Here is a 288,358-nt window from a genome sequence, read left to right as displayed (position 1 = left end):
AAATATTTAAAAAAGCCTTTCCAGATTCTTACTTTATGGCAAATTATATGTCAGAACGCCAACTAACACCTTGGTGAGTTTCTTGTCTTTGAAATTGAGAGTTTAACATGTTTTTTGAATGATTTTCACGGTGCCCACCCACATCCATTGTATGACCAAAACGGTGGTAGAGCAATTATCAGACTTTCTCAAAAATGCTAGTTTTGTCAACTTTTTGATCTGAACCATTGCATATGATCATAAGTAACCTTAAAACAGGGCTAAACATGATTTTTCCCTTTACTACTCCTTTAAGCTCTCTAACCCACAAACTGTGGGGTTCTGGGAACCGCAGTCCCACAGCTAGCGGCCACTTTGTGGCACAGGCGGCTATTATGGGCTGTGAGGCCCCGGGTTGCCACAGCATTCTATCAAAATCTAATTATGTTTTTCATGTAAAACAAAATGTGTGCTTACGTAGCCTACAGTAGTTAGACTGAACAAATTTCAACCAATAATATGACATCCTGTTATGGCTCCGCCTCTGCCTGGGCGCTCTCCAGCTCCCACCACCGTTCCCGCAGCGCGCACGCCACGGCCTTCCACTTCAGCGCGCGCTCTGCGCGCCCTCCGACGTAATCACCCCGCACACCTGAACACGGTTCCGCTAACGACGTGATCACCCCCGCACACCTGAACACGGTTCCGCTAACGACGTGATCACCCCCGCACACCTGAACACGGTTCCGCTAACGACGTGATCACCCCCGCACACCTGAACACGGTTCCGCTAACGACGTGATCACCCCCGCACACCTGAACACGGTTCCGCTAACGACGTGATCACCCCCGCACACCTGAACACGGTTCCGCTAACGACGTGATCACCCCCGCACACCTGAACACGGTTCCGCTAACGACGTGATCACCCCGCACACCTGAACACGGTTCCGCTAACGACGTGATCACCCCCGCACACCTGAACACGGTTCCGCTAACGACGTGATCACCCCCGCACACCTGAACACGGTTCCGCTAACGACGTGATCACCCCCGCACACCTGAACACGGTTCCGCTAACGACGTGATCACCCCGCACACCTGAACACGGTTCCGCTAACGAGCTCCGAGGGCGCGGCTCACCTGCTGCCACTACTCATCCAATCACCTCCCCTATAAGAACCCGGTCTTCCCAACGTTCGTCGCCAGTTCTTCCCTAAGATTCCTTGTGGCAAGTTGTGGTTTTCTAAGTTCCCGTGCTAGTAGTTATTATAGTTGTTTTTTTCCGTGTTACTCATTCTACTCTCCACTCCTCCAGATTCTGGTTTGTTTGCTGCTCTTTCCCTGGACTGACACACGGCTTCCCTGACCCATTCTTCCCGGACCTCGACCACGGCTTGGATTACGTTTTCTGGACATTGTTTGTTGATCGATTGACCCCTGCCTGAACTTGACTACCCTTTGCCTTGCCCTCTGTACCGCCGCTATTGTATTAAACCGCCCTCTGGGCTTGGAACTGTCCGTCTGTGTCCGTGGTCCTGCGTTTGGGTCAGCTAGCCAACCAGCTCCCTTACACATCCACCCTCAATTTTCAACTTTCAGCGACACACAGCTAAGATTCATTATTTGGTTAGTGAGTAACAGCATCGCATGTCTTTGGCTGTTTGCATTACATTAGTCATTTAGCTGAAACGTTTATCCAAAGTGACTTACATAATTACATTTAACATAGGAAGTTAGTGTGCTACTATTCACCAGAACTCACAAGTGCATCTCCTTTCTAAACAAGTGACAAAGTATATTCTAGTGCTTAAGTTAAAGTGCAAAAGTAAATAACAAAAAAAAACAGGTGCTTAGAAGGGACAATCCTGGTAGTACTTCTTGAAGAGGTGAGTTTTGAGCCTATGGCAAAATATGAGCAGTCCTGATGTCGGTGGGCAGTTCACTGTGTAGCCAGGACAGAAGAGCTGTGGCCATGTCACAACCTCATACCTTGTTCCATCTCCTAACTGTAGCAGTTAACAGGAAAACATATGCCTGCACCAGTTTTTGTATATGTGAACATCTAGACCCTCATATATTTGCCATTTGTCTCCTTCCTCCTCTTACTCCGGCCCGACCCAGTGTGGCGCAGCAGCTATTATTCCCCTTGAAATCATTTTGTAATAATCTATAGTATTGACTGCGCCATCAGTTGCAGCTGGGGTCTCTCTTCTCGCATCTCTCCCTGGCGGTATTATCACGACATCCTTTCACACCACAGGCTCCTCACACAGCTGTGGGTTTGGCCTGAACACCCAGCGGACTTCTCAGAGTGCAGACCTGGACTCCATTAGCTGTTGGAAAGGGAGGGTAATTGAGAGGAAATTGCTCAATGACGCTACAACAAACATTGTAAACATTTGGCCCCATCACTATGAAGTTCTGCAACGAGACTGTTGTTGATATCCTAATCATCATCTAAGATATTTGGGTTCTGAACTGAAGACATATAAACATCTAAAATGCATAGATGTTCTATATTTGGGCATAATTCCTGTTCACAGATACTATAAAGTGGTGAGGACCCACAGCCGCCTGTCTCGGTATCGTCAATATTTCAATGTCACAGGGAGTGTGAAGTGTAGGCCTTGGAGGGGGAGGAGGAGGAGTGAATCCCAATGGTATACACAACTCATCTTCCCCTTTTTAACAGGCACACTGCTATTGTCAGCAAACAGCATTCCCAAATGGACCTGACCCACATCACTCAGATGACTGCATAAACTGGAGACCTGAAGGGGCCTGCTGTCTGTCAAATGCATACAGATGTTCATTAAGAGCCCCCCCTACCCCCATTCACAGCAAAAGGACAGATATTCAGTCTGCAGTAGTCATCATTATCATACTGGAATAATAACCATTGTACCTAACCAATTGGTATGCCATTACTGTCTCTTAGGAATTAATCACAAACCTGCTCCTTGGATCAATAAGTCAAGGTTGTGTTGAGTCTGCCTTTGTGTCTTGTCAAAGCAATATAACATGTCCATAGTCTGAGAGACAAAGTGACTGTCAAGGTAATTGTCACAGCAACAACATATGAGTACAGTATTGATTGAGAAGGGTTTCTTCTTTCTCTCTTTGCAGGTGCGTTAGCTTTCCATGACAGTCTTGAGACAACAGGCTACACATTTGTATGGATGATGAAGAGCCAACTGATTTTCATTCTCTACCACATAAAGCATTAGACATCATGGGCTCATTTAAAACTGAGGAATAGGATGTTGCTGCTTTGTTCATCTTTGGAATGCAGATCTCCTGCCATCTCTCTCAGAGTGTAAGGCTTTCCAGAATCCTCCGTGCTTTAAATGTCTGAATTTCCATGCGCGTCTCATTATAATCTGCTTTTTACATCCAGGTTGGCTCTTTAATTCATAAAACCTAAAAAGAGTGCATCTACTAATGCTGACAGATATCCCCAACAGTCCTCTGAATCAAACCACAAAATGTGAAATGCAATTACTTTGCCGTTTTCTCATCCTTTTATAAGCTATTTCACAATAGTGTCTGCCAGATTTGTACTGAGTATATTTTGCATGCTAATCATCTGAATTCTGGAAAAACTGCAAAGCCTATTTACTTATTTTCAGAAATGAGAGAGGGTTGAAATTTCACCCAATTAAAGTAAAGAGGGAAGGAAAGCCTCTCCAGCCTCGCCGTGAGTCTGCTAAGTACTGAACAATGAATCACTTAACCTGCTCTATTGTGCGTGTACCCTGCCCCTTCCTCTAGGCCTATTTGGAGTGCTGGATTATGAATATTAAAATTTTCTCATTGTTTTTTTGTGGAGTCAGAAGGGGAAAACACTGCACACCTTAGACGACTTATTTACGTGAGTAAAAATAAGGATGTAGTGATCTACTTCTACTGTATGTCCACAACACATACATGAACTCAGCCACAACAAATCCCATTAAATTCTGGACTGAACACAGTGGTTAGCACAAATATTGGTTGTGTGATTCTAAGTTGTAAAAAGGTAAATTTTCTCTATTGCCCTCAGACAGCACTGTCCTTGTGAGAAGGAAGGCATGGTTAGTACAGTAGTTAATGACTCCTGAGTAAGCAATGAAGTAAAAAAAAGTGTGCGCTTTGATTTATAAAGGGCTTTGAAGCACTGTGCATCATGCTTATTCTACCTCAAAGAACTGGATGATGATCTTGAGGAACTCTGATTCAGTGGTCTCAGGACAAACATTTGAAGGTACAGTGAAAATTTGAATCAGATTTGCTCAATATGACACTGATTGCCTCAGCTGTGAGATTAACACATTCAAACCTGCTGAGAAGACAGAAAACAGCTCCATTTCACACAGTGGTAGGATGAGCAGGACAGTAGTGAGGGCTGGTCAAAAGACACGTACTGTATAGATTGCTCATCATCTCAGGGGACCTTGTGTTTCCATATGAGGGGAAGCAGATGGTCGTCCTCTGGAATGGAACTCCTCCTTCCCTCCACACATTGCAATCTGTTTGGTCAATTATCCAAGGAGGGAATAAGGAAGGCGTTTATCACCGGCCTTCTGGTGAGCAATGCAGTTTACTCAGTATGGGTTTACAATCCAGTGAGGAGCTTGTTTGGGTTAATTAGGCCGTGTTTACCGAGCTCCTCGGTTCATAAAGACAGTCTTCTGTTGCTGGTCGATAGTGTTTGATCGCTGGTCTATAACGATGAGACAGAGGCCAAGTCACTCAGTAAAGGTCATCTACATGGGCATGGAGAGTCTGTAAACCTATACCCAGTCAATAGCTGTCTGGTTTAATAGCTAGAGGTAATCTATGCCTACTAGTTCTAAAAGCCATTACACAATTCTGATAGAAATACCATACCACCACTTGTTTTAAACTGTTACCTTGGCCATAACATTCTAAAAGAAAGGCCAGTCACATAATACTGAATACTGCGGTAAAGAAACAAAGCCATAGATGTGATAAAAAGTGGGCTCTGGTATTCTGAGTGTTCAGTATGAGAGATATTAGATGGCCATGTATTCTGAGTGTTCAGTATGAGAGATATTAGATGGCCATGTATTCTGAGTGTTCAGTATGAGAGATATTAGATGGCCATGTATTCTGAGTGTTCAGTAGAGATATTAGATGGCCATGTATTCTGCAATGAGAGGCCCTTGTGTGTCTGACAGATCACTCAAAAGATAATGGACATGTTGTAAATGTCATGCCTCATGTACTGTACTCGTGTATCACCGTTATTGATGTTTTTACTGGCTTATTACACAGAACACTAACTGTAATGTAATTACACTCAAAGAAGAGCATAATGTAAATATGCTATTTTCATTCTATCATAAAGGCTATAATGCTCTGTAATGATATAGCAGATGTTCGACCAGAGTGTTAGACCTTGCATGGCCTTCTGAGATTTCTGTTTGCTCAAAAGTCTGGTTAATGAAAAGTCACATAAGGACAATCAGTGGCAAAGCTGACATTAACATACATTAATTCATACACATACATTAACATACATAGAATTCTGAATATTGAATCACATTAGCATATCTAAGGGCAGGGTGAATCCTAATCCTTCATTTGATACAGTGACCCATCTCAAGTGTTGGCAGTTGTCTTGTGACCCACCAATTAACAAGCCTAATATTTGATTTCAGGGACATACTGTACATAAACTGAAAGGGGAATGTGAGGCTGTGGTCCTTTACTCATAAGAAACTCATAAGACCGTTAGCTCACAAAAGACAGTAAAATCAATGACCCCAAACAGATTCCTGTACTACAGTATATACTTGACAATTCAGGCCTATTATGTTCACTCTTTTGTGTCACATTCTGTGTAGTGACACTGTAATGGCACACAAGTAATCTGAACTATGCCATTTGAAGAATGCAGGCTTCCTGTTGCCGGTGTATCTTTATTTCATTATGTCATCTGTGCCTGCAGGGAGGGGCCCCCTATGTCTAAGTTGCTATTATATTTTTGAAATATCAATACTGATATGGTCTCAGAAGCTTCAGGTGATCATTTAACACTTGCATATCCCAGTAGTAGACCATGGGAATGAAGGCCATGCAGAAAGGGCCAAGGCAGAGAAAGAGATGCTCTAATTTTAGAGCCTAGTGATAAACCCTGCTCCCCTGTGGGACAGGGGGATATCAAAGGGAATACATGCTCACTCTGTTGCCATGGTGAGCATACTTCAGCTTGGATGTCTCCTAATTGGAAAGTAAGGATGTGAAAAAAAGGAAATAATATGAATCAAAGTCATCATCATTAATAGGAATGAAAAGTCCCTGGTCTGGCGGGGCAGTTTTGATAGGTACAAAGGGCCAAGAGGGGGGAGATGGGGGATTAGCAGGGGTTGGAACTGGGGGTGGGACCTCTGGTGGGTAGAGGCTGCAGATCAATCAAGTACTGTACACTTAGATGATGGCTCAGAGCAGAAATTCAAGGAATTCAGAGAAAAGTCCCCATATTCAATGGTCCAACATCACTATGTGCAACGAATGCCAATCACACACTAGGTGTTAAGAAGAATGGCAATGAAGAAGAATGGAAATGTCCATCTCCAGTTCATACGGTATGCAGCATGGTGGAATATCAGTCTTTCCACAGACTACCGTATACGACAAACTCAGGAGCTAAAACGTCTGTGAAGAGGATGTCACATATGGTCATTTGTAATCTGATTTCTTCTGTCTCGGTGACATAGCTTTCAAATGGTGTTGGCTTTTCTAAAGGGAAATTCTGACCACTGCTTGGGTCCCTCTTAAAAGCCCCTCCAGAAACTCCTAAGCCAAGTTCAATAATGTAGATACTGGGCTATCCTTTCACCAAGAAAGAAAGGCATTCAGGGTCTCATTTGTCCCTGTCAAACTATTTAAAAAAAAAAGAAGGATGAATAATTGATTTATTCATTAGCAGAATATGACATCTGCAGGAGTTAATAAAATGTAATATGACCAAAAACAGCCTTGAGAAAAAGACTTTCCGCTGCAATTCATCATGCCAGTCTCACACTGCATCTTCTATAGCATTCAATTGTGACCGAACTGTTCATGAATTCATACATTGAACATTAAACATACATGTGATGTGTCAGTGCAGTATATAGGTCCGATTGAGATTCATTTGTATATGGTACGATGTACAGTGAAAGGTTACTGTCGGCTCCAGAATATTAATACATGTGGAAACGATTTGTTCACCAAAAAGCCACAATGCATTTTTCCCAATAAGACGTTAACACACCCACAGACCCCATACCGACTCCCAACATCGGAATATGAGTTCCCTAATGACTCTTTGATTGCTCCCACACAGTCTCCCTTAGGATCACAGTGAAGATCTGTTTATTTTCTTTTTCTTTCCTTGTTCCCTCTAGGGCTGTTTTTCCCATCCCTTCCATCTCAACCCTGATAATGTCATTTTGTCCCCACTTAACTTTGCCAATCACATCACTGAGCTGAATTGATTTGTTTATTAAGACCACTACATGACTGGAGCCAACACAAGATCGCTGTCTTAAACTAACAGCGGTTGGGTTTATCTTTTAAGAAAACAAAAAATAGACAATTAACAATAAGCACTTACAATGAACAGTGTGTGACATAAAGCTAATTACCACAGTACAACTCACTATCTGTCAAGACTGTTCAGTGTAAATTTGACTTTTTGGACTGACTACTATTTAATGTTTATGCCTCAGGTAGATTCAGGAAGTTTAGGGAAATTACTTGACTGTTTTTACAACGGAGCAGCTGCAGCTCCCAGTGAGCCAGCACCACCTGCAGGCGTCAAAGAGACATGAGGACGTTCCACTGACCCACTCTACTGTGCAAATAAAATGAGATAAACTGGTGTCACCTAACAAGTGTGAGAGCAACTTTGTACTAACATTCAAGTAACAAGCAAATGTTTTCTAAACACTGGCAAGACAAAGTGAGGCATTAGTGCCACCGAATCCAAAAGAGTTTGTAAGAGCAACTCGTCTGCCCTCAGTCTTCCACTGCTGTGCTGTGCAGGGCACATAGTTCAGGTCGAACTCGGGTTCAGTCCGCTCCAGGTTCAGGGTGGGGGGCAGAGTTCTGTGGTAGCAGGCTAAGGCGGTGAAGGCTGCCTCGACGGCGCCAGCCGCCCCGAGCAGGTGACCCGTGGCTCCCTTGGTGGAGGAGACGGCCAGGGAGTGGGCGTGGCGCTGAAAAAGCCTCTTGATGGCGGCGTTCTCGGCGGCGTCCCCCAGCAGCGTGGAGGTAGCGTGTGCATTCACGTACGTCACGTCTGTAGGCACCACACCCGCGTTGTGGAGGGCTGCTGACATGCACCTGTGGAGACGACAGGAAGATAAAACTAAGAATCCTCTTTCTGGTCGTTCACCAAATCTCTTTCCCCTGGCTCTCTCATTCTTCTTCTTCTTTTCTCTCTCACTCTCTCTCTCTCTCTCTCTCTCTCTCTCTCTCTCTCAGGAAATCTGTTTCTCAGTGAAAAAACACAAGGATTTATTTTCATAATATACATATGTGACGGACTTCATTTCACTACAACCCTTGCGCTTGCAAGTCGGATGTGCTAACAACTATGCCCAGAGAGATATCCCACTCGGCAGGGTCGTTAGCTCATCCTTTATACTAGGGGAGTGACTTTCACTACTCGACGACTACTCTACTTTAGCCTCCTCATTACACATGCAGTATGTCTAAGTCTTGCAGCGATTGTGTAATCTGGTAGCCTAACTGTTTCTCCACACAGTGAGGGAGATATATCTTGATAAAGGTTAACGCTGCCTATCATGCCCGATGATGACGGTTGCCTGCGGTGAGATGCTGAATACCTGAAGGCACCATCTCCGTCTGCAGAGGGTGCAGTGATGTGGCTGGCATCCCCCGAGAGGCCGTACCCGAGCACCTCGGCGTAGATTCTGGCTCCTCTCTCCTTGGCATGGTCCATCTCCTCCAGAAGGAGCACTGCCGCCCCCTCTCCCATCACAAAGCCATCTCTCTCGGGGTGAAAGGGCCGCGATGACAGCCTGGGGTTGTCGTTCCACTTGGTGGCCAGGGCTCGCGCTCGCGCAAAACCCGCCAGCGACAGGGGACCCACGCAGGCCTCCGTGCCGCCCGCGACCATGGCGACAGCATCTCCATAGGCGATGAACCTGGCAGCGTCTCCGAGGGCATGCGCCCCTGTGGTGCAGGCTGTGGACACGGCGTGGTTGGGACCCTTCAACTTGTGTTTTATACTGATGTGCCCGGCAGCCATGTTGACCAGGATGCGCGGCACGAAGAATGGGCTGACTTTGCTGTAGCCCTTGGCTTGGAAGATGGTAGAAGTGCGGGCTATCTCTTCCAGCGAAACCATGCCCATGCCCACGGCTACACCAGTGGTCAGCTGTTCCTCCGTATTCCTGGGATACCAGCCAGAGTCCTCCAGTGCCATCTGGGCAGCACCAAGGGCCATCACAGTTGCTGGTGACATACTGTTGATCTCCCCGCGAGAGGCAAACCTCTCCTCATTAAACTGCCCCTCCTCATCTCCTCTGGGCACTAGGGCTGCCACTTTGCAGGGAATCGTCCGGTACTCCTCTGATTCAAGAGCAACTATCCCACTCGCACCACTTATTAAACGGTCCCACACTACAGCGGTCCCTGTGCCAAGTGGACAGACAAGGCCTATGCCAGTTATGGCAACTCTTCTCTGAGTCTTTCCAGACGTGTAGTGTTTGAAAACTGGACTTGAGAGAATGCAGACTGTGCTCTTGTTGAAAAGTGTTCTGGTGTGCTGTGATTTGAACGGCAGTTTTGTCCAACACGACAAAGACATGTTCAGTCTTTTTCTACCGCAGTCCTGTGGAGCAAAGGTGACAATCTGTGAATGCAGCACTCATGATCACAACCACTCATTGTCAATAATGTGTTCTTTACCAGCTAGCTAGCTCCGGTAGTCAAGTTATAGCTAGCTAGCCATGGACTGTTGCAACTGTGTAACCCTGTAGATAGATAGACTAGATAGAAAGAAAGAATAATCCCCAATGGGAGGATGCCCTTGTTGTAGCACGTGAACAACATAAAACACACAGCACAGTAAAACATTTTAAAAAAGAGTAGAAAGATACAAGGGCATTAAAATGCACAATCAACTATCACTATCAAAAGTTGCGGTAGAATACAACAAAACCACAAATCTTAAATGTCAAGTGTCAGTTAAGTCCAAGGCACGGCATCAGCCGTCAGAGGATGCATGCTGACGATTTTGGAGCTAACTTTAGAGTATATCTAACGTCATTGCTTTCATTATGTAATTTGTAACTTACTTTTAGTTAGAGTATAGTATTAGAGCTCATAAAGTCATGTAGCTACTATCGGTTTTATAACATACAGGAGCCAGCGCCTGACACATTTGAGGACGCTGAGCTCGTAGTGATTTGACGCTCCCAAGCATGCCCGTTTGATATAATTGTTTTGACATATCGAAAAAGGAGTTACATTCTCAACCTTTTCATGGATAATTTTATAATTAATTAATATCCACTAATATTCGATATGAGGCATCATAAAAATCAACAATTGTATTTAAAGGTTTAAAATGTGTTCAGGCTTTGGAACAGCAGCTACTTTGAGGTCCACGTCATCGTATATAACCACTCCGGCCGGCGGTGCATTGAGTTACCATTTACCATAGAGTTACTGCTGTGCCATGTGACATGGTAAACTTGGTGGCAATGAAACAAGGAGACCCAATAAGGAGACCAATTGACATGACATATGCATGAGAAGGGATTCCGTACTGCATTTTGTTGTTTGTTGGAGGCTATTTAGCTAACCAGGGTAGCTTGTGCACCTTAGTTAATATGGCTGGATCGCAAGGAGTCTCCACATTATGTGAAAATACGACTGAAGTATTCTTAGACGTCGCCAAGTTGTTAATCACGTATGCTGACAATATCATTAGGTAATGTCACTGCAATGAATTTTGAATTTGCAAAGTTAGCTAGCTATAGCATGCTAGTGACACTTGCTTTCTTGTGCCTAGCCTATACAGCAGGTACAATGTTATGATCAAATGATGGCAGGTAGCTACTATGATAAACGTGATTTTTTTCACGTTTGTCCTTGAATTGCAGGAATCCAAATGAAGACAAATACAGATCGCTTCGCATTGGCAATCCTACATTCTCGACTAAACTCCTGCCCGTCAAAGGTGCAGTGGAATGTCTCTTCGAAATGGGCTTCGAAGAGGTTAGTACTACAGTGATAAGCTGCCTTGGAGACAAGTGCTAATAGATTATCTCTGGTTCACATGAAGGATCTTACAATTATTGTAAGTCGCTTTGGATAACAGCGTCAGCTAAATGACTAATGTAATGTAAAAGGAGCTCACATCTGATTCACAATCTTGTAAGTCTTTTGAATGCATTAATGATCATATCTCTTCTCCCCAGGCTGAAACCCACCTGGTGTTTCCCAAGTCTGCATCAGTGGAACAGCTAAAGCAAATGAGAGAGACTATAGCAGCAGAGAGAGACCAGAGACTGAGAGCAGGAGGGCAGCCCACACAGTCTCTTCCTCCTCAGACAGCCCGCGCCCCTGCCTCCGCCCAGAGTTACCCTGTTGCCCCCAGACAACCACCTACGCAAACTCCCCCACAGACACCCTCCTTGGTAAAGCTGTAGTCTCATGGTTGTGCAGCTCTCTCTTTTTTCCGCCGCTTTAACAGTCAAGAAGTTTGGCATGTCCCTTTAAGATTAGTGTTTGGGTTGCATGTGTGCGTGAGAAGCAACGTCACTGCCCCACGTTTGGAGCAAAGGCTTTAGTTGGTTGAGAGATCGCCTGCAAGAAGGACTGATATATGGAAGCTTCCACCTTTTTCTTTCTTTGTACATTGTTAATACCAAGAGTGACGTTTATGTGGACTATTCTTACATGTACTACAGGTATGAGTAGAATAGAAGCCGTGAGACCAGGCTTGTATGGTTGACGTGGGGAGTTAGTCTAATAAATATTACTGGGAAAACACAGTATTTTCTCTCGAACTTTGCTTGAGCTCCGCCATCACGGTACCAGACAGAAGAGACGTTACACCGCTCACATTTGTAAATCACTTTGTGACGTGGAATCAACCTGCCTGTTTTCCCCTCCCCTCTCTCCCCCTTTTATCCTTTTTTCTGCTAGGAGAACACTATGAGCTTCCTCAGGACCCTTCAGTCCAACTTCCAGCGTGTGATGGTGTATGAGAACCCTGAATTGCAGCAGAAGGCCCGGAGCTGTATACCACACCAGCAGCTGTCTTCCACTGCCAAGGAGAAGTTGCAGCAGGCCAAGCAGGAAGACCCAGGTAAAAAACAACAACACCGCCACCCTCAAAGGAATGCAGTAAAACCAGTGTGTCTGGACGGTGGGCATATTATTCAAGCAGATTCCGATTTATATGATATGCGATTTCCAATGTTTTCTGATCAGAACTTTCAAGATGAGCTGAATGTGTGAACTTCAGTGACATTCCCTCTTTGTTTTAAGATGACTGCATGTCTGCCTATCCTTCCCCGCAGAGTGCAGTTTGAGAGAAGAGGACCTACTGGTGCTGGAGGTGCTTCGCTGGTTTAAACAGGAGTTCTTCACCTGGGTCGACTGTCTCCCCTGCAGTCGGTGTGGAGGACAGACCCAGTCGTCTGGGTCTCTGGCCTCATCTACCGAAGACCTCCGCTGGGGGGCTGAGCGTGTGGAGAACCACCACTGCCAGGCCTGCCAGCTTTCCACCAGGTTCCCTAGGTGGGTTTATCCAGTGGCTGTAAGTTATGCATTTTGTATGTGTGAAATATACTTGTATGCGTGTCTCTGCAAGTCATTCTATATAATTGTCTTTGCAGGTATAATAACCCTGAGAAGCTGCTGGAGACCAGGAGGGGGCGCTGTGGGGAGTGGGCCAACTGTTTCACCCTGTGCTGCAGAGCCCTAGGCCTGGAAGCCAGGTATATCTGGGACAGCACAGGTACATTCCAACATAAAGCTACAGTGTGTCAGAGACTGTCGAGGGCTTTTTGATTTTTGTCAAATTAGACCTGTAACAATTATTACATAATCGCCAAACCGCAATTTTGTGACAATCGCAATTATTTTTTTTAACCGTGATTATGCTTCTTTTTTTTATTGCTAATGTTTAGACCGAGCACTAACAGTGTACAATTTCATAATGGTTGCACTTCCAGACAGTGGCTGTTGTGTATGATAGGTTCTAGAAGCAAGATAGTTAACTAACGAAGCTAACAAGTACTGTACCTAAACCAAACCAGAGGCTTTGGTCTGGGAGCTGGAACTCAACCCTCCTCTCTGCTCAGGTTATAGCTCTCTCTCTCTCTCTCTCTCTCTCTCACTCACTCACTCACTCACTCACTCACTCACTCACTCACTCACTCACTCACTCACTCACTCACTCACTCTTCTCTCTCTCTTTCTCTCATTCACTCTCTCACTCTCTCTCTCTGTCCTCACTCAAATGATTGTCCTTTGTTGAAGTGTTAAAAAAACATCAGTAGCAAGAATAGGCCTGCTGTAGTTCCCCTGTATGTTTTTAACATGTAAAACGCCACTGCTCAAGAACCCTTCTGGTACTTAGAAACCTTCCACCAGGGCATTCTTTGCAAGTGCACCCCACTAAAAAAAAGAAAAAAATCACTAAAAGTCATGGAGGTGCATTAGGTCCTATCAACATACAAAGAAAAAAATCTATTTTTTTGGACAATTATGTTATTAATCGCTATTATTTCGGAGACAATTAATCGTCTAGCAAAATTTGTAATCGTTACAGCCCTATGTCAAATATGAGTGTTCCTTTTGTCATTACAGACCATGTGTGGACTGAGGTGTACTCCATCTCCCAGCAGCGCTGGCTCCACTGTGACTCCTGTGAGAACGCCTGTGACAAGCCTCTACTGTATGAGATTGGTTGGGGGAAGAAACTGGCTTACATTCTTGCTTTCTCAAAGGACCAGGTCAGGAAACCACATTCACAATGTGTCTTTTTACTTCACAGAGAAAAAATAGATAGAAGACTTTATTTAGACAGAGAAGAACATACTGAGACCTGGTCTCTTTTACAGATGTGCCCTGCTTATAAACAACATATAGGCCTACAGTAATTCAGTGGCAGAGTACAGAAAAACAGCGTGCAGACAACAATGACAATGTATGAACGTGCATTCAACGATTACAGTAATACAGTAGCAGAGTATGAAAAAGGGTACAGAGTAGAATAATTAATTTTATTTAGAATAAAAAGCTATGTCAGTGGCTTGTTGTGAGGAATGTTATGCTACCAGTTATACCACATTTCTTGAGCACTGTAAACACTGGTCACTAAACACAGCATTCAGTCTCTTTGTGCTTGATGGTTCTCTGGAATGAACTATATACACATGGTCAAAGCTGCCCATGGCCTCACCTTGGTTTTATAACACAGGTGGTTGATGTGACCTGGAGGTATTCCTGTAAGCATCGGGAAGTCCTATCAAGGCGCACTCAGGTCCAGGAGCCACGGCTGCTCCACACCATTAATGGGTTCAACGCTGCGGTATGCCAGCCTCTGTTCTACCCACAGCCCAAGGATCTGTCATGACACATTCTTTGGAGACTGTGTAATAGAGATATTCACTGTGGAAGAGATCTCTCTCCCAGTATAGTAATTAATCTATTACTACTGTATACACAGAGATAGATATCCAGTGTCGGCAGGGCACTCTGACAGCGCTCTCTTCTCCTGTTGTGTTTTTGTCTGTAGAGGCAGCAGTCCCTCAACCCAGAGAGGAAGAAAGAGCTGTTAGAGAGGCTCCTTGTGGAGCTGGTGGAGTTTATATCCCCGAAGACCCCCAAACCGGGTGATCTTGGGGGCCGCAACTCAGGATCTCTGGCCTGGCGGGCTGCTCGGGGAGAGACTGGAGCAGCGGCCTCCCCACAGGTCAGTTACTGTGTACATCTCAGTCTATGAGCCTAAAACCCCCCGCTGGGTTAGTGGTAATGAGGTTGGGTGTTTTTCCAAGGCTGCAGAGTTCGTGTTTATTCCCACTGAGAGTGAGAAGAGTGGAAGGATATTCCACCTCCGCTACAGTGCAACAAAGGACCAGTACTGCCGGGTATCAAATGGCAATGAGGACATAAAGGGCTGGGAACGGGCTGTGTGGAGGAAGGAGTCCGTCTTCAGGAACGTGGAGAATGATTGGCAAATGGTTAGCTTTCTCTTATAACTATTATATCTGATGGTGGCTTGTGGGGTTGTCTTTGTTCCTCTGTACTTCATTAATTAGTAGTACTGTGTTATATTAAAAGTCTCACTGTCAGCAAATACGATCTGTGTCCTCAGGTCTACATAGCTCGAACTGAGCAGTCCTCCTCAGGAAAAATCAGCTGGAAGTTTGACTGTGCTGCTGCAGGAATGAAGATAAAGACCGCCTCGGTCAGAACGTGTAGCCAAACCTTTCACTCAGGCAGGGTCTGCTGGAGCCTTCGCTCTGGCCAGAACACTACAGAGTTCTCTGGAGGTACGGTATTACTGTGGGGTTTTGTTGGAGATGTTGCAGGATACGTCGGAGCGAAGAGGGCTTTAGAATTAAGATCGGCCCCGTCGGATTAGATTGCCGAGGGCAGAGACTGAATTGTTTCTCCCCCACGTATCTGAACACAGACGGTGAGATGCGTTCGGTTCCAAGTCTGTCTGGATCCTCTGAACTGGTCGTGGAAGCAGAGCTCAGCGGAGGGGAAGGAGAGTCGTCATGGCAACACTCCCAGCTGTTCAGAAGGAGTTTGAAGGAGCCAGAGGAATCCTCCTTTGAAATCCTTATAGACCTAGAAAAGGCTTGATGAAGGGGACATGGGTGTATAGTCATGAACACTTTGTTTTTGTGGTTGTAAAGGTGCACTTGCAACATATACCAGAATATTTCAGTGATATTTTATAAAATCACAGTGGGTGGGATCAATTTGTTATATTGGATCATAATTGTGAGTAATGGTAAACAATGCATGACCCAGACCCATATCAAACTTACTGTATATCAGTGACTGCTCCCTGTTGTTTTCCCCCCAAAGATAATAAGCCACAGATTACTGTATCCTATAAATCCCAGTTGGAACACGTAAAGATGTTGCTGGAAATTGATATGGAAAAACATTGATGTTTGTATTCCATAGTGTGATAAGTATAACAACAAACTATTGATCTATATATGGAAAAATTCACAATGTGATATGTCTAATTTTAACGCTATTTTCCGCTATTATGTGTGCTGCATGATGAAGACAAAATATTAACTGAATATACACTGTCGGCCATATCTGTTCATGTTCATACTACAATTTGAGGAATAAAGTTATCTTTCTACCAATGCTCTGGTTAAGTGGATCATTTAATAGGGTTTGACACACCTGGTAAAAAATGATTGCGGTGTGTCTTGTACTCTAGTTAGCGTCGCGTCATCAGGCTCTCCTCTAGTTTACGCTAGAAGAATAATCTATTTTCCTATTGGCCCATTTACCGGCGCTTCTGAAATAAGCCTCTCTGATTGGTCGGTTCCGCGGTGGAGCTGGTCGCAGACAGCCCGTGCGGACTACTGATGGTGGAGCCGGGACAGAGGGTAGGAGCGGTGGATGGTTTCTGAATGAAAACAAATAACTACTAATGTGTACTCGTGTTGTTGGGGCGTTTATTTATACAGTAGATTTTTTTTAACCAAATGAACAAAATAATGTTTTAATTTTGTACAGTATTTATACCTAATAATTATAGCATGCAAGCTTTGCCTTTGTTGGAAGTTTAGGCCTTGAGTGTGCCACCGCTTGTCGATTTTAACAATAGCCGTGATACACTCTCCTACAGACTGTTTTGATATATGAAGATTTCTGAGGGACCGATGAAGAATATGAATATAAAACACATATAGATGGGATTAAGTATTTGAGAGAATTCCCGAGTTTATATGACATTTTTACACCGGACCTTAGGTAATTTTCGCAAGGTAACGTTAACGTTAGCCTACATCTCGAAAATTTAAGGAGACACAAAAGGACGATGTCCAACGGCGCAGCAGGAAGCGGGGGTCTGACTTGGGTGGTAAGTTACAATGTTGTTACAATGTTGTTACTACAGGTAGACTGGACGCAGTTTAATTTGTAACGGTATTTTGAACCAGGATGCACAAGCCATTCTAAATGATCAGTGGTGTTTGCTGGGGTCTAACTAGCCAGCTAGCTACCTAAGCTAACGCTCTTAGCCTGCGCTAACATGGGCCATACAAGATGAGGGGGATTCATTTATTATTTTGCACGGGTAAAGTGTAGTAACGTTGGCCAGCCAAGCTATCGTTGTCATTGTCAAACCATTTGACCACCCACTTAACGACCACCCATTGATCATGTATTCGGAGAAATTGTGATTGTGTTGCTGCTGCAACAATAACCCTGCCAGAGAGAGACGCGTTAGATGCAACATTGCTCGCGCCACTAGCAAGCTGCAAAAAGTTCTTTGTTGCAGACACTTTAAACAATCTAGCCACTACTAGTTGTATCAATGCCACTAAATGCATGGTTTAGTGAGCTAGCTAGACATAAAGAGTTGACAAGTTATTTTGGGGTAGCCTAGATGTATGTCAGCCAGACTAGATGTCCTCGGTCCCACCAGACTGTAACAATGGGGCAGCTGGCGCGAGACCCAGAGATGTTGCAGAATTTGTTCTCGTGCGCGTGGAGCCTCATTGCTCATTTATGAGTGATGGATGTATTTCTCTGAAAAACCATTGAGGTCCATGCAAGGCTACTCGCCCCATGGGCTCGACGAAGCCGTGAAGCTCTATGTGGGGTGGATGATTCGCTAGATGTCAACAACGAGAAACAAAGTTTCCAAATGGGATTGCTTACAATAATCATTCAGGAGTCACACGCTCAGTTTAGGACAATCAAATATAGAGCTTTAAGTTTTCCATTGGGACCATAGACATAATAAAACTGATTGGGCTGGTAACGGTTGTTGGGAACAGTAGTTAATATCCGTATTTGAATTTATTTTAAGTTCCTTCCTACATGCTTGAATAAAGTTTGACCTGGCTTAGTAAAATAGTTGCCCTTGCTTTGGTGACAACTTGATTAAATCAAAACAAAATACCTTAACCCCTCTGCAAGGCAACAAACCAAGCCATAGAGGAGTGGTGGTTTTCACATTGGTAGCTCTGCTTATCAACTGCCAAATTCCTCAGAGTGCAAACATTTATCTTTAGTGTTTTTAACAAAGCTGTGCACATGTGTCTAATAACAGACCCTCTTTGAAAAGAACAATGCCGCCAAAAGGGAGGAGGCAAACGGGAAGAGTGATGGCGCCAAGAAGGAGGGCTCCAAGAAGATGTCAGTCGAACGCGTCTACCAGAAGAAGACCCAGCTGGAGCACATCTTACTCCGTCCAGACACCTACATCGGCTCTGTGGAACCCGTCACTCAGGTAGGCCGGCTGGGACACAGACACTCAGTCATTACCTGGCTCCTGGTCTTCTGGGATCCCCTCCTAGCCTCGAGCACACAAGTCCAGCTGAGGCATCAATAGGCCCGGGCTAAAAATATGCTTTCTGTTCTCTCTCTCTCCCCTTTTCAGCAATTGTGGGTTTTCGACGAAGACCTTGGAATGAACCTGCGAGAAATCACTTATGTCCCTGGATTATACAAAATCTTTGACGAAATCCTGGGTGAGTCTACATGTTGATCATTAAATTGCAATGTAGTGTTCACTTGTTTACATCACCAAAGGCCAGCCATTTGTTGACCAGGCACTTAAGCAGCAAACAGCCTGAAGGAGACTGCATGTTATAGGCTATTAGTTGTTGCTCTTGTTAGATTGTTAGTGCATGTGTTTTTAGGCAGCCTCTCCGCATCCAGTCATTTGTATGAAATGAAAAGCTGTCAGAGAAGTAGTTTTATTGGACGTGACATGAGTAGCACAGTAGCTCTGTCGCTGGTCTGTCTCTGATGTGTTTGGCAGAATGACAGTGGTTTATGGCGTAATCAGTTACCCCAGTCTGTGTGTCAATGCTAAACCTTTGTATGTGTCATGACATTTGTATTGATAGTGTAGTAGCCTTACTCACCTTGGATGTTTAGTCATTGCCTTACCCACTGGGATCATTGGCCTTTTTATATTCATACCATGTCCAGACAGACAGACAGACAGACAGACAGACAGACTGACAGACGGTTTGGTGGTTTGAGCCTGTGGCTGAAGATGCTCCCCATCTGCCACAACTTGTCATGGAGGGGATGAGAGGGGTTGTCCAGCATGGACTTCAGTTTGTCCCTAATCCTCCTCTCCACCATAGCCTCCAGGCTGTCCAGTTGTTGCCCTATGACAGAGCTGGCCTTCCTCACCAGCTTGTTCAGTTTGCTTGTCTCCCCAGACCTAGTGTTGCCTCTCCAGCAGGCCATGTGCTGGCTACCACAGACTGGTAGAACATCCACAGCAGCTATACACACATCAAAGGACCAGAGCCTGCTGAGGAAAAACAGTCTGCTCTGTCCTTCCTATAGTCCTTTCCTGTCCTTTCCTATGTCCAGTCCAGTCCAGTTTGTTGTTCAGGTGCACTCCCAGGAACCATATTATTATATGGAAGAAAAGACTAAAAGACTCTTAAACTTGATTCACTTATGATCAGTTCAAGTCATAGCACATATAAAACTGAAAGCTGACAAAGTCGATTGATTCTCTCAAAGTGTTGCTAATGTGAAGGTCTTTGTGAAACTGTTGACACAAGTAGGTCTATCTGAATGCGCATGATAGACCAACAAGGACTGATCTGATCAACTCCATGGGATTCCCGTTAGTAGACGGGACATTTCTTGTTTTGACGTTGCTGTTGTTGTTGTTCCTTCCCCACAGTCAACGCAGCGGACAACAAACAAAGGGACAAGAACATGTCGAACATAAAGATCACAATTGATCCGTAAGTTGCTGGGAAACGGGGTTGTATGGAATCAAGGGGCTCTGTGTGGAGATACAGGGACGATACCGGGTGAAGAGGGAAAGACCGGGGAGGTGAGAAGACAGGCCGTGCAGCGCTGATGGATCCGGGAGGGGCTTAATGAGAGCGCTCTGGAATGCAGCCCGCGCTCTCATTTCACATGCGGTTCACCTACGGTGGCGGCGGCATCCATGGCGGCCGACTGCTAAAGCAGCTCTGTGTCCTTCACAGCCCTCCCCGCCTTCCACTTAGAATCGCTCTCCACAGCCATGACGTCACTCCGCCCGACCTCCCCAACAAGGGCTGTCGTTAATGTGGCTTTTTTTAACAGATTACCTCACCAGTAGCACCAGCATGAGTCGTGTGTGTTGTTTTCAATCGTAGCCGTGTACTTTTCAAGGAGAATTGTTTAAATTGTGATATTCAATTTTCCACGTGACTCCATATTAGATCTTAATGATAAGCTAAAGAACAGTGTTGATGGCCAGTTAGGCTTGTGGGTCCTGTAGAGATGTAGCCAGGATTTTTTCATCCCTCCTCAACATCGCATGCCCTCCCCTCCAGTGAGTCCAACACCATCTCCATCTGGAACAATGGAAAAGGAATCCCGGTGGTGGAACACAAGGATGAGAAGATGTACGTCCCCGCCCTCATATTCGGCCACCTCCTCACCTCCAGCAACTACGACGACGAGCAGAAAAAGGTCACAGGTGAGAGAGGCGCGGGGAAAACGCTCAAAGACACAGCAGCTGTCACACCCATCTTCGTTTATGCTTGAGTGAATGATGGAATGTTCGCAGCGCATGTGTTGCCTCTGTGTATGAAATGCACTATACCAGGCATTCCCCAACTGTGAGGCGGGCCTCCCCTGGGGGGCCCCAAAGAAATGCAGGGGAGGCGCGGAGGGATGGTTAGAAAAAAAAGGAAAATGATGCTTTTTGTTTTTGAAATGTCTATGGTTTTTATGAATGAAACGTGATTTTAAAGGTCAGAAGATAGAAATAAATAATGGGAGAGATGTATACTAAATTTGTGGATAGTGCAGAGAGAGCCTCCCCCGCAGGCATGAATGTATTGTGCGAAAACGTCATAACGTTAACTAGCAGCAGCTGCCACCGAGCTAACTTAGCTGTGTAACGTTATGGGCTAGCTAACACTGCCTTGCAAAATGGACAAATTAGGGGGTTAGGGGGGCGCGGGTGTGTCACTCTTTTCAGAGGGGAGGCCCACATTGATGGAGTTTGGGAACCCATGCACTATACAAATAAAGTTTGATTTGATTTTGCTGCTTCTCAAACAAAACAAAAGCCTCTCCACAGTCTGATAGAAACGCGATGCCTCGCTACTCAAACGTCTACTAAGCATGTCCTCTACCCGGCCTTGATTACAGGTGGACGGAACGGGTACGGTGCTAAACTCTGCAACATTTTCAGCACTAAGTTCACAGTGGAAACTGCCTGCAGAGAGTACAGACAGAGCTTCAAGCAGGTACACGCAGTATTATAAACGAGTATGTGTTGTTTTTGTGTGTTATGATTTCAAGTATTGTCCAACAGTTTAGGATCAGTTGCTGTTTTTCTAGGGTGTTTTGTGCCGTGCTAACATATGACGGGTAAGTACCATGTTGATTCTCACTGTCGGTTGTGGCCTCTATGGTGCCCCGGCCAGGGTGGCACTCCTCTGGGTGTTGGCACATCATCTGTTTGTGTGGCCTGTCACTACATTAAGATACGATTTGATAAACCTATCACTCCTCATCTCTGGAATCTCCTGGCTCAATGTGATGTTCAGTTGGCCAAACAAGTTCCACAAAAGTAATGTGTTTCACAGCCGTTCACTGTTACACCCTTCTCTCTCTCCCTCAGACCTGGCAGAACAACATGGGCAAAACAGCCGATCCCAAAATCAAGGCCTTTGACGGCGAGGATTTCACCTGTGTCACATTCCAGCCAGACCTGTCCAAATTCAACATGGAGAAGCTGGACAAAGACATCGTGGCTCTTCTGACCCGGAGAGCCTACGACATCGCCGGCTCCTGCAAGGGCGTGAAGGTCTCTCTCAATGGGAAGAAACTGCCTGTAAGTCTCTCTCCCTGTCTTTCACTGACCACGGTAGTTTAAAGCAACTTGCCCTTTGATTTGTAATAGAACATCATCAACAAACTTGCCTCAGCGGATGTCCTCTTCATCTCCTCTTCCTCCCCTCCTCTTCATCTCCTCCTCCTCCCCAGGTGACCGGGTTCCGGAGCTATGTGGATCTGTACGTGAAGGACAAACTGGACGAGACGGGCGTGGCCCTGAAGGTGGTGAACGAGTCTGTGAATGAGAGGTGGGAGGTGTGCCTCACCATGAGCGAGAAGGGCTTCCAGCAGATCAGCTTCGTCAACAGCATCGCCACCACCAAGGTGCACACCCTCAGACACTCTCACTCAGGGCCGTTGCTAGGAATTCTGGGCCCCCTTAAAGGAGTAGTAATGGGAAAATGCATGTTTAGCCCTGTTTTAAGGTTACTTATGATCATATACAATGGTTCAGATTCATTCAGTAATTCATTGTAGCCTGCTTAGTTTTTTTTTAGGTGTTGCGTCAGGTTTATTTACACACAAACACATTTTATACAAAGGGTAAATCCCAAAAAATGATCTTGCTGTCAATGCAGAGGCATGTGGCGCCACCCTGTGGAATGTTTACCACAAATGTCCACACAAGCCATTACCAAATTAAATTATAGCCTAATCATTATTTCAGAATATCCCACCAATAGAGTATATATTGGAGGTCTAAGTTTGAATGATTCTGACCCAAATACCCTACCATTCCTCCCAGTGATTATTTCCCAGATAAAATGGGTCACCCCAAGGCTGACTTCTTAAATATAAATAAATATAAAAATGAGCCAGTCTTTTGAACGGCTCTTTGAAAGGACCGGATCCTCAGGATCCGGCTCCCTTCAAAGAGCCATAAATCCCGTCTCTAACGTTAATGTCAAAAGAGGTGAGACTTGCCAGCATGAACCATGGCATGGACCAAACCATTTAAGAAGGGGGATATTGCTCAGGAAATTAAAACTTTTTTCATCTGTATTGCATTATTTGTGGCTTAATTTGAATTCTGATGCAGCATTAGTGTGACTGATCTACATGCAGAGTCATTTCGTCATAGAAAGAGGGACCTCTTGTTTTTTTGTGGGCCCTGCTTGCTTGTGGGCCCTTATAACCATCATCACCTTTCACCGCTAAACAACGGCGCTGCTCTCACTATCAGTTACAGAGTTGTTCTAGACCCACACTGTTTAACATACTATACACTTTTATTCATACATAGACATTCAATAAAGCAAGTCACCAGACACATTATCAAGATACACAATGTATGAAAGAGAAACCTGCATAGGCTGCTTTTGGGAGGGGAGCCAAGACATCAAAGAAAGAGCAACAGGTAGACACCACAGCAAAACATCAAATACACCAACACAAAAGAAAAGAAGAGAAGACGTACAGAAACAGTAAACAAAAACAAAGACAGTAAACAAAAACAAAAACGGTCCTTAAGCATTCACTATATGAACCAGCGTTCATCAGTCAGACAAATATTCACTACATGATTCAGCATTCACTACATGGTTATCACATTGGTTATCTGGATTAACATTGTGTTTGCATTTGTTCAGGGTGGCAGGCACATTGACTATGTGGTGGACCAGATTGTGACCAAGCTGATTGAAGTGGTGAAAAAGAAGAACAAAGCCGGGGTTTCAGTCAAACCCTTCCAGGTAAAGAATGTTCCTTTAACATATGAAGACACCTCTGTAACAACTGGCCCCATCACATCGTTTAACCACTGTATTAAGACTGTAACAACTGTCTCACTCGTTCAGGTGAAGAACCACATCTGGGTGTTTGTGAACGCGCTGATCGAGAACCCCAGCTTTGACTCCCAAACCAAGGAAAACATGACACTCCAGACCAAAAGCTTTGGGTCCAAATGTCCTCTGTCTGAGAGGTTCATCAGGGCGGTAAGGAAGGACATCCTCCACTTCAAAACCCACACAACTTAACTTCAGCTCTGAAGTATTCAATTGAATCTGAATAGTGAATGAACAACCGTTTGATTATTTCTGTCCCTGACAGGCTACCAACTGTGGAATAGTGGAAAGTATCCTGAACTGGGTGAAGTTCAAGGCACAGACTCAACTGAACAAGAAGTGCTCCTCTGTGAAGCACAGTAAGATCAAAGGCATTCCCAAGCTGGACGACGCCAACGATGCCGGTCAGTAACGGTGACCAGCACTGGTTATTCCATCAAAGCCTCCTTCTCCTCACTGTCGATTGCAAACCATAATGAAAAGCACAGTTAACATTTGTCTTCTCTGTGTTTGTGCTGCAGGTGGTAAGCACTCTTCTGAGTGCACTTTGATCCTGACTGAGGGAGACTCAGCCAAGTCTCTGGCCGTCTCCGGCCTGGGCGTGATCGGACGAGACCGCTACGGAGTCTTCCCGCTGAGAGGAAAGATCCTGAACGTCCGAGAGGCAACACACAAGCAGGTGTGTGACCAGAACAGCAGCGGACAGTGATATTCCCTCAGGGCAGCTAGCTAACTACCTACCTGGGCGGTTGCAATGCTGTCGAGACCTATTGGGTTATCCAGTTGATCTCGGTTTTGTCGACAGCATCTCAACCGCCCAGGTAGGTAGCTAGCTAGCTAGCTAAACTGTTTATCTGATGCCTTATCTTCGCTGGGTAGTTATCTGGGTATAGAGTATACACCACACTTCCAAATAATATTGTAAACAGATAGCCTAAACCTATTTGTTCCTTACTCCAAACAGATCATGGAGAACGCTGAGATCAACAACATCATTAAGATTGTGGGTCTCCAGTACAAGAAAAGCTACGAAGACCCTGAGTCTCTGAGGTCGCTGCGCTACGGCAAGATCATGATCATGACCGATCAGGTGCAGTACCCATTATTCTGGTTTTACTGACACAGCGTCTTCACTTCATTTTGTCACGGTTAGTTTATTGGTCAGAATGATAACCTTTTTTGGCTTGTCTTTTGATAGGATCAAGATGGCTCCCACATCAAAGGTCTGCTGATCAACTTCTTCCACCACAACTGGCCGTCCCTGCTGAAACACACCTTCCTAGAGGAATTCATCACACCCATCGTCAAGGTACGGCCCAAATACGGACACACCGCCACCTGACTGGAGTTATCTTCAGCTAGAACAAGTTGATTTCCATCCGACTTCAATGTTTCCCCTTGACTGTCGTCGGCAGGTGAACAAGAACAAACAAGAGTTGGCATTCTACAGCATTCCAGAGTTCGACGAGTGGAAGAAACAAACAGAGAACTTTAAAACATGGCACATAAAGTACTACAAAGGTTAGTTTCTAGTACTGATACAGTATATGTGTCAAAACCTCGGCACCAACCGTTGGCGTGGCACGGGGCTTTTTGAGTCTGGTATGTACCTCTAAAGGGCCGTGTTTCTAATTCTGCGTGTTCAAGGTTTGGGCACAAGCACGAGCAAAGAAGCGAAGGAGTACTTCGCCGACATGGAGAAGCATCGGATTACGTTCCGGTACATGGGCAACGAGGACGACGCCGCCATCACGCTGGTGAGCTCAACCCCCCCCCCACCCCCCATTTTACCTGTCAAACACCTCCAAAAATTCTCCCCCCCAATCCTTTTTGCATCAAGAACCTCAGTTGATAAGTACGGATTCTTTGATTTTATCGTGTGCCCAATATCCTTAGCTCACAGTGTTTTCTCCTGCCCCACAGGCCTTCAGTAAGAAGAAAACAGACGACAGGAAGGAGTGGCTGACTAACTTCATGGAGGACAGGCGTCAGAGGAGGCTGCACGGCCTGCCTGAGGTAGGCGTCTTGGCACGCCAGAGACCGACACCATCATTAAAAGCAGTAGACGTAGACGCCTCTGTTTAGATCTTTCTGTTTTGATATATGTGTCCACCATGGGAACAGTTTGGATCACGCAGCCCAGCATTCAGTCCCTTTCATCTGATGATTTGGTGCAGCGTTCCCCAGATATCGGCATCGGAATGATAATAACCTGAAAGTACATATTGGCCTAGTTTTGCCTCTGTGCTGTTTGTTGTTGATGTGAAGTAGTTTTCTCCTGCGCAAGGCGCATCAGAGAGAACACTGATGAAAACATCGTAGCTGTCTCTGATTCAAGTCCTCTGTTATTCGTCTTCCAGCAATTCCTGTACGGGACCCAAACAAGGCACCTATCCTACAACGACTTCATCAACAAAGAGCTTATCCTCTTCTCCAACTCTGACAATGAGAGATCCATCCCGTCCTTAGTTGATGGTACGTAGCCACCTCCCTCAAGGACTGGCTTCTCTTTGTACTGCTTGTTTGGAAATCCCTTTGAAGTGTAACAGAGAACAGGCCCAGAAACCCGGAGGAATGAAGTCTCGTCCATATGTTTGATATCCTGGGGTTCTGTGTGATCTGCGTGAATGTGATGTGATGTGATGTGTGTGCGTGCGTGCGCGTGCGTAGGCCTGAAGCCAGGCCAGAGGAAGGTGCTGTTCACCTGCCTGAAGAGGAATGACAAGAGGGAGGTGAAAGTGGCGCAGCTGGCTGGCTCTGTGGCTGAGATGTCCGCCTACCACCACGGCGAGGTGCGTGCACTTCCAACGCCGCTCTTCCGTCGACGATGTCACAAAGTCGAGTCTGTTAACCTTTTGTAGAGGCTGCGACCACACCACACTGTTGCACTGACAAATAACAGCCCCTGTGTGTGCGTTTGTCCGAACCAGCAAGCCCTGATGATGACCATCGTGAACCTGGCGCAGAACTTCGTGGGCAGCAACAATGTGAACATCCTGCAGCCTCTGGGTCAGTTCGGTACCCGCATCAACGGGGGCAAGGACGCTGCCAGCCCCCGTTACATCTTCACCATGCTCAGGTGAGCCCACTTCAGAGAGCTACAGGGATTCATTGTGTGATCTTAATGGATGACATTGAAGTGACCAGGATGGTATTTTTACTATTTCATTTAATTGTAACAAGTTTCTCCCCCTCTCTGTATCTTGCTCTCCCTTTCCATCTATCTGTCTTTATCTCTCTCTCTCTCTCTCTCTCTCTCTCTCTCTCTCTTTCCCTCTCTCTCACCCCTAGTCCCCTTGCCAAGCTGCTATTCCCGCCGTTGGACTCCAGCCTGCTCAAGTTCCTGTACGACGACAACCAGAAGGTGGAGCCAGAGTGGTACATTCCCATCATCCCCATGGTGCTGGTGAACGGCGCCGAGGGCATCGGCACGGGCTGGGCCTGCAAGCTCCCCAACTACGACGTCCGCGAGATCGTCAACAACATCTACCGCATGCTCAGCCACCAGGAGCCCTTCACCATGGTAACCACGCAGGGGCCAGCGGCGGTCTGCGAGCCACCGTCTTCTCCAGGCACAAACGGGCCTCTCTTCTTTGTCAACCGGGCCCACCGTGACCAGTCTCTCTCTCTCTCTCCCTCGCTCCTTCCTGCAGCTCCCCAGCTACAAGAACTTCAAAGGCGTGATCCACGAGCTGGGCCAGAACCAGTACATGGTCAGCGGAGAGGTGTCGGTTCTGGACAAGAACACCATCGAGATCACCGAGCTCCCCATCCGCACCTGGACCCAGGTAGGCCGCGGCGTTCCCCCCCCGGCACCTCGATCACAACCAGCGGCGTTTCACAGCCCTGTTATATCTAGGTCATATGGATTTATGGGTTTATTTAAGGGCGTGTTTACGACCTTTATTGTGTTTCGACCGCCGTCGCCAGCGCTCACCGTTTCCCTGTGCCCCGTGCCTGTGTGTCTCCAGACCTATAAGGAGTCCGTGCTGGAGCCCATGCTACAGGGCACGGAGAAGACCCCGGCTCTCATCAACGACTACAAGGAGTACCACACCGACTCCACCGTCAAGTTCGTGGTGCGCATGTCCGAGGAGAAGCTGGCCCAGGCCGAGGCTGCCGGTCTCCACAAGGTCTTCAAGCTGCAGTCCAGCCTCACCTGCAACTCCATGGCAAGTGCCTCCTCACATACCACATTCCGCACTTGCTCACCCCGCCCAGCGATGCAGTGCTGTGCTTTCGCCTATAGAGGGCAGTCAACTGGTAATTTGATTGGTTCCATTTGGTTTTTACGGGCGATCGTCATTCTAAGTTAAGAAATGGAAGCGATTAAACAAGAGCATCATCTTTCACCCTCAGGTGTTGTTTGACCACATGGGCTGTATGAAGAGGTACGATTCGGTCCAAGACATCCTGAAGGAGTTCTTTGAGCTGCGGCTGCAGTACTACAAACTGAGGAAGGACTGGCTGGTGGGCAGCCTCGGGGCCGAGGCGGCCAAGCTGTCCAACCAGGCGCGGTTCGTTCTGGAGAAAATCGAAGGAAGGATTACGATTGGTGAGAGCATTCGACCTGTGTACCAGCCATGCTTTCAGCCCCGTGGGCGTATCATACCGTAGAGTGTGTCTCACTGACGTGTTAAAATCATGTGTGCTCACAGAGAACAAGTCCAAACGGGAGCTGATCAGGATGCTGGTCCAAAAAGGCTACGAGTCGGACCCGGTGGTGGCATGGACCAAGGCCCAGGAGAAGGTGCTTCTATAGGGGAGACGTGCACTGACCTGACATGGGTCCGGCAGATGTGACGCATAAACTAGACCTCTTTATCTGACAGAGTGGCCGTTGATACGCATGTTTGATACAGTCCTGTATTCATCCCCATGACTTTTTTGAGACAGCGTGACAGTCCTGCGTTCTGATTGGATAACGCGACGTTCCGCCCCCTGTGTGTGCGCCAGGCGCTGGAGGAGGACGAGCGCGACGGCAACGACAGCGACGGCTCGGTGGACTCCGGCTCCTCGTCCGGACCCGACTTCAACTACATCCTCAACATGCCTCTGTGGTGCCTGACCAAGGAGAAGGTGGACGCGCTGCTCAAGCAGAGGGACCACAAGGTATCGTAGCCTCTAACCTGCAACCTGCCACCTTTAATGGACGCCAGACACTCGGCAGACCCCGTCCTGTTTGAATTTGTCATTAACAGTAAACACGAGAACTGAGACATTATCGTCTAATTGGATCATCAGATAGCCTGGTCTTCCGATTCAGTGCGGACCAGTACACGAATGACAATGAATGTGTTGTTCCACAGAAAGCAGAGTTGAGCGACCTGCAGAGGAAGTCACCTGATGATCTGTGGAAGGAGGACCTGGCCGTCTTCGTGGAGGAGCTGGACGTGAGTGCTCCTTTAGAAAGTACCCGCTGGACGGTCATAAACCTGGAAAGTCATTGGCCGGGTTTCCCGATAAAGAACCTTCTTAAGGAACCCTTTGCATGGGAGTTAAGAAGTACTTTGGAGTTAAGTGCTTCTTAACTCAGTTAAGTGCTTCTTAAGATGTTCGGGAAACCTGGCCATTATCTTTCTAAGAATACCTGTTAAAATCTGTTGTGTTCAAAGTTCCAGTACATTCGGCAGATGCCCCCCGGGAGCAACGTAGAGAAAGAGTGTCGTGTCCTGGCTAACTGATTGTTGTCCCCTCGTCAGCGAGTGGAGGCCCAGGAGAGAGAGGACCAGAGTGCAGGGAAGGCCCCCAAGATGGTGAAGGGCAAGGTGGGCAAGCCCAAGGCGAAGAAGATGCACCTGGAGGAGACTCTGCCCTCGCCCTTCGGACGCAGGGTGGAGCCCACCATCACCACGGCCATGAAGGCCGACGCCTCCAAGAAGATGACCAACCGGAAGAAGAAGGTAGGGCGGGGCACAGGCGAGCCAAGGACAGACTGGAGGTTTCTGTGTCAGTGTGTCAATAATACTAAATACGAGAACGTGTCGTCACCACCATGACCCATTTTTTATAAGAGCCCAAAGCGTTTCTTGATCTAACGTGACCTAGGAAGAGCGGTCCTACACACTTTACAAACAGCATTGATTGTGTGTGTGTGTGTGTGTGTGTATTTCAGGGTGAATCTGACCTGATGGTGAAGATGGAGTTTGACGATGAGATGGGGGCCCTGGGATCCGAGGGGGGAACGGAGGGGGGAACGGAGGGGGGAACGGCGGAGAACTCCCTGAACTCGACAGCAGGCTCCGCCGCCAAGCCCAAGGCCCCGCGGGTCAAGAGGGAGAAGAAAGAGCCAGGTCAGCGTTCCCTCCTCAAACAACCAGTCTCACAATGAGCACTTTCCTGATCGCCACACATGAACTCACACACTCACATGAACTCACACAGCAGAGCGCAATCTCATTCTCCACCACAAGTACATCCTCACCCGTTGATAAACATACATTATGCTGACTCTAAAGACTTTTTTTAAACAGCAACTGAACCGTCAGTGAATGATTGTTTGTCCTGTCGTCGCAGGTGCACCCAGACCTCCCAGAAAGCCAGCTGGCCCCAAAGGCGCGTCTGCCAAGAAAGTGAAGAAGCGCAACCCCTGGTCGGAGGACGACTCCAAGTCCGAGAGCGACATCGACGACAGCGAGCCCGTGGTCATCCCCAGAGACACCAAGTCCCAGAGGGCCTCAGGTACCCTTCACCATGGCTACAGCTTCATTCCACCATTCCACACATGTCCCCAACCCCCGGGGTGAATCAATCTACCCTTCACCGTTTTAGCAGTCGGACAGATACGCAACATGATGCAATCCAGATGCAATAGGAAAGATTATTCAGGCTTCAGCCCGCCAGTACCACTCTTAATCTGTCTGAGAGGAATCAACCTAGCGTGAGCTCTGCGCGTGTCCCCCATCAGCCTCCAAGCCCAAGTACACCTTCGACTTCTCGGAGGAAGAGGACGAAGACGTGGACGAGAACGGGGACGACGACGGGGACGACGACGCGGCCTCCTCGCCGGTCCGCTCCTCGCCGGTCCGCTCCTCCCCGGTCCGCTCCTCACCCGTCCGCTCCTCACCGGTCCGCTCCTCACCGGTCCGCTCCTACAAAGATGACTTCGCCACCTCGGAGACCAAGAGTCGCTACAATGACCACGAGGACGATGACATCTACCCCCCTCCCAAACAGACCACTGCAACGTAAGGCATCCCACCCCCACCTTCAAACAAGCCCCAAGTATCACAGCCACTGAGGTGTCTGCTTGATACCTCTAGGGATGACTGCATTTCACTGTTTTTACCATGGAATGTATTACTAATTCATCTATTTGTATCCCTTAAAGGTCCATTTCACCAGCAAAGAAGAAGAAGGAGCCAGAGAGCATCTTCTCCTCCAAATCGGCCTTCTCAGAGAAGAGCAACGACAGTGGTGAGTCCGGGCCGCCTGCTGAGGCCCAGCTGGGCTTTTTCCTCTCCATCCATGGTTGCACGCCCCGACTGAAAGCAGGTCCTGTTTACAACGTGTGAAATGGAAGTATCAAGTTAAAAGAATATGCCGTTATTCAACTATCAGTCTTTGCAGCCGTATGGTTTGTTTTTCTTTTTGTGTGAAAAACAACACCTGTTTATTACACAGGACACCTGTTAGTCTGTTGATAAGCTGTGGGCGTCGCTGTTGTTGTTGTTGTTGTTCCCTTGAGGTTGACAGTCCGTTATTCCTGTTTTCCAGAAGGTCCGAAGTTTGACAGCGACGAGGACGACAACGGCCGTGTCTTCTCCTCTTACTCCAGCAGCTCAGCGTTGGACAAACCTGCCCCAGCCAAGAAAGGTAATACCCAGGCGTGCCACTAGGGGGAACACTAGACACACCAAACAGCGTGGGCACTATACCCTGTGGTAGATGGTGTATTTTATTTAGTTAAGACAGAAATATGTGAGAGCCCCATGACAAGTGTATTAGTGTTAAGTTTGTGTTGCTCATGATTGTCTCTCTCTGCCACAGCCAAGAAACCATCAGATGCAGCTCCCAAACCCAGGAAAGCACCAGCGCCCAAAGCTAAGAAGCCTGACAAGTCTGTGTGGGACTCGGACTCAGACACGGGCTCTAAGAAGCCTGCACCAGCACTCAAAGGTAATGGCCTCGTCCCACCGAATAAGCACCAGGGGCACATTGCGTATACACGTATGTACGCGTATGTAATGTGAATACAGGCTGAAGTGAGTGAGCTGTGCTCTTGGACCTTCATCTCCGCAGGAAAGGGCCGGGGGAGGAAGAGGAAGCCGTCAGGCTCCGAGGAGGAAGACTACAGTCCACTGAAGAAGACTGGAAAAGCCCCCCCCAGCAGAGCCAGTGTGAGTGTTTGTTTGGGTGTGTGCGGGAGCGCGTGGGCTCTCAAGCAAGCAGCAGTCGGCATTTGTTAATGTGTTCTGTGTATCAGGGTATTTAATGCCACTCATTTTCACCCCCTGCGTAGAAGTCAAAGAAGGCAGCGCCTGCCCGGTCAGCCATGTCGGACGACGACGACCTGGACAGCTTCAGCATGACGGACGCGGTCTCTCGAGACCGGCCGGGCAGGGCCAAGAAGGAGGTCAAGTACTTCGCAGAATCCGGGGACGAGGACGATCAGTACGACATGTTTGACTAAAGCGACCAAGGCCACATACAGACACTCCTGCTCGTGGAACTCCTCCTGTTCTTTGTCACCCGCAGACTTTTGTACATTTACCCCCTTTCATTTTATTTTCCTTTAATGGTGACGTTCAATGCTTTATACTGTGTAGTTGTTTTACACTTTTATTATACATATACAAGTTTGTTTTTTTTATTCTCATTGAAATGGTATGTATTTGTCCTAAGCGGCTTTTAGAAGTTTAGATCGCTGTGCTTTAGCACATTCTAATTAAAAGTAAGAGACTATGTACCTTTTTTGACTATGAACTTGGAAGTAAACAATGAATTGTAAATTATTTTCTTGTCCTTGGGTCCTCTGAATGTAATGTGTTTTATATAATCCACCTGGCACTCGCCATCGCTGGGCTGAATTTGGGGAACAATGAACATCAGCAACAGTAGTATTATTCTTATAAAATATAATATGACTTATTGGCAGTGATTCAAAGCACTCATGTCACTCACAATACATCCACACAATTGTATTTTAAAATAAATATATTTTTATTACTTTGCCAGGACAGTTCATGGTAAAGTTAAACAGTATATGAACATAAAAAGCATTGTTAATGTACAAACAGAGACAATATTGAAAATGTAGAACAAAAGCGATAGAAGCTCAAATCGTGGAGCCCCCCCGTCGACTTTGAGGACATCTACACCCAGGGTAGAGGGGACTGATGGGGAAATAGTCTCTGAGCCATTTATCACCATGATAAACCCAACTGCCCCTTCCTCCAACCATGTCCAATAAGACAGAAGAAAACTCCACCATATTTGATCATGTCTCATAACACAACAACTATACAACACTGCATATGATGGTGAGGTTTTCTGAAACTGGTGAAAAAGGGCGACCATAGAGATTCTGTAATGTTTACTTTGACCAACGGCACCTTTAGAACACATCCAACAACAGAGCTGCTTTAAAGTTTGAGGTTCATAGTCATGTTCTCTGGCACCTCTGACTTGCGTAGTACGAGTCCAATTGTAACCAAATTGCCGCCATTTGATTGAGTTTGATTGATTGGCGACAGCGTTATTGGCTTTCCACTCACAGAGGGGAAGCAGCTCTGTTGTTTGGTCAGAGACGATGCAGGGGCTTAGCTAAGGATCTTGACTGCTGTCGTCCTCGTCGGTGCTGAGGCGATGCCCTCCGACCAGCAGAGCCTGACTAGCAGATGATGCGCTGAGGGCCACAGAGCAGAGCATTGCACAGAGCTGCCGATTGGAACACAAAGCACACACCGTCTACACAACATGTCTGCAGTGAGCTAGATAGTCAATATTACAGTTATATCGGTACAACATTCGACAGAAGGAGAAAAAAAAACATAATAGTAATAATTCAGCACATGGTGAGATTTTTCAAATGGAATGGATCGATTCCCTGCTGAGTCCAGGTGCCTCGGGGCTTCCCGGCTGGCTGGACACTCAGAGGTGGATGTGTGGACATTCTTCGGCTGTGAGGGTGTGTTCCAGCTTCAGAGACACTCTGCTCCAAACCTCCCCCTCATCTCCCTCAGGTGAGATGAGAGACGCGGGGAGAGAGAGAGAGAGAGAGAGAGCATTTCCTCTTTTCTTACGAGATGCATTGAGTTAAGAGGAAAAAAAAACCTGCTTAAAAGAAGCAGTCGTATAACACTGCATATCAAATCATTCCTATGTAATTCCTTGACATTCACATTCAAACATGGTAAAAAAAAACAAAAAAACAGAGACAGTTTTGTTTTCCCTTATGATATGCATTTCCTTATAGGTCTGAGATGGAGGAGAGTGTGAGGAGATGGTGGTCCGCCGTTTCCAGGGAGGAGGGGGTCTCTGGCAAACTAATGGCCTTCAATTCGATTCTCCTTGTGGTTGAACCTCGTTTTAGTTCTATCCTGATAGAGTCCTCTTCTCTCGGTGAGAATATTAATTAGTATCCAAAGACTCCATTGCCATTCACATTGTTCACCCTTAATATTGTATACAAGATTTCCGTATAAGTGCTACAATAAGTATTCCCCCTGCTCTACACTTCAGCTGCATGACTAGTCAACGTCTGAAAGAAAAAGGTATCTCCCAACCACAAGGGACCCCAAAGCGGTAGGTAATAAGAGGCTTGAAGGGGTCCTGTTTCTAAAAGTGGAGATTCCTAGTTGTGGTATTAACTTTCTGGTGTTCAAAATTATCTGTGACTTCGGCTCTGGAAAAAAGCAGCTTAACTATGATACCTTTAATATCATCAGGACCATTGCGGCCAACGTGAGACATTAAGTAGAACCCCCACCCCGAGATAAAGCGCTGTTGGATCTGAGGTCCGGGGAGAGAGCCGAGCGCCTGCTGCACTGCGCTGGGGTGGAGGGATATCAGGAATCTCCTTAGGGTGATTGTGGTCAGTCTTAAGAAGCAAGGCAAAATATATCACTGTGTGGTGGATTCACGGATCCTCCGTGTGCCAGGATAAACAGATAAAACATTGAGTGTACAATCTTCCCGACAATGCATTTCGGTCATGACTATGTATTAAGGATTGCAATGTCCCTGTGTTTAACTGTTAAAAAAAGACACTTATGTAAGGAAGAGGGTAGCGGTTGTGGACATCCAGCTCCTGTAGAAGCCCTGGCCCAGAGCCCATGTGAGTTTTGAATAACCTAGTTGCTTGTAAAAGCTATAGATACAGCCATAGATATACCTTTATTAGACTGAACCCAGACTAGAAGTTACATTTCTAAACGAAATAGTTCATCAAACTAAATAGTTTATCATATTTACTGTCTTAAACTGGAGAAAATGTATTTTCTAAGATTTGGTTTGTCTAAGAAATAAGGTTTATTTAGACCTTAGGCAGCTCATGAATGAACAGCTCTACACGGACAGATTCAGTCTGGTAAATGTAGATCTATGGCCTCTAGAGCTGGACTTCCCTCCTTAGAGGAAACAGCTGAGGAGCCTCAGCCTCTTGTACAGGAGGGTAGCCTTGCATTCTGGTAATGTGAATGTAGACTCATTCATGTACAGACATGATCTGAGAGAGATATAAAAGACAGAAAAACTGATTTAAATATAGGAACATATATAAAATATTAGACTTCCATACTGTCTATATGCAAGAACATTCTATATGACTGTTTTTAAAGGGCTTACATTTAGCCCCTCTTAAAACCTTGATGCATTGTCTCAAATTATATATTTAAGACAATGAAAAGAGCACCACAAAATCCATCATAGAAACAGAGATCTAACCATACCATGGTATGTACAATGTAACAAACAATATGAGATTGAGAGAGAGAGAGAGAGAGCGAGAGAGAGAGAGAGAGAGATTAAAACCACTTATCAAACTCTGAGCCCGTCATGCAGGTAGGAATTTACATAGGAGACCTGAGGAGAATCACCTCTGTACATGTGGGTGTGCGGGCCAAGCCCATCATCACACCCTAGTCCCAGAGACACAATGTCAATAAGAGCTCTGTTTAGAATTATACACAAGCCACTGGTCCTTTTAGGCCTCCGTGCTGTTTTGTTTGTTTCTTTTCTTTTAAAAGGGGAAATCAATAGGGAGAGAGAAAAATGAAAACCGTTAGAACAACGTAAGAGCAAGCAAAGGTGAAATGGCGCGGGCCGGGGGGGGGGGAGGCGGTCCTTCCCTGGCTGTCGACCTGTTTTCTTTTTTGTGCAAAGGGATCTGGAAAGAGTCTGGGAGTAGGGCCCCCGGGGGTCCTGAGGAAACCTAGGGCTCCTCGCTGGGCGTGGCCATGGCCCCCTCGCTGTCGGACGACTCTGGCGACTCCGCCGTTTTTTTTGTGTCCCCCTTGTCTTTCCCCTTGTCTTTCCCCTTGTCCTCCTCCCCCTCGGGGCTGCCCTCTTCGCCGGGGCTGGCGCCGTCCTCCGGGCTGGCGCCGCTCTGGCCGTCCTGGCCCTCCGAGTTCTCCAGCATCTCCTGGATGAGCGGCGGCATGGAGCCGGGGATCTCCATCTTCAGAGAGATGACACGCTCCGCGCCTGGGAGAGCAATAGGACTCACTTACTGCACGTGTGCAGACAGACGGAACACACAGTACAGATTCTAGATTCCTTCATGTTACATCCAGTATAAAGGAGTAGAACATAAGAATTTGGCTCCCTTATACTGGTATAATGGTGTAACAAATAAAGGAATGTGGAGTATTTCTATGCCTATTGTTAAGCAGGATCACACGTCTACATTGGCTCATAATGCGCTGTCTGTCTACGTATGTCTGGAGCCGGGAGGAGCGGCAGGCTACCTTTAGCGCTGATGCTGCGCAGGTCGGTGATCTTCATGAGGGTCTTGGGGAACATGTGGGGCTTGCTGGGCCTCCGCTTCCTCACGTAGATCTTCAGGGCCTCCAGGAGGGGCTCCTGCAGCTGGTCTACCTTAGAGGGCTCCTCCAGGTCCTGACGGTCTGAGATCACACACACAGACACAGACATGAACACAAACGGACAATTCACGTCTTTTTGTTTCAGCTCGACTTAAAGTTGTAGGAATATCTGGTGCACGGTTCTATGAAGAATAAGAGTAAGGTAAGAATGTCAGATTGAAAACTGGAATGGCTTAGAGTAGCTCATTGTCAGTAACACTGCCAGGGTCTTATATAAAAACCTTATCCCTTCCCCTAACCCGGGTTTGTATGCACTGGGCCAATCCCCCAGCCCAACCCCTAGTCTCACAATGCCAGAATTTCGAGATGTCCGCCCCCTCTAGTTGAGCGCAGCGTTTAGAGACTGACTCATGAGTCTACCCAACCCTCACATGTACAGCAGTATGATCTAGCACTGTGACTGCTAATGGCACTACTCTTGTTCTTATAGATCTTTCGAAGGCGTTACTGACGATAACTGGTATGTATAGTCGGTTCACTTACTCTACTACTAGATAAAATGTACTTATTGTAAGCCGCTTTGGATAAAAGCATCTCCTAAATGACTTAAATGTACACTGTTGAATATTTTTCATTTCATCATTGAACATTATATCGTATTGGATTTCATGATTTTTTTCTATTATCTTCATGAGTATATATTTTTTGTTCCTCTTACTTTTTTCTTTGTTAGCTTGTTATATAAGCCCTTTGTTTTCTAAAATAACAATTATACCCATTCCCTACTGGTGCTTGTAGTGCCTCTTATGTCCAAAAGGTGGCAGAGTGTGTGATACCCTGGGCCCTCCCAGCCAAAGTGTACAGTTACAGGGGGAGTCAGTGATTATGCAAGAGCATGTAATATTTGGCAAGGCTCTGGGGATTCACACCTCTGAGTGGAAACAGCCCAGATGAACCAGTGACACCTCACAGAGACAGAGGAATGGAGAGAGGGCGGGCGAGGGAGTGGACGGGGATTTGGGGGGCGGTGAGACGATGAGCTGCTCTGCACAAGAATGTACAGTAGGTCTCACTCCAGTCTGTGTATGTGTGTGTGTGTGTGTGTGAGAGAGAGAGAGAGAGTGTATATGTGTGAGAGTGTGTATGTGTGTGAGAGTGTGTGTATGTGTGTGTGTGTCTGTGTGTGTATGTGTGTGAGAGTGTGTATGTGAGAGTGTATGTGTGTGAGAGTGTATGTATGTGTGTGTGTGGTGTTTCTATCTACCCATCTCTCTTTGCACACTCAGACACTGACAGACACACACACGCAAGCACACGCACACACACACACACACACACACACACACACACACACACACACACACACACACACACACACACACACACATACACTCTCACACACATACTCTCTCACACACACACACACACACACACACACACACACACACACACACACACACACACACACACACACACACACAAACTCACAGTGAGCCTAACCATGTCTCCTAAAGAGCGACCTGTGGTTCAACTCCATCCAGAGTCCTGTGGAGGCTGACTCAAACCCAACTCCATCCAGAGTCCTGTGGAGGCTGACTCAAAACCAACTCCATCCAGCTCCAACAGCAAGCTGAATGGAAAACACCACGGCACATGGGATCTGTCAGCTTACCTTACTAGTAGCCATTGGCTGCTATCTACCTGTCATCACCCATGTGTTGTTTTAGACTTACCTGCATTAAAGCACTATGAGTATTACACAATCAGAATTATAATATGTATGAGACCATTTGGAAGTTGAGTAAAGTGTCTAACGAGCAGAGTGCCCTTCGAAGTCACCGTCAGGCGCATCTATTGAAAACGTCCCTCTGCCACCCTGGTCTGGACGGTCAGAATGCCCGCTGGGTAAACCCGCGCCCACCTCCGGAGATGAGACAGATGGCGCTGAGAAGGCCAGTCTCCGTGTCGTCCATCTCGATGGGCAGCAGCTGGTTGGCGAAGGTGAACACCAGGTCCGTGAGTGGGCCGAAGCCGGCATTGTGCATCTGTGTCCGGTTGAGTGTCAGGCCGTCGGAGAAGGTCATGGTGTCCTGGTCTGGAGTGTACCGCGTGCAAATGCGCAGAATCTGACAGGGAGGGAGGACAGGGTCAGTACGGACCTCCGGAGGGAAGAGGCAGGAGACAAACTTTATGTGTCGACTTGAGGCTCAGCACTGAGCCCCAAGGTCAGCGCAGAGCGCCGCGTCTCCCGGCGTTTCTCTGGGTTGCTGTATTGTGCTGGTGCGTGTGTGTGAGTGAGAGAGAGGGAGGGAGAGAGAGAGAGAGAGGGAGGAGGGGAGAGAGAGAGAGAGAGAGAGAGAAAGAGAGAGAGAGAAAGAGAGAGAGAGAGAGAGAGAGAGAGAGAGAGAGAGAGGGGGATTGTCTAATGAAGAGACAAGCCGGTGGATGTGAAGCCTATAGCAGCCTTTGAAGCCAGTAGAGTGGGCTGGCCCTGACAGTGATTGGCAGGAGCATCCACGACATGAAACAGAATAAAACATAGCTGTTGGCAGTGACTCACACCGGCTGGCTGGGCGCAGCTCACACACACACACACACAAACACGCACGCTCGCGCACAACCACACACACACGCTCGCGCACAACCACACACACACACACGCACACACACACGCTCGTTTGATCCTCCCTCTCACACCCTCAAATCCAGCTCTACAGCACAATACACAGGGCGCACCCTTCACTAGAGAAACCTGTCAGAGTGGGAGAGTGTGTGTCTGGGAGAGTGGCAGCTATCTAAGCAGGTCATCAACTTCTACCCTTTGTGCTCAAGTGAGTTCAACTCCAGTGGCTTGTCACTTTTAACAAACACCACATAGGCACAACAAATACATCTATCTGCTATCACAGCAAATCCCCATATCTAATCACTGCTGAGGGTACACAGAGACTCACACACACACTCACCAGATAATAACACATCCTGTTTGCTCTGCTTCATAGCTCCTGTCAGTCAGGTCCAGTGTGTGTCAAGAGCTTTCAGTAAGTACTGCCAATACAAATCTAGACCAGAGGACCAATACAATTCCACATCATTAAGCCTAGGATGCACTATTTTCTAGTATTAAATTGAGTATCGTATTGACTTACAATATGATAGCAAATTACACCTACAATACATTTGGCAAACACAGAGACTACTGGGGGCTGACAGTCTGCAAAGTCTGTGTTTAGCTGCTTTGGATTTACTCTCCTTTATAACATAACATAGCATAACATAACATAACATAACATAACATAACATAACATAACATAACATAACATAACACAATAGCAGTATCGTCCTCACAACTGGCCCAGGAATTGAGATAAATAGATCAATTGATATACATAGACAGAGAGAGCAAGATAGATAAAGAAAGAGAGACAGACAGACAGACAGACAGACAGACAGACAGACAGACAGACAGACAGACAGACAGACAGACACAGACAGATAGACACAGGACAAAGATAGACAGGGAGGGACAGAGTCCAGTTCAACTTGAGAAATAGGCGTGTCCAGGCCAAGCAGAAAGCCGGGGGGCCCTGGGCAGAGAGGAGCAGAGCATGCCAGACCACTGACAGGAGATCAGTGGGGATGAGATGTGCTGAATACAAGAGGCTGCAGACTACCCACGGAGGGGGAGAGAGGCAAGGCACATGATTTGGGGGCTTGAGACAATCCTCGCCTCTCTCCCTCCCTCTCTCTCTCACTCCTTGGGCAGGACTAACCAGATCACAGGCTCTCCTGGGATTTCAGACTCTGCTGCAGCTTCGCACAGATGAGGCACCAGAGAGAGAGAGAGAGAGAGAGAGAGAGAGAGAGAGAGAGAGATGGAAGGAAGGAGGGAAGGGGGGAGGGAGGAAGAGCAGCAGCTGCTTCCCTTTTCCGTCTCATTACCGGGACTACATTAGCAAGGCATTCCACTCCTCCGCAACTCCCAAATAAACATAGAAACAAACAAACAAACAAATAAATAAACATTCAGCTGCCAGCAGTCCCCTAACTACGGTGTGTTCTTTTTCCAGAGAAATACAATTGACATAATATATTATGAACAGATATACAAAAATATTATAAGCATGCGGAGACTCTCAGTCAGCCACAAATCAAGTTAGGAGCTGAGAAATGTCTCAGTCAGTAATCTAATACCCACTGTTTACAGATGGCTAATCTACATAGGGATCGACTGGTGGGATTAATTGACCTGATCTCATATTGGCTGGCTGAGAGAGTCGTCCAATAAGATCTGAGGAGTGGACTCCAGAGAGGTGAATCTCAGGTTGAGCCAATCCCCTTTAGGTTTGGGCTTATTGACTGGCTAGCTCATGAAGAGCACAAATGCATTTAAGAGAGATCTTTACACACTAAACAGGACTGATGAGGGAAAACACTCTTATCATACAGATGATTGCCTGTTTGGTGAAGTGTTGTTAAAGTGGTTCTCCGCCACCCACCAATATGTCCAGACAGGCAGCTTTGAGGAGTGTGATCTGGTCAGCGATGGTCAGGCCGGTGAAGCCAGGCACTCGTTTGGCAAACTCCACGATTTTGATAATGCACTTGGTGGCCAGCTCGCTGAACTTGTCCCACAGGCCCAGGTCGAGTCGCACGCGGTGGTCTGCACTCGAGTTCTGGAACACATGCAGACACAGAGAGAGAGAGAGAGAGAGAGAGAGAAAGGGAGAGGGAGAGAGAGAGGGAGAGAGAGAAAGGGAGAGGGAGACAGCGTCAGGCGAAAAGGCTGCCACCGTCATCCGAGACAGAGAGCCGCTAATGATCTCCCCACCCACACACTCTTCCCATCTCCCTGTCCGGGACGTGTCACTGATTCTAAACAATACCGGCTCGGCTCGAGCCTACAGCTGTGGAAGGGTGTGAGGACTGTTATTGTAAATAGGCAGAGCCGAGCCGAGCCGAAGGCTGGGCTGAGCTGCAGTAATGAGTGAGAGGGAGCAGGATGGAAATCAGCCGTGGAGCTGTGATAGGTAGCACTGAGCACTTTGAAGTGAAAGGCACCATTAAGAGAGCCAGATTATCTATATGGGCCTCCAGACTATGCACACAGGAAGAGAGGGAGAGAGAGAGAGGGAGAGAGAGGGAGACATAGATGAGGAGAGATAAACAGGAAGGGGGTGAAGATATATATATATATATATATATATATATATATATATATATACATATATATAAGATGGAAAGAGGGGAAGGAGAAGAGATAGTCAAATATACTGCAAACCATTAGGGAGAGTGGAGGGTGATGACAGAGACCGAAATGAAAGAAGAGAGAGAGAGTGAATGAGAAAGGCGTGAGACAAAGTGTGAGGAAATGAAAGAGGGCGAGCGAGCAAGAGGGACAGAGACAGAGAGAAAGAGAGAAAGAAAAGGGGGGGGGGGGGGTTAGGCAGGTCCATAAATACCAGGTAAAGTGTGGGTGTGTAAACAGCTCACTCCATTGTCCTCGTTATAAAGTTGCTCAAAAGAGTTTGGAGTAGCTTCATACGGTCCAGACCTGACGGCGGCTTGGGGCGTGGTATGCTTTGAGGACTCTTCTCTACCATACATTGACAGTCGGGTCGTGCCTAAATACGGTATTAATATTCACTCTTATTCTTCAACTTGCCGCCGCCATCGGCAGCTTGTCTTTGGAGAAGATGGGAGGGATAAGGAGGCCAATGAAAGTCCAAACTCAGCTGACAAGATAAACATGTTCAGCCGTGAATACCAGATCAACCGGACCAGGGGGAGGGGGGAGGGGATGTTGGGAGGAACTGGAGACCAGAGAGGCGGGCTTGGCCTGGGAGATAAGCGAGAGATTCAGTCAGAGAACACAGAGAGAGAGAGAGAGAGAGAGAGAGAGAGAGAGAGATAGAGAGCCAAAGCACCATTACACAGGGAACACGTGGTGCATTGTGTGCCGGGGCTGTCTGCTCAGTGAAACTGTGGATGGAGCAGCTGACCATAATTTGTTTGTTTTGCAATAGTTTACATGAAACGGCCCATCTGCTCAGCCTGAGTGGCCCTCCCCCCACAGCTGTGTTCACAGCGAGGGCAACGCACACACATTCACGGAGGAAGACACACTCTTCCATGGCTGCCCCTCTGCACACACTCACACACACACACGCTCGCAGCCCTGTTTGCAGTCACATACACACACACACACATAAAGGCTGCTAGCCCCAGAAGGGAATAAAAGGGTGTGTGTGTGTGTTTGAATGTTAACTGTGATTTTAGTGGGAGGCTTTATTGCCTGTACTGCATTGATAATTCTCAGGTTGCCAGACCGAACCTGTTAAGTGCCACAGGACACTGCAGGCATTAATGTATGTCTGTTCTGCCAAAACAGTGTGCTCTGAGTCGCAGCTTAAAGGAGACTCCGTGGCACATCATTTGACTTTGACATTTCCGAAATAAATGCCTGGATGCGAGCCCTGCTGCCATCCCTCTACCAGCCGACTCCCTCCAGTCAGGCGAACAGAGGCGTATTCACAGGGCCAAAGGCTCCTTTATGATTTCGAGTGCTTGAGGAGAGCGTCTCTCCCGCGAGCGCAACACAGCTCATTGTAATGGCCGCCCGTGTAGACGGCCCTCCGCCACTCCGCGACGCATCCATCCCCCTGGGGCCGTTAGCGCTAGCCGTTAGCCGTTAGCCTGGAAACCAGGGGGAAACAATCCATTGTCTGGCCCCGCGGAGAGAGAGAGAGGGAGAGATACAGAGAGAGAGAGACGGAGAGAGAGATCACTAAATATGATCTGGGGTTAAGTGAGAGGCACATTAGGGCTGAGCTTAAATCACTGGCAACGAGCTGCGGCAGACACTATGGCACTGAGCACGCTCATTCTACTGACAGACGTCTCTGGTGGGGGAGAGGCGGCAACGAGCGGAGGGAGGGAGGGAGGGAGGGAGGTGTGCGTGTGGAGGGGGGAGGGGGGGGTTTGTGTGTGTGTGTGTGGGGGGGGGGTGAGGGTCTGTGTGATATTAAAGCCACTCGTCTTGTTCCTCCCCTGGGCAGAGAAGGGAGAGGAGGGAGGGAGAGAGAGAGAGAGAGAGAGAGAGAGCAAGAGGAGGAGGTAGGAAAGGACCATTTGCCGTTTGATTTTCCTCCCCGCAATCTCAGTCAATTACCCGAGTCCCATAATTCAATAGAGCGCAACAAGGAAGTGGCCGGGGAATTCTAATTTCATTTAAGAGCATTTATCCAAACAAATTAGACAAGTTGCAACATTAGAAAATAAGCTGCCGGTGTAGAAATGAACGCGGCGCAGTTGATCTCCGGGGGTTCTGGGGCTCAGTGTGTACAGATGCAGAGAAACACCCCAGCAGACCAGACTACCTGTGAGGAATAAGCACAGGGGAGCAGAGCTCTCTAATGTAGCTAATATCCACCGGCTCAGATACGCAGCGGACGCCTCCTTGAGCCGAGGGCCACAAATCCGTTATGTTTTATTTTGTCTTTTAAACCGCCAGGGCCGTTCTCCATCACCATCACTGTCAATGAAGCGTTATTCATTGTCAGACTAAACCCTCTCACTCACTCGCCTATCTCCCCCTCACCCAGCAATGAACTCCTAAATCACTGCAGACTAGGATTTGAATATTTCACCGCATAATTGGGGCTTTAACTTAATCTGGGGGGCGCGAGAGCTCCTCTTCTGTTTTCCTGGGAAGAGGACTCAAAAGGCGCGTCAGGAACCAATCGCTTGTAATAATGAGGAACTTCTCACAGTCTGTGAGCAAGCATAATTACCACTGATCCAGATTAGGCTTATCTGCTATCCTAGCAGCTAGCCCGTGGTGGCTTCTATCATCTGGGTGCTGTTCTGTGCAAACATATTTCTCTGAGAGGAGACATTTTAATCTGAAATTCAAAGGCTCTATTAGTTGATATAATATTTTGAGATAATATGAGACAAATTTGACAAACAATAGGTTTATCATAGAGTTGTGCAAATATTTACCGCCTCAATTAAGCTTCAGTTCAATTTCAATTCAAGGCGCCCATCTCAGGAAATAACTTGGTTTAAGGATTCTTATTATTGCTGAATATCTTCATATAGACTATGCCAAGGCATACAAGTCCTTGCTTACTTGTTTTCCTAACTGTATAGCAGCACACAGCCGTAACAAAGGCTACATGATTGACGGGCATTGTGAGACTTCCAATCCTCCAGACAAGGCAGGTAGTCGAGGGTGTGTGTGGATGTGTGTATCACATTATACTCACAAACATGGCCCCCTCTGCTACACAGCCCTCCCCACAGTACGCGCTTTGTGGCTCATTCACGCCAATCACAGCTAACTCCCGCCGTGCTCATTCTATATGTAAGTCATCCTCTAAAATACAAAACACGGATTATACAGTCTGTCAGCTCTCTGCACAATGCTGCCATGCCTACCTGTCAATCAAAGCTCACCTTGCTCTGAAGCCGTCAATCACCCTCCGCCTACCCCGGCTGGCTACGTACCTGTCAAAGACTTCCAGATCTCAAGACCCAACAAGGTTATCTAGGACAGGCGCCTATCTGCATGTCAATCTCCCTGTCTGTACCCTGGGTACCTGACACAGGAATTCTGAGGTTTACTTACATTTTCGTGAACTTTGACCTTGGTAACAAGAAGACATATGGGGGTGCATGCTCAACTAGAAGTCCATTCACTGAAGTGATACTAGTGTCAGCTTGAGAGGGCTGTTAAACCAGAGACTGATGTGTCAGATTGATCTGAAGTGGGCTCCGTCCCCAGCTGAAGCCCTGCAGGCCCTCCAGTCCAAGGCTCTCTGTGGAGATTGAGAACCAGACATACAGCAACAGGCCCTCTGCATGGATCATTACACACTGTCTGGCTGGCCTCATGGGGTATTAGTGCAGGAAACACGGTGTTGGAGGGGGCAGGAAACAGGGCCCAGAGGACTTTAGGGGGTAGGAAGCATGGGGTTGGAGGAGTAGAAGCAGGGGGTTGGAGGAGTAGAAGCAGGGGGTTGGAGGACTGGAGGGGGTAGGAGCCAGAGGAGCATGAAGGAGAAGGGAGTACTATAACTCCAAATCAAGCTGGACGCTTTCAGAGAGATCAGGGAAGGAAATAAAGCCCTCAGACTGACAGACATTTATGATGCGAGGCTAAGACCCGCCCCGCACCAACCAGTGCCGCCTCTCTCCTGCCTCCTTTGATATCAGCCACAGAGGCAGATAAGTGACGCAAGCTGGATCGGCCGCTATTTATTCCACTTTTTAGAAGTGTCAAGATCGGAGACGCGGCTCCAAGACGCTCCCAGTCTCTCGTCCCAGATCGATGGCCTCGCCGTCGTTCTCGTGAATGCGCCCGGGCTCTGAGGCGTCTCCCTGATGAGTCATCAGAGTCATCCTCTCGTGGCGTCTCCTTTTAATTTTTCACCGCCATTGGTTTTGTTAGAACACATGAAGCATAAAGTTATGGAACTTTTTCTGTGGGAAATCTTTTGTCTATCTGCCATGGTATCATACAGTACATCTGTATCTGATCTCTCTCTAGGTTCCTGTGTTTGAGAGATCTGGAAGTGATGTCGAACCCTGTTTCTCATTAGTGGTCTCACTGCTTCAAATGTTGGTGATGTGTGTCTATACTTTCATATTTTTTCCACACTTTAATCATGCTTTTATGTGGTTGATTTCCATAGATTTCAGTTTCCAGTCAAAATCTATCAACTCATATATGAAAATGGTAGAATCACTGTTGAGGATTTGCTCATAATTAACCAATTGCACAACTCCAGTACTTCCTGAAATTAGACATGCTTCTCTATTTCCTGTCCTACACTATTGGATGAAGTGATTAATCAGGTGTGCCTGACTGCAGCACAATGATCAGGCACACCTGAATAATCATTTCATCCAATAGTGTGAGACAGGAAATAGAGAAACATGTCTAATTTCAGGAAGTACTGGAGTTGTGCATATAGTGAATTGAGTGATCTGGCTGTATTAGATCCGGCTGATGAGTACAGTAGACAACACTGATTAGCTGTGTGGACTCCCCAATCAGAGTAGCTGATATAAGGCAGATATCGAAGCAACACATTTCCTGTTACCAGCCGGTTTACAGACGAGCCAGCATGAGATCAGTGAGTCACGGTTGTGTTGGCTGCTCGGGTAAGAGCATGATTGTCTACTGATGATTAGGTCAGCCTGGAAACTCATTCGCTGAAAGCCTCCTGTACACAGCGTGTAACATTCAGTGTTTACTGAAGGGTAATCTGGTGTGTCATTGCTGTGTGTGTGTGTGTGTGTGTGTGTGCGCGTGTGTGTGTGTGTGTGTGTGTGTGTGTGTGTGTGAGTGTGAGTGTGAGTGTGCATGCGGGGGTGTAGTGGCGACTAGTGGGTACAGTCCCTCCACTATACCACTGTGTGTGTGTGTGTGTGTGTGTGTGTGTGTGTGTGTGTGTGTGTGTGTGTGTGTGTGTGTGTGTGGGTGTGTCCATAACAAAGTCTCACCGTGGTGTATTTGCCCAGCTGACAGAGCGAGGGGAAGGTCTCCTGGTGAGCCTTGCGGATCTTCTCGATGATGGTCTCCAGCTCGGTGGTCAGCTCGTAACTCTCCGCCAGCTCTGGCTTCGGACTCTCCTTCTTCTTTTTGTTCCGGTCGTTCCGAACAGCTGAGAGAGGGAAAGGAACATTTGGCGAAAATGTTAATTACTGAGATTCAGAATTTTGAGCCCCTCCCCCTGAGACACAGGTGCATGCGGACTCATTTTGACATCAATTTCTGTACTCAATCGTGCAGCTGTTATTGTAGTACAAGTACATGCTGTTCTTTTCACAATCCTGTGGAGGTAATAGTAATCTCTTCAAATGAGAAACAGATGGTTAAGATGACAGTATGCACTTTGCAGGCTTTGAATGAGGACGGTAAGAAAACACTAAAAGTCTCTGTCAACTGTCAGTCTTATGTAGCGCCACCACTACTGTACATTAAATTCAAGAGGGCCACTGAGGAAAAATGATAGACCTTAAGAATTAGAATGTAATTAGCCTGGCATCATTCCATAAATGATGACACACTACCTCTGTCACACGCACCCCTCACACACATCTCTGTTTGTGTGTGGTCTCTCATAACATCATTCCTCTCTCCACTTCAGTGATGGAGATGAACAGTACAAAACCATTCAAAGAGATATGCATCTAAAATTAATGAGTCCATTCATATGAAGGCCATGTAGTTAAATAAGTAACTAAGGACATAGTTTCTTATCATCAAGTGGAATTGTAATAAAGCCCTCTGAGATTGGAGGGGGACACTCTAAAGGCCGGCCGGTAGTTCATCTCTGTTCACCTTCAGCATTATTCCATTTCTTTAGCTGAATACCGAATAATGCACTCAGCCTGAGACACAAATACTTATTCAGTCATGTTCAGAAGCATACTGTATAAAACAGGAGACCAGGCCCAGAGCTCTCTCTGTCTCAACATCGTCCTCGCACTGGGTTCTCAGGGTCGTCAGACGGGCGGGAGGAGTCGGATGTTCGGCTCCAGATGCGATGGAGTGTTGTCCGTGCCTCACAGGGCAGTGATCAGCCACGGCCACCATTAAACAACCAGGAGAATGGGGCCTGCAAACTCTACAGCAACCCTCAAGGGAGCTCCTTCCAGCCCGGGTAGACAAGACAACAGGCGCTTCCCCCTCTGGCCTAGATTACAAAGAAAGGCTTTTCATATTCACAGAACAAAGCAGGGGGTATGGAACGGATGAAAGAATATTTGAAATAATAGAAAGAGGGAGAAATATATTCAAGAGTGCTTTTAAATAATCCCGCTGGCCTAGATACAGAAGATACCTTATGTACCGTAGGAGCTTCATGAGAAGCTCTGGACTAAAATAGAGATGTTGCCTTTGAAGACACAAATGTATTAATCCCATTTGTATAACCATATAGTCTAAGCAGGTCAACAGATAGACATAAGGTGCCAATACATTACAGTACAACTGACACAGTGCTCCCCTGACAGACATCTTAAACGGTGTCAGCAACATGGAGGTCAGGATAAGGCTAGCTGTTTACTCCCTGGTGTCTTCTTATATGGTAGCTATATGTGCATCCTGTCATCTCCCCTTCCCCCACCATCAGCGTTACATCCCCATGCCGTCAACTCAATCCCCCACAAACCCAGCATAATCGCTGTCTATGCCAGTGGTGTGTTTTGAAAGCCAGAGGAGGGGTAGTGACATCACCACTCCAGGGATTAAACAATCCATATTGTATCTTGACCTAGATTCACTTGCCCTATAAGCACGCCCTGTGTAAGTAATTGACCCTGAATGTAGACCTTTCATCTGATCCGTACAAGGTCATTTAAACAAACCCTTCTGGCTGTTGACGGTCGACTGCACCAGTACCAAATAGAGGGACGGACTCCAGATTGTCGTACGTCAACTGTGACCTGTTTAAAGAGTTGTGAATGAAAAACCACAAACAAAAACATGAATACGATGAATGAAGATCCTAACCTTCAATTGAGGAGTGGGCAGCGATTAAGATGTTGAATATGAGCAGCGAGACATGGACAGCGTGGAGATGGAGGAGCTGAAGGGTCTGTGTGAGTGTGTACTGATTTGCTCTTTTCGTGCTCATATGTACGCTCTACCATAAGTAAGCCAGTTGAATAAACTCACTTAGCTAGTTTTTCGGTGGCGTAGCTGGTTAGAACGGCGTCTGTCCCGCAGGAGACCAGGGTTCAAATCCACGCCTCGGCAACAACAGTACACAACACAGACTACATGATCAAACCGGACTATATGATCAAACCGATTATACATAGACCCAAGCTGCTAACCGGTTATTCGTAGAGCCAAGCTGGTAGGGCGGGAGGCCACAGCAGCAGAAGGTTGCTGAGTAAACCACTCAGGGACCACTGGCTCAGGGCCTCAGGGAAGCCGGGGGAGGCGTAGCCAGCCTGCATGGAGGCGCAAACCTTTTGCAGGGAGGATGCCATCTGTTTTGGAACCTGCCCGGGCTTCCGATGTGCGGATAAACATGGAGAAATAACGCACAAGGACATCCTTCTACTCCGATCCCCAAGGGCTGCGGATGAATGTCGGGCTTTGGTCCATCTTCTGTTTGAGTGACGCAGGCCAAAGACCACAGCCTGAGAGGATGAAGCCTGGCGAAGTGGGCCCCCGTTTGTGTCAAAGTGCAGGTCTTGGTCCAGCGACTCACGAGGTCATTCTGAGGGAGGTGGTGGGTGTGTCGGGGGCAGTGATCATGGCCCGGACACGTTTAATCCTCTCGCCATATACACACATACACAGGTGGGGGATGGTGTATATGTCTGTGTGCGGGGGGCGGGGGGGGATCTGTCACTGTGCAGTGACACACTGCGCCTGGAGGGAGGGTTGGGGGGGCTCGGTGGGCCAGTGAGATGGAGATGTGATTTAGGAAGAGAGGGACGTGATGACCACATGCCCCCCCCCCTCCGCCCCCCCCCCCCAGGGCAATTAATTACCCCAGCACTGCAGGCAAATGACTGCCACCACATGCAGATACATCCAAATGATGTATCGGACAAAAGGCCATGAAAATAGATGGGTTTTTAATACCCACAGACGGTGAGGGGGATAAATCAAGCAGAGAGACTCCATCTCACCATCACGACTTCCTGCTCCAGATAACTGCTCTTAACTCCCAGATGAGAAGAAAACTAACTTTCATCTCTCTCAATTAAAAGTCGCTTTCATTTGAATGACCCGTCCGGAGTATGCAAGCTGCACGTTTCGTCTCATACGAAACGCAGTATGAGAGTTAAACAAGCAGCTTCTGGCGTTCAAATGCTTTCCAATACGCTGGGCTCTGGGTGAAGAAGACGAGCTGTTTAATGATTCAACAGTCGGTCACACAACTCTTCAGGACCGAGGCGTCCGTCGCCCGCTTCCATTGAGAATGAATGGCAGCCGGCCGCTCTCGTCGCCCAAGTCGCTCGCTGTGTGAGTGCACAGTTAGGACATAACAATAGAAAACAAAGCAATGGAACGCATTTTGTCGCTGACGCTCGCTCGCGTCGCGTGTAGTTGGTGAGCAATGTTGCGCCCTCCTCCACTCCCTCACCCACCTACCCTCTCTTCATCTCTCCCTCCCTGGCTGCTGACACTTTTCTGGTCTGCTGGCTCTCTAGTGATGGTGACACTGCGATCGATGTGCGGGCAGGGGGGAAATTCCGTGCCAGCCGGCATGGATGGCGGCGCCCGCCGTTTCGCGAAGGCCGCAGGGCCGGGGGCCATCTGTGCGCCGTCGCTGTGGCCCGACAGATGCGCCGTTAAGTAAACACGATATTTCTGGAGCCGTGCGTTCCAGAGACCGGTTGCCACGGCGCGTCACTTGGCTGCTTCTAACGCGAAGCAGGTGTGTGTCGCGGAATGGTTCATAATTCTCCCATGCCGGCAGCAGAGTGGCTTCAGCCCTAATGGCCTGATGAGGGCAGCTGTCAGATGGGACACCTGCACAGTGACAACATGACCTTGCAGCAGGAGGCTGATACAACCAGCCGTGGTGAGCTGGCACCCAACCAGCTTAGGACTGGGCCTGCTCATAGAGGTATTTGTGTGTGTGTGTGTGTGTGTGTGTGTGTGTGTGTGTGTGTGTGTGTGTGTGTGTGTGTGCTGTCAGATCCCAGTGAGAAAGATCTAACCAGAGGCCGGCCTGACGGTAATGATAACAGTGTTTAGTTCCTTGTCATCCGTCTCAAACACCAGCAGCCCCCGCCCTGGACAGAACAGAGCCCCATGCTATTCACACACAGCTAGTGCCTGAGTCAGGCCAGATCCCCGGAGCTTTGGCTTGCCTTCGCTATCACGCACACACACGCGTACAGTCATCCTCCTCCACAGTTTCACTAGGCTCAGGCTGGATCATAACAGCTCCCATGAGGCTCAGGGCCTCATGACCACTTAGAGGGAGATGATAAGAAAAGATAGCAATGTAACTGAACACACACACACACACACTCACATAGACAGACACACACACACACACACAATTCTTCCTTTGTGCTCAGAAAATGCAGTTATGCATATGCAGTTATCTGCACATGACAGCACATCAGCAGGCCTCCAGAGCAGCTCTCTCTCTCTCTCTCTCTCTCTCTCGCTCTCTCTCTCTCTCTCTCTCTCTCTCACCCACACAGTCCTACATGGACATGACATAACCCTCAATAGCACCAGCCCATAAACACCACAATACCAGCCCAGTTCAGGGCAGACGTCAGCAGGTGGAGCAGGTAGGGACACGACCTTCTCACACACCCCCATGTAGGCGGGGGCTGGTTCTCTGGCTCCCTGCCCAGTGGAGGAGGCAGGTCCAGGGATATTAAGACATCACCTTCTCCCTGCTTCTACCACAGGGGGAGGGAGAGAATGAAAATGCACAAAGGAAAGGAATGACTTCTTCCCTAGGGGTTAATGTAGCGTAAAGTGGATCTGGCCCATAACTGCTGATGCAATCAAAGGGCGCCAATAACCTGTGAAATGCAAACTGTTCCCTTGGCTGACAATGAAACGAAGCGACATGAGCGTTTTTGGCATCAGCAACTGCTCTTAACTGGAGACGGGGAAATGACGCATTCTATTCCCATAATGCCTTGTATCAAGGACAGCTCTTGCAATTTTTGGGACAAGAGGTGGCTCGTTACCTTCGCAGCAGGATATCATGGAAAATGTTTGTTTTCCCTTTTCATGGTCATCTCATCATTTGTAATTATTGTATCTTTATTGAGAGTTTCTGTAAAATAAATAAATAAATAAACTGTTTTCTGAATCAAACAGTACTTAAAAGCAAAATACTATCCTGATGGAACACCGTGGATGTAATTGGCATGGTATGTAGGGATGTATGTAACGATAAACGGTATAGTGATAAACCGCGATAAAATTGGATTAAATTTGTCGTGCTAGAATTATCATTAAAACCGTGTGTGATTTCTGCACTTTGAAACACTCACTGTAAATACTATCCAGCATCAACCAAAGTAAGCAACAGTCTCCAAGACTATTTGTGGTTTTCAATATAAAACTTGGTGAAATGATTTTAGTGTTTATCAGTATTTTTTGAAAATATTCAGTATATTTTATAATACCGTAATAATATTCATAACCATGATAATTTTAGTCACTAGAATCGTGATATGAAATTTGCATATCATTACATCGCTACTCAACTGTATTTTTTTGACAGCGCTTAATAAGGAATCAGGTTAAATTCTTGTGTGTGTGTGTGTGTGTGTGTATGTGTGTGTGTGTGTGTGTGTGTGTGTGCGTGCGTGCACATGCGTGCGTGTGTATGAGTTTGATATAGCTTAACAATGAGTGATGAAAAAATGAGTTCTTCCCATCCATCTTTTACGAGTGGGGAATCATCCAGCACTTTGTCCTGACTGGGACAATCACATGAGAGACCCAGGGAGGATGTCCTGGCTGGGACAATCACATGAGAGACCCAGGGAGGATGTCCTGACTGGGACAATCACATGAGAGACCCAGGGAGGATGTCCTGACTGGGACAATCACATGAGAGACCCAGGGAGGATGTCCTGGCTGGGACAATCACATGAGAGACCCAGGGAGGATGTCCTGACTGGGACAATCACATGAGAGACCCAGGGAGAATGTCCTGACTGGGACAATCACATGAGAGACCCAGGGAGAATGTCCTGGCTGGGACAATCACTTGAGAGACCCAGGGAGAATGTCCTGACTGGGACAATCACTTGAGAGACCCAGGGAGGATGTCCTGGCTGGGACAATCACTTGAGAGACCCAGGGAGAATGGACAGATGGAAGACAGACTCTCAGTTCTGTATAGTCACAAGCTTTGAGAGGAATCCTCTGACAATTATCCAAGATAATGCCTATATAAGTGCAGTCCATTTACCATTTACCATATAGTCTTGAGAACATGGTAACAAGCACCATTAACACTTCCCAAAACACATGCACTCACACAAACAAACAAACACAGACACACACGCACACACACACACACACACACGCACACACACACACACACACACACACACACACACACACACACACACACACACACACACACACACACACACACAGATTGTAGTACACTTTTAGCAATGCACTCGTGCCATGTCATTAGATGTAAGCAACTCAATCCCCTTAAGGAGGAACTGCAAGAGCAGGAAACTGGCGGATTTAACGCACTGGGTCCTGTTGCCATGTGACTGGGAGAGCAGTGGTCTCTTTATCCTGGGAAGCGGTGTGGTTGGGATTAGCGCGGGATTAGGGATTCAGACTCACACTCTTTGGACATTCCCACTGCAAAGCACTTCTGCAGGCGGCAGTACTGACAGCGGTTCCTCGTCACTTTGTTGATGATGCAGTTCTTGTCCCTGTGACACGTGTACACCATGTTCTTCTGGATGCTTCTGCGAAAAAAACCCTGAGGAGAGAGAGAGGGGGGGGAAAGAGAGAGGGGGGTGAAAAAGAGAGGAGGGAGAGAGAGCGGGGGTGAGAGAGAGAGAGAGGGTGAGTAAAGTGGGTGCAGACAGAAAGAAAAAGAGAGAGAAGGCAAGTCAGGGAGGGGAGGGAGGTGGGATGGACAGAAAAAGAGTCTTTAGTCTTTCCTGTACAGCGACCTTGTACAGACATCGTCCTGACCTCATTTCCCCTTAATCTTCTAAAGCTATATTACACCAAAGCCTCCTCCACAGCATGCGGCCATACTGAGTTGATATTCTGTTGTCATTCAGTATCATAATCATTCCCTAGTAGAATGTGAAGGTGTTGTAGTTAGCAGACATGGGGGAGGGGGGGTTCTCTAAGGGGAGACAATGTGAGGGAGGATGGATTGGAACGCTACAGACAGACAGCGGCCCTGAGGGGATCAAACAGAGCCCTGCTCTATGCGGCTCTATGCTTTTGTTCTGATGAGTGTGTTGGGGATACAAGATCTTTATTTGACAAGGTGACATTGAGCCTCGCACAACTACTCGGCACAGAAATAAAGAGGGAACAATTCCATAAATCCTTTTTTTTTTCACTACCATGAACATTGCTCATTTGAGTTCAATATTCATCGCTCAAAATCGTCTTTGTGTGGTTCGTTCCGCCACCGTGAAACACACCCGTTGAACAAGCACATTCCTCGATGGAGTGCCACTTAGGTGACACCCAGTGACAGCGCGTGTCATAGGAGGGCGGAGGAAGCTTAGCACAGAATGTTCCAGATGATCGCAAGGCCCTCCTCTTGTTTTAATCCCATTTACTACAGTGAAGCGACTCTCTGTGAACGCCAGCGTAGTCTAGGGTGCCGTTGAGGGAGGACGATGGATACCCCGGCTACATGCCGCTGCTGAGTTAAAAGCTGCCGATGAACAGAACTGTAGTTGCATATGATGTGTGTTCCTGAGATGTGAGGTGTCGCGTAGCAGCCCGGAGCAGGCTGGAATACCAGGGAAGAAAGAGGCAGCTTCTTTTAAGACTTTACAGTCATTATTCAATTTTTATTTTTATTTTTTTTGCTCTGGGGTCCTTTGTTGCGGTCGTTCATCATCCAGGCCCTTTTGTACATATTTGCGGGCGTCCGTTTGGCTGCCTGAGGACTTCTGTGGAGAAGAGTGTGAGTGTCTGTGTGTGTGGAAGGTAAATTTCCATTTCCCACATGCGCCTGTGACTGATGGGACCTTGCGTTTTCATTAGGGGAGCAGAGTGCATGATGGGTAACAGATTAGATCACGGGGCCGAAACGGCTGACTCTGGAGCCCATCTCGGCCCTGCCTCCTGGCATCCATCAAAAGCACGGGACCTCCCCTCGGCACCGCGGACACTGCAGCTACCAGCCAATCGTGTCTCGGCTGCGGCAGCATGTGACCAGCCCGAGGTCACCTCCCACTGCCTGGCATTACTCACTTTCTTAATAGAGGCCTTTATCCAGGTTGATGGAAGCTGAGTGAATTCTTATACATCGCCTCTTAGTTGTGATTGATGGCCATGGGATGGGCTTCTCTACATGCTGCAGCTGATGGCGTTAAGGTGTTCAGCTGAGTTATCCTAGCCAAGGCTACTGTGGTAGTTATCCTATTCAAACCTGTTTGACCACGCAGGACTGATGCCCGCTGCCTGCATAACACACTCTCAAGGAAGGCAGCTGCCCTTGGAGCACTGTGTGTGTGTGTGTGTGTGTGTGTGTGTGTGTGTGTGTGTGTGTGTGTGTGTGCTTATAAGGACTTGAATAGAGTTCTTGAATATCTTGATTTTATGATCCTGTTCAGGTTGATTGCGTTATACAAGGATACTATGGTATTTATCCTGTTCATAACTGACCATTCAGACAGGCTGTCCTTGAAGCAAATGTGAATGTGTGAGTGACTGAGTGCTAACCTGACGCGCCAGATGGTTTGTTGAACAGAACCATCTGGGACGTCGTCATTGGAAACTATTTGGAAAAGGGCAGGCACTTTCAAAAATATGTGGCAGGTGATTGGATGAACCATCTGTCTATCACAGGCTAACTTCAACCAATCAGACCAACAAATCATATATTGCTGTCGTCACACCTAAACCACACCCGTAGCTGCCTCATATGACACCGATTGACCCTGAGAAAATTTGACTCGGAGCACAAACGGATTCATGTTGAGCCTGGCCAGACTGATCCATGTAGAGAAACAGAATGTGAGAGCAGGATGGTCTCACAAGGCTGAGTGTGTGAGTGGGCTGAAAATTAAAGGTACTTTATACAATCTCATAGGGCTGGGTATCGATTAGAATTTCAAGAATCGATTCGACTCCGATTCACAAGGTTCAGAATCAATTATCACGATTCAATTCGATTCAATATCGATTCGGTTAGTGTTACTAAAACCTGTTTTTTTAGCTGTAACCTTAATTACATGACTGCCAAGTTATGCAACACATCAATACTGGGCTGATTATCGATACTGATTTCCAAAAATGAATGAATGAATGAATCATTGAATTCATTAATGAACTATTCATTCTTTCATTTATTCATTCATTCATTAAATAAAATATCGATTTTGGGATTCAGAATCGATTTATCGATTTTTTAAACCCAGCACTACAATCTCACCACCTACAATCAACACCTACTCACGTGTATACATGTGCAACTTTATATGCAAGGACCGTGTACAGGGTATGTGTGTGTGTGTCTGTGCGTGTGTGTGTCTGAGAGAGAGAGAGAGAGAGAGAGAGAGAGAGAGAGAAAGAGGAGTGATGTGTTTAAAACCGAGTCGCTCTGAAGTCATTTCTCGGCAGCAGTCAACAGATGCAGCCTCTGAAGAGGCCTTCGTCTCTGCTTGGCACCCTGGGGAGGAGCTATCACTGTCTGTGATGACAGAGCCACACAGAGACCTCGTCAACGCATATGCTCCAACCCCCCCCCCCACCCCCCCCCAACCCCACCCCCACCCCTCTCACTCTCTCTCTCAGACACACATATGCACAATTACCACAGGACAGGGAGCGAACCAGAGACTAGCGCTCCCGTGATATTCCGCCCCCTCCTCAAAGCTTGTTTTCTTATCGGAAACGTATGACTCCGTATCAAAGGACACCCTTGAGCTGAGCGTTTTACACAGGTGGTTACCTAAGCACCAGCTGTAGGGGGGCTGGCGGGCCTAAATAAGTGATAGAATCAGAAGTTCGCTGTGAGGACACCACATGGCTGATTCTCGGCTGCCTCGACTCTTGTTGGACAGCTTCCAGCTGCTCCCGAAGCTGATTGGCCGATAAGGCCCTGGCGAGATGTCATGTTTCGGGCTAGTTCTCCGGGCACGTACCCCTCAGCGCTGAAACACCACCAGCAGTGTCACCCTCCCTGGCTGCCTGGCCTCTGGGGACATGGACAGATCCACCTGGGAGACAGACAGGGCCACTTCCCCCGGACACTACCCGATGAACAACATCTTAACTGGAATCGTTATCCACCATCTTGTTATCTTAATGGGCGAGGGATAGGGTGTCCCAGCGCCGGCCCGGGCATCTTAGGCCTTCTCATTTACAGATTAAAAAATGAAAGTGCCACCCCATCAATTATTAAGCCACAACCCAACCCCTCTCCCTCCCTCCTCCTCCTCCTCCTCCTCCCTCCCTCCCTCCCTGATCCGCCGGACTCCCCTGACCAGGGCGTTTCGTGTTGCCCGAGCATTGAGTGTGGTACGAGCAGAGCGGCAGAGTGGATTAGCTTTCGCCCTTAATCGCACGGACATGTTATCGCCACGGTGGAAAGTGGAGAGGACACTGGAGACCCCGGGGGGGGGGGGGGCTTCCAGAAAACTGAGCAGGCGGAGGAGGGGAGAGGGGGGGGGGCAATTTAGCCAAGCTATTACTTACACCTGCAGTTCATCAGAGAGGTGAGACACAGATCGGAGAGGTGGGGTCGGGGGGGGATAAGGGTGGGGGTGGGGGGGGCAGAGAGAGAGAGAGAGAGTAAAAGTGGAATGGGGGGGGGGGGTGGGGGGTTGTGTTACAGGAGCGGAGAGGAAAAATGTTGCGGTTCACCTTGGTGTGAGCCGTGTGTTCCTCTGTTGAACATGGGAGTGGTGGCGGCCTGGCCTGGGTGCCATTGAAAAGCCAGGGTAAATAAGAACGCAAGAAAGGAGCTCTGCCCGCAACAAAGACCGGCTTTGTTGCCGTGGTGAACGTGAAACCTCCGACAGATAACACACACACACTCACACACAGGAGGAGGAACAGGCCCTGGAGGGCTACAGTCAAATGGGGCCCTGTGTAACAGTGGAGAGGACAGATAAGAAGAGCCGGTCAGACCCCCTGACCCGTTCCTATTTCCATTCTCTCCTCCTCTTACTCTTCCTCTCCGCCGCCATGGAAACAAACTGCGCGGCAACCTGACCAGTTCTTATCTGTCCATCGGAGAAGCTGAAATACACAGGTGGGCATCTGGTGGAGAGAAAGAAGAGAGAAAACAGTGGAGTTAAGGAAGAAAGGAAGAATGAGAGAGGCAGAGAGGGAAGGCGAGCGAGGGTGAGGGTGAGAGTCAGTCAGTCGGGGGCCTTTTAGAGGAGAGGGGTGACTCACCTACACCCGGTCTGAAAAGGAGTAGAGGCGGAGAGAAAGAGGGAGATAGAAAGAAAGAGAGGATGGAGGGGAGAAGGAAGAGGGCCCCTCTGACAGATCAGATCACCCTGCAACCCACAAACGGCCCACTGTCGTCGCAGTCTTCAGCTTGCCAGTCTCCATTCAGCTCCGAGCTTTCTCCCAGACATACGGGGGCCCGGGGTGAATGTGTGTGTGTCTGTGTGTGTGTGTGTGTGGGGGGGGGGGGGGTGCGCACTCAATAGCCATCTCCAACTCCTCTGCTACAAGAGAGAAGCATCACGCAGACTGGCTCCGAACTAGGCCACAGGCTGAGTATGGCCGTTGAATAACTGCCTGAATGATATTCAAATCTGACAGTTTTCTGCAATGTGTCAAACGACACATTCATTGTCCTTTCATGTGGGTGCATGGCCTCCACAACACCTCTCAGTTGTGATAATTTTACATTTGTTCAAAGAGTGTAGTGGGTGACATGATCAAGCCATTATTTGACACTGTCAACCCAGATAGCAAGCAGATCTGGGCCATATACAGGCCAGATCTGGCCCTTGTGGCTTAGTTCCGGCCCATATATGGCCCAGAATCATTACAAATCCGCTTGCTATCTGGGAAGACATTGTGAGGCGGAACTGAGAACGTTCCAGCAGGTGAGTCATTCTGTCCTCCTCCCACTGGACTCGCTCTCCCCCAGAAAATGCTTCTTAGTGCAAAAGCAAACAATCTCCGCCTCGCTGTGGATCAAAACACACTTCACAAGAAACTCCCATCTCTAAAGAAAATAAAAATAAAATAAAAATAAACCCAAACACATGTGATACAAATATTTCCCCAACCCACGGACCGGTTCTAATACCTTGACATGAGGAGGTACAAATACACACACACACACACACACACACAAACAAACACACACGCACGCACATACACAAACACGCACCGAAGCAACAGCCTTTTGACTGTCTGGGAAACATCTTAAAGAATAAAATATCCCGCATTGGCCAACTGAAAAAAAAGGGACACAAAACAATTTCACTAGTTGTGCAGCAAATGCCATGAAGGGAGAGAGAGAGAGAGAGAGGCAGGATCTGGTAGGATAATCAGATCTATTTTCCGTCACACCTCTCCATTAACCTTCTCCCTTTGATTTCACTATCTATTAGAACTCAGGCACTTTCATGTTGTACGACGTTGACAAATCACATTATGGGACTGTGTGCTAGCGGCTTCCGTCCGGCACTGAGGGAGGTTTATAGATTATTATGACAGGCAGAACAGAGCCAGGGAGAGACCCTCACAGAGTCACTCCTCCTGCTCTCCCTCCCTCTCTGCCTGTCTCTCTTTCACTCCCTCTGCTCTCAACTGTCATCTGAACCGGGCTTTTCATCATCCCTCTAACATTAACATCAGACAGCAGGAAGTAAATAAAGGTATTAAAAACATATAGGAGAGAAGTGATGAGAGCTGGAGCACATTCAACAGCCCTGGAACACTGACTAGACTGGAGGGTGGGTGTGTGTTTGTGCGTCCATGCGTGTGTGTGTGAGAGAGGGAGAGAGAAAGAGAGAAAGAGAAAGAGAGAGCAGAGTGTATTTAGTTGTGTTTATAAGAGAGAGAGAGAGAGAGAGAGAATGAGTCAGAATGTGTTTGTGGGCTGAGTTGAGTTGGAGACCCATAACTCACACAAGCTTTTTGTATGAATGCTTTTGTATGAATGTTTTACATAGCTTTCAGAGAATGTGGTCTTCCTCCTCCCCTCCTTCCTGCTTGTCAAACTAGTTCAATTTAAATATTATATATGTATATTTTATGCCCAGGCCACAGAACTGAACAGAGGAGCTCATCTGAAAAGTATTTGCATTCTTGCCAAGGAACTGTCAGCAATGACAATTTAAGGTTTCAACCCTGTTGCTTTGGAAACATATTAGAATGCTGTCAACACCCACATGTTGGTCTTTGTTAGCTTTACTGCAAAGACAAACAATTCACGATATTGACTCACACGCAAGTAAGGGGTAGTCCATTCTCACACCTGTGTCAGTGCTCTTCTCACACTGGTAAATAATGGAATACTGTAAGTCTGTAGACACAAGACACTGTCACTTTATGACTGTCGAACATACAACAAGGCCAGGTAAGAAAGACGAGAGAGTTACGGTCTGCATACCCACTGGGAATTGAAAAACCACTCGAAGGATGTTTCTCATTGTCTTGATCAGGTTGTGTGCTGTGGTTGTTACACTTTTCAATCAGCTTCTAATGAGAAGTATCACGCTGTAAAGCAGCGAGCTATTGAAAGCCAAGTAACAGGGCCCATATCATCCTCCTCCCTATGTTGAATCATTTATGCTGTTGAAAAACAGGAGGCCTTCAACATCGTCAGGAGTCAGTGAGGGAGAAAGCCAGACTAAAGTGCGATGATCCATATTTACTCTAGTCTGTTCTGACCTGAGATCCGGGCTGATGTCTGTGTGTGGTCCATATTTTGGCCCAAAAAATAAACGCCTATGATTGGTCCATAGTCAGTGCGTACAGACAGGCCTTGACATCGCCCCAAGATAGACATATGCGATTGGTTCATATAAAGGCCGGTCCGGATGGACTAAATATGGTCAAATCTCTCTCTCCCTCCTATCTTCTAACCAGGTCCAGTGGATGCCCCACTGTCACCAGCAGACCTCCCGGAGTCCGATAGATACCCCCGTGTCTGCTGTGGATGTCGTAGCATGTCCGTAGAATGTTCTCTCTCCTATGATGCTTTTAGCCTCTCTCACTCTGAAATGTAATTTAATGTAATGTATTGCTATATAAATGTTCTTAGCCGGTAGACAAACATACTCCTGGAGCTTGCTCGATCGCCTTGTTGAGAGGGGTCAGGGAAGAATTTTTACAGCTCACTTATCTGGCCCCCGGGTGATTACTGTTTTTTTGCTTCCCTCTGGAATATGTAGAGAGTGGGTCGTACGCCCACCTCCCTTGTTCTCTGTAAAGCGCATTGTGTTGCCTCTGGGTATGAAATGCGCTATACAAATAAAGCTTTGATTGATTGATTGATTGAAATCACAGACGTGCGGTCGGGATGGACTAAATCTAGACCAATCAAAGACGAAGGAAAGTTAGAAAAAGGTTGAAGGCGACACTGACAGATATCCGTAGTCCACAACAATGTGTGACGAGGAGGAGGAGGGAGTCACAGGTCTGGACTGGTCCACACTGGCATGTGTGAACATTGGAGGAGGCTCTTGGTACAAGCTGTCTTAACTTGGTGGCCTTCCTGACTTTGAATGAAAAGGTAGGAGGCCGTCTCAGACTATATTATGCATGTGCTTATGGAGGCCCATATGTCTGCTCTGTGGTTTACCAATTCAAATCAGCCCCCCCCCCAACATATCAAACAGTGTGTGGGAATGCTTGTCAGATAATGTAAATGAAGAGACCTTCAAGAATAAACATATCTTAAAGCACACAAGTACATATTGTGCACACACACACAAGTGCACACTACGCACGTGCGCGCACACACACACACACACACACACACACACAAGCCTTATCTGTTTGCTGGTGTAATTCTATCATTCACAGTTCGGTAAAGGGCTCAAGTGAAACTCGGGCGAGTGTGTAAAGCCCTACAGCTGCGTAGCACACTCCACTGAGCCTGTCCAATGGCAGGGATTGGCCCTCACAACCGTAACAACAATGCCTTTGCCATGGAGACTGAAATACGACACAGAAAAAGCCATAATCCGGAGCTTAATCCTCTCAGAGTCAAGATGTCACAGAAATCAAAGCTTTATCATGAGTTTGGCTATTTTTACATCTGCACAGTGAGAGTGGATATATGGAAATAAATCATCCCATGTTCTCCTATGGGAATCTGCCAGCAAAAAGGAAGTTCAGCCCTATCAAGTGATTTTGATAAATGATGATGTTTGTGATGTGATGCGGAATGTGTGTGTGTGTGTGTGTCTGTGTGTGCATGTGTGCATGTGTGCGTGAGGGGCAGGGTTGGCGTCAACTCCACTTCATTGTAGTCAATACAGGTAATTCAGAGTTCAACTATAAAATGTTAAATTCAAATAACATTTGCTGCAAAAAGCTTTTGCAAACAAACAAAAAAGTATATTTTCTCAAATGATGGAATTGAAACGGAATTAACCCCAAGCCTGTGTGTGTGTGTGTGTGTGTGTGTGTGTGTGTGTGTGTGTGTGTGTGTGTGTGTGTGTGTGTGCGTGCGTGTGTGTGTGTGTGTGTGTATGCGCATGCGTGCGTGCGCACACATCTAAGGGCAGGTGTTTTATTTGAATCCTCCTTTAATTAAAGGAGTAGTAAAGGCAAAATGCATGTTTAGCCCTGTTTTAAGGTTACTTATGATCATATATAATGGTTCAGATCAAAACATTGACAAAACTAGCACTTTTTAGAAAGTCGGATAATTGCTCTACCACCGTTTTGGTCATACAATGGATGTGGGTGGGCATCTTGAAAAATCTTTCAAAAACATGTTAAACTCTCGATTTCAAAGACAAGAAACTCGCCAAGGTGTTAGTTGGCATTCTGACATATAATTCGCCATAAAGTAAGATTCTAGTTCATCTGGAAAGGCTTTTTTAAATATTTAGCATAGAACTATTTAGTCGCAGCACATACATGTGTAAACTTCCACAAACTAGGTAGCCTAGCAACATAAACAATAACAATAGCTACCGTAAGTAGTTCCGCTTCCTGAATCCCCTCTGCGGATTGATCTACACATTGATGCGACAACGGTCGCATCAATACAAGTCAATGGATTTCATAAAATGATCAATAAAACCCTACAGGATTCATACTTTGCGGCGAATTTGATGTCAGAACACCAACGGACACCAATTACCTCCTCGGTAAGTTTCTTGTCTTTGAAATCGAGAGTTTAACATGTTTTTGAAAGATTTTTCAAGGTGCCCATCCACATCCATTGTATGACCTAAACGGTGGTAGAGCAATTATCAGACTTTCTCAAAAGTGCTAGTTTTGTCAACATTTTGATATGAACCATTGTATATGATCATAAGTAACCTTAAAACAGGGCTAAACATGCATTTTCCCTTTACTACTCCTTTAAACAGATTTAGTTTATTGAGACCTAGGTCTCTTTTGCAGAAACATGCAGTGAAGGCAAACAACAGAATGCAAAAAAAAACAATACAATAAACACGGCTATGCTCGCCTTGAAAATTACCTTTACAACTTCTACAGCCTCCACCAGATGTGTTTGTACAGTATCTCTATAGCTAGACTGTGGGATAGAGGTCAAGGGTCACACTGGACGTAAGCTGAGGCTTAAATCATTGGATTCATGGTCGGCTTGGGAGTCCAGAGAGAACTCAGTTTGACCCAAACCCCAGTGAGTGAGTTGATCACCATCTCCCTTGGGCCAACAACTCCAAAGGATTCCTGGGATTCCATCGCTTCAATTACAGTGGGAATGAGAGAAAGAAGGTAAGACAGAGAGAGAGAGAGAGAGAGAAAGGGAGAGAGAGAGAGAGGCTCAGTGAACATCCCTATTAAGCTACATATCATTGGGCTCTGTGCAGGCAAGTATTTGATGGAAATAAAGACTAAAACTCTATCCATGGCCTAAACGAGTCTGTTAACTCACTGCAGCAGACAGAGACTACATTTGAGAGCTTGGTACTTGAACAGGCGGACATGACCACATTACGACTACTTCAGCTCTTGGCCAGTCCAAATAGACAGAGCAATAGTATTGTGTGCAGTGCTAGTAAATGAGCTAGTACTTCCACTTCAACGTAATTAGCCACTACTGTATAGGAAGGAAAGCACAGGGGCTGTTTTATTGTGACTGGTGATTCATAGATGATTTTTTTCCACACACAGAACTACTGATAGCTGGTAGTCTTTGTGAAACCCAAACATTAGTGTCATGTGTTAGTGCCAGGTGGTCAGGGACATGGAGGAGATTTGATAGTGCAGATGGGGCGAGATAGTAAGGTACAGAGGCTTACCTTGCATCCCTCACACGCGCTGACGCCATAGTGGTACCCAGAAGACTTGTCCTGGCACACGAAGCAGGGCTTGTAGACCCGTGGAGGGGGCAGAGGGGACGGAGGACTGGGGACAAGCTCCTCAGAACTGGTGCTCTGGGTCTCGATGGCTGCAGGAGGACAAAAAAGCAACATCATATTTGAGAAGAGAGGGAGGAATACTTTGGGTAATTGAGGGGATTTGATAGTTGTACTGTGTGGATATAGATAGATAGATAGATAGATAGATAGATAGATAGATAGATAGATAGATAGATAGATAGATAGATAGATAGATAGATAGATAGATAGATAGATAGATAGATAGATAGATAGATAGATAGATAGATAGATAGATAGATAGATAGATAGATAGATAGAGGTAGGTAGGTAGGTAGGTAGGTAGGTAGGTAGGTAGAATGAAGTCTCCGACGTAACTTCAGGTGAGGCACAGATGTCAACGCCGGGCTAATCGGCAGAGGCTAATCAGTCACACCCCGTATGACGCAACCCACCAGCTGACTGTCAGCTGTCATGGCATTGGTTCAGCTCGCTAGAGCGCATCTATTTAAGCTGTCATATGTTCTGTCATACGGTGCGTTTTTCACAGTACATGGTGATAAGCCACACACACAGTGACAGAAGTGTTCACCAATGAATTTTATCTCTGCTTTTCACCCACCCCGTCGTCCCCCAAGGGCAGCCGGCAGCAGACAGTAAGCAGCGTGCAGGGGACACACCTGGGGGCCAACCAGGGGACACACCTGGGGGCCAACCATGGGACGCACCCGGGGGCCAACCAGGGGACGCACCCGGGGGCCAACCAAGTGCTCCTGTCCGTCTTCGCGTTAGCGATCTGTTCTTCTGCATGTTTTTGTCATATTGGGTTCTTTTTTTATGGGGGAAACCCTTGCGAACATGGGGAGAACATGCAAACTCCACACAGAAAGGCCCGGAGACCTTCTTGCTGTGAGGCGACAGTACTACAGTAGGTACTGTGCCACAGTGCAGCAAGTGAGCGTTTTTGGGGTTCAGTGTCTTGCTCTAGGACATTTCGGCACACTCCGGAAGCTGGGATCGAACTCAGGACCTTGCGATCCCCAGCCTCCTCCACCGCTCTACCTCCTGAGCTACGTGCCGCGCCAATATTATAGAAATATTATAGAAATATGAACTATATAATCCAGGTGCAACAGTCGCTGCTGTCAAAAACAGGAAAGGAAGCTGGAAAATATTGCAGACTGTGTGAATGCATAGGCTACATTTTATCAATATCCTCATGAACACAAGTAGGCTAGATAATTGGGCTATGTGTATATTCTTATTGCGTGTAAAGCAATTGTAGCATATGCTTTTATCTTATTCTTTCAGCTGCAACCCTGTGAGCCTTGCAGGGGACGCTTAAATAAAGCAAGTGTACGCTCTATTTATTATTGTTTTAGGTTGGAGTAGACATGTATGTCTCTATACAAGAGGAGTTTAGAACTAGATAAAAAATTTAATTTTTAAAGGCATGGGTGCTACAGTATAACAATTAAACTAAAATGTAGGCTACTTCTATTGGTTCCTAAGAACCGGAGGCTAGTCTAATAAATCAACAATAAAGACTTGCAAATTGAAGAGAAAGGAGTGTTTTTCCTTGGTTATCTGAATCACCCACAGCCTACATGAAAAATGTAAATGCACAAGTTCTAGCAAAATATGTCTCAAGCAGCTGACAAAGCCATTACGCAATCTTTCATATGATATCAGGGAAAGCCAAAGAGGGTTTTGTCAGTCCGTAAAAAGTCTTCCTAAAAACTCTCACTATTCGCACACTGAGATTATTTTTTAATTCGCACACTGAAGTTTCATAAGGGATCTTAACGTCCAATGCCATTTCCCAAGTGAACTGACCAGTCAGCGGGCAGTGCTTTGCTTTGATCCGTAATCTGGAGCCTAACCTACCCGGGAGCACGTTAGCTCTGCAGCATACTGTAAGATACCATGGCAGTGAAAGTGATATGATATGGATGAACTTGGCTTGAACCTGAAGTTATCGTGCTACCCCGTAATCCTGTTTAGTAGTACAGGGCCCTGGTCTCATTTACAGATGTGCCCTGCTTACAAACAACATATCAGTAGGCCTAATAGTCATAGTTCTGAGGAAATAGTTTGGGGATTGGACATTTTGCTCGCTGAAATGGAAAACATTTATTCTTGAATTCCACATCGGCCCATTGGTTTCCTCGCTACCAACCTGTGGCCTGAATGAGCAGAATTTTAATGGACTAGGGCTGGGTTTAAAAAATCGATTAATCGATTCATGAATCCCAAAATCGATATTTTATTTAATGAATTCATTAATAAATTAAGGTATGAATTGTTCATTAATTCATTCAATGATTCATTCATTCATTCATTCATTTTTGTAAATCAGTATCGATACCCAGCCCTAGTATTGATGTGTTGCATAACTTGGAGGTCATGTAATTAAGGTTACAGCTAAAAAAAAAACAGGTTTTAGTAACACTAACCGAATCGATATTGAATCGAATCGAGTCGTGATAATCGATTCTGAACCTTGTGAATCGGAATCGAATCGATTCTTGAAATTCAACTCGATACCCAGCCCTATAATGGACACCGAATTGGTTGGGTCAAGTGGGTCACAAGATAGGGTGCACTCCCTTTTCAATTTCCCTGAGTGCCTCCCACCTTCCCTCCTCCTGTCCCAGACTGTTCATCTGCGCGCAGCCCTTCCAGCAGGTGGACTCATTCGATTACACAGTTCTGTGCTTCATCACAGCTAACTCAATTACACATCATTAGAGGCCAATCCCCTGAAAACCACTCCCTGTTTCCCCTTGTGGAATTCCCCCGTGGCCTACGTCTCGTCTGCTGCTACAGTCTCATTGGGCGACTTGTTTGTCCATGTGGACATTCTTGTTTAATTGCAAACAAGTCCTGTTCAACAGTGGAACTAAGGTCATGGAGAAAATATCACATCAGCGAGAGGAGCACTTGAGTGTAATAGGTTATTTGACTGTGGTTACAGTATGCTCTCTCTCTCAAAAAAAAAAAAAAAAATACACTATGACATTAACCTGATCTAATTGTTGAGGACAGACGAGGCACTTGTTTCCATCTCCGTCTGGTCTCGTCGGTACCGTCTGGCGTGTCTAGTAGAGCCAGTGTGAGCCACTGCTCCTCTCTAGGAATCGTGTGACGAAGAGACCCCCCCCCCATTCCCCACAGGGAGTCTAATCCACTACTTTGTACAAACCCCTGTATGTATGTCGTACTGTATGTGGCGCGAGCGAAACAGACAGCTTTGCGTGTCGGCATCCAGGGATGCGTGTCATATGTGGTACTGTATGTGGCGTGGTGTGTAAAACAAGATGTTCTGTGTTCACATCAGGGGGCCCCCGGCAACCACTGAGCCACAACGCAGACATAAACGACCCTTACTAGGTGGTGGGGGTCCATCATGCCTGGAAGAAAAGAAAAAAAACATCACTTCTGCTACCGATATGGCCTCCTGAGCATTTGTGACACCTGGATGGTTACACGGGGGACATAGGAAAGAGTAGTGTCCCCCCCACACACACAAATACACACACACATTTCTGCCCACTGCCTATTTGAGCCTCATGGTTGGTTCTGAGAGGCAGTGTGGACACCTGCAGACAGATGGAGCACATAAAGGCAGATGCATTTCCCCCCTCAGTGTGTGTGTGTGTGTGTGTGTGTGTGTGTGTGTGTGTGTGTGTGTGTGTGTGTGTGCGAGAGACCATGGCCGTACGGGGGCCTATTGGGGCGCAGGGGGAGATCCTTTCTCCATTTTCCGAGTGATTAAACTCTGGTGCGGCGGCGAGTCGACTTCCCCGCATGTTAACGTACGTACGCCCAGCGCCGATAGAGGGGAAAAAGGCCGGTGACAGACAGGCGCGCGGCGTGGCGTTTACCGGAGCAGGCAGAGAAAAATGTCTCGGCACGTCTCCTCCTCCTGAACTTTTAGCCCCCGGCTGAACCTGCCAGCAGGATCAAACAGGAAATCACTGGGGGCCGTTCCCTAATTTTTAGGGGGAGACCAGTGAAAACACGCCACCTGATTTTTCCAGTCCAGCGGGACAGAGGGAGCGCGAGCTGGCAAGGGGGGCTCACTGTGTGTGTGTGCGTGTGTGTGGGTGTGTGTGTGTGTGTGTGTGTGTGTGTGTGTGTGTGTGTGTGTGTGCGTGGGTGTGTGTGAGAGGTGAGGAGGTTGGGTGGGTGGGGGGGGTTCTGTAGGTCAATCAGAATAATCTTCAACCCAACCCAGCCACTGCACGGGTCTGTTCAGTCTCCATTCTCTGTGTCCACGCCTCCCATCCGCTGCATACCATCCCGCTCCGCCCCGAGTGTTTCAACAAACCGGGGGCAGTAAGGAACATGAACGAGACGAGGAGAGGTTAAAGACAGAGTGTGCAGATGCGTGAGTGAGAGAGAGAAGAGGAGAGGAGCGAGAGGCATTTCCTGATAGCCCTCAGGGTGTTTGTGTATTTTGGTCTGCTCCTTGGGAAGGCCATGGTGATTTGGGTGTGGAGAGGTGGGCATAGTCCTGGAGGATTTAGGGCTGGGCTATATTGCTCTCTAACGCTGGGCTCAGTATATACAGCCCCCCCCCCTCTCCTGGACCCGGCTGACAGTTTATCCAGTCTGGAAGTGTTTTCCCTCCCTCTTCCTCCGGCTTCTCTGCCAGAGTGGGGAGCACATAGCTCACATACACGAGGCCCGGAGTCAAAGGAAATGTCTGAGTTCACCCAGAGTACACCAAGTTAGAACCAGCTTTGCCTATAGCAATTGCGGGCTGCACACATTTCATTGAGCAGGAGGATATTTATAAGCCCTTTAAACATTCAGGAGGAAAAACAACAATGAAAAACAGTCATCTAACTTTGTCTGGACTACAAAAAAGTACAAACAATGGTGGGTTAGGGGGAGTCTGTTTTTCATTAGCAAGGAGGTTAGCTTGATGAGCTCTGCAGACTGGAGGGTTGGTAGGGTTTCTGGACAGTTTCACGACACACAGTGGTGTTGTCATTGTAGACCAATACCAACCAGGCTGAGTTAATTTACCCAAGACCGCTGGGTTTGGATCAGAGCTCACTCCCAGCTTTCTGTGCTAAAAGTGGGTGGAAAGGGCCTGTTTGAACCAATCCAAAGTCTTTAGGGCGCAGATCTGTTCAGGTTTGAACCAATCCAAAGTCTTTAGGGCGCAGATCTGTTCAGGTTTGAAACAATCCAAAGTCTTTAGGGCGCAGGTTTGTTCAGGTTTAAACCAATCCAAAGCCATCTCTGTAGGTTAGTTAGCGGCCGTTCTACTATCTTGAATGTAGAAATCTCCAGACGACTGGTAGACAAAGATTTCCGATTCTCTGGTATCGCGAGACAACCTCGAACTCCAGCCCCTCCCCTTGACCTCTGTAAGAACCCCAGTGACCCCAATGCGACTGCTGCCCAGAGGTCAAATTAGAGACGGAGGGCCTATAAAGGCACACAGCCCCCCCCAATTCCACACCATGAACACAACAGGTGCGAGCCACTTCAAAGCACTAATAAAGCAAAGCAGGAGAGAAGGAGTGGGAAAGAGAGGGGGAGGGAAGGAGGGAGGGGAGTTCCAGTGGGAGGGAGAGAAACGTGATAGGTTTCTTTTTAATCCTTGGAATATCTTCGCCTTGAAAGCTGGGCAGTGTTATGATTTTGTACTCCCAGGCTAGCACTTTAAGATGTAATTTGATATTGACGTCAGCTATGGAGTTGTTAGAACATGTCAAGTGTGCTCTCTTTTCAGCTCCACACTGGGCGAGCCAGTCAAAGGGACAAGGGAAGGCTGTCTGAGAACGACAACAAAACTCTTCAGCACAAGGACGGTCTGGCTCGGCTGCCAAACGATGGCCCATTTATCAGCAATAAGATTTTTCTTTTGTCGTACTGCGCCCACTGCTTTTCAGCTATTCAAGCCACAGGGAGAATTTCCTGCCTAGGACACTCGGATATATATCTCTGTGGCTGGAGATGTGGTGTGGCATGTCCTGTGGTGAACCATTTCCCTGCCAGTAACATACTGTACTGAACGGCCTCCTGGCTACAAGCAGAAACTCCTTATCACACAGATTGTGTGGCCCAGCATCAGACAGCATTCTCAGTTTCAAAGTTGAACACGGCTTTTAACCCCCACCCTTAGCTCAGCTGTCATTTCACAGGCCTGCAAATTTAGCTTGGTGTGCAAGCTGTGCTAATGGCCTTTCATGTCCCCATCAGAGGCGTGTAAGCATTGAAGACTGAGATGCCCCAATTAGTCCATATCAGAGACACGGACTGAAGATCATATCACAGACATGGACTGAAGATCATATCACGCTGTAATCTCAAACTGTGTTGATCTGTTTACACTGGCAACAAAGCAAGAATCTGAAATGACTGTGTAAAGCAATGCTGTTGGTAGGAACGGCACTGACAACCAGCGCTACTGCCATTTTTACTCAAATGTGTGCACTGACTGCACACAGACAAAATCCACAGGGAAGACAACCAGTCTACACCCTGCTTAGACAGACAGAGCGAGAGAAAGACATACGGTATGTACACACACACGCACGCACACACACACACACACACACACACACAGTCTTTTTAAACCGCGTCACTCACCTGCTACAGTATGTACATAAAAATGAAGAGATTAGGACAAAATATTTCTAAATATTCCACCTTTCCCTGACCTGGTGACTGCATTGTTCTGATCACATCAGCCGCCTGTTAATCATCTTTTTTTAGCACAACACAAAGTAGTGTAGGTTATTCAAGAGTATAAACCCTTCTAACTTTGTATAAGGGTATTCCTGAACATCCTTAATGAAGATCTCAACTAAAGAGGGAGGCGCGTTCAAGGAGTGCTCACTGTCAATGTAGCTAATTAATACCCAGGGGCTCTCTCTATCATCCTCAATAAATAAATTAATACAGCAACATTTCAATGACCTCGCTGAGGAAGCTTTTCAAATCAAAGTGTAATTTAAACAGTGTCTTACTCACACATGAAAGGCCAGGGGTTTCCTGCGATGGCACACAAGGCTAATGTGTGTGTGTGTGTGTGAACCAGTATAGAAAGAAACCCCAAACAGCCTATCTTGTTCCAGTCCATTGCCTGGTTGATGAATACAGTCTCTTTATCAGCCCTGTTTGTAGTCAGGCTTTAATGGTAGTGATTTTCTTACTGCATTTAAATGCAAATCAAAGGCACCTTTGCTATCATAATTAATAACAGCGATGGGTTAATTTTAATATTGAAGATTATTAAATTACTCCTGGTTACTTAAGCGACACAGAGAACAGGCTGTAATGAATGACCTGGGAAGCAGTGGCCTTTCTAGGATGATCTGTAGTCCAGCCAATCATAAGTAAAACCTAGCGAATATTATTCTCATGAGTCTAGCCTACGTATAATTTGCATCATCTTAAAAGTGGACATGCAAAGGCCCCTTGCTATGCTTTCTAGTACATGGTCTAGCACTTTTGTTGTAAAATTACACTTTAGGCTAAAGAAACAGAAAGCTGGTTTTGAATTGTACAATACAGTAAATATGATGTTTTAAATATGAGCTCAATTAAATGTGTTAATGTAATCATTAGGTCTGTTTGTTGTTATCATAACCATCTAATTATAAGGCCCCTATCCCCTCTAATATAACCTAATTAAATGATGTCGACTATCATCCCTGGCTGGAATTGTTGTTATAATTATAATAGGCCTACATTATTTAAATTGATTATCACTCGTTTTCGCAGAAACCGAAAAGTAAGTAGCCTAGATGTGTTTGAAATACATTCATATTGATATCATATTGACTCATTAGAAATCAAAGAAACGTAATGGCCTAGTGAAATGTAAACTGCTCACACAGAGTGCAGTGGAGTGGGGGACATACAATTAGCACTTTCCCTCCATTGAACACTCCGGACTGATACAGTATGTGCCCCTGGAGCAAACACTAAGCTACCTGGAAAATGACAGTAACCTTATCTTTACTCCGGTCGTTATACTATCAAAATAAATCATGGAACAGATGGAGATAGGGCTAAACAAACACTTCACGTGCTTGAGATCGTGCTTTAACAATAAGCGGGGGCTCAGGCAAACAATTTCCATAAGCCAGAGCATCTGAAACGTATGGTTCCTGCGGTAGAGCAACTTATGAATGGACCCCATTAGTCTTCTCAGAAAAGGGCGCTGTCTATATAATGGGCTTGGCACAGGCAGTTCAAAATGCAGAGGTTGACATCGTCCAATTGTAGCCAGCTAACCTTGTTGAAAAGTCGACCAGCCATTTATCTAAATCAGTGTCAGAGAGCGCTGGCCTCGACTTGCGGACTTCTCCGAGTCCAGGGTAACTGGCCGCCCCCCTGTCATCTCTCGTGCTGGGGTGGAGGTGTCGAAGCGCTGCCCGTGTTTACTCTTCGCATTCCTTAGCCCGGTGTGGGGACACGGGATCAGAAACAAAACATACATCAGCAAGTCGAGGCTGCTTCCAGGGCCAAAATTTATGACCCACTGTAAAGATAAAATATGGCTTTGGGACTCCTAAAGCACGCGGACAGTCAGATGTTTGCTTGTTAAACTATCAAGTGCGAAAGTTCATTACAATTTGACGCAGGTGTGTGAATTGCTTATGCAGGCTAATAAGGTTAACTGTTGCAGAAGTCCTAAAAAGGTGACACCTATACTTGACTCTGTGGCATGACAGACAACTCTTGCCCTCACACAGCTTATCGCACATTATCATGATTTAAGGGGTAACCTAACGGGGAGGAGAGGCAAAGTAGGCTTCAATTGTGTGTGTGTGTGTGTGTGTGTGTGTGTGTGTGTGTGTGTGTGTGTGTGTGTGTGTGTGTGCGTGCGTGCGTGCGTGCGTGCGTGTTACATGCGCGCGCGAGTGTAAGCTACGTATGAAAGATGGCAATAATTCATTAATAAGCACTAATAAGCAGAAGTAGTTGAAACACCGTTTGTAAACAGAGAGGATTGATATTCAGGCTTATTATCAAAACAACAAATCAAGTGGACAGGACACCTTCGACCTGCTAGTAGACTGTCAAATTATCAATTTTAGCCTGTATTAATGCATGCTACTACAATACAAGAAGTGAAGTTTGAACCTACACTGTGCGCTCCTGCGATGCTGCCAGTCTCTTTGGGTGAGTCCGCTGAAGCACGCTTTCAAAGCCTTCTCCTGCAGCATGCACGAAGAGGGACTGGAAGTGTAGAAATCCAGCATTTGTCCAGGGCTCACGGCGAGCACGTCCATACAGTCAAACATGATGTCGCTTCGCAACAGTATGCGATTATATGCTTCGTCCTTTAGTATGAATGAGAATCGCAAACATAAGTGCACAGAACTCCATCAAACTCTTGTCCCTTTATGGCACGTAAAATCTTTGTATTCTTCCCACAGTAGAATCATGAATTATGACAGGCACTACTGCTAAACGCTTGAAATTGATCCAAATGATAATTTGCCATGTTCCTGTGATGTCCAGATATTGCAACGAAGGGGGTGTCAGCGAGTCACCTCCTTAAAATCCCAGCGTGTTTATCGCGAAACACTGTTCACGGCCCGACCCGCACGGTAACAACACATGAGACTGTCTTCAATCGAGTCCGCCGTATAGAAATATTCTTTTATAAATAACATAGCCTAGATCGCGTTTTAAAACCACATCGCCCCTTCGATGACGAATGGGTTATCCTGCCTCCATGCAGCTCATTTCCTACTAGTTTTGTCACAGAGAATGAAAGATTGAATTGCCTAATATATGCGAGTGAACTTTCTATGAACCCTTCCGAGGCTGCTAACCTTCAAATGACCCAACCGGTCTGACATCACCAAGTCCCAGGATTCTCACAGCCTCCACCAGCAGAAGCTCTGCAGCGTGGCGAGGCAGTTGAGAGAAACGCGAATAGAGAAATGTTCTTTTCCTTAGAAAGAACACAATATACGATTTTTTTCTTAGACAAAAGCATCTGTCTAAATTCAGGAAAGCTATTAATCTATTTAATGGTCTCATGAAGCGGGTTTATTTTACTATACAGCTCGCCTAATTTTCTTTTCGAATTAACTGGCGCGTTTCCAATATAGCAAGCGAGCTATTTGTCGGCTATTAATGCATTGTGAGCAATAGCCTACCCAATGCAGTTTTTATTTTTTATTTTTTTAAATTTTATTTTTAATAAAAGTGGAATTCTGCTACGTTGCACCAGCGAATGATTTTCACTCTATAAAAGTAAATCATTTCCACTCATTGTAATAGCAATGTTTCGACTGCATATGGTGCGTGAAATGTATGTTTGAAACAGCGGCTAATGAGTAAAACATGTATTATTAAGAGGCATGAGGCCGGTTTCCATGTGTTTTAGAAGGAAACAATTTATTGGTTGCTCCAAAATGCTTCTTAATTATTGTCCGATGAGAGGTCTATTAAAATATGTTAAAGCCATTTAAAAAGGCTATCAATTCAGATCTTGTACATAAATTGTACAGACAATCCCTCAAGGTACACCACACCCATAAACAACAGTTTGTTTTGCATAACTCTAGATTGTGATTTAATTAGAGACATCACTATCATAACCCAGACAGTAGATAAGACAGTCACATCTCCAAAGATCTGCTGATAATTCATAGCTGATGTTTTGGCTGATATAATAGGCAGAAATCTCTCTCACACTCCCTCTCTCTCTCTGTCTGTCTCTCTCTCTCTCTCTCTCTCTCTCTCTCTCTCTCTCCCTGTCTCTCTCTCTGTCTCTCTCTCTGTCTCTGTCTCTCTCAACACGTACAGTCTCTGTCCCGTTCTCATAGCCTACTTTCCCTCTGTCTGTCTGTCTGCTTGCCTGCCTGCCAGTCTGTCTGCACGGCTGTCTGTTTGGTTGGAACAGTAGGAGTCTGCACCTCAACAGGACTATGTCAACTGTCCATTACAGCCCTGCATGTGCCACATGAACCCTGTTGGATCTCGCAACATAACTAATGTCCAGACCCCAACAGCTTGCTGGTTTTTCAGATGATATTCTCAAGTTCTCAAGAGTAGCTGATAGAATCATTTCATGCTTCTGCTGAGCTGTGCTTCCGCTTCCATTCATCTTTAAACGAGGGGCACCTTTGTTAGTGAGCCCAAACAAGTGGGCTCACTAATTTGCCAATAAGGAAGCGAATGTCTCTTATTGGAAAACATAATTCTAAAGTAGGCCTACAGGCTTTACAGCAGCCTTTCAACATGCTGCTAAAATCACCAGTTTAATTGGCTATGTCCTGACTTGGAATGAGCCGGAGCATAATAATAAAGGTATCCCTAAAAAACAACTTTTTTTCACGTTCTTCCCAATTATGCCATGTAAGCTATGTAATCTATAAGAGGACGTCAGCACTGATTATGTGTACTAGCTAGTATGTTTATTGCTCAGATAAGAACACACAAAGTCAGCAGCAGGGCATGTAAGGGGGTCAATTCCATGAAATCGACACTGATCCCATAGTTACAATGCCAAACTATCACTGACAGCAGTCCTACTGCTTGGTACATGTCACCTAAGACAAACCTGACAAATTGCTACTCAGTTAACCTGGAATGCCTCTGAATTCTCTTCGTGTCATTGTACCCTGCCATAACATGATATAACGGTCAGATGGACATGATGTTTCAGAGAGAGAGAGAGAGAGAAAGAGCTCTGCTCCTTTTTTGAAGGGAGAACGATCACCACAGAGCTCATGAATACTGCAACACGGCCGACAACGGAGCTGAAAAGGAACCCTAGGCCCCCCCACGTACACCACCTGACCCCCTGCTGCTCACCCACTGTAACAATAACCCCCCCCCCCTCCCCACCCACACACACACACACTCCCCATTAGCCATCCCGCACAAGTAATGAATACACCTGGAAATCCACCTGTAATTAGAAGGTGATAATGAACCCGTCCATCAAGATAAGCCACTTTTTAGCATCGGTGCCCCCAGGCTCCTGGCAGCCACTGCCCAAAACGCACCAGGCTGTGACGATAAAAGTATACAGCTGATCATTTAATAATGCCGGACTAGGCTTGACGTTTTCTTTCAGAGCAGCGCACTCATAGGACAGCCAGCAGACGTTTCTACAGTCGATTGCGTGGGAGCTCTGCATGCAAAACGCTTCAACAAGCAGCAAACAGTGGATAGCACACTGTATGATCGCCAGCTTCAGCTATCTTTCACTTTTCTTGGTCAAGAGAAAACCTTTAATAATATATTCATGAGGAGAGGCTGTTTATAGCACTTGTGGTAATTCTTCCGAGTCATTTAGAGTTCAGATATCTATGTATAGTTCCACTCAGTCCACTGGTAGGCTAATTTAATTGAGGCCACATGACAAAAGCGGCAAGCCACAAGTTAGTTACTGCAGAAAAGAGTGCACATAAAATCTTTTGTTCGCAACTTATCTTTATTTTCCATTGCTGTGGGTTGGTTGAAGCACTCGTCGGTGTAGCTGTGTAACTACTGTATCAGAGGCAGACCAGGAAACACATGATGAAATGTAAACATGTTTTCAGATTCATTTCACTGTTCCTCCCAGTTCAGTCCAGGAATGACTGTCTACTCATGCAAGCACACTTTCAAATTCCTGCATTATTCCTTAACCAACATCAGCCATCATTGCTTCAGCAGTATGTTCTAAAAAAAAGTTTATAACATTATAATGCTTTTTAATTCATTGTTGGCAGCATTATTTGTCCATCACCTGGGACCACATTGGAGATAGGTGTTGGAGAATTGCTTTTATGCATGCTCTGTTACTTTGTACTGCATGTTTTGTAAACCCAGAAATAAGCCTAACCTACTGTACGTAACCTAGTTGTTGAAGGATTGCTTTCAATGCAAGCAATGCTTTCACATCCAATAATCTAAAAAAATATATAAAAAAAATAAAGGACTTGTCTGGTGTTCATATTACTCTGTGATCCCTGACACACAGGTCTCTAAAGAAAACCTGTCTCTTAAAAACGGTGTCAAATGAGTTCCAGGTGGACGAAGTTCTGCAGAGAAGGAATAGATGAAGGGCCAAGCTGACCAAACCAAGAGACCAGTTGATGCCAAAATCACAATCCAAACACACAGAATGTACACTTACATCCATCATCTTTCTCTAAAGTTCATTCACCAAGAAAGTAAGGGTATTTTGTTTTTGAGACTGGTGTTCTTTACCTCTGGGTGACCCTTTGATCCGTTTAGAGAATTCCTTTTTACCTTCTTTCTCATCATCAAAACAATTGTACTACCTACGGTATTGTAGATATTCACTTTGATACTGTATACTGCTGTGTACACTGTAGAAGATTCCAACCTTTTACAAGAGCAGAAATAATTTAGCCATCCCCGCAGTTGAATAAATACTCCAACTGAAAAAAACATTAAAGACACAGTTGAAAATGAACAATACAATAGGGATGTCGTACAACAATATTCTTTTCACCATTATTGAAGAGCCAAAGGTCAGGGAAGTAGAAGAAGAAGAAGAAGAAGAAGAAGAAGTCTTTATTCATCATGCAACACTACACTCTAACACACAAGTACAATGAGCAACACATGGGAACACACACACACATCAGGGTCGCCGATGAAATGCTTCTCCTGTAGGGCTGTGCAATAAAATCCATACAGCAGTACATGGAATATTTTTTTCCAAGATACTGTATTGATTTTCCACGGTACAGTATCGATACATATAAATATATATACATATATATAATATATAGTATTTATTTATTTATTTATTTATTTATTTATTTGCACAAGACAGGGAATCGATATAGATATATAAAATGAAGGATAGAATTCAGTCATAGATACATAATTCATGTTTTAAATGGATTTATAATGTCCTTAAATTCCCTCCGCCCTCAGGATCCCCTCCAGGAAGCAGGGGATGGAGTTGTATTCTTAGCTGTATTTAAAAAAAAAAAAATCATATTGTATCGCAGTGTATCGTGATACAATCGTATCGTGACCCATGTATCGTGATACGTATTGTATCGTGAGGTCCTTGCCAATACCCAGCCCTACTCTCCTGCACTTAACCCACCCCGTCCTTCCCCCAAGGGCAGACAGTAGGTGCGTGCATGAACCACGCCTGGGGACCAACCAAGTGCTCCTGTCTGTCTTTGTCAGGGACGGACAGTGTTAGCGATCTGCTCTTCTGCATGTTTTCGTATCGACTTTATGGGGGAAACCCTTGCGAACACAGGGAGTCCATGCAAACTCCACAAAGAAGGTTATGCTCAACATTTATAGATATGGAGGTAAAGTAATCCAAGGTGATCTTTACCATGGTGAATAGGCATACAAGTACAGTATCCACTGCTCTGTTTTTGACAAGCCCACACTGCACACACTTTTATGTATGGAGTTTAACTTATTTTCTAAGAATAACTTGTATAACCTGTAACTCTTAAGAAGCATGGTGTATGAATTCAGTACCATTGTCTCAACTGTAACTTGTGTTCATGTTTTTCAGTCCAACAGTGAAAATCATAATCATTGATCCAATCATGTCACAGTAATGATTGCAGGATCACCATATACATTCATTAGGTCTAGCTACATAATGGATTAATTTGACAGTCAAAGTGATTGAGAACATAGAAGTTAGAAACATAATGAATTTTCCCCATGTTAGGATCAGGGCATCAGGGAACCCAGGACTCCTGCTACTTAGGACAATAGCTAATAAACACTGACCATACGCACAACTTATTGAAGACGCGTAGCAGCGCTGGCCAGGGATGTGTGGAGGAGAGAGCCATTCCAAACTAGCGGGCAATAAAGTGAGCTCATTTACAGCTAACAGCCTAAGTACCTACAGCTATGACTCCCCTGTGGAAATTTGGGTGGATGTAGCTGCCGTACTTACACTTCAGTCTAAGTGTCTTAATGTGTTCGCTTCCATTGTTTACTCTTCTCTCACATAGCTACAGTACTGAGTGTGCTGGGCTCATTCTTATTCACGGTAAGCGGTTGTGTGTGTATGTGTCTGTTAGCAGGGGTGAGAGAATTGTAGTTTTTCAAGTGTTTTATTCACAAGTTGAGCCTGAAGAATGAACACATTTTGAAGAGCAAACTAAAGATGACATGTAACGTATCCTTTGGCGGTCATTGTTTTGGCATATTGTTCCCCTGCCTCTCATTCCACATCAACAAAGCTATTTTATTTCTGTATCAGCTTCAATAGAAAGTGGATGAAAGGAGGCATACTATGCATATCACGTCACTCTCATCAGAATGTGTTAAATGAATTGTAAAAATCACTAAAAACTTTCTCTTCAAAGAACCCCCCCCCTCCCTCCTTAACCTCCAAGTGCCTCCTCAGTCCTGGGGAAGATGAACTGTCCTTAAAAGAAGCCCCTCTCCCCCTCCCTACTGGCGGCGTTGGCTGCGAGGGAGCTGCCGTCAGCCAGGGAGGCTCGGGGAGGGATTACTGGCGTTCAGGCAGCTTCGCGCGGTGAGCCCTGGTCCGTCTGATCACAGAGCTGCCCTGCTATCTCTGCAGCTCACCCCTGGGGCCTGTGATTTCACAGAGATTAGCACACAAAGTCCCCTAATCTCTCCCTCTGCACTAATTCTATTGATGGCCATCTCAGATGTGGACACCACATACATGCGCACGTAAACACACACACACTCACACACACACGCACACACACATACTTCGCATGAAACACAAAACACAACAAAACAGACTTTAAAATACTTGAATAATAACATTATAAAAATCTATTGTGCTGTTGCGCTGTATCTGTTCTGCTATTAATAAAAGCGATTGCACAGTTCTACCTCCAAAGGAAAATAACAATTGTATATCAGCTATCAGGCAGCTTACTGGAGACCCCTAATGACTTCATTTATGAACAGCCAGTCTTGGTTTTTAAAATTCACCCTTTGAGAAAAGCAATAAGTTTTGCCCCCATTAAGTGGTGTGCATCCTTCAGCCAGGCTGGTACATAATGGCAGAACACAGACGCCTAATTCAATCAGAAAGCCCTAGGGCAGCCCAGGCAGGCTAACTACATCACGGTTAAGCATCTTGATTTTATCAGAATTATAGAAAATGACAAGTGAACTTAACATGAACCAGAGAGTCGGGGTGGAATCCTAGTATTGGCATTTCTTAATCTAAGCAGGCTGGTGCCAGAAAATCAATACATTTCAGTCGCTCTCATCCTGGACTATTTTCTCTCTGTGAGTCTCACCCATCCTGAAGGAAAACAGATAGCTCTCCAAACGCACGGCACGCAGCGGAGACAATAGCAACAAGTGTAGACACAGATAGTGATAGTGATAGTGAGACACAGATAGGAAAGAAGTAGAGAGAGAGAGAGAGAGAGAGAGAGAGACAAGGCCAGTGAGGAGGTGAGCTCTCCTCCCGAGTTTTGCCGTGTATGGGGTGACCGCCACACCCACATGTTAACGGAACAGGAAACAGGAAAGGGGGGCGGGGGGGGGGGGGGGGGGGGGTTGCACAGAGAAGGGGGGAGGCAGAAACACTCGGAGGAGCGCCTTTTCACTGCAAACTTACTTTTCATCAGGTGCTATTACAAGTCCCATTCACATTATTGGATGGAGTCCATGCAGCATAACCAAGGTGCTGACAGGGGCTGATTACCCAATAACTCCTGCGCCCCCTCGGAGGAGAGCAGAGGAGGGGTCACCCAGAGGACAGGAATGCAGGAGGGCCTTCCTGTGGGCCAACAATGACCCTGCCCTGGTGCCTGGTCCAGACCAAACCAAACCACACCCCCCCGCCCCCCCCCCCCCCCTACTCCATTGCACCTCTCTGTCTCTTCCTTTCTCTCTCTGCCACTCTCTCTCGCTCTCTCTCTCGCTCTCTGTCTTTCTTTATTCACAGAGTATCCCCAACCCTCCCCCCCCCCGCCCCCCACTAGTCCTCCCCCATCCCCTCCTCCCATAGGACCGGAGACCTCTCTCCTCCTCCAGCATCCTCCGTGCCGCACCACCGGTCCTATCCAGCGTCTCTCCCGAAAATACCAGCTACAGTCGCCAAAGTTTCTCTCCGCCATTTCCCCCAGAAGTCAGAGCTAACGAAGGGTCAGAGGTGAAAAGCCCGGTGAGGTCACCCTGTGGTCATCGTGGCTCTTTCAGGCTAAACAGTCGAGCCAGTAAATGTGCCGTTAGCGCTTCCTCTCTCTGCAGCTGGTTCGGGGCACTGGGTCGTGTCTTTGGGATCCGGTGTGAGGAAGCAAGAGACGGGGTCAAAGAGGTGGAGAGAGAGAGAGAGAAAGAGAGAGAGAGAGAGAGACAGGAGAGAGGTGGACAGAGAAGTGTGACCGAGAAAGAAACAGTACAGTACTACTCAACCGACTATTCAAGCGCCAGTTTTCAATGTTCAAGATCTGGTTCTCTCTTCAGAGTTACATGTTGAATATTGAATTTGAGCTTGAGGTGTCCTGGTACAAAATGGACACAAATTCAACTGTGTGCAATAGTAGCCTCTACTTGTAAAGTATTGAACATTTTCATATCCTTCATTACTCATTAAGGTGTTTCAGTGGCATTTACAATGAATGGGTTGGTGGCTGAATGAATGCTGGCTGTTGCTGAGAGCTGAATCACCGATCTGTCACTGAGCTGTTTGTTATTCCTCTTTGTTATATCCAGCACTGTTAACATCCGTCTAGTTATTGTTTAATCAATCCTCTGACTGTGCTGCGCTCAGCTCTGCACTGCCTCACCGACGACGCGCCATTCAGAGGCCGCTTCCCGCCCATCCATGCAAATAAACATGGCTACCCGGCTCCCTCCATGAGAGAACGCGCCACGTAGACAACCTTTTGTTCCTCCTCTCCACCGAAACGCAGCTCGCCAGTCTGCTGGTCCTCCCCCAAGAAAAACTCACTCAATTACAGAGATCTGTTCAGGCCTTGGAGGGACCTTCAGCCTGCAGTACCAGCAGAAGGGCAAACCCTAAGATAGAAGCCTGTGTGTGCTGCCCGCAGATCAGATCAAACTAACTCTTTCAGCCCCTCTACCCTCACACACAATAGTGCTCCTCATCCATGTTTTTACTCTCAATGGGACAAACCTGGTTAAATAAAGGTTAAATCAAACCCCAGTTTCCCACACAGGCATCTAACTGATGAGTGCTGATGTAGCCTGGGGCTGTACGTACATAGCAGGCTGGTGCACAAAGGCCCTGCCCAGCATATCATACTAGCTGCTGACCAGCGTAGGGGCGTGCACACAGCGCCTCAGTGTGTGTGCCACACCGTGACCAATCACAGGAGAGACAGGGGGGCTCAGGCCGTCTGTGGGAACCCGGCCTCTTTCACACACACACACACACACATGCGCGCGTGCACATGCTGCATATGGTCATGTGATCACTATATGACTGATCATAAGCCTGAGTTAAAAGTCTGGCGTCCTGCAGGAGTGTGTGTGTGTGTGTGTGTGTGTGTTCCTGTTGGTGTGTGTGTGTGTGTGTGTTCCTGTTGGTGTGTGTGTGTGTGTTCCTGTTGGTGTGTGTGTGTGTGTGTGTGTGTGTGTTCCTGTTGGTGTGTGTGTGTTCCTATTTTGGTATATGTACAGAATGTCACCGTCACCGTCTCTATGCAGTGTGTATCTACCAGAGCACAGGTCTGCATGTTATTCTCAAGGACTCTCATGAGTCCTGGGCGCATTAAGCAGAGTGAGTCCATCTTCCTCTCTGTGAACGAGAGAGAACATATTTCCTTCTTATCTCTGAGTGCAGGCGGGGAGCTTTCTGTTCAGACCCCCTCTTTAATGCAGGTTCCATATACACACAACAAAAAGCATTTATTATCTCTTTTGTGCGGAGCTTAGGAAGCGCAGCTCACTCCCAATACCTTTTTTCATTTCTGATGGAGATCAAACGCAAGAATTCACTGGAAAACAGTCTCCACCTTAACAGCCTTTCTCCATAACAACTAGGTTCTATTTGTGTCTGCACTTAAAAGATTCTCACCACATCTGTAGTAAGAGGTAAACCTGAGCTAGAGGAAACCGGGTAGTTGTGATCAAACCCTCACAGTATTGTGGGAGAGCCGTACACCCATGAAGGAGCAGGAACTGCAGTGCTTACAGATTCTAATGGAAGCAACTGATGCAGTATCAATCCGCCGGGGTGTGACCTGAAAATTCACCCTGTCCTGCGTTTGACTCTTTTAACTCTCTCTTTCTATCTCTCTCCAGCCACACGCCCATCTCTCCCTACCCCCACTTCACCCCCGCTGATGGTTTGGGCTGGAACCCCTCCTCCACTCCCCTGCCACCCACCACCTTAAGAAAAAAAAAAAAGTACCCAGTCTTTTTTAGCGCGACGCATCTCTCCCAAACAAAGAGATGATCTCTGGGCCGCTTTGTAGCTCGGGCCCCTCAGAGCAAACAGCGCACTGAGAGAGCTGCTTTTTCATTGTCTCATCTTCAAGGGGTAATAAATTAGGAGCCTGGACAGCCAGACAAGCTGCTACAGGGTGAGAATGAGAATGCCGCCGTTAAAAAAGCCTGGCTTTCAATCAAAGTCCATTCAAAGAATAGTTGGGGTTTTGTATGGACGCATGTTGTGCCTATTAATGAACGTACAAAAGGGGCCATTTTTGTGATTTATGTGTGGCTACCATGGAGAATCCACTGTGAGGACGGCCGGGGCCGGCTATACGTTCCCGCCAGCCCCTTGGCTTTCTAGAACTGACACAGAGGGGCCACGTGATATGATGCTGGTGTCAGTGTTACAGAGAAATAAAGCAGCTCCGTGTGTCTGGGGCGACAGCGCCAGGTCACCATACACAGGACGAGCCTCCGATGAGTTTATGTACATGGATGAGGAGCGCCTCTGTGACTCAGGACGGAAGTGGCAAACCTTCGGCTACGGTTGAGTTCTGTAATCAAAGCAGCATGAATCGAAAGTTACAACAAAAGTGATTTATTTTTTATAGCGAGCGAAAATGTTATTGTGCCCTCAAGTTGAGACCTCGTAGTTTGTTTTTCACTTCTGATCAAACCAAATCGTGTCAGAACCAACATCATTTTGGAATTTGTTGATGAGAAGATGAAGCTCATGTCCCCTGACAGCTCATGAATGGAGAGGATTGATGGCCAACGCCAGAGTGGAGAGTCTAGGAGACCGAAGGCCCTCATTAGAAAACTCCAGATGTGTGCCAGATGTGTGTGTGTGTGTGTGTGTGTGTGTGTGTGTGTGTGTGTGTGTGTGTGTGTGTGTGTGTGTGTGTTTATGCGATCCCGTCAAGGCCTGTGAAAGTGCCGGGTATTGTACCTCTAGGGCAGACTCTTCAGTATAGCGAGTGCACTCAGGGGTTGGGAGGAGAAACCATCTCAGTATCCGCACAGTATTCAAGGGTTCTTAACGACATACTGCAGAATCCCATCATATCTATATCTATCTTCCCTAGCAGTGTGAACAACAACACTACAGTCCAATTCATTGTAAACACACATCCACCTCACTATGTGTGTTTACAATTAATTGGACTGTAATGTTGTTGTTCACACTGCTAGGGAAGATAGATATAGATATGATACATATGTATATCAACTTAAATTATCTGCGTAGGAGGAAATTTGACATTTCAGCAGTAGAAAATTACAGCAAAAGGATGGAAATGCAGAATACAGAATATACATAATAGCAATAAGCATAAATAGAACAAAGGAATATATACATCCATACATACAATATGTGTAAAGTATAGAATGCGTACACATATACAGACTGTATAGATATGTCTAGTAATATTCATATATACATACATACGTGCACCCTACACAACACTCAGAAAGAAACACTCAGAAACACTCAGGCACTGTTATACTATAGAGTCTGATGGCCGCTGACACAAAGCAACAGGAAGGGAAAATAGGTGACAATAGGTGAAGAGTGCTACAGAGAACAAAGAGGCTTATGTTCATTAGTAACTAAGTAATACAGATAAGACATGTAAAGAATTAAAGATTACATGAGTACGCTCCCCCTCCATAGCTCTCTCTCTGTGGAGCGGCACGTTGCTTACATCTAATTTACCCACCACTTGAGTGCGCATTGATTTTCAATTCAGAGGGTTAGCACATGGTGTAATGAGAGAACTCTGCATTATTCATGTTTTGACGGGGATGTAGAAAACCGCATGTGACCTAAATACTGTGTGACAGATACTGAGATAACGTGACAGACAGACAGACAGACAGACAGACAGACAGACAGACAGACAGACAGACAGACAGACAGACAGACAGACAGACAGACAGAATGAAAAGCATTCTGAAGGAGAAAGGGAATAGAAATAGACCACGGGAAATGTGTGGAAAAAGAGTGTGTGTGTGTGTGTGTGTGTGTGTGTGTGTGTGTGTGTGTGTGTGTGCGTGTGTGTGTGTGTGTGTGTGTGTGTGTGTGTGTGCGTGCGTGCGTGCGTGTGTGTGTGTGTGTGTGAGAAAGAGAGAGCGTATTGGCACTGCCGTTCAAGATGATGTCTCATTGCTTACTTACGTGAACCATTTGAAAAGTTTTTTTTCCCACTCATTTCAGTTCACATAAATATAACCTGTATCTGTTGAGATAAGATAGGTTAGTGCTCAAACATCACGTATTCACTTTTCTCAGGAATCTACAGGGTTAGGCAGGATTAGTATATATTGTATTTGCTTGTGTGTGTGTGTGTGTGTGTGTGTGTGTGTACAGTACTGTATGTGTCCAGTGTGTGTGTGCATGTGTGCGTGGGAGAGAGAGACAGAGAGAGAAGAAAAAAGGATGTGTGTCAGTGCTGAAGTATTTGAGAGAAAGCACAGACGCCCAACACAGTCACCCATTATTTTCAACTTAAGTGATTTCTCAAAGGACGGACCAAATGATGTATTGTATTGTCATCAGCTGCAAGAGCCATTAAACAGCAGGCCGTATCTGAGCAGTCCTCTGTATCCAGGGCCCTGCAGGTGACTCATCAGAGACAGCAGGCCAGACCAGACAAGAAAACCTTCAAAACAAGAACTAATACTTCAGGAAATTCCAGCCGTTCAAGTGCCTCCTGCAGTATTCTAGTGTTAACTAATGCAGTGTTAACAATGAATGAATAAAAAAGTGAAAAGGTTGCCTCTATGCCCTTAATGGCGAAGGGAACATACAATCAGGGATATCTGACTGGTTTGCTTTATAACTTTTATTTCACACCTGACCTTTTCTATTCATCATGCTGTGTTTTCTACAAAAGTGACATTTGAATCCTCACCGTTCCCTGTGAATTGAAAGGGAAAAATACATTTTGCAAGAAGGAGAGAAGGAATGTTGCCACGGTATAAATCGTTTTTTTCTCCTCATATGGTAGATGAGGAAGTGCTAACATAGTGCACGCCAGATAAAAAGCTTTGATAATCCTCAGCGGGGTCATGTGCAGGTAACATTCTGACAGGTGGGGAGAGCATGGGTAACCCTCCTCCTCCTCCTCCTCCTCCTGGCCGCCAGACGTTTGGAGAAAGGGGGGTGGAGTGAGCGGAGGATGACAGACGAGGAGCCGGTGTGGCGCTCAGAGAAAACTCCCTGACAGATGGTTGGATGATAGAGTGCAGGGGAAGAGAGGAGCGGGCGATCACCCCCTGACACATCCCTCTGTTTCTCCAACTACTGAGGCGCGCGTTGACGGACGCAAGGTAGACCCCCCCTGTCCCCTAGCATCTCTAGTGGCAGCACGTCATACATGTAGCACCTCAAAGGTGCTTAAAGTGTACAGCACAGCTCAGTCAGTTCAACCGTCCGGACAAGGAGAATAATTCTCTGTTGGAAGAGGTGTTTTTGTGTGTGGTACTGTACGTCTTCACTGCTTTTTCCCAAATAGATCACAGACACGTTCTCTCTCTCTCTCTCTCTCTCTCTCCATCTCTCTCTCTCTCTCTCTCAAACACACACACACACACACATACACACACACACAGCGCCTCCCTGATCTTGACTGGGTCATCGGAGTTCGTCAGGGGACCCTCAACTACGAGGGTTCTGTGAAACAGAGCAATGTTCTGGGAGTCTGGGAGGACCTGACTGCTACTGTAGAACAGTGCGTGATCATCAGGTGACCCTCCCAAGGGACTGAGGGAGGTCCCTTCATCTCAACCAATTCAACTGTGTGCCTTCTATGATGCTCATTACAGCAATGTTTTTTTCATCTGAATTCGTTTGGGGTCAAAGGTTCACATGCATTTTCAGATCACAACAAGGACAGGTATCTTTTCATTTCTTTCGCCAAAACATACCTCAGCTTCAATCACTGACAAAAAAAACAACTCTCCATTGAAGTTAGACTCGAGGAGTCTTTTGTTTTTCAAGACTATTGGGCCTCATTCACAAACGAAGTAAAGAAGTTCTTAAGAAGCATTTCTTCTTAAACTGTACTCACGCCGTCTCTAAGAAAATTCTGGCATCCACCAATGGTTTCTCATCTGGGATTTGTTCTCAGCTAATGGATGATATATGATTGAAATACAATTCTATTTGCATAATTCCCAATAACGTGTCCTAATCATAACCATAATTTCCATTGTAAACGTGTGCGTCAGAATATCTGATATGTCATCGTTTAAATCATTTCGCTCCGAATAGCTTGTTATTCGTGTTGATCAGTCTTGAAGATGTCGATAAAATATTTAGATTGTGTGTTAATAATTTGTGATTTTGGTATAAATTAACGAGTGTTGTGTTTTGTTTTAATTCTTTGACCGTTCTGCAAAAGCACTGAGATTTCGCTGTATAGGCCTACATATAATACAAACAAATCCATGACCATTTCATCAATTGGTGATTGCAGTCACCTCAATTCTACAGTTGGGTGTGTGTTAGTGCGCTAGACGGAGAGTCTGCTGCGGAGAGGGGGTAGTTGTCCGTGTCCCTGGTGTCTGTATCCATATCGCCAGCGGCGCGCACACCCAACAGTGCTGTTGTCCCTATTATGGCACCAACGCGCTGGTCGAACTCGGACAACGGTGGGCACGCCGGCCCCCCTCCAGTGGCCTGCATATCTCTCCTCAAGATTAAACATTCACGATTCCTTTATTTGTCACATGCAGCCTAATGTCCAGTCACACTGAAATATCCAATACTCAATTTACAAATGACACAATAAGGACCATTTCTACAGTATGTCGATAAGATCAGATAAGTAGGGTACCTCTTTTGTCAACTGCTATCGTTGAGAGCTGTGTAGGCTATATACTGTAGCCTACATTTTTGTAGACTGTAGGCTTGCATATTGTATTCTATCACGTTGACATTTTGCACTGTTCTGCCTCACTATGTTTATGCACCAAGGCAAATTCCTCGTAGTAGGAGGCCTACTTGGCTGAGTTAAAATCAGATTTTGATTGCCCATGCTGGATTCGACATGCAGTCCTCTGACTTGCTAACGCACCTGACACAACCCAACCTAAACCATTATGCTATCGAAAAGCTGGCAAGTCGAGGGTGCGAATCACCGGTATTCATTCAGAGAAGTGACATCTGCGCACGACCCTGGAGTTGCATATCCTTATATGGGGCTAGAGTCTCCATCACCAGACTGGAGTTTACCTATGCTAATTCATGTGAGCGGCCAGCTTTGAACTTGAGAAACCATGAGATTCGCCATTAAGAGAAGGCAGGTGCAAGCTCTTCCAGCGGTTTACGAACACATCGTGAATCAGACGGGAGCTTTCCTTAGAAACATTCTTAGGAAGAAATGTAAGAACAGAACTTAAGAAGATATTGGTGAATGAGGCCCATTGTTTTCTTTTTCCCCAACACCCGCCCCATTGAGGTGGCTCCGATTAGTTATCAATCAATCAATCAATCAATCAAAGCTTTATTTGTATAGCGCATTTCATACCCAGAGGCAACACAATGCGCTTTACAGAGAACAAGGGAGGTGGGCGTACGACCCACCTCTACATATTCCAGAGGGAAGCAAAAAAAACAGTAATCACCCGGGGGCCAGATAAGTGAGCTGTAAAAATTCTTCCCTGACCCCTCTCAACAAGGCGATCGAGCAAGCTCCAGGAGTATAGCATAGTTATGTTATGAAGGTAACCTTCTGATGAGATGTTTCAAACTCATGTCAGCTGACTTGTTCACAGACACATTTTCATCAGTATACAGGATGCAGCCAACTCAGTGGCCTTGTGGTTGAGAGTCCACCCTGAGATTGTAAAGTGGGGGTTCAATCTGCAGCCGAGTCGTATCAAAGACCCTACAAATGGAACACTGGTGCGTCTCAGCTTGGCACTCAGGATTGAGGAGATGGACTGGGGGTAAGGTAAGGCCCAACAGCAGACAAGTTCCTGTCTAGGAAGGGGAAGGGGTACTTGATGCCTCCTGCTACAGAAACATGAACTGTAAGGTCGGCTTCCGAAAGGCTTACCTACTGGTACCCAGCTCCCACTCAATTGTTGTGTTACCTTGAAGAAATGAAAGCACTTTAAAAGAGCCAAGCCTTCAGACATGACTCTACAGTAGTTGCTTTCCATCAGCTTGTGACAATAATATTAACAGTGAGGGAAAACAGGCAGAATTGTTGTGGTACATTGTCTCTGTGCAGTCTTTATTTAGACTTCGGAGAAGAGCGCCACAGAACGCCAACACACCCCAGAGCAGGGCTCAGGCTGCCTCAGAGCACCTCGTCCCTGGGTATTGGAAGCGAGAGTTCTCCCGGGGGTGAACCTGCCAGGCGGTTCTCATGTCGGAGACATTTTTGGGGGAGGAAGACATCTGCGGAGGAGGAGGAGGAGTGGGAGGAGGGGGGGCGGTAGTGCCACACAGCCTGATGGGTAACGGAAACCTGAGATGTCAAAATATGGCATCGGCAGAAAAAAAAAAACACCGGGGGCCAATTACTGTGAGAGAATAATCTGCTCTGCGCGCGTCTATATCTAGATTATGCTGTCTGGGGGCGGTTGTTGCCTTGTTCTGTCAGATTGACATCCCACTTGCTTACCCCCATTATCTCCCTGTCTCTGTGCAGAATCCCCGAGTTCCTCTAGCAGGGAATTCCCACAGGATGGCACTGGGACAGAAACATCTCCATTAAATCTTGTCCAAATCCTTCGTTAATATGTCTGTGTTGACGGGAGAGATCCCCACACAGAGAGGCACTTGAGGCTGAGAGGGGTGCCAGTCTGGGAGAGGAAGCTGTAATATTGGATAAGGACCGTCGGTTTCTCGTCTGACTGCGAGTAGCGGTAATGAGCTCAGCGGTAGAGGCGGCGGGACTGACCTGCAGGTGACGGGGTGCTGCCGCTGCTGGACGGCTGCTGGACCTGGAGCCTGGGGGAGGGCGGAGGAGGGAGGGGCAGCGAGCTGATGACCGAGGGGAAGAGGAAGGGGTAGACCCCGGGCCTGTAGCGCCTCATCTGGATGAGCGGGGGGCTGCGGCGGGGCTGGGCGCGGCTGGCTGTCTTCATCACACAGGCGGAGGGGCAGAGGCCGAGGGGACGCGTGGCGCAGCCTCGCAGGCGGGCGGAGCGGCCATCCGCGTCAGGGGCCCCTGGCGGCGGGTTACTGGGCCCGGGGCGGGCTCTGCAGGGCCTGGCCCTCCTCGGTCCTGCGGGGGTGCATGTTGATGGAGACTGGGCCCAGCGTCACACAGACTGGCGAACGCTCTTAACCCAATGAGGCCCTGGAGACAGACAGATACACAAGCAAAGATATGATGAAGAACACACGTCTGAGGAAGAGCTTCGGCTCGAAACGTCACAGAATAAATCGACTATACGGGAGCTACAGTGTCCGATTTCCTGTCTGTTTTTCATGTTGTAATTTTGATCAAAAAATTTGGGATGTGGGTGACCTTTCCCTCTACCTTGAAGAGCACACAAAACCCATTAAAAGCACACAAAAAAGAGTCCAATCCACAGCTACAGTATAGGCCAATTTAAATACCCAGGGTATGGTGGCTAGCACTGTTCAATCCCAGGGCTTCCGGATAGATAGCTCATGACATTGTCACTGGAGGACAATGCTCTAATTGACAGCCCAGAGACCTATGCCCTCGGGCATCAGCTCTAGCTCCTGCCCTAGCCAGAGCCACAGCCCTGGCCCCAGCCCCAGCCACCAGCCTCTCTCCCCTCCAGGGGAACTGGCCGCTCTCTCGCCCCCACTGAGAGGAGGAAACGAGTGGGGAGGAGCGGAGGCGTTATCAGACCCCTGTTCTAAATCCTGTTTAACAGAGTTATAAACTGCGGCAGCATAATGGTGGCCATAACACGCTAATCTGCAGTTAGGGTGCTGTTAAAGTGATGTGTAACCACACTTCATAATTAACGACCGGCAGACAATGTCTCACCGTCGCACTGCCTGGCGACGGGGAGAAAGAGAGAGGGAGAGGGAGGAGTAGCAGAGGGAGGAACAAAAGGAGTGTGATTCCGGCGTACGCGTCATTCCCCGTGTGCCACTTTCCGTGTCACATTCACATCCGTCCTCCTCAACAAATGGGTCCCGCGTTCGTCACGTGGAATCCCATGCTAGAATGATGTCAGGTGAGGTGAGCCCGGCAGACGCGTTCCGGTTGAGGCTGGGCGCTGGTGTTAAGTCATTCAAACCACCTAATCCCTGTGGTCAAATGCGCAGCAGTGTTCTCTGGATTCGTGAAGAATACATGGCTCCACTACGATACACCGCAGTGCACTGAAACCTCCCAACATACAGTACAAGTCTCAGAGGACACAGAATGAGAGAGAGAGAGAAAGAGAGAGAGAGAGAGAGTGAGAGAGAGAGAAGGAGAGGGGCGGTAGAGCCAAGTGAGAGACAGAGAGAGACAGAGAGTGAAAGAGAGAAAGAGGTGGGAGAGAGGGGTATAGAGACATCTAGACAGAGAGAGAAAGAAAGATGATAGGCAAAAGAGAGAGAGAGAGAGAGAGAGAGAGAGAGAGAGAGACGCTCTCTGCCTGATATCTCAATCCTCTCAGCCTCTCCCCGTGATCAACATCAATATTATCCCATTTGTATTATTCCACCGCCTCACAAGAGAGTGCAGAAAGCTGGGGTTGGAGGGAAGAATGTAGAATATGTTTAAAAATAATAATAATTAAAAAGGTGTAGAGGTGTAGTGCTTCTTCATTTTCTGGGGCCCGGGGGTCCATTGTGCTGTGGGGGGTGACGACAACACTCTTAATAACAGGTTGTAGAGCTGGCTTCTGAGGAGCTAGGGGAGGAGGGATAGAGTAACAGACAGGTAGCTTCTGAGGAGCTAGGGGAGGAGGGATAGAGTAACAGACAGGTAGCTTCTGAGGAGCTAGGGGAGGAGGGATACAGTAACAGACAGGTAGCTTCTGAGGAGCTAGGGGAGGAGGGATAGAGTAACAGACAGGTAGCTTCTGAGGAGCTAGGGGAGGAGGGATAGAGTAACAGACAGGTAGCTTCTGAGGAGCTAGGGGAGGAGGGATAAAGTAACAGACAGGTAGCTTCTGAGGAGCTAGGGGAGGAGGGATACAGTAACAGACAGGCAGCTTCCAGCCACAGCTGCTTATCAGCCGGTCTGGTTCACCATGCTCCTTCCTCCCCTGGGCCTCCCCCTCTAGCCACTTACATTTTAATAAAGAGAAGAGAACACACACACACACACACACACCACACACACACACACACACACACACACACACACACACCACACACACACACACACACACACACACACACACACACACACACACACACACACACACACACACACACACACACACACACTATTTTGTTTGGCTCTCCCATACCCCTGTGAAAGAAGAGAGATTTTCATGATACTGTCATTGTTTGGTTGAGACTCACAGTCTTCCTTTTAAAATATGAAAAAGGTGAGGGGATTATCACCATTGCCTAGCAATTGTAGCAAATAGTCTTAAAAAATGAGTACCACTTTCATCTCAGGGATTATTTTTAAATCTACATTCAATAAATGCTTAAAATCTTTTACGCAGTTGATATCCTATCTAGCCCGTATCTTAATGTGATAAATAAAAATATTTTTCGGTAACGCTTTAGAATAACCCTTGTTAATAAACCATTTATAAAGCATCTGTTCAACATTTCAAGATCATTATTATAACATTTATGAACGTTGGTAAGCTATTTATAAATGAGTAGTTTTTTTTAATTTATAAACATGTTTCAAATGATTCTCGAATGGTTTATAAGATCATTTATAAGGTATGTGATATGGTCTGCTCACATCTAATAAATCATTTATAAATGAACCATCAACCAGTTTTAAACGATTTACTAAAGATTTGTGTAAGGCATGTGATAATGGTCTTCTCACCATTCATGGGTCATTATTAATAAATAATGAATGCATTGTGAATTCATACTTAGCACAGGTACAGTAGTAATACGTCAGTTGATGGGTAATACAGGTCTTTAGAAACATTTTATTAATATTAGTAAAGTGTTTTGCAAGGATTGATCTCAAGCAGACTATCTATACTTTATTGATATTTATAAATGAGCCATTACTCAAGATCAAGATCAAGAATCCTTCAAGATTCCTTCCCTTTATACTCAAGGACATACTATAGAAACCATTACTAATCATTCATTTTTTTGCAGTGCTTGATCTAAAGCGGGTGTGACGGATTTGAGTTCACGTGTATTGTGTATTGTTATTGCCGAGGGGTGGATTTGAACCCCAGTCTCCTGTGACAGACCTTGTTCTAATCAGCTACGCCACCGAAAAGAGAGCTAATCAGTGACACAGCCAGATGTTATGTATACTAAAACTGAGTTACACGGGCACTATACTTTATTAACATTTAATAAATAATGTTATACTTTATTAACATTTATACTTTATTTATTTATTTATTTATGTTATACTTTATCAACATTTATAAATGACCCGTTACTCAGGGACAAACCATTAGTAGACACTCCTATGATATATAAAGGTTATTCATAATGACCCATACATGGTGACCACATACCATTTGTTAGGGTTTGGTTTGGGACCCAGGCGCAACAGGAAAGGAGGAGGCAAGGAACGGTAAAGCCCGGAGGGGCGATTTAATAAGATCACAAAGGGGGATGTGGTAGTCGTACAGCCGATGGTCAGGCAGGAGCGTGGTAGTCGTACAGGCGATGGTCAGGCAGGAGCGGGGTTGTCGTACAGGCGATGGTCGGGCAGGAGCGGGGTTGTCGTACAGGCGATGGTCAGGCAGGAGCGGGGTTGTCGTACAGGCGATGGTCAGGCAGGAGCGGGGTTGTCGTACAGGCGATGGTCAGGCAGGAGCGGGGTAATCGTACAGGCGTGGGTCAGGCAGGAACTGGAGAGATGAGGAGGGGAGGCAGGGTGAGTGAGAGTAATCACAAACGGGGAACGGGAAAAAAACACTACAAAATACGGGTAAGGAGATTGTAGGCTAGGCTATACTTTACCACATGAGTTTATGGTAAGATCTGGCGATGAGTGGAGTGTAGACCAGGTTCTTGTAGAGGTTGAAGGTGATTGCAGAACGAGGGACAGGTGTGGTGATGATAATTGGAAACCGGTGAGTAGAGCCGCGCCCGCGTCATCGTCGGAGACGAGCGCGCCGTTCTTGTCTTTGCGCACGGGCCGATGTGCTGGGCATGTCGGGATCCGACTCTTCGTCACCGGAGAGGGAGGAGACTGCCGAGTCCGCGGAGCTGGCCGGAGACGGGGAACCCCCGGCAGTGGGGGGAAACTCCGGAGAGTCAGAACGTTGTATGCCCGGGCCGATGCGACGTGCGGTAGAGCGCGTAGGACGCCCCGAGCGCGCAGCGGGCCCAGAGGGGAGAGAGGGAGGCGGTTGTGGAGGCGAGGGCATGCGAGCCGTAACACCATTATCATTACCTTCACCTATTACCTAGTTTTTCAGTGGCGTATCGGTTAGAACGAAGTCTGTCACGCGGGAGATTGGGGTTCAAATTCCCTTAGCAATAACAATACACAACACAGATGTGACCTGCTTTAGATCAAGCATTGCAAAAAACATGATTATTAAATGGTTTCTATAGTATGTCCCTGAGCAATGGCTAATTTATAAATATCTATAGTATAAAGTATAGATAGTGTCTGCTTTATATCAATCCTTGCTAAACATTTTACTAATGATTAATACATGTTTTTTAAAGAGCTGTATTAAACATCAACTAAGGTATTGCTACATTTATGAATTCCCAATGCATTGAGGTTATTCGTAATAAGCAGACCTTTATCACTTTCCTTATACAAATCTTTAGTAAATCGTTTAAAACTGGTTGATTAGTCATTTATAAATGATTAATTAAATGTGACCAGATCATCATCACACACCTTATAAATTATTTTATAATCCATTAGCATATAATTTGAAACATGTTTATAAATAGCTTACTAACATTTATAAATGTTGTCATAATGATTTGTAAATGTTGAACTGACTATGAACAGATGCTTTATAACTGGTTTATTAACAAGGGTTATTCTAAAGTGTTGCCTATTTTTCTGATTTATCTTTTTATGACAGGTTTCTTGACTTTACTGTTTCAGAATTCACCAAGGATGGTCTTTAAACATCTATTCACTACTTATAAACACTGAACGGTTTGTCTCCTACTTTCAAATTTGATAAATAACCTGTGCAATGGCGAGATTCAAGATCAATTTAAAAAAGGAACCAAACGAAAGTGAAATTGCATCATCACTTTAGTAGTATTAAGGATTAGTATAACAGTATACAGTACCGTTGCCTACTAAGTAATGGAGTTAAGTGGCAAGATTATTGAACAGATAACTCATTACTCTAAATAGGTCATCGCACAACAGCACGAAAAGCAGGAACCATCTACAATCCTGTGAAAAGTGGCTGTGTATGTCTGTGGCTATGTAAGTCCACACTGAACACAGATAAAAGGCCCTTGAAGCAAATTATAGCTGTGCTATTATCAAACCATACTGTACATGCTGGGTTACAATATTTACAATGGCAAACAAAATTGCCTACTCAGAAAATAAATGGTTTTAGCAAAGCTGAAACTTATATTATACCACTATGCCATTACTATGAAAAATAACTATTTTCAAGGATGTTTTCTAAATAATGGGATCCACATAGACTGAAAGAGTCTGAAACAGCAGGGAAGGTAAGGCTTTTTATATCACAATTTACGTCAATCCTACAAGGATTGCTCCCAGAGGGGACATCATTTATGCAGCTGATACGGAAAAACAACTGCACACAAATTACTTTTTTTTCTTTACCCAAACCATCCTTAACACTTTCTTACTTTTCACAGGTACAGTACTGTACCTCTTCTCAGAGGATCCAACACTTTCAGAAAATAAATACACTTCCGACAGTGTCGAAGCTCTACGGAGGGATTTAGAGAACAGGAATAATTTATGAGGCTTCATTTAAAATGTAACTAGCACTGCCATTCACAATGACAGGAAACCAATAAGGACGATGAGGGTAAGGAACACGCGCTGTATATAAATAGAATCACATGCATAACAAACGGCAAGTTTGTGTAGAGGGCATTACTGTGCATGTTGTGATGGCCTAAGCGAATTAATACAGGAGGGGAAAAAGCATAGACTTAATTTGGCTCTGTTTGTCCTGATCCACACACCCCTCCTCCTCGTCCTCTTCCTGCTTCCTCTCGAATATGTGTTTGCTCTGCCAGAGAGAGACTGCTTCGCAGCAGAGGGATGGCGGCGTGGCGCGTCCCCTGACGCCGACCCCTAGCATTTGGATCGCAGCCATAAAGACCCGACCGCGCCAAGCAGCGCCAACACGCCTCAGAGAAAGGTCAATAGAACTGAACGGCATTACAGGTATCGACAGGGTCATCAATCAGGGGTCCGGTGCGCCCGACAGCCCGTGACAACGATTGATTGTAAATCAATCACCCCTGGATCAATTACAAAATCATTTTGGCATCATTTCAGCTGCGCTGAGAGATCAAGGCCTGGGGATTGTCATTGTACCCTTAAGGGATGTAATATATGACAGGCTCTCACCTAATCAGACAAACTGCACAGAAAACAGGTAACCTTCATTATTCACACAGAAACCCACGACCATTTTTCCTTCTTGCTCTGTATTATTCATTGCTGTATAAGAGAGAAGCCACTTCTGTAGCTTGATACAGTAGACGTAGTACACATACAGTAGTGTTTCCATGTTGAGCAGGGACAGGTCTGGAGGAGCGCTCCACCGCCCTACCGCCCATGACTGGGTTAGGGGTCGGTCTGTCAGTAGCAAATGATGGTGGACTGTCATGAAGGTACAGCACTATTTAGACACACACACACACACACACACACACACACACACACACACACACACACATAGACAGACAGACAGACAGACAGACAGACAGACAGACAGACAGACAGACAGACACACTATATCTGACTCCTTTGAGTGATGAAACTAGGAATGTTCCTCTAGGTGTTATTGTTATCTTCCCAGTGAGCCCACAACGAGAGGATGGCTTAAATCTCACCATAATCATGCTAAGTGTGACAAACCAAGCGGACGGATGTCTCCTCGGGGCTCAGAATACAGAGGTATGGCTGTGATAACTTCTAAGGAGTGGGGATGCACACACACACACACACACACACACACACACACACACACACATCCAATACACTCATAGAAAGATAATGGAATGTGGGTACATTGCACCGACGCCACATGGCGCACATAATTCAGAAAAGCTGTATGGATAGGGAGCCGGGGCCCAAGCTGTAACTGATACTAATGACTTAACTGTGGATTAGAGCTTTAATCAACAGGCTTTCATGGAGCCTGCCAGGCTTGTCGCTGCCTTCCTTTTACACAAAAAGAAAAAGTGAAGCAGATCCAATGGCTGCAGATCATGACACATGTTTCCGCCTTTAGCTCAAATAAAACCCCAGGGTAACGCAGTCAATGTGATTTTATCATCGGCCGCAACACACAACTGGAAAAACATCCTCTTGTGGAGGAAGCAGCGGAAAGACACATGGCGCTTCCATCAGGCATATCTGACATCTAATATGCAGCGCATTATACCTCACATTTCAATAGAGGGGCCATGGGCCGCGGTCATTATATAATAGTGCAATTAGCTGGGTTGGGTATGAAAACAGGCTCAGGAAAAGCGCAGTGCGAGATAAGGGGATAAAACGCCAATAAAGAGAGGGGGGGAACATGGGCGCAGCATGTTAGCGCTGGCACCAGGGGAGAATAAGCCCCTTTTAGGCCCAAAAAGCAGCACTAAAAAACAAGCTATTACAGTTACAACATCAGGCAATGTTTTCATAAACTTTCCGCCACCCCACGTTCTCCATTCTCTCGCTGGGCCTGGAGCTGCGCCAGCCACAATATTGTTTTATTTCTCTCAGAGGCTCCAGAGGGAAGTGGATTTTGCTGAAAGACTTCTTTCCCCACTCTTGCCTGACTCACAAACTATACCTCCAATCAGCAAAGCTAAACCCTGAACACCTTCAGGTATAGGCCAAATACGGACGAATGGCTCGGGGTCAGTGTGGTCTCTGTGTATCTGTTTATGTGATTGGAGGAGGAACAGGAGGAGGAGCAGCAGGAGGAGGAGGAGGAGAAAGAGGGGGGCCAGGTTCCAACCCCGAGCCAATCCACCAAAGAGCTTGTCCCCTGCACATGGTTGTCTGTGCTGTCCAGTACTACGGGCACTATGCTCGGAGCGTGAGCACTGCTGGACGCCCCGCACGGCCAACCCCCTCAGGACATGTACAGCTGCAGAATGCATGAAGTCAGCCATTTATTTAAAGGAGGTGATCAAGCTGATCCTAACTGTAACCAATCTCACCCACCACTGTGAACATCTAAAGTGTTAGAAAAACATGTTAAATGTTAGGCTGATAACTGTCTTTATCACTGTATTTATTGTTCTTAATCAACTAGACTTAGATACAGGATAAACCCAATTTTTTAAAGGAAAAAAAAGGAAATGCTAGCTCTTCCTGTCATAATTAAGAGTGCATTGATTAATGCATGGGATCATTATGGAAGTGAAACACTCAAACCCTCCATTTTGATAGCTCAAAATGACAGTGTGTGTTTTGGTGTGCAGCAGCCTGGTCCTTCCTTCCTGCCTGTCCTGGCGGGCTCTTCCTCTGTGCTTCTAAGAGGAGTGGAGTGCCTGATCCCAGATGTGGAAAAAAAGGCAGTGTGGTAGTAATGGGAGGCAGTGTGTGTATGTGTACTGTAGCCTGTGTGTGTGTGTGTGTGTGTGCGTGTGTGTGTGTGTGTGTGTGTGTGTGTGTGTGTGTGTGTGTGTGTGTGTGTGTGTGTGTGCAGGATTTTTCCTAAGGGAAAATTGGGGCAAGGTGGTATGTCTATGGATCTGCGTGCTGCCGGTTGACCTTCTTAACCCCATTTTGGTTTGATAATGGTTTGGCAAATGGACAGGTCACATTGAGCTGGTTTCACCACTTTTTTATTTTAAGTTGCGGAACCATTTGATGAAGCAATGTAGCTTCATAGAGATTATAGCAAGCACATTAATAACGCATGGTGTAGCCGACATGCAAATGTCATTGTATGTATGTATATTTAGCATCAAAGTATACCTGACAATCAGCTATGTAAGAGGTACTGCCATGACAATTTTAAAACAGAATGAAAATAGAAGCAACGTATAGACCTATTATATTGATTTACATCTGAGGTACACTGGCAATGGAGGCTAGAGTTTACCCTTTTTACCGGCATTGTGGGCCAATAAACCTGATAGTGGCACTACATCAACAGTCTAAAGTTTAAAACTTTAAAAAAAAATCATAGCATATCAGCCATACGTGCCATCACTTTACAACCACCACCAAAAGAAGTGAGTAGAAACTTCCATGTGCTTCGAACTGGCAGGAATTATGAAGTCCATCACTGTTTTTCTCAAAAAGTGTAAAACCTATCAAACTCCTCACAGAGTTTTGAAATATAAAAAATTTAGCCCACATCGCATCAAAATGTTTTACTGTAAACAGTACTGTATGCAGCCACTGCAAATAATCGTTGCTCAATAAATCTCCAATGTTAATGAAAAAAATGACAAAATGAAAAAATCCATCCACACAAGTGGTGTGATAAAAAATACGATATCCACACAAAACCACAAAATCCGTTACCAAGCGATGTAATACACATGCCAAAGCAGTAGGTGGTGATGTAACTTCTAACGGAAAGGCCATTTTAAGGCCTGGACCACATATACATGGATGTTTTTTTACGTGGATTTTTTCATCCTCGTTTAATAAAATAACTCTGCCCACACTACAAAAATATCTCCGACCATACGAACAGCCAAAACCGAACACGATCACCCCAAAAGCCTTGAGCATGCGCAGCCAGTTGTACTCAAACGGCGGCAGTGACTCAAAACGTGAACAGAGCACTCTTTGAAACAGACAGAAAAAAGTACAAAATAGACAGAAAAATAATGGCGAAGAATAATTTCCACCATTGTTGTTTTAGAAAACCGTTTCGCTTCAATGCGCATGTGCAAACGGCTTGACCCTTGACGTTTGACGTCATCGCATCGACACCAGCTCCGTTTAATCTAACCACACGGATCCACTCAATCGGATATTTTTTTATTTCTTCACTTTTTTACCCGTTTAAATCTCCGATTGAGTGGGTGAAATCGCCGTGTTCGTGTGGTTGAGAGGCCCAATTGGACAAAAGAATGTGCGTTTAGAAATAAATCGTCTTCGTGTGGTCCAGGCCTAAGCAATCAGAAGCCAGAGTCAATACCGGAAAAGGGAAGCGCGGAAAATAAAAACACTGAAAAAACAAATTGCAGCTGTCTTAGGAGTGCAGTTGGGGTAGCTAGCAAGAGGAGCAGTCTCCTTCGTTGCTCGTTCAGGTGCCTCTGTTGTTGAATGAGGTTGAGCAGCTGGATATGACACCCAAAGAGTGCAGATAGCATGCTAACAAATAACGTTAGCACCAGCATTTTTGTTAGGTCTGCAATTTTACTAGCTATTTACCGCCGCTCTGACGTCAAACAATGGAGACAAGTAATAAAATACTTCGGTTATCCTGTCTACACGCAACCGCGAACACCAGAGTCTTCCAAAAATTAACCCTGGACTTTCAAACAAACACGGTTTCAGGGGGGCAAAAGTGCGGTTGTGTGTGAACGAACAGCCAAACCGCGTAGAAAAATACACGGTTTCAGAAGTACATGGGTCCGTGTGGACAAGCCCTTAGTCTGTGTGTGTATATATAGCCTACATATAGCTCCCATCTTGTTCTATGTCCGTTCATTATTTGCTGTAGCTGTGCGTTGTCCCTGGGGTTTCCTGTGCCATCTTGTACGTTCATAAACTTGTCAGCTTTGTCTTTTGTTCTCCACTTGTTGAGTGTGTACCTTGGTTTTATTGTTTATTTTTTTTATTGTTTATTGTTTGTCTTTGGTTTTGGTTTTTGCCCCTTGTGGTGCCTTTAACAAACATTTTGTAGAAGCTGCTGAAACCTCCATGTTACATTCACCTGTGACATTTACATGCAACCCTTGTGATTGTGATGTTTAAGTCATTGTGAGCCCTTGTGATTGTGATGTTTAAGTCATTGTGAGCCCTTGTGATTGTGATGTTTAAGTCATTGTGAGCCCTTGTGATTGTGATGTTTAAGTCATTTTGAGCCCTTGTGATTGTGATGTTTAAGTCATTGTGAGCCCTTGTGATTGTGATGTTTAAGTCATTGTGAGCCCTTGTGATTGTGATGTTTAAGTCATTGTGAGCCCTTGTGATTGTGATGTTTAAGTCATTGTGAGCCCTTGTGATTGTGATGTTTAAGTCAACCATCTACGGCTTCTCACATGGCAGGTAGCTCAACAAGAGTTCAAGCCCAGGCGGATGCAGAATAAAAATGCTAATGCAGACTCCGGCATGATTGACTGTAAAAATTCTTTTTCTTTTTTTTTTTTTTACAATACTTGTTTGCGTCTCTTCATCTGAACAGTCTCTCAACCAATCCCACCTGTGTTCAATCCAATCAATTCAGTCAATCACTCATGCACAGTCCAGAGTCCTACAACTCATTCCCGTCACAGTATGTACTGTACGCCTACAATGTTTGTGCATGATTCCTATGGTGTGAATGGCTAGCTGTAACATTTAAACCTTTTTTTTTAGGTCACACTGTCAGCTTCTCACTTGGCTCAACAAAAACAAGATCTTCCCTTTGTGTCTATGGTTGTAATTTCAAGCCCTGGGTGATGCAGATGCTAATGCCTACTCAGGCATTGTACTGCTTGGATTGGACTGTCATACCAAATCATACCAAAACCCCAAGCGTGAGAAAAAAAATCACTGTTGTAAAAAATTACACCGTAAATGTGAGTGAGAAACTCTTGTGACAATTGCTTACGAACCCCCAATTGCTTACGAACACCAACTTACATTTTTAATTTTTTTTCCGACATTTGTGAACATAACTTTTTAGTTTACGATTCAGAAAAATAGACTATTGATCACAACAAACATTACCTCACCTACTGTAGAGTACGCCTATATATAGGCCCATCCCTGAAGTCGATGGGATCCAACTGATGCCAAAAGTATTGTCCCCATAGGAAAATGGATTGTACATCTACAATCTATTTTCCTACATGGACAGTACTTTTGGCATCAGTTGTATCCCATTGACTTCAGGGATGGGCCTATAGGACTATGTTGGCTGGTGAACTGCTGAGCCCTAGTAGGGAGGTGAACCAGCAGGTAATGCCTGTTTAATAAATAGAGCATGTCACTGAGGGAGACACAGATAGGAAGAGAGAGGGAGAAAGAGAGAGAGAGAGAGAGAGAGAGAGAGAGAGAGAGAGAGAGAGAGGGGACAGGTACTGGGATCACTGCCAGGTCACAGTCACAGTTTACCAGTAGCCTGGAGGCCAGACTTCCTTGCAAAAAAAAAAAGAAAGAATACTTTCTGCGATACAGTCTGGACTTCTAGCCACCCAGTATGATTACAGCAGGCGGGAGTACTTGCCTTGACAGACAAACTCCTTCAGCCAAATTGTTTGCCAAATCTAGTTGGACATTTTCCACCGAGAAACTCCGCTAGTGCATATATATTGAGTCTATTTCTGCGATAACTGCACTTTACTGTGTTTATTCTACTAATGTTAACGTTACCGCTTGTTGCTTTGGGAGACTCCATTAGTCTACTATTCTGCCAAGGGCCTGTATTTCACGTCATCAACTACGAGACCCAATCAGGGCCCCCACTGGGGGGAAGAACAGAGGTTAGGACGCAGTCCCCGATTGGCCCGGTTATTGTAATTTGTGGAAATCGATGGGGATGGGAAGAAGTCTAGACTGATCTATGGAGAGCAGAATGTGAGCTCACGTGATCAGGATGGTGATGGCTAGTAAACTAGAAGGCCAGTTTACCCAGGGATATGGCTCCTCCAACATGGGGCAGGCAGAGGCTGTGGGCGGGGATCGTCCTCTGCCGAGGGGAGGGCAGACGTTTCTTAGGCAGCGAGATAGACCTCCACGGCCTCGCCCACAAGTTGGAGAAAACATTTGGGTCTTGTCATTGACTGCAACTGCATCAACTTCATACAGTGGCCAGTTGTCGAGATATCCAGGATACAGACATGCAGACAGATTTCCTGCCTGTATTAAGGAGATTTTGCTGGTAACTTCAGTTGCCATTAGTGACCACATTACTCAGAATGAGAAATCAGAATGATTGACTCATTCTTGAACTAATTAAAATCTGCCCTTCAGACTGCCCTAGTGGGGAAGCATCCATTCAATATCCTTTGCAATGTTTGGAGCAAACCATTATCTTCTTTTTTCTGTAAATCAAGGACTACCCAAAGCCTTTGGAAATAACTTAATTAACTCAATAATGAGCACACCGCATTCATCCCACTTGAGTGGATGACCATTTCAGCCATTATCAGTTCCCAAACAAACAAGCAAACAAACAAACAAACAAACATGGATTATGGAGGTAGAGGAAACTGTGCCGAGGGGATGTGGTGGTGGTTGGTTGGGGGGTGCATAACCATTCATAGGAGAAAGGGAGAAATTAGACATGAAGACAACTCCGCTCCATCCGATGCCATTAATAGACAAAAAGGAACATGAAGAGATTAGGATTAACATCTCACAGTAGGGAGTAATAGCCATGATCAAAGATGGAGAGATGGGGGGGGGCTTGGAGCCACTTAACTGCCGTTCCTGCTAACGCAGAGGGTCATGCGGCTGTAACAGCTGTCTCCAGCTCCGCCCCCTCCCCCCTCTGTCAACCCCACCCTCCCTCCCTGGCTCTCTCCTCCAATGCCAGGGACACAATGCGTGCTCCTCAAGCTCCCAGGAATAGCACATCAACTCACTGCCAAGGCAAACAGAAGCAGCGGGAGTCAGATTAACATAATGCAACCGAGAGAATAGCCTGACTAAACCAAGTATAGGGACTTCACTATGCGGCACACACAGATAGACAGCCGTACTGCCAACGAACAGACAAGCATGCACACTGTGTACGACAGATAACTCACTTTTGAGAATGTTAACCTACTGTATTTATTAGGCCACTGCTACATGTCCCTTTAGCACACAAGATTGGTGTAGAATGAACCACTGAATTTGGCCTTAGTAATGACTGCTATGCTCCGGCCCTCACTCATCTTCCTTGCTCCAGCTCAACCTGTTATTGTTTTCCTCATAAGGCTGGGAGTTACATACATTTCTGTTAACAGTTAAAATGTTACCATGAGCAACCACGAAGAAACCCTTTCAACTGTCCTATTCTCTTTCAACTTTAGCACATCTTAAGTATGTGAGTGCAGAAAAACAAGCTTTCTAATGTAGCCCCCCTTCCCCTCAAATATCAGGTAGAGTGAACATCTAATTAGAAATGCCTAGCGAGGATTTTCAAAGCTGAATATGAGAGCATAGAATGAGCAGTATAATGGATGATCATTTCATTTCTGTCCGTGAACGCTGCGGTTCTGGTGGTTGGTCCCCTCGTAAAATCCACGCGGTCTTTCATTTTGCGGCGAGAGCAGTCGGCATATTGCAATATGGAAATAAGAGGAGCTGATCAAAGCTCTCCTCATCCGTCTCTCCGAGGACTCCCGGGCCTACCAAGCTCCGCTGCAGCAGCGCCTAATACAGACGCTTCAGCACTCACGCCCGAGCCTCCTCCCGCCCCCCCGCCGTCATTAAAATTTCATTCAGGTGCACGGGTGTACAGATCCTCGCCGGCCCTACAGGCTACGCTGTATCCATCTTCCTGACTCTCCCAAGATCTGCTCCATGATCCTCTCCCCTTGTTGCTGGCCCCGCACTGATTAGACAGGTCCCAGGCCTGAGTGAAGACACGTATCAGTGGCTGACAAGCAGGTATTTTCGTCTGGGGTGGTAGACTGTAGGAGATGTTGACATATTAAGCAGGTACTGAGGTCTACCCTGGGATCAGGGTGACTGTAGGGAGGACGTTCTTGCACTTTGCTTCAGCACTAGATTATGCTCTTAGTCACTTGTTTGTTTTAGAAAGAAGATGCACTTGTGAGTTCTGGCAAGTAGTAGTACATTGGCTCTTCCTACGTTAAATGCAATTATTGTTAGTCGCTTTGGATAAAAGCGTCTGCTAAATGACTGTAATGTAATGTAATGTAATGTGAAGACTGAAGAGGATAGAAAAGAGCGTTAGGCTACTTAAGGCCGAGCAGGAGGATACAAATTTAAAAGGTTGCTATAAAATATAATTGAGTATGATTGTACGTGTACTCTTTCTCAAGGACCAATGTGACATGAAACAGTCTCACCTCAAACAAAACTCAGTTGCAGGTGAGCCGGGATTACTTGGTTCAAAGGGAAGGATCCCAAATGGAAGGATCTCAACAAGCATTTGACAACATAATACATTTATTGGGCCGAGGCTAATCTGTATCGATGGGCGCGATGCACCACCGTAGGACACGGCGCTCTACGCTTCCATACAGCAATTTAGCACTTCAAAGCACTATTTTGAGGCTAGTGACCTCCCATGCGACGATTTCACAGAGGCTTCAACATCCACTGTCACACTTCTCCACTTCTCCAACCAGTTCCCAAATGTTTATCTACGACTAAGAAAAACGTGGCCTTTTCAACTGTTCTACGATTGACGCATTCAGGGTGGGGGTGGGGGGAGATGGAGGTACTGGCTTTGATCAACGTTATCTCCATGCAAATTCTTGCCCTAGGGGCTTAGACACGAGACACCTGACTGCTCTGTGCCTTTGCTGATTGTGTTTGGGGAACGCTGGGATGAAAATGCATCAAATCCAGAGAGCAGCTCCATCTTACTGTCCGCCGTCAGCCAGGCATGGCGGAGCGAGCGCCGAGCCGAGCCGCCCGCCTTCTGCCTCATTGTCATTGGGTGGACGGGAGGCGGAGGAAATGGAGCGGACAGTGTCAAGGCAAAAAATTTTGTCATCTGCCAAAACTCGGTTCTAGCGCGATACACCCAGTTTATTCAACTTGCCTGGAATCAATTGATTTTTCCCATTGTTCACAGTGGCAGCAGGGGGTGGAGGCAGTGAGAGGACATGCGGAATAAAGCGCTCAAAAACAGCCTGGGATCTTCCCATCTGCTTCCATCATGCCTTCAATTCAGCTCAGGTTGATCTTAATGTCTGCGAAACATACAACATACTACTGCTGAATGTGTAGATGGTGACTGTAGTATCTGAATACTCCTACTTATAAAACAAGGATGGCCAGCAGACAGACATGTGCTTTCAGTAAATCTGTTAGACCCTCGACTGCTGTGCTGGACTGTTCCCATCCTACATTGAAATGTCAAGGAAAAACTTCAAAGTGTATTGAGTTGGCAGGTTGAAACACAGTTCACTTCCATCCACACTTTGCTATTGGGTCTACAACAGTTCTCCAAGATGTATGATATATTTCATACAATTCTACCTTTTTCCTGGTGATGTCCTGGTGCTGTGAAATTGCTCATTAAAAACAATTGTTTTATGTGAAATCCCACTAAATAGTTCCCACTCCCTGGCCAGGCTGCCCTTTGTCTATGTAGGTCTGAGTTCGATAACAACCCAACAATGTCTGTCATTGTCTGGACGGGTGGGGGCTGACGATTGTGCATGTGTTGATGTATTTAGAGAGCTTTGGGGAGCACATGACGGCTCTGCAAGGTCAAAATGGAAAAGAAAACAAAAAACAAAGATGTGAACTTCCTCCACCAAACCTACCAATACCACCAAGTCACAAAATGCTAACACTTCTCTCTCACAGGCCTGTATTTTTAGGCTCCCCTCAAACTGTCCCATCCTTTTTGTGGATGCATAATAGCCTAGAGGAAGAGACACAGACGACCCAGGTGCTATGCTGAAGTGATCAACATCATGAGCTAAAGTAATGCATCTGACACAGTCCAGAGATACAGTATAGCACTCAGAGGCAGAAGAATCAGGTTGGAATCCTGCCCTCTTTGATAGAGTCCTGGGTCTCTGGCACCCTGACCCCCCCCCCCCAGCGTTTATTAAAACCCAAGCACAGTGTCCAGGCAGGGACACTCTTAAACAATTTGGATATTAGTCTGCCATCAACATGAGGTGGCTATGAGGGTAAATCAAGATAAGTTAGGCAATGGCATATACAGTAGTTACGGACAACCTCTTATCTAGTTTGTGTTTACCAAGTAAACAACTTACTGTATAAAATACAATTGCAACAGTGAGAAAGAACCATTGTAAGATGGAAAAATTCTTTCTATTATTCAAAACAGGACAATAAGACTAAAGACTACCTTGCATGGGTTCAAAGAGTCATGGATGCTCATATGCTAACAGGTGATTAATATAGATGATTTTATATTAGTGGAAATTGAGCTTGATAGTTGCGAAGAACTACTCCCCTTTAACTCATCAGCTGCATATCTTCGATCTATTATAAAACTGACCTCATTTCTCTAGCTCGCTGCAGGCAAGTGATGTGGCTCCTTTGTACTTTTCATTTTAGTCTAAATAATTGATTAAATCCTCCTTTCCTCTGTAATCTTTCTCCACCAAATGCAAGATACTGATAGACTCATAGCTTTGTTTTGTTATTATAATTTAAAAGGGATAACTGTCTCAATTCAAACACAAAACACAAATACAGCTACATTTCATCTTCTGGGGGATATTCTTTGTCATGAGAAACGTTTGGTACCAAGAACTTTTTCTCTGCCAATCTAACAGTGGATTAATAAAGTTGTGACTGCAGCCAACTGAGTCCATTTCTCTTTTGGCAGGAAATATCCTGTTTTGATTCATACCAAAACACAGTCTGGCTTTATCAGTCTCGAATATTTGCTACTCTTGTATTTCTGAGCGGTAGGCTGCATGCACACACACACACACACACACACACACACACACACACACACACACACACACACACACACACATACACATTCACTCTGAAAACCATACACACACATAATGTACACAAACAAATACGCACACACAGAAGCAAAGATACACACATACACACACACAAGTACACCCAGTGTGCACTACACAACGCCTCCAGACCTTTCCCATTCTGTTTGACACCTCAGTCAGCTGTTCCCCAGCAGCCCTGGGTCTGATAAAACATTCAGAGCAGGATACTGGCAAACAGTGCCAGGCCAGGTCCTGTGATAAGGGCCTCCTCACTCTAATTAAACCTTGGTAAGATCACCTCCAGCTGCCTGGAGTAACAAACAACCAGAGAAAGTGCTGGGGCTGGCGTTTCCAGAAGCTTCTGAAATATTAAGACGTAGGCTGGGCTGACAAGCTGGGCTCAGGTGAGCATATGTTGTCTGCTTTTCAACACTCCTGCTGAATGAGAAGGCAGAGGAGAGGAGGGTGAATGTGCAGCACACATGCAGCTCAGGTAGGAGGGTTCGATGCACAGAAGTGGTTTTACCCTGCCTCTCTTTCTCTGGTGTACCGTACACAAAGCTTAGAGGAGTTCCATCTTCTGGCTATTGAGCGCCAAGAGAAGACATGGCTGAATAAAGTATTGAGGGACCCACTGCTTAAGAGTGTTAATAGTGGAACCAGGCCAGGTCCAGCCTGGTTTATGTGCATGGCTGGCTTGTTTCTGTTCAGGACTGGTCGAACGGAAGCTAGTCACGCCACTGAAATAGCTGTGAATTGAAATAACATGAAATAATGTCTGAGAATTAAGATAGGTCTTGTCGCCTGGACACATCAGTTCCAATACTTCCAATTCTAATCCAGCACAATAAGAGGGGGATAGCCATTTATCTCATGAGCTTGCAACAACTAGCAGCAGCTTCCATAACATTAATGGTAGCGGTCAGTGGCTAAAGCAGTTACACTGATGGTTCCTGTAACGTTAGCTATTTTGCTGCAATTGGTTCAACTTCTGTTTATGGACAAAGGTAAGGGATAAAAAGATTGGAGTGAAAGGATGAACGTGTGGAGGTTTGGGGTATAGCCCCATAAAGTCATCCCCACTGGGGCCTTGAACCCCTGTCTCCCGGGTGGGAGTCCTATGCTCTCACCACTACTCTACTTGTGCAGCGGAGATTGGCGGGTTGGTTTTGGTGTCCTTCTTCCAGTCCCTAGTGTGGGTTGGGGTTAGAATAAGGGTTGGGATAGGATCTGACCCTATAAGGGAAGGAGTGTGGGTTGTGGTTAGAATAAGGGTTGGGGTTGGGACAGGATCTGACCTATAAGGCAAGGGGTAAAGGTCGGAATGAAAGGATGAACATGTGGAGGTTTGGGGTATAGTCCCATAAAATCATCCCCACCGGGGCCTTGAACCCCAATCTCCCGCTTGGGAGTCCATTGCTTTCATCGCTACTCTACTTGTGCAGTGGAGATCGGCAGGATTATTTTGGTGTCCTTCTTTATTTTGGTGTCCTGGGACTACTGCCTTGTGATGCCAACAGAGAAATGCAGGTCAACATTCAACGGAGGGAGGGAGTGACAACCGGACAAACGCTATCTTAGGTGCACTGGCTTACAGCCATGCACAAAAAAGGGGAAAACGACATTGATCTGGAGAACACGGTTCACAACTCTGAAGCTCATACAAAGTAACTAGAGCTCATCTTCTGCAATGGGAGTTTTTGTGCATGGCTGTAAACCAGCACCATAGATAGCGTTTGTCGGGTTGTCACTCCCTCCCTCCCTCCCTCCCTTACTCCGAGGGTAGTCTTGAACAACCTAGTCACTGACGACCAGCTCAACACAACGCCCCAGACAGGTCAGGTAAATTCTGGTTCAAAATGTAAAGCTGTATACAAACATAACATAATGTCAGCCTAGCCACCAGCTACTGTGTTGTAGCTCTTTAGTTGTAAAGCTGTGTTCACACCGGGCGCAAATTTTTCCTGCAGCGCGGCGAGTTTACATAGAAAGTCAATACAATTCGAAATCAAATCTTCATGGCTGGAAAAAGCTTGTATTATCACGCAGTCCATATTCAAATTCAAATGATCCAACTCGTTTTGAAAACACTGTATAATCTATGATCCCTGTCACTGTGATCATTTGTTGGGGCCAGTGATGGTGACGTTAGCTATTAAGGAGCAGCATTGCAGTGTCAGAGAGTCAAAACATTAGCTAACTCATGTAGGCTAGCATTGGACAGGGCTATTAATCATCCAAAAGCATTGTGGAGCTTTGACCAAGTGTGTGTGTGTGTGTGTGTGTGTGAGAGAGAGAGAGAGAGAGAGAGAGAGAGAGAGAGAGAGAGAGAGAGAGAGAGAGAGAGAGGAATAAATATAAATAAAGAAACATAGAAATCCTTAGCTTGGACTTTGATAAAATATTCTATCAATTTTCTATCAAAGCTGTTTTGGGGAGTTTCCAGGCCTGTCAGTGTAAGCAATATTAATCCACTATGCACAGACAGCATGGGGTGGTGCATGTGTCTGGTACTTACTCCTTCCCTCACCTCACCTCTCGTCCCCTCATTCACCCCCGGGTTACTGGCCTGCACTCTCTAAAAATGTACCGATTACATTTTTCAGAGAGGTAGTGACGAAAAAAAGCATCAATCTTTATTACAGCAGCCGTGACATGGACCTCTACTGTTAAGGCAGCCATGTAATGTGCTGTACATTCAAACAGCTGTAATGGCTGTTAATACTGTACATGAATCCCCTTCTTTCCTACTGTAGTAGACTCGCTGTAACTTAAAAAAATAAAAATAAAAACAGTATTAAATTATTTCATTGCTTTGGGACATTTTCGAATGATTTTGAAATGTTATTGGCTGGGTTTCCCGATAAAGAACCTTCTTTAGGAACCCTTCTTAAGCAACCCTTTGTATGGGAGTTAAGAAGTACTTTGGAGTTAAGTGCTTCTTAACTCATTCGGGAAACCCGGCCATTGTCAGAACTGTTTTCACTGGCAATAACTTGACAAAAGTAAGTCCTAGTCAGGTATTGAAAAAGAAGGTCTGCTTGGACAAGGCTTCAGAATATCCTAAATCACTACTGTTGCTCAATTCTCCTGTTTCCCCCCCACTGTGTCCTCGATGTGTCAAGTGAAAAAATCTTCTTGCTTGAAGCTTCTCATAAATACTCTAAATGCATCTCTCACGACACCTCTGAAAATTTTGAGGAGGAGAATCCCGGTCTTAGAACAGTGGAAAATGTCAGTGAACTTCTAGTTACCTCACATGTTGAACCTACACAACTCATACAGTATTACTGACACTGAATTCTCCCCAAAACATCTACTCTTGGCCTCATTCATCCAACAAAAGATTTTACACATGATTCTATTTTCAAGGTAGTCAAGACTAAAATACCAATTTATCTCAAATGAGCAGATGTGGCCTCTACACACACAGCCCTTCCCCTTCCTCGCTTCCCTTTAACTAATGCAAACGCTTCCACATTTCCTTAAGCTCTCTCGCTCCGTTTCTCGCTCTGTTTCTCTCTCTCTCTTCTGACCTGCGTTTCACTCCTCTTGAAGGCCCGTATTAACAGTAACTGAATCTATACCTTCTTTGAAACTCTATTCACCATGGCCAGACATGAGGCTAGTGAAATGCCTCTCAAAACATGCTTTAATCTAACAGGAATGTCAGAGATTGCTTCCATATGTGCCGAGAACAGATCAAAGTAGGGCTCGTTCTTCCTGGTCCAAATGATTTGAGACTCAGGTCCGTGGGTGTTCCCTAAGCTGCAGTGGTCATCTACAGCTCCCCTGGACCAAATGATGTCACAGCACAGTCAGAACCAAGAGAAATGGTGAAAATGGTCCGCCTGGTGGCAAATGACTGAAGATTCCAGTCTGCAAATGTTAAATAACCCCCCCCCCCTCTCTCTCTCTCTTCCTATGACCACTAAACAGGCCTGGGTCTCCACTTCTGGCCAGACACACACACAAAACACATGTACAACACATAGAAACAGACTACCAATGAGTGAGTTGTCAGTTGAAAAGTGCTGACAGTGTTCTCACTGGTAAAGACTGAGCTCTTCATAGCCACACACACTGTGCAATCTTTTTACACTACCGCCAATGATCGAGCGTGAAAAACCTGACATTAAAAAGGTGCCGCAATAATCTGTTATTCATTTACATAGCAAAATGAAAGAATCTCTATGTGAGGGGCAAAAAATCCATGAGTGACATTTATAATGAAATATCGGAAATTTATCAATTACTGAACTATAATTGCTTGGCAAGGGCAGTAGGCTACCTTCTCCTGCTATTGATCTGGTTTGACAGTCCCTCTCATATTGACAAAACGCAGGGAGAGCTATGTCTCAGCTGCCCCCAGGGGGTCATCCATCTCTCTGGCTGTGTCTCTCTGTGCAAACCGCAGGCCGTAATGCTTATTTAAATGGGACACAAATCATCATCAGAGACAAATGGCCCAATCAGAGGTAGAGCCTCAGCAGAAACCAGCGCATCCTAAGATAACTGAAGCTGTGCAGGGTACATGCCCTCTCTGCACAGCCTGGGAATCATCTATACACACCAGATAACTGAAGCTGTGCAGGGAACATGCCCTCTCTGCACAGCCTGGAAATCATCTTTACACACCAGATCCAAAGCTGGTGTAATATAGAAAATGTCCAAGTTGAAAGCTGTTGAGTTAGTGAGTTTGTGAGGTAAGGTCCAGAGAGGTGGTTGGTGTTGAGTTAACTCAGGAGCCCAACTCACTAACAACACATTCCTCTCTACTAAGCTGCTTCTTCAATTAACATGGCTACTCACGGGGCAATAAAACAAAACTGCCCCTCTTGGGGCAATAGAATGTGTTACTCAAGTCAAAACACAGCAGCCATTCTCCAGACTTCAATTTGATCTTCAGCATCATAAAAATGACCGAGTGAGGGGAATTACCCATTTTTTAAGTCTTGGCCGCTGCAGCAGTTGTTAACTAGATAAGGTTTCAATTGGTTTTATGGCACCTAGAGTTTCCCAACAAAGCCATGCCCTGACGATAGCTACAATCACTACCACTTGTTACAGTATATGTGATCAGAAAGGGTCCAAAGCTAAACTAAACACATGCATCGCCCTGTGATGAGCATGAGCCCTTCGAAATGTTCAAGTGACAGGTTCATTGGCTTGACCGCCAGGTGGGAGCCCACCATGGCAATCTGCTGGCTGATACTCTAGCCATGATCTGCCAGTAAAAAAAACAGCTGTGTAAACAGAAGGGGGACGGACCCTTCTCTCTCCAACCACAGGTGGGCTGGGGGACAGAGATGGAGCCCAGAGGGTAAACACTGAATGGACGTATAAAGAAGTTCTGGAGAGTCGTAAATCTGCAGCCCTGTGACATGGTTTAGATTGACAGAGAGTGCTGCTTTCACTTCCTGTGCAAGCTCAGTGTACAAAGAGGACACAGTCTGCATGTCTGTCTGGGAATGGACCGAAAAGAGAGAAACACCAGACAATTATGGGATATCACAGTCTCACTTGTTTGTCAGTTGTCCCTGGAGTTCAATTCTGTGTCCATCTGTGCTTTGTCTGGCTGTTCAATGTTGCTTTTTCTTTTACAAGATGTGCAAACCCTAACATAATCACTAAAAAGGAGATGCTGTTTAGATTTAACTACCTGTAGGTGGGCAGCAACCCACTGTCCCAGTTCTTCATCACTGGGGTCACATAGGGGTAAAATACATCAATCACTTTGACAGCATTGTTGTGTTTAGTGCTCAGATTCTACATTTCCTTGTAAACAGGTAAAACAGTAAAGTGTAGCCTACTTTACAGACCCGAGGGATCTTCCACTCAACCCTTTCTTATTGCAAGATGTACAATGAAGGTAGGTAGGTACGAGCCTACATTTGGCTTGGGTAAGATCACCTATTGCTAAGTCAGCGCAAGCTTTTTTTTTACACTGGATTTAGTGACAACTCTGAAATACCTGCATCCTGCTTCATCCAGTAGCAAATGTATTTTGAGACTGTGACTGAATCTAAGAACCAAACAAAAATGTGTTTGCCACAGTCCAGAGCAAAGCATGCTGGGTAAAAAGCCTAAGAGCAGAGCAGCTATGACAAATGCAGCTTTGGTGGATACAAATTGAATTATTCAGACTCAGAGGCTTTCTATTGGATGTGAAAAAGATCATTGGTTTGTGTTCTCATGTCCATTCCTCATGGTGTGGGACAATGACAACACCAAAGGGGAAATGTAAGGTCACAATCAATCATCGAGTGCAGTGTGTGTGTGTGTGTGTGTGTGTGTGTGTGTGTGTGTGTGTGTGTGTGTGTGTGTGTGTGTGTGTGAGAGAGAGAAAGAGAGAGAGAGAGAGAGAAAGAGGGAGAGAAAGATTAGTGTGTGAGAGAGTAAAATCCATCATCAGCGATGTCTGCAAGGTACTGTAATACTGCATCTCCAGATCTTAGAAAATGACTGTACGAGAAAGTGTGTACTGTTGCAATGCGTGTGCACTACACCCAGGTCGGGTCAATACAATGATTAGAATATTATGGAAGTCAATATCTCACGTGAGAATGAATTTAAATTGATTTGACTGTGCCCCACACTGGTATGTGGTACAGTATGTTCATGGCACAGGACAAGTAATGAGAGCAAGTGTTTGATTGCATGAGCCCGTACTGTACTCTGTGTGTGTGTGTGTGTGTGTGTGTGTGTGTGTGTGTGTACACTATGTGTGTGTGTGGGTGTGTGTGTGTGTGTACAGTATGTGTGTGTGTGTGTGTGTGTGTGTGTGTGTGTGTGCGTGTGCGTGTACAATATTAAATTGAACACAATATTTAATGTTCCACTGATGGACATCTGTGATATAATTAGAACTGATTGTGCTTATAGACCTACAGTACAGTGCATGTATCTTAAGCAGCGCAGTTTCACAAACATGTCTTCCTCGTTTGAACATGAACTCATGATGAACGCATCTTAAAGCCTCAAAGAACATTGCCACCACAAATGAGTCGCAGGTGCCTGGCGACCACTTACTGTACCACTTAAGTATTATAAGGACAGTCAAGTGCCTATAAACACCAAAAGTATTTTTCAAGTAGCAGCACGCATGTTGCAGATGGGCTGCAGATCTCTACAAGGCCGACATCAGAGAAGTCATCTGTATTCCTTCGGCGTTGCAGATGATCATTGACACATCTGTGCAAGGTCTCTCTTTCTCTCTCTCTCTCTCTCTCTCTCTCTCTTTCTGGAGATGAGGTGAAAATCAAACCCCAGTTTAAATGAGTTCTCATAGCCTGGCACATTTGCAAGATTTCAAGCGTTGTGAAGTCCAAAGCTCCCGTATGGATTTTAGTGCTGTCGAAGTCCATCCCGTTTCCCTAGGTTGTGAGTGCCAGATCAAAGTGGATCAGGCCCGATGATCTGTGCAACGTTTTAGACAGTGCTGAGGCCCTGCGGACCTGACTCGACTGCTTATGCCTGGTTGGAGGCACTGTGTTGTGTGTGTAGAGCTCTGAAGACGTGATCTGGTCCAGGAGAGCACATGTAGAAGTAATGAAATATGGATGAATGCCCTGTTCACCTTCACCTGCACTGCAGTGTGATTAATCTAGAGGGACCACAAACTACTGATTGTCTGCACATCATCTTGGAAGGAGAAGAGATTATTTTCTTCCCACTTCCCACTGTTAAACTAGGGAGGTACATAACAAATACAAATGCCTGTTATTTACTTGGCTTTGATAGGTGTCAAGACAAGTTCAAATGTCTGTTATCTCCTTGACTTTGATAAGAGTGAAGTTGAACAGCATGAAAAAGAATCAAGATTCAGATAAAATTCTTCATGGCCATCTTCACAAAAAAACGCTGACAGTTTGAAGACTCTAGATGCTGCCTCTTATTTTCAAAGGCAATTCGGTTTGTCATTTGTAACATGCTTGATCATCGCAGAAAGCCATCTAAGAAGAGGAAAATATTCATCAGCCAGACAACCCTGACAAATGACCATGTCTTGGCTACAGACGCTGTCTGATATCAGCCCAGCTGAAAACCTAACTCTGTCTCAATGAACGGAACACACCCGATTGAACCAGTCACCAATTAATTCAACAGTCACCCAACTTAATCAAATGTGTTGATGTATTGTCATTTTTTATTAGTGGATACAGGTTTGTCCTATAGTCAGTAGGACCCCATGTCTCAAAGTGGCCCTGAGCGTCTGTTTCATCTTTGAATGCACTGTTTCATCCTTGTTCCAAAGACCCAGCCACCAGCCACTATGTTGGTAGAGACCACTCCTTCTGATATTATACCCTCCCCTTTAAAATGTCTGGAATGTCAGGAATCTTCCTATGGCCCGGGAATGCGGATTTCCCGCGACTGAGGGACCAGAACTAATTAACATTCCAGAGCTCTGCAAGCAGTCTGGACCTCCTCTTTTTCCAAAGAAATGGATCCAGCTTTGAGAAGATTGCAGAGCTGCAAGGAGGGTTTTTGCTGATGGGACACTAACTACAAAAGAAGCTGGTTTTAATTCAGTGACGTAAAAAGCAGATTTGCTTAGGGCAGAGTTTCAGTTCTTAAGGCAGTAAGTAAGTCTCACAATCAAGGAGGTTTAAATTGACAGTGAACAGATTGATGAGAGTTCATTTAGCCCTCATCCGCTCTGGTCTATCTCAGCTGTCAGGGGTGGGCTGGAGGCTGAACAGACCTTCCAGGGACTGACAGCAGCTTGTCAAGTTACCATGGATGTCCAACAGGAAGAGGCAGGGAGGGGGTCAGGAAGGAGAAACTGGTAGGGGGGGACAGGGTGGAGTACCAGGCAATGCCGTTGTTTTACCCCTGGCTTCCATTTCTGCAGTCCAAAAATAACCCTGGAATGTGAGGGTAAACAAAGGCGCATACATACAGTACAACGTTCTTTGTTTGCCCTCATTGAGGAGGATTTTCAGGAACAGAGTGAATGGCTGTGGCTCCACGCGCACAGTATCTGAGGAGGATTTTCTCTCCCTCTCTTCATCGCTGTCCTCTTTGGGGAGTGGAGGGGGACCGGGCAGACTGCCAGGGATGCCCCTCGCCAGACGCAGCGGACGGGTACAAACGCTTGGCACAGGCTGGTGAAGGGATGTGCCAACAGCCACTCTGGCATCCACCTACTCTTGAGGTTCAGGGAGAGGTGAATCACCACTCGCAGTCCCCACTACTAGTAAACAACACTCTGCCCACATGCACATAAGCCTGTGATGGAATACTGTGATCTGAAAATATATTCTGTAAATTCAACCAAACATATGATCCCCTGTGTATGTAATCGCTGTATTTCAGAGCCACAAGTAACTGGAGAAAATTAGAAAAGAGCTGGTTAAGTATGACTCGGATCATGAAAACACTCATGGCCAGATGCTCAACGATTCAGATCCAATCAAACAGTCATTATGACATTACCAATACAGCATCAGATGTCTAAGATCCAAAGAGACTGTGCATCAGAGGCTCTCTCGCTGTGTCTCAGAATCACAACTGATTGTCATGCAGGTGGAGTTATGAGAGTTAAGGAGAGAGAGAGATAGAGAGAGAGAGAGAGAGAGAGAGAGAGAGAGAGAGAGAGAGAGAGAGAGAGAAAAAGTTCAAACTTTTGCCAACTTTATTTAGACCTGATGCAATTACTGTCTTATAGCCCTCTCTTCAAAAACAGTTATTCCACAAAGAAAATAATGTCATGTCTGAGTGGGACGAATGTGTTCATCAGTTGTTAACAAGATTTATTCAGCTTGGTTCATTAAATCCACCTACATTATGGATAATAAAAGAAACCAAAGACTTGCTGCTGAGTGAGGAGTGTTTGAACACCGTTTTCTAACGTGGGTGCAGTAATTACCCCCAGAGAACCCCAGATGAGACAGAAATGAACTCATCTGAGGGGGAGAGAGGGAGAAGCGTGTGGGGGAGGAGAGAACAGGGAGAGGGGAGGAGAGGGAGAGAAGAGAGAGAGGATCACCTCAGCACTCGCTGTGGTCCTCAGTTTTCAGCACTACTCAGAACTACTGCATTGCAGCTCCGTTCAGTGTGTCTCACTACAAGCATCACACTAACCATCTCCCGACAGCAGGAGGGACAAGGTGACCAAACCAAACAGGATTGCAGTCCCACATTGATAGACTAAATAAATGAAGACTGCATGACTTAAGCCATTTTACATTTCCCCCACCTCATCCCCACACAAATGCACAACTTTAGGATCTCAATGACTGCTGTGACACGCATCACAGTAAATAACCACGGGATACTTTTGTGATTCATTTCATCTACTTTCGCTGATTATTTAAGCCTACTTTGGGTGAATTCCTTATTATAGTCACATGAAATTATCAGATATTTGGAATCCTATTGACGTCACACTTCGGTGTCTGGCCAGAATGTATACCTGCTGCAGTCTGATGACCTGGACAGAGAGAGAGACCCTCTCCACAGACAGCAGGCCTGGGTGGCGACTAAGGATAGAAGGAAAAGCAGGCAATTGCCCAGGTGTCACTGGAGGACCACGGCAGCATGTGGAATGGAGCACACTGGAGTGCCCGCTGGTGCCAGAGTGTTGGGTAACTGAGAGGATTATTCAGCTGAGAATGGAGTCATTTGCATTGCAAATGAAAGCTGTATTTAAAGCAGAATAACATGCCCTTCAAATAACTTCTGCTGTGGAGGAATCCCTCTCCCCCTCGGCCCTGTTGAAATAGTTCTACGGCGGTGAGCGCAGCACATGAAAGCATCAAGTGACTGAACATTCAACATTCATCATCACCATCACACTGAATTAGCCTTGGCTGTGCTTCTCCCCTTAGACAAAAACGTGTCAGCGACATTCAATAAGGGATGAGAGCATAATTCACATGTTATTAATTTATCCGAAGCATTTAATGCGTTGTTTTCCAGAATATGTTAAGAGCTTGAGATGAACTAGCTTGTATCATGCTTTATGTCAAGGTTAGGGCCACATGGGCCAAAACACCTGATAAAGTGAGGGACCAAAAACATTGAGACAGCGTAATCTAGTAATAACCAATAATGACTGTAAATAAATATACTATTAATTAATATACTAATTCTGAGCACAGCTACTTAGGCAGCCAATGTATCATGCACTATAAAGAACCATTCAAAATTGTGTTTTCCATAATACAGTATTACACAGCTTTATTAGTTCCATGAGTGTCTATGAAGCCTATTGATCTGGCCTGACACTGCTGGAATTCTAAAGCCCTCTACAGAGTCTCTAGTAATGCCCTGGTATAATGACTGAGGTAACAGTACAAACCATTCTGAACACTACACAGCAACTGATATCATTGATAAACCATTATGAGTCTTAGAGGAGCCCGCGCAATATACATGCAGACACAAAGCAACATGGTGTCTAAGAAAATGAATAACAATAAGGCCATAAGGTGTGTTTGTTTAACACCTTCATTCCGTTTCAACGCACATGTACCGTGGATTTAATGAGGCAAAGCAAACAACACTCTGATGCGATTTGGTTCACCTTAACAAAATCAGTATGCCAGTTAAGTTTAGTCTTCTACTGAAGAAGATATCTTTCATTCATTATTGATGTTGTGTGAGAGCAGCTTTCCCCTGAAGGCACTCCAGGATTCCCATAGCCAGGCTTGGCATCAAAGCCTTCTCCATAATCTTGTCTTCTCTCTTTCTCACCCCACCACTCACTGACTATCCACATTACACGGTTCATCGTATTCATTTACTGTTTTCCCTTGCTATAATGGTTTAATTATGCCATCTTTTGCTGTCTGTGAGCGCCAAGCCCCAGTTGCAGTGGTTGCTGTTTGTAGTATCTTTATTAAGGACGGAATTACCATATGAAATATAATGTCCCGATTTAAAATATGAATATAGCATAAAATTACTGTACATTGATATTCCTGACAGACAAAATTACTTATATGTTACATTATATAAGTAATTATGTCTGTCATGAATATCTCTACTGATAACTGTTAAGTTAAATCAAAATATAATACAGCATGGTAAAAGAGAAACCTTTGCCTTTTTTTTAAGGCTTATCTGTTGGTTATCTGAGATGGTTATCTGTGTTTTGAGATGTTATATGTATGGCTGCTTGACATCTTCCTGCCCCCCCCCCCCCCCCCCCCAAGCAGAGTGACACCTTGCACAGTCCAAAGGAGACCGCAGTGCCCCCAATGCATTCATTAACTAGTATCTGTGCTGTGCCATCCCTGTGGGAGAGAGCTTTCACCCCTCCCTTCCCAGGAACCCCTGGAGTGTGAGCAGACATTAGCCCTGGTTCAGGCCCTGACTGGTCAGACGAGGTTGGTCTCTGCGGGCGATTGATAGTTCAAAAGTGACAGCAGCTGAATACGAAAAGACACTGTGGCGCTTAGTGGATAGGAAGAGCATGCTGGATAGGAAGAGCATGCTGGATAGGAAGAGCATGCTGGATAGGAAGAGCATGCTGGATAGGAAGAGCATGCTGGATAGGAAGAGCATGCACTAGCACTAACAGACCACACAGACCTTTTCTCTATAAACATGCACTTAAACATGCACATGCGTTTTTTGAGCAGACTTAACTGCGGCAGAATGTCAGTGATTTTAACTGTATAGGCTATAACTGTATGTAGGGTGTATACAGTATATAGGGTCTCTATATAGAGTCTCTTTCAATCATGTAGAGTTAAAGTGAGACATTAATTTACTTTGTATTCACCTCAGTATGCTATACTTTAGTGGGAGAGACAATGAGACTAAGTCCTCTGGAGTAATTCAGAGAAGCATTTCAAATGAAAGGTGCCCTTCATAAGTGTCACGAGGAACATTAACTTTTGATGGATATTCTTTTATCCCTGAGAGCACTTTGCCACCTACTGTCTACAAGTGGTAACCACATGACAAATGAAACATACTGTGATTAGTCCGTACAACAGTACATACCGTATGGTTATTAATTCCCTTTTCAAAACGTCTACAGCAGGAGTAGTTAGATAACTTGAGGAAAGTGACAAATCATATTTTGCTCTATCCAAATTTTCCTCACAGCCTAGCCTATCTATCCAAGCATTAGAATACATTTGAATAATGTAAATAATGAATAATGAAGATGTAGGCTATGTTAAAAAAAAAACTTTGATATAGCCACAAGGATACACATGAAAGCACTACTGAATAAAAAAGTAAGTGAATTGCTGATAAAATTAACAACATTATTAATGTAGTTGTACTTCGGGCTATTAGATACGCCAAGGTTCCTCCTTTGATATATCTCTGGAAGTAATGAATATTTCATTTTTGAAATCTTAATCACTACCTAGTACACATATCTTCATTTCAAAGCAAGGTTTCTCACATCCTTAAGTTTGACATCACACTTAAAAAAAAGAAAAAATGTAATAAGAATTCCAGAAGATCAAACTGAAAAAAAAAGGGTGGAATTCATACAGTATGAATATTCTTTTACTCCTTGCCCTTTGTTTCATTAGCCTACTCTGCTCTCACTCACAGCTCAACTTTGTTATGATAGTCTTATATCATACAAGTATGTTAATTAAAAGATTAAAGTCAATCAGGGAGCATTAATGCACCCTGGCGTTTTCAATGCAAATGTTTCAGTAGAAGGGACATCAAAAGGTTTAGTTTAGCAGTGAGTATGAAAGGCATTGGAAATGAGCTTTCACAAGGAGAGCAGAGCCCAAGCCTTCAGGAGGAAGAGAGGAGAGGCAACACAGGAAATGGACACCTCCGATGGGGGGGGGGGGGGGGGGGGGGGGGTAGGGTGCTCAGATCCTATGTTTTGTTCTCATTATGCTATTATGATTAGTCTTTCTCTACACTGCTGGTTGGACCTATGCACAAGTACTGTAGACCTATGCAATTAATGTGCCTTCATCATGAACCAATAGAAGAAGCCTCTCCATCTTTCCCACAATGCTTTGGCATGTCATTATTGTTTGCATAAGCATCCAAACTTATCTAAGATCAAATGATGTCGAGCACCAGGCCTGTCTACAAAAACAACTTTAAAGTGGCATAGAGAAACCGACAAACACTATTCCATGGTAATAGAATATTTTGTGTCTACTTTAAATTTTCAGCAATTACACAATTCTCTCAATTCCCCACCCATTATTCATCCTCATCATCATCATAGTCATCATAATCGTCCCTATCACCTTTTGAGCAAGGGAAAGTATAGCAAACAACCAAACAATTAAACAATGTAGAATTAATCCAACAGTGTATGTAATTTCCCATATTCTGGAATGAGGAATTGATTATTGCTGATAAGATATTGTAAGAACAAGCAATAACAAGAATTCCAATGTAGGCTACCTGTACTGGTTATATATGTCAAATACACGTTCTATTCTATTCTACTCCATTCTATTCCATTCTATCTATGCCGTTATGAGCTACTCCATTTCCTGACGCACCAACCATACATTCGACCTGTAGACCACAAGACAGCTATCAGGTGTAGGTAGGCAATCAAACACTGCCTACTGCCTGGGGGCATTCAGTGACCCACTTCCCTGGCGTTCAGAGGTGCAAGTTCTCATTGTGCATGACAGGCATGATGTTTAAACACTGTCATTTCAGGTGATGCATCATGCTGAAGCCTACTCAGGTGTGGAAAAACTTTTTAAATCAGATATTGATAGAAGGGAAGAACGTAGTGGCAATATTTGCTGTAAATCATCTAAAATATAGCCCAGCTTACATTCTGTCAGTTATAAATGTTGATATCATAACAACTTACCCGTATCCTGCTGTGGCGACAATTGTCATCCCTTAACGTTCGTATTTGTATTCTCCAATTAATTTTGGTTTTGGCTGACGTTTCTCACCTTTCGTGAAAAACCAGTTAACTGTAAAACGAAGCGAGAGGTGCCTGTGCAGTTGGCGGGGTGAAGTCCTTTGCCATGGGGTAGCCGACCTATCGACACGCGGCGATTGCTGAGCGTTTGCGAACAGGGGCAGGTGCGTGAAGGTTGTAATAATTAGGCAGGTTCAGGTTGCGCATGGCAGTAACAATATATAAAACGCAGTGTAAAAGCGCTTCTCAAATTGCCACGGTTATGGCACGAAGATTTAGGAGTCGTCCATGAAGACAGTTCGTTCCCTCCGATGCTCCAACAGCTGACAAGGTTGCTCTTTACGCACCGTTCTGTCAAGGCTGCGGTCTGGCTGCAATAATGTGACGCGTCTGTTTTAAACCATAGCCTACAGTTTTTGTGATGTTAAAGAGTTATTAACCAATACTTGATTGATTGGTCGCTTCATAATTTAGAACGACCTCAGCAGGCATCAATACACCAGTATGACATGAAATAATGCAGCGGCTGTTTTAGCTGTTTCACTGATTCCAGATTGTATCTTTTAGGCTGTATCAGAACTAGTATGACACCTCAGTTGAAAAGGAGATTCCTCTGTATTCGCATGGTCTGTGATTTGGGATGTTTTTATATATAATGCCATTTGTTTAGGCATATCAGAATTGATATATAATTTCTGATAAAAACAGGGATAGACATACACACTGAAAGAACATTTCACTCAAAACCACATACTTAGATGGCTATAGGAGAGATGCTGGGGTCCTATACCATACATACAGTAATAGTCACATATGGCCCTGTATAGGACCTTGTGGCATTATCCTATGGTGCAGTTGAAAAAGTACACAGTGCATATGCCATTGTCTAGTTAATATCCCCCCTCCTTCCTAGAGCTCCAGCCTGCTCCCTGCCTTCAGCTGCAAAAGATGATGTTGTTATCAGCGCCAGGAGCTGAGTGTGCATTCCTCTTCTTCTCGGAGATATTGTCTCTTCCCTCCTCTGCAGACAGCCAGTGAAAGGAGAGAGCGATAGGGGGAGAGAGGTAGGATACTCCTCTTTTTGACACCATATCAACTCACAGGTCCTTATCTTTCCCATTTGCCGCTGAGCCAGACAATTACCCGAGTGGCTTTATTCGCGCAGGCCTGACATTCAATTAGTCTCCCACTCCCACACAGTCTGTCATTGCTCATTGGAGGAGCGCCACAGCAGACACACGGCACAGGTTCATTAAAGACTCACAAATACTGATAGTCGTCCAAGGTTATATTTCACACTAATGCATATAACGCTGCCCATTATGCTATAATAAGCAATCTTCAACCCATTGTCTTCAGTAATGAATGTTTTTCTCATCTAGATCTAAAGCTGTTTTGTGTTTATGTGAGAGGGGAGCTAGCCTACTGTAGGGTTCATGAGGGTTTTTTCTTGTCTTTGTCTTGTTCTGGATGCTCTTAATACACTAGCCTATGTGTCTGCATAGATCATGTAAAGGACTTCATTATATTGTGGAGCATCAGGTGTAGCCTATTGTATCTATGTCCAACTTACACTGTTTAACCATTTAGAATATAATCACTATATGCCTATGGGGTAATTTATTTATCAAAGGACATTTTTTACATTTGTACATTGGTAGACAGTAATGATGATCCGGAAAACCAAAACCTGTCTCCCTTGGTAAAGGTCCAAGTTCATTATGTTCTGACAGGCTTATTGCAGTGCCACTGACAATGAAATTATATCTCTCTTTGGGATCTCTCCGAGAGCCCCATCTTATCAACTCCTCTATATAAAAACACCAGGCTTATGTTGATAAAGAAGTCGTCCGTGTGGCCATTCAGCTGCAGCACAGTAAGCATTGTGCTCATGGTTTATTTCCTTTGCTTGGAGAGTTCAGGCCTCCATTACAAGCAAGCATTTGACAGAAATGCTCTCATTCGTCCATATCGACTCACATTTTAAAGTGGGCGAGACAACTTTGGTGCGGTTCCCTGGAGACAGGAGGATGGATGTTCTCTCCTGCCATGCCACACCATTCCAATCACCAACATAATTACAAAAGGTCTATTTGCCGGTGAAGATTTGTCTCAGACAGCACTGGTTTTGATGGATGTCCACTCCTGGAGGTTTCCCCCCACATGTTGTAAATATGAGTTTGAAACACTTACCTGTCACTGTCAGCTCATCTGTTTTGCTGTTAAATTCCTTTGCCTTTTTTTTCTTCTTACCACAGCATATATTTACAAGATCACATCTTTTTTGCCTCAGAGTGTGAAGTCAGCAGACTAGCTCTAATGTCTTTCATATTTCAGGTTGATGGGCATCGATGGCACAGCACACTCCTCTCCCACCCTTCTTGGTTACTCTACGGAGCCTGGTTCCTGCAGACACAGCGATGCTGAGGAGATTCCCACCTGGGGAGATGATATTCCCAGACCTCAAACCTTGATGTCTGCCTCTGTGCATTCGTCCATACTGTTAACCGGAAAGAAAGGAAGGAAGTTGTGCTTTATCCTGAAGGTTAGGGTTAGGGTTGTGTGTTTGCATCTCAGATAATTCCAACTCCATTTCTGTATAGATGTGTTCAATTCAAATTCAAATTCCATGAGGAATTTAGCCTAGTTTATACTGTATATTCAATCAATCAAATCAATCAAAGCTTTATTTGTATAGCGCATTTCATACACAGGGCAACACAATGCGCTTTACAGAGAAGGGAGGTGGGCATAGATCCCACCCCTACATATTCCAGAGGGAAGAAAAAAACCAGTATCACCCAGGGGCCAGAATGGTGAGCTGTAAAAATTCTTCCCTGACCCCTCTCAACAAGACAATCGAGCAAGCTCCTGGAGTATGTTTGTCTAATGGCTAAGAACATTTATAGAGCAATAAATTACATTAAATTACATTTTCAGAGCAAAAAGGGCTAACAACATCATAGGAGAGACATGGCAAACACTGGTGTATGTCTGTGTCTGCGTGAGTGTGCCTGGGTCCAGATAGAGGCAGGGGTTGGGGTAGGGTGGGGGTAGGAAAAGGATATGAACCCAGGTTAGGGTGAGGGGATCTCCAGGGCCTGCTCGAGGGTGGCCTGCAGGAGACAGGGGGAGTCCACAGGACCTGTATAGAGTATAAGAGGGAGAGACTCTAGGGAGGAGGACAGGGTTAGTGGCTGTACTGGACATCCACAGCAGACACGGGGGTATCTGTCGTACTCAGGGTGGTCTGCAGGTGACAGTGGGGCAGGGTTAGGGGCGGACTGGGGAAATAATTCAGGTCGGGCAACGTAGCCCCAGTTGGCCCACTGAACGGGCTTTCCGATTTGTTGAGTGCGGGGGGGGGAGGGGGGCAATTCCGATTGTCATGCTCACTTGAGGCCCGGCCAGTCCTGATGTAGATGCATCTAAATATACATACAGTGCATAACAGGATATACACCAATGTGTTGGCTTTTGGCGTTCTTCTTCTGTTGCTCTGCGTTGTGTATTTTTTGTAAGCCTTGATAAGAGTTGCAGCACCATCTAATTATGAACCACGATGTTAATAGCCTTCTTGTTGTGATAGTCATTGATGAAATCACCCAACACGGGATTGGAAGCGGCGACAGATGATAGATTTATTGTACAAAGATACAATCACATGGAACACTGGGATGTTTCCCTAGTCTCTCTCTCTCCCTGCTTCTCTGCTGGCTGCGGCTGTGGCGCGAAGTCACGGCCTTTGACTTCCCTCCCCGCATGGTGTTATCAGCGTGCCTGCCTGCTGGGAGCAGCAAATCTGTCTGTCTGCTAGTTGCCTACCGATTCCAAATCGAAGTGTCAAGGTTTGGTTGAGACGTTAAATAGTGCTCTCTCGGCCCACCCCCCACGCCTAGGCCTGCCCGTTTAGGGCCTAGTGAAGCTAGATTGGTGGAGGAGTGACCATAAAGATGTGTCGCCTGTCACCCTAACATGATATCTTAATCACCATTGGTTGTCAGTCTGGGTGGTGTCTGTTGATAGTGTCCCATAGAGATGTGTCATTAATACCCCAGAGGAGAGGCCCCCCCTGTGGCCTAAGTGTGACCTCTTGACACCCACTACCCCGAACGGCCACAGCAGCAGCAGCATCAGCTGTCTCTCTCACTCTATCGACTACACAGTGTCCACGTGAAAACAAACAAACACATTAAATCAAATACATAGCAGTAATACTCTGTAGATGTTAGAGACATTTCTCCCTAGATTCTTCAAATGTATACAGAGGATTTACACAGAGGATTTACAGGCTCGGAGGCTGCCTTTCTGCCTTTCTAGGTCCTGGCTAGTGATTGTAAGCTAGGCTGAAAAGGTACGTCTTGAGATCTCGCTTGAAGATTTCCATTGATTCGGCCCTTCTTAGGTACTCTGGCAAGGTGTTCCAGAGGTTGGGGGCATAGAAACTGAAAGCTGCCTCTCCATGTCTCTTGGTCCTGGCTTTTTGAACTGTTAGGAGTTCAATACCTGAGGACCTGAGTGGTCTGTTGGGCATGTACCTGACAAGCATGTCTGAAATGTATTCAGGTGCGTGACTGTGGAGAGATTTATAGACTAATAAAAGTATTTTGAAGTCTATTCTAGAATTGACAGGTAACCAGTGTAGTGATTTTAAAACTGGTGTGATGTGCGCCCTCTGTCTAGAAACGGTTGCACCTTGGCAATGTTCCTTAAGTGGTAAATATGTAAATATTGGTAAATATTGACCATATATCGACCATTTCATGGACCAAGAAGCCCCATTGAAAGTTCGAGTGAAAGGATCTATACATCCTTTTAATGGAACTTTTGGTCGCTAGGGCAACAACCTTCTTCTGAGTAAGCTGCATTATATACTGTGGTATTATTGTTACATTCCAAGAAATTGTCAATAAGACAATCTATGGCTTGGCTTCTGGGAAATGCTATGAACCACAAGCCATAGCTTGTCTTACAGTATAAATTAGGCTTTTTTTCACAGCAATTCTATTCAATTCAGAATTGAACCCAGCCCCGAAGGCTTACAGAATAGCTCTGCCTGCGACAAGAAAAGGCAAAGCCCAAATATCACCCCCAGACCTCAGCAATCTCCCCTTTGGTCTAATGGATAGATTTCCCAGAGAGAAAAATGGAGGGTGGAGTCTTACCTTACAACAGGAAGCAATCTAGCACCAGAAATGATTCCAGTGATTTTAGATACCAGGCAAGCAGAGTCCAGCCCCCTCATCCCCAACAAATGCAGGTCTACAGTACCTCCTGATCCTGATCGAATTTCTAACGAACAAGCTTATCTGATCAGGTTGTATCAGGTGTTCCTTATGTTATTAATGCGTTAGCCTCAGACACCCTGAGATCAGATCAATGGCCACTTTGTCATGGTGCTCTGAGGGCTCTTATTCGCTTATTCTATACTATTGATTGTCTGATAAGGGGCCAGGCCCTAACGGCCAGCAGCGCTGGGGCCTCCAGTTGTGAGAGGAGTAATTATTGACCTCATGTGAGAGGATAAACTGTGGCTCATCCAGGCTTAGTGAACAGATACTGTACTGGAAGGATGCCACTGATAACTGTGTTGTGGCCATGCCAAGCCAAGTCACTGAGAGAGAGAGAGAGAGAGAGAGAGAGTTGAGGATTTTATTGTGAAGAAAACCATTGTTTTTAGATAACACATCTTGCTGATCTTCCATTTCAGTGTATACTTTTGAGCCACATTTTGTCTTTCATTCTGTTACTGGATGTATTTTGTTCCATACAGCTTTTCTTTAGTTCCCCCACCCGCAGCTTCGATTTCCACAAAACATCTTTCATCTCAAGCATTGAACCTCAAGGACCTGATGTAGCTCAACAACCGGGTGTGTTTGTATAAGCCATTATGTTCAGAAAACCCATTCATAATGCCCACACGTTCAGTAAACATAGCAGCTGAGCATATATAGTCTCAGTGTCGTGCAGAGCCAGCTCAGTGTCGTGCAGCCATGCCCTCGTCTCTGGTCCTACATCGAAGAGACTGGCTTCTGAAGGTGGTGTGTATAGGGGGCAGCCACGGATGATATGCTTCTGAGGGTGGTCTTTATAGGGGGCTTCTGAAGGTGGTGTGTATAGGGGGCAGCCAGGGATGATATGCTTCTGAAGGTGGTCTTTATAGGGGGCAGCTGGTGATGATATATTGTACTTCTGAAGGTGGTATGTATAGGGGGCTTCTGAAGGTGGTCAGTATGGGAGGCTTCTGAAGGTGGTCAGTATACTGTAGGGAGCAGCCGGTGAATATATGCTCGGCAGTCTGCTCAGGCTTGCGTGATATGTGAGGAAAAAATATACTGAGATCTTACATACATACATCATATCTTACATAATTCCATTGTTCACGTGTAGATTTGATCAAGGATTTCAGTGAACAGTAACCCATATTAAGGGGCCCCAATAAATTATTTGGAGAATAGTAGAACAGTACACACACCCACTAACCTGCCCTTTGGGGAAACAAGAATTACAGTAGGAATTCATCACCAAATGCTGAAAACATTGGCAGTGGATGTTTCTCCAAACAGGTCAGAGGTCACATTTATCATTCACTCTAATATCTGATGCCTACTGTGTAATTTACATTCATTTTGAAATGGGTTCTGTATTTTCCAGAGCTCCTTATGGATGTTTTCCCCACAAACCTTCCTTTTTTGCTGAAAACACCACATTTAAGATGGATGACTCCTCATGTTCAGCCCGACCTGAAGTGTATGATTTCTTATCTCTGTCACCAGACAGTGGTGCAAGTTCACCAGGATGCAGAAGACAGATCCATCTATCTGAGCTCACCGCACACACATCCAGCACAGCTGGGGGCAGCCACTGAAGGGGTCACCCAGAGTGCAGCCAAGATACAATAACACAGAGCAGATAATGACACATGCAGTGCCACTGAAAACAGTTACGTTATCATCATCAAGGATATCATGTTGTGGAATATGGTGTTGGAGTGAAATGACATAATATGAGCACTCCCTCTAGTGATTAAATGTTGCACATCACCCAGAGAGCCAACATGATAAGACCATCGTTATTAATTGGAGAAAGATGGAGGGAAATACAAGTTAGACGAATTGTCTAATGGTATATGGAAAATGTTGTTGTGTATACATACCTTTACTGGCCAAGCTCTGACTCTTATAGATGACCGCTGGATCATGGCGAGGTGTTGATCTAATGGCTGAAATGGAAGCCCCTCTAGAACTACAGTTGTAATCACAGATACCATCATCATTCAGTTGATATCCCAATGTCAATAACTGTTTGATCAGGATACTTGTTAAGCTGCAGTCCATTTATGAGATCACTTGATGGCAGCAGAGAGCTGTGAGACTTGCTTTATATAATCTGGCAAGGTTTCAGCATTATGGGTGTGGAGAAAATCCAGCAACACTGACCTAACTGGCAAACTCTTTATTAGAACACAGGGGGAAAAAACAATGTTTCGGTGCTTAGACCTTCATCAGGTTTTTTTTCTTCAGGTTTCAGCATTAGAAAGTGTTCTACCAATGTGAGAAGACAGTTAACTGGACCTAAATCTGGACCACATGTCTTGTTCGGTCTACTTAGTAGGCTACAAGCTTATCATATGCTTATAGGAAGAGAGATAGTAATACAAATCTGCCATAAAAACTGACTGTCAGCACAAGAAGAAGACTAGGATTTTTTTCTTTTTTTATCATTTTGAATTTGGTACTGGGAGTAGGGGAGGGTCCATGATGACAGTGTGAAACTTTGGACTTACTGTTTGTGTGTTAAAACTTCCTGACCAGCTATTTGATTATCATCTTGGAGAGCACGGTGGGAAATCTGGGCATGCTCTGTTTCAGATTCAGGTTTTCACTGGGCCTCCTCGCGGTGCCCACTGGTCAGAACAACATGGGGCTGTGTTTAGGCATGGCCTGAATATCAAATCTCATGGCACTGAAGACTGGGTGTGTCTCTGTGTCGACTGATCTTAAATCACAACCAATGTACATTGCAGTATATCCATACAGTACATACAGTAATGTTAGTAAAATGAAAAGAAACGTGATACCTAATCTATTACTTCTATGGCTGTACTTAGCATCCTATTGTAGGACCTATGCTGTTCCCTGGCCAGACAGTCCAGGGTGTTCACACTAACGCCCTGTCAGGGACCATACATTTCTTCGTTAGCTTTTTTCACTCAGTCGGCTCTTCAGTATCTACAGATAATATATTTGTGAAGATGGTTTTCGAACGATGAAAACCTTTTCTATAAGGTGTCTTGGCTTTCCGTGGAGCCATCGCGGTTGTCTGTCTGTCTGTCTGTCTGTCTGTCTGTCTATCTATCTATCTATCCATCTATCTATCTATCTATCTATCTATCTATCTATCTATCTATCTATCTATCTATCTATCTATCTATCTATCTATCTATCTATCTATCTATCTATTGTGGAAGGTATTTTTTAAAAGTGCTATTATAGTTGTTTAAACAGAAGGCCTGCTTTTTTAGGCCTAGTTAAGGTTCAATACTGTTGTACACTCTGTAGTTTTCCATAACACAGTATGCATGAAAAGTTGTTATTATCTATGTTCCAGTAGCAGATAAGTTGACTGCCAAGGAAACATCACAATGAATGAAGCCTGTTTAAATGAAGCCTGTTTAAATTGTAACATAACAGAACACCTTATCCACCTCGGCCGAATGGAAGACGACAGTAGTGAGCTCATATGACCAACCAGTTAGATAGAAGTTTCAACCAATCAGGTACTCATACATGTAGTCACGCGGTGTGGAATAGCATAGCATCTGATAGTAGCCTAGCCTAGCATATATATATGCTGGCCCGACTCTTGAGTCGCGCGCTTGCTCAGACACATCTATGTTTCTGTGTAACCGTCCCTTTTGCTGCAAACTGTAAGGTATTAAAGTAAGTTCTTTTATTCTATTCTGTTGTATTTCTCGTCCTCATTTGACAAGGTTGTGTGGTTGTGTTGACTCCTACGAGGAGAACCCTGTGGTAGGCTACTGGTGAATTCAATCTGAAGTGTTATAATAGTCTTTTGTGAGTGTCCAAACGTCATAGGTCAACCGAATCCAGCCACCACATTTCACTGGTGTCAGAAGTGGGATTCCAGCTGATCTGCCCGTCTGAGTGAACCTCCGTTGGACTGATCACCCTTCACGCATCAACTTAATAGCCAAGCCGTCGACGGACGAGGTTGAGGGCAGACGCAGGGGTCACTCAGAGGGGCAGGGACGCCTGGAATCCATCGATAGGACAGCCAACCACCACAGCCGGAGGATTTTGCTTTTCTGACATTTTAAGTAAGTTCCAAACGTACACCAATTGTTCACAGAGTTAAAAATTCCTTTTTAATGAGAGTATATACCTAGGGCTGCGCTTGTGACGTACGGCATAGGATATAAGAGATTAAAAAAGGTCCACATATACACATTGGTTGCCACGGTGAGGTTTTAATGCTAGCTACATTATAAACTACATAGTCCGTCCATAGACCAAGAATTCCCATACCTAAACATCGGTTATAGGCTCACAGAGAAGTGCTGCGCCTGTGTTTAACATTTTAGTTGTTGAAGAATTATTCTTTTGGTTGGGTTTTCAAATTCATTGACTGTGTGAAGTGTTTTATCCGAGCGGTGCGAAATAGAACCATAACGACTCCGATATTAAACAGTGTTGCTGTTCCACATAAGGTGTTCCCTGTTAAACATACTTGTTACATAAAGTACGTTCCCTATTCTGACTAAGGTACCATTCTGTTACTATTCTACTACTACTGTTATACTACTATTACTATTACTACTTGTTAAAGAAGTGTGATTGAAGTGACTGTTGTGTTGTGTACAGTAGAGACCTAAGGTGCTTGAAATATGGGTTCAAATGTAGGCAAAACCCTCGGTGATCTCTGCTCCGACAGTAGATGCTATGAATATATGAGGGACACGAAAGGCGCCCGTAGCGTGATCGGCCTCCACAATCTCGACAAGGTAGGCTGGCCCGCTAACGGCACATTTGCAATGTGTGTGATAAGAGGAGTGAAGGATAAAGTGGAACAGATGACAGAGGAGGAAAGGAAAAAATTTAAGTTAGAGAGCGATGTTTGTGCGGTTCTCGGTCTCTGGGAAAAAGAGGCTGAGAACCGTCAAAAGGGATGTGAATTAACACTTTTTTCCAGTCAGGGGGGAGATACGGTCGTGTCGTTTCTAACTGATCAGGCTCGCAGAGACGATGAATATAGCCCGTTCGCTGCACCAGCGCCGCTGCAGCAACATCCGCTGCAGCCACCTCCGCAGGAGGCACCAGCCAACCGCACATCAGTGCCCCCAATCTCTCTCTCTCCGTCCAGGCACCAGCCCCGCTGCAGCCAGCTGCGCAACAGTCATCTCCACCCGCCTACCAGCAAGGGGCGTACCAGGCCGCGGCACCACTACAATCGGGGCCGCCATCAATACCCACCGATGAGGCAGCCATCAAACTCATCACCAACTACATAAAAAAAAGTAAACTATCTGAGGACAATTTTAACAAATTAATGACATCTCGTAACCTCTCTCCAGCGCCACAGACACCCGCCCCAAGGGCCCCACAGGCCGCGTCCACACCCCACTCAGGGGGTGCCTGCGGTGGCCCTGAAGACTCCGACACCGGGTTCGGAGCATCCTTGTCAGCCGTGGAGGAGGAGGAGGAGGCAGAGGAGGGCCAGTTCCCGATGATCGAGCTACCAAATGCTAACGGAACAATGAGTCTCGTCCATCGAGCTATGTCTCCCAGTGACATTCATGACATGATACTTCAATTACCCCCACTAAAAAGTGATTCTGAAGGGTATGCCAGACAACTAACCAGACTTTCTAGTGATTGCCTCCTCACTGTCCAGGACCTCGTGCGCATCATCTACAAAACCGCTGGACCAGGGGAGCTGTGGGACCGGCTGAACCTCCGGGTGTTCCGGGTCGTACAGCCAGGCACCAACTGGGTCGAAGCCCCAGGAACCAGTATGGCCAACTACCATATGCACCGGCTCCTGAGGGACCTCCGCCAGAACCTGGTTCTCATCTGGCCCGTCAGCCGAGACCCAACAAAGGTAACAAATTGTGTACAGGAAGCCGAGGAGCCGGTGACGACCTACATTGAGAGGCTGAAGAAGAGCATCGCTGATCACTTCCGTATGAACGACCAAATGGAGGGGTATGGATCCACGCTCGTGGGCATGGCCCTAAAGGGGATGAAGCCCGCCCTCTCACAGCGGGTGACCCAGACCTGGATTGGCTATGACGACAACCCCACTGCCAACGACCTCATCATCCACGCCAGACACGCCGAGAAGCAGCAGAACGCGAAGGATGCCGAGGCTGTCGAGCAGGAGAAAAAGAAGGAGGCCAAAAACAAGGCAAGTCTGAACACTGCACTAACTATGGTTATGTCTGATGCTCACGCTAGGCTCCACGACCCGCCCAGGGAGCCACGCCAGCAGCCAACGGTGCAGTGGAAGGAGCGGACCAGGAGCGGGCCACCGAGAGGCCAGTACGGACCAATGAGGTGCTTCAACTGTAAGGAGGAGGGCCATATGGTTCGGGACTGTCCATATCCAGAGACGGAGCAGCAGAAGGAGTGGAGGAGGAGGCACCAGAACCGCGAAGGAGACCCAGGTAGAGCAGGGAGAGGGCCCTTCCAGGTTCATAACGATGTGTTACAATACAAGCAGGACCGTCCAAAGCAGAACCAAGGAACCGGAGGATCAGGAGGCACCTGGAGACCAGCCAACCGCAATGACCTTGCATGATGGGGCGAGGAGGCCAGGGAGGGAGTCTGTGATGATTGGCACGACTCGACCGTTCCTCCCTTTTCCGATAAGGCTGAAGGTACATCTAGCACTGACACGCACAATGAGGGAGTATACATTATGATTGAGGGAGCACACAGACGATTGCCCACGGTTCTTTTGACAATCGAAGGTCAGGACATAATGTTTCTTGTTGACTCCGGTGCTACCACTTCTGTGTTATGTGCTAACCAATGTAATTTCAGACCTACACTGTCGGGAGATACCAGAACCACTAGAAGCGCGTCTGGGGCCTCCACAACTGAACCACTCACTGTACCAATAAAATGCACGTTTCACTCTGATTCAGCATCAATTGATTTTGAGCATTCATTTATGTTTAGCAAAGGGTGTCCCATGAATTTGCTGGCCAGGGACATCATGTGTAAACTCAACCTAAATTTAGTAGTTACAGATGCCGGAGTCAAAGCACACATACCACACCCAGACACAGACACAGAGTTCAGGCTCATGCTAGATGAACAGGACCGGTTTGCCCTGGTCCTGGAGTTAGCAGAGGAGGACGGGGACTTGCTGGCACATATGGTTAATAATTTTAGGGAGGACATGACTGTAGATCCACCTATTTGCACTGTACAAACACCCCATGTTACGATGCAGGTTACAGCAAGCAAAGAGGAAGTTGAAGGATGGGTAAGGGATGTAGATGGAGCAGGTCCCCAGCTAGGCACAGGCAGGGTTAACAGCATCTATTTCAGCAACTCTATCACCACAGCAGGAGTCACCCTAGGAGACGCCGAGGCACACGACTATGTGGCCGCCGTCCAGGAGGGGGTGCCCCATGTTTCTCTCACCAAAGGGCGGACAGATGCATGGGTTAGTCTAGGAGGCTTCACAGGGGCCTGTGAATGGCTGTGGAGCACGGGTAAACACGAAAAGGAGGGTTACACTCAGTTCGGTGAGGTAACCTCCCTATTGATGTATGGTGAACTTGTATATAGATTGAAACGGTTTGAACCCATGACGTTGACCATGACCCGAGATGTAATGGCAATTTTTGATCCACAGTACCTGATGACCGAGGAGGAACCAGCCGATGTAGGGGAAATGTTAGCCAGGCTACCCCACTGCATCTGGGCATCAGGGAAGTATGATGTTGGGAAAGTGAGGTCAGCCACCCCAGTGGTGGTATCCAACAGAGACGGAGGGGCCCAGGCGCCCGGAGTTCAGGTAAAGCAGTACCCCATCTCAAAGGAGGCAGAAGAAGGGGTAAGGCCGGTGCTGGAAGAGCTGTTAAAAGCGGGGGTGATTGTAGACCTACCACAAGGAAGCCCTGTTAATACACCCATCTTCCCAGTAAAAAAGCACCAGGAAGCAGGTCAGCCACCAGAGTGGAGGTTTGTGCAGGATCTCAGGGCCGTGAATGAGGTATGTTTGAAGCTCGCTCCATTGGTACCAGACCCTAACACAATTTTTGAACCACTAACACCGGACTGCAAATGGTACACTGTTGTTGATCTTGCAAATGCTTTCTTTTCTGTACCAGTCGACCCCAAATCACAGCACTGGTTCGCATTCACTTTCAACGGGCGATGCTACACCTGGACACGCTGTCCCCAGGGATGGACGAATTCCCCTACAATTTACAACGCTGCTCTATCCAACGACCTTCGTGAGTATGTCCCACCGGCTGGTGGGGTGCTCATTCAGTATGTTGATGACATACTTCTTGCTTGTCCCACCAGAGAAGGCTGTCTGGAAGGGACTGAGAGGCTCCTACGCCTGCTGGTGGCGGGAGGCCACAAGGCATCCAGGAAGAAAGCCCAGCTTGTGACACAACAGGTCACGTTCTTGGGCCACACACTCACGGCCGAAGGTAAGCGCATCACACCAAGCCGGGTCACAGCGATCCTGGCCATGAAAAGACCAGGGACCAAGAAGGACGTTCTCTCTTTCCTTGGAATGGTAGGTTATTGTCGCACCTTCATTCCCGAATGCAGCAGGTTAGACAAAACACTGCGCACCCCGTTTCTCTCCCTTAAACCAGGAGAAAAGGTGATTTGGAGCCCGGAGATGGAGTCGGCTTGGGAGGAGCTGAGGTCCGCGCTCACCACCGCACCGTGTCTTGGGTACCAGGACCCCACCAAGCAGTACGACCTGTTCGTCAATGGGAGTGGTAAGCATGTGAGGTGTGTGCTGACCCAGAGGTATGGGGGAAGACACCGACCAATCGCTTACTTCTCACAGGCGCGTTCTCTGCTGTCGAGCTGGGGCTCCCTGGGTGCACGAGGGCCGTGGTGGCGTGCGACATCGCTCTGGTAAAGTGTGCTCCGATTGTAGGATACTGTAAAGTTGTCATTCAGGCCCCACATGCGGTGGCGGCGATCCTTAACTCTTCGGAGCAAGGCTGTCTTAGTACTGCCCGTGTTCAGCGGTACGAAAGTTCTCTCTTGAGTCAGTCCAACGTGTCAGTTGTCCGCTGTACCACACTTAACCCTGCAACCCTTCTCCCAGATGTCGACCTGGCGGAGGTGGAGCACGACTGCGTGGTACGAGTGGACGAAGAGTGCAAACCAAGGGCAGATTTGAAGGACGTGCCCCTGGAGGGCGCGCGTGCACTTTACTGTGATGGTTCTGCTTCCATTGATCCCAATACAGGTCATAAACATGTGGGTTTTGCAGTTGTTTCCGACACAGAGGTAGTGACCAGTGGCAGGCTACAGGACACTTGGTCGGCACAACAGGCAGAGTTGTGGGCCCTCACCCAGGCGTGTGAGGCATCACGTGGTAACAAGGTCACCATTTACACGGATAGCAAGTACGCGTGGGGAGTGGGACACAGTTTCGGGGCCCTATGGGCCAAAAGGGGTTACAAAACATCAGCAGGCACCAACATCAAGAATAGGGAACTGATTGACGGCCTACTCGCAGCTATGCTGCTACCCTCGCAGCTGGCGGTAGTCAAGGTCATGGCACACACCAATGCAACAGACACAGCATCAAAGGGCAACCAGCGGGCCGATGAGGAGGCCAAGCGAGCGGCTGGTTACCACCTGACAGCTAACCCTAATTCTCTCTCCAATTGTGACACTTGCTTTCTCTCGCAGGAACCAGAGGAGCTGACGGAGGAGGATCCAGTTGAGGGACAGGACTGTTTGGTGGCTGCAGGATCGAGTGTGCTTAGGAGAATGTACAGGACTGATCTGGGCCCTGTGGAAGCCTCCCTATGGGAGGAAGAGGGCTGCACAAAAACAGACGGTATCTGGAGGGCAGCAGACGGTAGACCGTGCAAAACATTACACATATTACTGTCATGTTGCTCACGGACGTGGGCACGTGAGCAAAGGGGGGATTAGTCAGATCCTTACCCGATCATGGTACTGCCCAAGCATCACTCAAACAGCAGAGAAAATTTGTCAATGTTGCATCACATGTGCCCGATACAATGTATCTAGGGGCCTCAAAAACACACCAGGACACCATGGGGGTCTAGCCCAGGGTGTAGGAGCTCATCTAATGCTTGATTTTGTGCACCTTACTCCTGCAGCCGGCAAGAACGTGGCGTTGGTGGTCGTGGACATGTACAGTAAGTGGGTGGAGGCTTACCCAATGAAACGGGAGACAGCACGAGGAGTGGCTGAGGCACTGTGCAGAGGTTGGTTCCCCACATTTGGCTTACCCAAGAAAATCTCCTCAGACAACGGCAGCCCGTTCGTCAGTGAGATACTGGCACACGCCACACAACTGTTGGGAATAGAGCTCAAAACACACTGTAGCTATCACCCACAGTCGGCAGGACAGGTAGAAAGATCCAATGGAACCCTCAAGAGCAGGCTCGCCAAACTCATGTCTGAAACCGGTCAGAATTGGGTTAAGTGCCTGCCCCTCGCTCTGCTGTCCATGAGAACCACGCCAAGGTCAGGGACACCTCTGACACCTTTTGAATGCATGTTTGGCCGTCCCCCATACACAGGAGCGGACCCACCAGCGGACCTGGTACCACCACCCAATGCATGTGAATTCGCTGTATGTCTGTCTAAACAATTCTCTGTCATCAGATCCACTCTCACAGCCCAGGCATACGACCCAGCACCAGAACCAAACAACCCCATCAGCCCAGGATCCTTTGTGCTCATCCGAGCGTTCGGCCGCACTAAGTGGACTGACCCCCGGTGGAGAGGCCCATACGAGGTCATCCTCGCCACCCCAACAGCCGTCCGAGTGAACGAGAGACCAACCTGGGTACACACAGCACATGTGAAGCGGTGGAGAGGGGAAGACATCCCAGAGGAAACCACCAGAGACTGCCCATCATGTGAGCCAGAGTCACCCACAAAGGGGGGACCCGACACCCCACAAACTGACATTCCTTCTGTTCCCAGTTTTTCCCCTGTCAAGGAAGAACAACCAGTCCCAGAGCCCGCGGACCCAGAAGAGGAGGTCCCAGAAGAGGAGGAGCCACCACCTAGGAGACCCCAGAGAGAGCGAAAGCCACCCGCTCACTTATCCCAATATGAACGAAAGGACGATCGACGGAGTGGGGTCCCGACAATGTAGCGAATCCTACCGGAGAGGCATGCACTATGCAGATGTTCCGCAGGTAAAATTCCGAGGCGGGTCTACGAGAGGAGAGATCAGCCAGACGGATAATTGCGTAACCTGGACCCTGACCCCAAGACGGGGCGATGGAGGGAACTATCAGGCGGGGGTAGACATATGGGGAGAAGACCCCATGGAGCGATTCCAACTCATAGTAAGACCTCGACCCACCACTGCCATCGAGAAAATCAATCAGGCCGCACAAGCAGGGAAAAACAGCGTAAACATACAGGTGACAAACGGAGAGGAGGAGGCCGAATTTCTCTCCAGTAATAATGATCCCCTAGTAGGTACAGACCACCATGGACCCACCCAGGAGGCCAGGAGCGCCCTTCGCCGCTGCGGAGGAAACATGGCCTGCGCCCGAGCTGTCCTCATCAGTCAAGTCCACAACGGACCCTGCTGGGTGTGCCACGAGGGAGTCAGGACGGACTCCTTCGAGGGCATCAGCAGCAAAGATGTGAACATCAGCAACACTGGTAATTGCACTACACCATTTGACATTCTAAGTTTTCTCTCAATTGACCAAATGATCAGGAACAACGTAACCAGCCCACCTCCAGTAACCTGTCAGCACCAGAACGAGCCAACATCCGACGTCCGGAGACGCCGCCGAGTGACCCGGAGAAATGCACCAGTGTGTCTCTGCCAACACGACCCCAAAGCACCACTGTTGGGATGGTCTCAGTGCGCCACCAATATCCATGTCGACGCCCACAACCCCAACTGCACGGTAACCTATCGGAATGTCACACACAATGTAACCTGTCCTTGGGGACTTATATCCACTCCTAAATGCATGCTGGCGTATGGGTGGGTTTGTGGAGAAAGACACAGATACACCCTAGGACCAGCAGGAACCTGGAGGGGATGCTGCTACCCAGGACTCCTGACACCCAAAAGTAAAATCCATCCAGCCAATCCAACTGGCCCAGAACTCTCCACCACTGCCGTCGGACACCGAGACAAACGTGAGGTAGGCCCACAATCCCAACACCCCAATCTTAATTTTCGCAATCCCTGGACCTCTCAAGCCGAAGAGGCGGGTCTAGGGGTCGCTGCGTCATTCGGTTTCACTGCATCTATCCCGGCCGTTTGGAGCCTCGAGAAAATCAACCGACTCGCCTGGGATGACGAGTGTCTAGCCAATGCCACCCGAGACATCAATTCGGCCATGTCCCAACTGACAGCCGAAGTATCCGCCATGAGGGAAGCTCTCCTGGAGAACCGTGAAGCCCTCGATCTAATCACCGCCAGGGAAGGTGGAGTATGCAAAATGTTAGGCATAAGTTGTTGCTTCTTTATCCCAGACGCCAAAGACAATGTCACTAACTATCTCAAACATAGCGCCACCATGATTGAACAAGTTTTGAGCCAGGTTGCCCCCACCGGAGGAGATCTGCATTGGCTGACCGAGTTCTTCTCTGGCTGGGCGGGGAAAGCAGTTTACATGATCGTGAGTGTCCTGGTTCTAATTGGAATACTAGTGTTCTGTGGCATCCCTATCTGCAAGTGTTTCATCACCAAAGCAACCAGAGCCACCCTGGGAGGAGACGCCACCGAGATGGTCCTGCTGCAGGATGAAGAAGCCTCCCTGTCCCCAGCCCAGCAGAAGGCTTGGGAACTCCAGAAATATCATGAGGCTAACCCTGGAGCGATTCACCAGTAAACAGGCAAGAACTGAGCACACACACACATTTCCAGACACTGATAACAAACGCACCACACACTGGAACCTCCTAGCTCGGGTAGACACGAGAGCCGTGGCCCCTGCTAGTCGAGCTACTGAGCACACACACACATTTCCAGACACTGATAACAAACACACCACACACTGGAACCTCCTAGCTCGGGTAGACACGAGAGCCGTGGCCCCTGCTAATCGAGCTACTGAGCACATACACACATTTCCAGACACTGATAACTGACATGCACCCCACACGGAGACCTCCTAACTTGGGTAGACACGAGAGCCGTGGCCCCTGCTAGTCGAGCTACAACCACCTCCCTACAGTGACAGACCAGCTGGCAGTCACCTAAAGGTTGAGCATCGGAGAGGACTCTCGGAGTCCTGAAGACCAAACCACCAAGAAGCTGAGTAACTGACCAATAGGGTCAACCCAAAAAGCAATAATACTGTTGTAAATTTCACTATTAAAGGCTCATGCCATTCCTGACATTCTGAACTGTTTTATGATTGTACTAGTTACAGTACAGTAACTACGTTCTATTATGTTTTATACTCTGTTTTAAAGTCACTGGGCTATTTAGATGTGTTTTCAAGTACTCTGTTATTCCCCATTCTGATAGCTTAGCTTAGCATCATTCACCAGTAATGTTAACAGTAGAGTGATCCATATTATGGATCAAAGGGGGGAAATGTGGAAGGTATTTTATAAAAGTGCTATTATAGTTGTTTAAACAGAAGGCCTGCTTTTTTAGGCCTAGTTAAGGTTCAATACTGTTGTACACTCTGTAGTTTTCCATAACACAGTATGCATGAAAAGTTGTTATTATCTATGTTCCAGTAGCAGATAAGTTGACTGCCAAGGACACATCACAATGAAAAGCCTGTTTAAATTGTAACATAACAGAACACCTTATCCACCTCGGCCGAATGGAAGACGACAGTAGTGAGCTCATATGACCAACCAGTTAGATAGAAGTTTCAACCAATCAGGTACTCATACATGTAGTCACGCGGTGTGGAATAGCATAGCATCTGATAGTAGCCTAGCCTAGCATATATATATGCTATCCCGACACTTGAGTCGGCGCGCTTGCTCAGACACATCTATGTTTCTGTGTAACCGTCCCTTTTGCTGCAAACTGTAAGGTATTAAAGTAAGTTCTTTTATTCTATTCTGTTGTATTTCTCGTCCTCATTTGACAAGGTTGTGTGGTTGTGTTGACTCCTACGAGGGGAACCCGGTGGTACTGGCGATTTCAATCTGAAATGTTATAATAGTCTTTTGTGAGTGTCCAAACGTCATAGGTCAACCGAATCCAGCCACCACAACGCCTTTCCCCACTTGCTCCAGCACGCATGCGCACAGGCCAGCGCGCAGACTGGCTATTCTCCGGCTCACATTCTCTGCGCTACGATCGTTGTTGGTGCCGAGTTGTCGTCGTCATTCGTCAGCAACAATCCGATCGTAGCGCAGAGAATGTGACGAGCATTGCCCTTTAAGTGTTGTGATTAAGTCTATTTCTGCAATAATTGCACTTATAGCTGCGTTTATTCTTTTAACGTTAACGTTACCACTCGTTGCTTCGGGTGCCGCCATGTTTGTTTAGCGAGCGGCAGGGACACGAACCAACCAGGGGCTGCTTTCCACTGTGGGGCGGGACAGCAGTTAAAACGCAGTCCCTGATTGGCCCGGTATGGTCTGGATTTTGGCATAATCACTCTGGAGGAGGCGAAGGCCAGACTAGTCTGGGGCCTGTCTCGTTCGCAGTTGTTTCGCCGGTCTAGAGCGGAAGCGCGATGACGCATCGCATAATCTTCCAGTCTGGACGCAAGATTACTTTTCGCAACCCAGCAAGAACACCATAGAGTTTAGGGTTAGGGTGAGGGTCAGGTGTAGGGTTAGGTTTAGGGTTAAGGTTAGGGTTAAGGTGAGGGGTTAGGGTCTTCCTTAACCCTAAACTCAATGGTGTTATCGCTAAACTGCGAAAACGCGTAGACGCGGTCTGGACCGGAAGAAGAACAGTTGATGTAATGTTTTTACGGTAGGATGCACATGGTGTTTCGAGTTTTGAGTAGATAACATTCGCGATGGCATCACCAGGCTTAACACCGACGAAAATTGTAAAAGAAGATGCGAGGAGAACTACCGGTTAAGGACAAATAAAGCAAGCGGAAGTAGGAGGCGGGCTCTACAGGCTCGAGCCGGAAGAAGGGGCGGGCTTAAGGCAGTGAAGTAAATAGACACCAGTCTTCTCCTCTTCTCCACGAGGAGAGACTGGTGACGCGAGGCTAAGGCCAGACCGTTCTAGTGAAACAGAATGTGAGCTCGCGAGAACGGAATGGTCGTACCAGGCTATCTAACTACGGCCGTACCTAACAGTCTAGTCCCAAAAGGGTCTAAGTGAAGCTGAGATCCTCCTGCGTAGGCCTACTATTATAAAGAGGAAGGGTGCAAGGGTGTCCCACCGTAACACCGACATGATGTCAAAATCTTTGCTGTTGCCGTCCGGCGTCACAACCCAGCACCTACAACCATGTGTTGTTTTTTTTTGTGTTTTTTTTTAAGTTTATAGAGGAACACATTTATTGCAAAACAAAAATGTGATTATACAACTTTCATGATATGCACAAGCAAATAACACTGTGTTTGAGAGGAAACTGGATAACATGCCACGTGTAGCCTACTGTTGGCTAGTTTGTTATTTCTTCTTGATTTGATGTGGACTGGTCTACAGTAGCCTATACTGTAGTTTGACCCTGTGTGCATTGGCCTGTTGCTCCTGCAATATTTGTCTTCCAGACTGCGTGTGTGTGTACTCCCACACGTCTGTGTTTACTGTAGGGAAGGCATACCGCACATGATGTACAGAAGAGTGGTTTAGGCACTTTATTCAGAGGGGTATTCGTCCAGCAGAAGAAATTGAAGATTAGAGTGTGTCTGGAGTTGAATGATAAGATGTTTATCTATTTATCGTGAGTGCCTGGAATTCTTGGTCCTCCTCACTCAGGCCAGAATGACATTAATTGAGGACTCTCTCCTCTTTCATCATACCCCATCTGAATAGAACATGGGCAACTTTCCTGTCACCAATCATTTCTGGTGAATTTCCTGGAAGAAGTAGCCTAAATTATGCAGCTAACTCAGGCACATAAGGCCACCCACAGACATAGGCCTGTTATCTAAAATGCATGAATCTTTGATGAAGAGAGGCAGTGATGCATAACCAAGATTTCATTCGCCAGCACTTGGCTGAGGTCATCGGCATGTCATACGACCTGCATCAAGAAGCAATCAAGCAGATGCTTTAATTTGTATAGAGCATTTATCCCGAATCTAACCATTAGACCTATAGGCCTAGGGAGACCGGGTGTGGTTGTCACATGGGGAGGGTTGTAACAGTTACAGTTTGACCAATTAGAAAGGAGCAGTAGTGATGTCATCAATATAGTACACTCCCCTTTCCATCTTGAGCACACACATGAAAACTTTTGGTTTTACACTGAAAAAACATTTTCAGGTAAGAAACCAAATATTTTCATCCTGATTGTTTTTTGCTTAATGTCCAATGTGCTGTAGATACTACTTTTTCACATATATAGCCTTTATTGTCAGGTTTTCTGCTTAAATATGATGTGTTGCTTTCATGCTAGCTAGCAAGCTTCTGCTGAAAAATGTTCGCTTTGTAATGGCTGACGGGTACAGGTAGGGTGGTAACACATAATAAAAAAGTTCTGAGCCCACAAAGCCTGCACCCAAGGGCAAGGCACCAGCACCTACACTTGCCACAACTGTCCGTCTGATGATTGAACCCTTGTGTAACACAGACTGTAGCCTACATAGGAATACAGTCTAAACACATACACACACAGCCTACACACATACAAACACACGCACACATGCACACACATACATATACTTGGTTCAACTGTTGCCTGTTGCTACTAGTTCTTAAAGTCCACACACTCAGGTAGAGTGTATAGAAACAAGTTATATCGTTCAGTTAGTAAGTGGAGAAAATTTGATGTCTTCTGAGTCCCCTTTTCAAGTTGCACAACATGCGTGCACACACAGAAACACATATCATCCACACTCACACAAATGCAAAACCTTTGTTGTTATTGTGCTACATTGTTGACACTTTAAATGGTTCAATTGGTCAATACATCTTGTTGTTACATCCCTCCCCGACTAGTATTACCCGGTAGCGGGGTGGGTTGTAAAGACGTGACTCTTTGCATGTGACATAAACTCACATACTCTTGTGACTATGTAGCACCCTCCAAGTGATTTTAATTTGTAGAAGACCTATATGACTTCCATGTATCAAAGTTTGAGAGATTTTGCACAAACATTCATCAAATGGCGTGGTCTGAAGCAAAAAGTGTTACAACCATACCCGGTCTCCCCCTACGTACCAAACACCTTTGATCTAGATGTAGCCAAATCCTAAAGAACAAACAGCTCCTGGACGGTTCAACGTCATGCTGGCACACAAAGACGGCCACAGCTTTTGTGGGCTACCATAATTAGGCTACTGCTTCATATAGACTGATAGCGATTTTAAAAGTTTACCATTTAAACATCCCAAGAGACAGTGTCAGAGAAGTGGTTTGGGGGCGCCAGCGCGTAGCCTACAGCTATCCTAATCATGAGAAACAGTTTAGATCATTTAGAGATTGTAGGCATGATGCATCCGGCTGCTGGTTCCTGGCAATTGATTCAAGAGCTCTCTGATTCCCCATAGCGATCAATACGGGCGGTGCAGTTGTATTTTTCGGTTCCATGTTGAAGTTCTTGCGTTCAGACTTTCTCGTATAACCGCTCCGTTGGGTCATTCCAGGGAAAGCGTTGCATCAGTTCAACCTAGCTCACTCGCTCGAAGATCATCTGCTGCCCGCAAGTTGAAGAGGAATGCAGTGCGATTGTGTCAGAAAATAATATTTGTGGATGAGCTGCGTGGCCTATGTGGTATGTTGCTTTTTCTCATTTGAAACGTCAATAAATGCCGGCGGGAAAATATGGGCTCGACAAAATGACGACGTTTCATGTTGGCTATGACAGTCGTTGCGGAATAGAAAGGTAGCATGAGCATAGGCTGTATGGCTATATCGTCTTTCTCAACTTTCTCCCCGGTGTTTTGTTTCGTTCAATGACAGCCGATGGTCTTTATATTATATGGGCAATGCATATTGGGCAATTTTATGTGGGCAATGCACATTTGAGGCAGATTTAGTGCTCGAATATCCTCGCATATAAGGCCATGCCCTGATGTAAGGTGGAGTCTGATTGAATTATGACTTCAGAGTAGGCTATAGGCTATAGTTAGTCCACATCTGGATTCGTTTCAACTTTATCAAGGCTATCCATTAAATGCCAAACATAATTAATCCCAATGTAGGCTATAATTATATCATGCTACAAGCATATATAGGCTATTGTAGCCTAGTCTATTAAATAAACGTTGCTTAAACCATAGGTGGTAAATATGTAGCATAGTTGAGAATAATGTTTAGTGAATGGAGAATTTGCAGGATGTGAACTCAGAGCAAAGATGTAGGACTACATTATTTAATGTAGCCTAGGCTAAGGGTTCCATTAAATCATTTGCCACAAACCGGGAGTCTAGGCTATAGACAATAAGAAGGCACTCGCACGTAAACCTGTGCGGTTATCTTGAAGTCTGATGACAAGCGGCGCGCGTCGACTAGGCCACTGGGCTATAATAGCCTACTTTGTTGCATTATAGCCTACAACTTTATCAGGCTAAACTGTAGTTTAATATTGATTTGCTAGCCTGGAGACCGATTTAAGCCAGGATAGTTGCAGCCAATTGTCAAAGTGATGGCAATTCAATCTTTTCGACTGTTCGAAATTCTATAGCACCAACTGTAGAACAAACTAGAAAAGAGTACCGCTAACTTTACTGTCCCTCATGCGTTGCCGTAGATTGGATTTCGGCAATGTATCAGAATTTTCCGCGAGTAGATTTTGCCGTTCTGTTAAGGGTATCTCAGGTCAAATGTCTGGCTAGTGGCTACGCAAATGCCGTGTGAACATTACAGTCGGTTTCCGAGCTGATGTGGAAATTCCCTGACCACATATTGTGAGTAGTTTACAATGTGTAGATCGATTGAATTATGCATATTAAACTGAAATAATGTAGGCCTACACGCGTACTAAGTTAACCAGCTTGCTGTTGAAGGAGCGCGTTGGCTCAATTGCATATCCATAGCTGATTATGCGTAATGCTTCTGATCTGTGTGTGAAAAGCTGTGTCATGCGGAATCAGCCATGTGCCTTATCAACTGGCCTGCATGTTGATTTCAAAGAACTTAGTTTGCCCTTGTAATTGTAGCCCATCAGCACGTTCGTACACAATGTCATCTGTGGCTAACTGTGCCATCTTGTTAGTATTCTAACAATAATGTGTGTAGCCTATAGGCCTCTGTCCTAAACGTCTCACTGGCAAAAGAAGATACACTATTAATCGCCTATATAATAGATCTTAGGCATCAGTCTACTTTGCTGAAACGGTGACACTAGATTTTACATAGCCTACTTATGAATATAATTTGTATAACATTTTATCAATAGCATACCAGACGGGATTTTACAGTATTGTATACTGTAGGAGGCATCAGTACAGCAGTAGCCTACGTCTGTTAACGTCTCCCATTAATACATTATGTGAAGAAGAATGCCAATATCGAGTTATTCAATAATTCCAACATTTATTTTTGGATAAAAGCGTCTGCTAAATGACTAATGTTATTTATTTATTTAGATATTTATTTATTTATTTATTAGCAATGATTGCATTCATTGGGTGGGATTAACTTCAATATAACAGTAGGCAACCCTACTCTGCAGTTGGTTGGTCCATTCCTGTACAATGTTTTATTCAATAGGGCAGAATTGCATCATATTAACAAATACTGTATATGTATTGAACCACTGCATCACTGCTTAGTAAAGCAAAATAGCTAGGCCTACATGAGGGAAATATCATCATAGCCTACTGATCTTGGGACTCTTCAGCCATTCTCATTCCCAGGATGTTGTATGACTTATTGTGGCTGGCTTTATGCAAAACTGTTAACAGTGACAGTTTGGCAGCATTGTTGCTATCAAAATGCATCTTACTGTATCGGTGCAGTCTAGCTACATCAGAATGATGACAACAATGATTGGACTGTTCAGAGGAAATGGAATATGCACTACTTCATTGGCCCCAAAGAACATTCACTGTTAACTTATAGTCCAGGGGTCAATCCAGACTTTGGTACCTAAGGTGACCAAAGAATATTGGTATGTTTGTCTTCCTACATGTCTCTAGTTTAGGCCTATATTTTGGTTTGATAACCCTGCCTATGATGATAGTAATCACTCTATAAACAAACCAGCCCCTGTATACAATGACAAAACCCTGATTGGGTATATATCATTTATTTAGACTTCTGGACAATATTTCTGGAAACCAATGGTCTTACAAACAGTGATTATGTCTCCAGTGTGTTTTATCTTTCACATACACGATTGGTAAAGTTACATAGTTAACCCTTTGATGCACAATATGCAAACATCTAATGCACAGCATGAGTCAAACATTACCACCGATCATTATTTTCCTTTTAGTTTATGAACATGAAAAGTTGAAAAGATGCACATTACTTAACGGGTTAGGTAATGATCATAATGAAAAGACTAGAACCCGGCACGCACACTCTAATGCTCCAATGTTGACTTTTACTAGAATAGACTTTAATAGATGACTTTAATAGATGACCCGTGCTGCTGCCCTCCACCCCCACTCCGTCGGTGCCCACAGAAGTTCCCTGTCTCTCCTCCTCCTGTCTCTCCTCCCCATGTCTCTCCTCACATGAATGTCTCTCCTCAACCAGCAAATTTTGGAGCAGATCCAAATCACGGGGCTGGTCTACGGTCCGCCCAAACACGGCCGGTCATTCACCTCCATTCATTTTTTGGACTTACTGTAGGCTCAAGAGTCAAAAATTGCCTCCATTCATTGTCAATGGAGGAAATTGAGACGCCCATATCACGACATGAGGAGGTCACAGAGTCGACCTAACTAATGCAGCAATACCAAACATGTCCTGCTTGCACACACATCCATGCAAACAGAGCCACGAAATGCATGAGGTTTGTGCTCTCTGAGCACGATTTTTACCTTCTCTCCAACCACAGCTGTGCGAGAGGTAATGTTTTTGGTGGCGTCTGTATGCCTGTCAGGAGGATTACGCAAAAACTACTGCACCGACTTTCACAGAAGTCGGTGGAAGGGTGTAGCATGGGCCACCTTAGACCATTACATTTTGGAGCGGATCCAAATTACAGGACGGGTCCACGAGCCGGCCAAACACGGCTGCCCATTCACCTCCATTCATTCTTTAGACCAGGTTTATGCTTAAACTATCTGACCAATTTTCACTAAAACGCGGTGGAGGGTTGTAGCATGGGCCAATTTAGAACCCATTCAATTTTGGCGCACACAGAGCCACAAAATGCAATCACAGGCGGAAGTCTGTGCTCTCTGAGCACCATTTCTAGTTTTACAGTATATATTGTTGCTAACACAGTTATGACATTATTGTATGTATATATATATATATATTGTATTTATATAATAACAATTACACCACCACCAACACTTCTACAGTACCTCCACCAACACCAAAACTAACACCACCACTAACAACACCACCAACACTAGGGAGGGGAAGAGATGGAGAAAAACTCACCAAGCCATGACACTGCAGTAACGTTAGCACCACTGTCATATATTTGCAATGAACTTAATGTGCTGCTGTATTATATGATGTTATCGCTAGTCAACTAGCAGGTCTCTGATCATATCCTCCTCTTGAACCTTGGTATAAAGATGAACCCACATGTACTCAGTGTAATGAGATGATTCTGACAACATTATTAGACTTTGTGTGAGGCCTGGCATGGCATGCTTTCCAGAGGTACTTTTTGACTGGTCTGCCCTTTAAAACTCTGCATGCATTGTGTCAGGAGCCATTTCATTTTAGGCCTAATCCTTCAGTGACAGGAGCAAAATAAGTGCTATTGACTACTCAAATCAAACTTTATTTGTAGCGCATTTCATACACAGAGGAAACACTATGCGCTTCATAGAGAGAAATGGGGGGATGGACATAGATCCTACCCCTACATTTTCCAGAGGGAAGCAACTGTGCATGGATGTACATTGATGGTGGGGGTGGGACTATATTCCAGGATTTACTTACATTGTTTACAAGATGCTAAGAAGCAAAATGAGAAGGCATCACTTTGTCATCATTCACTTAGAAGATGGTGGCATGGTCAAGGTCTGGTCTGTTGGAGGCCCCAGTTCTTATTGGTTGGAGATGTTGTGTTTGTTTCACTTTAATGATTCTGATTAATGACTTATTATAGTGCCCAAAAAGTAGGCTACGCTTTGCAGGAAACAAATGCATATTCTGGGCTTTAGTTTCTTTGAACAAACCCAAAGTGGAGTGTTCTTCTGTTTCCTCATGGATTGTTTGGGATTTATTTCCCTGTAGTGCAGGCTTGCCAAAGGAAAAACTAAGATGGTTTTGTGTTCAGCTTTAAAAATGGCAGTCTTACCAGTTCGACGTAAGAAGTTTTTTTTATTTTTATATATGATAAACTTAGTACCCCTCTCACTAACTCGTCTCATGTAGGCTCCAGTAGACTAACTAGTCAATGGGTAATGATCCACAATGTCAGTTACTTGTCACTGACAAGTTGTCAGTTACTATCTCTCTCTTTCTCAATCTACTCATAACACACACTCAGACACACACACACACACACACACTCACATACATACACACACACACACATACACACTTCACAGTCAAAGCACACACTCTTGCTTTAAACTAATGGAACGTAAAACAACGGCTTGATGTGGTCTTCAATGGTCACAGCAGCAGACATTGTTGTTGGTAGATGGTCTCTCAACAACAGAAAGTCAACCTGTGTGGTTAACCTGTGACAGCGAGTCATTTCACAAGGCTTTGCTTCATTCTGCTTGAGTGGTCAATAATCACTGACTTGATGTGCCTTGAGAAATTCATAAAGTCCCCTACTCCTGTTGGTTGAGTTAGTCCATGGCACTGGAGTGTCTCTCTGGTTCCATTGTTTCACAGCAGATGAACGGTTTTATGTCTCTGAAACGGTATCTTTCTCTTGAGGAGAATGCGCTAGTTGAATTCCCAGCTAAAGGAGATAGACGAGGCTTTTGAAACAGGCAGATGTGGATCCTCCACCGGTGCCTTACCGCACCTGCCTCTCTTAAGCATTGTTTTGGTCCTTTGCTTATGATGTTCTTGAAGAAAACTGATAAGGGTGATTTAGAATCTACGGTGGTGACATTTTGAAATGGGGTTGTTTTTATTAATTTCAAATATGTAGGCTATTCATCATTATAAAGGACATCTAATTTAGCTCATCTGCCAATTAAGCCTTGTGTTTCAGCAGATCTACAATATAGGATTACACTGTTTGCTGATAATTATGCCCCTCTTTTGCCAGCATAATTGCGTTAAAGGAAAACATGCCTATATATTTATTTAAAACATGCCTATTTAGATTTATTTAGGTGTATTTATGACTGATGAGGCAAAAATAGATTTTGACTACAAGGCACATATGTTACACAGGGGTGCAGACTTGTCACCTTTAGGTGGAAGTAGCAGTTTTTAATCCAAAATAGGTCATTTGTTTGATCAGTGTATGTATGAGTTTGCATGTTTGTCACCTTTTTCACCTGTGATCGGTATGCACCTCTGGTTACAGGTAGGGGCTCTTCAGCATGTTAAGATAAAGCTATCAGAATAGCCCAGAAGGCCCTACTCTGCCTCTGTTCTCCCAGATATGAGTAGAATGTGTGTCTCATATTCTCCATGGGGACATTGAGGCCTGGATTACACTAGCGTGGATGTCCATATATTTTCGAACGGGCAAAACGATTCACAATTACACACGAAAATTGCACCTAAAGATCTGTTCCAAATGTCTTATCACACTAACACGCCCGGAAACGCATACTGTATCACACCACCATTAAAGGGCATATCAAACAGCTGATTTATGAGTTTGAGCTATAGCAATCAAGGGTGCATTTGTCTTGGCTAGTAGCATAGTCTAGAAGGTTGTGAGTTTAAAATGCAGCCGTCTAACCAATGCCAAAAGTTACCAGCAAATACATTTCCATCCTGTTTGTGTTCCATGTCTGGTGCGAATTCCCTGCTTTTAAAATAATCTTGAATCCAAAAAGATAGCCTACTCATTCCAATCTCTAATTGTAGGCAAATCTCAATCGGTGCTGCTGTGATAGCAATATTAGGCTACTATTTTTCACCTTATTTATTTATTTATGTTTTAAGAGATGAATGGTTGTAAACCATAAACTCAGGCAGGTATATTGGAATTAATTTAAACAGTTCCCTTTGCTTCCTAACCACCATCTCATCTACTTCGTGTTGCTGCATTTTTTTGTTTTATTCTTTAATGTTTTTAGAGCGCAATCAACTTTTACCGATAGGACAAAGTCCATCCATTCAACCAACTTTGTCCTAGAGCACAGTGCTCATAGCCCAGGGTTTTCAACCAGTGGTCCACGGCCCGCTGGTGGTCCGCGAGGGCATTGCATGTGGTCCGTGAGAATTTTTTATTTTCTTATTATTTTTTAATTCATTCATTCATTTATTAATTCATTTTCATTTCCATTTACAATTTCTTGTTTGTGAATAATCAAATCCATCCAAATATGTCAAATTTAGTGCAGTTGACTCTTAACGATTACAAATAGCGATCGATTAGGGTATGGATGAAGGACTTAAAACGAACTGGTTATAAGGAATATTGGAATATTCGGACTGAATTAGATTTTGAATAGAGAATATTATGAAGTAGATATTAGAATAAAATAATATTATTTAAAAAGAAGAAAAGGGCAGGAGAGCTCGGAAGTTCAGTCAGGTGTGATGAAGGTGCTATTTGGTCGGGAACACAAACTGAGCTGGACAGCTTACCCACGCATATAGCGGTATATCTAAATAAAGGCTTTTTAACTTTTTGCCAGTTACTTTTCTTGGGACAAGATAATATTATTATTTGAAGTGTCTACTCTTGTTTGAATTATGATTTGAAGTGTTAACTTTTTGGGGGGAACCTGTAAACATTAAATACAGTTTAAGTTCATCTTATTGTACGTTTATGGCATTATTCTTATTTCCAAATTGATATTAACTATAGTATCCAATAAGATACTGTATAGGCTAGCTCAAACTCGTAAATCATCTGTTTGATTTTTATAATGTGAAGGGAACACAGCGTTACACACAATGTACAGTATTAAAGGAGTAGTAAAGGGAAAATGCATGTTTAGCCCTATTTTAAGGTTACTTATGATTCAGATCAAAAAGTTGATAAAACTAGCACTTTTGAGAAAGTCTGATAATTGCTCTACCACCGTTTAGGTCATAGAATGGATGTGGATGGGCACCTTGAAAAATCATTCAAAAACATGTTAAACTTTGATTTCAGACAAGACAAGAAGCTCACCGAGGGGGTGATTGGTGTCCGTTGGTGTTCTGACATCAAATTCGCCGCAAAGTATGAATCCTGTAGGGTTTTATTGATCATCTTATGAAATCCACTGACTTGTATTGAAGCGACCGTTGTAGATGTGTAGATCAATCCGCAGAGGGGATTCAGGAAGCGGAACTACTTATGGTAGCTATTGTTATTGGCCGTGTCCGAAATGCCTGCTACTTGCTATATAGCAGGCTAGAAGTAGCATGCTTCTTCAAAAATGTGCCTGCTACCTCTCGCCTGCTATTCTCGCCTGCTATCTCGCCTGCTATATTGTCGGAAAAAACGGCGAAAAACGTAGCAAAGTCCAGAGCATGCTATTCTGGATGTTACGTCACTGTTCAGCGAAATTTTCAGGACAGCTGTCATGGCCGACGGCAGAAAGCAGTGCATTAGCATTGTTAAGTACCTGCCATCAAATCACCATTCTGTCAAATATATCGTTTCGAAAAATTATTTCTTTATCCAGGCATCTTAGTTTTAACAGTTTCATTATAGCGGAGCAGGTTATATTTGCTCGTATGTTGTATTTATTCTGTTCACAACTTCGCGATCAGTCAGGCTACAGAGCTCCAGGAACCCCTATGCCAAGCCGAGCTGCATCACATTGTGGCCAGCCCAGAGTCCTCTGCTACGGCTACGGTTTCTGGAGCTCTGTAGCCTGGCTGTACTATCGCAAACTTGTGAACAAAATAAATACCACATACGAGCAAATATGACCTGCTCCACTATAATGAAACTGTTACAACTAAGATGCCTGGATAAAGAAATAATTTTTCGAAACTATATATTTGACAGAATATAACCAGAATATAAACTAACCACAGGTTCGAGGTCTGGGTAACTGAACGCCTTTTCGCCTCAGCATAACGACGTAACCCACGCATTCCCGTCACCTGACTCAAGTAGCATGCTACATTTTTCTCGCCTGCTATATCGTTTTTGTGGAGTAGTAGGTACTATATAGCATGCTACTTCTCACCTGCTATATAGCAAGTAGCAGGTAGCAGGCATTTCGGACACAGCCATTGTTTATGTTGCTAGGCTACCTAGTTTGCGGAAGTTTACACACGTATGTGCTGCGACTAAATAGTTCTATGCTAAATATTTAAAAAAGCCTTTCCAAATGAACTAGAATCTTACTTTATGGCGAATTATATGTCAGAACGCCAACTAACTTTCTTGTCTTTGAAATTGAGAGTTTAACATTAACATTTTTGAATGATTTTTCAAGGTGCCCACCCACATCCATTGTATGACCAAAACGGTGGTAGAGCAATTATCACTCTCTCAAAAGTGCTAGTTTTGTCAACGATTTGATCTGAACCATTGTATATGATCATAAGTAACCTTAAAACAGGGTTAAACATGCATTTTCTCTTTACTACTCCTTTAAGCACAATAAAATGGGTCGTAGGACATTCTGATAGACTGCCTACCTGACAGGATGTGCTACCCATGAATTAAACATATATATCAGATAATGGGTGGTAGGTCATCCTGAGGAGGTAGGCCAATTTTTCAGAACACCGGCAGTATCAATCCGCCTCCGGGTTCGAGCTTCGTTTTGGCCGCAGTGTAATTGCTAGGCACAAACGTAGGTCACAGAAAAACGCAGTAGGTTTAGTGTAATCCAGGCCTTAGTTGAATGGTTTACAACCAGCTACGGCTTGGCAAATGGCCGTTGGTTTTTGCACAGACCAAGCTGTCAGAAGAGACAGATGGTGCAACATTCATGTTTTACTGTACAAAACACAATGCATTACATACATGCATGAGATGACAGTAAGTCCATAAGAAATGTATGCTTCTGCGGTTTAGGCAGAACTGAATCTCTGTTTCTTGTCAGTGCAGGAAAAAGGTACCTTGGCAGGAGTCATATCTTTCCTCTTCCTCACAGGTGGAAAAAACATATCTTTTAACCCAACTCTTAGAGTATACAACTCCAATACCGCTGTTCTCAGAAACATGGTCCTAATCGTTTGAAAACCTATCCAAAGATCACTGAAAAATGTGAGAGAGAGGCAGGCTGTGTTCCAAACCAAGGTGCTTGAGCCAACACGTTTGAAGAAAAATGGTGATTGTTACATTTAGTTTTTCTCTGCTGTCAGAGTGTGAGTATATGGTGTGGTCTGAGAAAATAACAGATTTGACTACATCAGTTCTACTTCTTGTGTTTTTCTTTCTAGTGTCGTTATGCATTCTTGCATTCTATGCTGCCCTTTCCCCTAGTCAAGATTTTGCTGTTCATCGATTTATATGGAGTTGTTTAAACCGCTTGGACAAAATGTTCTCTGACTCTGAACTGTTGATCATCTTGGCTCGATGCATCACTGGGGCACTTTTTTGGGCTGGCCGGGTATACTTCCAGATGTCAGAAACAACTGCTGATATATTTGCTTACACAGCATACCGAGTGTATCTTCTGGCTTCATCAGTGGTCTATACTGGAGGGAGTTTGTGCCAAACATGTCTGTACACATTATGCAATTCATGTATCATATCGCCTTAGTAAGAACATATTGTCCTTGGGAAATTAGTTTTTGAGCTAAGCCCAATGTTGACCACATACTGTATATACACAGACATTCATTCAGTTGTATGTCTAATCAAAGCCAGTCAATAAAGCTTCTGTTTTCCCATTTCAGGAAGTGGAAAACTATTAGGCAAAACAGAAACGTGATTTGCAAACGGTGCCTGCTACTTTTTGCGCTGACCTACCAGTACGGTGTGTTATACTGTGGACTTACCTACAGTATCATGCGTAGTAGGACAATTTTACATTCCATTTTCTACAGTCACTGTGGTCCACACAGTAACATATTCTCACACCCCATCTCTCGTTGCTCTTAGTACTGTATAACTGATGATGAATTGATTGTTAGACTTTATTTTCATGTTTCACATTCCTCAGAAATGACCAATGAAAGTTCCTTTGTTTTGGAACAGACTCATTAACATAGACTAGGCTTCGGAGACATTTGCAACATACTGTAGCAGGATGCTGCTTTCCATGAAATACAGTCTCAAAGATTAACACAGAGGTGGTTACTTTGTCTTAATTCACAACATTCACTATTACACTGCTTCACTCACTAACGTTGGTGTTCAGACACACCATGTCTAAAGTGTGAAAGTGTATAAAGGACAGAGTTCTAGTGTGAGGACTGAGCTGAGGAGATAGAGGAGGCAAAGTCGTGTTTACCCTGCAGATTGTTGCATTCCCTCAGAGAGAGAGCCTCATTTGTGTGCGCTTAGAATGGGATCTGCTGGCAGAAAGCTAGGCCACATCAAGCTAATTAAATCTGAGGAGAATCCAAGCAATCAAATAATGCATCCAGATCTGAAGGAAACGGCAAGATAAAAACATGTTTTTGTTAAAAGCACAAGGGGTTCGAGGGCAGTTGTTGGTTCCCCTGCCTCTCTCCTCCAATATAAGTAACCCAAACAGCCCCTTTCAGAATAGAATATAAAGTTTATTTGCCATGTGCAACAAGTACGGGTACTAGGGCTGGGTATCGATTCGAATTTCAAGAATCGATTCAGGTTCAGAATTGATTATCATGATTCGATTCAATATCGATTCGGTTAGTGTTACTAAAACCTTTTTTTTTTTGCTGTAACCTTAATTACATGACCGCCAAGTTATGCAACACATCAATACTAGGGCTGGGTATCGATACTGATTTCCAAAAATGAATGAATGAATGAATCATTGAATGAATGAATGAACTATTCATTTATTCATTCATTCATTAAATAAAAGATCAATTTTGGGATTCATGAATCGATTCTGAATCATTTGATTCAGAATCGATTAATCGATCTTTAAAACCCAGCCCCAACGGGTACAGGTACATTGGAATTTTTGTAATTGCTTGTCTTTACAGTATCTTATCAGTGCTAATCAGTTTTTCATTCCAGTCCTACTGTATGTACTCAACTAGACATTGAAATGTTCCCAAACTGTCAATTTACTATCCTATCCGTGGGGGCGACTTGCTGTGACAGTGATGCGTTGAAGATGTCTGTGAAGACAGGAGCCAGCTGTGTGGCACACATTTTGATGACACAGGGTGGTATGCCATCGGGACCTGCTGCTTTACGGGCATTCACCTTCCTGAAGGATTTGAGCACCTCAGCCTCAGATAGTTGTAGGACTGTGTTTTTAGGTTCCCTGAGGTTCTTGGCTGGTGTGCTCGTGTTCAGTATGTGGAACCTCGCATAGGTGTTGAGCTTGTCTGGGAGCTCTTTGTCAGCTGCGATGTCTGTGGGCCTCACTTTGTACTTTGTTTTTGTCTTCGGTGAGGGTCTGTAGGCCCTGCCACATGCTTTTGACCGACAACTAATCTTTATGAACCAAAGATTCTGAATCTAAAATGGATATGATAGTTGAAATGAAGCCATTGTGGATATGAAAGTCTGCTTTGTTAGAAATCCAGTTTGTTGCACAGTGATACAGATTTAACCGGCAAAGAAGCTTTGAGGTTGCCTGGTAACAATGCTAGGAATAATACAAGTACTATGGAAGTACTATGCTGACTAGTCCAAACCACTCTTTGCCACTAGTCTGGCAATGCAAAAAGTAGGCTGCACTTATTAAATGTATTTTGCAGTGGTTATTGTATCTCTGTTAATGCATCCTTGTGGCTGTTTAATAGTAGACTACTAGTGCTGTCATTTCTAGTAGAGAAGCACATGCTTATTATTCTTTTGAAAGGTTTTGGAGTGACCTGTTGCATTACCTTAGAAATAGAACCCCCGTTGTTGTTCAAAGAAACACAGTGGTAGGTTAAAATTGAAAGTTCCCTGAAGAGTGCCAACTGCAGTGGGGCTATTTTCTCAGAAAAGCAGGTGGTAGCCAAAGTCAGTGGAACGCCATTAGCTCAGTCAAAGGAGTTCTCGGTTGACCATTTGTGATCAACTTAACTGTTCTCAGCTCAGGTTGAACATTTTCACATTTTTGTCAACTCATCTGCGGTTGGCCGGTTTCAGCTTGCATCTCAGACAAGTGCAAAACAGTCATTGAAACATCTGCATTTTTAGCTATCTCTGAAGTTCTCATTCAAATGCGATGCCAGAATCCCTCCTTCTGCACAAAACACACGGCAGTTAGCCTACAGACAGTTGTGATGCTGTGTAGGAGGTGATCAGATCTGTTCAGTTTAGAAAAAAATGGACAAGCAGGACTGTCACTTTGCATGATTAATGGATCCTGCTTTGCATACTTGTCAGAGGTAATTTATCCTACTGTTGTGTGATGGATTGTACTTTGTCCACCACAAAGGCTTACTTTGTTTGAAGGAGTTTGTTCTTTGTCCTCTAACATACCTGACTCGCACATCTCCTGTAATATTGTGCTTAGATTTAATGTCAGTGAGAAAAGCAGTGGTTCAGCAGAGGTTTGAAAGAAGTGCAGCATGAAAACCTCTTCCAGCCCTATAGACATTTTAACAACACCTCTGCTGAAAGATGTAATCAGCTCCATCAGCCCCTATATGCTCTCTATCATTAATAGCTCATTGGTTTCTGGCTGTGTTCCCTCCCATTTCAAACAGGCTGTTGTTCAGCCTCTCCTTAAAAAGCCTAACCTGGACCCCGCTCTACCTAGCAACTATCGGCCTATTTCTAAGCTGCCCTTTATTTCAAATATTTTAGAAAAAGTTGTTGCTAACCAGCTCACTGTTCAGTGTTTCCCATACGTGAATTCATCCATGGCGGCCCCCCAAAAAAGCGCACCCCCCAAAAAATTGTGCACGCTGTGCACGTTTCATTGGTCCTGGCTTACCTGGTTCTAGGACCCATCAGATGCCACTGGTTATCAAAAGTTTTGACTTCTCATTAAAAATAAAACTCGAACGCCGTTTTGCGCTGTGCACAGAGGGTGGGGGATATATTAGACCAGTGAGATGTCCAGGCCCTCTGCCCTGGTGTGTGGCAGCTGTTAGTGTCAGAGAAGAAGCCTAGTTCAGACTGCATGATTGCCATCTCCGAGGGATCTCTATTAGATGATGGTCAGCTGGCTCTTTTGAGCAACTGCAGTCATTTCAGCTTCCACTGGCACATTTCCCCAGGCAAAACTGAAGTTCTCATTGTTGTTGCTGACAGCATTGCTCCTAAGGTAGCCAGATGTATTAGGTCCCTCAACTGTAATGTCTGCTCGAACCTGAGAAATCTCTGTAATCTTCGATCAGGCTATGCACCTTGACAAGCACAGCACCAACCTGTACATGTTTTTTCCACCTAAGAAACATTGCAAAGCTCAGACCTATTGTATCTCCTCTGAGTTAGAAATGATTATCCATGCCTTTGTCTCATCACACCTGGATTATTGCAATTCTCTTTTTACTGGCCTCAGCAAAGCATCCTTGGACTGCCTTCAGCTGGTCTAGAATGCTGCCTCCAGGCTGTTGCCTAGATCCAGCAGAACTTCTCATATTACTCCTGTCCTGGCCTCCTTGCACTGGCTCCCAGTTCATTTTAGGATCCAGTTCCATCTGACCTGCTCCATGCACATGCTCCCAGCAGGTCACTGAGGTCTGCAGACCAAGCTCTGTAGGTTGTCCCTCAAACCAGGCTTAAGGCCAGAGGTGACAGAGCCTTTGAGTCTGTGGCACATAGATTGTGGAATGCTCTTCTCCAGGACTCAAGAGGTGCAGTCTGTGTGGATTATTTTTAAGAAGCAGCTAAAAACGCTTTTGTTTAGACATTTTCTTTGTCAATTTTTAATCAGACACCCCTTCCACCCACAACCTTCCATTTCATCTGTTCGAGATTATCAAAGTAATCTATTAAAGGTGTGAGTAGTTGATAGCTGCTCTCTAATTATACTGACTACCCTCTCTTTGCCAGCTATGAAAAGCAATTCCTCATATCTCCCCTATTCAACTTGCGAAGGTAATCCAAAAACCTCAAACACAACTGAGCTCAGTATATCAGCCACTCACTATTGGGCTACCAAGTCTAGATTGCCAGGTACAGACGTGTTCAATCTAGGGATGCAAACAATTAATCGAAAATAGATTAATTGATCGTCAAGGATTTGTTCAAGCACGTGAAATTTACTCTACTACTACTATCTACTATGATACTTGATCTACTATCAAACAGATAGTAGATCAAGTAGTGAAGCAGCCATCTCCTGAGAAATGCAGAGAAATCAACAGCAGCATATTTTGAAAAATGAAGTGGGCCAAGTAAAGCATTGTGTGGGACCACTTCGAAAAGAAAGGACAAGATGCCACTTGCAAATATTATGATACCGTGTACACCTACAACACTACGACAACAGCAATCACTTGAAGAACGTTCACTCGGATAAGTTGGCTCTCCTCCTCGTCTCACCTGCAGCAAACCCACTATCGGGTCAGTGAGGAGGAGCTCTGAAAAAACCCAGTCCGTCCGTAATAAAGTTTTAAGTAAAAAAACGCTTTTGGTATTGTTTGGAAATTTGGGTATTTTAATTACAATTAATGATTGATCGTTAACATTACCAATGATCGATTCAGGCACGTGCCTACAATTTGCAACCCTAGTTCATAGAGGATTGAACATTCAATCACTCCTGTGGAACTGGTCTTCACTCAAATCTAGCCTCTACCACTTCAACAGGATCAGTAACTCTCTGTACAAAGCTATTTTATCAAAGTTCAAAGTCCTCCGAAATAAATAATTAAAGCTCTGCGTTATGACAGAGCTATCTGCCTGTCTATCTTGAGTAAGCACTGTAGTATTACATTACCAGAGACAACATGGTAGCCAACAAGTGCAGCTGACGTAGGCCCTTCTTGTGACTGGTGTGTCTTTCTCTCTTTCCCTCTCATGTGAACGGACCTCTCCAGTTCTCCCACCACCTACTGTACTCTCAACAGGTAAGTTGTCTCTCATTATCACTGATAGCAGAGAGATCAGAGGCGGTGGTCGTGGCTGTGCCAGCCCTAGACTCCTAGCACAGTGTGCCCGCCTATCCTTTGTTGCCTCATCATGCTACCTGTAAGGGGCTTCGGAGCAGACAGGAAGGCAGTGCAGTAGGTTTGCTGCTGGGCTGTGTTTGATGCGCATCAGGGGGTGAATAATTCATGGAGAGAGAGAAGGAAACCTTTAAAAGCATCTTTGCTTTTTTGCCCCGGCATTTCTATGGTGCACTCTCAGAGGGAGGTCAGCCCGGGTAAAAAGAGTTCTGATGGCCAGTGTGAAGACAATTTATTATGGCAATCCTGGTGACATAACTAGTGCACAGTAAACCTGTCATCCCCCACCCATGATGCATGTTGTCATCATGTACAGTTGTTGGAAATTGGTCGACTTCTCCTTGATCTAGTGATCAGTAAAATCGAATGTCAAGAGGTGGACATCTTTGGATTCTAGCTAGCCTTGTTTGGAGCAGTTTGGAGTCGATTAGTGCTGTTATATGCATGGAGAATAGCCGCCCATTGACTGCCTTTCAGTTGGTACAGAGAGAATTAAATTTCCCCATTCATTCTCTATGGTGACCTGTGTAGGGTAAATATTTTTCTCGGCAAATACCACCCCCCTACACACACACACACAAAAGATTGCGAAGCATACGATTTGTGGATAATTACAATATTATTCTAGCTTTTACAAAGTTATATGTTATAATTATTGCGATTGCTGATATTTGCTATGTGGACTTATTCTCATGAGATTTCAACGCTTGACAAGATTGCTGTCTGCTGATTGGCTCCATGGGATGCATTTTGGTTACTCCCTGCTGAATGATCTCTTGCTTGTGTTCAGGGTCAGGTTGTAGACCCACTTTAGCTTGGCTTCGCCAGACCCAATTCGCAAAAATGCGAAGGGTCTGGAAACTCAGTTGCTTTCCAATTCCCAAGGGGCGTTACCAATGGGCATAGATCAAAATGCCTCTGGACGCAATTAGATAGACCTACAACCAATCAGCGAAAATGATCTACGGTGTTCCTGTGTTCCATCATCTTATTAAACCCGCCCCATATTAGATAAATAGTTGTGATTGGCATGAACAAATTTCCGTTCAAGCGGATTCTGTTAAAACAGCTGGATATCCAGGCTGATCTGCGGAGAGAAATCGAATGTGAGCTTGCAAGATCAGGCTGGCGACACCATGCTAGACCCACTTACCCTCAAGATGGTAATCTTGAGATCTTTCTTTATCCAAAATCTGTCTCTTCACTCACACATCTGTCTGTAGATTGTTCTTAGACGTGGTACTGTAGGTAGCTCAGGGAGGGTGAGAAAGCAGTGAACCCCTCTCCCTTCCGCTATGCATATAGCATAGCCTACTATGTGCCAGCTGCTGATTAGCTATGAGAGGCAGGATCCCAGCTAACTGATGCACCCTCCCCACCCTGTGACGGAGGGTTTATCAGCTAGGCTGCGATTCTGTCTGTCACCATTAACCAGCAACTTGACAAACTTGAGCTAATGCTAGTTACCTAGCTCGGTCATAAATTACCGAAACTGAATAAATACCACACATAGACACAAAACTGCCAATAGCTAGCTTAATCTAGACAAAGGTAAGGGATAAAAAGATTGGAGTGAAAGGATGAACATGTGAAGGTTTGGGGTATAGTCCCATAAAGTCATCCCCACCGGGGCCTTGAACCCCGGTCTCCCGGGTGGGAGTCCTATGCTCTCACCACTACTCTACTTGTGCAGATTGGTGGGTTGGTTTTAGTGTCCTTCTTCCAGTCTCTAGTGTGAGTTGGGGTTAGAATAAGGGTTGGGGTTGGGACAGGATCTGACCTATAAGGCAAGGGGTAAAGGTTGGAGTGAAAGGATGAATATGTGGAGGTTTGGGGTATAGTCCCATAAAGTCATCCCCACCGGGGCCTCGAACACCGTTCTCCCGGGTGGGAGTCCTATGCTTTCACCGCTACTCTACCTGTGCAGTGGAGATCTGCGGGTTGATTTTGGTGTCCTTTATTTTGGTGTGCTGGGACTGCTGCCTCTTGTGGTGCCAACAGAGAAATGCAGGTCAACATTCAACGGAGGGAGGGAGTGATAACCAGACAAACGCTATCCTAAAATAAGGGGGCATCCAATCCGAAGTAGATGGACAACGTGGGCTAGACGATGCATGTTTAGCAAGATTGCCGTCTTTTATTGTGCTGCCTGTGAGTTTGAGTTTAAGGTTTGACAGCTGTCCTGACTTCCGAGGTTTCCCCTCTGCCTAGGCATATGAGTAAAAAAAACGAAAAAAGGAATGAATCGTCGAATCTGGTTTGAAAAGGCGAATCTGATTTGACTCACAACATTCAGAGTCAGGTACAGCCCTACTAATCCCGATACTAACCTGTGAGAATCCTAACATTTAGAACAAGCTCCGAAAGAGCTACTGAACACCTCAAGCTCTGAACTCTGTGGATTTAGAGTAGAACAGACTACACTTTTACTGAGACACCAAGCATGGTGGATGCACAAATGCACGCATGCACTAATGTACAGGGGTTGATCTAAAGTCCCTTCCTGAAGTAAGTTTCGATGCATTCACACTTCTCCTGTGTATGGTGGCCATGAAGATCAGTTTAGGCATCAGGAAGAGCTTGTCTGGCGCTTATGCTTTTGGGATATTTTCAATCTTGCTTAGGGGGGTATACCATAGTTCCAATGGTGGGCAGTGTGCCTTCACCTTTAAGGAAGGCTGGCATGAACCCACCCTCTGGGCTGTAAGGGCCGGGCTGTTCCTCTGGGGGGGCATGGCTCCCTGCCCGATCCCGCTGCCAACACGTACAGGAGATTTCATCACCCCCTATTTCACAGGGCCCTCTGGACTTGGCTGTGTTTGCCAATGCTGCAACTCTGTCTGTTTATCTCTCTTTCACACACATACACATACACACACTCCCCACATCTACCCCCTCTTTCTCTCTCTCTCTTACTCTCTTTCTCTCTCTCTGTCCCGTACACTGACCATCTGTGCTCTCTGTAATATTCCTAACCCGCCGCCACCATTTCACTCATCTGCCTCACTCTCTCTGTCTCTCAATTCCAATGCTTGGCAAAAGGAAATATTTAAAGCATTACCGAACAATCATAGAATTACACTCCACTGTTGGCACTGCTATTCCACTTGCTGTCCCTAAGGTTATGGCCGGTTGCCACATAGTGTTTTTTGCTGCCAAAGATGAGAAGTAGGGCATTTCTCTTTCTGTCCACTCATCCCTCCCTCTAGTAGTTTACATTTGACACATTTAAATTTTTAGTAATTTAGCAGACACTTTTATGCACAGCGACTTTTACAATAACTAGATTATCAAGAGTATGTGAACTGAATTTACATCCCAATCATCACCAGTAAAGCCTTCCATCAGAACAAATGACATCAGTAGTCATAGTGCTGGAACAAGAGTAAGTGAACCGACTACATTCCAGTCATCGTCAGAAAAGCCTTCTATAAGAACAAATGACACTAGTAGTTACACTAGTAGTGCTAGAACAAGTTTAATGTTCTGAAATAGTTGCTCATTCCCATAAATGTATTTGCACCTCTTCTTGGGCTTGAACCCCCCCTCCTGTTCAGAGAGTGTCCCCCACTGAAGCCTGGTCCTCTGGGGATTTGCTCTCTGATAGACTGGCTTCTTGGACAAGGCCAGTGGAAATTATTAGTGGTTCTGTTAGTCTGCTCACAGTGCATGTTATAGGTTTATTTTTTGTTTGAGAAACTGTTGGTGGAATTAATTTCTTGTCATTATGTAACTCTTTTGGATATTTTGATTTGAAAAGTTGGTAACTTCAGTTATCTAGCATATGAACTGCTGCTCCGGTCTAGATGGATGTTGATCTTGTTTTGATAGCAACCTTCAGCTGCCCTTTTGCCACATCATTGTACCCTTGGAGAACTTTTCTCTCACATACAGTGCCCTGTTCCATTGAAGCAATAACTCACTCGAGGGTGTGGTATATGGCCTATATACCACGGCTTGTGCTGGTCATGTCGACCAGCACAAGCCGTGGTATATAGGCCATATACCACAACCCTCGAGTGAGTTATTGCTTTTATATAACGGGTTACACCGTAGTGAGTTATTGCTTTTATATAACGGGTTACACCGTTGGGAAATATTTATAGAATCAAAACCCAGTATTTCAGTGTCTTAATACCAATTTTAGTGAACTGCGACCAGAAAAATAGTTCACGTTGCTCACGTTGCTATGGAGTTTCAAATGAGGATCAACATTCCTGGAGGAACAGTGATGACATCCAATAGTTAACATGGGTTTGGAAGTGTAACTGAAATGGAAAATATCCATTACCCTTCCTTTCAGCAATGTGTCTGAGTTCTGGATATGACCTAGCAACCAAACACCTAGCTTGACAACCTAGACTAATGACGTAGCTACAGTACTGTAAGGCATCCCTGATCTTGATAGCTTGCCATGATCTAAGTGTGATCCATGCTAGCCCTTTTCAGTCCTGTTGTCGCATGCTCGCTCATGCCCAACAGGACTGAAAAGGGCTAGATCCATGCATATTTACTGTGCAACATATCAATTGCCAAGTTGTCAAAACTAATTGGAAACAAACTGTTTATTATTGCCAGCCTCATGATGAACTGCAAATTAACATTATAAAGCTGTTACATTGGAATGTTGAAACAGTGAAACAAGATGGCTCAAAGCTTGATGGTTCATGACGCGAGTATGTAGGCTAGTGTAATGATAGGCGCAGTAATATTTCAAATAGAACTGTAAAGAGGCTTTGCCGTGGTATATCGTGTCCAGCCTGGTCTCACTTGGCAGACTTCAGAATTAGACGTTTGTCCATCGCCTCCAAACGTCATTTCTAGACGGCATCATTCAGTTAGAAACGTCGGCAGACGACGTGGGATAGGCCTTAGTTTTTGATTGGTTGTTCTCAGAGTTTTTGTGGTTAGTTGTTCACATTGGACCACGTGATAGAAGAGGGGTATACATTTCCGCGTGCTTTTGAGGTTGGCTGGGGTGGGTCAAAAAACTTTGGTGAGACAACATGGAGTGCAAAACTAGCTGGCGAAACTAGCAAACAACAACAACGTTTTACAAGCAACTAGCAAACAACACTACTAGCTAGCCAACTAGCTCACATTCTTACTGTCATTATTATTAGCTAGCGTTAGCTAGCTCATATTCTAACGTGGACACAGGGATCAGGCTAATTTATGAAACGACCCAGGAGTGGAGCTACTCGGACGGCACTTAGTGGGCGTGCTCCGCATATCGCAATACCCCTGCGCGGGCACACATGCCTGGAGGCGTGCGGGCGCACAGGGGAATGGCTCAATGCTCGCTGCCCGAGCGCCTCCACGCATATACGTTATTTTCATCATTTTTATGATGCTGTCTAGAAATTACGTTTGGAGTTGTATGATGCCGTCTAGAAATGACTGCCGAGTGAGACCTGGGCTGCGTTCAAATTCAGCTAACAGCGGCGAACGTTCGTCGCAAACATGTTTTCTCCAAACGGTCACATTTGAACGGCTTTTAATGAACGTTCCAAATAGTTCGCATAAACGCAACAATGTTCCAAAATACCTTTAGGCTACAAGCCTGGGTCCATTGTGATCCTCGTTCCGTTATCAGACTGTTATCGTTCAGGTATCCTCTCCAGACTGTTAGCAAATGTTTGCGGCGAACACAAAGCTAACAGAAAATAGTTGGCTAACGTTCGCAAACGTTCGCTATGTTCGCTGAATTTGAACACACCCCAGGTTGATCGTGTCACATGTGATGAGAGATGATGTGATGAGAGAATTATTTTGAACAAACATTTTTAAATCGTCACCACATAGTAATTGGCAGGAGAACTGCACATGAGGACTTGAATGTCTAATATTAAAGCCCTCTGCTATTGAGTAACCCAAAGCCGATTCTAATGTTTCAACACTTCTGCTCTTTCAATGGCAGTTAGGAAACAAACACATTCAGGTTGATTAATATTGTTTTCACTTGGTGGTTTCAAGCTCTTGTTTGAAACCACATCATACTTTTGGACTGGCCTTGACACTTGGGGATGATATGCTCAGCTTTATGTTCTCTCCTTGAATTTGCCTGTTTTGACTGCCTGACCTATAGCCTACCAAGAAATTTGCCATGGAAACTTCGCAATAGCTGTGTGTGTTCTGTACAATGCATGACCCTAGTTGTGGGAACAGCATTTGTTGGCCATCTCTGGAGTGGTCGGGAGCTTGTGAGGATAAACAGCCAGAGGCCAGGATATGTAAATGTAATGTAAAGGCCAGGAGTTATTAGCATTTGATATTTACATTATTAACCAAGCTCACCAAGTCTCCTCCCAAATCCACATCCTTGCATTCAACTGCAGTATCAACAGGTACATTACAGTACACTAGTCCTAGTTTTGGACGACTGTATTTTCGTTTTTTAAAAGCAGTCCTGCACAGATACTGTAGACAAAAATACCTCCCTTTCTAGTTTTCCAGCTGTTCATGTGGCTCCGGCTGGCGTGGGTACCCTGGTTTGGCTTTGTGCCGCCAGAGCGCAGCCACGTGAACACACCCAGCACAGGCTGCTCACTCACAGACAGAGAGGGTGAAAGAGGCAAGAGTGCAGGGTAGCTGGGACCTCATTGGGACCAAACAATAGGAGGCATTACAGCACAGTGTGTCCTGGCCGGGCTGAAAGTACCAACCGGGCCAGATGAAGGAGAGCCCAGTCTGCTCAATCCTGTTGGATGCACCCTATGCTCTTCTCTTGTGTGGCGGGGCCTAGATTCCCCCCAAATTGGATGCAGCCACTAAAACTAACTGCACGGTAGTTTTCAGGTAGCCTCACAATCACTCATGCATTTAATTGGTCTCTGGGTTTGTACCGCTTTCAAAAATTGAGTTTGGCTCATCATCAATACAGGGGGAAATGGCAGACCTCTATTATCCTCATGTAATCTAAGTCTGGTTATTTGGCTGTGGTTAAACTTGCCCCAAACTTGCCCTGAGGAAATCCATGTAAACCATATGCCAACAACACTGAGTTCTCCAAAAACAACACAACTTGGTGCCATAGTGGCAGATGCCCAGTGTGTCACCTGAGGCCATACCTTGTTTATATTATTCTTTATTGATACTTGTTTATATTTCCAGACAGTTTGCTGGGAGTAAAATAGTTCCCTGCACACATGGTCAACAAGTGCAAAGTAGTGTTTGATTTAGGTGTTATTGGTGTGTGGTTTGAACATGGGCTTAGATCTGAGATGTGTGTAATGGGCAATATCCATGAGCTGAAACTTCATCCACTCAGTTAAATAAACGATGGAAGCAGCTGTGGAATTGGCACTAGAGGTACCACAAAATTCCCAGCTGATGGGGGAACATTGCCCTGAGGTTGCAGGAATGTTCCTGTTGTAGTATGATTATACCTGCTGGTTATAGGAAGGTTTAGGTCATCTGTAATGATCTGTGAGTGGAATGTCAACAGTGCTTGTCATTTTACTGTACATGTGATTATTGCAGGACTTTCGTCGTTATTGCTTTTGGGTCTGTGTGACTCAGGAAACATTCATAAACTCAGCATGGATACATTAGAGATGAATTATGGCACATTGTGGAGCCACTAATGTTGTCTGACTTGCCAGGCATGGAAAAAACAATAACTGTGACCCTCTGGGACCTTGAGTATGTCAGAGATGTGAATTTAAGGTAGGCCACTGAGAGCTTATCATGGGGATAAGCTGGTACTTTTCTTTCATTGTAATACTGACTGTCTGAACATTAAATAAAGCAAATAGAACAATAACAGTAATGAGAAAAACAAAAACAGTACTGCACCTTGAATATTCAGAGGAGTAGTGATGATGATGATGATGAGGATGATCACTGCCTCCACATGCTCGATAGTGTTTATCGTGGCACTCTGAGATTCATAACAAACAGTGGAGCACTTACTCACCATTGTGCCTTATATTCTAAAGTAAATTGGCCATCCTTATACGCTTGCCGGCTCGGCCACTGGTATGTCTTAATTTACAAGGCTATTCTTAGATTAACTCCGTCTTATTTGTCATCGCTTTTTGTCCTGAAGAATGGAGCCTACAACCTCTGTTCTCAGGACTTTCTTCACTTTGCTGTTCCCAATGTCAGAAAGGAGTTGGGAAGGAAAGCTTTTAGGTTCTCTGCTCCAACTTCATGGTTTAAACTGCAGTTGGAGCTCAAACTTCAAAGCCTGGTTGGTGTCTTTGAACATATTCAAATCCATGATTAATCCTATTGTATCCAGGCTTTATGAGTGTAAATGTTTAACTGATTTACTTGATTGTCAATTCTACTGTTTTTAATCTGTATGTTATGTATTTGTGTCTGTGAAACTGTATGTGCTGCCTCTCTTGGCCATGTCTCCCTTGCAAAAGAGATCTTTGATCTCAATGGGACAAACCTGGTAAAACAATGGTTAAATAAATAAAAAATGATGGTCAAGTCCTATGATTGAAAGTAAAGTTAAATTAATTTAGGGTTCAGTATACTGGCCTAGGTGAGATTTCCAAACATTTCCAGGATATAACCTTTATTAGGCCTATCCCAGATGTGTATTGGGGCCTATCCCAGGGTGTATTGTTGGTCAAACATACTTTAGATAAGATTGAAAAGAATCAACACTTATGCTGCTAATCAGCTGCATTCCTCCAACCTTTTGAAATCCCAGCTGTTTCATATCTTCTGTGGGTATTAAGATGTGGTGTTTGGGGGTGGAGAAACTATAAACCTGCATTTCTCTGTTCTCTGGCCTGGTCCTTTCAAACATGAGGTATTGTTTGTTAGATATCCACCCTCCAAGGTAGGCCAGCTTTGCACCATTTGCCATTGCTTTGCTGCTGTTAAACAGTTTTCGAAAGCACTCACAGATCTAGACTAAAGCTCGCTCACAAAACCCTCTCTTCTTTTTTCGCGCTGGCTAATGCCAAGGGTTGTCTCAAAAACAAAAGCTGTGGAAAAAAAGAGTAGAATGTGGATACAGTACATGGAAAAAAATCTCTTGGCGTCACCCAAAAATGTGTCCTGCTTGCAAGTTGGATTGCCTTCAGGCACAGTGGAGAAAGAGTGATAGGGTAGGAGGGAGAGCGAGTGCTGGGAGGAGGGAGGGAGGGGATGGAGATGAAGGAAGAAGTAGGGTGTGAATGAGGGAGATAGACAAGCGTTTTTGTTAAAGTGCTTTACTGAACGCTCAGATCCCAGGGGTTTCTGGGTCACACTCCAGACATTCTTGCAATGCCAGGTAGGCCATGTAGGTCTTGGCAGGCGAGGGTGAAAAGTGGAGCAAGCTGTCTTTCTCTTTAAGTCACATGGGCAGACATTGGCAGAGATGAAAGTCTAATAACATGCTAGAGCATATTACTTTACATGAGCATTTTCTATTTTGGTCTCATGGTTTTAAATTCATGGCTCAGGTTTTTTCTGGACCCATTTCACACTCCATTTTCCCTTACTGGCAGTTGTTCAGTTGTCCAATGTAAGGACTGTAAATATGGACCTTAATGTTTTTATGTGAACTCAAAAGGCCTTGTTGGTCCTAACCTCAGAGTCTGTATACATGTCCATGTGCAGATTCAAGATTCAAGATCTGCTCATTAACCATGAATGGTTCATACATACTAGGAATTTGACTAGAGTTAAGGCATACGCTGTTGCAGACGACATAGGACAGGGTGCAGGACAGTGCAAAGACATGACAGTGCAAAACAGTACAAAAAACAGTGCAAACAAAATACAGTGTAATGTGCAAATTACGATGTCCAAAAAAAGGGGGAGGCACAAATGCAATATACATACTAAATACAGAATGGAGATTGGTGAGTGTATGTACAGTGAGCGTGCAGAGTGTATATTGTAGTGGTGGATGAACAGTGATATGTACAGTGTGTTTGTGTGTGTTGAGGTATGTGGAACAATCAGAGGTTGTGTGCAAGTGATGCAGAGGGTATAGATTCAGTGGCCCTCATTTACCAAGCGATCGTACGACAGAAAACTGGGCGCACAATCATTTCCACGGCAAGTTCAGCATTTATCAATTTGGACGTGAGCGGACACTGCGATCAAATCTCACGTCAAGTCTCAGACCGTGTACGCAAGTTTCAGACTGATCCTGGCTGGCTTCTAAGCACAGCCACATAGGCCTGTTCATCACTTTAAAATAAGTAGCCTACCCTATGCAGACCTGCAAACTTGTCACCTTTTGGCTACAGTCACCTTTTTTATGTTAACCATGGTAGTTTCAGTGAATCTAGAGGGTTTAAATTTTGTATGTTGTCACCTTTTTCACTACTCCAGAGTTTGCAGGTCTGCCTATGGCAAGTTATGATATTTTGTAAGGCCTCGTCACACATCCCTAAAATAAATGGGTATTTTCCATTTGTTATCAATTGATGGGGTAACCAGGTTTTTAGTCAAATAATAATTTCGCTTTCATTTTGAGATAGCAGTAGGCCTATAGGCCTACTTCTTAGACTATAGCCTACAACTGTCTGAGGAGAGAGGAGCTAGCCTCTAAACCTCATTGACCGGACTCGATCACGCAATTCGGGGAATACTGAAATTCTAATCTGACATAACACTCTGCGTAGTCAGCAGTCCAAAAATGCAGACTACGGCAAAATATTAGCCTACATATTCTAAAGCCCTCGACAATATGGCATATATCGTTACATTAATAGGTATTTCCAAAGTGTTTGCCATCAAAGCCTTTTGTAGCTGTGGGCCTAAAATCAAGTTCACTTACATTTTGAGATAGCCTAGCATACTTGTTAGGCTAGGCTACTGGTGACGGTCTGCACTCTCTGCAGCATCATTCTCTGGCCTGGGCGCTTCTGCACAATATTATAGTTCCTCTTCACGGCCCCGTGCAGCCAGACGAGCCCATGCCCAGAGAGCCGTGCCCAGCGCAGCCCCAGCTGGGGGTTATCCGAAGGAGACAGGACCTCATCAGTCGCTTTGTGGGCTAAATGTAAGCTATTACTCATGTTTGGCTGCAAGCTATTCCATTCAAGAACGTAAGACAATGCACAACATTCAAATAGCCCATTTTATTTCTGAGATTTCAGGGTTTCGTTAATCTCGTCCAAGCTCTCTCAGGGTTATATTTATGAGCGCTGTAACACTCTTTTTGGTGACGAGTTTCAAATCGGACCATTTTTTCTTCACCAGCAATCATGATACTATATTATACAGGCCTACTGTCATGTAAAGATGTAGGATAAATTAAAAATTCACACCTCTGTTGGAGTTCGATTGGCCACAGAAACGCTGTTCACCGCACGCAGTAGTGATTTCTCTCCATACCGCATTTTCCTGCTTCCTTTGATGCCACTTTTGGGGCTACCAAATAGCACCAGTTGGTTAGACTGCATTTGAGAGGTTAAAACCTCTATTTCAGCCTCAGAGAAGTTTATCTCTTTGGTAGTATTCCGCTTGTCCATGTCGTGAACTCTAGGGGCGAGGCCTCTGAACCCAGAATATATAGGGGCGTGATATTCTTATTACGATAGATTCCAGCTGCCACATTTATCAACGCCTGATCATTCGTACGATGGATTGGTGGCATACGATTGTTTGATAGATCACACGTGGACGTAGTCGTACCATCATTTGTGCGATGGAATGTGCGATATAGAATGTGCGCCAGTTTGATAAATGAGGGCCAGTGTGTGTGGGGGCATCGTGAGGGGACACAAGCTGTTAGGGTTTGAGGCTGGTGGAGGTGGGACCCAAAAGCAGACAGCAGGCAGCGCAGATTCAAAAAATAAAGTTTTAAATTCAAAACTCAAAAAGAAAACCAAGGAACACCGGGAGCAAAACACACTATAGCTGAATCCCAAATCGCGCACTTAGGCGAAAGTGCAGAGCACTCGCGGCCTTGTGGCCTTACATGCGCGTTCCCGCTAAGTCCACAAGGGCTCAGGGTGGTCCCAAAACGGAATTGCTAGGTCCACAAGTGCGCCACTGCCGCAATTATGCGCACTTTAACCGCACTTACCGAAAGTCCACAATTTCACGGACTTACGAGCAGAAAATACCCACAGTCCACCACGTCTCATGTGACACAGTGCTTGAGTGCATCCAAGTCATGATCCGAGTGCATCGCACATAAATTATGACATTTGCCAATAACACAACATTTATCTTGAAATCCACATGCTGCAAACATATCACACCCAACATCATTTTTGAATTATTATAAAATCAAAACAGATGTCAGTTGGTCAATTTGCAGAGCCGAGCTGAGGAGGGCGTCAGAGCAGCCTCTGCGTCGGAGGGACGCAGGAGCCAATGAAAACGAAGTGGGAGGGGCATTGAGCTAAACTGGCTTGGGAATCGTTGGCACGCCGCTGGAAGTGCTGTCCCATTTAATTCACAGCCCTGCACCCTCTGGCCCTTCCAGCTGACGTCAATTAAGTGCTCAGGCCGCAAAGGCGTGGGGGCTGCAAGGGTGGTTTGCGCACTCAGATTGGGATTCAGCTTAACATAGACAATGAACCGACAGAGAACAAAGGAAACAAGAGGGCATATATACTCTGGGAGAACAATCAAGGAACAACGTACAGGTGTTCAACAAGACATAACGAGACAGGTGCAGACAATCACCCAGACAAGGACATGGAGGGATTCCAACAAGACACCAACACAAGGACAGGAACTAGGACACAAGGGAACAGGGAACGAGGTTGGGACTGGGCGGAAAACTAGGGGAAACTAGAGGGGGAAGCTAGAGGGCCAGGAGTGGAAAGGGACTGGAGTGATGTGTGACTTGTGAGGGACTAGGGCTGGGATAAAATAAAAAAAAAGATGATACAGAATCGATTCATGAATCCCAAAATCGATCTTTTATTTAATGAATAAATTAAGGAATGAATAGTTCATCAATTCATTCAATGATTCATTCATTCATTCATTTTTGGAAATCAGTATAGATACCCAGCCCTAGTATTGATGTGTTGCATAACTTGGCAGTCATGTAATTAAGGTTACAGCCCAAAAAAACAAAACAGATTTGAGTAACACTAACCAAATCAATATTGAATCGAATCGAATTGAATCGTGATAATCTATTCTGAACCTTGTGAATCGGAATCGAATCGATTCTTGAAATTCGAATTGATACCCAGCACTATGAGGGACAGGTGTCTAGTGAGGGACAGGTGTCTAGAGCTGGGGCAGGAAGGACACAAACCAACATAGAAGACAAGACAACGAACACGAGACCATACACACAAGGAGGCAGAACAAAACCTAGTGACAATGTAATCGTGTACAAAAGTCTCTGGGGGTAGTGCAGGGGCAGTCACTGGGAGGGGAGGTGCTCAGGGTCCAGGGGGCACAGGAGCTCAGGGTCAGGAATCCAGGCTGGGAACAGGGGGTGAGCAGGGCGAACCAGAGGTCTGGGGCAGGGGCGAGGGTCCAGACTGGGAGCAGGGAGCGAACCGGGGCGGACCTGGCCCGAACCATAACACAAGCCTTGTTAATGAGTCTGATGGCCGTGGGAAAGAAGCTTTTTTTTGTGGTGTGAGGACACAGTCCCGATTGCCTGAAGTCTCTTGCGGAGGGGAGGGGGTCAAAGAGACCGTGTCCAGGATTGGAGGGGTCGGCCACGATCTTATTGGCCGTTTTAGGGTCCTGCAGGCGTGCAGGTCCTGTAGGGATGGCAGGCTACAGCCAATCACACTCTCAGCGAAGCAGAGTTCTGCTGTCTACCCTTGTCTTTGTCTGTTGCGGTTGAGAACCAGATGGTGATGGAGGAGGAGAGGATGAACTCAATGATAGAGGTGTAGAAGAGTACCATCATTGCCTTTGGCATGTTGAACTTCTTCAGCTGCCTCAGAAAGTACATCCTCTGCTGTGTTTTTTTTGGTGAGGGAGCTGATATATCATGTGTCATTCAGTGTGATGGAGGGGAGGGGGCTGGATTCTTTCTAAAGTCTACAGTACAATAATCTCTACTGTTTTGAGAGCGTTGAGCCCCAGATTGTTTTGGCCACACCAGGACAGCAGCGGGTCAATCTCCCACCTGTAGGCAGACTCGTCGCCCTTGGATATGAGACCGATGAGGGTGGTGTCGTCTGCTAACTTCAGGAGCTTGACTGACTGGTGGCTGCAGGTGCAGCTGTTCGTGTACAGGGAGAAGAGTAGAGGGGAACGCACACAGCCTTGGGGGGAGCCTGTGCTGATGGTCCTGCAGTCAGAGACATGCTTGCCCAGTTTCACGCGCTGCTTCCTGTCAGACATGAAGACCCCGATTACACTACTACGTTTTTCGGCGTTTTTCCTGAAAAAGATCTACGTTTGCACCTAGCAATTACACTACCATGGCCAAAACAAAGCGCGAACCCTGAGGCAGATTGATACGGCCGGAGCTACGTTTTGGAGGTCCAAATCCGGAGCTGCGTTCTAGTGTAAAAGGCAGATCCAGAGGCTTGTGTAAAAACGATAGGAATAGGGCTACACTGTAACGCTGTGTTCACGTCACATTAAACCAATCAAACAGGTGATTTCCAATTTTGAGTTATATAGTAGCTTATCTCAGATTTGGAAATAAGAATAAAGTAGCTTATCTCAGATTTGGAAATAAGAATAACAGGAGTCATGCAAAAAACAGCAAACGGATGATATAACTTAAATGAGTAGTAAAGGGAAAATGCATGTTTAGCCCTGTTTTAAGGTTACTTATGATCATATACAATGGTTCAGATCAAAACGTTGACAAAGCTAGCATTTTCGAGAAAGTTGATAATTGCTCTATCACCGTTTTGGTCATACAATGGATGTGGATGGGCATCTTGAAAAATCATTCAAAAACATGTTAAACTCTCGATTTCAAAGACAAGAAGCTCACCTAGGCATTTTCCCTTTACTACTCCTTTAAACTGTATGCAATGTTTAGCCTGCCGGTTCCCCCAAAAAAGTAGACATTTCAAATCATAACCCAAACAAAAGTAGACACTTCAAATAATAATAATATTTTCTCTTCAAAAAAAAAGTAACTGGCAAAAAGTTAAAAAGCCTTTATTGAGATATGCCGTACAGTAGGTTCCCCAGCTTGTGTTTCCGACCAAATAGCTCCTTCATCACACTTGTCTGAACTTCCGAGCACTCCTGCCCTTTTCTTTTTGAAATTATATACTATAATAATATTCTCTATTCAATAATCTAATTCAGTCCAAATGTTCCAATAATAGCCTTTATATTCAATGTATTTTATGTCCTTCATCCATTCCCTCATGTTATAGGCCTAGCTCCCATAATATGACAAGAGGTAGACTATTGAGTGGTCTTATGTCAGCAATCCTAATCTGTAATCATTGAACAATAGCCTAGGGATTGGTTTGTTTGTGTGTGAGTCATTGATTAGAAAAAAATTAAAAGAGGAACTTGAAAGGACAGGAAGATGGGAGCACGATGATGTGATGAACCAAGTAAGGCAGGCCTTATCTATCTAGCTGCGCTCGCTGATGAAGTTGGGTGAATGGATGGACTTAATTTTGTCTTCTTGGTAAAGTTGATTGTGCTAAAATACATGAAAGAATAAAACAAAAAATGCAGCAACACGAAGTAGATGAGATGGTGGTTCGTAAACTCGTAAATCACCTGTTTGATATGCTCTTTAATGGTAGTGTGATATGCGTTTGCAATTTCGCGTGTAATCGTGGATCGTTTTCCCAGTTCAAAAACGTAGCCATGGACCTAATCGCGGCCAAAGCCTGCGATCCACCTGCACAGGCGGTTCACGTCCTTCCCTAGGATGGTGAGAGGCTGTGTTACTGTGGCTGGGGAGGGGGGGCAGCTGTCGAGAGGTCCGGGCCCCTGCTGGGGGGTGGGTTGATGCAGCTGTTGAGTGTGGGAGGTGGGGGGACTTGGGAATTGTTTTTCAAACCTGCAGTAGAACTCGTTCAGGTTATTGGCTAGGCGTGAGGTTGTTGGCTAGGCATGAGTCAGTGGCCTGGGGGAATCTCGGTTTGTAGTCTGTAATCTGTCTGAGGCCTTCCCAGGCAGAGGACGCATAACCATCTGAGAATTGGTGTTGGAGTTTCTCAGATTAGCGTTGTTTAGCCTCCTTCACTGCCTGCTAAACATGTACTGGGCCTCTTTGAACCGGTCCTTATCCCCACTCCTATGTGCTACCTTTTTCTCCAGCCTTGACTTCCTGAGTCTGTCTGTGAACCGGGGCTTGTCGGTGTTGTATTTGATCCTGGTGCAGGCTGGAACGCATTCGCTCTCAACTAGGGATGCTCCGATCGATCGGCCACCGATTTAAATCGGCCGATTTCACTCCAAATGACTCGATCGGTCCCCAATTTGGCCGATCGCAAAAGCTGATCTTTTAAGTCTATTATAGCTGGTTAGCTTGACATAGATACAAGTACAAACTTGAATGCTACAAGCTAAATGTTATAGAGTGGTGGGACAATTCAATTAAGAATGCGAAATAGTGACTAACTACAGCAGATGAGGGTCTTAATACAGAATCTGTTCGAAGTAGCGTAGCTTGATCTCGAAGTGAATAACGTCATGTCAACAGTGTCCAACATCCATTCTAATTGTGCTTTAGTTTTCTATCGAGATCTTCATACAACGTTTTTTCATACAGCCCAAATATCTCGAAAGCCGCTGCTGCTAATCACTTGTTAACGAAATCTCTGATCAGCTGTAGTTCGGATATTTTTGTGGTTTAAAATTAGGACAGAGCACACTACCAGTTGCCCCTCAAGCAGTGTGAAACAAAACTTATGTCTGGTAGCTTTCTTTTCAAAATAAGTGACAGTTTTACTCACTTGGCAATGGTCCAAATGATATACTGGATACTGAAGTATGAAGTATACCGCATCTGATATAGGCCTATGACGCCTTTCACATACAAATCATATGTTGCTTTCAGTAACATTAAAAACAATGCAAATGCAAATCATGCAAAGTTGAAGGCCACGACTTCATCAGTTAGGCTAGTGTTGGCATGATCTATAGATGCTCAGGTCATAATGTCCGTTGAAAATAATTCCCTCTAAGCACAATTTGAATTCTATTAAAATAGGCTAAAATTTAATTTCCACATATTCTGATTCCTTCTATATATATTTTTTTTTATGTGTAGCCTAGGCTATAGGCTTCTGCGATGAACAAAACAGCCACAATGTAGCCTGCTTATAGCGAGCGAGAGGGCAGTCTACCATAAAGTGTATAACCATAATGTATTATATCTAGACTACATGCATTGTGGTATTTCTTTATATAGCCCAGCCTGCCTATCAATTGTTTTTCAATAAACAGTTATGTCATCCTCTGAGTCCGAATAAGTAGGCTAATAGACCGGCAGCTCTAAATGCCTTCCCAATCAATGAGACATGGTTGTAAAAATGATGTTTTATTGATGAAAAGGGTAAAACTGAAATACATGGAAAGAGTCATTGCATTGATCGATGCAGTCTGTTCAAATAGGCATGAAAAAATAAAGTAGGCCCATTTAAAATGACCAATTACATCTTCAAATCCCTTCTAATCTTGGCCTTTGATAGGGTTTTTTCCCGCCCTACTGCCAATTATATCCGGACATACAGAGCACAAACAATGAAACAATGAAACGAATAGATTTCCTCCCTGTCTGTCTGTGGCATTCGCTACCAGCAAACACTGAAAATACAGGTCCTCAATTTATTTAGATAAGACTAGCCTATCCAACTGGCCCACTCCAATGAATGTTGAACGTAGCCTACTTTTATTCTTTAGTTTATAGGCCTACAATGTCCACACATGCATGCGCCATATATGACTAGCTCGCCACTCGCCAGCGAACCTGGACTAGACTATTGTAACCCCCCCCCCCCCCCTACAAATTATTTTATATTCAAATAAACTGGATGGACTGGTTTCCTAGCCCTGGATCATGGGGAGGGGGGTAGCCTATGTTAGCGGGTGCTTTGCCATGACCGGCCATTCCACAGGTGTTGGATTGAATTCGCTAGTTTGATTGATAGATGGATGGATTTAACGTCCAAAGTATTGTGCAAGTATTGTATAGGCCCATGTGTAAGAGATGAATGGTTGTAACCATGAACTCAGCCAGAGGTAGGCCCTACTGTAGATTATCAGCATTATCACCAGTCTCAATTGATGCTTTCCTCTAGGCTACGTGTTGCCATTCATTTAAACCACCATCTCACCGACTACTTCTGTTGCTGCATTTTTACATTTATGCTTTCATGATTTTAGAGCGCAATCAAAATTTTCCAGGATTCCAATAAGTCCATCCATTCATCCAACTTTGTGCTGAGCGCAGCGCAGGCTGGTAGCCTACTGTCAAGGATCACGACTGATGCACTCCCTTAAAGGACAATGCTCGTTTTTGACAACCTGGACCTTATTTACGACATATTATAAGACGTTTGACTCACCGAGATCACTTTGGTGTAGTTTGGAGGCATGTAGAAGAAATTTAAAATCCAGCGCGAGCCAGTATATCCATGTAATTGCGGTGGTCAGGGCACTTAGAATGCAGTTTCTAAAAATCTATTTTCTGCCGCAAAACGGTTGTTTTCATCAATCTGTCTTGATGAATCGCTAGTTGTGCTTACATAGAGCATAGGCCTGTTGTGGTTTTCACATGCCATGATCTTTCGAAACGTCTTTCGAAACGAAATAGCTTCCTCACTTGCTCCAGCACGCATTCGCACAGCGCGCACGCAGCTGTGCGCATGCGTGCTGGAGCAAGTGAGGAAGCTATTTCGTGTCTAAAGACGTTTCTAAAGACGTTTCTAAAGATCATATTACAGAGGCATGTGAAAAACCACCACAGGCAATAGCTGCTGCTAATGCGAGCTCGTCTCCGTTCCTGCCCGAGAAACAGAAGTTGAACTAATAGCATCAAAATCAAAATAGCTACAGGAATCATCGTTGTAAAGTTAGCTATCTGCTTTTTAGCCACCGACAGCTACCGTTAATATTATGGAAGCTGCTGTCGTGAGCTAACTTGCTATCACGGAACGAAGTCTGAACAAAATGGTACAAAAATGGTCACTTTATTTAGTTAGTGTTGTTTTCAAATGTCATCTTAGTGACATCATGCACAGAGACGTGCACTTATTGTTTTGACATGTTGTGGTGACCAGGAAAATGTGAACTTTCTGTTTTCTCAGCGTTTGTTAAATGCACTTTTTACGTTTGATCTTGAGCTCTATAGAGCTAGGCTACAGTATGTGGCATTATTTATTTTCATTTAACAGCTCCTGAAAGTCTGTGCAGTGCAATAGCTGAATAAATAACCATTAATCTTACTTGGTTTTAATTTCTCCCTTTTTTCATGAAAGTTTAAAATTAGCATGGGAATGCAGTATCACCAAGAATATTATAATGCAGACATGTTACAGGGACTAGAATCATCATACTGGTGTGGTTGAATGCATCAAAGGGTTAATTCAAGGCTTAGGAAAAATATCGAGATATATATCTTGTATCATGACATAACCTAAAAATATCGAGATATTTCAAAAAGGCCATATCGCCCAGCCCTATTAGAATTTTGCTTTCGGGCAAAATCCTAATATGGAGACAACAATTTACAGGGTGCAGAGACGAGACAGGACAGTGCAAGGAGCAGTAAAAAAAATACTAGTGTGTATGTTAAACATTGTATTTTGCTGTTAATTAGGCCTTTACACATTCTAATCAGTTGTACAGTTGCCAAGAAGAAAGCAGGTGCTGCATCAGCTAAAATCCAGGAATTCATACAGTGACCTTTCATTGGCTCACTCACTGGGACTGTCGGTATTTCTACAGGATGGACACCATCATTGTTTGTCACATATTCTGATTTGTTGGTTGTATGGAATCTTCTGAAAAGTCAGTTGCTCAAGTTATAAAACTATGCTCGCGCATACTGTACAGTAGTTACCACAGAGATGGTGCAAAGTTTCAGCTAATGCTGAATGCAAAAAGTGTCTGTCTCATGTTATTTTTGCTCAAACTAGTCGTATGACACTTGTCTTACCTTGAGCATACTAAATTGGCTTTGACCGACACTGTCATAGATGGTCTGATTGGTTGCCTGTATGGACGCTTCTTAAACATCCGTTGCACTAATTGTAACTAGCGCGTAGTTACCATGGAGATAACTCCCTAGTGTCGAGGGATCATAAATGCAGAACGTGTCTAATTGAGGTAATTTGATTACTTACTGACCATAAATTAACTTTAAGGCCTGTTTGCCTTTCACTGTCCAAGCCTCCAAGACCAAGCATGAGTTGTGCATGCTGCATCCCTCATTCAGAGCGGTATTCCTGTTTGTTACCTCTGGCTCAGATGCTGTTGACAGGTGTGATTTCATGCCTGTTCGGTCCGTGTAACATTTATCAGTTTAATTTTATAAATGACATGACTAAATAGAATAATACGTAATTGGTTGCAATATTTCAATTTAGCATTTTTATACCTGATGTTAAATAGAAATTTGACTATGTGGACTTGTTTTTTCCAATTGTCGATTTTTGTATACGCTCCTTTGAAAAATGAAAATTTAAATATTGATGCAGGTCAGAGAACTGGAGTATTTCCTGTTTTTCACCTCATCTTTTTTTTTGAGCGAACGTTATCAACGGGAGTTGCGTGAAATGTAATCATGATTGAAAGTGTGACTCTGCACATGAGGGCACCACACCATGTAGTGAAGGCTAATTGGGATGCCGGGAAATTTCAACGACACAGCGGAAGAAGACACAAAAATGAAGCGAGCAAAGCGCAGTCCAGCGTGTGACGTTCTTATCAATTAATCGACTATTGTTTCTTAAAGTTAACAGTTATCGATTAATGAAAATCCTTGAAATTTGCAACCCTTATTCAAAGCATATCTTCACTATTTTCGCCACGTTAAAATCGCTGTGCTACAGTTACAGTACTGTTACTGTAGTTCAATGAAATTGATAGTCTTCTGCTCGATCTAGTCTTCAGTAGGCCTAGGCTGGCCTACTCTGGCAAAATGTCAAGAGGTGGACATCGTCCTCTCTTCCTAGAATCTGTCTATGTTTTGTCTTGATGCTTTTAATGTCTCATGTAAATCACTTTGAATTGCCTTGTTGCTGAAATGGCTGAAATGTGCTACTGTATACAAATAAACTTGCCTATGTGCTTTTCTTTCCTTCTGGATCAATTAAGTATTTATCTATCTCTATCTTGAGCAGTTTGATTAGTGTCATTATAAGCACAGAGAATAACCATGCATTGACCTGACCCCCGTTCGGACTGAAATTCTCCATTCATTTTCTATGCGGAGTGATCCTGCCCACATAGAGTATCCTGTATGAGTCAGTTGGCTATAGTTTATGCGTATTATCATAGACTCTGAGTCTCCAGCTTTGGATAAAAGTGTCAGTAATGACTGTAATGTAATGTAATGGAACAGTAATGTAATGGAACAGTCAATTCTGGTATGAAAATGTAATATCACAATTATAGTCACCAAAATTACCACAGGTATCAGTATTATCACAGTTTTGTCAAATATGCTCAAAATGTTCAAAAAGTACTGATACACAAATCAGGAAACATGAAATTATTATCATTATTATTCTTTCTCATTCACTCAATCACTCACTCACTCAATCACTCACTCAATCACTCAGTCAGTCACTGTGGTTTCAAAGTGTGGTAATCAAACACGGTTTTAATGATAATTTTGAAACAGTAATTCTAACCATCGTGAATTTTTACAGTGGTTTACCGCAAAACCTGTAACTATCTCATCCCGAGTTGCAGACAGCCAAGTTATTACTGTCTACAAATAGAATCACTTCCTATAGTTTGCCACCACATGTTCATTATTGGTCGGCCGCTGAATTCTCTCCAGTGTCAATGTGTTTGCTGTGTGTTGCTTTGTTGATCATCTGTGCTCTGATCCAATCAGAGCTGGTTATTTGTTCGTTTCATGTCTCCCTCTCTTTCAGTACATTGTGGCGTTCAGATTCCTGTGTCGCTCCATCCCCTCCCATCTGTGTGTTAGAACAATGATCACAGCAGGACGTTCCACAGCAAAACTGCACCTTAGCTTGTTGCTGGAGACTCAGGAATGTTGTAAATCAAGACGGTAGTACAGCTCTCTCTATGGGCTCGTTACTCGTACGCTGTCTGTCTAGTACTTGCACGTTTACATAGCAGACAAGTTTCTACTCTATAATCTACTCCATTTTCAGTCAATAGAAAAGCATGTCCAGTCTGCTTACTAAGCCTGTTCTTAACCAGTTTACAGTAGCACTGTTAATCTGTAGACATTAACATACTAATGGGCTCATCAGTGAGGCTTGGGTTCAGTCCTTGATAAGGCGTATGGAATGTCTGTTTAATACTTGACTATACTAGCAAGGAGGGACAGTGAAATCATTATCCAGCAGGCTAATGGAGCCAGCTGTGGGGGGGTGGTGACAAGCACAGAACAGTCACAGCGAGGGGCGGGGGGGGTGTTGTCGGCCTGCCAAATCTTTATGATTCCACACACCAAGGAATTCCAGCCCTTGTTATTAGATTCAGATTCAGATTTTATTCGTCACATGTAGTGTACAATGTATATTGAAATGTTATTGCCGGATCCGTGATGTGTGTGCTCTAAAAAATTAGGCTACAAATAATTACAAATTACACAAAGCTGTATAAATAAAGGCATTGATATATTATGTATGTGCTACAGCTATAAATAATCCCGGGGGGTATACTGTCATCTGTCTGCATTACATATGGTGACACTATACAGTAGATAGAGTGTAGATATACTGACACTATGTAAACTATAGTGAATACTGTACTGTAGGTTCATGAGTCATGACTGATGTGAGATCAGATTGCCAACGACTTCTGTATTATGTGAATGGGTTTAGAAGCCTTTACCCTACCATCTCCATGTAGATGGATCTCGGGAAGGAGAGTGAGAGTACTCTACTGTAGCTGTGACTGTGTTGTTGTTGTTGTTTCTGCAGAGGTTTGGCAAGTCTCCTAGCCAGCTAACATCAGGCCAAGGTTTTTTGGCACTGGAGCTATTGCTATGGACCAATCAGAAAAAGTTTTGGAGAAAATCCTAGCGTGCCTGTCGCTGACCTATTTGCAGTTTTGCAGCCAATCGCATTCTCAAAGACATTGGATGGCAGACTTCTTTTGAGGATGAGCTAGAAGAGGAGTCTTTTTTTTTTTTTTTACATTGGCCAGGGAGTTGATATTTATTATTATTCAAATTTTATTTATTATTATTATTATTATTCGTAGTAGTAGTACTTTATTGGAAAGAAAAGCAGGAAGGAAACCAAACAGCAATTGACACACCTACACGTATGCAGGAAGCTGTGACCAGAAACACACACACACACACAATTAGCCGACGAAATGTGATCTCTGCCTTTGACCCATCCATGCTGTCCTTCCTCCAAGGGCAGCCAGGAGCACTGGGCATCTTTCAGCACCCAGGGACCGGACTGTAGAGCAATCCTTTCTTCTGCATGTTTTATATTGGGGCTCTAGGGAGGACACCCTTGTGAACACGGGGAGAACATCCACACAGAAAGGCCCGAAAGAAATGCCACCTGAGTACCTGACAACCCTGGGGAGAACATCCCCAGTGCCAACATTGACCCACGCGGGAATCGAACCCAGGACCTTCTTGCTGTGAGGCGACAGTGCTAAGTACTGTACCACCATGATTGCCGAGCAGTTCATGGGGGAAAATCACACTGTTATAGCATCAAAAGACCACAGAGTAACACAATCCAGACTACAATACAAATTGACATTAGAGAAAATATACAGAAATCCAAATGTACAAGAGCACAAATAAACAAGTGTATAACAGTACCCTCTACGATCGAGGCAGAGCCGGAAGCTCTCGATCTACCGGCCTATCTTCGTCCCCACCCTCACCTATGGTCAAGAAGGATGGGTCATGACCGAAAGAACGAGATCACGGATACAAGCGGCCGAAATTAGTTTTCTCCGGAGGGTGGCTGGGGTCTCCCTGAGAGATCGGATGAGAAGTTCAGTCATCCGGGAGAGACTCGGAGTAGGAGTAGAGCCGCTGCTCCCTTGCGTCGAAAGGAGCCAGTTGAAGTGGCTCGGGCATCTAGTGAGGATGCCTCCTGGGCGCCTCCCTAGGGAGGTGTTCCAGGCGTGTCTGGCTGGGAGGAGGCCGCGGGGTAGATCCAGGACCAGGTGGCGGGACTACATCTCCGCACTGGCCTGGGAGCGGCTAAAGATTCCCCAGGCAGAGCTGGTTGATGCTGCTAGGGAAAGGGATGTCTGGGGCCACCTGCTGGAACTGCAGCCTCCGCGACCCGACCCCGGATAAGCGGATGACGATGGATGGATGGATAACAGTATGTAAGTTCTGCATCATGCCTAGATTTTGCAAACATGTCTAAGGTGTGCAATAGTTTGTAAAAAAGTAAATGTACATGTCCTGTCAATGGGGCCTTATCATCCTCCAAGCTGACTCGGGTCCATAGTGTCCAGCCAGTCAGGGGATGCATTGAACAGTCTGACGCTCTGTCGAGAATCATGGTGATCAGTCTGCTACTGAAGGTGTTCCTCTGCCTCATCAGTTTACTACTAGCAGCACTTGTTTTGTTGTCATTTTTTTGTGGACTGCCACAGTGTTGATTCAGGATATGAATCAGCTGAACCTACTTCGTTTGTCTGCCAAGAAACATTCCTGCCCATCCGAGGGCTCACAATGGCGCAAGCGTCTGTCCAGTCTGCCCCCCACACAGGCTGACTGCCTGGGGAAGCCCATTATTTACTGTAGATAACTGGTGTTTGGTGTGTGCCTAGTGGAATTAAAAACTGGTCTTACTGATCTAAAACCTTGCTGTTTATATACATGGCTATTAAGCTGAGTACCACAGCTTCAGTTTGGAAAATCATATACTGTATTTATGTGGACCTGTGTTCAAGAATAAGGCTTTTTTCCACAAATACTTCCGTTCTGTATGTGGGGTATTAGAAATTGTAATTTTAGTCATTTTAATTTTTATACATTTTTGTGAAATGTATAGAAGTAGGTTTGCAACAAAATCAGTTCATGTCTATCGTCCTTGGTTTTACAGTATGAACGCCTACTCCACAATCAAGGAACCATCTGAACTACCACACCCACAGTGTACAGTAGGCATACCCTAGCCTACACTTGATTGAACCAGACAGTAGTGGACAATTACAGTGAGGACTTCAACAGAAGTGTAGTGTTTTATTGTGATTGTTCTGTGAGAGGAAACACTATGTATGTTTGTACTGTTGCGCTGCTCCCTGCTGCTAGCAGGGCAGCTCCTGGGCTGGTACCGGGTAACCATAACCATAACCTTGCCACACGCAGCCAACAGCATGGCAGGCACAGGGCAGAGTGTGGAATCAGTTGTATATCCTGTTCGAACATGCACTCCCTGTGTGGGAGTGTGTACACTGTACAGTACACATCAGAGGTACAGTCTATATCATACACCAGGGGTAGTCAATTAGATTAAAAGGTGCCGCTACAATATCAAAATGTGACGGCCAGCAGGGCAAGGCCTTGATGGGAACAGTTCTAGACTTGCAGGGCTGGTTCTACTGTACACTGCACTGACAGGATGGGCTGTCAGAAATATTAGTTGGCAACTCCATTAGCCTACATTTTGTGAATTTATGGTAACATACTGTACAATATACTGTACATTTCTGTAAAACTAGGCTGCAAAATTGTGAATCATTTGAAAAACATTATTATTTTCAACTAAGTGTAGGCTGGCAACTGACATTCTCGAGGAGGACTGGACACAAATGTAGGTGCGCATGTGTGGTGGGGTGGGGGGTCTAGGGTAGCATGGCTCCAGCTCCTGAATCTGAATTTTCGAAATGAATGAATAATGAAGTGAAATGAAATGGCAACTCAGTCTGAGTGTCGGGCTAGGTCTAGGGGTCCCCCCCCCCAGGAAATGTCATAATCTATAATGCATTTCCTGATGTTTCTGAATATTAGCTAAAAGGGAACAGCGTATTGAGTGCTACATTAATAACCAGTTAAAATGAGCTGTAAGCCTTTCATAACAGACTGTCTCAGACGATTATCTTTGTGCTCGTATTCTGTAACTCTGGGTGTTACCATCACTCCTTCACCTGTAGGCTGCCCTGCAGCTCTCTTCTCTGCTCCACCGCTCTGAATGAAAAGAAAGTCTGTCCCTTTTCCCTTGTCTATGATTCGGTTCTTGCACATTGCAAACGAAAGATTAATGTGGAAAAAAAAATGCATGGAGGATCGAGTTAGCTGGTAAATGTCACGAAGTCTAGTCTATGGTATTGAAAAGTGCTATCAATGGCCCAAAATCACCCCCTGTTACCTGGCTAACTGTAACCAGTTAGCCTACAGAGGTACTATAGCTTGCTTTCCTTTATTTTAGACATTTTGTCAGCAAGATTTCCAGCTATTCAGACGACTAGAGATCACATACTACCCCACACGCACACATACACACACAGTTTTATTTACAGTCGTCATGGATGGAAATAAAAGTCTCGCGCTAAATTCATGCAGGCGTTATTTGGTGAGGAAGCCACTCGGCCCGTGGGCCACCTACAGCACCAGTCACTGTCATACGCACTGTTGAGTGAGTCGCGCCCACGTGCAAACTGGCTGCTGCTTCACGATCATCACAAAGAGTGCATTGTTACTGTTCCATGCAAGAGGGGTTGGCACTGGCGCAGAACAGATGGATGCCCGAAAGTGTACTGTACTGTAGTCGGAAGGGGGAAGGGGAGGGGGGTGGGGGTTTTAGTTGGCTAAACAGACAAGGTCAACCTTAACAACGCCATGGGGTCAGTAATGTGACCCTGGTGCGTGCGGTCACACGCTGTACAAGTACAGCATGGGGGGGGTGGGCTTATATATCTCTGCATGCTCTTTTGCATGTGTACGTATGTTAGTTTTATTGTGTGATGTTTGTATTTTATGGCTCCTTTTTGTGTCACACCGGGCTGCAAGAGGAATTTCCCATCTGGGACAGTAAATAAGTATTGATTTGAACTTGAACTTGTTCACTGGACCAGAATATTGTGTGTTAGCGTTACTGTAGTCCTTAAGACTTCTCCAATCACACAACACTGCTGATGAACGCGTCTAACAGATATCACAGTGTGGTTTTGGTAGTGCTTCATCATGTTGAATAAAACCAAATAGGCAGCATGTGACTGTACAGAAATAGTTCAGTGTCTCCAACATAAACACTACACTGCAGTTCAACTAGCCATGCAAGCTGCGAGACCAGCATTCTCAGGCTTTGTGATGTGATGGTAAAAAATCGGAACAATATGCATCAACGATTTGCAATTTTCTGATTTCTCTATGAAATGCCCGACCCAATAAATAGAGTACCTTAAAAACCTTGGGCCTGCTCTGCTCTCCCCCCCTCCCCTCCCTCCCCTCGTCAGTCCTTTTACTTTTTTTTTTAATACCAAACGGCTTACTGCAGTATCCTTAAAGTCTCTGCACTTGTCCTGAGTTGTCCTCTTTTACCCAGCATGCACTGCAGTGATCTGATGTTCTGTCAGAGCGGAATGGGTGCACAGTTTTGATGCGGGGGAAGGGGGAGGGGGGTTGGAGCGGCTGGCAGGCGGTATGATGATGCTGTATTTGTGTCTATCTGTACTGCTCTCTCATGCTGACCCCGCCCATCGCCGCCAGTTTAAAAAGCCACATTTTTTCTCTATTCCATTCCAGCCCTGAAAAACTGTATCCATGTGGATGAAAGCTGAGAAAAAAAATTGCGGAGCTGCAGAGCTGTGTCGTTGAGGGAGCGCGTTGTCCTCATCTAACCCAGCCTCACAGCTGAACAGAGATACATGGGGAGAGAGAGAGAGAGAGAGAGAGGGAGGGAAAGAAAGAGGGAGAGGGAGAAAGTGTGGGCAGGGGCTTAGGGGCTAAAGGGGTTCTTGCGTTCTAGACGATTTGCTGCTGTTTATTTTATCTAGCGTACCAATGTAGTGCGTAACTCACCAGATGAGCGCTTCTCCCCCCTCCACACACACACACACACACACACACACACAATGTCTTCCCTTCATATTACTGTACAACTAATATGGCTCTTTTGACTAGGGAAGACCTCTCATATCTGCAGGCTACAGCTTTGCAGTGGATATACGGACATGACAAGTGCATAAATTGTGCGTTTAGAAAAACATTTCCTACAGAAAGTTATAATTGCTTGAGGTTAAGATAATATAAGATAGGACTTTATTGATCCCCCAGGGGGGTATGGGGTTAGATCTGTTTCAATACTTGTCAATATACACCACATGTTTCACAAAGGTTTTTTTGTGATTCACAAATACATTTGTGTGGTTCACAAATAAATTCTTGTTTCACAAAGGTTTTTTGGTGATTCACAAATAAATTCTTGTTTCACAAATATAACCACAAAAATACATTTGTGAAACAAGAATTTATTTGTGAATCACACAAATGTATTTGTGAATCACATATGTATTTGTGAATCACATAAATATATTTGCAAACATTATGAAAAATAACTACCATAGGGTTGACGGTAGATCTGTTTCAAAATAAATTTTGATTTGTGTCAGCAGTTTCATGGTTCGTGTCTCTCGCCAGAATGGTTTGTGTCTCAGGTGCAAGTAAATACAAGCGGTGCACATGTTTGTGAGTTTGAAATATATTTGTGAACCACAAAAATACATTTGTGAAACAATAATTTATTTGTGAATCACCAAAAAACATTTGTGAAACAAGAATTTATTTGTGAACCACACAAATTTATTTGTGAATCACCAAAAAACATTTGTGAAACGTGGTGTATATTGACAAGTATTGAAATAGATCTAACCCCATAGAAATTAGCCTCTTTTTTTTATAAATCAACTGACATTTTAATTCAGTACTTACTTTCGAATAACTGCTTACATTCTAGACCACACAAAAAATCTAATGGTAGGCCCATTATATAATGGTAGGCCTGCTCTGTAGATTTTATGCTAGGCTACCATAGATTCATAGTGTTATTCCAATCTTTATGAGTTCGATCATGTTAGGTCATGTTAGATTAGATCAGTATGGCTAGGCCAGTGTACAGTGAAATGTTGATGCCGGCTCCGTGATGTGCTCTAAAAATTACAAATAATTCCAAAATGACATGGTGAAGAAGTCAGTAATGTCCCTAGGTCGGGAGTCTGTGGGGATCATTTGTAGATTTTACTGCTGAGCCCTCAACTTCTGCATTCATAGTTTGGGTACGTGCTTTGAGGCTCGCACTTGAGATGGGAATTAATATTCCTGAACTGCACGGGCTAACGAAATCCAGGTCTGCGAAGCTTCACACAGCTGTGCTTTGGATTTTTTGGATTAGCCAAGTATGTGCTTTGACTACATACAGTATGTATCATACTCCACAGAATCCTTGATTTAGTTGCAAGCTAACTACATTTCACAATGCAGGAACAGAATAATGGCCTGTACAGACTACACAAATTCAGCCTGATTTTGGGACGATTTATTGTCGCAGCCAAGTGTCCAGCGTCAATCAAATCAATCAATCAAAGCTTTATTTGTATAGCGCATTTCATACCCAGAGGCAACACAATGCGCTTTACAGAGAACAAGGGAGGTGGGCATACGACCCACTCTCTACATATTCCAGAGGGAAGCAAAAAAAACAGTAATCACCCGGGGGCCAGATAAGTGAGCTGTAAAAATTGTTCCCTGACCCCTCTCAACAAGGCGATCGAGCAAGCTCCAGGAGTAAGTGTCCAGCGTCGGGCCTGATTTTGAACATCGGGAACGACGAAAAGCTTAACGATTAAAGATTAGCGATTTGGCGTCTGGGTGGTCCTACGACACCCCAACGAAAAGTCTAGCATATTAGAATTGTTTGTATTTTCCTGTCTAGTCTGACATCTCCTGCGACCATGCCTACGACGTACCTTGACGTGACCAATAGGATGACAGTGTTCTTTACATGTTAACACATCTGTTACCTCAAGTTCTCCTTGAAGGATGGACAGCCCATACTGTCCTCTTCATGACATCCAGGAACGGGTCCACAATCATTTTTTTTTTTTTTTTCTTTGACTCTGAGCAACACAGCTTGTGCCGAATTCTGACTCCCCGGCAGAATCCCACTCCCCTTCTCTTCAGTTCTATCTGCGCTCTTCTTCTGACAAAACGAGTGTTTACAGTTTCTAGACTACCACTCGGCAAAGACCAGGGGCCTCATGTACAAATGGTGTGTTCACACAAAAACGTAGCGTACGCCCTTTTTCACGTAAACGTTCAGAAGTATCAAGAGAGAAATTACCTTGGAAATGTGGTGCCCCACGTCAACTTCATGGCTAACGTACGTACTTTTCCACAGCTATTGATCTTTGGCGACACTTAGGCCTAGAGGTGATGCTGGGGAACTGTTAATCATGTGGGGGGGTGCTAGCGTAGATTTGTGCGCTCCTAGTGCCTCGGCGCCCTAGGCAATTGCTTTGTATGCCAAGTGCATGCGCTGCCCCTGGTCCTCAGTGATGTGCACATCAGAGACACACTGATGAACAATTAACACATCCACGTGTCTGCAATTAGTTGAATGGATATAAAAGCATGCACAAAGTGGTGCAGAAAATACCATTAACAATGGCAGCCATAGCATTGTTAGAAGGTGGGGGCGGACCTTTGGTATTAAATTCGGGACCATTGGTCGTGAGGGGGGGTTCGTTCGATCCACCCGATCCCCCCCTGGCTACGGGCCTGATGTATGTGTGTTGTGTGTGGTTGTTGCCACTCATTCACTGTGTTTATGTTCATCACTGTGTGGCGAATAAAGACCCGCAAGGTTCTGAAATTATAAGAAATTATATGAAACAAATGACACATTCATAGCATATATTCATATTAATTAAGAAAATATCACATTTCCGATCCTTCATTATCACTAATTAACATGCATCATGGGTGGGGGACAACATGTTTGCTTTTTACATCTGGTTTGTTTCTCTTCAGGCAGCCATTCTGGCACATCGGACAAGTGTAGCAATGTATTTTGTTAAACTTTAAGGAGTAATGAGTTGGACATAGCTTTGAATAAATAATACTGTTCACATCTGGAACTGAAACATCTGATCTGAAGTAGGGTTGCAAAATTCCAGCAATATTCACAAACGTCCCATGGGAATTAACGGGAATTTATGGAAATGAATGGGAATTCAATTCATGAAATTCCCATCAGGAATTTTGGGAAGTTTGTGAATATTCCCAGAATCTTCTAACCATAATCTGACGGAATCAAAATCAGATTTGAAGAACCAAAATATGTCTGGAATCCTTTCACAGAGTGTAGACACTAACACAGTCATTGAGTGTTTTTCCCCTGCCTGTCAGAAGGTACAGTAGGATCAGTTCAATAACGCTAGTTTCCTTTTACCTTGACACCATGTTATTCACAGACTTACACATTTCCCTTTCCACTTAGGCAAGCCTTCTTCATAGCCTGACAAAGGAAGGGATCATTTGAAATATATATCGAGATGCTTTCAGATTTACAATCTCAGACTAGCATAACTCTTTGTACTGTACATGAGTGCCCCTTTCTTTTCAGCATCACTGTTGCCTCAATAAGTATTTTTTAGCTTGAGGTAGACTACTTGACGTGTGCTCTGAGAATTTATGGCTAAATGGTTCACCGAAAACCTTTGAATATAACTCAATCTCCATGGAAACTGAATAACAGAAGGTATTCCCATTGCCTCTCTCTCTCTGTTTCTCTCTCTCTCTCTTTCTCTCTCTTTCCCGTTTCCTCTCTCTCAGACAGCAACAATTAGGCTGTAACATCAACATGGATAATAATGTGAATAAATTACATGGTGATAAAGAAACTTATTTATATTACTTAACATTAGAGAGAGACAGACATACAGACAGAGAAGGAGGGAGGGAGAGGGAGGTAGAGATTAAGACAGAGAAAGAGGGCAAAGAGAGAAATGGAAAGAGGGAGGAAAACTGCCCCCATTAGTCTGGCTATTAAGTCTGATTACAAGTGATTACTCTCAGTACAGGAAAAATGAACTGGTCAGTCCTGGCCTGGCACTGAAATAATGGGATAAACAAATCCCCCCTCCCCCACCCCCCATGCTTGCTCAAATCACCTCCTGACTACTCTGTGTGTTTTTGTCCCTTCCCTGGAGACCCCATAGAAATGCTTGGCTGAGCTGCAGAGAACATGGTCTTGTGTACACAGATATGAACTTTGTTTCTCTATGCATATCGATTCAATGTACTGTAGGACTCCCTGAAATCCCAACTGCACCATAAGACCTTGCCCTGTGGGATGTCCTCCCGTTTCGTATCAGGGGAGGTATTTAATTGTTGTCGACCAAGGTCAACACCAAGAAGCAGACCTGAGAGACTTTTTGCCATATTTTGCAGCTTGATCCATCTTGTAGTTGCATCTGTTTACATCCTGAGATCCAAACCGGTTCCCTCCTGAGATGGACTGATTGAGAGACACCGGTGTGGTACTGTGGTATACTGGTATCTCTATACCCATTATATGACCTTCGTCTCGTTGCAGGTTTGTGTCTGGGGAGGGGGCTTCATGGCGCCTCATCCATCCCTGGTGTGAGACTTCACGGCTCCCTCCGGTAAGAATGACCTTTGTTTACTCAACTTCACATTGGCTGCATCCAGCACCTCGCAGCATGCCAAGCTCGCCTCTGCCAATGGAGAGCAAAGTTGTTAGTCTTCAGGCCCTTTTCTGGCCCCCAAACTCGACACACTCGCACGCTTTAGCATGCAGACTCTCTCACACACACCCACACACACACACACACACACAGACAGACACACACACACACATGCGTGCACTTGCACACACACACACACTCACACAGGCACACAAAAGCACACAAAAACAGGCACACAAAAGCACTCTTTCTCACTCTCATACACCCTCAATTATACATGTTCATCTCCTCCAGTTAGTCCATCATTGTCCCCCACCCGATGAAATATGGGTTGCCAAGTACATTTTGCTTTGTACATAAAAAACTATGCTTGTATTGGTGTCTTAGTAAAAGTATAGTCTTTTTCTACTCAGGAGCCTGTCTACTTTCTAAATCAGAGCTTCAGAGATTGAGGTGTTTAAGGCCGGATTCATATTCGACGCAAACTACATGAGCGCAAGCAACGCAAGCGAGCAAGATCTCGTTGCGTCCTTGCGTGTCATGCCGAAATTTGTCACTTGACGCAAGCAATAGTGCAATTCCTTGCGTTTCCACAAAACAAAACACAGAACGCAAGCTCTCGAGTCATGTTGGAGCTTGCGTTCACAACGTAGCTTGCGTTGTTTACGTCGACTATGAATCAGGCCTAATAGCTGTTTTGGTGCTTGTTCTAAATGTTAGGATTCTCATAGGTTAGTATTGAGGTTAGACCACAGTATGTCCGACTGCAGGGCTGCCTGTCTGATGTGGTGATAAGCAACACGAGCGCCACCAAAAGAACAGTTATGTCACCTTTCCTGTTCACCCACTACACCTCTGACTTTAGCCACAACTCTGGAGCGTGCCACCTCCAGAAGTTCTCGGACGACTCCTCTATTGTGGGCTGCATCAGTGCAGACGATGAGGCGGAGTACAGGCATGTGGTCGGGAGATTTATTGAAAGGTGTGAGGAGAACCAGCTCCAACTCAACATCAGCAAGACCAAGGAGCTGGTAGTGGACTTCAGAAGGAATAAGAGGCCCCCACCCCTATTACCATCCAGGGGTAGGAAATTTAAATGCTGGAATCATACAAGTTCCTTGGAGTGCACACACTCATCCCACCCAGGTGCAAAACAGAGTAGTTCAGGCGTTCATTTGTGCCAGCGGCCATCAGACTATAACAGTGCCTGAGTGTTGTGGAGGTGTGCATGTATTGTATGTATGTATGCATGTACTGTATGAGTATTACTATATCTATCCAGTCTGTATATATGTATGTATTCTATATTTTACATGTTCTATAAGTATGGATGTACTGTATATTACTTGTTCTATTTTATGTTTACTTCCTACTATGTATATTCTGCATTTCCAACCTTTGATGTAATTTCCCACTGCTGAAGCGCCCAAATTTCCTCTGACGTGGATTATTAAAGGTGTCCTATTATGCTAATTTTCAACAATTTACTATAAGTCTTTGGGGTCCCCAAAACATGTAGGTGAGTATTTTTTGCAAAAAAATACCAGTCAGAATAAGCGTTCTAGCATGCCTCTATGCCCCTCCGTTGACCACGAAATCAGATTGAGCGGACTGAGCGCTTTTTCATATGCAAATGAGCTCAGCTAAGAGCAATGACGGCGCTATGCTACCTCAAATATACAGTAGCTGGCTAGCCTGGACCATCCACACTCGATGCCACTGTGACAATTTTCATTGTCCTCTCTCCCTGACTAAATGATAGCGGCAGTGCCCATGTTATTATCTCCACGGTTGCATGCTTTTACCTCTAGCTACATTCGCTAGCTAGACACCACCAGGCTATATGACACCATTCGACTACAAACAATAACAGCTAGATTCTGTAGGCCGAGGGGAATCCAATGATGTCCACTTCTTAACATTTAATCATTTGACCGCTCGATGAACTAGAAGTCTACCAATTTCAGTCCACTAACGTTACTCTAACATATGATGAGACGAGCATCTGGGTTGAGGCAAAAGGGGAGTTTGTTCTTGTTAGCTAGCTAGCGTTAGTACTATATGCAAACAAACACACAGCATAATTACTTACAGTTTTTGCATAATTTCCATAGACAGTTGGTATTGCTTGATCATTCAGAAAGAGTTTATCTGAAAATCCTCCATATACTGACCCAGGTTGGAAAAGCAATTGGGCAAAAAAATGGGAAGCACACACTGCCGGTGTTTTGCCAAATTCAGCGGGAACGTTGCCATCAAAAATAAAATATCAATTCCATCAGGTGTAAGTTAGGGAGGCTGTAGGGAAGAAAGGTTGGGAGCCACTGCGACATAGAGTATGGCTAGGTTTTCCAACGTGGTGACAAAGTCAGTCATGCTGTTAGATGGGGAGTCCGTGGGGTTCAGTCACAGCGTGCAGAGCAGCGCTCTCTAGTTCTGTGATTGACGTTGAGGCACGCAGTGAGGCTCGCGCTTGTGACGTATGCTCATCGCATGCAGCCCAGCTTTTACGAAGCATCTGGGTGCTCTGAAGTTCTGCGTTCATTGGTTGAGAATGCACTTTAACAGGGGTGCAAACTTGTCACCTTTATGCAAAATTCACAATTTTTAATCCAAAATAGGATAATGATTTATGCGATTTGTGTTGATCCGGTGAGTTTTTGAAATGGCCGGGTCTGGGTCTGTGAGAACAGAGTCACGCGGAATGAAATAAAAGACATCTGAGTTATCAAAAGAAAGGTTTCTGTGCTTTGAGCCTGTATTCTTGTCTATGCTAGCTATAGTTGTCTTGCTAGTAGCTAGCACTTATAGCCAACTAGCCTAACGACGCTAGCTAGTGGCCCGTTTAGCTAGACATGGCATGGGTAACGTTAACTACTGTAGATCGTAAAAAGACAGTGGAGGGGGCTTTATAAGGTAGGCTAGTGCAGGTTAGCTTGTGTACGGTTTGTATGGGGCTGTAACAATGTGACGCAAACTTACTTTCACTTGCAAATACTGTAGTTGCTCTACATCCATCTGTTTTGTACCATGATAAACTATAAGACTGATAGTAGCCTGCCAAAATTAATCAAAAACCTTATAGCGATGAGGTCTCTAGACTAAATTTTTCTGCCCTGTTCTGCATTTCTACCTGCTGCAGAGCACAAACTATGACAAATCTATCTAAAATCAACATTGACTACTGTCAACATTACCTTGTTTGATAGTTTCTAGAGCTGGCTGGTATGATCTTCTTTGGAAAATGTATATGGCATGCCATGTACATGTAGTGGACAGGACCGTATCCGCCTATAAGGGTGTTCTAAATACCTCACTGTTCTCTCTCTGGTAGGCTGGGATGACAAAAGGAATCCTAGTCCCTGCCCCCAATGCAATTCGCCTCTCATCCTTAGCAGTAAAACTACTGAGTAAGATAAGGTGAGCTTCAGGATTTAAAACTATCACGGGGCTGACCTGAAGTGAATGGGTGTGTACATCCAAATACTGAAACCTACAATACACCCGCTCCCCCATACAACCTCACTGCAAATGTAGAGACGCCCTTACCCCAGAGAAGGTATTCTATGGCGTCACATTTATGTCAAAAGTCAAAAGCGCGTAAAACACACTCACTGGCAGATTGTTATTTCACACGCGCAGATATTAACTGTGTACTCGCACAATATAAATCCTTGCGCACAAATTAGACAACCCACCACGCGCGCGAGTATCTGCTAGTCAAGCACTTTCTCCTCACGCTTAGTTTAGTTCTTCTGGCATGCACTTGATTTCTGCGCGCTCGCAGTGCAGCTCTGCGCGTGGGACTCGGCCTCTCTTGCTCGACGTTAAATTATGCGAGCTCCATGAAAATCTGATTGACAATTTGGGGCGGATACCAAGGGAGGAACTGCCCTCTTGTGATTGGTCAGCCTAGCCTACATGAAAATAATGGGTTAGCTGGGAAGAGCTCTCAACATGGTTTGATTCATCATTCATTGATTCTATAGGCAAATCATGTATGATGCTTTGTCCAGAGGGCAAAGGGCAGGTGCTCTAGCACCACGTCGTGTCTATCTGTGCACGCCCCTGATGATAGGTATCAGTAGTGGACCTAACTTAACTCTGTCCAAAGAAGAAAATGTCCAGTCTCTGATAAAACAACTGTTACCGTCTTTTCCCCGGGCCCCCCCCCGGGTAGGCAGGGCAATGAAGTCTCACTTGTTGACAACTCCAAAAGTTCCCTAAAGATGGTGCCACACACCAAACAGACCGAGGCCCAGACACTCGTGATCCCACGTTCTCCTCTTGACAAACGCAGCTCTGCTCACACCAACGTCCCTTCTCTAATCAGCCTAGCCCAGCTCGATGCTATAGCTCCTCCTGCCGACTGCAGATAATTCTCGTCCTGACATCAAACAACCCCAGTGTCTTGAACAATACGTTCTCTAGGGAAACATAGGAAAGGCTATATAAGCTCTCCATTACTATATTCGTCGCACGCATTTCAGCGTGTTAATTGATAGAAATCTATCTATTGAAGACATTGTGCAACTATGAACATTCGCACATGTTTCCATAGCTTGAGTTTATTGTTTAGCTACTGTAGGTTGACACAACTGGCCACAGTCGCAGCCTCGCTGCAGCACTAGAATAATGGGTAAAACAATCAAATTCCTGAACACAGAATTTGAAATTGGTGAGCACTGCTGCAAAGACTCATTCCGTCATTTCAAGAACATGGGCTACTCCTGAAAGCATTAAAGCACAATAGAAGTCTGAAGGGTTAACAATGGACTATAAGCTAAAATATTGGTTAATAGCAACAAATAGCAACAGATGCATTGGTTAATAGCAAATTGTGTACCACTAGGGCCAGGAGCATCTGATAATAGCAACATTATCACCACAATGAACAGTAGAACAGTAGATGATCATTATTAACATCTTATTGCAAGGCCTGTTTTCACTGTACTTTTTATTTTTATTTTTTATATTAAGATTGTCGTTTTCATTACATATTTTTTTTATCGTACAGAAAGTTCAAACCGATTGAGGTTATTTTTATTTTACCAGTAACTATTTTAATCACTGATATATTAACTCATGACTTGCTTCAAATAAATGCTTACATTTTAGACCAAATTAAAAATATGATTGGCCTCTATAGATACATCTAAACTAGAAAAGCACACTCCACTTACACATTTAACAACTGTACATGCTGACAACATGCATCATGGGTGGGGGACGACAGGTTCACTGTGCACTTGTTTTAGTAAATGTAATGAGGCTTGTTTGGTTTGGGCTCACAGTGAAGGCTCTTCTTCAGCTGGTAGTGTTTCAGTAACCTGATGTGCCAGGTGGTTTGCTTCACATAACCATCTGGGAACTATCCTTTGGAAACTGTTTGGAAAAGGGCAGGCACTTTCCAAAATACTTGGCAGGTGATTTGATCATGAACCATCTGTCTATCACCTACTAACTTCAACTGCTCCTCGCTATCGTCACACCTAAACCTGTCCAACATAGCTGTTTGTATTTCCTCTTAGAACACTGATTGGCTAGATCATTTTCCAATCTGGCACAAATGGATCTCTATGGATAGTATCCAGCTGGCGAGATCAGGATGGTCTTCAGTCCCAGGAGGCTGACCAACAGAGTCCGGTCAATAGAAACTGAATACAGACCTGGCTGCTGCTGTAACTGTAAACCTCGGATAAATAGGTCTTGACACTTTTTTTGTCAGACTTTGGCTTAGTCCCTGCTTTCAGAATACTAGTGCAGTGCCTGTTCAAAATGTGCCTGTCCAGAATGGGCTGTTTGCTTGGCCTCCGCTAGGCCTATTGCAGCTGGCAGCTTTCTCGAGAACCGCTCATACAAACATCTTCACACTCGACGCTGCGCTTCCTTGGGTCCTGAAACAACTTCATACAGTGCCCAGTTCTTGAGAAAATCGAAATACAGACAGACATACAGAGACTCCGTCCACTAGTGTGATTAGGCTTGGCAATCAGGGTGGCTCCAAGAGCCCAATTATTCTCATGGTCTCCAGATAGGACCAGCTTGGTTCATGATAACTCACAATGCACTGCCTGAACTATGTTTTCATTCTCTGTGTCTGAAGAGATATATCTAGACATCTAATGAATTCTTAACAACCACAACAGAAGCGTTGGAAGTCCTGCTTTTCCAAAACACAGGCTTTCCTCCCTGTTTATGGGCGATTTTTGGGTGCTCTTGTTTATTTTGCCCCATCGCAAGTTAATACAAAGCAATACGCACACCAGCGACTCCGATACGAAGTCAATCGTTGGTTATTTTATCAGCGGAATTCGTTTGAGGAAAACACCATCTGCTGCCCGCACCATAATCCCTGTTGCCATGATGATGTGCCCATATTAAATAACACGGTTTATCCAGCTTCGTAAATTAAGTATCAGAGAATGATTTCAGCCCAGTCTGTAATTGTAGGTGGATAGGAGCTAGACTCTTATCAAAATGTCATCTGAGATAAAGGATGCGCAGTGGGCAGGGCATTGAGAAGATAGTCGCTGGTTGGCACGATAAATGCTTCATGCATGCTGACATTTTGAACAGTGTAGACTAAAGAGTAGGAGTGGCAGGAGTGGACGACCTCACCTGAAAACATGTTTACTTCTTATCCCACTGAAGCAGTGCGGTGAAATTAAGCATATGAGTTCATATGAGCACTGTGCCGTGTTTCCTGTTTATAGCTTGACTTACTGATGTTTTTATGGACACTGCATTCAACATTCAGGGATCAGAGAGATATCAAAATATTCACAAAATTACTCAGAATGTTGGTATTGCAAACATACAGTGGATTTGGCGCATTTCTCAAATCATGGCCCATGCTTTCTCTTTCAGGTGCTCACTCTGGCACACCCTTTTTCACTTTGTTCAAAACCCCTTTCGTATTGTCAAAGCTTTTTTTTAAATGAGCAGACATAAAACCGCACTAGTTTTAATTTGTTTAGAGTAGTTTAATAATAGGGCACCTGTTCACGAGAGGACTATTGTAAGCGGCTCTTGCTAATAGCGTCTGCTAGAGTTTGGTGAAACGTTATGCCAATGGTGCATGTCTTCTGTCCTCCTTGTCCGTTTAGGTTGACACAATGACTAATATTGGTGTCATTGAGGATTCCACAATCACACATTTCTATACTAAGGGGACTAAATCACAGAACGGAAAAGTAGGCCTATACCACTAATTGTTATGAGTTGTGTTGTCTTTGATATTCAAGATGCATAACTAACTGGGCAGTATATAGATTTAGAAGGAAAATGGAAGTCAAGTACTGGCTAGTGAATAATGCAAGTTCCACACCGAATAGTCGGCCACCTCTACTGCCATCTTTTATAAATTCAACCACCACCCTAATGGTCTCTTCCATTAAGAGTTAAAGCAGGATGTTGTGTAAGAAGGGTTGCTTTCTCATCCAGGCAAGGGTCTAATTTAGGGCCAGTTGGAGTCCTGGTGCAGGCTTTCGTCATCTCTCACCTTGACTATTGCAACTCACTTCTGGACAGGCCGCCTACCTCTGCCATCAGACCTCTGCAATGTATCCAGAACACTGCTGCCTATACAGACGGTATACCGTAAAACCGTGAATCGCGGTATAAAATGTCCACGGTATTAGAACCGTGACATTCCCTGTGTTTACGGTATTACACAATAATGTGCTGCTGAAACTTCACATTTCAAGTTGCTTGCAACAGTTAATTTTGTAATTTAATATAAGCTTGCTATTAATAAACGGAGCTTAATTACAATAGTGTGTATTTTCCATCATGTGTTGCACTGTAGTTCCTTCAAAGTAAAATACTTGTTTTTTTGTGTGTGTGTTGGGGAGGTGAAATGCCGTATATCGTGAAATACCACAAACCGTACCGTGTAACTAGATACCGTACCGTACCGTAATGCAAGAATCCATACTGTCTCATTCCTACCTCCAACACACCCTTTCACTGGCTTCCAATTGCAGCTCACATCAGATCCTAGACCTTGGTGCGTGCTTACAGGGTGGTAAAGGGAACAGTCACCAACAGTTTCTCACTATTACCCAATGTTACTTCAACTTTTGGTACCAGCACTAGCACTGTGACTTCAGTTGATGACTGGGATATACTCTAGTCTAGACAAATACTCTAGACAAGTACTTATTGTTAGTCACTTTGGATAAAAGTGTCTGCTAAAGGACTAAAATCTAAAATGTACTGACTGAGTCCATTAGGACGTATTATGGCTTGGTAATGCTGTGTGTTTGAGAAACGGACCAGAGCTCTTTTTAGGTGTAGCATGTTATTTGTAGAGCCCCTGTAGTGTGTATGGGCTAGGTTAGGGTTTGGTTGTGTTGGGTACACACAATAGTGTACAGTAGCAGCAACCCTGTCTTAAATATCCTGCAGTAACAGGATGACGATGTGGTGAAAGTACAGGTTAAACAGGATACACAATTTAGAGCACAATTTGAATGCCACAGCGATGTGTGCGTGTGTGTGTGTGTGTGTGTGTGTGTGTGTGTGTATCTGTGTCTGTGCATATGTGCATGCGTGTGTTCTTGTGTGCATGCGTGTGTTCTAATGTCTCATGTAAAGCACCTTGAATTGCCCTGTGGCTGAAATGTGCTATATAAATAAACTTGCCTTGTGTGTGTAATGCTTTTTTTTTCTTGTGTTTGCTGTACCAGTGCCTGGCTTTAGACATGTGACCTAGCCAGCAGAGCAGGAAGTTGCAGAAAGGGAAGTGTGTGTGTGAGGCCGCTCTCAGGAAGCAGACTCAGAGCCTCGGGCGGGACAGAGGGGGAGGGGGTCGACCAGGGGAGCAGAAGCTAGAAGAGGCGGGCTGTGCTGGTGTGAGCCAGGGGATGCAGTCTCAGCCAGGGCGTGTGTGACATCAGGACAGCACAGGATCGCCTGGCTGCCAGCCGGCACACCATGTGTTTACTGTAGCTCAGTCAACCCGCTGTCAAAGTTCACCCTTGTGAAGAAACCAAGCGACGAGCAAGTCTTTACTTGACCACCACGGTCTTCGAGGAAAAGCTGGTATGAAAATCAAGCAGTGTATCGTCCGCAAGCTGAAGAGCGTGATTACATGTGGTTTGAGATTGTGGGCCGTGTCCCCAAACCCCACTGGCATCAGCGCTCTGTCCTCCTACAAGGGCTGTTGTTGCTATCAGTGATTAATTTCTGTCCTCACCACCTCTCCTGGGGAAAAAGATGGGGGATTATGGAGTACAACACACTGATCCTCCTAGCTCTGTCCTGTCAGACAAGAGTGTATGACCATATTGCAGTGGTTTGTTTGAATACTGCGCCAGTTGCTAAGTCAGGATCAAGTGTGTTTATAGTATGGCCAACATTGCTCTGGTCCTATCTGGGCTGGTTAATATTCGGATGCTGTTATAGTGGATGGACTCATAGGGCACGTCATATGATACAGTAGGTCTGCTTATCGCTCTCCTTCACCCTGTCTATTGCAGTCCATCCTTTTCTGTAATTCAATAAGTGTTTGATGGTTATATTCAGCTAGGATTCTATTAAAACCAAAACTTTCGTTTTGGATGTGAGCATCAGCTTTGTCTGTTGCATCCCTACCCGATTAACCTTTTGAGCTATATTTATTCTTACATAAATGAGCAAACCTCTGCCTCTCTGTATCTTTGCTTTTATTTTCCTCGGACACCATCATACTGCATTCATATTTGGCACAGATACTGGCAGGGGTCTCGAGCACACAGTGACAGGGTCGGATTAGTAATTAGGTAATTAGGGCTGACTAAATGGCCAATTATTGTGATAACACTACCCACAGCAGGTCACGCAATGTGCGCACGGGCATGCACACACACGGGCACACATACATACACATACTGTACCTGTACACTATTATGATTAAGAGAGAGGTGAGTCTGTTGTGTTGTTTAGTTGTGAAACATCTCTACAGTCGTTGGTGAGTGTGTCCGTAGAACATTTTCGGCACTGCATTTCCATGATGGCATAGATGGCAGAGACCGAAACAGACAACGCATCCACTGTTTGGGGGGACAGCAGGCACTGGGAGGTCAAAATTGTAGTCTATTGGAGTGAGCACACACAGAAGTACAGTGCTCGTACAGTGCTCAAACAAGGAGTAAAGCATTACATTACATTACATTACAGTCATTTAGCAGACGCTTTTATCCAAAGCGACTAACAATAATTGCATTTAACGTAGGAAAAGCCAATGTACTACTACTTGCCAGAACTCACAAATGCATCTTCTTTCTAAAACAAGTGACTAAGAGCATAATCTAGTGCTGAAGGCAAAGTGCAAGAATAGCAATCTAAAATACAGTGCAATACAATACAATAAAATACAATATGTGCTTAGGAGGGAGGATTGTTGTAGTACATCTTGAAGAGATGAGTTTTGAGCCTGCGACGAAAGATGGGCAGCGACTCTGCTGTCCTGACATCAGTGGGCAGTTCATTCCACCACTGCGTGGGGCCAGGACAGAGAAGAGCCGTGACCGTGTCGATCGACCGCAGGGGCCTCGGAGTGACGGGGCAACCAGTCGCCCCGAGGTAGCAGAGCGTAGTGGTCAGGAGGGGGTGTAGGGTTTGACCATGGCCTGGAGGTAGGAGGGGGCTGTTCCTTTCATTGCCCTGTAAGTTAGCGTCAGAGTTTTAAACTGGATGCGAGCCGCTACAGGGAGCCAGTGTAGAGAACGGAGAAGGGAAGTTGTGTGGGAGAACTTGGGGTGGTTGAACACCAGGCGAGCAGCAGCTTTCTGGACAAGTTCCAGAGGTTTAATGGCTGACGCCGGGGCCCCAGCGAGGAGGGAGTTGCAGTAGTCCAGGCGGGAGATGACCAGGGCATGGATGAGCACCTGCGGCGTTTCATCAGTGAGGAAAGGGCTAATCCTCCTGATTTGATTTTGATTTGATTTGATTCACTTTATTTATCCCGAAGGAAATTAAAATGCCACGTAGCTCATAAAGCCATAAAAACAACACAAGACAACAATACACATATAGAAACATACAAGATAAGGACAGACCAAAAACATCAGACATGTACGTTGTTAAAAACAATGGATGTGTTGTACACCAAGTGATCTCCAGTTAAAAACCATAGTATCATAATGGTGCATTATTAATAAGTGCAATCCCTGTGGCCACGCCCAGATTGTGTGGAGTTGAATAGTCTAATGGCTGTTGGGAGGAAGGACTTCCTCGAGCGTTCTGTGGTGCAGTGCATGGTGGTGAGTCTGTTACTGAAAGTGCTCCTGTGTGCCATCAGTGACTGGTGTAGTGGGTGCTGTGGGTTGTCCATGATTGATAGAACCTTCTTCAGGGTCCTCCTCTCAGCCACCTCCACCAGTGAGTCCAACTGCAGACCGAGGATCGAGCCGGCTTTTTTGATCACCTTAGTGAGCCGGCCCGCCTCCTTGTCCTTGATGGCTCCTCCCCAGCAAACAACGCCGATGTTGTAGAGCATGAATCTGCAGGAGCGTGTGGCGGATGTGACGTGCGGAAAACGATAGTTGGTCATCCAGGGTCACACCCAGATTCCTCGAGTCGAGGTCACCACTGTGTCTTCAATGGTGATGGCCAGGTCCCGGTGCGGGCAGCCCTTCCCCGGGAGGAACAGCAGCTCAGTCTTGTCCAGATTGAGCTTGAGGTGGTGTGTCGTCATCCACTCTGAGATGTCAGCTGTAAAACAGGAAGGGGGGGCTTTTCACACAGATCTACATTCTCTCTGTGGCTGCTGTGTGAGTTCAAGATCATTACTATCTCTGTGTTAACCGGGCAGACTAATGTGTACAAATGACAGCGATTCTCCAAAGCCATTTTCCATGGACAGGTGTATGATGCGAATCTCTGGCACTGGCACCAGGGAGAAGCTTTCACTATGATAGTAAGTAAGTAAGTAAGTAAGTAAGTAAGTAAGTAAGTGGACTGCATTTATAAGGCGCTTTTATCCAAAGCGCTTTACAATGAAGGCCTCTCATTCACCTATTCGCACACACATTCACACACCAATGGCGGCAGCTGCCATGCAAGGTGCTAGCCTGCTCATTGGTAGCAATTTGGGATTCAGTGTCTTGCCCAAGGACACTTCAACATGTGGACAGGCGGAGCCGGGATTTGGACTTAATGTCAAGTTGATGACATCAAGTCCAAATGTCAAAATGATTTTGATGTCAAAATCCCTGCATGTTTTGCAGTTGTTTAAACTATGGAATCCATAATTATCCTGCATCTTTCAAGGTATTTCCTACCAGACCAAGGCATAGATGTTAAATCACTTTGCTTAGCCAGTAAAAATCCTGAAAGTCATTCTTTTTCTTCAGTCTGTATGCTCGTTAAGGCTGTAGGAACGCATTGAGTGGCTGTGCCAGGACCTGGGCCATCCCAGCTGTTGCCTGGAGTATTAACGGCTCTCTAGACAAAGACGAAGGCCAAGGCCTACTTTCCCATCATGCACTTTAAAACCAGCTGTTCTCCAATGGAAGTCGATTTAGGAGGCCATGGTGGATTGTATCCACCAGGGAACTTGTAACCTCATAAACTATGCTCCGTATTTTTTATTTCATAAAATTTAGAATATTATTGTGCTAGCTAGTTGCTAATGACACCTGCCGCCCATTCTCCTATGCCTGGACGACATGACCCTTGTTTTTGAGAGAGGTGTTTATGAATGCACTGGGTAGCACAGGTGATATAGTAGGCTACCATAATGTAAAACCAATAGATGAAATTGCTGGGTTCTCTGATTAGCGTAGAGTGCGTGGACCTGGCTGGCTCTGTGGGACAGTGACCCCGCATGGCAGGAGCCCCAGTCTGCTACTTCCGTTTGGATCATGTGTTGTGAGTTCAGCCACAGGGAAGTGTGTGGAGGAGGACTGCAGAGGGCACGCAGTCAAGGACGGCTCACTTCCTCTTGTCTCCAATTCTGGAGCATTTATAGTCTCACGCTGCACCGCCAGTGTAACAAGAGGCTGGACGGCAGTTTCAAGCACAGTGAGACAAGTCACACAAAAATCAATAGTTAGACAAATACTGTGTATGCATCTGGCTTCATAGCCAACCTCTGGAGGTAACTAAAATAAGAATGCAGTCTTGTTCCACGCCTGCTTCTTATTCTGTTTTAATTCTCAATCCCTTTTGGCTTCTTCTTAGGCAGTGGAATAAACTTGAGCTGATGTCACAAGTTTGGTCTACTAATTAAAGGTTTGGGGTTCCATAAAAGGCAGTGTTTCTGGACTGTAGTTGTGTTGTTGGCAGACATTCTCTCACTGGCCCTATCAGATGTGCAACAGAGTTCAAGGCAATGTCCATGAACTAGATGAACTGGCCCAGCTACTGTGGGTCTCTGTGCAACCTGATTTGTTTATTGATCATGTCAGTCATGGTTTTGCACCCACCTGGCACCTATTATTTTTATGTCCTTCTTACATTTGTGAATCAATGTGTAGGTAGAATGGATGATCTTTTTATGACCACTAGAGGTCAGCATGTACATATCTTCGGAGCATTGAACGTGAAGCTTATCTTGCAAGGTAGGAAGGGCAGACAAAGGGTCCTACCACTGGTCTCTAAATGCCCTGAGAGCTGATTTATTCCTACAGCATTGAAAACAGCATCATAACAAATGGTGTTCACATCTCACAGAGGCCTCTCTAAATCATGAAACCCACTGTGCCAAATTAAACACAAATCTAACCTCTTCCCTCCATGTGTGTCTTACAGGCTCCCATGTTGTAAGCAGCACCTCGGGGGTTACCAGTATTAAGCACAAAGTGGTGAGGATATATTAAATATTTGTGTCTACATTTTTTTTTACTTAGCATACTGCTACACATAGAAATGTGCTGTCGTCACCACAATTTGTTGATCTAAAGGCCCATTAGTGCATTTTCCTCTTTTGCAAAAGGCCTGTTTGTCAAAAGTGCAAAGTGTATTATAAAGTACTATTACATTATCAGTGAACGTTTTTACACCCTTGCTGAATCCTTGGTCTCCAATCTCTGTGTAGGCAGGTATTAAGATGTCTATAGAGGCTCTAAGAATAAAGTCTAGGCCCTAAAGCCCAGCAGTATGTCAGGTAAGAGTTCTGTTGGACATAATTCACAATGTTATCTGCTCAGCTAAAAACTCTCAGATTAATGTAAACTCCTACCTCAGTGAAATGAACAACAATTATGGAAAATGAAAATAAATCAACAACTCAAGGTTGTTTCAATTGACTTCATTCCCCAAAGTCTAATGAGTCCCAACATTGTAATATTTGTTTTGATCCTCAAAGACGAGCACTGTCCTGATGTTGGGCTCAGCTCAAAACACACCAGCCCGACCGTGAACCAGCCAGTTCAGCTCAAAACACACCAGCCCGACCGCCAGCCAACTGCTGCTGACCACTCATTGGAAGTAGTTGGAGAGAATGTACCCCAAAGTCATTATCATTAAAGCCGCAACGGTAGTCACGTCTTTTGTACAGTTCGTCCTGAGCCTGCGCACGAATGGCGTAAGTGGAGCCAGCATGTCACGTTTCAGTTATTTATTTGTTTTAACCCATTTTACCAGAGAATTCAAGCTAATTAAATAAATAAACTTAAGCGCATTCCTCGTACATCAATAATTGGCGTGGCCGAGTCTGACTGCCTGCTGATGGCAATTCTAATGTTGAGTTGGCCAGAAAGTAAGTCCCAAGGAGGCCCACCCATTAGACCCCCACTGTTTTTGTCCGGCTGTCAGCTTGGTGAGTTTTGAGCTTGACAGACACACAGACAGCTGTTCATTAATTTACCTGTAGCCTGGTTGCTAGCAGATCTGTATGAACTGTAGCCAAATGCATTTGATAAATGAGGCTAATTGATCAAGTTGGCTAAAGCACAAACAGACACTGTTACAGTATCAGTTTAACTACAGTCCTACAGTGTCCATTATCAAAATGATAATTCTGACCATTGCCTGAACATTAGCAATACATGAATTGTTACTGTAACCATTGAAGTGTATTCATCTGATGTCATGTTAATACTGTGAAAGAAGCAAGTTTAGTCTGCTTCTCCCACGTGTGTAACTAAGCAGCAAGCGTTTTTTTAAAGTGCCTCTCTCTATTTTAGAGCCAGGAGACAGTTGCTCCCCCCACTGGAAACATGAGGCCATGCAAAATGGTAATACTCCTCCTCCTCAGTCCTCTCAACACCTCTCTGTCCATGTCTCCGGCCTGGGTTTGACACTGTGGGATAATGTCAGAGGGGAAGAATGTGGATAAATTAAAGTGTCGTTTCAGTTTCTCCTTTTAGAACATTTTACTGATGCATTGGAGGACAGTTTGAAATATATATTTTGGTAAAAATTATCATTGACATGGTTAATTGAATAATCATGACATGGTTACTGAGTGAGTGTTTGGCTAATTTCTTGAACATGCCCTTTCGACAAGTATTTCTTGCTGTAAGACTATTTTTAGGACACCATTTGAATAATTCAGATTATTGTCACTCTTTGAATGATGCACAACCCAACAAGACAACCATGTCTTTGTGTGGATGACCGGCACTCACTGAACCCCATGCTCTCTGTCTAGCTGTGCGTCTGTCTGTCTGTATGTCTGTGGGCTCAGCTGTGTGCAACAGATTCTCTTTCTTTCTTTCTCTCTGTCTCTCTTTCTCTCTTGTTCTGACTCTTTCTCTCTCATACACACACCCACACACACACACACATACTGTACATATACACACACTAACTCTGTTTTGGCAGCAAATGGCATGCCCTGCAGGCAGCTGTATCAGCCTCATTCACACTCAATGCTCATAGTGCCACATTGCTTGTGATCAGAGAACTATATCTTCCAGAGTCTGAAAACACACCAGACCTCCTTTGTGTCTGTCTACAAAAGATGCCCAAACTACTGGCTGGCGTCTAGTCCACAGTAACCTAACCTCTGTAGACAACAATAAGCTTACAGTATTGCTATTGTTTGTCGCTCAATGGCTGTTCGAATGTAGGGGAGAGTTGGGGCTTGTAGCACATAATGGTTTGTTGGTAAGCAAAGCTCAGCTCATTACTCCAAATCTGGAGAATATTGTATAAGTTGAAATCTTCAAGAAGTAGGGCAATATGAATAGACACTGACATTTAGAATATGTGTAGACTGTGCATTTAATCCTATATTATTATGATGTGAGTATGAGGTGAGTCTAGATGGCTGTCCTTCCCCCCACCCGAGGTCATATTCTCATGTTCTGTTTGAGCAGAGTTTGGTCAAAAGGTTACGAAATGGAACTGAGGCATTGATGTGTGCACACCATTTGTAGCATAACAATTTTCTGTCTATGCTGTGCAGAAGCATTGAACCTAATGCTCTAAAGCTATCTATATCTGCTTGGGCCATCTGTTATTCTCAGATATACATGTATTTCATGGTTGTATGGTCATTACAACAGGAAAATGGAAATCGAGAGTGATTTAAAAAAATCTTGATATATATATTAGGGTTGTCAACGTTAACGTGTTAATGCTCGAATAATCTGGAAACTTTAACTCATTGAAAATAATTAATGTGAATTAACCTTATTACCAAATTTGACCCCAACTTCCTCCCTTCCTGTCTGAATTACTGCGAGGCATGTAAAACTCTAAGTTATCTGTGTTTCACATGCAGTAATTCAGCCATGTAAACACTTGCGTAAACACTCGCTGAGATAACACGACGGTCCAAGGTAAAGTTGGTTGACGCTCACATTCGGCATGGTGAATTTCATTTCAAAAAGCTTCCAAATGGGAGTTTAAATAAAAGGAGTTGTGTGCACATAATGCAGTGATGACATGTCTTTCCACTGAAGCAAGTTAAGTAAAAAAACAAAAAAACAATAAGACTGTATTCGAAATGGCATACTAACATACAGTACTGCCTGCTACATACTCAATGAGTATGTACTGTACTGCATACTGAATTCGTAATAAGTATGCCATTACCAGTAGACCGTTCATACTAAAGTATGCAGCCAAGTATCCCGGAATGCATTTCGCAATGGCGGGGATTTTAAAGCAGGCTAAAAGCTGTTGTAATTTGGGTTTGTGTGTTAATATGTCATTTTATTACGGTTTATTATGTTTTTAGGCGAGAAGGTAACCATGTAGATTCTCAGTATGTGGTCAGGATTAGAGTGTAAATTAGTGAGGCCCATGAGTTCCCCTGAAAAAGACTTGATTTAGACTAATGACATGAAACCCCGGCCTTCTTGTAAGGTGTCATGCATGGGGGTATTGAGTGATGGGTCTGGGGGCAGTCTGCACACAGGACAAACAGAAGGCTGAAGCGCTTTGGGTGATGGTTGACCTCTGGATCCTCCTGACTGGTATTGATCTTTTCACTTCTGGTGTGGGGGCTCATGGCAGGCCCCGCCCTCTTACCTTTCAGCGTTTGGCGCCTCAGTTCTCCTTTGCCATGGTGGTGCAATGCTGTAGCTAATGGGAATCCAAATAAACTAAAACTAAACTAAACCCATGGGCCCCTTTGAGATATTTATTTGTGTGAATGAAGTCACTCATTTAGATTTATTTTTTTTAATTGCTGTGTCTAATGGTTGATTGAGTGTTTGAGTCAGCTGTCAACATTCCATGTAGTATCGCCAATTCTGATTGAAATAAAATTAGAAAATTAAAAATAAGACATTGACATTGCAGTCATTGTAGTTATTCTGGTATCAGACCAGCCTGTTCTGGATACAGATATATTCATAGAAAATGTTTTAGCATTAAACATTTTTCCCTTACAAGGATTTGCTCTTACCTGAATCCCAACAACAAGCTGTCATTTTTGTTTATTTACCTTTTTGTATCTCTGTTTGTTTAGGGTACATACCAAGTTACTTGGACAAGGATGAGCTCTGTGTAGTATGTGGAGACAAAGCTACAGGCTATCACTACCGCTGTATCACCTGTGAAGGCTGCAAGGTAACACAAATACCCCAGACGATAAACTCTGATATGATGCTGAAAAGCAGAAATTCAATTGATTGAGATTATTGTTCCGCACTCTATGAAATGGAGGGTGGGATATTAATTTGACCCCTGTCGACGGGATATGTGTGAGGCACGGGCTAATGAAACACAATATTCATAAGTTACATATGTGCCATATTACACTGACACTTTCGGTAAACGTGAGAGCGATGAGACATTTCATAATGCTGTAGGAACCGCCTGAATGTACAGTAGTAACCCTTATAATAAATAAAGTAAAGAACATAGTAAAATGACACATAAGATGACACATATTCAGGTAGAGTATGGCTAGGTCATAAATGTGTCCAACTGTGACAAAGTTAGTCATGCCGTTAGGTGGGGATTTGGTCGTAGAATGCAGATTTGTGCTGTCTACTTCTGCCATCACTGAGTGGCTATGCGCTCCGGCTTGCGCTAAAGGTGCAATGAGGATCTCTGAATAGTACAGGCGTTCTGAAGCCCAGCTCTGCGTAGCTCCTGGATGTTCTGGAGATCCATGATCATTAGCTGAGAATGTGCTTTTAACATCTCATTCAACAACTGTACTTGCTGACACATGCATCACAGGTGGGGGACGACAGGTTCACTGTGCAATTGTGTTCTATTGAAAATGATGACCTGGAGGACCTGCCAGGACAAAATCAGTCTTTCTGTTTTTAGGGTTTCTTCCGGCGTACAATCCAGAAGAATCTCAACCCGACATATGCGTGTAAGTACGAGGGGAAATGCGTTATCGACAAGGTGACGAGGAACCAGTGCCAGGAATGTCGCTTCAAGAAGTGCATCACAGTTGGCATGGCAACAGACTGTAAGTATTTTGTTGATCAAAATAGCCTTTTGAGACAATGCTCACCACTACAACCACTGTAATTGTGTGCAACTAGGTTTTGTACTTTGACTGATATCCTGGGCCCGGTTTTTCAAAAGGTTTAATGTGGATCAAAATTATCTAGATTTGGAAATCCCTTTTTTGGCTATCCAGGATCATGTAATCCATTTTATTTTTGTGCTGGTTTTTCAAAGCAACATTGGATTTGATTACTCTGATCCGGATACAAACCTTTCAGGATTACCAAATCTGGATTACCTGTGGTCTAAATGGGACTATATGTCACAATGTAGGCTACTAGCTATGTAAAGAACAACAGGTAGAATAGCGTCACTCCAATGTTCTTTATTTGAACAGAAAATAGGACTGAACAGAACAGCAAACAAACAATATAAGCATCTGCTTCCATTGTCCATTTCTTGGAAACAGTTAATCTGAGACCTACAGTACAACAAATATATAAAAACATACATTACTCACAAATACATTGTGGATATTTCAAACAAGTTTCAAATAAAGATGTATTGATTTGAACAAAATAAAAAAGACTAAAATGTCCAATACTTACCAAAATAAATTACTTAGTTCTTGTAATGAGTTCTTTTTCATCACCATCTGCTTCATCTGCTGTGAAGAGACCAGCTTGTCTAAACTTGGCTTTTAGGAGGCGGATCTCAAGTCTGGCCTTGGTTTGCTGCAGTCTAGTAAGAGTCAGTTGTTCCTCTGCCAGCTGAATCTGTACTTCAGCCCTTTCAGTCTCTTTTTGTGCCTTATAGTCGTCATCTCTTTTTGGGTGCTTCGAGCCTCTCTCTGGATGTCCTGTGGCAACTGCTGGCTCTGCCAGTGAGGATCCACCTTTTTCGTCAATGACAGGGCTGAGATTCTGGATAAATGTGTCTGAAGAAGCTGGCTCACTTTCCTCTGTCATCACAGGCTCACCATCCCCTACAACACCTTGAATCCCATGCAGAGCTTCCGACTTCTCACCTCCAATAATATCAAGGACTATATCTGTGTAATCGCTCCTCTTAAACGGCTTGTTGCCTGTTTGGCTGTTTTTGGCTTCAGCATGGTCTTTTGTTGACCTGGCCAACAAAAGATTCTTCCACCTAAATTTAACTTGCTGTGTGGTCTTCCTCTGGCCAGACCCCATGGCATTCACATTCTGGGTGATTTCAACCCAAATTGCTTTCTTCTTTTTACTGGTCACTTCTCCACCCTTAGCAGAACTAAAACATCCTACTAATGAGCCATAATAGCACCTAACACCCTCCAGTAGTGCGTGGGTTTCGGCAGCAGAAAGGGGAGACACAGTATCAACGTCCAACGCTGACCTCATCATCACAAATTGCGTTGTGACGTGGCCTGGGTCTGTCCATGATGCGCGCATCCTGAGGGAGAGCACTCAATACAGAGAGCTCCAAACCAACCCACCAGATGGCATTATATTAGGAGACAGTGCCCACCCTCTACTACCATGGCTGATGACTCATTATATTAGGAGACAGTGCCTAGACTACCATGGCTGATGACTCATTATATTAGGAGACAGTGCCTACCCTCTACTACCATGGCTGATGACTCATTATATTAGGAGACAGTGCCTACCCTCTACTACCATGGCTGATGACTCATTATATTAGGAGACAGTGCCTACCCTCTACTACCATGGCTGATGACTCATTATATTAGGAGACAGTGCCTACCCTCTACTACCATGACTGATGACTCATTATATTAGGAGACAGTGCCTACCCTCTACTACCATGGCTGATGACTCATTATATTAGGAGGCAGTGCCCACCCTCTACTACCATGGCTGATGACTCATTATATTAGGAGACAGTGCCTACCCTCTACTACCATGGCTGATGACTCATTATATTAGGAGACAGTGCCTACCCTCTACTACCATGGCTGATGACTCATTATATTAGGAGACAGTGCCCACCCTCTACTACCATGGCTGTTGACTCATTATATTAGGAGACAGTGCCTACCCTCTACTACCATGGCTGATGACTCATTATATTAGGAGACAGTGCCTACCCTCTACTACCATGGCTGATGACTCATTATATTAGGAGACAGTGCCTACCCTCTACTACCATGGCTGATGACTCCTTTTCTGGCTGCAAACACACCTGAGCAGGCATGCTTCAACACTGCTCATTGCAAAACAAGATGCACAATTGAGTGCTTTAATGGAGCTCTGAAGAGGCTCTTTGGATGCCTTAACTTTACTTGAGAGTGGAACCACAGAAAGCGTGTAACATAATACTTGCTTGTATTGTCCTGCACAACATCGCAACCAGGCGCAAAGTCCCTCTCTGTGATTACATTCATGATGCACCTGAGCCCGTTGGAGACCCTGACCAACCCCCGGCATCCTGTCAGAATGAGGGACTGACTGGACGTGCAATAAGGGATGCAATTGCTAGGCACTATTTTTGATTAGTTCATGACTGATGATTGTGTTAGTGTGATTAATGTACAGTGATCAGTGACAGAATTAAATATATTATTTGAGTTCAATATTGACTGTTTGGGGGATTATTTTATGGGGCCAAAATATTTTTACTTTGCTGTACTGAAAGGCTGCTACATAGCCTTCTACTTCATGTACTTATTCACTACTGTTGAACCAATCAAGTGAAAATTATGAATAAATGTATATATTGTAAAATGCATGACACAAATGTTGTATTATTTAACCAATTTTGAAGTTTTATTACATTTTATTCCACCCTTCTGCTTGGATCAGTTTAATCCTGATTTTTTGGATCAAAGTTATCCCAATCCTACTAAAAAGTCTTGAACAACTACTGAAGGTTTGATCCAGATCAAAACCAGTATTGGATTACGTAATCCAATCCGATTCCAGAATCCTTTTTTTCTTTTGAACAACCCATTTTCAAGATTTGATCCAATCCGATAGCCAAAATTCGATCAGATTACTTTTGAACAACCGGGCCCTGATGTTATACCAGGTTCCACTAATGTTATGTGTATTGGGATATCAGTAATGCTTTGACTGTCGGTTGTATCCTGGATGCTGTATGTGTTTTGAGTTTGTGACTAACCCTCTCACTTCTTTTTATGACTACTCCTTGATGATGCCCTCCACCCTTCGCCTCTCAACCCCCCTCCTCCTATCGCACCCCGCCCCTCCCCCCAGTGGTGCTGGACGACAGCAAGCGGCTGGCCAAGAGGAAGCTGATCGAGGAGAACCGCCAGCGCCGTCGGAAGGAGGAGCTGCAGAAGACGGCGTGGGACCGACAGGAGCCCACGCAGGAGGAGTGGGACCTCATCCGCATGGTCACTGAGGCCCACATGACGACAAACGCCCAGGGCAACCACTGGAAACAGAAACGGAAATTCCTGGTGAGACGTCTCCTCCTCCCGACCCAGCGTCCACGTCTGTACACATTTGCAGAATCCCTCTCCTGACCCCCCGTCTCTCCCCCTGTGCCCTTCCATGCCCCCCTCTCCCCCCGCACCACTGTTCCCAATGTTAATATGTCCATGTTTTTTGTATCTCCTTGTAGAGTGGGGATAATTAGCTGGACGCTGGAGAAAGTGTGTTCCTCAACGCAGCAGTACTAATTTAGAACGGAACATCTGTTCTATGTTTTTCTTTCCTCTCTTTGAGAAACTTCTTTAATCCCCAAAATACTAATAACTGCTCTCTTTTGTTGTTTCTGTCTGTTCACTGGTACTTTTTAATTTCACACCTCACCCTTTTAACTAATTTTGTTTATTTTCCATGAAGTCTAATTGCTCTGTACAGATTGAACTCTTGTGTCAAGATCATTTGACTATCCACAGTTTCCATGGAGAGATTAGAAAAGGTTTAGCATTTGTTAAATATACCAGGCATACAGACAATGACAAATTCAATAAGGTGGATACACCTCATTTGTGAGCTACAAATTGATATAATTTTTAATCTGGAGTATGACAACTTCAGAATTCCAGATTGAAAATCTAATTTCACAAAGTGGTTTGAGAGAGAGACAAAATCTTGCCATGGAAACTTCTTTACTCACTTGTTTCTCTCTGCACCTCTCTCTCCTTTCCTCAGTTTAAACTTGTTTTTCTTAGTTGGATTGACACCGGTCTTTCATTGAAACTTCACAATCCCTGTTGATTGTCCAACAGGTCGAGGAAGCAATGCTACTTAATGAAATAACATGTAATTTATTCTATACCTCTGACCAGAGTGCAGTGGGGGTGAAGGAAGCTAAGGTAAGAAACAGCAATATATTGAGCTTATCATCCGCTGCTCAAATCACACTCGCTATGTGTTTGGGATAGTGTTCCATGCAGTGCTGTATATTAGAAGTGTTGTGTTTGCCTAGCTATCCCAACACCTGCAACAGATTGACGTTTCATTGGAATCTTAAAGTATTGCTATGGACATTGTTTACCTGCCTCTTAATCCAAAGACAGAGGCCAAGCCTAATAGAAGCTGGGGGGCTCTGTACTCAGTGACTTGTGCTCTGCTTGATGTCAGTCCAAAGGCAGCTTCTTTGCTTTCAACCCTACTTTACTCCATCTGGTCAAAAGGGAACTAGTTTGTTTACACAACATCAGTTCACAAGTAGTATTCAGTCAATGTGCCAACTGAAATGAAAAATGAGTGGCATGAATTCACTCTCAATTATCCCATCTTCCCTCCCTGTCCCCTGGACCACAGTGGCTGCCAACCTTTGTTACCACAGGACTGACCTGTCTCACACTTAGAGGAGGAGAGGGTGTGTGTGTGTGTGTGTGTGTGTGTGTGTGTGTGTGTGTGTGTGTGGTCTTTGTCATTTTACTGACTGCCACTGTTGGATTGACGGCTCAGACACCGACATTCCCTCTATGTCGTTTCAGCCAGAGGACATTGGTCAAGCCCCCATCGTAAATGCACCTGAGGGAAGCAAAGTGGACATAGAAGCCTTCAGTCAGTTTACAAAAATTATCACCCCCGCCATCACCCGTGTGGTGGACTTCGCCAAAAAGCTGCCTATGTTCTGCGAGGTAAGCAAGGCTGATTACTTTGAAAGGCACTTTTGATGCGTACATATTCCGTTAAATGTGCTTTGCGACATGCAGAGAGTACTGCAAGCCAGCGGAGCGACCTCTAACTGTCAGCCGCGTTGTCCCGCCATGCGAGTCAGCTGCCTTGTGAGGACCAGATCATCCTGCTGAAAGGCTGCTGCATGGAGATCATGTCGCTGCGGGCGGCCGTACGCTACGACCCCGAGAGCGAGACGCTGACCCTCAACGGAGAGATGGCTGTCACTCGCGGCCAGCTGAAGAACGGCGGCCTAGGAGTGGTCTCGGACGCCATCTTCGACCTGGGAGTCTCACTCTCCTCCTTTAACCTGGATGACTCTGAAGTGGCTCTTCTGCAGGCCGTCATCCTCCTGTCCTCTGGTAAGCACCGGCTAAGCACATCATCCGCCGTCATCCAGCTTAAAGGTTATATTTTTGACTGCAGTCACAAATACATCTGGTATTCAGGCCCCTAAATGATCCATTATCCATTTACCTTTTTTTTTGTTGTTGTTTTGATCACTTTTCTATTATCAGCTCACAGAGGTGAAAAAACAAACAAAAGAAAACAAACTAGAAATGGTGCTTAGAGAGAACAGACCTCCACCCATGAATTTATTTTGTGTCTCTGTGCGCATACACGTTTGGTATTGCTGCATGGTCGAGATTTTTATGTCAGTCCAAAACCTGTGTCTCTGTGACCTTCCCATGTCGAGATATGGCCGTCTCAATTTCCCCTACTGATAATGAATGGGGGGAATTTTTTGCCAAGTCCAAAATATTAATGGAGGTGAATAGCCAGCTGTATTTGGGAGGCTTGTGGACCCACCCCGTGATTCGTATTCACTCAAATATTTAATAGGTTCTAAGATGGCCCATGCTACACCCTTTTACCAAGTTTTATGAAAATCGGTCTGGTAGTTTTTGCGTAATCCTAGTCCAAATAAATTATAATTAAAATAATAATAACTTTCATTTATATAGCGCCTTTCATAAAACCCAAGGTCGCTTTACATAGGGGCAATAACAGACAAGAGACAAACATGGTAGACAGAGACACACAACATTAAGAAACGGAAGCTAGAGGTCAAAGGCCATGTTAAAGAGGTGAGTTTTAAGGAGTTTCTTGAAGCAGTCCAGAGTTGGGGCGTTGCGGAGTTCTGCAGGGAGGGAGTTCCAGAGGGTGGGAGCTGCCACGCTGAAAGCTCTGTCCCCAAAGGTCTGCAGTCTGGTTCGGGGGATGGAGAGCTGACCGGTGTCTGAGGATCGCAGGGACCGTGACTGAGTGTAGGGGTGGAGGAGGTCAGTGAGGTACTGAGGTGCCAGAGCATGGAGGGACTTGTAAGTGATGAGGAGGGTTTTGTAGGTGATGCGGGATTTGATGGGGAGCCAGTGAAGGTGGATGAGAGTGGGGGTGATGTGCTGCCAGCGTTTGGTGTGGGTGAGAACCCTGGCAGCTGAGTTTTGCACGTACTGGAGCCTGTCCAGGGTTTTGCTTGGAACCCCGGACAGGACCCCATTACAGTAATCCAGACGGGAGGTGACGAAGGCATGGAGGAGGGTCTCTACTGTGGAGTCGGAGAGAGATGGTCGGAGTCTGGTGGAGAGGTAAAGTTGTGTGTCGTCGGCGTAGGAGTAGAAACTGAGGCCGTAGCGGCGGATGATCTGACCGAGGGGGAGCATGTAAATGGTGAATAGGATTGGGCCAAGTACAGAACCTTGGGGAACGCCTTGGTTGACTGGGGCCAGGGTGGAACTGGAATCACCAATGGTGATGAACTGTTTCCGGTTGGTGAGGTAGGACTGAAACCAGGAGAGTGCAGAGCCAATGATGCCAAGGTGGTCGGATAGGCGGTTGAGGAGGGTATGGGAAACCGTGTCAAAGGCTGCAGAAAGGTCCAGGAGGATGAGGATGCTTGTGGACCCGCCGCGTGGATCCGCTCCCAAATTTAATGGTTTCTAAGTTGGCCCAATGCTGCACCCTTCCAATGAGTTTCGGGAAAATTGGTCTAGTAGTTTTTGCATAATCCTGCTAACAGCCAGACAGACAAATGCACACACACACGCTGTCGCTGATGCAGAGGTAACAATACTTGCTTTAAAAATTGATAAGTTTAGATTTGGGAGGCGTTGTGGTTTGTGTTCCAGAAAAAGAATATAAAACAAAGAGAATGTAAATTGCCCTCTGCATACATCAAAGTGAACTATTACTAACTAACTTTTTTTGCTTGTCTCTGAGTGATATTGCATTCGAAATAGTGACTTATTACCTAATTACACAGTAAAGACTAGAGGAACGATCTTTATTCTTCAGCTGTCCTGCTAAATGGAGCCAGCCATGCCCTGTGGGACCTGAAATGAGACACTCTGAGAAGTGTCTGACTAACCAAAGCCAGAACCAGTCAATACTGCCAGTCAATCACTTCCACACATCTGTTTAAGGCCAATATTTTAAATTGGCATTATATTATAGGTTTACCAAGACCAAGGAAAGGAAATGTAAAAACTAAAGGCTGGGTTAGAAGGGGGTTGAGCTGTGAGAATCAAATGGCTGAGATCTGAAACTGTAATGTTGCCTGTGGAGCCATTTATCTCCTCTCCAGTGTCAAATGGGATTCAGTCTGTTTTATTTCAGTTTGCTATTTATTGTATTGATTCTGAACTATCTATGGAATAGAGAATCAGATCACCTTTATCTTGCTTTCACAACTGTAAAATGTTCTTTGTGATTTAATCTCACTTGATGTTATGACTGTAGCTACTGTATATCAGTGTCAAAATTGTATGTCTCTTTGTCCCTGGGCTATTTTAGATCAGCTTTGTAACCACATCCAGGCTGGTCTTCTTATCTCTGTCTGTCTGTCTGTCTGTCTGTCTGTCTGTCTGTCTGTCTGTCTGTCTGTCTGTCTGTTTTCAGACCGGTCGGGCCTGACCAGTGTGGACCGGATCGAACGCTGTCAGGAAGAGTTCCTTCTGGCCTTTGAACATTACATCAACTACCGCAAACACAAGGTGGCACATTTCTGGCCCAAGCTGCTGATGAAGGTGACAGACCTGCGTATGATCGGAGCCTGCCACGCCAGCCGCTTCCTGCACATGAAGGTGGAGTGTCCCACCGAGCTGTTCCCTCCTCTCTTCCTGGAGGTCTTCGAGGACTGACGAGTGTTATTTGTGTGTATGTATGTGTGTATGTGTGTGTGTATGTATGTGTATGTGTATGTGTATGTGTGTGTATGTGTGTGTGTGTGTATGTGTATGTGTATGTGTGTGTATGTGTGTGTGTGTGTGTATGTGTATGTGTATGTGTATGTGTGTGTATGTGTGTGTGTGTGTGTGTGTGTGTGTGTGTGTGTGTGTGTGTGTGTGTGTGTGTGTGTGTGTGTGTGTATGTGTGTGTGCGCGTTAATGGATGACGTGGCCCCCCAGTGGTCTCAGGGGGAACTGCCAGACATCCAGACTCATTGAACTTTTATTAGCACTACTGAGTGTAACTTCATTCCATAGCCTAGGAGTAGATCTTGGCCTAGTTTTGGATGGAACCATTCCTTACGATGCGGGTACATGTGAATAGAATTATTGTTTTTTCTTTTTTGTAAGATGCCACCTCTCAGTTACTATAGTTTTTGTGTTAATTGTACAGTTGGCTTATTAGTGATTATATTGACTCAATGTTAACAACACTCGAGTCACAAGAACCAGGCAAGTGTTGTGTTTCTGTTGTATTCAGTTTTAAATGATAGACTTACTCCAGATTGAAAAATCCAGTACAGAGCAGATAACACATTTGCCAGTGTACCTGCTCCAACTTTCTCTATCCTTCTCCACTGAAACTGTTCCAGTTGTGTGTTACCTCACATAACGCTCTGGTGATCATCTAACCTGATCAGTGCTACAGTACTGTTCTGTGACCAATGTCATACACACTACTCACAACTCACACTTGAAATGAGCCCCACACATTTCTTACCAAATCACAAGGCACAAGCTCATTGACAATCACACGAAGAGTTTGTTTCTCAGCTCATCACTGGTGAACAGAACCACATATTCACATGGATGCAGTAACCAGTAACCAAGACAATCGTTAAATGTTAGTTCTCTTTTTGAATGATGACACATGCAGTGCCAAAACAAGCAGATTCATCCACACTCATTGGCTATTCGCCAGGCAGGGCAGAATGCACGTCTAGAGTCTCTAGAACATGCTTGTGGCGGTCATTATGTAAACACTCGCTGTGTAACAGAGGACTTGTTTTATTCAAGCTGCATACAACGTGTCACCCAGCTGCCTGACTGGTCTCCTTAATGACGTGGATAAATATTTTGTCTTTAGACGTGTGAATTGGTAATTGGTAAGTGACCATTGGTGATGTCATGGTGCTATTGTGTGGTTGGACATGTGGGGGCTAGGAACTCGCTGACACACCCCACAGGCTAGTGGAAATCAGAGACACAAACTCATTCAGTCCCGTGCACCATTGACAAGATACAGTAAGAACAATGTTGAGATTGTGAAAAACAAAATGTTTCTTTTTGTTGTATGTTTTTTTTCTAGAAAACTACGTACGATATTGCTGTTAACGTGACAAAAATGTTTTATGTAAAATGTGTGTATCTTAACTATTCTAGCTTCACTACTCAAAGCAGCTTGTGTTTTCTGTGAAGTGATGCCTTTCCTGAAGCAATAGACCTGCTGCAGTGTTTGAATGACCAGGACCTCACACACCACACAAACTTTACAGACTCAAATCAAATGCACAGACAATCAGAGAGAGAGAGAGAGATTGAGAGATGGAGAAGCAGAGGTCTAGGGTCCAACAACCTTATGGACCAAGGACATATTGACTGAGCCAGTGATCTCAGAATAGGTGACTTCAACAGGTGACTACGGTCCTATTGGGAAGGGATTTGTTTTGTTAGGGGACACTGTTTAAAAGGCCAACTACTACCAGGGCATCCCCGCTCCGTCCGATTGTCAGCAGTTTCAACATTAATAATTGAAAACAATTATAATTCATGTTTATAACAATGAATGATTCAGGTACACCTAGTTCAGCGAGATGCATCCCAGTGAATGGAGGGCTTAGCTAGGCCAAGTTGGTACAGTACATGTAATGTATCCTAAAATGAGATGGATGAGATTTGAGAGTAAAATATAATTATTTTGATACTTGGACATGCAATGTGTTGCTGATATATTTCTCTTTTTGGGACCTATTGATTCTGATTTTGTTATAATAAAAACATTTTAAACAGTTTTGTGATACAGCTTTCTAATAGTTACATGAATTCTGTGCAATTTTCAGTCTGACAGCCTATCACTGGGACATATATTTGGTATTTCACACACAAAAAAAGTAATATCTAGGCTATACCTTATTTTCCTTGATTGGCTTAATAGTCAAATTGTTATAAGAGGCAAATCTGGTTGGGATGAAAGCTCAATATTGAGAAACAAATCCCTTCCAAAAACTGGACAAGGTGGGATAATCATGATGTTGCCTGGCAATAGTCTAGTCAGTAGTCACCTGACTTTAGAGATGTCACCTATTCTAAGGAAGGTGCCGATATAAGTCTCACTAGAGTGGTTACTCTTAACATTACTCAGCATACAGTTACAAAGGTTGCACCATAGAAGCTATTTTACAGTACAAAGGAAAAAGGATGTATATTTTCAGACAGCAGGATTTTTTTTACAGATATTGTGCATATTATGGACATTTTACTGTTTTACATAAAAAATATCTTTCTCAAAGGAATTGCAAAACAATAGTGTAGAGGCATATGCAAACAAATTGTAGGCTACTGTTGTGATTCCTAAGGACAACTCCGAGCAGTGCATGAACCATAGATGCTGTTTGTTCCACTACAAGAGAACCAATACTGTGCATGGAACTGTACTGTTTGAACAAAACAATACTGCCATAAAGTGTGGATGGACACTGTTAATCAAGACATAAAGATGCAAGACCACCACCACACTCAAAGGATAAACAACATCAGCAAAACAATCCACCGTTAAAAGAAAGAACACAGAATTCTATCCTTGTGTTTTTGTGTCTTATTTTCAAACAGACCATTGTGATGTAGCTTTGTCATTGATGATCATTTCTGGAATTGGAGAAAAGGAGTGCTAGTTTGTATGTGTGTACCTGTATGTATATACTGAGGGTGAATCTGGGGCTGAACTGTGGTTTCATACCAAATTCTATGAATTGCACATGGCTTTTGTACAAGAGCTTTGCCCAGAATTCAAGTTTGTTTGGCTCAAGTGCTTTGGCTTCGATATCTTGAAAGAAATGAAAAGTTGCACTTAAAGAGATCATTTTATGGATGATTATGATGTTTGCACATAACAAACATCACAATCCTTTGGATGATTATGATGTTTGCACTGAATTGGCTCTTGAGAATAAAGATGGTTTTGAGAAATGTTTTCAGTTTAATGTTTTGTTGAAAGACACTTCAGTAATCATGAGTAAAGTGTCCTCCCATTCATGCCTAACTGTAAGACCACCTAGCGTATAAACCACCTTGCATTCACCATATGAGGACTTGCATTTCCCATGCATTTCAGCAGGGATACAAAGCATAGAAATAGATAAGTTCAAAACATTGTCAGAGAGATAGACATGAAAATAGCCAAACTTCTAGAATAGTCTCCCACAAGGCTTAAAATGTTAAAATGGCACTTAAGCAGGTTATGCTCTAAAATAATACAAGTAGGCTAAAGTTCAGTTCTTTGTACAAACATTTACAATCATTAAGCGTATCTAACAGACTTGAAGTGTTACGATTTTCAAACATCTGGTGGCAGACCAAAGTGGCATGAAATAAATAATGTATTTTTTATTTATTATACAGCCATAACAACCAGCCTGAATTAAAAGGGTATTCACAAGGTCTGGCTAATAGTTATTTTCAATCAATTTAATCTCTTGACACTCTATTACAGACAATTACTATTTATCTGAATGAATACAGAAATACATGGATGAGAAAATGCAATCACATCCAAAGGAGCAGATCTAATGTTTATGGAGGCAAACAAAGACTTGTTTCCTGTAGTCTGAGATTAAATATCATGATCTGATAAGTGACCTATTAGATCTGTCTGGTCTGCGAGCAACATGGGACATTTACTGTAACTGATAGCTCAGTGTCAAATGTGTGTGTTGAGCATTGCGGACCATTCAATTGATACTATTGTTATACAGTAGATGTGTGTGTGTATTTGTGTGTGTGTGTGTGTTTGTGTGTGCGCGCGCGCATGTGCACGCACATGACTTGTGTAAGTGTTACACTTCACATGTAAAGAAAGACAGAGACAGCGTCACAGTAACATCGGTTGAAAAGGTTTAGTAAATGAGAATTTGACACGAAATCAAATAGCCTGTGACTGCAGAGGAATGATCCTGTTATGGATATACCATAGTCCACACACAGCACAGACAGAAAAACCTGCTCCTGGACAACACTGCTGTAGGTCAGGTTACGTAATATAACCATATTGTACAATGCAACCATACAATACACAACATTCTCTCTCTCACACAATTGCACTCACTAACGCTGTTCCACGTGGTTTGAAATACATTTTAGACACCTAAAGTAATTTCAAGCTCTATGGATGAATCTCCCATAACGGTAACTAAACTAAATGTTCAGAAGCAACTGATTAGTATCCTAGTATCTAAGTAAGTGCTGGCCTGTAGGGCCTTTGTTCAAGTTCTGGGAAATCTCTGGAACAGTCCACTAATGTGCCTCACCAAATGGACATAAGTCTTAGACATTAAAGCTGCAGTATATGAGATATTTTCATGAGATTTTAAACATTTAAATATTGATAAATCAGGATGTTTTTTAATATTTTATTTATTTAACTTTTATTTAACCAGGGAAGTCCTGTTATTATATATTTTTTGAAGGAGCCAAGACAGCCGCAATACATTTTGAACATTGATTGAGTTCCCCTGTGAAAACCATGTCTTTGTAGACCGCTGTTTGGCTCTGCTACAGCAATTATAATTATTATTATCATTTGGTCTCACGTCAAGACCAGAGCATAAAATTAAGGCTTGGAGAGGCATGACCACACCTAGTTCAAAGTGTGCATGCTGAGATCCAATCAGCAACACGGGGCATTCTTCTATGGCCTTATGGGAGTGTAGGCGTACCCAACACGGCGTGAGGGTGAAGCAGACCGAATTTACACTGGTGGACAAAATTTCCCCTCACTGAGAGCTCGTAGCTAGCTCATAGCGCATACTGTAGTTTTAACGAAATGGAGCTCAAAAAAAGAAAGCGGAGGCAGGAAAACACATATTTTAATTGTATGGATATAGAATATATATTATTCATTAAGGTATTTATATAGAACTCTATGTATACTGCTATGATTTCACTGAGGAAAACGGGGTACAGGACAACAGCTCAGCAATGTAACGCACACATGGACAGCTCTATCAACTATCAAAAAGGGGCAGACAAGCTGGAGGAGAGAAAGTGACTGAAATCACTCACTGACATGACACCAAACACATGGCATAGTGATATCCTACACCAGCAAATCAACTACAGCCCTCACGTCCAGGCCCGTAGCCAGGGGGGGATCGAGTGGATCGAACGAACCCCCCCCCCCTCACGACCAAAGGTCCAGAATTCCGGGCAAAAGGTCCAGAATTCCGGGCAAAAGGTCCAGAATTAAGGGCAAAAGGTCCAGAATTAAGGGCAAAAGGTCAAGAATTAAGGGCAAAAGTCCCCCCCCTGGAAGTTTTCCAGTTTCCCAGCAGGTGAGTGGTTTTAATAGCCTACTGTGGCTGATCGGTGTACATCTATAATTACAGTCATCTACAGTCTGTACAAGTTTGAAAATTTAGGAGACAAATCAGAGAAATTCAAGTTTAGAGGTGCTCTTTTTCATCTGAGACAGTGGTAGCTGGTTGCTGAAAGACAAGAACCTCTGTTTTTCTCTCCCTCCCTGCCCCCATGACAGCAACATGACATGTGTAATCATGTGTACTGCTGTGGACTTCTGAGTAAACTCACCATTAGTTTCTACAGAACAGTGGCACCAAGGAAACACAAATAACAACAGATTGTTTAAAATCCTCCTTTGAGATGGGGGTTTGGTAAAGAGAAAAGTAAACAAAAAAAGTGCCAGTAGAGATATTGAGTCTTGAGGTGCTGAGGTCTACATGTTCCACAGGCTGACATCGGTAATCTTTTGGCAGTTCATGTCTCCTCAGAATTTCCTGATTTAATGTCAGCTTATATAATATTCATCATAGATCAGTTCAGGTGGCCATTAGCGCATCAATAGCAATGGCGTGTGATGGACCACTATGCAGAAACAACCTCCAACATAATCTTAGAAGTACAGATCTAAGAGAACTTAAAAGCAGTCATGTATTGCACTAACAGTGCAAAAACAAGTCTAAACTATACAAACGGTGCTCTCTATAAGAGTTTTGCAGTTGCAAACATTTTTCTAAACATCCAAACACAAATAAACATTAACATTCTGCCTGTTTCTGTGAATGTGTGCGCATTAATCACACAGAATAGGCCTTTTGGCCCTACAGTACAATAACTTAAATGCCCCCGCCCCCCCAACCCCCTTATATACCCACACATTTCCCTAGTTCAACTTTAAGAGTGGGGGGGAAAAGTCACATGAAGTGGAGGGCTGGAATGAGAGGGTTCTCTGGAGCCCTCTGGAGTTCAGAGTTCTGCTCCAGTGTCCAGGTAGGGGTGGAGGGGTTGGTGGTCCATGCCTGTGCCAGGCAACAGACTCTGGCTAAGGCTCCGGGTCCCAGTGGTGGTCCTGGCTCAGGGGTGGACCTTGAAGGCCAGCAGCTGCTCAGAGTGCATGTTGTTGAGAGAGCGTAGGTCGGGCAGCTTGAGCAGCAGCTTGGTGAAGATGGCCGTCTCGCTGGGGTGGTTCTTGGTGACGAGGCTGCGCAGCGCTCGGATCAGCGTTTCCTGAAGCGCCTCCACCGAGTTCACGTTCTCGATCCCAGAGCGGTCTGCGGGGGAAGAGGGAACACTGCAGGTTAGGCTCCGCCCTTACAGTCTCTCGCCGTTCATCAACTGCAAACTTGGCTGAGGATCTACCGAGATGGGTATAAAGAGTTAGTAGAGGAAGGAAAACATAACAGTGCAAGGCTACAAGACCGTCCTTGAGCTGATATGACCCCGTGCAAGCAAACAAAAATATCTTAACCTAGAAAGTGCTTGGACTCTAAGTAAATGGAAGGAGAGTGGAGTGATCAGGTTATGGGAGCGGGACGCACCAGCGGAGACCAGAACCACGGCGGTGAACAGGCTCATCTCCTCCCCGCTCAGGCCCAGGCCTGTCAGCTTCTCGCTGAAGTCAAACATGGAGTTGAGGAGGTCTCCTGTGCCCATGGCCCTCAGGGCCTCCACCCTGTGCTTCTTACCACCCAGGAAGGTCACCGTGCGGTCCTTCACATCGAACAGCGAGGAAAAGCGCACCACTAACACCTGCCAAGGGTCATAGCAGCACACCGTAAATCTGGGGGGCCAGGTTTCCTGACCATTAGCCATTACCTCAAAGACTACCTCAGCGATGGAGGTTACTAGCTTATCAAAGATTCTGGGAAGGGGGAAGGGGAAGTAGGTAAATGGCAGTATGTAGGTGAGCGTACCTCGAAGGTGCCAGCCTTGAGCAGGCTGACCTGGTCATGCTGGGAGAGGTCTCTGAAGCCAGGGATGCGCTTGGCGAACTCTACCACCTCCCTGACGGCCGGCGTGAAGCTGCAGGAAAACTCCTCCCAGATGCCCGGGCCGGACTGGTGAGCATCCACATGGAGGGACATGTTCATAGGACACACCTGAGGGGGGGGGGGGGCAGACAGAGACCTTGGGTTAGCGTACCACACGAACACGCACTCTTAAATTCGTTCTAAGTGAAGCGTACATATATACAGAACAAGTTCTCACCAGATGCCTCCTGTTGCCGCCACTCCACAGTGGCCCAGTGAAGCCGCCATTGGAGGTTGTCTCTCCAGTATGGTGGCCTCTCAGACAGCCATGTGTGTGGGTGGGACAGTGGCCACTGGGGGAGCTGTTGGGCAGTCGGTACGAGCACTGGCTGGGCGGGCCGCCTTCCTGGTGACGGGCTTCGGGGCGTTGAGGAGCAGTGTTGGTGTTGGGTCTCTCTTGAGCGGCCACCGTGGTCAGGTTGTTCTGGCGGTTCCAGGCTTCCTTCTCCATCCTCATGCTGCTGCTGCCAACTGCACGCTCCTCCTCCAGCCCTGGGGAGGGCGGGGCCTCCGCAGGGGGGCTGGCCTGCTCCTGGTTGTACATGAAGATCTCCTGGTGGGCTCTGGTCACCGTGCCGATGACCTCCTCCTCCCCGCTGTCGGACAAGGCTGAGCTTGGGCTGGTATCCATGGCGACCGGGGGCTCGGGCTCAGAGCTGGCCTCCGATTGGTCGGACTGGGGCGAGGAGGCCAGAGAGAGAGAGGAAGAAGGGGCGTCTTCTGGGGTGGACTCCACAGGGCAGGCCGGGGGCTGGTTGATCTGGGGGAAGGGCTGGTTGACCAGGGGGAGGGGCTGGTTGACCAGGGGGAGGGGCTGGTTGTGTAGCTGATTGTTGTTCATCATGTTGTTCATGGCACTCTGCATCTCCAGCAGCATGCGCTGCTTCTCGCGCTTTGGGATTCGGCCAAAACGCACCGCTAGGGAGACAAGAGAGAGAGACTCATTTAGACTGGTGTTCTTTAGCCGCCTGCCTCCCCATGTTATTGTAAAACGCTATAGTTCCGGTCCCACTAAAGGAAGTCGGTCAATTACTCACAGTCTCTGGACATCCCCACCAGGAGACACTTCTTGAAGCGGCACTGCTGGCAGCGATTCCTATTGATCCTCATGATGGAGCAGCTCTCGTTCTTAAGGCACTTCTTATACTGGATGTTCTGCTGGATGCTCCTCCTGAAGAACCCCTGGGAATTGGCGCACGCACGCACACACACACAGAGGAACACAGGTCACATGTCATTGACATCACCACACAAGGTAAGGGGGGTGGGGGGGGGTGTATGTGTTGGATGTCTCCCAGGGGGCTCTGACAGTAAACTAGGCCATGGTGCAGCAAGGCCTATGGATATAAGTATGCCTGGCAGAACAGCTTTCAACTATTTGGGCTCCATGAAGATAGCTATGACCCTGCTAGCCATGTCAGCGTGCACCCGATCTCGTAATCTTTTGGTTTTTCCGTCCTCACCTTGCAGCCCTCGCAGGCATGGACCCCATAGTGGAAGCCTGAAGCGACGTCACTGCAGACTTTACACAACAGCACCAGGCCGTTGATATCTGCAACAAGAGAGATATCAAAGGCAACGTGATTCAACTGCACTCGAGTCGTCATCTGCCACATAAGCCAGTTAAAGCCACTCACTCGTAATGCCACATTTGGCAGTGGAAGATGAGCGCCCCGTCTTCTGTGGCCCTGCGTGGGCGTGGCCACTAGGCACCCTTGCTGTAGTTACAGGCGTGTTTGTCGGTTGGCCCCGGCGACGGCTCGGGGAGGAGACACGAGGTGGGGAGGAGGACTGGTAGCTGCCATCTGAGCTGTCGCTGTGACATGACTCGGGGCTCGAAGAGGAGTTTGTCGAGCGGATGTAGGCTATTACTCCCCCTGATGGACAACAAGAGGGAGAGCATGGGGGTTACTGACTAAAACGTCTGACAACTCTCCTATAACTAATGGGCCATTCCATGATTTTGACACTATTTAAATATGTCTTTCAATTTCAAGTAAATTTCAGCATTCAGAAATCTTGGTAAGCCTTGGCATCATTTGAAACAATGCATTGGCCTGGCCTGCATTTTTCTAAAAACGATTTACACAAAATAAAATTACTTAAGCTGTTTTACATTCTAATAAGTTATATTTTCCTTTACAAAAGAAACAGCATTGTGATTGGACTGCATAAGGAGGGCAGTTCATAATAATGGATCTGACACACAGCTCAGCAAGGAGAAGCAGCAGACAGACTGCTGAGTTCTTTTTGTGTGTGGCGACGCACCAAAGATAGCAAATGTCCGGTTGTTAATCCCTCCCTCCATCGGGTTGTTGACCTGCAGTTCTATGTTGCTACCACAAGAGGCAGTGTTTTTTTGTGCATGGCTGTAAACCAGCACACCTAGACAAGAGGCAGTGTTTTTTTGTGCATGGCTATAAGCCAGCCCACCTAGAATAGCGTTTGTCCGGTTATCACTCCCTCCCTCCCTTCGGTCAATGTTGACCTGCATTTCTCTGTTGGCACCACAAGAGACAGTAGTCCCAGCACACCAAAATAAAGAAGGACACCAAAATCAACCTGCCGATGCACAAGTAGAGTAGCGGTGAAAGCATAGGACTCCCACCCGGGAGATGGGGGTCAAGGCCCCAGTGGGGATGATTTTATGGGACTATACCACAAACGTCCACATGTTCATCTTTTCACTCCAACCTTTACCCCTTGCCTTATAGGTCAGATCCTGTCCCAACCCTAACCCATATTCTAACCCCAACCCACACTAGGGACTGGAAGGACACCAAAACCAACCCACCGATCTCCACTGCACAAGTAGAGTAGTGGTGAGAGCATAGGACTCCCACCCAGGAGACAGGGGTTCAAGGCCCCGGTGGGGATGACCTTATGGGACTATACCCCAAACCTCCACACGTTCATCCTTTCACTCCAATCTTTTAATCCCTTACCTTTGTCCAGAAACAGAAGTTGAACCAATTGCAGCAAAATAGCTAACGTTACAGGAATCATCAGTGTAACTGCTTTAGTCACTGACCGCTACCATTAATGTTATGGCAGCTGCTGCTAGTTGTTGCAAGCTCGTGAGATAAATGGCTATCCCCCTCTTATTGTGCTGGATTAGAATTGGAAGCATTGGAACTGATGTGTCCAGGCGACAAGACCTATCTTAATTTATCAGACATAATTTCATGTAATTTCAGTTCACAGCTATTTCAGTGGCGTGACTATCTTCCGTTCGACCAGTCCTGAACAGAAACAAGCCAGCCACGCACATACGCCTGGTTTCAACACAGGCGGATCTGGATTCTTCCTCTCCATTCTAAATGGTTAGATAACACCTATTACATAATGCCAGTTTCAGAAGGGTGTGTAGACTACCCTGACTATCCAATAACTCTCTCTCTCTCACACACACACACACACACACACACACACACACACACACACACACACACACACACACACACACACCCCAGGACATAAACATTAAGCAATAACAATTAACACATGTTTAAGAGAACTGGACACACAATGGACTGTGGCGAACTGCCTTTGCCAATGAGCTATTAAAATTGTCTTTAAGCAGGCTAGCTTTAATTTACTAAGCGCCTATTGTGAATAGGGTTAAGAATAAACATATTTCATAACAAACATCCTTTGGTAAATGCATGTTAAAGGTCATGGGTGCCTCCCATTGATCAAATCTACAAGATTGAGAAAGGCAACATGCATTCAAGTGACACAAGGTTTTATTGAGATTTCGGACAACTAAATAAATTTGTGATCCAAAACAGAAACTTAATTAAAATAACTATTAAGTTAAGAAAAAGTATGAAAATGGTTTATATTCTGTAATGTGTGTTTAAACACTATGAAAATAATATATTATCTGTCAATCATGGCAATATCAAGATTCATGATCTTATCTTAAGATTCAACAATATGCATTAGGTACCTAATGATTCTATTCAATTGCTGTTACTACTAATAAAGGCGTTGGTTAAGTGAAACAGCAGAATTTCACTGTATGTGCCCATTGTTTATGTAACACGTGGAGCGGACATGTTCCATGCAGTAACCAGGCGATAAAGTGGGTCAGCGTTGTCTGCTGCAAGAGTCTCACGTGTATCCGCAGCGTCTCTCCTCCAATGAGAGAGGACGCACGGCGAACGTAAACACAGGTGCACATGGCTAGACGGACCGGTCCATGTGAGAGAGGAGCTGCAGTGTTTCTAGAGCCAAATGGTTATGTATTATAAACACCTCCTCAGTGGCACTCCTAACCCAGTTTAAATTACACGTTTAGAGATGTTCCGATCAACAAAGGTAATACACAGTAACAGTCAGCATACAAAATCAATACATGTAGCAGAGGTAGGAATCATAATGCTAATAATTTCCATCAGAAAATAGGTTACACAGGTAAACTGGACATGAGCAATAGGCCTGCACGACCAAACACAATATCGTAAATGACAGTAGCTGACTTGAATAACACACCATGGGCAATTAAAGCATTGCACATCTTTAGAAGTGAATTGAGTATAAAATATATCACCAGCTTTTGTGGATTCCATGTCCTCTTGACTTCCGACAGCCCCCTTTGCTAACTGAATTCGGAATCCGTTTTTCCTATTATTTCAGCAACTTGATAAATCGCTGGTTGATACTGGATTATGAGTTAAAACATTTAGCTGCAAAATAACAGTTAGGCTAACTGGCTATTTTGTCGTTAGCTTGCACGCAACTGTAACATGAACGCCAAAATCAGTTGACATTAGTGCTATTCTTTGATTTGAAATTTCTATCAATTTTACTAGTTAATTTTAACTAGTGTGTTCAAAATCTCTAAATGAAATTGAATGTATCCAATCAGGTCGAATTAATCGAACCCTTTCTTTCTCCGATGTCGAACGTTCCAAATCAATTAGGCTATTTGGCCTTCTCAGTGTAGATCAGCGTTATCTGCTACAGCGGAAAAACAAGATACATTTTCTTATTCCGATTGAAATAAACTCGTTCTTAAATAGACTGAGAATGGCGACTCCTTGGCAAACCCACTGCGCTAGCTAGTACTTAAATGACTGAAGTAGTGCACCAACCATGTGACCCACTTCAATGACTCCTCCTTCCTACAGCCTACCATTGGTGTCAATGTAACCCACTGACACTTTTACAATTCAAAATGAGCGTCGAAGACAAAAATGACAAAATCTGGGGATGGCAGGTGAACCTTTCATACCTTGCCCACATTTGTTAAAAGTACAGCCATACACTATCAATCACAGCTCTGAAAATATGATTAATTGAAACCAAAGTCCCAAAATACAGTGCTTCCGGAAAGTACTCACATCCCTTCACTTTTTCCAGATGTTGTTGTTAAAGCCTTATTCCAAAATTAATTACATTATTTTTTTCCCTTGTCAATCTACAGTGAAAAGTGAAAAACGTGTTTTAGAAATGTTTGCAAATGTATTAAACCTTCGCCCAGGCTGAGGTCCTGAGCGCACTGGAGCAGGTTTATCAAGGATCTCTCTGTACTGTGCTCCGTTCATCTTTCCCTCGATCCTGACTAGTCTCCCAGTTCCTGCCACTGAAAAACATCCCCACAGCATGATGCTGCTGCCACCATGCTTCACCGTAGGGATGGTGTTGAGGTGATGAGCGGTGCCTGGTTTCCTGTAGGGATGCTATTAGCCAAGTGATGAGCGGTGCCTGGTTTCCTGTAGGGATGCTATTAGCCAGGTGATGAGTGGTGCCTGGTTTTCTCCAGACGTGACGCTTGGCATTCAGGACAAAGAGAGATGAGAATCTTGTTTCTCATGGTCTGAGAGTCCTTTAGGGGCAAACTCCAAACGGGCTGTCATGTGCCTTTTACTGAGGAAACGCTTCCGTCTGGCCACTACCATGAAGGCCTGATTGGTGGAGTGCTGCAGAGATGATGTCCTTCTGGAAGGTTCTCCCAACTCCACAGAGGAATGCTGGAGCTCTGTCAGAGTGACCATCGGGTTCTTGGTCACCTCCGAGGCCAAGGCCCTTCTCCCCCGATCACTCAGTTTGGCCAGGCAGCCAGCTCTAGGAAGGGTCCTAGTGGTTCCAAACCTTCATTTAAGAATGATGGAGGCCACTGCGTTCTTCAGGATCATCAATGCTGCAGAAAAAATGTTGTACCCTTTCCCAGATGTCTCGGAGGTCTACAGACAATTTCCTTGACTTCATGGCTTGCTTTTGGCTCTCACATGCACTGTCAACTGTGGGTTATTATTACTTTACATACAGTACAGTAGACAGGTGTGTGCCTTTCCAAATCATACCACCATTAATTGCATTTACCAACTAATCACTAATCTCATCACTGCCAAAGGGGCCTCAACAAAGCACTGTGTAAAGGGTCTGAATAATTATGTACATGATATTTCAGTTTTTGTATACATTTGCAAACATTTCTAAAAAACACAAAAAAAAAACTTTTTTCACTTTGTCATTATGGGTTATTGTGTGTAGATTGGTGAGGGAAAATTAATTTAATCAATTTTGAAATAAGGCTGTAACATAACAAAATGTGGAAAAAGTGAAGATATGCGAGTACTTTGTGGATGCACCTTAACTACTTATTCACAATAAAAGGGTGTCGAGTGCATAGTGAATGGTTATTAATATAACCAGGCGAGGGTACACCAGGGCAAAAGTCGGTATACATATTTAATAAAATGAGATGAAATTAATGGAAAAACCTTGTGTTGGATGTCATACATACAGTAGCATACTTAATTTACCACTTGGATGAGCTAAAATGGACACAGCATGTTTCCAAAGACAAATTAATGGGTGAAAAATAAACTGATACGTAGCCTATACTGTGCATGTTTGTGAAACTCAAAAAAACAATGCATCAGAATATATCGTTAACAAGTTTTATCAATACATTTTACAGCCATATAAAAATGTACATTCTCATTGTCTTCCTACTTAATACGTATAGACCCCTGGATAATGAAATGCAATAGATTTCTCAGTGCATTTTATAGGAAAACATCTATGGCTTTAGCCTAAAGCATTAGGAAGGTAAACAAACAAGTATGACAGCTGGCTTGGGTGTAGCCATTTCCCCTGGCAGTCTCATTGCCAGATCCCATTTGTTTGGCCAGTCACCCTGAAAGCTATTTGAAGTAGGCAGTACACCCCCCCACCCCCCCCCACCCCACCCAGTAAAGTATTGTTGTTTACTGGGTGGGGTGGGGGGCTGGTAGGCCTAGTCACCCCTAACCTGGTGACCAGAAAAGAAGCTGGAGAATGACAGAGGAAAGTAATGGCGCTCCAATGTGGGAGTAATGTGATAAAGTTCTATTAACTAAACATTGTTCTCATGCCTTGCCTTTGGCTATCACCAATTCTAATTGAGCCAAATGTGGCACCGGAGCCACCGGTTCCTACAGGGGCCGTGCATTTAGCTCAATTATATGGTAGGCTACATTAGTGGTAGGCCTACTGTGTGTGGCTAGGTTGGGTTTGCCCAACTGTCAAGATGTTTATCATGTTTGTATTGTGGTTTATATCGGCTTGTCATACCGTTTGGTTAGAAGGTTTTCTCAAGAATCTCGCCTCGACCATAGTCTAGGCGGTGTGAGCTGCACTTGAGAGGCAGGTGAGGCAGATGCTTCGTTTCTGGTGGTGGGAAGCAAATGTAAGAATAGTGATGTTCTGGAACTGCTGAAGATGGATGTCCTAGGCTGTCTAGCTGGGCTATCTGGCCATTGGGGGCACTCTCTGTGGTTTGAGCCAGAGTAACAGCAGCAATAAATGGTAAATGGACTGCACTTATATAGCGCTTTTCAACCTTAGCGGCACTCAAAGCGCTTTACAATGGCCTCTCATTCACCCATTCACACACCAATGGCGGTAGCTGCCATGCAAGGTGCTAACCTGCTCATTGGGAGCAATTTTGGGTAAGGTGTCTTGCTCAAGGACACTTTGACATGTGGACAGTCGGAGCTGGGATTCGAACCGCTGACCCTTCAATCATTGAACGACCCTCTACCAACTGAGCTACAGCCGCCCTCAATAAGAGTATCCAGAGGGCAGCGCGTGCCGGGCACAGATGCTAGTCTAGTCGTTGCCAGGGCCACAGGAGTTTGTGTCCATTCACCATATATTACAGTATTGTGGTGACACTGGTTAGATCAAAAAAGAATTCCAGTAACACAAGCAGAGCAACTACTAGGAAAAATGTTCTGCAACTTTCCTAAAAAGTCTTAAAATTACTCATTAACATTTTTTTAATTTTATCAGCATTCTATTACATTACTTGGCAGGCATCATAATACTACAGATAGTAGATCTGTCGCAGACCTTCAACCCAAAATTGGATCTAGAGGTGTAATTCATTTTAATTTTGGTGGGGTGGGCCCGTTTTACATCAGTCTAGCCTACGTTTCTGCCCCAAATCCTTCATCCTTAATGTAAATTTGGATTTTGTCCTGAATTGTGCCTTTTTGTTGTCCTTACTGCTGTAACATGAGAATTCCCCCCCCGGGATCAATAAAGTCTTTCATTCATTCTGAAGAAAATAAATCAAATCACTATAAAAGGAAACAAGTCATCATTCAACACACAAGGATAGCCTAAGATATACAGTAATCACATTGGCACGGACACCTGTCACCATAAAAAGGTTGTTTATTTTCTTAAATGTACAGACATCTAGAACGCTCCCTAGCGGTAACGGTGCAGCTGCAGGGTGTTGCGTCTCCTCCAGCATGCACGGCGCGAGCCACCCTTGGTCAGGTGGAACTTGTGGCCCTTGCCCAAGCCGCGGCTCTTCTTGCCTGCAGATGTCAGGCCACGCATCTCTCTGTGCTTGTGCACTGGCTTGGTGATCCATTGGGTGTCTGGGTTACGCCTGATGGCCTTGTGGAAGATGTCGACCAGGATCACCTCGAAGAATTTGTAGGTGGAGTCCTCACCCACCCAGTAGGAGGCCAGGACCCTCAGGCCTCCGCAGTGGCGGCCAGCACGCTCCTAGAAGTAGCAAGAGCGCAGGTCAGAATTGGCAGGCAAGCGTAGGAAGGCAGTTTGTTATGTTACCCAGTGTCAATCAATACAAACTCAGAGCAACATCACACTGGGATAGACCAAGAAAAAGAAGAAACGTTTATCGTGGTGAGAAGACTTGATTTCTCACAACTACAAGGTGGAAAACGGACACGGATCAATATTTTAAGTCCGGGCTTTGCTGCACTACCAAAACTCATCTAAGAAGATTCACTGTCATATTAATTTCTTTGGCCAAATAAAATATGCTACAAACTCATAGGGATGCTGCAGTTTCCAAACAAATTGGAAGCCAAACTCACTACCAAAACGTAACCACGCCGGTACACTGTATTCTCAGTGTCTTTGGTCAAATAAGACCTCTGCCACAAATTCATTGGGATGCTGTAGTTTCAAACGCCAAATTGGACGCCAACGTCATGGAACACTGCACTTCTCAAAATACCTTATGTCTAGGCGCAAGTATATTACGATGAAATGTTGTTCTTTATTATTATTATTCTTAATTGTTTTGTTTATGATTGTGTATGATTGTGTGTTAGCTCGTCAACACCACAAGTGAAGGAAACCTCAGTGTAACGACTTGAAATAAAGGTTTGAAATGAAATGAGCAATATACGGCAAAAACACTAGTTAACTTGAGCTATTTACGGAGATGGGGAACATGAACAAAGCTTAATGGACAAACTGTTGTGTTGCAAAATCATTGCTACTGTTCAAGTCGCAAGTGTGGAGGAACTCACCTCGGCGGTGGACTGCAGGCTGCGGGCAAACTTGATCTGGTTGACACCATGGTGCACTGGCTTGCCGTAGGTGGCACCCTTGGGCACGGGGCGCTTGCGACCACCACGGCGCACACGGACACGGTAGATGACGTAGCCTGGTATACAGAAAGATCGGTGACTTAGACTGACATCACTGTAGCTGGTTATGGCTTTATTTATTGTGTCTACTGGCAGCTGAGCATCACCCAGGTATGTTACACATTAGCTGTGGATGAGGTGAGCTACAGCCCCCCCCCCCCTCCAATAAGATGATTCTTTGGGCATAGACTTTGAGCATCTGAAAAGGCTTGATATAAAAACAATGTATTATTCAGATGATGCAAGAAAGGTAATACTTTCATCACCACAGAGATAATACATCATATCCTCCACTCATACTTTCAAGGAGACTACACAGGTGTTGCGGTAGGCGACTGCATGAAGTCATCCACGCACAAGCAATCTCAAGAGACTTCTTATCTGTCATCACTTTCCTATCACAATGAGATGTATAGCATGATTGTGAGACATTTCACACAATGCTAGGCATGACACTAAAGGTCTTTTGAATTGAATGAATGGGCACCCACCTTGTTTTGCCTTGTACCCCAGCCTGTGGGCCTTGTCGGGTCTGGTTGGTCTAGGAGCACGGTGGAGACCGGAGAGCTGGCGGTACTGCCAGCAACGGACGCGGAGCAAGAAGCGCATCACATCGGACTGCTTCTTGCGCCATAACTCTTGTATATACCTGTACGCTCCCATGTCGGATTATCTGATAGAAATGGATAACATGAAGATGTCACATGAGCTATCGCGGCGAGGATAGCTAGCTAGCCAGCTAGCGTAGTTAGTGTTTACAACATCAGTCATTCTTGAAGGCATGGCTAACTAGCACTACAATGCAGCTGGTAACTACGGATCACTTGATAGTTTCATGCAGACAAAAGCATCATTAACGTTACAGGACCAAGTCAGCGTGAGGCATGGTGTGCATTCACACAGTGTCTAGATAGCTACAACATTAGCCAACTAGCTTTAGCTTGATAGCCACCTATAGTCATTCATAACACAAGCTGCCTTGCCAATTCTTAGAGCATGTTTCACGCGATTCTAATTTAACAACTGGTCACTTCTCCACTTCTCAAATAAACCAGTGGCAAGGCCACGACTGATCTTCTGGCCCCGGCAGGACAGCGGCCATGGAGCGGATACCATCTCCGTGCCATTTCCATGTTATTATTAACATTCAAAGATTAAAATACTAACATTTTAGATGATACACCCTTATATGAACTACTCAAAAGCTATGTGCAGAGTGAATCGATTAGATGACTTTAAATTATCATAGATTTTAGTTGGATTGAACATAGTGAATAACGTCAAAATGCTCTCTTACATGATGGCGTACCAGCCGGAAAGAAAGAAGAAACGTTCCCGGCATGCTTTAAGAAAATGCCAGTGACGTGGTTCCTGATAACACAGTCTACTTTGGGAAATGTAGTTCTTCATAAATCGTATCAATGTCTATGATTTATTTATAGTGCAACATGTGCAAATACATTCCTAGCAGAGATGTGTAGCCCATCTAAGTGTTTTGATGTGGAAAAATAGTATTTTAATTTAAAAAAAAGTTATTGACTTTTGGATATAGATTTACAGTATAGGCTACTGTTCAATTTTGAAATTGAATTCAGTCTCATTCCAGATTTAGTTTTTTGGTAGAAATTGTTGTTGTTTTTCTCACTTTCTTTTGAACCAGTGGGCTATCACCGAACATTTAGAGAGAAAATCCAGGCTAATGATCATTGGTTACTGTATGTTTGCTAATTAAACTTAACTGAAATTGGATACACATGATAAGACAGATGGAATTCGACTCAGAGTCAAAAGAAACTCAACTTCCTCTTCAAGCCTCTTCAACTTCCTCTCCTTGAAGTCGTGCTCTGGTTGTAATAACTGACATGTCAAAGTTGAGAACCTCATTGTCTTTCTCCTGACAGAGGGAGGTTGGTCTCACCAAGCTTAAACATGCAGTTAAGGTAAGGAAGAACTTCCCTCACCTACATGCTCTGATTTTTTGTTGAAGGGGTAAGCGGAAAATGCATGCTGTCAAACATTTGGATTCACTAAATGCTAAATAATTTCATCAGTACTTGTGGAGACGTTGTTAAGCTTTTGAAAGAATTCCGTTTTCAAGGTGGTTTAGTAAACAATTTACATGGATGCATGGGAATAAGTAAGGGCTGTGTGCATAATTATTACTTCAATAGAACTAATGCCAGTTTGTGAGGTGCTTGACAAGGGATAGTCAAGGGTGGGTTCTACTGATGGTAAAACAAGGTTTTGAAGTTCCTCTTTTTAAAATTACTCACCCAGGTGTGTGTTGGGGAAATAGGCAGCATCAAAGAAAGATAATAAGCAATGTAATAAGCGATTGTAAAAAGACACCATAGCGTGATCAATCAAATTCACCTGAATTCTTTCTTATTGTTTTAGCAGGATGTTCGTCTTCTTTCTGTTCTTTCTGATCTGCATGGTCTGTGGTCATGATGACCTGTCTGACCTCAGTGAGCAATGGGAGGAGTGGAAGAGCTTGTACCAGAGGGCTTATGACAATCAGGTGGGATCATCACGCGATTTATGTTTGTGAATTATGCGGGAAGGGGTGTAGATACTGTATAAGAATGGCTTGCTGTAGGTGTCAACCTTGGGCACTGGACGTAAATGAATATGGGATATGCACGTGTGTGTGTGTGTCCTTGATAATCACTCTATCACCTGTCTATTTCAGGTTGAGGTTTTCCATAGGAGAATGGTGTGGGAGAAGAATGTGAGACTGGTGCATAAACACAATGAAGAGGCCTCTGCTGGACAACACTCTTTCACCATGGGAGTCAACCACTTAGCTGACATGGTACCTCTTTCCTCACATACACTCTTGTGCCGAAATGTAGCTGTTGAAATGTTCTGAACATTGTAGTAATCCATGACTTCCTGTCTAAATACATTTATAAACTGGCATTCGTGTCATCAACGCAATACTGTAGCTGATGTTGAAGTGCACCCAAATTAGCTTTTTTCATCAAAATTCATCAAAAGCTTTTCAGTGTTGCTTTGTCCTTATGCCAAGGAATATAAAATCCAGATATCTTTACGAAATAAGATGGATTTAGCTCAAATTGTCACAGCATTATATGCTTTATTGTCTGTCAAATGTCTTATACTTCGGTCATTTCGTGTGTGTATGTGTTTGTGTGTGTGTGTGTGTGTGTGTGTGTGTGTGTTTCAGCATTGCCACCTCCCGTACACCATGTGATGTGTGTTTCGCTGTGTGACAATAAAGGTGTATGTTTTTTGTCTTACAGTTTTGTATGCGAGTAATATGGTGTTTTGGAATTTGGAACTCACATGCGGATACTGATCTTTGTCAATGTTTTCTATCCAGACAGCAGAGGAAGTCAACACAGTGTTGAATGGCCTGAAACAGGAGGACCTGAACCGTGATAACTGGACTTTAAACCCAGTGCTGGACATCTCAACTCACCTCCAGTCCACTCTCCCACTGAGTGTGGACTGGAGGAAGAGAGGCATGGTCAGCCCAGTCCAAAACCAGGTACAGTACATCCACAATGCTGTGGACCAAGGGGTAATAATCAGTATCCAAAGTCAAGAGAATTATATGCAGTATAGATGAAAAGAATGTGCAATCCTGTGTTATTACGTTATTATCACTGTTGATGTGATGCAAAAAATAATGTATCATTTAAATAAGCCCTTCTCTAAAGCATACACAAAAGGGGAAACCACAGAAAACATATTTTCACATTTTTCTTTCTCTCTTTCTCTCTCTCTCTCTCTCTCTCTCTCTCTCTCTCTCTCTCTCTCTCTCTCTCTCTCTCTATCACACTCACACTTACATAATGAAGGGGATGTGTGGATCCTGCTGGGCTTTCAGTGCCGTAGGGGCACTTGAAGGACAGATGAAGAGAAGAAACGGGAGCTTAATTCCTCTCAGCCCCCAGAACCTGGTGGACTGTAGCACCAGTTATGGCAACCACGGTTGCAAGGGGGGATACCTCACCAAGTCCTTCAACTACGTCATCAGCAACAAAGGCATCGACTCTGAGAGCTTTTACCCCTATGAGCACAAGGTAAGCTATACTGTACAGTGTGTGCCTGGCTTGCTCTTTGTAAGAGTTGTTGATAGTGCTCACAATAAAAGTTTTAAGCTCCAATACAGTATAGAATTTACATCCTCAGTTATATATGTGGGTTATATTATATCAGAATATGATATGTGAGAGACATTGTCCATGATGGCCTGCAGTTTGGCCAGCATTCTTCTCTCCGCAACTACTGTCACTGAGTCCAGGCTGACCCCCCAGTACAGAGCCCGCCCTCTCGATCAGCTTGTCCATGTTGGCTGAATGCTAATATATGAACACTAGAGATGTTGAATGTGTCTTTTTCTCGCTCAAAAAGGATGGACAGTGTCGCTACTCTACCCAGGGGATGGCTGGCTACTGCCTTGGTTTCCATATCCTGCCACACGGGGATGAGAAGGCGCTGCAGGCTGTTGTTGCCAGTGTGGGGCCTGTGTCAGTCGCCATCAATGCCATATTACCGTCTTTCCACTACTACAGAGGAGGTAAGCATTGGACAAGTTCAGGCTGATCTTATGGGTTGTTCTTACATTGCTTTCACCTACAATCCTCTGGTAGTGTTAGGGCTCAGATTGTGATTTGGTGTGGGTGTTGTTGCTTGCAGTTTTCTCATAACCATTTTTAGGTGAAGAGCATTCCATTAAAAATGTGAATAGTGTAGTTAGTTAAGAACTGCCAGTGCCAGTGACTAATTATAGCTAACTTAACGTCATTTGTCTTGATGCTTTTAATGTCTCATGTAAAGCACGTTGAATTGCCTTGTTGCTGAAATGTGATATCCAAATAAACTTGCCTTGCCTTGCCTTACAAGTTGAATGCATAAGAAGTATTGGATCCACACAGATAGATAGATAGATAGATAGATAGATAGATAGATAGATAGATAGATAGATAGATAGATAGATAGATAGATAGATAGATAGAGAGAGAGAGAGAGAGAGAGAGAGAGAGAGAGAGAGAGAGAGAGAGAGAGAGAGAGAGAGAAAGAAAGAGACAGGCAGACAGGATTGTGCAAAAGAACACACACACACAAAACATGGGCACCTTTTCACAGATTTATCACCAGTGTGTGTTTTTTTTTCTATGCAGGTTTATATGATTCTTCAAAATGCAACCCCAAAACAACAAACCATGCTGTGCTAGTGGTGGGCTATGGTACCGACAAGGGCCAAGACTTCTGGCTAGTGAAAAACAGGTAATGTTAAAATCTACTGTAAATATCTCAGTAACTATGGACACAAAAACAATTGTATGATCAAAACAGCTCATATTTTTTATTTCATATCATCCATGCAAGTGGTTATAGAATGATAATCAGTGAATGTTAAATAATCGTCTTTGGTGCTTACAGCTGGGGGACTGCATGGGGAGAAGGAGGATTCATCCGAATGGCCAGGAACAAGAACAACCTTTGTGGCATTGCAACCTTTGCCATTTACCCGACACTGTAGGAGTTGGCTGTCATCACATTGCTTGTCAATATACTAGTCATCCATAAACTCTCTGATATCCATCCCTTCAATCAGAACAACCATATCGGAAAGTGCTTGTGTGTGTTTCGTGTGTGTGTGTGTACATGTATGTGTGAGCCATCATTGTTAGAGATATTGACGGATTACAACACACAGTTTATTTTTCTAATTTCAATTTGTGCAAAATTTGTTGATTGGTTTACCAGTTTTATGCTGGTATGATTAAGTTTGCCATTAAATGCTTTTAAGTAGGCCTCTTAAATTATTGTATTCATGTGGTTGTTATGCTGCTGTGAGATTATAGTGACTCTTTCTTGTTCTTTTTAACACAAGATTTAGACCAGTGTGTTTCAGTCTATCATTCAGTTTTGTAAATTGTTATTGTCAAAATTTACAAAAGGTTATTTCATTGTATAATGGAATATGATAAACAATTTAATCAATTAAAATGTGTCATTCAGACCAATAGACACAAGAACCCTCAACAATAGCTCCTAATGGGCTTACATATTGACAGACCTCTATATTTGAAAAAACTCTGACGCATTTATTGTGCGTCGGTGCCACTTGTATGTCCATTTTGATTGACGTAGTCCCCAAGCCAAGCAAAAAGCAACGGAGAACGTTTATCAACATACCTCCACTGGCACTGCTTCTCTCGGCCTGCTTGTGAAATATTGCACCTGGCATTAACCTTTTTTCTTACGGTAAGATAACCAGATAAATCGAGATTATTAATAACGTTATTGACATCCACCATCTCTCACCAGAAGCGATGGTGACGTTTAGCTAACGTAACATATAGTAGCTCGCCAGCTAGCTAACCAGTTAGCCACATGTGTAACGTGAACGACGTTAGCAGCAATCCACCTAGATTTGGAAGCTATCTAGGCAAATAGCTATATAGCTAACGTATAGGTCTCTGCCTCGTTCAGTGTTTTGTCAAACAATTACCAATATATTTATTTGATTTGACCAGGGTGACGGCTGACTACGCGATATCAAAATGTCGTACATGCTACCTCATCTTCACAACGGCTGGCAGGTCGACCAAGCCATTCTGTCCGAAGAGGACCGAGTCCTAGTTATTCGATTTGGGCATGATTGGGACCCAACCTGTATGAAAATGGATGAAGTTCTATATAGCATTGCCGAAAAGGTAATTGGCCGCTAGTCAGATTCACCTGTTTTGCTGTGTGTGTGTGTGTGTGTGTGTGTGTGTGTGTGTGTGTGTGTGTGTGTGTGTTTCTTTCTCTAACTAATCACTTCTGCCGTAACAGCACTGCAAAGACAGCTCATCACTACAGATGAGAGCTCCACTAGATTGTAGCAATCCCTCAAGCCACTGTGTTTATTGCCTTATGAAGTTTCTTTAGGAGATATCACAGGTCTTGGGGGAGATTTGCTGTGTTGATTAGTGATGCTCTAATTGCACTACTCAGGTGAAGAACTTTGCTGTCATTTATCTGGTGGACATCACTGAGGTGCCAGACTTCAACAAGATGTACGAGTTATATGATCCCTGCACCGTCATGTTCTTTTTCAGGTCAGTACCAAGCCAGTTTAACCATTTCCACTTGAGTACATTGAAAATGTAAGACTGATGATGATCCAATATAGATCCAATATAGTAGATGTATTTTGCTGGTTGGTGATGCAGCAGACTAAGCATCATGTTTAATTCATCTTTTTCATATTAAAGATGCATTGCATATCAGATTTCTTTTGACGTTTGATTTGAGTGTTTACCAAAACAAGGTATGGTGAAAATAGATGCTCTGATATGACATCACCCTCTTTTGGAATCAGCATACCATTTCTTTACACTGAAATATTGCTATATCTTCCTCTCCTAGGAACAAGCATATCATGATTGATCTGGGCACTGGTAACAACAACAAGATCAACTGGACCATGGAGGACAAACAGGAGATGATAGACATCGTTGAAACTGTGTATCGGGGTGCACGAAAAGGACGAGGTCTTGTTGTCTCACCTAAGGACTACTCTACCAAATACAGATACTGATGTCCTTTTTCTCCACATTTTGAAGGAAGCCCAGTTGTGGTGACTGTCCTTTTTAATTGAGACATTTGGGACAAATCGACAACAGAAGAGCTCAGATTTCTTTTTACCCTTCTGTATCTCACTTGTTTTTCAAATTCCTGCCTACCCCAGATTCTTCTACCAGAAGAGACAGTTTTTTCAAGCTATAGCAGGATTCGTCTTTAAAGGTGGTGTAGATAATGATTTTTTTTAATAAAAAAAAAACAAAAAAAAACACAACTCTCACTCGTGAGCCAATAGTATTACGACTTCTGATCGCTCCCGACACAGATACCAAAGTCATAATACTATTGGCTCACGAGCCTTGTTAGAGGTGGTAAGCAAACCTCAGACATCTCAAACCTCGGACAGCGATAAACACAGCATTCATTTTGGACCCTTCAACTTTTTTTTTACACAATGATTAATGCATAATCCATTTTTTCGGGTGGAGCAATACTAGTCTGCACCTTTCTGAAAGATCTGTGGATGTATTATTACTTTAAATTATGAATCTACATAAAAATGTTATCTATATCACCTTTATGTAAATGTAAGATGATCATGTTTGATATTGACCAGTAATCTTTGTTCTTTTTTACAACTGTACCAGTAATCTTTGTTTGCTTTACAACTGTACATTTGTACAGTTGTACACTCAGGAACTACAGGAATAAATATTCCTTTGTTCATTTAACATGTTTTCTGTAGCCTACATGATAGACAACATGGAGATACAGGTATGGATAGAAAAGATATGAAAGAGATATATCATATGTTCCCCCAACAGCACTCTTAAGCGCTACAACACGAGTGGACAAAAAACTAATTCAAGAAACATTTAAATAAGCATTAGAAAATAATTTCATTGTATTCAATACATTTAAATAAACATTAGAAAATGTTATTGTATTCAAAACCCACGTTTCAAAATATGCTACATATTTTACACACAGTACACAAAAACATACAGTAACCCTTTAGAATTACATTGTCCAGTTTCCAAGGGTTCCAACGACCCCTAGTGGTCCTCGGGCTGGGCGTAATCTTGGATTTATGTGTCATTTGGAGTTTTGACGCTCTTCCATCCCAGCTTGTGTCATAAGATCAGCAACATTCTTTTCAAGGTCATCAATACGTGTCCCCATCTCCTCCAGTGTGAATGTTAAGGCCATGTTTGCTCAAGAGACCGATATGAAGTGTATGATATTCGACTGGCTTATGTGAGGCATGTAGCCTAAGATTAACTTGAGCAAGGACTAAAACATTTTCACCAGTGCTGGTGTTCAATTTGTACTGCTTTTATATGGTACTGATTTGGGTCGACATTCCAACAAATGCCCTTGCATTTGTTGGAATGTTAAATGTTAAATGCAGTGGTTAAAGGATATTTTTACAGACGATTTGGTCAGACACGTTTTGAAATTTACTCTCAAGATTCTGCATCGTTGCTTCCATCTGCAAGACAAAATAGAAGACAAACACATTACTTCATCAACTGTTTTAATTAAATATAACTGAGTTAAAACAAAACTTACTATTTCCGTCAATTCTCTAGCAGCCGTTGCGTTCGTGTTTGACATGGCTCTACAGCTTGTTTGACGATATCTTTATTGGCAACAATGTTTTAACTGAAATCAGGAGCCACAATCCAATGTTTACCACGCTACCAACTGCAGGCAACTTTACTCAATTTTTGTAGGATCGCCAAGCCCTCCGGCATGACATTCCATGTAGCCTATGACATCCGTTAACCCTTTACACTACAGTCTACAGTCGCTGTGTTTGTGTTGTGAGAGGCGCGTGATTAATCAAATTAAATTAAAAGTATCACTTTGAATGGGTAGGATTCAATCACCATCAGAATCTTCGTGTTGGCAACAAAACCCACCCTTACATAAGAGATTGTCATCGACATTTTGTGACAGATGACACACAGATGTGGGGGTTATGTAATTTTTGGTGTCCAAAGTAAGCTAAATGTAATTGAAATATGCTTATCAGTTTTATAATTAAAAGTATGAATTAACCCACATCAATAGAATGAAGAGGCCTGTAATTTGGCCTATATAGGCCTATATAATAAACGTAATCCCACTCCAAACAGGATACCTTTTAGGACCATGTACCTCGCTGTTGACATTAGGGCGTAATGTCTACGTATGAGGAAGTGATTGAAGGCTTTTGTTATGGGGCGAATGTAGAGGAACGTTATAAGGCAGGGCAGGGAATCGGCATTTCCTACATTTTGCAGTTGATGCTGTGCAAAGTTTAATTTATGTGATATGAACTGAAAAGAGGACAATCATTTCCAGAATTATATGGTGCTGTTACTTGACACTTAACTGGAGATTTAGATTCGGATGGCTTATAATAGGTAAAACTGGACAGCATGTTAGTTGGAGCCTAGTTTTCATCAGTTAACTGACTCAGTCGACAGTTAGTTTTCCATGCAGCCTAATTTACCTTTGTCGGATCATTCGGAGGTCACGGGGCTGAGATGTTTGAATATGTGATTTCTGCTGTGTAGATTGCTACATGTTAGGCTACACTGTGGCTAACTTCCCGCTGTTCTAATGTACAGCATCGCGTGATTGTATAGGCCATTTCAGCTCTCGGTCAGGGATATGAGGATGTGATACTACTGTACAGAGCCTACTGTATGTTGGCGTGGCAAAAAGCCGACACCGCGCGGTGTAGATCGACGATCTACGGATTTTTGAGTTGGAAAGGGGTCGTTGCATTGACTTGGGTAGTTGTTTTAGGGATATTGCCCCTAAAGGATACGTTTCACCAGTGGCAGAGAAGAGGTATTTTCCCAAGACTGGAATTGTCCATGTTTCGTTGTTATCTGTAACTTTGTCAACACCTAAAAATGGAAGATGAGGTCTTTGAACAGATCATGTATGTTCTCAATCAACTGGTGTTGTGGATCGCCGCTGGAGCAATGGTATTCGGCGGAGTGGTCCCATACATTCCCCAATACAGGGACATACGACGGACACAGAATGCCGAAGGATTCTCCACTTACGTGTGCTTGGTCCTACTTGTGGCCAATATTTTGCGCATACTCTTTAGGTAAGCAAGTTGTCATTTGACTTGTACACTGCATTTGTTGCTTGCTATGTGTTTGTAGAAGGATCACTCTCTGAGTGACCTGTTTTGCTGAGCGAACTTGCTGCCCTATAACCTGTTACCCCGTGTATCTCCTCTCTCTGCCTCAGGTTTGGACGCTACTTTGAGACACCCCTACTATGGCAGAGCATCATCATGATTGTGACCATGCTGATCATGCTCAACCTGTGCACTAACGTCCGCGTGGCCACTGAACTCAACACCAAACGGCGTTCATTCACAGGTCAGTATATCTTTCCTCTAAACAGCCTCTATCCGTCCATAAGTGTGAGCCACAGATTATACCTGTATTTTATCAGATGGGTTTGTCTGTTTTTTTTTCTCTCTCTCTCTCTCTCTCTCTCTCTCTCTCTCTCTCTCTCTCTCTCTCTCTCTCTCTCTCTCTCTTTCTGTCTTTGTTTTTCTCTCTGTCTGTAGGTTCTTGAGTGTGTATGTAGCGGTGGGTGTATGGTTAGCATTGCAGCTGATATTTAACACTGTGTTTTCACAGGTGGTGCAAATAACACACATATCCTGTAAAACCCGCTCTTGTTCTCATAGTGTGACTTATTTTGTTTGCTTACAGTTGTCGAATTTCCCTGAATGTTCACTAGCCTTGCAAATGGTCTCAGGTCTCCTGAAAGACTAGCTGTTTGCCAGGCTCCCCACACTCCTCCCCTGACAAACAGTCTCATTAGTCTAAACGCTCCATCTTCACCAGTGCAAAGTTGCTTTTTGTGTCCACATGGGGGATATATTTGTAAACATTTGGTATCTCTAAGTTAGGTTTATTACAAGTGTAGTGAGGCCTACTGAGGATTTGCTCAGCAGCAACAGTAATCACGATGGCTTTGCACTCACATGGACCCTCTCTCTCTCTCTGTCCACTGAAATATTTGGATGCAAACTGTTTGCAAAGCACTACATCTCTAGCAAGCATTGGGATACATAATCTAGCTTTGTTTTCCAAAATACATTTCTTCACGCCAGTTTGAGGAATCTGCCATGGTCCTGTAAGTACTACCATTATGACGCATCTCTAGGTCTAGTACTGGTCTCTATTCTGCAGCCATAAAGTGTTTGATGGTGTAGAAACAGTGATAATGTTAACTACCCACCACCCTCCATTTGACCCGAGGGTAGACTGAGGTCAGAGAGCTCAAAGATCTAGAAAGAGTCAGATGACTATACATCAGACTTAAGGCCTGGGTTACACAAGCTTGTTTCTCTTCCATTTACGGGACTTTCAGTTCCTGTTTGCACCTCGCAGTTACATGAACACAGCATCAGCGTCGTGAAAACCTGTGAAGTTTTGAGAACGCTGCAAGGGGTGTTTATGTTCTCATTATCCTGGATTCCGCCCTCGGGTAAGCAGGCGAAAGGCGATCTCGATTTGATAACGATGATGCATGTTTGGCTATTGTACAGTTAAATTATAACACAACATAATTTCAAAGCCCAGAATGTATTATAGGATTCAATGTGATGGCTTGGTCGAAATACTCTTGTCCGACCAAGATTCGAGCAATAAAGCTTGTTAGACAAAAATAGGTTATAGGCTATATAACATTAATAAAACAGTCTGTGTTTCCTAATTATATGATTTATGCTAAGACTGATGACTGATTTGCTTCCATACATAGCCGCGGTAGCGTGTTTTGAACAGTGTGTTGAAAAAAGGGTCTAAAGTCCAGCCCAATCTCTAAAATGCATGATGGTTGCGCAGCATTGTAAAATGTAGGCCTATCGTTATTTCATTTTGTTAAGCTATTCTATTTGATTCGATTACGTTCTATTATGTGCTATTATAATCTGTTCTATCTATCTATCTGATCTGTTCTATGTTATTCGGTTAGGCATTATATTAGTCCAAATGCAATCTCCAAAGACACAGCAGCATTATATATAATTTAGACAAAAATGCAGTCTCCAAACATACACTTGAAGACTTCGAAAATATTTTTAAAAGTCTGCCACCCTCTCACATCTAAAGACGTGGAGTTTTTAGTCACAGACTATACGATTTTGCAAAGACTGGGATCATGCCGGTCATTTGCATGAAGACTAAAAACTTCAGATAATATTAAACATGTTTGATTTTACTGGAACTTTCAAGTTTCCAAGTGACGTTGAAAACTTCTGTCCACACTGATAAATTGTTTGTGTAACTTCGAGGTCATTCTTGTTCTCATTGTCATTCTTGTTCTCGTCTCGACGTCGTGTAACCCAGGCCTCTAATACCCACTTTTCGATGGCAAGAAAGTCGAGCTCTTTCTACACAAAGCAGCTTTCGGTGTCTCTCATCATCTAAATTCTTCACACACAAAAAATCAGTTATCAAAGTATCTAGGGGCCTTTCACAAGTTTTGTTAGTTTATGTGAATGAGTGATGTCATTATTCCAGGATATAATTGCAGATCATTTTAGACCCTCTACCTCACTGCTCAATCCTTGTTGTTTCAGTCTGAAGTTTGGGATCAGGATTTAAAGGACACATCTCCGATGCGTTGGTCCCAAAGGAAAACATTTTCTCTCACTGGCACTTTTAGTATGAGCTTTCAGAGATTCCAGATGGTGTCTTTATATGGGTTTGATATTTCAGTCCATCATGAATTGATATATAATGATAACTTGGTCTCACTGGAAGTGCAAAGAGTTCAGTACTGTTTTTCTGAGACCACACCTCTCCCGGGTCAGGTTATACCTTCCCATCGAACCCTGGTGTTACACGAGAGAAACCACGTTCTGTTCTCTCTCCTTCTTATTTTGTCTTGTGTCTTTAGCCACTGATAGTAAGGACGAGGAGGTGAAAGTTCCTAAGAAGCTCTTTCTGGGTATGTACTGTACTTGCTTTGTGTGCCATGAAGCATCAGTTATAGTTCATCCTCCTTTCTCCCCCTATGTCTCCGTTTCTTTAACTGCATAATCCGGCGTGCAGCTGCCTCCCTCATTCACACTGTCACTGACGACTAACTGACAAATAACATACCAACCTCATGTATTAACCTGGCATTAGAGTCATCTCACATGCATGTCATCCTGATTGTGTATCCATTTGTAATTCATGAATTCTCCATATACTACATATTTCATTATAGCCGTTATTTCCCTCAGATTGGAATGCATGTCACTTAGTTAGGTCATGCTTCAATTTACTGTAATTTATTATCTGCATACTGTAGCATGCATCAAGGTTGGAGTGATTTTGTGTGTATTAATTATGCATTCATCATTTTAGAGTTGGGTTATTTGATTGGGATGACAACCATAATCTTATTTAGATGCATTTTCTAGAATCCTGCCTCCTTTTTTATTAACCCTCCTAGCTAATTATTGCCCATACTGTTGGACATAAAGAGTGGTGATCGTCTGTTTTTACTTCCCACAGACTAACAGTACTTTTTTGGGTGGGCTTTACAATGTGGACTGAAAATGAATGACTTGATTGCTCTGTATAATCTGTGGTAAAGTAATGTTTGAGACGTTGCATGCTGAAGTCTTCTTTGCTCGTCCACTCCTCAAGTTGTGCAGCCATGTGACTTATAAACCAGCATGTCTATGTGTGGACTGAAATTAGATGGCACTCTTTCTAACTCTGATTTTTCGACCTTTGCACTCCACTTTGCTTCAACTGACTCTTCACTTTGAGAGGAGATTGATGAACAGACGCCGTTCACTGTTAGTAAGCTAATGAAAGGCATCTTAATAGCTGATTAGAAACCAGTAAAACTTGATTAGGGCGTGTGAGTGATGGTTTTGATGCCCATGTAAAGTAATACTCCATTCGTTGCATTTAGAATGCATTCCATTTGTTATTCCCTATATAAACAGTAGATGGTGCCGATGAACAGCTTTTGCATAATATGGAAACATACAGTATGCCAAGTACAGATACATCTACACTGATATTCATTTAGTTTCCCTGTTTAGAACTGTGGTACTCACAGCTTCTGTATGGAAATATAATAACATTATGACAGGTATTTGTTCTTGATATGACTATATTGTTTTTGATCCGAAACAGTGGCAGAGAGACAATCAAAACAAGTCAGATGCATCAGTAAACATGTGGTCCCCCACCTATGATGCATGTTCCTTTGTGGTAATGGAGTGGAACCTCCTTTCATGAATATGAATATATGAAATGTTTGAAGTGTTATTCATTGTATGTGCATACTATTACTCATACTCTGAACTGTGAAAAGTAGAAGGGCCCCTGAGCACTTTCTTTCAATTCTGGAAATCCAGAAAAACTATTTGTATAGCGCATTTCATACACAGAGGCAACACAATGCGCTTTATTGATTTAAAAAAAGGTTTCACCCAGGAGCCAGAAAAGTGAGCTGTAAAAATTCTTCTCTTACCTCTCTCAATGAGACGATCGTGCAAGCTCCTGGAAAATGTTTGTCTATTGGCTAAGAACATATACAGAGCAGTAAACATGGGCTAGATACTTCATAAGAGAGACATGACTAACAGGAGAGTGCACAAATAGTTACAGAGAAGTTGCCTACATGGTAGGCCATTATGTGTTAGCTATCCCTGTAGTCTCTAATATGATATTTAAGTGAATCATATAACAAAGCACAGTAAGCACTTAGCAGAACAGGCTCATAGAGAATGCCGCAGAGCAGAGGTGGGGAAACAGAAAGCAGAGAGCAAGGGTAAAAAGTGGTGGGGTTGGCTGGATAGGGACAGCTGACGACACAGAGTGGGAAGGACTAGTCACGAGGAGGCAGGGGGCCGTTCCACGAGCCATAAGGTGGACTTTGGCCGAGGGGGGAGGGGGGTTCTCCGGGACCTGCTACAGGATGGCCTGCAGGAGACAGGGGGAGTCCACAGGACCTGTTAAGAGTATAAGGGGGAGAGACACTAGGGAGGAGGACAGGGTTAGTGGCTGTACTGGACATCCACAGCAGAAATGGGAGTACCTGTCGGACTCAGGGTGGTCTGCAGGGTACAGTGGGGCATCCACTGGACCTGGTTAGAAGGTAGGAGGGAGAGAGAGAGGCACTAGGGAGAGGGGATGCAGAAAAGGGTTAGTAGCACACAGAACCATAAAAGCAACACAGATATTAAAACAGAACGTGTCAGTTGCAGAGCAACCAGCATCTGTATACACATCTAAATATACACACTGCATAACAGGATATACACAAATGTAAACAGGATTCACAAGCAGGCCGGAGGCTGCCTTTCTGTGTCTCTAGGTCCTGGCTAGTGATTGTAAGCTAGGCTGAAAAGGTACGTCTTGAGATCTCGCTTGAAGATTTCCATTGTTTCGGCCCTTCTTAGGTACTCTGGCAAGGTGTTCCAGAGGTTGGGGGCATAGAAACTGAAAGCTGCCTCCATGTCTCTTGGTCCTGGCTTTTTAAACTGTTAGGAGTTCAATACCTGAGGACCTGAGTGGTCTGTTGGGCATGTACCTGACAAGCATGTCTGAAATGTATTCAGGTGCGTGACTGTGGAGAGATTTATAGACTAATAAAAGTATTTTGAAGTCTATTCTAGAATTGACAGGTAACCAGTGTAGTGATTGTAAAACTGGTGTGATGTGTGCCCTCTGTCTAGTCTTAGTGAGGACTCTTGCTTTTGTATCATTTGTAGTTTAGAGATTGCTTTCTTTGGTAGACCAGATAGTAGAGCATTGCAGTAGTCCATCCTGCTTGTGATGAAAGCATGCATTAGTCTTTCAGTGTCAGCCTGGCAATGTTTCTTAAGTGGTAAAAACGGCACAAATGACACACTCAATTGTACACCAACGATGCAATGTGCACCATTGAATTTTGTGCTTGCATCCTTGCAACGCGAAGCAGATGCAGTTATGCTTATGTACAACCGTTTGCAGTTAAATCAAAGGATTCAGTGTAGTATGATACATACAGTATGCAGCTTCTGACCACTGGGTTTCATTCAGCCGGTTTCTCATTCCGAGAGTCTGTCTAGAGGGAAATGTTGAAAGCAAATTCCAGAGCATCCATAGCTGCGCAGAGCTGGGCTTCAGAACACCAGTACTATTCAGAGATCCTCATTTCACCCGAAGCACAAGCCTCTAAGCGCACAGCCAATCAGTGGAGAGACACTCTCTTATAACTCTTATAACAGAATAACTGCCCATTGACCGCCATTCAGTTGGGACTGAAATGGATTACCCCATTCATTCTCTATGCCGGACGACTTGATACCCATATCTCGGGATTTTGGAGGGTGACGTTAGGTGAATAATATTTGAACTGGTGGTTGGACACTACGAACCCTTTCAGAGCTTGTATATGTTAGCAGTTTCTATTCAGAACCTCTAGCCCATATTGAGCGAAGTTCGCTCACCGACTCCTTATGTCAGAACTGTGAGCCTATGAGCACATGCCTTAACTTCAGTCTCAGAAGTAGGAAGTGCTACATACATCTATGTTGTGGAATATAATGACTATAACTAATAATTGTACCCACATTGCACCAAACCCTGATACTAACCTATGTGAATCCTAACATTAAGAACAAGCGCCAAAAGAGCTGCTCAACACCTCAAGCTCTGTGGATTTACAAAATAGATGGGCTCTTCAGTAGAATAGACTATATTTTTACTGAGAGACCAAGCATAGATTTTTATGTACAAAGCTGTAGATAAAAGAGTCTCTAGCACACTTGAATCAAGTCTCAGTGACAGGTGTGTAGGCGGTGTATGAATAATAAAGGAAACAGAAGTACCCGCACCCGCACACTGTCTTCACTTGCTCAATGGAATCCGTTTAATGTAGGTCGTTTCGGTGAGTGACCTTCTTCAGGTATATACTGTATTGACAGAGTAACACATAACTACAAAAAGCAGGGTTACTGGTGACCAGTCAACACATGTAATTAGGTGCAATAGCCTTGTAGCATGTTATCTTCTACAGGAAATCAATGAGAAAAGTAATAGAAAGATAGTGCGCATGTACCTCTGTTTCCTTTATATAAAGCAAAATGTACTTGCCAATGGAAAAAATGAATTGTGGTGAACGCCCCCAAGGGGTGTGACGCACGCACAGCACAAACTAACATACAGGGATCAATCTAATGTCTGCTCCTTCGATTTCATTGGATGGGGGACAATGAGGAGGACTTGACACCAAGGACTAGACATCAAGCCTCCCAGTACAAAAAATGTAAAGTTGCTGACATATGGTGTCTGAGAGATGTACGACAGCGACCGTGGGATTGGGCTCCACGCCGTGGGTCAGGACTGTGTTCTGCTTGGCCTGATCTTGGCGCTGGCTGCACAGGACTGGAGGCTGGATCCTAGATCCTGGCCCTTCGGGTTCTTTGGCCATCGATCAGGGAGCTCTACCATGTCTCATTAGAACTGAAAGAATACCATGTCCCTTAATTGCAGATTTGCTAGTCTGCACAGCATTGATCTGGAAGAGAAAATATGAAAGCAGGCCCAACAGAGCATGTAGTAACCCAGTATTGATGGAGGGAGGGAGGGGAGGAGTGTCCAGATGACGGGTGAAAATTGCCCAGTTTCAAATCCACAGCCTCAACACTAGTAGGCCTGGGCGTAATTACCAAAAAACGTTTAAACTCACTCTAAAAAACAAACTTCTCAAAGAGTTCCTTCTCCCTGTACACCATAGTTACCTCCATTAGTGTACAGCTCCACTGCCGAACCTGTCTATTTGTGTCCATGTGGAGTATGTTTTGTGCTTGTCCTATGAAGTACACAAACCACTGTTCCCCACTCTCAAGGCACAGACGCACGGCACCATTATTGCAGCAGACTCTTGCATGAAGCTCACTTACAGCTTACAGATTGCTCGTGGAATAATAACTCCAAGTGCATTAAAAGCACTCTGTTACATCCAACTATGGAGACAGTATCCTCTCAGACTCGTTGTGTAAGACTTGTTTTTTTTAGGTGAACATCTTTCTGCGCTCAAATGACTGAGCTCATGGTAAAGACCTCAGAAGGCATCATGCCTCTGTCTTGACCCCTGACACTGGGTGGGGTTAGTCGTCTTGGCCCCTGACACTGGGTGGGGTTAGTCGTCTTGACCCCTGACACTGGGTGGGGTTAGTCGTCATACGGGGTTAGCGGTTTCAGACACTTGTGCCAATAACCTCTTAATCTGGTGTGTTAGGTAGACTCGAGACTGCTGGGAAGCCTTAAGGGGATTAGACTGATTTAAAGGTCATACCGTTGAGGTGAGAAATCCAGCCGTTTGTTGAGGTGTAGATAACTGTTAGGATGATCAGAGGGTAAGACCAATAGGATTGCGCTGGTAGAATCCCTTCTGTTTACAACATCCCTGAGTTGTCCAAAGGGGAGGAGTTAGACATATTAGTATTGCCATGTACTGATAAACTTCTTTTGTTTCATACACATTTTGGAGTCTCATTTTCATGCTGCTCCTGTAGAAACACCCCACAGGAGCGGCATGAAAAACGAGACTCCAAAATGTGTATGGAGCGTTTCTTTTGACAGGTTAGATTAAATAACCTTTCTGTAGAGTTCTCATCCCATGGGTTAGTTGGGGAGAGAGATCTACCTGTCTGACATTGTGCACTGTCGTCCTGCCATTTAATAGGTATTTAGGCTATGATACTGTAAAATTCAGTATTTGCATAAATGCAGGCTTAGACTACTATGTAGTATCTCTTGATCAACATTTTTGAAAAAGACTTACGTTTAATCCCTCAAAATTAGAGGGAATTATTTTCTTGAGCCAGATCTGTTTTAGTTTTTACTCCCCTATGAAAATGGACTGTGAATTGACAGCTAGCACTTGGCTCTTTTGATTGACAAGCCTGTAACTGAAGTAGGCGGGGCAGACAGGGAAAAGAACAGGGGGGTCAGGCTCTGACACCTGCCTACCCACGTGTGCCAGCGCTCAGTGTGGCGCCGGCGTGTGGCGCGGTGTGCGTACAGAGCACACAGCACAGGCGTCTGCTGAGAACCACAGGGGGGCTGTCGCGGTGCCAGCCTGCACATCGCCCCCGTGGCTGTGACAGAACACGGCGATAAGGAAGAAAGAGGAGAGCGATCGCTCCCGGGGGTAAATGACAGGCAGAGCAACAGCGGGGCGTGTTGCGGAGCGCTGGGGTACGGGGTGCCAAGGCGATAAACACTCCTTTGCGGACCACCTGGGGCTGTCGTTAGCCTTTTCTCTTCGGGTACTGTCTTGTTCCCAAGAACGTGTATTCATGTAGTGCTACGTGACCTGCTGCTTCTCGTTCATTTGGGTTCACCAAAGTCTTTGAGAGACTGGCTACAGATTCAGATTCCTTTATTGTTACATCCATTGTACAGGTACAAGGGAGTCAAATTCGTAGGTTCTGGCTGCTCAACCTCACAGGAACAACAGAATGACCACACAAGACATTGGCAATAAAAACAGTAATAATCCCAGATAAATAGTCATAAAACAGTTCAATACGACATAATAGAACACTAATAATGTGCATAAAATGTACATGTATAGCACGTGAGGGTGCAAATGTGCATTGTTGCATGTGCGCGTGTGTTTGTATACCGTCTGCGTCTGAGTGAGCCTGTGTGTGTGTATCAGAGGCAGGTAGGCAATAAGCCATTAGTGTCCATTGTTCAAGAGGCTGGCTGCCTGGTGGAAAAACCTAAGCCTGCAGGTCCGGGCCTTGAGGCTGCGAGACCGTTTGCCAGATGGCGGCAGCTGAAACAGTGTGTAGAATCTATCTGCTGAGAATGTCCAGTCAGGCTGCCAGGCAAAAAGCGCCACCCAAGGCACAGCCATAAAGCTGTGAAGCAACGACGCGAATACATCGAGTGCCCCAAAACCTCAAGGTACCCCACCAAGGAGACCTGACACGTGACTAGGTTAAAATAAAATATCAAAGATAAGCTGGGAGTTTCTACAAATTGCACTCCTTTGTCTCCTCTAAGTAGGCTAGGCTATATGTGGTAAACTACGTTCATGTTCCCAAGTGGCTGCTCTTCCTCTCTAATCTCTCCACGAGGCCGCGTCACATGATATCTGTAGCCTAGGCATCTGTAGAGTGTTTAGATGTGTGGTCCAGATAAGGAGAATCTCAGAGGCCCTACTGAAGTCCTATTTAAGATATGATGACGTACGACGGCACATTTCTTCAGTTTATTATTTTCAACCGCCCTAATGTAATTTATAATGGGGTCACGAACCAACCCCCCTTTGTTGGCTCTCTCCTATATCCTCAAATAAATATTCAACTTATTTCATGGCTGAAATGATGGCAAGGGAATATAATGTGTCAGTGGCAATAGAGGAGATCACAATAACCTTGATTGTCAAGTACCTAATACTCAAAATGAGTGTTTTAGGCTCTACAGCTCTACTCACTTTCTTTTTTTTGAATCGCTTTGTGGAGAATTATTTAACCATCTTGTTTGAGAACAACAAGGCCAACCACATAACACAAGGAGCAAAAGTTTGGATTGAGGCAGTAAAAGACTAAATCATTCATCATTCATTTTAAATCATTCATTCATCAGTCTGCACCCTGCCTGTGTCACTAGGAGTCTGCAGTAGAGATGACCATCTCAAGCAACCCCCCAAAGGGTTTTTGGATCTGTAGGAACATTTTGCTGGCACTGAGCTGTAGTCTTTCATGATCCAACAGGAATGAGTTTTGTGTTTTTGTTTGTGAAAAGCATGGCTAGTCACACCAGTGTGTCAGTGTGCTGTCTCTCAAAACGTGAAGTGGCGATTCCCTCCGATCGAGCCGGCATGGCGGTGAAAACATGGAGAAAAGTAAGGATTAGGATTGGTCAGTTTTCAGTTTGACACGTGTCTTTGGCTGTCTCTATCAGACTTTGACTGGAGCAACTTCTGGTCGTGGAGCCGGTTTGTGGACTACCTGCAGTGCGTTCTGGTCTTCACTCTGCTGGCGGCCTACGTTACCTACCTCCTCCTGGACTCTGCGCTGTTCGTCGAGACCCTGGGCTTCCTGGCTGTCTTCACCGAGGCCATGCTGGGCACACCGCAGCTCTACTGCAACTACCAGAACAAGTCTACTGAGGGCATGAGGTACAAGAACAACACACACACACAGCACTCGTTCTTTCCTGCATTTCATTTCTTTTTTCATTATTTTTGTATTAATCTTTTTGGAGAATCTTGATCTTGTTTTGAATAAGAATATTTATTCCACTCATTTGACTTCCATTGACTTAATTTCCTGAGCTATTTATCCCTTAAGCATGGCTCATAGAAGGATCATTAAAAACAGATGCAAAAATAAGGGTTTGATCGTGAATATGCAGTGGATAATTGTGAAATCGAGCTCCATTAGTGTGATGTTTTTTTGTATGCCCTGAGTAGTCAATTGACTGTAACTTTTAAGTAATGACCACAAATGATGCTCTTGGCAAGAATTCTTTGACGAACACACTAGGGGTGGGAGAAATTGCATATTTTCCTTTCCGGCATAACAGCCAAATTTATTCCGGCTACCCGTTGAGCAATTAGCGTTAATTAATGAGACTAAAATAGGCCTAACGTTACCTGGGTTTTGATACAGGCAACTTCGCAAAAAGCATGAGAGGTGCACTTATAGAAATTCCTACTATCAATGATAATAATGTGACAAAAACATTTAATTCGATTTAAATTGCAAAAAAAGAAAAAAACGAATACAGGTTAGTGATTTTTAGTAACCGGTGAAGGCTCTCCAATCCGGTTAACCGGATTACCGGATTACTGGTTAACCCCTCCCACCACTAGAACACACACACACACACACACACACACACACACGAGCCATGAGTCAGGTTAAGAGGCAGACACCATACAGAGCACAGAGAGCAACCTCTCCCTCAGCTCTGGCCTTCATCTCCCATCATCCAGGGACCTGACATCACACTCTTCATGTACTGTATACAAGTCCTCCCTAAGAGCGGCCATGTTGTATCAGACACCCCCCCCACACACACACACACACACACACACAGTCGTCTCTGCATTCAGGTCCTGGAGGAGTAATGGCCAGTAGCCACCAGGCTCACATCTGCAGGGGGGTCAGGCACCAGTCTCTGACACCTCATTAAAACCGGAAGTGATGAAGAGCAGCGTGCCATATCGTTAACATTGACATATGCTTATTAACCACTTCTGGGCCCGATGGCCTAGCGGAAAGTGCTGTCGATGCAGGGGTTTGGAAAGCTATTTGTCATGCTACCGTGAAGATACGCCCTGCAATGTTTCTTGGAGTGTCGATACAGTAAGGACGAACTTGGCCTTTACATTTTTGGCCATTTATCATTTGGCATATGTGACAATTCAGAGACTATTATAATTAGTTAAAATTGATTTTTTTTAACACCAGCATATGTAATGATCAATTATCCTACCTTTTATGCCTCTGAAGCAGTTTGGCTCTGCAATAATCACCAGCTTTATTCATGTGTGTTGTGCTTGTATGTGTGTGTATTGTCCCCAAAACAAACAGACTAGATAAAGAGCTGTTCTCTGTGGGCACAGCAGTTTCTCTCTTTCTTTCTCTCTGTCCCCTTTTCTCTCTTCTTCACACTCCCTGCAGAACCTAGATAACATCCCCCCCCCGTCTCTCTAACCCACCGTAAGACAGGACACTGGCCTCTTAACTGTCCAGACCAGATGCTTCCACCAGCCTGACTGTCTACCTACCACCAACCTACCTGTCTATCTGCCACCCACATACCGGTCTACCTGCCACCCACATACCTGTCTACCTGCCACCCACATACCAGTCCACCTGCCACCCACATACCAGTCCACCTGCCACCCACATACCTGTCTACCTGCCACCCACATACCTGTCTACCTGCCACCCACATACCTGTCTACCTGCCACCCACATACCTGTCTACCTGCCACCCACATACTAGTCTACCTACCACCAACCTACCTGTCTACCTACCACCCACATACCTGTCTATCTGCCACCCACATACCGGTCTACCTGCCACCCACATACCTGTCTACCTGCCACCCACATACCGGTCTACCTGCCACCCATATACCGGTCTACCTGCCACCCACATACCTGTCTACCTGCCACCCACATACCTGTCTATCTGCCACCCACATACCGGTCTACCTGCCACCCACATACAGTACCTGTCTACCTGCCACCCACATACCAGTCTACCTGCCACCCACATACCAGTCTACCTGCCACCCACATACCAGTCCACCTGCCACCCACATACCTGTCTATCTGCCACCCACATACCTGTCTACCTGCCACCCACATACTAGTCTACCTACCACCAACCTACCTGTCTACCTACCACCAACCTACCTGTCTACCTACCACCAACCTACCTGTCTACCTGCCACCCACATACCAGTCTACCTGCCACCCACATACCAGTCTACCTGCCACCCACATACCTGTCTACCTGCCACCCACATACCTGTCTACCTGCCACCCACATACCTGTCTACCTGCCACCCACATACCTGTCTACCTGCCACCCACATACCTGTCTATCTGCCACCCACATACCGGTCTACCTGCCACCCACATACCAGTCCACCTGCCACCCACATACCTGTCTACCTACCACCCACATACCTGTCTATCTGCCACCCACATACCTGTCTATCTGCCACCCACATACCTGTCTACCTGTCTACCTGCCACCCACATACCTGTCTATCTGCCACCCACATACAGGTCTACCTGCCACCCACATACCTGTCTACCTGCCACCCACATACCAGTCCACCTGCCACCCACATACCTGTCTATCTGCCACCCACATACCTGTCTATCTGCCACCCACACAGCTATTCTTCTCCGGAGTGAATATTGTCTTGCTCGAGGATAGAGTGTTTAGTGGGCCTAGTCGTTGTAAGAGGTGTCAGGTGTAAGACAGTTGGCACCCCTCCTCCCTCTCCCTCTCTCTCTCTCTCTCTCTCTCCACAGTATATATAGCAGGGCAGAGATAAAGCCAAACACAGGAGCAGCTTTTTAGGTCTTTTGTTTGGCCCAGAGCTCCTCCGATGCTGCCTGCCTGCTACCCCACTGTGCCCCGTTGCTCCCCTGCTCGGCTCTGGATGACATGTTAAGTGCGTGCGTGTCTCCCGTGACCTAATGTTTGCATAGTCGAGCGCGCAGGCAGTGGTCTGCCTCTCTTCCAGGACTGGGACGTCAGGCCAGGGCTGCCTGTGCCATAAATCCTCCCGGAACAAAACACTGTCACCGAGACGCCAGCGTACCCAGGGGCCGCGGCTTTACCCACGCCGTCGCCGTATGTCTATGGTCATGAACTGCGCGCACACACACATGCAAGCAAGCACAAGTTCATGCCCCCCCACCCCCCACCCCCTTCAACACCCTCAGGTGGCTGTCATTCAGCGTGAACGTGTCATCTCGTCCCAGTCAGTTTTGGTGCGGGTGTGTACGTGGTCCGTGAAGGTGGGGTGGCAGGATGTTAGTGATGATTGTTTTGGTGGTGTCTGTCAGTGGGCCCTAGCTGATTAGATTAGTAGTGAGGGAGCCTGAGACACTGGCTCCTTAACACCCATGGATCACACTCAGAGAGACGGGACATGAGAGACCTTCCATTGTGCCCTTATAAGGCACCCTGCCTCACTACGGGCCCGATAGCATCGCCTGGTCTGGATTTAGCCTGCAGTCTGCCTACACACACACACACACACACACATACCCTCCCCACCCCCCTCCGCAGTGCTGTGCCTTGGCCTCGCTCAGCCCAAAGTACAACAAGTGGAACTTGAGCGTAAAGTAAACCGACAGATCCCGAAGACAGTCTAGGGCAGGAAAAGACAGCCGCTCGCTGCTTCCCCCCTCCTTCCCCGTACGTACGTAAGCAGGCGGCCCGTCGGTGGCGACGCCCCCTCTTCAGTAAGGGGCTGGGGGGCTGGTGGAGGTGAAGACGGGCGTTGTCCTCATCCTCAGCCCGGGAGAGTTCTCTATAATGAGGGAGGAGGGCTGCTACAGCGGGACTGATCCAGCCTGATTCCTCCACTCCCGGCATTTTAGCCTGCGGCCTGGACCTCCTCCATCTCAAGAGGCCAGCCAGGAAGGGCTGGAGGGGCTCGCCTGATCCCACGACTAACAAGGGCCTGGCTCAGAACGGGAGGAGGAGGAGGAGGAGGTCGGGGGAGGGAGGGAGGAATCAAGGCTGAACACGAGAGAAATGAAGGAGGAATTAAGGAGGGGCATGGAGAAGGAAGGAGGCGGGGTAGAGGGGGATATATGGAGGCTAGAAAGTGTGGGAGGAAAGAGGGAGGGAGGGAGGGGGGCAGAGGAAAACAGGGAGCGTGAGACATGGAGAGGGTGAGAAGGTGCGTTGCGGGGTTGTATGAAAATGTGCCTCGCAAGCGTTGTGGCTGAGGGTGAAGTCATGAATAATGCACGGGGGGATTTGCCGGACCTCGATCCCTCCGAAGCTAGGCGAGCAGACGACCTCAGGCAGGGCAAAGGTCAGGATCTGCGGTACCCTGCAATGGATTAAGGTACCCTGGATTAACGTACCCCCCCCCCCGCCACCATACCCTCACTCACTCCGTTACATCTGCTCAGTGGCTTCTGGGAAATTCTCCACACTCCCAGGCTTCCTCCTACATAAGTGCAGCAAGCATGCCTACAGTAGATGTCAGCTCTTTGAAAAATTCAAACGCAGCTGAATTGGCTGTGGTCAATATCTGGCGGCATTGTAAAACCGGTTATGTCCCCGTGAAGCCACGTCTCCAAACAATATGATATTCATTGAATGTTTTATTTGATTTATGTACTGGCCAATTGTATACCATGATGGATATGACTTCAGCAAATTTGCTCAGAGCAGAAACCCCTCCTCCTTGCCCGGCCCGCTCGCTTACCCTCTATATTCATGCATTTAAATTCGGATTAGTGCTTCGGCCTGAAGAACTTGCGTGCATTCTTTGCGCTGCTGGGGAGTGCTGACGCGCCACAAGGCGGCCCCCGGGGGCCTCCCCCAACGCCGGGCGGATGGTATTGAGAACGGCATACTGAAAATAGCTCGGGGTGGGACAGGGAAACAAGGAACAGATTCCACCTCGCTTCCCTGAGCACCCCGACACCCCGATATTACCTATAACAAAGCACTTTGCCTTCTCTCCTCCCACATCGCCCTGTGGAACCTGAGATGTGTTTACAGTGGAAGTGTTCCCTGGGGTTCTCTTGACTGTTATGTCCCTCCCCCTCCCCTGAGAGTCTAGCCCCGCCCGCCTCGCTCATTAGTCTAGCTCACAGCGCTCTCTGTCTCACAGCATTCTCTCTGTCAGCACCACTGAGAGGCCTCCAGTTTGCCCTCCGCAGGCGCTCCTGTCACAGACCACACGAAGGGTTTCCTCGAGTGCCTTCCGGAACATTAGCCGCGTCTTTCGTAGCGACTTCTGCCTGAGCCGCCTCTCTCTGAGAAGCACAGAGCTCTCTCTGAGAAGCACACTCTCTCTGAGCCCCATCACAGCAGAGCTCGGAAAAGAGCTGACTGGGTGTTTTATAACCTCAAGGACATTTCATCACTCTGATTTCAAAATGTCTTCTTATTGAGTCATTCCTCTGTGTGCAGTCACTCGTGTCTCTTCTCCCACAGTGACATGTTTCATCTTCTTGTCTCTTCCCCTCTCTCTGTCTCTGCTTCCCCCTGTCCTATTCTCCTCTCCATCACCCCCTCTCTCTTTCCCTCTCCTTCTTCCAGTATTAAGATGGTGCTGATGTGGACCAGCGGAGACACCTTTAAGACGGGCTACTTCCTGCTCACCCAGGCTCCTGTGCAGTTCTGGACGTGTGGCTTGCTGCAGGTGGGCGTGGACATCGCCATCCTGTTCCAGGTCTACTACTACAGCCGCTACCCCCAGAAACCTGTCTCACACACGGTCTCCCACACAACCAGTGCCAAGGCTCTCTGAGCCTTTTGGGAAAGAAGTGACACAGAGACACACACACACACTCTCAGTCAAACACACACTCACCACCACCAGTGCCAAGGTACAACAGAAAGATAGAACAGGACGCCACACACACACACTCACATTTCAACTACCAATCGTGTTGAACTCAAGACAAGAACTCAAAAACTCATTACTAGTCACAATGTAATTTCCAATGGAACTTCTGTTTTATTTATTAGTCTGTATACAGAGTTTGTATGTGTCTGCTAATGTGCCAGCCGGTATATAAATGTATCCTTGTACAGTATACTAGTCTATACATGTGCATGTACACAGAATCTACAGTAATGCACACATACTATATTGGCAATCAGACGCACTGCGGATGTGTAGTGTGCTCAAGAAAGCGTGGACCAGCTGTCATGTCCACTCACACATGATTGCTGCATGGAAAACCTCTGCCTTAAAATACATTAAAAAGCTCTGGTTATCCAACCAGTGATGAAACTGGACGAACGTCTTCAAAGCAACAGAATGACTTAAATATACCTTACTGAATGTACAAACTACATTATTTTTTTTGCATTTAGATTATTGTTCAGCGATGTTTCGGACATGGTGGAGAAATGCTGGTCAGTCTTCCACTGGGCTGCCAGAGGGCTGTTGCTGTGTGCTATCAGGACATTCTGGGACAAAGTTGTCTGGACGGAGTAGAGGAACTCCACTTAAGGCAATCTGAACAGCATTTGTACCAAAAACTCAACGGCTTGGACATCCCATACCAGTTACTGGAGAGATGAACGCTCTGGGTGCAGAGCTAAATATGTTGGGCTAGAAGTCACTGCCAGGAGAGATCAATAGAGGCTGAGCCTGGGATCTAAGCATTGGAGTAATGGCTCTCACTCACAGAGGACATCCACAAGTGCAATCCTCCTGTTCGGGAAATATGCCTTGAGCAGGAGGCTGGTGAATTTGTTCTAAATGGGAGAGAGATGTATGACCAGGAAGAGGGATGCAGTAGATCTCTTTAAGAAGATGTTATGGGTTTGGGCAGGTCTTACCCAGGGTTAGTGGGAATTTTTTGTTCATTTTTTTTAATGATGCATTGGGGCCAGTCTGCTGAAGGACAAGTCCTGATTCAGCTTCACTTTAACCTCCTCCCAGACTCAAACAATTCTACGTTCATCTCTTGTGTTTAATGAGACCCTCTGAATTGTATATGAATATTTCTTTCTCAGCTTTGAAATGTTTTAGATGTCTCCTGTGGGTTGCTGTTTGGCTCTGGTGAGTGGTCTGGCTGTATACAGTATTTAAAAAGGGTGGCGTGTCTTGTGAGAAATGGCTGGTAGATTTTAGACTCTACCTCATGTAATCTTGCCTGTGACCATGAGAGTAGAACGGAGAGCAAGTAGCCCCAGTTGATTAAAGTGTTAAAGACTATCAATACCAGCACTAGCTTGTGTCATTACTGCAAATGAGCTGTTCTAGGCCCTCTGGGCTGCTTGCTGACATGTCTGTGTAATAGCCCTACTCTGACTGTGGATGGAACAGTTTACTCTTCCTCGCTGATATTTATTTATTTTTATAATTGTGAAATGCCTGTATAATCACAGATGTTGTACACCTGCCCTTTATCACGCTGTTTTTATAATGATGATGATGATGATGATGAAGATGCTTGTAAAATGAAGTCTGTGAAGTGACGTATGAAAAAGTGAAAGTTGAGGTCCGTGGTACTATTCAGCAGGATCAGAACTATGATTCAGTCCCCATAGAGGACTTGTTACAGTTTCTGATGCAATATTTGTATTTATTTATTTTCTAAAGGAGAAGTTATTTTTTTGTTGTTGTGTGTGATTAGTAGATGGCGGATGCACAATGATTTATTTCTTTGTTCAGCTAGGGCATTTTCAAAGGTCAACCAGCCAAATGAGACTAAAACCTGAGATTAAAAAATGCATTTCCTTTTCTAATCCTTATCTGTGTGATTGATGTACCAAAACAATAACTTTGTTATTCTTAAACCTTAGGAGTAAAAGAAAACTCAGTTTACAAGATCATTTGTCAGTTTGTGTTTTTCATTGTGTTCATTCATGTTTCATTTCGTATTTTTTACGTCAGTTTTTTTATACAGCCAGGTGGCATCAGGTACATGGTGAAGAACCTTAAAACCCCTAATCATGTTAATGAAGGTTTTGTGGCATTCTGTCAATAAACGAAGAAGAGAAAGTGAGTCCTGTCCTTGTACTACAGTATATGTGTGATGTTTTTGTCAGTAGAGTTGCCGCATGAGCTACAGCTTCACTAATGGGCCTGCTGTTGTTCCTACACGACAAAGAGCATCTGGTTGCCATCACCCATCAGTGCCATCTCCAGCCCTGCCCAGTGGCAACACTCGGGCTCCTTGTTTGGGCATTGGGCATGTGCCATCCAGAGCAAACAGCACCACATAAGTGGCTGCGCTGTGCTTTCACAATAAATACCGTGTTGGCACACAATGACAGCATGAGTTTTTAATGGTTTGAGGGAAGAATGTTTCACAACAAATGGTAATGTGTTGCCTGCAGTGGAAGTTGGGCTGAAAACCACCAAAGGGACTGTGATAAAAGACTGGCACGCTTCTGTGATAAGATGCACTAATGTTCCCACCATTATGGTTACACGGGATGGTTTCAAGTGTAAGGTTTCAAGTTTTGAGCTAATGTGCTGGTTACAGGGTGCTTTTTTCCCAAAAGGAATATGATCTGGGCACTTCCAGTCCGTTAGGAGAAATGGTTTGAATCCCAGGGGATCCCTTTAAAAGGGTCTTTATACAATTTATCGAAGTTCTCTCAGGTTTAGATTGACCATGCCTGGAGCCAAGGGGCTTTCTGAAAACAATGTTCAAGGCATTTATAATTCATCATAAAGTGATGTTAAACTGGAATGTGTAGCTGGCAATACTATTGAAATTAATTTGGTAGCTTATAGAGGCATAACCAACCCCAAGTGCATCCTTATGTGTAATAAATAGTTAAAGCGCACACCCAGGGGGCATGGCAAAAATGCTGATCCTGAGTCTAATGCGTCTAGAAGCAAAAGTGTACCGAAATTTGTAAATGTTAGATTTATACTCAAATTATCGGTCTTATGGCAGTCATGTAGTTACAAAAAAGTGAATATTCTAATTAAAGGATTTATTTCCAACTCAAATAAGCTTGGCGATAATATTTTTTTGAGAAAACTTTCTGTTCTTGCTTTATCCCCATGCTTTGTTAAAGGGCTTCAACATAGCCTAGTATAATCCTATGTGAATAGTTACTCCTGTCCGTCCATTGTCATTGACCAAAGACAGTCTTGTCCATCCATAGTGGTAAACTCTGTACCACTGATGTCTGTAAAAAGACTTCGGCAGCTCTCTTATAAAATCTAATAAACTCACACCAAAGTACAGAGCTACAAAGCTTAAAGGGAGTTGGAGCTTGCAAAGAGAATATCATCTCCGTTGCTGGTCCTGCAAGGCCACGAGTTCTTCACTGTGGGTGGCAGTCTCCCATGTAACACACACACACAGGCTGAGTTTGACTAGGCCTGAAATGTCTGCCTTATCTCAGCGGCCCTCTGAGACGCAACGGCCATGGACTTCCTGCGCTGCGCCGTGGAGATGGCAATGGCCTCCATGATGCCGTGGTAGCTGTCCGTGTCCTGAGAGTCCTCGCTGTTCTGGGACTTGGTGCTGTCCTGCGAGGACGGCTTCTGCCTCAGCGCCCGGACCTGCTCCTCCTTCAGCTCCAGGTAGGAGCGAGAGAACGTGTGGAAGATGGAGGTGACGGGGAAGGCCATGAGCAGGATGCCGCTCAGGATGCTGGACAGCGCCACCACCTGGCCAGGGATGCTCCTCGGAACCATGTCCCCGTAGCCCACCGTCGTCATGGAGATGACGGCCCACCAGTAGCTCCCGGGGATGCTGGTGAACTCATGCTTGGCGCCCAGCTCGCTCTCCGCCAGGAAGACCAGCGGGGAGAACAGCGCCATGGCCACGCACAGGAAGAGGAGGAGCAGGCCGAACTCGCGCGTGCACCTGCGGACTGTCAGCCCCAGCGTCTGGAGGCCCAGCGAGTGCCTGGCCAGCCGCATCACGTAGAAGATCCTCAGGGCCCGGAGGACCCGCAGCACCAGGCCCACCTTCTCCAGGTAGTTGTTCCCAGAGCCCGCAGGCTTCTCTCCCACGGACAGGGAGTCCACTATGAGTGTGACGTAGTAGGGCAGGATGGCCACCACATCGATGATGTTGAGGGGCGTGCGCAGGAACACACACTTGCTCTGGGTCTGGATGAAGCGCAGCAGAAACTCCAGAGAGAACCAGGCCACGCACACCGTCTCCAGCACGAAGATGTTGTAGCACCTCTGAGAGCACTCGCCCTACGAGAGACGATACACAAAAACACAAACCACACACGAAAGAACGTTATGCGACAGCAACAAAACCCTTCAGCATTTTAGGCTTATTCACAGGACAGAGGAACAAACGTTGCCAACTACTGTATGAACACACAAGATAACATAAGTCCCTGTTTGTCCTAACCCTAGAGTACTAACGCCATCAGTAAGGTTGGGTATATTTTACCCGATATAATATACCCCATAAAAATACTTCTCATCAAAATATATTAAAAGTACAACAATGCATTGCAAATTGAGGAACTTTACTTTCATTTTTCACTGAACAATGTCACAAAAAAAAAGTACTGTATCATGGGGGGACCTTATAAAAAAGCTGTAAAATTGGTGTAAAATTAGGGAATCGTTAACAAAAAAATCACCCAAACACATGCCTGTAGAAAAAAACAGGGATTGGAGCAGGGAAACACTTATACCTTCAATGACACCAGAGAGCAGCCTGAAGGTACCCAAGGACCCGCCCACCGCAGTCATCAGCAACACAAGTAAAATTAAAAAATTAAAATCATGTGGGTGAAAATCTCCCGAAGTCAGTACTCTAGGGTTAAGCCCTGCTGAAGACCTATTATTGGTCGAAACATGTTGGCTTTTTTAAAATTATATGATTTAGCCACATTAAAAATATATTTTAATTCTACATCCTCGTGGACACATTTTTTGGAGTGTCTGGATTCTGCCCGGTTTGGTCCATTAACATAAGTCATACTGATGAGTAGAATAAAGTCCCTGTAACTGAAAATATATTTGAAAGCAACAAAGTATCTTTAATTGATCAACAGACTCAGCATGGATTTGAGAAGTCAGCTTCTTTGATCAAGCAACCAGAATTCTGGTGTTGCATATAAATGAGGCGATAGACGGTGCTGCAATACATTTACATTATTTATAAAACTACAATAGGGGAAAAGGCTTTGATGGATCTCTTTGAGGGAACAAAAAATAAGAAACATAATCTCAGTCTCTTTTATGATTCTCCGGTCTTTACTGGGACATGGCTCCGTCTGAAGACAATACTGCAGGCTACTGTTCAGAGTGAAGGGCCCGGGCTGCAATGCCCTATCATTCTAGACATTCATGGGTATTGGGTATATAGTGGAGCCAAATTTAATTTAATTCTGTCATGCTGAAATATCTTTAGTTTCTGTAATGTCATGAATTCTTCACCTATGTATTGGCACCATAAATATTTGAAAGTCTAATTACATGTGATTACAGGTCAAGAGTTAGCTAGCTGTGTACAGCCCATTGTTAGCTGGCTAGAGGATTCAAGCAAACGCAGACTCACAATTGAAAATATATTAATAATTAATGCTTAAGGCTACTGTACATAATAAAGTGGTGTTGTAAGGACAAAGTATACAACAATACCTTGAAAAGTGCTACACCCCTCGAGACCTACAGTATGAAGGCTGCATTAAGATGGGAGAATCAAAAAAGAGCTTGAGAGCATTTTTCTTATTTCCCTAAATGTGATTCAGAACTGTAGGGGAGAGTGGGGTCAAGTGTAACACAGGGTCAAGTGTAACACAAGTGTAAGCTATTGTTATGTAACTCACTCTGCACATGCTCAGTTAAGTCCTCTGTCTGTCTGGAAGAAATCAGCTCATTTTTTGACGATCTTCAGATTTTATGACAAAAAGTCTGTTTTTGAGGTAAGAAAGTTACTTTTTAAATTTTCGGTATTTTTTAACTACTGCCCTGAGTTTTTATTCCCATTAATCTAAAGTCATATCATTTTGATGCCTATTTTGTTAGCTAACGGCCAATATGACTAGGGGAGAGCCGGGTCGAAAGTAACGGAGGACGAAAGTAACACGCGCATTTTCTCTAAAACTACGGCAACCTCGAAGACGTGGTTACGTTTGTACATGCATATACCAGTGCCTTAGCTTCATACAAAATTTCGGCACCAACCGAGTTTGTTTGGTGGAGTTATAGCAGGATAACGTTTTTAAGCGCCATAAGTAAAAAAGTGGTCCCCTAAGTATTTTTCGATTGTAGAATTGTGTTTACTTGTTTAAGTTTGTAAACATATGTAGTTTTCTTAAGACATCTAGTGACTAAATGATAGCATAGGTTTTAAGTTTCATGCGATGAAGTCTTGGAGACTAGCCAGGGATAAGTGACGGGAGAGCGGAGAGGGGCGGAAGTAACAGTAGCCTGCGGGACGAAAGTAACAATAGCTATTTCGGTCTGTGATATTTGACAGTGACTTACAATGCATTTATTTTGTTACATTTACAGAATATGCCGAGAATTAGGGTGAGGTAGACCAGGAGAGGGTTATTCTTCCAAGAAACCTGCAGACAGGCAGCATAGGAGGTCATAGCTGGGCAGCTGTCTGTGCGCTGTATGGATTTCGAATTTATAGCATTTATTTAATCTATACAAACATTATATTGTGTATAATAATATATGTGTTATGTGTAATAGTACATGTATTGATAGTAAAGAGACTTACAATCCTGAAATACAGAGATACGAGGACCCTTCGTTTGCTGTTACTTCCGCCCCACTGTTGTGTTACTTTTGTCCCGCTCCATAGGGACGAAAGTAACATTCCCCTCGGTACGTTCCCAGCCTATTTATGTTAAACTCATATATCCTAGAACGGAAATTACAGTCAATAATAGTGAAGGACGTGTGCAAGTTGTGTGTCATAAAACATGGAATCTCTACCGCTATTAATTTCGAAGTAAATTGGATCAAACGAAAAAGTGTTACTTTCGTCCCGGCTCTCCCCTATTAGAAATATTTATTGCTAACTCCTGCTAGCACAAGAAGGTTTTGTCAAGTGTAACAGGCTTTCAGCTATTCACAGCTTTCAGCCTATGCCCTTATTTTTAATGAACCAAACATTATCAATGTTTTAGTAAATGGTAATTTAGACTGTATGGAGTAGCTAGGCTGAAAATCACCTTAGAAATGTGTAATAACAGTGTAATAACAAATGTATATGTTTGATTTGGTGTTCCACTTGATTACATGTTTACATTTCACATTTTAAATGTTTGTCTATGTTAAAAAGGCTAATAAATGATTAATTAAGTTATGAAAGATGTTTAATGATGATGTTAACTTAATACAGTGTTTTAATTATCTTATTTGTGGTTGTTTTGTAATATGTTACACTTGACACCACACCATGTTACACTTGACCCTACCCATGGGGTCAACTGTAACATCTGACTTCTCAAAAATAAATCAATATTGTACTCTTTATGTCATTTATGGGGACTTTTACATGATATGACAAATGAATAGACATGTGTAACTATAATATAGCAAAACATGACTAATCTAGTTGAATTAGTCTCAAAGTAATCTGGAAAACAGTTAAAAAGTGTTACACTTGACCCCACTCTCCCCTATATAAAAAAAACCTTTGGCAGAAGGCAACAGTGAAATTAAAATTCACAAAACATCCAGTGTTTTATATCTCCACGGGGGAACACCTGCTTCGTCTGGAGACTGTCAACTCACAATCCTTTACAATGCTTGCACGTTCACACCGGGCACGGCGAGAAGATTCGCTCAGCCCGGTTCGCCCCAATCTCGCCGCGGGATCCAATGGGTTGCCGCGCGAATCCGCTGCAGAAAGTTAAAAGTTCATTTTGCGAATGAACTGGCGCCGCCAGTGCTGCCCGCCGCCCAGTTCGCGCGTTGTATTGACTTTCTATGTAAACTTGCTGCGCGGCCGGAAAAATTAGCGCCCGGTGTGAACACAGCACGAAGTATGTACAGTAGCCTGAATGTGTGGGCAGGGGTGTTTGTGTGTGTGTGTGTGTGTGTGTGTGTGTGTGTGTGTGTGTGTGTGTGTGTGTGTGTGTGTGTGTGTGTGTGTGTGTGTGTGTCCATGCTTGTGTCCGTGCATGTGACATATAATGGAAGCCAGCCATTAAGTCAAATTTTGCGAGTGCAAAGTTGATAGTAGTTGATAGTAAAACTTTCTAGCTGAGTAGGCCTACATTTTCCCATCCTGCTGTCCCCACCTCTATACTAAATGCGCTCTGCTCCAGGAAGTTGGATTCAGTGGATCAAATTCAAAATGCACAATGATCCGTTCTAGGCTAGCTAACACAGGACTCTGACCCTATCAGGAGTGAGGACAGCTATTCAAACCAAACAGCATAGGAGGACACAGCCACCTTTGATCCCAAAGATGTGTGTGTGGACACGGTTTACAAACAGGCTTAGACCTTGCTGAGAAGGCTCTTTCCATAGAGCAAAGATGACTTTAATAGGCTACTCAATTTATTTACCACTCTCATTTCATTCACCTCACTGGGCTTTGCTGGGATATGGCTGCGTGTGTGAATATTGTTCCAGCACCCATATTGGATTTCAAGGCTTCTCTCTGCAAATCTCTTCTGAAAACAGGAATCTCATAATTCATTCAGAAGTAATATGATTTATTTTTTAAATGATGAAATAATATCAAAGCTGCTTCAACCTGTCACCTAGTTCACGATCAAAGCAGAGAGCGATCACGACTTGTGTCTGTTGTTTAAGCCTTCTCCTTAGTCTTACTTCTCATAATGGTTGGTATGTTCCTTCTTTGAGATTCTCTCTAATCAACACACAACCAAATTGACTACAGCTGCCTATAAGACAACTGCCTCTACAGTATGTTGCGATGTTTCAATCATTCATCTGTAGCCTATTTCATCAGAGTGCAGTGTACTTGTACTTCCTCGGAGGGGGGTAGTGTGTTTGTGTGCGTCTGTGTGCGTGTGATTAAGGGCCCGGGCAGAGAAGTATGATCTTTCTTGGCATTTCTTGGATTCCCTGGACAATGACTAACACATAAATCCAATCCCATTGATAACTTAGGGTCTTTCTTCACAGCAGTCCATTTCAGGGATTCTCAAAATCATCGATATTGTCTTTGGCAAGAGGAGAGACTTACTCTACCCCCCAAGGGATGAATTAATTTCAGCTATCTCTTCATTTCCAATATTCATTCGTTTTATTAATGTATTAGTTTGTCAATACATCAAAATAACACACACTCTCAATAAATTGGATTAGGCAGGGCATTGGCTGTAACCCATGCAGTCTTGTTTCCTGTCGACATTTTTATTGGTTGGATCTTTACAGGGAGCCAGAGAACTCTATGACCTGTCCATCCTGCTCCCCCTTCATCTCCTCCTCCTCCTTCCTGCACAGCTAGCCAAGCCCCTAGCCCCCCTACATCTCTGGTCCAGTCAGCCTGGCTGCTACCCTACATCTCTGGTCCAGTCAGCCTGGCTGCTACCCTACATCTCCGGTCCAGTCAGGGGAGGGAGGGAGGGGGAGAGGGAAAGAGAGAGAGAGAGAGTCTCCCCTAAGTAAGAGTCTGCTAACCAAGCTGTTTTGGCTCTACAGGGATGACTAATTACACTCCTTGAAGATCTGGTCACAGTCTAGAGCCCTGTGTCATTATGAGTAAGCAACTCACTTGCAGCCCCTGCCACTGGCACACTGTAGCCTTTAGACATATGGTCTGAACCTAGGACTAGTGTGCAGTAGTCTTATCACTATAAAAGTATGCCACACTCACATATCTAATTCTAAGACATATCTAATTCTAGGACATTGACACACACCATAAATGCTGTGCGTCAATGAGAACTGTAAATAACAAAAGCTGTGTTTTCAGCAGTCTCTCTCTTCCACCCTTTCAAATGTACCCCCAGATCTGGGCTCGCTATTCATCAGCGGTGATCTATATTAATTGCTGGCATGTCCTTTGGAGCGCTGGTATTTATGGGAGGTGTGGACGGGCCGGGGAGCCGGGGCTGCTGGGTAAGGACATGAAGGAGAGGGCTGTAGAGAAGCGGACGGCTCAGTCCCTGAACTCTCCTTACACAGCAGACGGATGAAACAAGCATCTGGCGCCTCCACAGACGTTCATGGACACAAGTGCATCTAATCCTGTTTTCATCCAGAGAGAGCCTGCCCCATAAAATCCAACATACACTATGACGTGTATTTGTGTGTGTGTGTGTGTGTGTGTGTTTGTTTGTTTGTAGCCTCTGAATACCACTCAAAGAAACATATTAGGGTAGACAAGCTAAGAGCTTTCTATTGTAAGCAGCTTGTTTTGCCCTCTGCAGGTTTTGAAAACCATTAGGTTTTGCCTAAATCGATACACTCCATCTCAGTAGAAATGTATGTGCTATAGCTTGGGTCAGATCTATTCGGGGGTTTAGAAAAGGTTTGTTCAACCTCCTCTGAGCAGGTGAGATCTCATGGCACCTAACATTTCCGCATTGCTGGTCAAATCAACTGTCAATAGTATGCATTCATTTATAGTGACCAATTGTAACAATCTTGAATCTCTGTGGATGTAATAGCTGCGAAAATTCAATTTTCATGTGGTGCCAAACTGGTAAGATATGCAGGTGTTAACAGTTGGCTATCAAAGTCTGCTGCTAATGGACAGAGGGTAGGGTAGGGAGGAGAGGGTGGGTGGCTGGATGTATTTCAAAGAGCTAATGCAATTAGTGCTGCCAAATGCAGCTAGTTGATGTGAATTTCATTGATGATTTGTTAAGATACATGAGGAAAGCAAAGGAGGAGACGGCTTACTCAGAGCACCCCCAGGATAGGGGAGACCAGCTGGCCACCGGTCCTAACATGGACATGGGCAGGAGGAGACCAGAGAACATTCCAACATTCCAGAGATAGTGCTCCCCTGTCACCCTGCCCCCCCCCACCCCCACCCCCACCCCCGCCCCCCCACACACACCTCTGACAACACAGCGGCCGTCTGTCTAGTCTTGTTGCACCTATGACTCCATCACACACACACACACACACACAAACACACACACCCGCACATATAACCATGAGACAGTTGTCTTCATGAGAAGGTTGACTGAGTGATTCCTCTTTGAAGACTGTGCACTTCCTCAGCCAGTTCTTCTAATGCAGATGTGTCTCTTTGATGGGGGAGACGCCACTGGCTTTTCTTTAATAATTTGAAGCTTTGTTGATGTCGTTCAGGAGGCGAATCGATCTGACACAGAGACACTTTTGAGCCATCAATCTAAGGGTTGGTCTCTGCTAGACTTAAAAACGCTCCAGAAGAAGAAATCATTGAGTTCAATTTAGTGATCACTTTGTTTGTCACCCAGTGTGACAACCGCTGTTAGTGAGATGAATGGTGCTACAGTATGTGGCAAGGTTCAGCTCCTCAGAGGGAAAACTCCACAGGAAGCCCTTATCCTTCATCTAAGAGGATTTAGATGATCCCAGTGAATGTAACAATTTTAACATCCTCAATGAGTGCATAAATGCTATTAAAGAGCTGGATGGCAGCCAACTTCCTGCAACTAAATACAGACAAGACTGAAGCCCTGATCATTGCCCCTGACCACATTAGCCCTAACATTAAGCAGTGCCTTGGGCCACTAGCAGTGCATGTCAAACCCCAAGTTAGAAATGTAGGTGTTTTCTTTGATGAGTCTTTGTCTTTAAATAATCATGTCAACCAGCTAACCCGTTCTTGTTTTTATCAGTTTAGAAACACTGTTAAACTCAGGTGTGTTGTTTCTAAGTCAGAAATGATAATGATCATTCATGCTTTTATCTCATCCCGCCTTGATTATTGTAACTCCCTAATCACCTGTTTTAACAAATCTGTCATGAGCCGTGAAGTTATTCAGAATGCAGCTGCCCGTTTATTAACTTGCTCGAATAGGAGATCACACATCACCCCAATTTTATTCTCCCTTCATTGACTACATATTCAGTTCCGAATTCATTTTAATATTCTGGTCCTCACTTTTAAAGCCTTCCATGGTCAATCCCCCATCTACATCTCTGACCTCCTCCACCTCTACACCCCTAGTCGTGCGCTTGGATCCACACAGCTTGAGCTCCTGGTCATCCCTCGTACCCATTTAAAGACCAAGGGCGATCGCTCTTTCCAGTCTGTAGCCCCTACCCTCTGGAATGCTATTCCCCCGCCTTTAGGTGCACTTGACTCCCTTACTGCTTTTAAAAAACAGCTCAAGACATTTTTATTCAGACAGGCTTTTACTTGACCCTCTTTTCTCTGATTTTACCCTTATTATTTTGGTGTTTTACTGTTCTTTTTGCACTGTACCTTTATTGTATTTTACTGTGTGTTGCTATGTTAGACAGGCTTTTACTTGACCCTATATTGTGTTTTTACCTTTTATATTTTGGCGTCTGTCACTTTTACTGTATTTTACTGTGTGTTGCTATGTGTGTGAAGCACTTTGTGATCCCTATCTGTGAAAGGTGCTATACAAATAAACGTATTATTATTATTATTAAGATTGGGAAGCACAGATTACACTGGACACATCCCAATGGGTCTTTAGTTGTAGATGTCAATCTGAACATGTTATATAATAGGGTTACATTATAAAAGCAATACTGTGTCCAGCTCATCATCATTTTGGAGTTATTTTTGAATAAAGCAAAATTAGTGGTTTGAAGACATTTAATTTCATATAGAACCTTAAAAGTATGCTCTCTGAACAAGTGGAAGTATGAAGGTAAAAAAAACTACAACCCAGTCTTAGTACAATATAAAAAAATGAATATTGTCTCCTATGTGTAGTTCAATTATTGAAAGCATTTGAGTGAACATGGTGCTTGTGTTACAGATGTAACGGGAGGAGGCTTTTTCTAGTCTGTGAAGAATTCACTTTACTTCATTCGGTGACTGAGGTTAGGCTTAGAAATGATCCTTGCTCTTCTTCTTTTTTGTTTTGCTTTATTTGACCAGACTTAGGCCTTTGTGTAGATGTAGCGTTTAACTTATAAAAGTGACTCACCCTCTCCTCCTCCTCCCTCATGTACGGCATGGTGCTGATACACAGCGTCACGGCCGTGATGGCCACGAACACCACCGACAGGAAGGCGAAGATCTTCCCTGGCAGTCCCGAGTGGGGGTTCTCCACCATGTCCCTGAGCCCGCGCATGCAGTCCACCATGCGGCCCTCCTCCAGCCCCGGGGCCTGCTGCTGCTGGGACTCGTCGCAGGACTGCGGCGAGGTGAGCTCGGCCTCCTCCTCCTCCTCCAGCCGCAGCTGCTCCCTTTGCTCCTCCTGCTGGACCCTCAGCCTCCTCAGGCAGCACCACTCCAGGCTGGCCTCCTCCACCCCCCAGTACATCAGCTCCTCCTGGAAGGACAGGGCGCACATCTCCCGCAGCAGGCGCAGCTTCCCTGCCGCCAGGAAGGTGACAATGGTGCGGAAAGCCGACGGGCTGCGGTCGAAGAAGTACTCGTTGCGGCTGCCGTCGTAGTCATCGCACACGTCCATGATCTCCTCCAGGCTGCTGCAGCCGCGCAGCTTGCCCAGGCGCGTCAGGGGGAACTCCTCCAGCGTGGACCAGGGGATGCGGTACTTAATGCCCCCCACGTTGATGATAGCGGCGGCGCTGTCCGCCGGGCCGCGGTCCGGCTCCTCCTGTTGGGGCTTGGGCTGGAGCAGGAGCTGGGCCCGCTTGTAGAACACCCCCTTCGTGGAGGAGACCTCCTGGGTGTTCTCCCGCGGGTTGAAGTGGAAGGTGGGGAACTCGTGCTCCCTGCTGCCCGCCAGGAAGGCCACCTCCTGATACATGCCTGCCTGTCGACTGAGGGGACCCTGTCCAGCACACTGAGGGGACCCTGTCCAGCACACTGAGGGGACCCTGTCCAGCACACTGAGGGGACCCTGTCCAGCACACTGCCAGATGTGAGTAGGAGGGGCTCACTGGCCGAGGGGGTCAGTCAGGGGGAAGGTCACCCATCCAAAGAGCTGGTCTCTGCAGGAAGACAAGACAGGTGTGTGATTCAATCAAAAAGTTTGCTCTGGTTTGTTTTCTACATGCAGTATAGCCACCATGCACATCCTGTAACCTACCTCTCCTCACAGGATGAGACACAATAGATAAACCAATAGAAACAAAACTGTTATACTTTTATATATATAGAGCTTGACAGAAAAAGGGCAAACTGTACAAATCAACAAAATAATTCACTTCTATTCCCAGCTATATTACCTTTTCAGAATCATATCCTGTCTCTACATTGAATCATATCCTATCTCCACATTGATATCAAACGGCATTATAGTGAACTACTACCACCCAGTATTATTCATATGCCCTAAAAATATAAACAATTCAATTTGGGTGACTGAAGTTATGAAGACGGAAGTAGTGGCTGAACATGAGATTACGCTGAAACTCAAGAGATCAATGATCTCTGAAGCTGACACAATGCAGTTATGCAGAGTAACAACACAGAACTCAAGGCCATTTGTCTACAGCGACCCCAGAACAAATCATGAAATTCACCACTAATCAGTGCTCCTATTGACCACCTAATGTCCCAAGAATGCTCGGTCCCAATGAATGCGGAGACAAGCGTATTTTCTCTCAGTATTGATTTACCATGATTTATTTTCCATTATGTCGCTGCCATGGGTGAAAACATTTCAGACCCATCAGCCACAAGTAAAGTAGACTTGTGTAAGCAGAGCCTAATGGTGGGAAATGAGAGGCACACATGAGATAACAAACACAGCAGACATAGCTGGGATGCAATTTACTGCTTTGACAGGATGAGAGAGACAGAGAGAGAGAAAGAGAGGGAGAGAGAAAGAGAGAGAGAGAGGGATGATAGAATAACTGATTATACATATCCATGCTATTAATTTGTATGCATGAAATATAATTGGGATGGGATGCCCCCAAATACTCCTATCCATCAGTCACTGATTAAACACAGTAGGGCGTGTGAGTTCGCTCCAGCGCCTGTGATGTGGATCGGTTCTGTCTGCAGAGCTCTTATCACAGTTCTTGATGTGAGAGAACAAGGTGGGGCGGCTGTGGCTCAGGAGGTAGAGTTGGTCGTCCAATGATCGTAGGGTCGGCGGTTTGAATACTCCTGTCCACATGTCGAAGTGTCCTTGGGCAAGACACTAAACCCAATGCTCCCAATGAGCAGGCTAGCACCTTGTATGGCAGCTGCCGCCATTGGTGTGTGAATGGGTGAATGAGAGGCCATAGTAAAGCACTTTGGATAAAAGCACTATATAATTGCAGTCCATTTACCATCCATCCATTTACGAGGTGGAAAACGCCTCAGATAGAATTGTACTCCGTTTGATACCACAGTCTTGTGTGTTTTACAAGCTTGGACTCTTCATGTGTTTTGTTGGAGTCTTTGTGTTCTGTCTAACAGCTGACACCAGTGGAGACAAAAGATGATACCATGAATAAATACATTTTGAAGCATCCAGAGTGAAATTTGGCCAGTAAAAATGTCAGAAATATAGCTCAGTACACGCAAGATGATGTCCATCACAGGCTCATGGATGACTGAATATATTCATTATTTCTATGAGAGAGAGCGGTGTCTGGGTTCCTGAGACTGCTGTGACACACACAGAGACAGTGAGTGGGCTCCAGGAAGCATCAATCACAATCAAACTGACCACTCTCATCAAGGGGGGGGCAGAAAATGGCCACCAGATAAGTGCTCAGCTCTCTGCCTTTGAGGGGAAGAATTTATGAAGCATGATGACTCCACACCCATGAGACCCACTATGATGGGCCGGCCAGAATGAACTCAACACCTGAGGGACGCCACAGCCACACACTGTCATCCTTTATAATCAAGGTGTTTGTGGAGCATGTTGTGTAGATATTCAGTGGGAGTGATACTGAGAGATGTGAAACACCTGTACATGTACATTTACATGTAAGTCATTTAGCAGACGCCAAAGCGACTTTGTCTAGAGTAAGTGAACTGTACCTGTAGTTAGGCACCCTGACACTCTATTGTGGATGTAGCTGATACGTTGGTGAGTTGATAAATGATGAAAGTAGGCTAAACAATAACAGTATTCCAGCACCATGACAGCAAATCAGGAGGGTGAGGGTTAGGATAAAACCGCCCACTGAAAAAAACAAGCAACAGATGATATCCAACTAAACCTTTATCCGGGCCCAGCTAAATGCACCACAGGGCACTGATTTTCAGGTGCATTGATGTCTTTTGGACATACAAAGCCTGCTGCAGTTTTCTTATTATTATTCATAACAAGCTGTTCTTCTGGCATTACACAAGTTATCAATGTCCTTACTGGAGCTGGTCGAATTGTTGTCCTGTTTCAGCACACTCAAACAGGAAAGCTTAGTCCAGCTTGGTGACTCACTTCCCCACGTCCTCATTCCATTACTATAACAAGCTATCCAAGTCTGTGATGGGGTTAATATGCCAGAGCAGGAATAAAGTCCTTGAATCTTATTAATTCACTTAAAGTAAAAAATTAAAAAAAGACAAGAAAACAAGGTTCCTAGTTCCCATGGGGATGAATAAATGAGTTCCCAACGAACTCCCTCACTTTGCTGCTCCATATTTGTGACCTATTTGAGGAACATTTTAATGTAGGGAAAGCAATTAGGCCTATGCATCAGGGGAAAGGCAAAAAATATATATACAGAAGCCTACATAATAAAATCAATAAATGGTTGAAATGGGACAAACTGGAGTATGGAGAAAGATACATGTGAGTCTAAAGCTAAAGAAATTACACAAACCAGAAAGCTACAATAGGCTATAATGACTGAAAAAGTAATCTGAGTTAATAAGCTATGGAATGTGAATTTTCAGAGGACGCCCTATATTATTTTATTTTCACAAATGGCAGGATTCTAAATAGATAATTGATTGGGGTTTTAAACCATGCTGTTACTGCAGATTTGCCACACTGCAGTGATGAAAAGGAACAACATTTCTACCACTAATGCATTCAGTGAGATAATGTAAGCTGTGGCTTAGTATTCTAAAGAGCCTGGCTGTCTGTATTCAGACCAAAAGTAATTAAGAGTAGCAATGTTTTGGCATTAAAAAGAAGTTGACTTTGTAGGGATTCAGAGAAGAATTTCAACAAATAGCCTGAAGGCAGAGAGTTTGTTTGATGAGCATTGCACAAACACCAAAGGGAGGGACAGACCATCTTCAATAGCAACACAAGAAACATTTCCATATATTGGCTGGCAGTACCTTAACACACAAATAAATACACGCCTGCACGCACAAACAAATACACGTACGCAAACACACACACACACACACACACACACACACACACACACACACACACACACACACACACACACACACACACACACACACACACACTCATCTCCCTACACCGGACCTCAGGCATATGCTGTGCTACATAGGCTGTCTGTGTGTTGTTCCAGGGCTCACATGTTCTCCTGCAGCTGTGGGAGAAGACCATCGTGTAGGCTACATCACCCACATCAGCACCTCAACACATGTCAAAGAGTTAATGATGCAGGAAGGATGAATGGAGAATCCATATCCATACAAGCAATGAAAGTAAATGCCCCTGAAAGGGTAAACGCTGTAGGGAGTATAACTCATTAACTCGGGCGGGTCTCATTTTCTCAAATATTCACTCTTAAACCCACGAGTAAAAACAAATTACCAATATGATAGGCTATCATCGTGTGTTATCTACTGATTGAATCTTAATAAGTAGGCTACATAAAGAAAATGCTTAGCTGGGGTGGATGGGGGGCTCACGCTGTAAATAAAAGCGTTCCTCTGATTCGACAGCATTTTGCCAGTCTAGCAAAAATCAAATGTTTAGAATAGGCTACTCTTCATGAGCAGAACGTTATAGGTTGCCTAGACTGCACCATACAGCCACATCACACTATAGCCTAACAGTGCAGTTTGAAATGTAGGCATATTTATTAGGCGTAATATTGTATCAATTAATAACCAAAAGTAATTTTACCATACGGATATTTCAATTAGCCTAACTGTCGTCTGCCAAACATTGCGAGGCGCACATTATGACACTCACTAGTTCAATTAATATTAGCCTACTTTCCAAGCAGTTAGCCTGCGCTAATTCGAACATAATCAACTGAAAAATAATACTCACGGTTAGAAAACCTACCCGCTGTACTTAGCTTGTGTCCATCAGTTCCAGCCTCTCCTCATTTTGATATTGTCAGTGACGGTATTTTTTAAAACATAACACATGCCCCAAATGGTCCAATCTTCTCTAGTCTGAAATGGTCCCCAACACTGTAACAAACTCAGTTCGGAGAATCCCAGGTAACGTCATCTGCCACTTCTCCGAACCTACATGGTAAGTTTCAATGCTCGTTAAAGTTACTGCGCTCCCACATAAGGAAAGGCACGAAGCAATAAATTGTCCTTAAACCTCGATACGTCAAAACAACTTATTCCCGAAGAGTTTCCTTGGCTTTATTTTGCTAGTAATCCGTCCAAATCTGTCTCTTTCACCAACAGAACGGCGTGAGGGCGAACCAGCGAGGGTCCATGAAGACTCCTTGTGAATGAATGGGTGTTGGCGTCCTGTGCCAGTTTAAAGGACCTGACTGCCGCTCACGCGTCTTCGCACTGCGCTCTGTTTTCCTATTTCGCTCCAAGCCAGAAGACACAGATAGCCTTGAAAAAAACAATTCTTCCACTTATTCCAATAAATGCATGTATATACTCATTTAATTGAAGCCTTTCAGTTTTCAATTAGGTACTTAAAAGTTATGAGCTCTTGAGGACAATGAATGAGCTAGTGCTAAAAGGTTGCTTCATTAGCCCACCTGTAGGCTACTTCAAAGCTGCTTTTGGAGAATGTGCGTTAAATTGTTGAAATACATGATGTGACAGGTGTGAACCAGGCATAGGCTAACATAAGCAAAGTAGGTACCAGCACACCACATTATTGCACAAATGCTCGTCAGTGTCTGCATTAATTTTGAACATTTTCAAATGAGGCAGCGGACAGCCAGCGGCAGTAATTGCATGTGTTTGACTGACGGAGAAACAAGTAATAACAGTAATGACAGTAGACTGATGACCATTTGAAGGATGCTGTTAACAGCTCAGGGTTAAAACCTGAAACAGAGTTGGCATGGCTTGAATTAACCAACAAAGGAGAAACTTGAATTAAGCATCGCACTGTACTGGGCTGCCTGCTGATGTCTATTTCAGGTTTGATAAAGTAACTGATTGCCTATTGTGCTTATTTAGCCTGATTCTGTATTGAAGTGTAACCTATTGTTACAATTCTCCAGATAAACAGAACGCGTCCATATCTATCCAGCTACCGCTAGATGGCGACAGAGAAGTCCGTCCCTAATAAGCCCCTATAATACATGGATTAATACCAAGGCATTCCATTCAACGTGTTAATTGGATATGCCAATTATACGACTATAGGGCTACTAGTATGGCGTAGTTGTTCCTTAATGACTGTGTCTGAGGGGGAAATGAATTAGGCCACTGGAAATGAACATCACCTGAGGCCATGAAAACTCATAATGTGTTAATCGGTTTTCTTTCAAAAGTCAGAAAGAGATAAGAAGTATGGGAAGAACGGAGCGACTTCTACAGACTCTTTTGGCTTGAATCAGTGTATTGTCCATGAAAAAGTGTTGCATGTTGAATAATTAATCACTGTTGCTGTACATGTTACAGCTACTGTATATATATGTAACTGTATTTCAGCACAATCCGATTACACCCTCTACGGTGAATAAATATGCACTGGAGCCATTAAAAATCACCCACATGGTTGTGTGACAATGATGAATTACAATCCGCTTAATATACTGTGTCAGCAGCCGCGGTACATCATGAACCACAGATTTCACTGTCATCTGCGGATGCATCAACCGCCTCCATCAATGAGTAATGAGTTTTACCCCTTCAATTATGTTTACACTTTGTCAGAGTTGCATCCTCACCCAGCTGACCTGCAGGTATGAAGATAAAAAGACACGGAGCAAAGGTAATGAAGCCACTGGTCTAAAAGGTAATAATGCCACTGTGGTCTAAAAGGTAATGAAGACTCTGTGGTCTAAAAGGGAACTAGAAAGGGTGCTCAGAGAGCACATGCCTCTGCCCATGAATGCATTTTGTTGGTGTAACCTAGTTGAAATGGTTAAACTCACTCCTCATTATAAATATTGCCCACTTGCACCATCGAAGTGTAAGCTTTTCAGTGGCGTAACTGGTGGTGGTGTTTATGTCCATCAGTCCAGTGCTCCAACAACTAGATTTATAAAATTTTGTTTTACATACATAGAAATATAAGATATTGTTCGTGAAAACAGCGAATAAATACATTTG

The 288,358-nt window shown here is 44.8% G+C and overlaps 12 protein-coding genes across 15 annotated transcripts; 6 read left to right on the top strand and 6 right to left on the bottom strand.

Moving 5' to 3' along the window:
- Positions 1-7,913: 7,913 nt before the first annotated feature.
- oxsm (3-oxoacyl-ACP synthase, mitochondrial) lies at positions 7,914-9,588 on the bottom strand (the record flags this gene model as incomplete). The annotated part of the gene is made up of 2 exons (XM_084455541.1): positions 8,823-9,588; positions 7,914-8,316 (listed from the first exon to the last, which is right to left on the bottom strand). The coding sequence occupies exons 1-2, from the start codon at positions 9,461-9,463 to the stop codon at positions 7,914-7,916; spliced, it is 1,044 nt and encodes a 347-aa protein (XP_084311667.1). The 5' UTR covers positions 9,464-9,588.
- A 1,232-nt stretch (positions 9,589-10,820) lies between these two features.
- On the top strand, positions 10,821-16,316 carry ngly1 (N-glycanase 1). Its single transcript, XM_084455665.1, has 12 exons — positions 10,821-10,936; positions 11,109-11,223; positions 11,427-11,645; positions 12,157-12,319; positions 12,534-12,753; positions 12,852-12,973; positions 13,828-13,973; positions 14,441-14,551; positions 14,759-14,935; positions 15,018-15,203; positions 15,338-15,515; positions 15,659-16,316. The coding sequence occupies exons 1-12, from the start codon at positions 10,836-10,838 to the stop codon at positions 15,832-15,834; spliced, it is 1,914 nt and encodes a 637-aa protein (XP_084311791.1). The 5' UTR covers positions 10,821-10,835; the 3' UTR covers positions 15,835-16,316.
- Positions 16,317-17,041: 725 nt separating this feature from the next.
- top2b (DNA topoisomerase II beta) lies at positions 17,042-32,719 on the top strand (the record flags this gene model as incomplete). The annotated part of the gene is made up of 36 exons (XM_084455539.1): positions 17,042-17,083; positions 18,281-18,460; positions 18,611-18,701; positions 19,886-19,949; positions 20,532-20,677; positions 21,358-21,455; positions 21,833-22,045; positions 22,198-22,371; positions 23,637-23,738; positions 23,844-23,981; positions 24,097-24,235; positions 24,353-24,510; positions 24,796-24,921; positions 25,030-25,140; positions 25,247-25,352; positions 25,479-25,588; positions 25,755-25,847; positions 26,192-26,306; positions 26,502-26,623; positions 26,762-26,910; positions 27,123-27,354; positions 27,485-27,619; positions 27,803-28,003; positions 28,191-28,386; positions 28,490-28,581; positions 28,788-28,943; positions 29,141-29,224; positions 29,534-29,734; positions 29,947-30,124; positions 30,348-30,512; positions 30,739-31,018; positions 31,162-31,247; positions 31,548-31,646; positions 31,821-31,949; positions 32,073-32,170; positions 32,293-32,719. 36 exons carry the CDS (start codon positions 17,042-17,044, stop codon positions 32,461-32,463), a joined length of 4,980 nt encoding a protein of 1,659 aa, XP_084311665.1. The 3' UTR covers positions 32,464-32,719.
- Positions 32,720-36,204: 3,485 nt separating this feature from the next.
- Positions 36,205-91,465, bottom strand: LOC311323337 (retinoic acid receptor beta-like; the record flags this gene model as incomplete). Its single annotated transcript, XM_084455538.1, has 8 exons — positions 36,205-36,476; positions 36,740-36,898; positions 38,739-38,943; positions 41,317-41,493; positions 47,330-47,490; positions 54,150-54,291; positions 64,940-65,088; positions 91,279-91,465. 8 exons carry the CDS (start codon positions 91,463-91,465, stop codon positions 36,205-36,207), a joined length of 1,452 nt encoding a protein of 483 aa, XP_084311664.1.
- A 55,728-nt stretch (positions 91,466-147,193) lies between these two features.
- thrb (thyroid hormone receptor beta) lies at positions 147,194-225,926 on the top strand. 4 transcript variants are annotated; one of them, XM_084455257.1, is made up of 13 exons: positions 147,194-147,332; positions 162,836-162,865; positions 195,526-195,595; positions 209,378-209,430; positions 209,664-209,732; positions 210,754-210,804; positions 213,492-213,592; positions 214,304-214,451; positions 217,651-217,856; positions 218,694-218,720; positions 219,351-219,497; positions 219,638-219,896; positions 222,433-225,926. In XM_084455257.1, the coding sequence occupies exons 5-13, from the start codon at positions 209,726-209,728 to the stop codon at positions 222,672-222,674; spliced, it is 1,188 nt and encodes a 395-aa protein (XP_084311383.1). In that variant the 5' UTR covers positions 147,194-147,332; positions 162,836-162,865; positions 195,526-195,595; positions 209,378-209,430; positions 209,664-209,725; the 3' UTR covers positions 222,675-225,926. The 4 variants fall into 4 exon arrangements, with proteins under 4 accessions (XP_084311383.1, XP_084311380.1, XP_084311382.1 ...); XM_084455254.1 differs by having other exon boundaries at positions 218,634-218,720; XM_084455255.1 differs by lacking the exon at positions 147,194-147,332 and adding an exon at positions 148,368-148,467 and having other exon boundaries at positions 218,634-218,720.
- A 1,840-nt stretch (positions 225,927-227,766) lies between these two features.
- On the bottom strand, positions 227,767-235,206 carry nr1d2b (nuclear receptor subfamily 1, group D, member 2b). Its single transcript, XM_084455258.1, has 8 exons — positions 234,858-235,206; positions 231,940-232,179; positions 231,766-231,854; positions 231,340-231,484; positions 230,481-231,220; positions 230,186-230,371; positions 229,811-230,021; positions 227,767-229,543 (listed from the first exon to the last, which is right to left on the bottom strand). The coding sequence occupies exons 1-8, from the start codon at positions 234,874-234,876 to the stop codon at positions 229,347-229,349; spliced, it is 1,827 nt and encodes a 608-aa protein (XP_084311384.1). The 5' UTR covers positions 234,877-235,206; the 3' UTR covers positions 227,767-229,346.
- A 3,751-nt stretch (positions 235,207-238,957) lies between these two features.
- rpl15 (ribosomal protein L15) lies at positions 238,958-241,544 on the bottom strand. The gene is made up of 4 exons (XM_084455455.1): positions 241,511-241,544; positions 240,705-240,886; positions 240,094-240,230; positions 238,958-239,317 (listed from the first exon to the last, which is right to left on the bottom strand). Exons 2-4 carry the CDS (start codon positions 240,874-240,876, stop codon positions 239,012-239,014), a joined length of 615 nt encoding a protein of 204 aa, XP_084311581.1. The 5' UTR covers positions 240,877-240,886; positions 241,511-241,544; the 3' UTR covers positions 238,958-239,011.
- Positions 241,545-242,639: 1,095 nt separating this feature from the next.
- On the top strand, positions 242,640-245,728 carry LOC311323445 (cathepsin K-like; the record flags this gene model as incomplete). Its single annotated transcript, XM_084455676.1, has 7 exons — positions 242,640-242,734; positions 242,906-243,028; positions 243,560-243,727; positions 244,041-244,265; positions 244,597-244,762; positions 245,367-245,472; positions 245,629-245,728. Exons 1-7 carry the CDS (start codon positions 242,648-242,650, stop codon positions 245,726-245,728), a joined length of 975 nt encoding a protein of 324 aa, XP_084311802.1. The 5' UTR covers positions 242,640-242,647.
- Positions 245,729-246,339: 611 nt separating this feature from the next.
- On the top strand, positions 246,340-248,439 carry txnl4a (thioredoxin-like 4A). The gene is made up of 4 exons (XM_084455096.1): positions 246,340-246,456; positions 246,729-246,908; positions 247,192-247,295; positions 247,606-248,439. Exons 2-4 carry the CDS (start codon positions 246,756-246,758, stop codon positions 247,775-247,777), a joined length of 429 nt encoding a protein of 142 aa, XP_084311222.1. The 5' UTR covers positions 246,340-246,456; positions 246,729-246,755; the 3' UTR covers positions 247,778-248,439.
- Positions 248,440-248,856: 417 nt separating this feature from the next.
- hsbp1l1 (heat shock factor binding protein 1 like 1) lies at positions 248,857-249,432 on the bottom strand (the record flags this gene model as incomplete). Its single annotated transcript, XM_084455537.1, has 3 exons — positions 249,334-249,432; positions 249,193-249,253; positions 248,857-248,975 (listed from the first exon to the last, which is right to left on the bottom strand). The coding sequence occupies exons 1-3, from the start codon at positions 249,376-249,378 to the stop codon at positions 248,857-248,859; spliced, it is 225 nt and encodes a 74-aa protein (XP_084311663.1). The 5' UTR covers positions 249,379-249,432.
- Positions 249,433-250,631: 1,199 nt separating this feature from the next.
- slc66a2 (solute carrier family 66 member 2) lies at positions 250,632-269,906 on the top strand. Its single transcript, XM_084454781.1, has 4 exons — positions 250,632-250,873; positions 251,020-251,153; positions 261,711-261,927; positions 267,576-269,906. The coding sequence occupies exons 1-4, from the start codon at positions 250,671-250,673 to the stop codon at positions 267,784-267,786; spliced, it is 765 nt and encodes a 254-aa protein (XP_084310907.1). The 5' UTR covers positions 250,632-250,670; the 3' UTR covers positions 267,787-269,906.
- Positions 269,907-271,332: 1,426 nt separating this feature from the next.
- Positions 271,333-281,792, bottom strand: kcng2 (potassium voltage-gated channel, subfamily G, member 2; the record flags this gene model as incomplete). Its single annotated transcript, XM_084455536.1, has 2 exons — positions 271,333-272,169; positions 281,004-281,792. The coding sequence occupies 2 exons, from the start codon at positions 281,790-281,792 to the stop codon at positions 271,333-271,335; spliced, it is 1,626 nt and encodes a 541-aa protein (XP_084311662.1).
- Between the last annotated feature and the right edge of the window lie 6,566 nt (positions 281,793-288,358).

Source organism: Borostomias antarcticus (assembly GCF_949987555.1).
Source record: "Borostomias antarcticus genome assembly, chromosome: 21".
NCBI lineage: Eukaryota > Metazoa > Chordata > Actinopteri > Stomiiformes > Stomiidae > Borostomias > Borostomias antarcticus.
Note: the sequence above shows the minus strand (reverse complement) of the source record. Positions and strands in the feature narration are given on the sequence as shown.

Bases quoted from the DNA above. Each gene is read 5' to 3' on its own strand.
- thrb (XM_084455254.1), top strand. The intron at 210,805-213,491 runs GTAATACTCCTC...CTGTTTGTTTAG, and splicing joins ACATGAGGCCATGCAAAATG to GGTACATACCAAGTTACTTG. The intron at 219,498-219,637 runs GTAAGCAAGGCT...CATGCGAGTCAG, and splicing joins AGCTGCCTATGTTCTGCGAG to CTGCCTTGTGAGGACCAGAT.
- ngly1 (XM_084455665.1), top strand. From the start codon at position 10,836: ATGGCTGGATCGCAAGGAGTCTCCACATTATGTGAAAATACGACTGAA. The intron at 13,974-14,440 runs GTCAGGAAACCA...TTTATAACACAG, and splicing joins TTGCTTTCTCAAAGGACCAG to GTGGTTGATGTGACCTGGAG. The intron at 15,204-15,337 runs GTTAGCTTTCTC...CTGTGTCCTCAG, and splicing joins TGGAGAATGATTGGCAAATG to GTCTACATAGCTCGAACTGA.
- nr1d2b (XM_084455258.1), bottom strand. The intron at 231,221-231,339 runs GTGAGTAATTGA...TTGTCTCCCTAG, and splicing joins GGTGGGGATGTCCAGAGACT to CGGTGCGTTTTGGCCGAATC. The intron at 230,022-230,185 runs GTACGCTCACCT...GACCCTTGGCAG, and splicing joins TCAAGGCTGGCACCTTCGAG to GTGTTAGTGGTGCGCTTTTC.
- txnl4a (XM_084455096.1), top strand. From the start codon at position 246,756: ATGTCGTACATGCTACCTCATCTTCACAACGGCTGGCAGGTCGACCAA. The intron at 246,909-247,191 runs GTAATTGGCCGC...TGCACTACTCAG, and splicing joins TATATAGCATTGCCGAAAAG to GTGAAGAACTTTGCTGTCAT. The intron at 247,296-247,605 runs GTCAGTACCAAG...TTCCTCTCCTAG, and splicing joins ACCGTCATGTTCTTTTTCAG to GAACAAGCATATCATGATTG.
- rpl15 (XM_084455455.1), bottom strand. From the start codon at position 240,876: ATGGGAGCGTACAGGTATATACAAGAGTTATGGCGCAAGAAGCAGTCC. The intron at 240,231-240,704 runs GTGGGTGCCCAT...TCTGTATACCAG, and splicing joins GGGGTACAAGGCAAAACAAG to GCTACGTCATCTACCGTGTC. The intron at 239,318-240,093 runs GTGAGTTCCTCC...TGCTACTTCTAG, and splicing joins GCCTGCAGTCCACCGCCGAG to GAGCGTGCTGGCCGCCACTG.
- slc66a2 (XM_084454781.1), top strand. From the start codon at position 250,671: ATGGAAGATGAGGTCTTTGAACAGATCATGTATGTTCTCAATCAACTG. The intron at 250,874-251,019 runs GTAAGCAAGTTG...TCTCTGCCTCAG, and splicing joins ATTTTGCGCATACTCTTTAG to GTTTGGACGCTACTTTGAGA. The intron at 251,154-261,710 runs GTCAGTATATCT...TGTCTCTATCAG, and splicing joins CAAACGGCGTTCATTCACAG to ACTTTGACTGGAGCAACTTC.